This window comes from Rhineura floridana, chromosome 6 (assembly GCF_030035675.1).
Source record: "Rhineura floridana isolate rRhiFlo1 chromosome 6, rRhiFlo1.hap2, whole genome shotgun sequence".
Classification (NCBI taxonomy): domain Eukaryota; kingdom Metazoa; phylum Chordata; class Lepidosauria; order Squamata; family Rhineuridae; genus Rhineura; species Rhineura floridana.
In genome coordinates, this window is record NC_084485.1 from 25116736 (window position 1) to 25405093 (window position 288358).

Genomic DNA, 288358 nt, shown 5'->3' on the forward strand with positions numbered 1-288358 from the left:
GTACTAAAAAAAGGAATCAGCTGAGGGAAGAACAGGTTGCATTTCTGTCTATTGCCTGCTCCCCACTGGTTGAGGTAGCGTGGTACAAGGATTGGTGTTTTACTCTCAATGTGAGTAACAATATCAAGGAGAAGCAGAACCACTACCATCACCACCACCACTGTGGAAGAGGTAGCAGTAATGGTAGCAGTAGCAAGGAGAAGGAAAACCACCACTAGAACCACCAGGGAGTATTCAGACCCAGTACTGGCATCAGAAAGCAAGGAGTGATGAGGTCCACGCCAGCCTTGCAAGGCTTTTTTTCTGGAAGGGACAGACCCTGCAGTGTCCTGCCAAGTACCAGCAGTGTCACTAGCGGGAGTGCAGGGCGGTGCGGACCTCCGGTGCGCGCCCTCCCAGGGGCATGGACAAGGTGGCTGGGCTTGCGTGCGTGCGTGCGTGCGTGCACGCACACTCGAGGCCAGCCACCCCATCCATGCCCCTGGGAGGGCGCGCGCCAGAGGGGCACCCAGCTGGAGAAGGCCTGGGAACACCGGCGCACCTCCCTTGCCCCGCCGACGCTGCTCCCAGTCTTGCCCGCCTCCAAGGAGGAGTTGGAGCAGCCTTGCCGGGCAACAGTGCGGGGTGGGGCGGCTCTGGGTGTCACCCCCCTCATGGTGACACCTGGGTGCGGGCAGCACCCTCTGCACCCCGGTAGTGACACCCCTGCCAAGTACAAGTATTGGAAAGAGCAGAGCAGGAAGCCTGGGAGAAGGTGCTTTCCTAGTCCATCTGAACCCAGATCAGGCAAGCTCTCATGGGTAATTTGTTTTCTGCTCCATGACCAGGAATTAGATGGAGAAGTCAGTACTGAAGATTTCCAGAGCAACAGTTACTTACGTTGGCCTTTGGTCTCTCCGCAGTTTCCCCCATTTAAATGGAAGAATTTGGAGATAGTTTTCCTCATTTTCTGTAAATTAATAGGCATTTGTCAAGCACTTTGAAGGTGTAAGGTTTGCTTGTGAGAGCTGAACTCAAAGATATCTGAACTAGATGACCTGAACTATTCAAATTCAACCAAGCTGAAAACATAATACTTTCTAATATATCTTCAATAAAGATTGATTGATTGACTGACTGACAGGTAGACAGATGTCAATTAAGGCAGGGATCACCAATGTGGCACCTACGGCACTAGGGATGTGCCAGAATTCTGCCCAATTTGGATTTGGTGCCGAATTTTCCATTAATTCACTTATTCACTATCATTGCTGAGATTTTTTATGTAGTGATTTCCTGTGGCTATTTTTGGAAATTGATTTTTAAAAATTTAATATTAAATTAAATTTAATAAATTTTAATTTAATATTAAATTAAATTTAATATTTGTTTCTAAAATATTGATATTAATACTGATATTTTATTGGTATTTCCTTTAATTTATTGATATTAATAGCAATTTTTTTCCAAATATGGGGAAAAAAAGATTGGTAAATGTAGCAGCTTGCAAACAAAGCACAAACTCAAATCAATACCAGCCTGTTAGGTCAGCCTTTCCCAACCAGTGTACCTCCAGATGTTGTTGGACCACAACTCCCATCAGCCTCAGCCAGCATTGCCAATGGTCAGGAAGATGGGAGTTGTGGTCCAACAACATCAGGAGGCACACTGGTTGGGAAAGGCTGTGTTATGTCAAGGGAATGCTTTTGAATTGGCATTGGCCAAAAGATGCCATCCCTGGTGGACACCAGCGTGCTCACCAATACTTCCTATGCCACCCGCAAAAGATCTCAGTAAGCAGCCCCACAAACATCTACAGTGCACAAGAGACTCTTTGCTATTCCTGGTCAGTTCCTGTTTGCACTGGTTCATCCTGTCCTGGATGGGGTTGCACTCCCCCTGAAGGAGCAGGTTCGTAGTTTGGGCGTTCTTTTAGAACCATCCTTGTCACTTGACGCTCAGGTAGCCTCGGTGGCACGGAACGCTTTCTACCAACTTCGGTTGGTGGCCCAGCTACGTCCCTATCTGGATAGAGACAATATCGCTTCAGTTGTTCATGCTCTGGCAACCTCTAAATTAGATTACTGTAATGCGCTCTATGTGGGGCTGCCTTTGAAGACGGTTCGGAAACTGCAGCTCATGCAAAATGCAGTGGCCAGATTGTTAACGGGCCAGGAGGTCCGAACATATAACACCGATTCTGGCCCACTTGCACTGGCTGCCTATATGTTTCCGGGCCCGATTCAAGGTGCTGGTTTTAACCTATAAAGCCTTACACGGCCTGGGACCACAATACCTGATGGAACGTCTCTCCCGATACGAACCTACCAGTACACTTCGTTCAACATCGAAGGCCCTCCTCCGGGTGCCTACTCAGAGGGAAGCCCGGAGAATGGTAACCAGAAAAAGGGCTTTCTCAGTGGTGGCCCCCGAATTATGGAACGATCTCCCTGTGGAGGTACGCCTGGCTCCAACATTATTATCTTTTCGACGCCAGGTTAAAACATTCCTTTTCTCCCAGGCATTTTAATAAATTTAATAATTTAATAATTTGAATTTTAACTTTTTAACATTTTAACATCTCAACTTATTTTAGCATCTTAGTATGCTAGTATATTTGTATTTTAGTATGTTTAAATTGTTCTATAAGTGGTTTTAATTGTATTTTGCTGTCTTGCTTGTTGTGAACCGCCCAGAGAGCTTCGGCTATGGGGCGGTATAGAAATTTAATAAATAAATAAATAAATATCCTCTCCTATATTATTCCCCTTAAACATGCTAATATTTCCTTGGATGTCAGGACACCCATCTTCCCATATATTCTGAGCAGAGAAGAGGTGCAAAGAACTTCTCTCTGATCAAGTGTGCCACTATCTTTTCCTATTAATGTTTTTCAGGGGACAGCTCTTCAAATTTCATTTCTGCTGCCCATCATGGTTGGGTGAATGTCTGATGCTTTGTCAGAGCTGAATTTTAGCTCCTGGAAAACTGGGGTTGTGGGACAAAAGCCCATTCTCCACAGAGAACCGTTGGGATAAGAGGGTCCCTTTGGGGACACATTTTTGGCCTCTGCCCCTAGTTTTCCCAAGGGCAGTTCTTCATACAAACCTGAGAATTCTTCTTCAGTTCAGATTTTAACCCAAGCTGGGGAAGAATTCCAGAGCTGCTAATTCTGGCCTCTCCTTTGGTGTGAGCATTACAAGTGCTTGAAACTCATTACCAGACCTGAGTGTAGGAAACTCAGGTGACATCCCTACAGCAGATAGATAGGTGAACACTCTCAGCAGTTGGATTTGGGTACAGAGTGATTTCATACACACACACATCTTTTGCCTCCAGAGATGAGCAATTTGACATATGCATAATAATATCAATCACTTGATACACAAAAATAGTATTTGACTGTCAGTGTTATTAAAGGAAATGTATAAAGTGCCAACAGACATGAACTGACCCAAATCCTAAAGAAATTCTAAACTTCTTTCAGCTGGGGGTTGTAGTCTTTGATGAAGGATCCAAGAATTCACTGTCTTGTTAATATGGTTTTTGAAAGGTTCAGAATAATGAGACGTTAGGATGAGGAAAAAAATGTAACATCATGTGCCTTCAAAGGAACATGATCAAACAATTTGCCTTCATATGCCAATAAGAATCAGCAAAGCACAGAGAATCTCTTTGTCTCTTCCACAGGCTCCTGAATGAGGAAAAAAATAACTTTAAAAAAAAATAATAATAAGATAATGAAATAAAATGAGTCTGTTGCAGTTACAAGGATCCTAACCTTTGCAATGTGTGTTCAGGAGAAAAAGAGACAGTGGCAGGGTTGATCCTTGAGTCCCCCCTTGAGTCTGGGAACAGCTTTTGCAAATACATTGACATGGCACTAAAATGAGACCAATCCCAGCATGTAAAAGTGTTCAGCTCATATCCTGAAGATATTCAAAAAGTCAAGTAGAAATTACTGATGTGCAACAGAGAACCCAGGGGTATTAATTACCTTGCTTCCATGCTGCCACGTGTGTGTAGTTTTTTCCTAACCCGAGGAACTAAACTAAAAATATACACTAACCTCAGTCTTTGAAGCAACATTCTGGATGGGCTATTGAAGACTGACTTTGAAAGCTGAGGGATGCAGCCATGTTCTTAACTGGATACTACTATGTATGATTCACTTACTTCTGGGCATTAGCAACACAACCCTGCAGAATAAAATGTCCAAATCTCTGTCATGAAAATATATTGCTTCGTACAAAACACGGTGCTTTTCAATATGAAAAAAGGACAAATTAAAGGTCTTGTTAGGCTTACTTCACACACAGTGGCCTGGTTCGCGCAACACAAAGCCAAACTGTGGTTTAGCAAGACTGTGTGAGTGTGAGAGATTCAGAGACTGAATTGTCCATCCCTCGTATTTTCCTTTGTGGTGATGGCAGAACCTTGAACGAGCAGCAGCATCTGTCACCACTGCCATCTCCATCTTCTTCATCATATTTGTTGTGGGCAAATTTTCTTCTGTTGTAAGCCACTTTGGAGTCCTTTTGTTAGGCGTCCAAGAGGAAGGATACAATATTTCATATAAATATATAGCACATCTTAAATCATTGGTGACGGAGGAGGGTTACTCATCAAACCCCCTCCTGTGAGGATTCTAACAGCCATCAGGTCAGCTGTCTGAGTGATGAACTGTATTGCAGGAGCTGCCCTGTCTTCCTGGCCTCCACATTTGTCATCTGCTCTGCTCCTGTATCCAGAGCTTAGAAAAGTTACTTTTTAAAACTACAACTCCCATCAGCCCCAGTCAGCATGGCCACTGGATTGGGCTGATGGGAGTTGGAGTTCAAAAAAGTAACTTTTCCAAGCTCTGCCTGTATCTGATCTGGGTGGGAAGAACACTTCAGGGTAGGGACTGTTCTTCATCAAGGACAAGACTCCCAGAACCACCACTGACATTTGTTGTAACTTTAAGAACTTATGCTTGAGCATGCTTTTCCCTGTTCCCTTTTTCTTGCATGTCATGTCTTTTTAGATTGTAAGTCTGATGGCAGAGACCATCTTAGAACTGATTTTTGGAAGCCGCTCTGAGGGCCTTTTTGACTAAAGGGTGAGGTATAAATGGTATAAATAAATTAATCAGGTGAGGGGAACTTCCCATCAGCCCCAGCAAGTATGGCCAATGGCCAGGGATGATGGGTGTTGTGATTGAGCAATATCTAGAGGGCCAAAGGTTCCCAACACATGAAATAAATAATGACAATAAGCAAAACCTCCCCACGTTTGAACACCCTGAAAACTGTCTGGGCATGGACTACAATTCCCTGAAAGAATGGACTTCCAAGAAAAAGTCCATGGTAGATTTGTCAGAGATCTGCTCCAGGCTTTCTGAAGCTCCCTCAGAAAAAAGTACCCACAGTACCGCATTTGCATCCGCTGCACTAAAGTTTAATGAAATGCAATTAGAAAATTTATCTTTTTTTTACAATTATGAGTACATTCTCCAAAGCATACCACAGGAACCCATGTGACTGTGGTTTATTTTAGATTTTCACTTCAGCTAATAGTTCGTAAATAACTTGAGAGGAGAATTAAGAATGCAGTGCTGTACCTAAGTGCTGCATTAGCATTACACTGTGAATGGTGTAAACTTTCTACTAAACACATCCACAGAAAGTATGCAAAGAAAGCAAAACTGTGAATGGTTGCTGCATGTGATTATGCATAAACTTTCGTATTTCAAGACAGTGTTGATACTTCAAGGTGCTTCTATTGAGAGATAGTGATGTATAGTTGTTAGAGCAGGAATGGCGAACCTGTGGGTCTCTAGATAATGCTGGACTACAGCTCCCCTTCAGATGCTATTGAAGGGCGCTGATTCATAGGGTCACCCTAAGTTGTAATCGACTTGAAAGCATATAACAACAGCTCCCATTAACTCCAGGCAACCTGGTCAGGGATGATTTGTATTGTAGTGCAGCAACATTTGGAGGGCCACAGGTTCCCCATCCCTTTACACTAAAACTAGGGAGAACTGGGTTCTAGTGGCCCTCAGGCCACTATGGTGTAATGGACAGTGTTGGAATAGGACCTGGGAGACAAGGGTTCAAATTCCCACTCAGCCATTAAGCTCACTGGGTTACCTTGGGTGAGTCACTATCTCTCTATCTCCCTTACCTACTTCATGGGTATGTTGCAAGAACAAAATGGGGAAAGCAATATATGGCACCTTGAACTCCTCGGAGGAGAGGAGTGATATAAATTTAAAAAAATACTAGCATGAGCAGTATTGTGGACATGACTTAATAACAGCAATCTGGTAGGCACCTGTACAAAATCAAGAAGTGATATGATTCCAGGGCAAAGATATAGGGGCAAAGAAGGAATTGAGGGTAGGAGAGGAGAAGGGTCAATAGCTCAGTGGTATGCAGAAGGTCATAGCTTCAGTCATCTCTGAATAAGGTTTATTCTTATCTCTGGCATCTCCATGTAGTAGGATCTCTTGAAGCAGGACTGGGAAATGACTGCTGTCAGTCATGGCCCTCCAGATGTTGTCGGACTCCAACTCCCAGCTAGTGTGGCCAATGATCAGGGATTGTGGTTGTGCTCCAGTAACTTTTGGAGGATGCCAGGTTAGCCATCCCTGGAGTAGACAATGCTGAGCTATGTGGACCGATGGTCTAATGCAGCCTTTCCCAACTAGTGGGCCACCAGATGTTGTTGGACCACAACTCCCATCAGCCTCAGCCAGCATTGCCAATGGTCAGGAAAGATGGGAATTGTGGTCCAACAACATCTGGTGGCCCACTAGTTGGGAAAGGCTGGTCTAATGTCAAGAGTATAGTAGTGATCCCGGTTTCATAGACAGAAGATTCTTCTAAATTGCATAATAGGCATGATTTATTTGAAAAGAAATGTTAGTGCTTCTCAAGCACCATTCTGGTCATTTTTTGTATTATTGAGGGAGCGGGGATAGATTACTCTCGCCACCTGATCAATGTTACGGTTGCAGGCTTGCTTGTTCCTGTGTTCCCTGATACAGGGCCGGGCTATTAAAATTGCTGATTGTCTAGAAAAAAGGGGGGAGACCAATGTGGAATACAAGTTCCACCTACCTTTCAGGATGTGGTTTCAAATAAACCTATGTGTACCAAGAAGGGGAAAGATGCAGTACTAATTGCAGAGAGGGCAGGAGGGAGAATTAAAGTTTAATATTGCTGGGGAAAGTGACTATGAGATTTCTCACTAGCACAAGCAACTGGAAATATTGGGTTTCTAGACTGATATTGCTTTGGGGGCTGGTACTACTTGTCCCTGCTTTCTTCCCATCTGTTCAACCTGTAGATTTTTCAGTAAGCAACTGGTTCAAAATGGCAACTTAAGTCTCCACTACTCATTCATTACTTGTAGGGATGGGGGAGAATATCCACTAAATCAGACTGAGTACCAGATTCCGACTGAATTCGACAATCCGCTATCTTTTTGTACCGGCACTTGTTTCTTGCAGTGGGTTGCTGCTGTAATTTCCCCCCAATTTTACATAATTATCTTCAAAATTTCCTCTGAGTTAATGCATTCATAACAGCGTTTGGTGTGATAAATAGGAAAAAATAAACCACGTGGAACACCATGATCATTTACATAGGCATTTATGTTAAAGCTCAGGGAAGCATGATACTATTCCAACAACATCAAACATTCCTTTGTACTTTTGCAATATCAATATGCAACAACATCTCTAGAAGATAACAGCACTCCCCATTCTCACAGAGACTGCAGAAATAAATGCACTGAAACCCATGATGGTCGAATATCAGATTATTGTCTGTTGCCCTGCTCAGAAGTTATACTCGGACATAAAACTTACATCAGTGAGTGGGAAGTGAGGCAGTGGTGAATAGCTATACCCCTAAGGAGAAGCCACACCTTTGAAGTCACATTTGCTAACTAGCTCCACTCCAGTTGACCATGCACAATGTCTGCAGTGAGGGAGCAGTGCCGGATTTAGGAACATGCCAAGTAAACTACATATTAGAGCCTCATATTTTTTATTATAATTTTCATTCATTCATTCATTCTTTGATTTATATTCTGCTCTTCCTCCCAGCAGGAGCCTAGGGTGGCAATTGGCCTAAATAACTTTTCATATAAAATCCATTACAAAAATTCAGAATCCTGAGCTCCCCATTTCAATCCACACCCAATCCCATCAACTTCCCTTCCAGGGCTGTTGGACTACTTGCATCATCCAGAGGTTGGACTGGGATATTTAGAGTGAGCTGTAACATCTAATGCCAAATAAAAAATGTGGAGTTGATTGATTGAGTTTGTATGCTACCTTACCAAGCAGCTTACAACAAACATTCAAAATACAAAGCGTTGGGGGAGGGAAGAGTAGCTGGTTTACAAAACGTAATTGATTCAAATAGGGCAAAAACAACATAGCAAACAGAAGAAATTCAATGTTGCAAAAGAAATCATCTAAAGTTAAATACACAAGTACAAAGCAAATACAAAAAGCTAACAGACGATAGAGCTCCAGGTGCATTTACTTTGACTGTGTTCATTTGTATAAGGGAGAAGAGGGCAACAACAGGACTTCAGGATAGCTAGTGCTGTGTATAACAGATCCAAGTCCACATCGTTATGGAACTATAGAGAAAGAAACTGTCTGGGCCTCTGTGCTCAGCTTGTCCTCACAGTTTAACTTGTGTATTCAAAAGCACTGCTGCTAATCTTCTTTGCTAATTTGAGTGCTGCATTGGCTCTAGGTGTGTTTGCACAGTCTAGACCTGCCTGCCTTGCCCCTCTCACTCTCCCAGCAAGCAGCCCCACCTACTAGGAAGTCATGCAAGTGTTGCCTCCCCCCCATCTGCTACTGCTAGCATATCAATCTCCTGCAAAACTTGTGGGAACGGAAGCACATTTTACCATTTTCGTCTCGTCTCCAGCATCTATTTGCACGTCTCTTTGAATGCCTTGGGAGAAGTGACATGCGGCTAGCCCACCTGACACCCTCAGTGATGGGTTGTTTCATAAGTTAGTTTCATATACAACTTTAGAAAGCAGGTCTGCTCAGCTCATTGATGTTTACATGAAAAATAATTGAATATCAATCAGGGTTCACTATCAACCCCTTGACAGCTTCAGTGCTGCTATAATTCATTGAATTAATCAATCCCTGACATTCTGAGAGGTTATTATAGTCGTAAGTAAAGGGCCAGGAAATTATAATTTTTTTAAATAACTTTGATCTCCGGTGGAAAGTTTCCAGTGAAGGCAAATAAAACATGCATAACTTAAGAATGTACCTGCCAGGTTTTGGACTTCCAAGAGAGAGTGTATTTATCTCCTCCCTTGTGAAACTGCCATCTGATCCATTATTTAAATCAAGCTTTCCTAACTTTTGATGCAAAACCTACTAGCTAGGGTAGCTTGTCAGATATTTAACATGCTCTCTATTCTGCAGTTGTAGAAAAAGTAGCAGGAGTATTGTTAGGGGGTATCCCATAGGGCCAGAATCCATATCCCCTACCCATTCTCCTCCCTTCTTAATTTTTTTTAATTCATTGTATTTATAGGGTGGCTTCCCATGCTGCAAAAGATAGGCTGGTGAGATCCCAACACAATCTTGATTTGCCCAAATATTAGGGCTGGGGGAGAAATTCAATTTGATTTGCATTTAAAGCTGAATTTATCAAATTCACACTTTCTGAAACATCATGAGAACCGAACCGCAGCCATCCTTTCAAATGCACACTTATCTGAATTTTGCAGTGCAGTTCTCCAACTAAGTAATGTTTGCAAAAATGCATTATATTAGGAGACATTGCTTGCAAAAACATGCACATTCGTCAAAACTGCACATAAAAATGTGTTTAGTAGGAGAAATTCTCACTAAAATGCTGGAGAATTTTCATGAGGATTTTTTAAAAAAGAAATCACTATTTGCTGCAGAAATATGGAGAACCTAATTTAAGACTGGAAAAATGAGAAACAGAGAGAAGTGGACAGATCCTTCCCTCCCTAATCTCAGTCATATTAGTAAATTAGTCTATTGGTTTGCCTGCTGAGGAAGGTGAGGGGATGGACCAGCTGTTAAGGAAGCCGTAGGAGCACATGGCTTGAAGGCTAGCTGCTTGATGAGGAATCTTGCCGCATTCCCAGGCTTAGGATTTCTTTTCACGCTTCCATATTGGTGTATCTCCTCCTTGTACAGCTATCGACAGGAACAGCACAGAGACAACCCATAGAACTCACTGAGCAGATCTTCTTCCTCCTCATCTCCATCTCCATCCAAGTTTGACGTTTCTTCACTGGTATCGAGATTTAGAAGTGCCAGCATCTTCCATGCTTCTTGCAAAAAACTACAGTCTGTCACATCACTTTCATCAGAGAACTTCCAGCATAACATAGTTATTAACTACATATTTGAAACTGTCTTGTCCTCTGTGTGAAGCCACGTTGGTTTTAATGAGGCCTATTTTTACTGCAGCGGCTTCTCATTCATTTTTTTTTCTAACATGGATTTTGATCACACATCTGATATGATTAAACTAACTTAAAAGTGGGGCCCAGTTCCCAAGTGCCTGCAGCCCATTATGGACCTTCTTAAACAGGAATGTGATTATATAAACTACCAAGAAAAAAGTTGTACCTGTGCAGTTCTCAAAATACAGTTCAATCCCCAATGTCCTTGCTTAACACAATTGTGCTTCATTATGGGATGTAGTTCTAGGAAGTGGCAGTCCTGGCAATGTAAGCAGAGATTTTGAACTGGAAGGAGGCAGACAGACAGCAGCATGGAATGAATGAACAGTGTTCATTTTCCCTGTTATCATCAACATCATCATCATCATCATTGGCAGCAAAAAACAACAACACGGTGCTGGCATTCCATACTAATGAGTGCCATCACATACACAAAAACCCAGACAACAACATTCTCTCTTTACATGTATATTTCCTATTATAGTTCTCCTGCTTCCAAATTCATAATTAGTTGGACATAGTTTTCATATTATGCGCAATAGGGAAGAAGGACTTGGTTCTACATCAGAAGGTCTGGCAAACAGTAGAATGGTTTTATAGCATTTTCCCTAAACTCAGAATGGATTCCACATTCCATACCACTTGTTCTGAAAGGGGCCTAGCACAATTATGCTGCTTTGTGCTCACCTACACACTTCTGATGTGGCAAGTGGGCATTGTAGATACTTTTATTTTGAGAACTGCACAGCTACAACCTTGCTCCCCTCACAGTTTCTAGAGTTCCCTGGAAAGAGGGATTGACTGTTAAACCACTCTGGGAACAGTATCTCTATGAGGGGAACAGGGGTCTCCTAGCAACTCTTAGCAGTGCACCCTTAACAAACTACCATTCCCAGGACTCTTTGCGGGAAGTAATGACTGTTTCAAATGGCATGATACTGCTTTAAATGTATGGTGCAGAAGGGGCCATACTCACGTTTATTGAGAGCCATAATAAAATGCATGCTCTTGGGTATAGCGTCCCACTTTTAACACAACACAATCATAACAGATAGGTGATCAGAGAGGCCTTGGAATGCAGATCAAGCCATTGCCTCACCTAAGCCTCTGTGATAGGGTGGCTATGTGTTCTACTTATAGTCCTCCATTTAAGGGCTGCCAAAAGACATCCTCACTTTAAAGGCATCATCTGTTTGAACAGCTGTCCAATCCATGTCCAGTTTAAATATAAAGAACCCTAAGAAGCGAGGGCAGGAATTGCCTTGACGTTTCCCATCCACAGTTAACATCTAGACAGTAAGCTGAACTGGCACACAAGTCCCCTGGTTGCAATCTTCCCTACTATGGTGAGAGGTATTGCATTTCTATTTAAATTATAGTAAGTTATAATTCTCGTAATTATTTCCAAATTTACATCTGTATAAATTAGCATATGCAAATTTTATACAAAACAGTGTCCTAATTTGTCCTCCCTTTTGGTGGTCTGAGGTCGGTGCTGTGCAAATGCACTGGCTGGAGTACCCTAATGGCACTTTCTTGTCCCTGCCACTGTGCCTTCCAGGCAAGTGGTGCCACCCCAAACTGTCTTCCACTACTACTTGTCATTTACTTCCACATACCCATAAAGAGATGGAACAAACAAAAGACACTCCCAGTGAGTTATATCTTGTAACTGTCTGAGTAAAATATATATATTGGACTTTTCCATTACAGCAATAGAGATGCCAGCAGATCCAGCAGCACTGACCAAAAGGAAGAACTTTTGGATTTACTCTCTGGACACATTGGCACCACATGGCCTGAACCTGGAGGACAATACCACCACTGCTTAGCTTCTGCAAATGAAGCCCCTCTGAGCATTCCATCCTCAAAGCTCTCTAACTGCCACCTTGGTAACAGCATTTGTATGTTGGCAGCTGATGAAGGCGGAAGCTGAAATGTTTTGTTAATATAATAAAAACCTCTGTTTGGTTAATCACAATTACGTTTATATATATATATTAGGTGATTAACAGAATCCTTATAGGGATCCAGAGCAAGCTTGAGTGAAGTTCTGTTTGTTGCTTTCTAATCCGGTTCGGTGGGATTGGTTTCAGCCTCTTCCTTCTGAGGATGTGGACAAGGTACTTTCAACGGTGAAGCCTACCACCTGTCTGACTGATCCTTGCCCATCATGGTTCCTTATGAACTGCAAGGAGAAATTGGGCGAAGGGATTAGGGCGGTGGTAAATGCATCCTTGAAGGAGGGTGTAATGCCACCGGCCCTCAAGGAGGCAATTATAAAACCCATTCTAAAAAAGTCCTCCTTGGATCCCCAAGTTTTGAACAACTTTTGCCCCATTTCGAATTTTGGGCAAGGTCATTGAGCGAGTGGTGGCTAACCAGTTGTCAGCACACTTGGATGAAACGGATTATTTAGATCCATACCAATCGGGTTTCAGGACTGGACATGGTACTGAAACAGCCTTGGTCGCTCTGGTAGATGATATGAGGAGGGCACTAGATAGGGGAGAATTCACCTTTCTTGTCCTCCTGGATCTCTCAGCGGCTTTTGATACCGTCGACCACGGTATCCTGTTAGATCGCCTGGAGGGATTGGGAATAAGAGGCACTGTTTTACAGTGGTTCCGTTCCTTTCTCTCCGACAGGCATCAACAGGTAGCATTGGGAGATGAGGTTTCAGACCCTTGGCTCCACTTGTGGAGTGCCACAGGGTTCTATCCTCTCGCCCATGCTATTTAACATCTATGTAAAACCGCTGGGAGCTATCATCAGGAGTTTTGGGCTGCGGTGTCACCAATATGCTGATGACACGCAGCTCTATCTCTCCTTTAAATCTTCACCGGAGTTGGCTGCAGAGTCCTTGTCCAAGTGCCTGGAATCCGTGAGTGGATGGATGGGAAGAAACAGGCTGAAGCTCAATCCTGATAAGACCAAGGTGCTACTTGTGGGTGACAGGGGAAAATTGGGTGTTGCTGACCTGAGTCTTAATGGGGTAAGATTACCCCTGAAGGATCAGGTCCGCAGCCTCGGAGTTGTTCTTGATTCCAAGCTGTCCATGGAGGCTCAGATTTCGGCAGTGAGCTGGGCAGCTTGGTATCAACTACACCTCATACGGAGGTTGCAACCCTACCTCCCTATTCATCAGCTCCCACTGGTGGTACATGCCCTGGTCACCTCTCGATTAAACTACTGCAATGCGCTCTACGTGGGGTTACCCTTGAAAACGGTCCGGAAACTACAACTGGTGCAGAATGCGGCAGCACGCCTGCTTACAAACAGCCACCGCCGTGATCACATCACGCCGGTGTTAATTCATCTACACTGGCTTCCAGTTGTTTTCCGGGTGTTGGTCTTAACCTTTAAATCCCTATACGGTCTCGGCCCAGTTTACCTGAAGGAGCACCTCCAGTACCACCAACTAAGCCGCCCGACCAGATCAGCCACACAGGGCCTTCTCTCCGTCCCACCAACGAAAACAGCTAGGTTGGTGGGGACTAGAGAGAGGGCATTTTCAGTGGCGGCCCCCACTCTCTGGAACTCCCTCCCGTTCGATCTTCGCCATGCCCCTTCCCTAGATACATTTCGCCAAGCCTTGAAAACATGGCTCTTTGGACAGGCCTTTGGGATCCCCGGGGTGGGCTAATTTTTTTATATTGTTTTAAAACTGTCTATTGATGGCCCTAAACTGTTTTGTACTGCTGCTTTTAAAATGATTATTGTTGACTGCACTGTATTTTATTATGTATTTATATTGTATTGTTGAACTTTAATGTTGTACGTCGCCTAGAGTGGTTTCGGCCAGATAGGCGACACAAAAATTAAATTTATTATTATTATTATTATTATTATTAAACTGTCTTATCTGTATACCAAAGCAACTCGCATCCAACGAGGATCCAGTCTTCTTCATTCAAGTTCTCCATCATGCACAACAACCACCCAAGGTACACAATGTTTTTACACGAGAAGATTACAAAATGCCAACTTGCTATAGAGCATCTTAAAGTATATAAGTCCTTAAACATTATCCCACGAGGTCTTGAGATCTATAAACCAATTTCTATTCCAGAAAGTATCCCTTTATGTCTAAATTGGCACATAGAGAAACATCAGCTGAGCATATTCCTTATTTCTACGATTATTAAGCAGAATCTTCTGAAAATCAAGACCTTGAAACATGCACTACAGCAGGAAGTAATGTTTCAAAGAACGCCTCCTGTATCTGCTCCATAAAACAGAACAGACAACTTTTATCAATGTCCATGCCACCAAAAAGAAAAAACTCAAAAGGGATATTCTAAGATATCATCTTCCTCTTATTCCATCCAATTTAATAACACAGTGTTCTATATATAAATAAATATTTTCATGTACTACAAGAGCAAAAGCTAACCACAAGAAAAAGAAAAACAGGAGATTCAAAAGAGTTACTCCAAAAACTTTCACGTGTATAACAAGATCACCTGACATAACTTACAGAAATGACTCCACAACAATAATAGATCTCACTGCAGGCAAAATGTCACCTAATGAAATTAGGCTTCTATCCAAAGGCCTCAACTTCTGCCCAACACCTAAACAGCGCAATATAGCACAGATGAAATGTGACATCAAAGCATTTGAAAGGAGATGCAGATTGGCTGAATTTTTTTATGATGACTCTAAGAACAACATAGACCTCTACAATAGAGATCCTCTGCTACAGTTTCTGCCACCTAAAACTTGGACACCGAACATTAACAGGAATCCAATCCTAGAAACCTTTCTCTTATCAATTCTCTTATCAATAATCATCAGCAAACAAACACCATCTCCTACTCACGACAACCTTTCAAAAGAAGAAAGAATAGCCCTAAGGAACCTTCAGATGAGAAGGGATGTTGTCATCAAGCCTGCAGATAAGGGTGGTGCTGTTGTGGTTGCGACCCAGGGGTGAAATAAGACGCAGACACAATATGATGGGTTAAACAATGGGCCACTTTATTAAACCAAATTCATATTATGATAATGAACCTGCAAAGGGGAACATAAGTGCGGGATTCAACTGGTGAGTCAGGCAAAGCCTGCTTGCAGCTATTTGGGCGACCCAAACCCCTGTCGGGCAAAGGGGTGTAATCTGTCAACCCCTTGCCCTGACCACACTCCAATTGTGTGTAGGGAGGCCAACCTGCGTCACCGCCCCCCGGTGCCCTGAAACTCCGGGTGGATGAGACCTGTTGGCCCCAAAGGCGACCCGTATCCTGCCCTCGGGCCGTAAAACCCGGAGCTGCAGGCCTCCGGGACCGCCTATCACCTCCAAAGGTGCCTAAAGGTGTCACCTAGCTGCCCTTCACCTTCAACCTTTCCCGCACTTCCTCGCCACAGAAAGGGGACAAACCTCTGTTTAGTCACCCTTTACCCCACTCGCAAACAAGATGTCTTTTAAGCCCCTTTGCAGGTCTTCTAACAGGATCTCATTACCTACATCGGTCATATGGACACCATCTGACTGATATAGCTCAACCTTACTGCGCCTTATCTCTGGATGGTGAATGACAAAACCACCAGAGTCCAATAGAGCAAGACGGAGCTGCCTATTTACTTTCTTGCGGGTCCTATTTATCCCCCTAGGGTCACCCATACAGTTCCAGTGTCTACGGGGTAAAATATCGGACCAAATCAAGTGTACCCCTGGCCAACGCTGCATAATGGCCCGAAAGTCGGCGCACGCCTGCTCAATCAGGGCTCTGCCCTTCAACATACCAAGGTCATTCCCCCCCAGGTGAATGACCAAAAACTGTGGTGCATTCTGCACTATTGCCGTCTGGAAGAGCGCGGGAAGGAGCCCGTCCCAGCGCATACCTCGGCGGCCCAACCACTGCACAGTAGCCAACCGGCTCAGCCCAAGCTGCGTGCCAAAACGCGACTTGGCCGCCATGCGGCCTGCCCAAAAGACCATACTATGGCCGCAGAGGAGGATGCGCACTCTTTCGTCTCCCTTCCAGCGGCCTGTCAAAACAAACAATGGAAACTCATAACAGTGACAGAAACAAGTCACAAACTGGTTTTTGGAACCCCTCGAAAAGGCCGAATATAGGACCTATAGGCTGTGGAACGCCATCTGCCCAGGGACTGTAACTGGCCTTGGGAATAACCCAAGCAGGCAGCCGTAGACGCTGCGCCAATACGGAAAGAATGTGTCCCAAACGTGTTGGGATCAAGTCCCATATGCCCAAGAGCTAACCTAGTAACCGCCCAAAACTGAAATCTAGAAAGGAGGAGGCCATCCTTATGAACAAATAAGTATCCTGGCTGTTGTCCACGGACTGTTAAGAACTTAGCCAATGCTGTTACAGGGCAAATTTTGTGCCTCTGTGAGGGGGAAAGAACCACCATACGTCCCTTCTTGTGCTGATCCGTCTTTGACCAGCGCAGCTGGAGGGTAGCCTGTCCCTCCCTCCAACTAAAGTCAGACAGCAAGAGGGCACGTGAGGATAGGTCAGTCCTGGACCCCGCCAGGACCTCACTGACCCGAAAAGCTCCGAAAAACAGTGTAAGTGCGGCCGCATGAAAAAGCCGGGCCTCAAAAGATGATGAACATAAACGTTCAAATTGGGCCAAGAGCCCTAGCAAAAGTTCTGGGTGAATAGGGGAGCGGGGATCAGAAGTGGTGGGGTGCTCCCTTGCCCAGCCTTCCAACATCCTACGAAGTCGGAAGTCATCGGAAAAATCCCGCAAACCTCGGGACTTGGCCAAAAAGGATAGGCCAGAGAGCTTACCTCGAATAGTCTTAACGGCAAGGCCCTTTCTCCTGCCTTCCACGCAAAACTCTATGAGGTGTTCCACTGGGATGGGCCACTGCTGCGCGTAACCCCTATCTGCCCTGAAGGCTAATAGCTCCCTACCTGCTCTCTGGTAGCTGGCCATAGTACTGGGTGCAATGGACAGGCCTATCGCTCTCTCCGACTCAAGCTGCCAATCTCCCACAGATCCGGCGGGACCACGTCCGGCTGAGCCCTGGCCCACGGCGCCAGGTGGCGAAACTTCTCCATCTGGTTCCGTGACAGAGCATCAGCAATACTGTTATCAATACCCGGTACGTGGCGCGCCAGAAACAGAATGTTAAAGTGGAGACATTGTAGCACAAAAGCGCGCACTAGGTGCATAACTCTGGGGTTCTTTGATGACAAGGAGTTAATAACGTGCATCGTGGACAGGTTGTCACACCAGAAGTGGACTGTGGAATCACATAGCCTGTCTGGCCAAAGATGCGCTGCCGCCACGATGGGAAAAAATTCTAGGAGAGTTAAGTCTCTAGTCCAGCCCTTTTGGACCCATGTCTGCGGCCAGCTGCCATGGCTCCAAGATTCATTAAGGATGACACCGAAACCAAATGCCCCCGAGGCGTCGGAGTGCACCTGGAGTTCAGCCTCAAGGAGGCGGTCCCGCCTCCAAAAAGAAATCCCATTGAAATCCTGTAAGAACTTAGCCCAGACCGCCAGATCGTCTTTGAGCTCACCTGAGAGCCTAATGTGATGATGAGGACGGGACAAACCTGACATGGCATCATATACTCGCCTAAGGAAAGCCCGTCCCGGCGCCACCACCCTGCAGGCAAAGTTCAGTGAACCCGCCAGCTCCTGAAGGGTGCGCAGAGTGACGCTCCTGGAAGACCGAACATGATCTAGCTTTTCACGTAGCAGTTGTAATTTAGCCAGTGGGAGCCTACATGTCTGGGCCAAGGTATCTATTTCAATCCCCAGGAACGTGATAATTGGTAACGGGCCTTCCGTTTTTTCTTCCGCCAATGGGACTCCCAGCTCCCTTGATAGGTCCATAAATTGTTCCATCAGGGCCTTGCATTCCCCCGTGTGTGCCCGCCCAGCAAATAAAAAATCATCCAAATAGCGGACAACAGAACATGATCCGGACTGCCTCCTAGCCGCCCACTCCAGGAAAGAGCTAAAAAGCTGGAATACTGCACATGAAATTGAGCAGCCCATGGGCAAAGCGCGATCCACGTAATAGCTATCCGCGAAAGCGAACCCCAATAGATCAAAGTCTCCTGGATGAACGGGAAGGAGGCGGAATGCAGATTTTATGTCGCACTTCCCCATGAGAGCACCCACACCACATCTCACCATGCTCACTGCACAGTCAAAAGAGGTGTAGCGTACTGAACATAAGTGAGGTGGAATAAAATCATTAACTGACTTCCCACTTGGATAGGATAGGTGATGAATGAGGCGGAACTCCCCAGGCGTCTTTTTAGGCACAATGCCCAATGGAGAAACTCTAAGAGACGGAAAAGGAGGGGAAGCGAAGGGCCCCAAAACTCGGCCCGCTTCCCTTTCTTTGTTAATCTTGTCCAGAACAACCTGTTCCATGCCCAGGACCGACCTCAGGTTCCTGGACCGGAAGGCAGTCCGGGGGCCTGAATAAGGAATCCTAAAACCGTTTGAAAAACCCTCTAAGAGGCAACGAGCTTCTTGAGCTAAAGGGTAAATATCCAATAAGTGTTGTAAAACTGGTTACTTAATTGGGCTGGGGCCCTTTTCCTGGAGGTGCGCCTGAGGGTCCTTGTTTACGTTGACCCTGGAAGTCCCTATTGCCACCTCGATAGGGTCGGTTCTTAGGGCAGGCAGTGGGTGCGTGTTGACCACCGCAGAGTGTACACTTGTGCTTATACCGGCAAGAGTTCCTATTGCAGAAGCCACGGGAGCTAAACTCCCAGCAGAGCAGGCGTGGTTGAACCCCCTGCCCCACTTGCCCGTGGGAAGGAACTTGTGTCAATTGCCTAGCCATGAGGTGGCCACTATCGGTCCTGTCCCCGGCCACCGACTTTGAATGGGACATGAACTGTAGCCACAGTTCTGCCTCCTTCTTATCCCATGGCAAGGAGGCATCGTATGCCGCTCTCATACAAAAAGCCTCATCGTAAGAGAGCCACTCAAGCCCCATGAACTCTGTATATGCCCTATAGATAATGTCCAGATATTTAATCAGGACTAAACCCCGCTGTGGCTGTTTTTGTATGATCACCCCTATGTATGTAAGGTAGGCGGGGAGCCAATTAGCCCAAGTGGCTCAATCCGGCGCCTCTTGAGCCGCTCTACCTCCCTCTCTTCACCTTTATCCCTGTCTCTCTTAATTGGCTCTCTGTATAACAGGGAAAACAAGTCAATGTAGTCCCCATTCCAGATTTTTTCTTTAGTTGCTGGAAGCAAATGGAAACCTAAGGGAGCAGAAGTCTCTCCAAACGGAAGGGCACCCTCTTTAATATGTCCCAGGGGGTCACTAACCTCCAGAGAAGCAGTGGGCTGGGCAGAAATGACTGCCTCAGCCCCAGTCCCTGTTCGGGAAGCCGCCCAAACTTGATCACAGGCCTCAAGTGATGAGGGTTGTAGTTGCTGTGTGTCACATGTCAGGGCAGCTGTGAGTGTTGCCTGATTGTCTGTCTCAGTGTTGTGTGGGGGAGAGAAAGGCCAAACCTGCCCCGGTCCCCAATATGGGTACCCCCATGGGGGCCAGCCCCATGCAGGGCCTGGCCCTTGTAAGCCAGTCACTGCGTACTCACCGGATTTCCCCTCTGACCCAGCTTCCATGGATGACCGTTCAGTAGTAGCCCATAGGTTCTGGGTGGGAGTCTCTCCACTTGAGGTGCTGGGGCCAGCTTCGAGGGCATCCAGACGGGCTAAAATTGAATCCAACAGTGACTGATTAGCAACTGACCCTGACCGACCTGTAGCTGTGCTGGATTGGCTGCCGCCAGGTGATGCTTGCATCACACTGGACATTCCTCGCACTTGCCCTCTGGTGCGCTTCGCCGGGGAGGCGCATGCCACAGCAGTGTTTAACTGTGTTGGCGGGGATGGATGGGATGAAGATTCCTCAAGGGCCGCGAGACGCGCCAGGACAGCCGCCCATGGTGGTTCGTCATCCTTTGCCCCAGATACCCCAGGAGGGAAAGATCCCCGGCCTGGTCTTGGTGCCCTTCCTTTTCCTTTGGGCCCGCCCTGGCCCTTTTTTGGCACCATGAAAGGATCTAGAAAAACCCTCTCTTTTATTTATTTATTTTATTTGTATATTTATGGGCCGGCGACCCTTAGCGAGGCTTAGATGGGTTAAAGGGAAATTCTCTTGCCTCCTCCCTCCACAGGCCCTGGCCCGGCCTACCAGAGGGAAATACCCTAGAAAGTGTGTGAACTTAAGAAATCCCTCCCAGAAGCAGGCCTAACCACAGCCTTCTACCAGGCTGAGATGCCTATTGTAAATTTAGAAAAGAGAAGCCTTAAAGAGTGTGTGTGTGGAAATGAAATGCTTAAACTGGCACAGCCGCGCCTGAGTCAGGGCGCCGCCGCGCCACTGTCTCTCGCTGCCCTCTTTAGCCGCTATGGGGGCTCGATCCATCGCGCCGCCGCCGTTGCCGCCGTTGCCGCCACCGCCGAGCCCACGGCCGAACAAGGCCCTCTAAGCTGAGGGGGGAAGGCCTGTCGAAAAGAAGGCCCTCCGCGCCGTCGCAGGCTGCCGCCGCCGTTACCACGGCGCTGACAGAACCCTGTCAAGCTGCCGGGCAGAAGCTTCGAGGCCGACTAAAGGCCGCGCCTGAGCCTACTGCTCGCAAAATGGCGCCGCCGCTAAACTCACGCTCTCCAAAATGGCGTAGCGGGCAACGCCGAGAGCACAGGAACGCTGTACAGCCTCTGCTGCCAAAATTAAGGAGAGGGAGAGGGGGCAGCCGACATGAGCTTAAATGAGCTCGGTTGCCCCGCCCCCTCAAGTGGCGCGCCGCAATGACGTCTCAATCCGGCACGCTTACCTCTCCTGGACAAAATGGAGGCTCGGATTCACTCCAGGCCGCAAACAACGCCCCGCAGAACCGGTAAGTCCCGGGTGCGGAGCGGGGTACTTAACACTACAGACTATATAGCAGAAGGTCAAAGACAACTAAAGGATGAAACAACATATAGATTTCTTGACAAAGACATCACCACAGATCTCAATACTCGTATCATCACATCTATACAAAATCTTACAAGTAGGAAACCTCTTAAAGAGGAAACTGCTGATCTCCTTGTTAATCCAAATCCCACCCCTGGAAGGTTTTACATGCTGCCTAAAATCCACAAAGCCAACAATCCTGGTCGCCCAATTGTCTCAGGTAACAACACAGCTACTGAAAGGATTTCTCTGTACATTGACTTAAATTTACAAAACATGGTGCAAAACCTCCCATCATATATCAAAGACACCAAGGACTTCTTGCTTAAAACTGAGTCTTTAAACAAGCAGTATCAATTCCACAACAATACTATACTAGCTACTTTATATGTCACATCTCTTTACACCAATATACCACATAATGATGGGATTCAGGCTTTAAATGAGTTCCTTAACACCAGAGATATGAACAATCCTCCAACAGAGGTTCTCACAACTTTAGCTACACTAGTCTTGACTTGTAACAACTTTACATTCAATGGAGAACACTACCTGCAACTACAAGGCGCAGCTATGGGGACTCGCATGGCTCCATCATATGCAAATCTCTTTATGGGTAAACTGGAACAGGAGATCCTCAGAAAAGCCATCAACAAACCACTTATATGGTGGCGATACATTGACGACATCTTTATGGTCTGGACGAATGGTAAAGAGAGTTTGGAACAATTTAAAAATTACATCAACTCTATCCATCCCTCTATTAGGTTTACATTTAATAGTACAAATGACAATCCGCACATTCCTTTTCTGGATGTCCTTATAATAATAATAATAATAATAATAATAATAATAATAATAATAATAATAATAATAATAATAATAATAAAATTTTATTTATGAGTCGCCTATCTGGCCGAATTAACAGTCACTCTAGGCGACGTACATTGACACAATAAAATACAATATAAAACCAGAAAACCACATTCAATAATTAAACTAAACAACATTAAAAGCTAACCCATCTCAGAAATCCCATAGGCCAGCCTGAACAGCCAGGTCTTCAAGGCCCGGCGGAAACCTATCAGGGAGGGGGGATGACGAAGATCGAAAGGAAGGGAATTCCAGAGGGTGGGGGCCACAATCGAAAATGCCCTCTCTCTGGTCCGCACCAGCCTAGCTGTTTTAACTGGTGGGACCGAGAGAAGGTCTTGTGTGGCTGATCTTGTCGGGCGGCATAATTGGTGATGCTGGAGGCGCTCCTTTAGATAAACTGGGCCAAAACCATATAGGGCTTTAAAGGTCAACACCAACACCTTGAATTGGGCCCGGTAGACAACTGGTAGCCATTGAAAACAACAAAATAGCCACTGATCTCTACAGCAAACCCACTGATGCCCACACCTATTTAAACTGGAAATCCTGCCATCCTAGGCATATAAAGAAGAACATTGTGTATAGCTTAGCTCTGAGAATCAAACTTATTTGCAACACTGAAGATAAATACCAGAGAAGGATCAGTGAACTTAAAGAACACCTTCTTCGAAGAGGATATTCTCCACATATTATGAATTGCAACATCCACCGAGCCTCCATTCTGTCCAGAGAAAACCTCCTCCATCATACGGAGGTGTCAAAGAGCAGTGAGCAACGGATTCCATTTGTGGTAGATTTCCATCCAGCATCTCCTAACTATCACCGAGGAATCAAGGAGAGCTACTCATTGCTGGCAAACTCTGAACATCTTACCAGAGCCATCAGCAGGCCTCCTGTTATAGCATTTCGCCAACCTCCTAATTTGCGCAGACTGTTGGTGAGAGCTGTGCTTAAGCCACCTATCACCAATCCAGGGTCTCATCCTTGTCACTCCAAATGCTGTATCACCTGTGTGTACCTCAGGGAGACAGCCACTTTTACAAGCACTAGGACAGGCAGGACATATTACATCAAATAGAACATCACCTGCAGGTCCTGCAATATAGTTTACATCATCGAGTGCAAAAGACCAGGATGTCATATCCAATACGTAGGAAAGACCACAACTGACCTACACACGCGCTTCAGGAACCACAAGTCGGCAATTTTGACAAAAAAAGTGGAGCAACCAGTTGCAAAGCATTTTAACATCGAGGGTCACAGCCTGTTGGACTTTTCCATTACAGTGATAGAGATGCCAGCAGATCCAGCAGCATTGACCAAAAGGGAGAACTTTTGGATTTACTCTCTGGACACATTGGCACCACATGGCCTGAACCTGGAGGACAGTACCACCACTACTTAGCTTCTGCAAATGAAGCCCCTCTGAGCATTCCATCCTCAAAGCTCTATAACTTCCACCTTGGTAACAGCATTTGTATGTTAGCAGCTGATAAAGGCGGAAGCTGAAATGTTTTGTTAATACAATAAAAACCTCTGTTTGGTTAATCACAATTACGTTTATATATATATTTTAGGTGATTAACGGAATCCTTATAGGGATCCAGAGCAAGCTTGAGTGAAGTTCTGTTTGTTGCTTTCTAAACTGTCTTATATATATATATATTCATTTCATTTCATTTTATTAAATTTATATACCGCCCATAGCCGAAGCTCCCTGGGCGGTTCACAACAATTAGCATAAAATACAATGAAACACATATTTAAAACAGTTTTTTTAAAAGCTTAAAATTTAAATTTAAAAAACATAAACATTTTTACACATACTAAAATGCCTGGGAAAAGAGGAAAGTTTTAACCTGGCGCTGAAAAGATAGTAATGTTGGCGCCAGGCATACCTCGTCAGGAAGACTATTCCATAATTCGGGGGCCGCCACTGAGAAGGCCCTCTTTCTTGTCGCCACCCTCCGAGCCTCCCTCTGAGTAGGCACCCGGAGGAGGGCCTTCGATGCTGAGCGTAGCGTACGGGTAGGTTCATATATATATAAAGATATAATAAGTTGCCTTGAGCATGGTTTAATTAGAATAGAATAGTGTTTATTGTTAGTCCGTAGACCATAGCAGAATAAAACAAAGTACCCAAACTTTCAGTAGTCACAATTAAAATTAATACATAATATATATATTATAAATATGCTTAAAATTACACATCCCAAATTCTGTTTTAGATTGGACCATGGACTTTAAAGGTAGCTTTCAAGACTTTAACAAGGATTTGTCCTGTGTTAATCTTGCATCAGATTTGGCTCTTGCTGAGACTGTGATGGAAAGATGGGATGATGATGATGATAGGCATTATCCAACTGACACACTCCATCAGATTCAGTGTAATGTGTTTTCTTTCTTGCTTGCTTGCTTTGAAAAATGACTTGGCAAAAGAGCCATGCCACATCTGCAGTCCAGAGGGCAACATGAAACACTTTATGGGTAGGACATAACTCAGTGCAGGTGCTAAGTTTTAGGGATGGGGGAAAAATTTGATTTGGTTCACACTGAAAGGCAAACCTCCCTAATTCACACCTTATGAAACAATACAAGAACCAAAACACAGCCATCCTTCGAAATTCATATTTTTCTGAATTTTGCACTGTCATTCTCCAGCCAAGTAATGTGTACAAAATGCATGCAGCAGGCTAAAGTGTGGGTCAACACATATATTAGGCAAAATTGCATACAAAATGCATTATATTAGGGGAAATTGCTTTGCAAAAATGTGCATATCAGGAGAAATTCATACTAAAATGCTGATGAATGTGCGTGAGGACTTTAAAAAATGTGGAAACTTGGAGAACTGAATATTGAAATAATGAGAAACCAAGAGAAACCAAATTTGTCAGATTCACCCATGCATGCTGATTTCTAAGAAAGTATCTCAGTGACTTTTGCTAAGCAAAGTGAACGTACACAAAGGCACATAAAGGTATGAATCTACCTTATATTGAATTTGACCTATAGCTTTGCTATAGTGCATGTGGTGGGGCAAAGCCACCCTCCTGACATCACTGTTGCTGTTGCTTACCTGGATGGAGATGGGGCAGGGCAGGGCAGCAGTGGTGGTGTGTCTGTGTGCCCCCCTACTTCGCTGCCCCCCCAGCCCAGTCCAGGTAAGCAGTAACAATGCCCGTTTCTGGAGGGTAGGTCCTTGGCTTTATCTGACCACATGCACTGCTACTGAGTTTGACCATTGGTCTACCTAGCCTAACATTGCCTATTGTGATAAGCAATAGCTCTGCAGGCTCTCTGGAGTCCTCTCCAGACTATCAGTATTTTACAGGAGAAACTAAATTGCATACCAGCAAATTTAAATGTGCACAATTAAAATTGATTGAAGTGCACCTGCACACCTGTACATATACAAGAGCCCCACCTTTTAAAAAAACAGACTTTTTGAAGTTAGAAAAGTGTCAAGAAAGTGTAAAATAACTATTGATTGACAGGAAGTTGGATAAATCAGGATGAATGCTGAATAAAGAAAGGACATTATATAACCTCTGCACAAGCTTTGCGCAAACAGATCAGGATGAATGCCCAATAAACAGGTCATCTGGAAGCCCCCAGGGATTGCTCTTAGTACATGCTCCAGATGTGTTTGACTTGAGTTTTCAGGTACTGAACCTATTGTATGCAATGCATATGCCCTGCCACTGACTGAACAATGCCTGTCTTGCCTTACCTACTCCATTAAACATTTTGACATGTTGCCTTCACTTGCTTTCAAACAAACAGGCCACAGACCATTAACAGGAGACCCGCAGCTAGGGATGGGGGAGAAATTTAGTTCACTTTACATTTAAAGGCAAGGCTATCATATTCACAATTTCCAAAACAATATGAGAACTAAAACACAGCCATCCTTCAAAATTCACAGTTATCTGAATTTTGCAATGCAGTTAAATGCTTTAGGGTCCGCCCCAAATAATGATCCAACAAGCCAAGTACAGGTGTAGCATTAAGTACAAGCCCAGCCCCCCAACTCCACATGCCCTTATCGGGCAGTACAATCACAACTTCTCAATTGGTCCATCCAAAAAACCAAAATACCACCTTTTCCCAGGCTTTGAGAAGTGACAGGTCCAGGCTTTGCTGCTTGCCCCTGTTTAAGATACACTGTGGACATCCTAAATGGTCAGATTCTCTGCAATCCTTGTCTGTGACAGTTGGGGAAGCAATGAAGACTTCCACTCAGGGCTCCCTGTAAATGGGAGAAGGACCTGTAGTGGACTCAAGTGCCAGTAGTCTCTACTTCCTTCTCCAGGAAGCCACTTTCCACACACTCCAAAGGAATGCTTCCATTATAAGCTCCTGTGCCTCCAGGGCCCTTTGTTGGGCCCTGTTGGTAGTTGCTGCTCCCTGCCCTGCTTCTGTATTGGCTGAGTAGCAGCAGTCCTGGGTTCTGGAGAGGTGGACTGGGGCTGCTTTAAAGGGATAGCCACAGCAAAAGCTGTTCTACTCAAGGAGATCCCGGGTAGATCTTCACAATAACTATTACAAATTCTTAATAGCAAAAAAAAAAAAAATGCAGTAATAAAATGAGCTCTCATAGGCAAGAGGATAATAAAATCAGTTTCTTTTGCATAAAATAAATGCATTTCTAGAAAGGCTGAACTTTTCCAGAAAGAAAATCCATTCAAATAATCAAATACAATTTCCTTGTGATATCATATTGAATGCTGCAATATAGTTCTTCGATATTGCTCCCATTTGCCTTACCTAACAGAATCTCCTTGGTGGGATACTTCCTATTTTATTATTCTTAGCCTGCAATATGAATATATTCTTGGTCGGTAATTAATTATTGTTACATATTTCCACAGCTCTCCTGCTTCCTCAGAGAAAGTCTTGACCACACATTTAAAAAATGGATTAATATGTATTTATGTAGATAGCCCCTGTGGAATAATTTAAAGTTTGCAATGATGGTTTCTTAGTCAAATACATTTACATGGCTTAAAGAAAAAGAAAGCAAGTCTAACAAAATAAATAGCTATAACCGATTGCTAATAACATTGACGTAGGATAATGCAATAAACATTGGTTCCTTTAGTTCTGGGATCAGCTGAGACTGAATTCAGCTCCTTTATCCATGTTGCTTGGGATATAGCAGTTATGGTCGAATGACTGGCGGTTCAGTTACAGAAATATAAACAAAGAGAGCCAAAGTAAAAAAGAAAAGCGACAAATCAAACTTTATTTTAATAGAAAACTAATTGATATAAGGAATAAGCTTTCATAGGCCAGAAAGACTTCTTAATCATATGGAGAAGGTCCATAGCTTAGTGGTAGAGCATGTGATTTACGTGCAAAAAGTTTAGTCTCTGGCATCTCTAGAAAGAACCTGTCTGAAACCTTGGAGAGCTGTTGCTAATCAATGTAGGCCTGTGTACGCAATTTAATGCAGACCTCTGGCTAATTTCTTGCAGGCGGCAAGGATGAGGGAAAGGGGGGAGAGAAAAAGAGAAAAGGGGGCCAGGAAAAGAGAGAAGGGTGTGCCCCCATCCTCTTTTGGCTCCAGCCCTGCCAATGTGTCAGACTATCCCTGGAGGAATGCAACCAATACACACACAAAAAAGTTGCCCATCCCTGACATAGACAGTGCTGACCTAGATGAGTCCATGGCTTAGTATAAGCCAGCTTCCCATGTTCCTAACTGAGAAAATATTTGTGTTATATGCAACGTGTGCTGAATGCACGCTAAACCAAATGCCCCTTCAGCTTCAACCACCTATGGCTGATAAATGGAGGGGATTGGCATTTTGGCAATTAAGGAGGTAGGCAAAGGGGTGTGTGAAAAAAGGCTGGCTTCTCAGTAGTGGTGTGTTAATATCATGTTAATTTTGTGAGTTATCCTTCTTCGGTCATTTACTGGAGAGAGAGAAAGATAATATGGAGAGAGCCTTCTCTTAATACAATGGCAGGTTCATGCAAGATATATGGAGGCCACACTAAATTATTCCCCAGGGTAGCTCCTTCTACAAAGTAAGCAGATTTGTGCAGCAATTCAACATAAACATGGGGAGATTTTTGTTTTACATGCCACTGCAAACTTCCAAAAAGCAAAAGCTAGATAGTTGTGGGAACACAGTCCTCAATTTTGTACGATGAACCACTGAACAAAAGATCTCCACTTAAAAGCCTTATTGAAAAAGGTGGTGCCTGTGTAATGTGTAACGGGAGGGTGTTCCAAGGGCAGGTGCCATCACACTAAAAGCCCACTTCCTATATCATGCAGAATGGATCTCCTAATAAGATGTTAACTGAAGGAGGATTTCCCCCCCAGAGTGCAGTGATCAAGTGGGTATATAGGGGGTGAGACAATATTTTAGGCAACACAAGCTGTATCCTGATTTGTACATCAGAAGCAAAACCTTGATCTTAGCTTAGTAGCTAATTTGCAGCCAATACAGTTATTTCCCTCCTCTAGGATGCACACCTTAATGTGGTAAGGGCATTTGAGAGTGTCGAAGAAGCTGAGAGCCATGCCATTAGGAGTCTAGACCAAGAGGCTAGACTTCTAGCAGGGTCACCCAAGGCGGAATGGTTAAAGCTGAGACGCCAGACTAAGATGCATCCACACTCAGAAGAAGGCAATGGTAAACCAAATCTGAATACCTGTTACCATGAAAACCCTATGAACAGAGTATCCAAAATGCAACACAAGATAGTGCTGGAAGATGAGACCCCAGGTCAGATGACATTCAGCAAGCTACTGGGGAAGAACAACTAACAAGTGCAAGTGAAATTCAAAATTCAAAGGGTCCTTGTGATGGATTAATTGAAATGTTTATTTTGACTATGGTTATGACAATAAGATTATCATAATTAGTAATGAGATGGATTAATCGATATGCTTATCTGGAAAAAAAAATTGATAGATATATTTCTTAAAGAATTGAAACCTCTCTTTGACTTTTTGTGGAAAGAATAAAGTAATGTTTATGAGATTTGATGATTAAGTAAGATAACTACTGGAGGAAAGTGATTTTATAATATGACTTAAGAGACAGGATTGCTATATATTATAGACTTATAACTGATTTGATCTTTGACAAATGGGAAGTCAATATTTTACTCTTTATTTTTTATTTTTGTTTTTTTTTTCTTTTTTTTCTTTTTGTTTAACTATTTTTGATTTTGTTTTTTGTCTTTGAATGTTTTATGATTTTGTCTTGTATGTTTTATGAAAATCTGAATAAAAATTATTGAAAAAAAAAAAAAATTCAAAGGGTCCTTGATAGGCTAGAGCATTGGGCTGAAAACAACAGAATGAAATTCAACAGGGATAAATGCAAAGTTCTACACTTAGGAAAAAGAAACCAAATGCACAGTTATAAGATGGGGGATACTTGGCTCAGCAATACGACATGTGAGAAGGATCTTGGAATTGTCATTGATCACAAGCTAAATATGAGCCAACAGTGTGATGTGGCTGCAAAAAAGGCAAATGCTATATTAGGCTGCATTAACAGAAGTATAGTTTCCAAATCGTGTGAAGTATTAGTTCCCCTCTATTCAGCACTGGTTAGGCCTCATCTTGAATACTGCGTCCAGTTCTGGTCTCTGCACTTCAAGAAGGATGCAGACAAACTGGAACAGGTTCAGAGGAGGGCAACAAGGATGATCAGGGGACTGGAAACCAAGCCCTATGAGGAGAGACTGAAAGAACTGGACATGTTTAGCCTAGACAAGAGAAGACTGAGAGGAGATATGATAGCACTCTCCAAGTACATGAAGGGTTGTCATACAGAGGAGAGCCAAGATCTCAATCTACTATTCTATGATTCTAAGTAGCGCTGTGACTAATGATGCCATTGGGTCAAAACTGAATGGAAGCCCAGAGGCTGATGCACACAGATGCTAAAAGAGAGTCCGGAGTTGTACACCGTACACAATAGGAGCATGAATGTGAGAAGCATGAATCAGGGAAAATTAGAAATTGTCAAGAAAGAAATAGAATGTATCAACATTACAGCACTTGGAGTGAGTGAATTAAAATGGACAGGAACGGGACATTTTCAATCAGGCAACTACAAAATATTTTATGCAGGGAATGAGAAATTAAGAAGAAATGGGGTTGCTTTAATAGTGAGAAGTGATGTAGCAAAAGCAATTAGGAGCTATAACACAAGGTCTGAGCGAATCATATCAATGAGATTTAACGGGAAATCTATTAACATAACCATCATCCAAGTCTATGCTCTAACAGCAAACACAGAAGAAGAGGAATTGGAGAGATTTTACTCAGACTTACAGGAAGAAATTGATCACACACCAAAACATGATGTTCTGATAATCCTGGGGGACTGGAATGCAAAAGTAGAGAACAGAGAAGAACCAGAAATTGTGGGGAAATGGGGCTTAGGAGACAGAAATGAAGCAGGAGAAAGACTTATTGAATTCTGTGAAGCCAATAATTTGTTTCTTGCAAACACATTTTTTAGCAACCAAAAAGACGACTGTACACGTGGACATAACCAAATGGTCAATACAGGAATCAAATCAATTATATGTTGGAAGCAGAAGATGAAGAAGTTCCATACTATCTGCGAAAACAAGTCCAGACTATGCTACAGATCATGAACTGGTCATATTGAAAATCAGAGTAAAGCTAAAGAACAACAACAAAGCAATCATAATGCCAAAATTCAATTTAAATAACATCCCAGAAGAATATAAAGATCAAATAAGGAACAGATTTGAGGGTTTAAACTTAGTAGATAGAGAACCAGAGGAACTATGGATTGAAGTCAGAGACATTATCAGGGAAGAATGCAAAAAGACAATACCTCTAGTTAAAAAGAGAGAAAGACCTCAATGGATTTTATTTTATTTGATTTATTATTTGATTTATATTCCGCCCTTCCTCCCTGGAGGATGACTGACGAAACTCTTAAAATGGTTAAAGAAGGAAGGAAAGAAAAAGCAACAGGAGATAGAAACATGGCCAGAACAATAAATGCAATAATAAAGTGACTAGTACGTAGGGACAAAGAGAACTATTGCAATAGTTATTGTATAGAAATAGAAGAGGACAACAAAAAGGGAAGAAGAACAAGAGCCCTATTCCAAAAAATTAGAGAAATCAAAGGGAAAGTCAAACCAAGAGTAGGGAAGTTGAATAATCAACAGGGGAACACACACTGACTGACCGAGATAAAATAAAAGGTAGATGGAAGCAATACACTGAAAAACTCTATAAGAGAGATGCAAGGATGACAGATTCATTCAAGAAGGAACCGTATGATAAAGAACCAGGAATTTTAGAATGTGAGGTGAAAGCTGCTTTTAAAATACTTGGAAGAAACAAATCACCAGGAATAGATGGCATACCAATAGAGTTGCTACAAGTTACTGAAACGGGAGTCCAAATTTTGCAAACCTTTGTCAACAAATATGGCAAAGAAAACAATGGCCCACAGACTGGAAGCATTCAATATATATCCCAATTCTAAAGAAAGAGGATCCCAGGGAATGCAGCAATTATCAAACTATTGCGTTAATATCCCATGCAAGTAAAGTAATGCTCAAGATTCTACAACAAAGGCTCTCACCATATATGGAGCAAGAAATGCCAGATGTCCAAGCTGGATTTAGAAAGGGAACAGAAACCAGAGATCATATCACAAACATACATTGGATAATGGAACGGACCACGGAATTTCAGAAGAAAATCACCCTGCTTTATAGATTACGGCAATTGATTTATAGATTACATTGATTGTGTAGATCATGAAAAACTATGGCATGCTTTAAAAGAAATGGGGAGCCACAGCATCTGATTGTTCTGATGTGCAACATATACTCTGGACAAGAAGCTACTGTAAGGACAGAATATGGAGAAAATGATTCGTTCCCAATCTGAAAGAGTGTGAGATGGGTATATTGTATCACCCTATTTGTTTAATCTGTACGCAGAACATATCATACGGAAAGCGGGATTAGACCAAGATTAAGGAGGTGTGAAAATTGGAGGGAGAAATAACAATAATTTAAGATATGCAGACGATACCATACTACTAGCAGAAACCAGTAATGATTTGAAACTAATGCTAATGGAAGTTAAAGAGGAAATCAGAAAAGCAGGACTACAGCTGAACGTCAAGAAGACTAAAGTAATGACAATAGAAGATATACATAACTTTAAAGTTAACAATGAGGACATTGAACTTGTCAAAGATTATCAATACCTTGGCACAGTCATTAACCAAAATAGAGACAATAGTCAACAAATTAGAAGAAGGCTAGGACTGGGGAGGGCAGCTATGAGAGAACTGGAACAGGTCCTCAAATGTAAAGATGTATCACTGAACACTAAAGTCCGGATCATTCAGACCATGGTATTCCCGATCTCTGCATGGATGTGAAAGTTGGACAGTGAAAAAAGTGGGTAAGAGAAAAATGAATTCATTGGAAATGTGGTGCTGGAGGAGAGCTTTGCAGATACCATGGACAGTGAAAAAGACAAGTGTTAGAACCAGTTAAACCAAAACTATCACTAGAAGCGAAAATGATGAAACTGAAATTATCATACTTTAGACACATCATGAGAAGCCATGATTCACTAGAGAAGACAATAATGCTGGGAAAAGCAGAAGGGAGTAGAAAACGAGGAAGGCCAAACAAGAGATGGATTGATTCCATAAAGGAAGCCACAGACCTGAACTTTCAAGATCTGAACAGAGTGGTTCTTGACAGATGCTATTGGAGGTCGCTGATTCATAAGGTCGCCATAAGTCAAAATTGACTTGAAGGCACATAACAACAACCATTATTTCAACAGCAGCATTACATGGTGGTGATAGTCTGCCCCCAGCGAACAGATAAGCTGCTACATTTTGCATTACTTGTAGCTTCTAGGCCAACATGAAGAACAGCCTCACATAGAATGCATCTCAGTAATCGAACCTTGCATACTACTTGCATATGACATCCATTCTGTACCTGCACCTAACAGTACTGGAAAAGAAGGACAGGAAGAGAGCCTTCTAAATATCAGTCATGGACATCTGAACCAGTTTGGTCCAAGTGGGCTGCAGGAGATACTTAGATCACAGATACATTGTTATGATTGTGCAAGAAACAGCTAAATGCCGAAGTTATTTTTTTCACAAATCTGAAATCCAGTTATATTTCAGAAGCCAATGCTATGAAGTCAAACATAGTATTGTTGCTCAGTGCTAAGTTTATAATGGTTCATTCTTCTCTTCACCACTCATAAGCATGGCTTTGCATGTGAAATTTCCTGCCATTGATCTCTCCACTGACCATGTGAAGCATGTACAAAGGTCTGCACACATGTGGAGGATGGACTGGATCATCCTCTTAATTATGGACCTCAAAATTCAATATTATACCCCCTTGCCTTTCTAATATCCTAAAACTAACAGCATCCAAAATTGTGCTTGGCCAAATTGCCTAAAAATAACCCTACCAATTTCCCCAAATTCCCCTGCCATCATTTGAACCCTGCTTTGTGCCCTCCTGCACAACACATGGGAGGGAGCTTGCTGTGTCCCATGGCATGGCCACAGTGTTAGGCAGACCTGAGAGTCAATTAACATATACAGTAGGATCTTGGGGGTAGACTGCCTCTCTCTGATGCATGACTTCCTCAATCACCTTCTCTTGGAAGATGACTGTTCTTGCTATGGACTGTTTTAAGCCACTGGTTGATGGGACTAAGAAGTTTGCCTCACAGACCCTGTTGGTCTTACCTCTGTGAGGTGTTTGCCTGACCCACAGCAATGATTTGTGTGTATATATATATATTGTTGTGTGCCTGGCTGAAATGTGCCATCTGATAATGCCTCTTGCTTGTCTGGATGGAGGATAGAGAGGTATGTGAGAGAGTATATGTAGAAATGTACCTTCATTTCTCTGCCCAGTTTTGCCTCTGACCCTACTCAGCAGTGGCATCCGGCCCTTGGGCTGAAAAAAAGTGTCCCACCCTTGCTTTAGTTGTGGTATGGCAAACTAGGCATTATATCATTCTTATGGGTGGTAGTCAATGTGACTCCTACTCAGAGTAGACCCACTGAAGTTATTAGACATGACTAACTTTGGTTCATTCATGTAAATGGGTCTACTCTGAGTAGTCCTTAATTGAATGCACCCTATGTTATTTGTTTATTTATTATTAGATTTGTATACCTCCCTTCATTAGAAATTCCAGGGCAGTTTGCAACAATCTCCATGAAAACCAGTACAATGAAACCAGAAAATCCAGTAACAGTATGGGAGGTGGTGTAGCCAATGAACTGATATTGGGGTGGGAAAATGTGAACACAATGACATCATGCCACACTTTTTATACTAGACATTACCAAGGAGATCTATAGCACAGATGTGGGTCAAAGGCAGCCATGCTTCCCCCAAACTAGCTAGTCAGGCCTTTAAGAGAGCATGCACGTTTCAAGGGCAGGAAGGAACCAATTGTTTTAATCAGTTTAAAAATGGATGACTACAAGAAACTTTGCCACATCAAGGATCACATTCATAATCGTATCATTTTCATCCAGTACTACTTGTCTACTGCCAGTCCAGTGTTTGCTTGGGTCATACATTTCAGAAATAGTCTTTAAAATTTTATGCCAGTAAAAATGGAAGTGATTATTTGTAATTTAATATATTGCCAATCAAGCATTCACTTGGTAACCTGGTTTGACCTGTCCCTGTCCATTGCTATGCAAACATGTCTTTCTACTAGAACAAGGGATGCTCTGTATAAGACATATTTTTCAACATGGAAATAACTTCTCAGTAGAAAATAGTATGAACACAGCATATGTCTGTCACATAAGAATAAATGCATGGTAGAAAAGGTTGCTGCTCTATATATGCTCTGAAAAACGAATGTGTTTTCCCCAAGTTAACAAACTACATGTAGAATTTATGCAGTTTCCTACATGGAAATTGCACAGTTGGAGGCTTCTGAATATCAGTTACTGAAAACCACAGGAGGGGAGAGTGCTCTTGTGCTCAGGTCCTGCTTGTGAGCTTCCCAGAGGCATCTCGTTGGCCACTGTGAGAACAGGATGCTGGAGTAGATGGACTATTTGTCTGATCCAGCAGGCTTGTCTTATATTCTTATGTTCTTAAGGTGAGAATATGCCTTCTTTACTTTACTTTCATAAGAAGTGGGTGCTGTGGCGGCTTTCCATGGCTTGAAGGCTTAGACCATGGATGGAGAACTGTGGCCTTCCTGATGCTGCTGGACTAAAACTCTCATCATCCATTATCATTGGCCATGCTGGCTGGGACTGATGGGATTTGGAATCTGGGGGCAGGTCAGGTTCCCCATTCCTGCCTAAGACTGCAATAGAACATCTTCCTCAGGTATAACAAATCCCACTTTGAAACAGACTCCAGTCAGCTCAATCCAAGGACATAATAGCTAGCTAGATAGCTGGATAACCAGCTAGCAAGCAAGCATAGTAATTAGCTTAAATACTTATACCGTAGGCATTTTGTGCTGGAGAGACCAAGATAAGTTGTATTAGTAACAAGACGAACAGAATCTACAAATTGGTTTTTAAGTAGGTGAATCATTCCATCTCCTTCACAACCTGTTTCTTGAAAAGTGGGAAGAAGGCTTTGGAAACTAAACAAAACAAAAATGGATCTTTAAATGAAGCTGTTTCAGATATCACATTTTCACAGAAGTGTTGATCAGAGAAGGTCTGCACAACTTGTGATCCACCAAGACAAACACACCAACTACATTCTGTGACCTGTACTCGACCTGTACTCCTCCCCTGCTTTCTCCTTTCCAGGCTGTCAGCATCAACAGATGTTTTGTCAAGCCCCTTGTGGGGCCACACGTGGCTGGTGGGCTACATTCAGCTTTGTAGTTCACAGTTTGCACAGGCCCAGATTAGAAATGAAATGAATTTGAAATGTCAAATATCTACAACATACACAGATAAGGAGTGGCTGATGAAAACACATCTGTTTTCAGTCCCATTTTGAAGTCTGGCAAAGGATTGGATTAGATTGCCTTTCACCCCATCCATTTCTATGATAACAGGTGAGCAAAGTCATTAGGAAATAAGGAGCCCATGCATTCTTTAAGAGTTGCCATGTGGTTTTACTCCCACAAAATAATGTGGACGTTGAATAGGAAGCTGGTTTATACTGAGACAGCTCATTGGTTCAGCTAGCTCAGTATTGTCTACACCAGAGAGGGGGAACCTGTGGTTCTCCAGATGTTGTTGGACTCCAGCTCCCATCAACCCTATCCAACATGGCCTATGTTCAGGGCCCACTTGATGGATCGTCACCTTGTAGTGGTGAGTGGGCTTGCGTGTTTCAGTGAACCCTATGAGCGATGTTGTCAGGAGTCATGTACTCCCAGCAGGGTCACCCATGGTGGTAAAGTCAAGGAAGAGGAACCAAACAAAGAATGATCCAAGAATGTCCTCAGCATCAGAACAGGCGGAGGATAACAATGTGTATGTTACAACGGCTGTGAAGGCAGATGAAGGCTGCAGCAGATAAAAGACTTCCAGTCATCGTGGCATCCATGCCATTGGATCAAAACCTTTCTCTGTCAAGATTGTGTGTTGATCATTGTGCTCCAGTCTCCCCACATAAAACAAATTCATGCACAGGCGTCTTCCAACCAAATTATATTGGAAGACAATCTTACTCGGCCATGAGTGATTGCCAATGAATGAATGTTCAGGGATGATGGGCGGTATTCTACTAACTTTTTGCTCTAGTGCTAGGCTAGCACAGCAGGGTTTCCCCACTCTCCCACGTGCTTGCCCCACGCTGTCCCCAAAACCGCTTTGGAGGGTTGGGAGAAAACCCAGGACAAATTTAGGAGGTGTGTGCAAGGAGAAGAGGGGTAGATCACTTCATTGTGTAAGGAGAAACCCTTTTGCTGACAGAACTATTGTCATAGCACTATGTTGAATACACCGATGGGTGTAGTGCTGATGGGCACACTAGCAAGGGAGAATGGAAGCTGTTTCTCACTCCAGGATGAGCACCTATTGTTGGCACACACACATACACACACACATACACACCAGGTGTGAGACAGGAGGGAAGTAAGTATTGTATGCCAGCTCTGTTGGATTTGTAGGATTTTCCCTTTTTTTCCCTCCAGGCTCTTGTATTATAATGTTGGGTTAATGAGTATTTTGCCTTTTGGCAAGTTAGCTGGAAAAGAATCATAGAATAGTAGAGTTGGAAGGGGCATATAAGGCCATCAAGCCCAATCCCCTGCTCAATGCAGGAATCCAACTTAAAGCATAATAGAAAGCAGAAATAGCAGAAAAGTGGTTTCTGATCTAGGGTGAAAGCTGTTGCCACCCTGGGATCCTGCAGGAGGAAGGGCAGGATATAAATTGAATGAATGTATAACTAAACAGATAAATAACCTGTTTCCCTGGGTGAGAGACAGGAGAAGAATGTTTATACCTTAGGTGAGAGATAGGGGTGGCTTGACTGATGGTTTTTCTGTGCCTTGCCACAGGGTTCACTCGCATTCTTAACACATATCCAGTGAAACTGATGGGTATTTTGTGATTTTGCTGTTTTATATTGTTCTGATTTATTGCTTGATTGTATTTATTGCGGGCCTTTGAGCAAAAAAACATAAATAAACCATATCATAACATCTGCAGGATCCCTGGTTTACACTGACTGGTAGTAGCTCTCCAGCCCTCCTTGGCAATGCCAGGTATCAAACTTGAGACTTCCTATATCCAAAGCATGTGCTCTGCGACTGGGTTACACTCCCTCCCCAGCTCTGGAACTGAATTGAGCAGCCAAGAGTCTAAAGCGGAACTGTGCCAGTCTAACTTGTGTTTTCAATTATTCTGTTCATTTAGGCCTGTTCCAGATGAGTTAATGCCTGTCCCTTAGATTGCATTCATGGTTAAAGTGACACCAGCAGAGTGTAAATAAATAAATATAGAAGAAATATCTCTGGCCTCTGACAATTGTGAAAGCTGCATTTACCAACCTTTGGGGGCCAGTGGGCACATATGGAATACTGAGAAAGTGCCATGGGCACTACTCACAAAATGACTGCCATGGGGACATGGCATAACACAAAATGACTGTCCAATTTCAGTAAGTAGAAAAAGAGAAAGGGCCACAAAATGATACAAGCATGCCTGCTCCATCAATGGGGAAAAAAAGGCATCTACATCGGCCCCTGTTGCCCTCACTCACAGAGAGAAGCACCTTCCTTCTGTTCAGAATGGAAGGGAGGGTGAGTGTCCAGTCCTGACATCCAATGAAATGTGGGCGTGTTTAAGGAGAAGTTTTCAATGTAGGAGAGGCTGAGCTAATGCAAATGGTAACTGAACAGGAACAGCAAACGAATTCTTATGCATCGTAGAATTTCGAGGAGATACTGTGATCTTTCTCTGGTGCCATAGGAGGCACTATAGTGTCCACATTGGCACTTACAGGAGCTGCACTGGCACCCCCTGCTTTAAAAGATGTTAGCTAAAACAGCAAAATGGAGCCTCCATGTTCAGGAACAGCATACCTCTGGTTGACAGCATACCTCTGATTGCTGGTAAAAACAGAGGGGATGCTCTGCTTATGAATTTTCAGTGAGGCATCTGGCTAACGATGGTGAGTGAATGCTGAATTAGATAAACCTTTGATCATTTTCTTTTTCTAATACTGTTGTGTGCCACCCCAATCTCTGAGCTGTAAGAGATCTTCAGGGGTCCCTGCACTCACCCAAGGTTTGATTTCCTTGGAAGGAAGGTCAGCGGAGTCTGTGGTGACTTTATGAAATATGTTTTTTATTTACACTTATTCCAACCTGACCTTAAGATGGAGAGGTTCAAAGCATCAGCAGTCGAATAGATTTTGCTTTTCTATCAGGCTTGCAGGAGGCATCATAAAGCCATGGTGCAGAGGGCCAGCCTCTCTGTGTGTCTCCAGCTCCAGCATTTCCTCAGACTCTACTAAAAAAATAAGCCTCTCTTAGTCCCAGGAGGGTGGGCTCTACTAAAACGTTTCAATAACAATAAATAATAATAATAATAATAAAATTTTATTTATAAGTCGCCTGTCTGGCCGAGTTAACGGCCACTCTAGGCGACATACAGTACATAGTAAAATACAATATCAAAATACCATAATAACAAATTAAGCTAAAACCACCCGTCCAGTTAGTCCACCCCAGAGATCCTATAGGCCTGCCTGAATAGCCAGGTCTTCAAGGCTTGATGGAACCCCATCAGGGAGGGGGCATGGCGAAGATCGGAAGGGAGGGAATTCCAGAGGGCAGGTGCCACAATCGAAAATGCCCTCTCTCTGGTCCGCACCAGTCTAGCAATTTTGACTGGTGGGACCGAGAGGAGGCCTTGTGTGGCTGATCTTGTCAGGCGGCACAATTGATGATGCTGGAGGCGCTCCTTCAGATAAACTGGGCCGAAACCGTATAGGGCTTTAAAGGTCAACACCAACACCTTGAATTGGGCCCGGTAGGCAACTGGTAACCAGTGTAGATCTACTAACACCGGAGTGATATGATCACAGTGACGGCTGTTCTTAATCAAGCGTGCCGCCGCATTCTGTATCAGCTGCAATTTCCGGACTGTTTTCAAGGGTAACCCCACGTAGAGCGCATTGCAGTAGTCTAAGCAAGAGGAGACCAGGGCATGTATCACCCGTGGGAGTAGATGGATAGGAAGGTAGGGTCGCAGTTTCCGAATCAGATGTAATTGATACCAAGCTGCCCGGCTCACTGCCGAGATCTGAGCCTCCATGGACAGCTGGGAGTCAAGAATGACCCCAAGGCTGCGGACCTGTTCCTTCAGGGGTAATCTCACCCCATTGAGCACCAGGTCTATATCTCCCAGCCTCCTCTTATCTCCCACGAGCAACACCTCGGTCTTATCGGGATTTAGTTCCAGCCTATTCTCCTTCATCCATCCACTTACGGATTCCAAGCAATAGGATCCCTCTGGCCCATTCTCCAGTTAATGGGCATTTCATAGACCCATTAGCCCACCTGGCCACTCTATTAGACTAACAAAGGAGCAAGTTTCTCACCTCCAAGTGCAGAGTCCCAAATCAGGCTGGAAGGGGACTCATAGAAATCATCTATCTCAACCCCCAAACCCATAACAATACTCTTTATTTTGTTTTAAAAGTAAAGGTAGCTCTGTTCACCCAGAAGAAAAATCCAAAAATTGCATCATGGCAATGCCTTTATTGTGGATATTTAAATATTTTGTTCAGTCTACATTTTTAAGCAAACCATTCTGTTTCACACTAACGGGAATAATCTGCAGATTGGAATATAGTTATCCTCTGGGTTTTGCACTTTGCTGAATTTTACAAATAGTTCTTGGATCAAAAAATACGGCAAATGTCTATACAGATGCATATTTTAGGTCAATATGCATTATTATAATGTGCATTATTAAGTTAGTGTGCTGCCAAAGCTACCTGTGGCTGGTGTGTATGTGTCTACACATACACATATACACACACATAAAAAAATTATAGGTGTTTTGTATGAATTTGTTAATGTTTTGTACAAATTAGTTGATGGTAAAGTTCATTTAGGTTTATAATTTAAGTGTGTGTAAGTCACTTGGAAACCTTTGGTATTTATTATTATTATTATTATTATTATTATTATTATTATTATTATTTAGTTGCTTCTATTCAATGTAGTGCTAAGCCAGGGTCCCATCAGCACACAGACTTCCACTTGCATAGCATGACTTCCCCCTCTCATTTCCCTGTGTGCCCTGTAAATCTCTTCTAAGGGTTTCCCCAACTCTCCGGAGCAGATTTGAGAAGGGCGTTGTGCTTGCATGGGGCAGGGAGGAGAGGAGGAACGTCCAGTTATGCTAGTGCTAATCTTTGCACTGACAGAATGTGATAGAATTAACTTATGCTAACTGACAAGGACAAGAAACAGAAGTTGGACATGTGTGGCATGCATCCATTCATTTAAGGCTGAAGGGCTATAGCTTAGTGGCAGAGCATGAAGAAGGTCCAAGGTTCACTTCCCTGCATCTCCAGATAGGGCTGGAAGAGATCCCTACTTCGAAGCTGGAGAGCTACTGCTCATCACTGTAGACAATCCTAGATGGATTGCTAGATGGACCAATGCTCTGACTCAGTATAAGGCAGCTTCCTTTGTTCCTACTATCTGGAGGACCCTCCCCACCTATAGCATCTCACACTTTATGGAGTGGAAAACAGCTAGGCCATAGGCACCAGCAGAAGGTGCTGAAGATACAATAGTTTAGAGATCGCCTACATGGTCTCCTCCACTCACTGAAATTGAGAGAAGATTCCCTTTAATATAATAGGTTGTGGTGTGTGCTTGGTTGCAGTATGTGGAAGATGTCTATGACAGTCTTTCCAGTTTGCAAATGTGCCCGTGGGCTCCAAATGGTTGGTGGACCATGCATTAGAGGGTCTGGCAGTCCTTTCCCAAGGAAGGCAAAAGGAGATCACATATCCCTCCCAGGAGATCACATTATAATATGGAAGTCAGATTTTTTTTTTTTAACAGCCAGTAAAATTCACTGGAATGGATGTAACTGGAACAAATTTAAAATAAAAAGTGCATTTCAATTTTATAAATTCAAATGTTGAGAGGCCAAACAATTCTTTTGTTCAAAGATCCCCCTCTCCCTCAAAAAAAAAACCCTGCCTATGAATATTCCACTCGGTATAAAATTCAAGTTTCTTCAAATGCTGACAGGTGATGAAACCCGGGTTTTGCAGGCTTTGCTTCTGGAATTCATATAGTACTCTATGAAATTCACCTTATTGTTGTTTCAAGCACTAGTGTTCACATCCAACGTTTTCAAGCTGAGGAAAACCATTGCCTGTTGAATGTTTTTGTTGTTCTTCCTGCACAAAAAGCAATTCTCTTGTGTTAAATGAAAGTAAAATTCTCTTCCTTCACACACAAACACACACACAAACACATCTCTGAACACTTGGTAGCAAATTTAAGAAGGTAGAGGATCTATTAAGTTGATCCGCTCCCGGAGCCGGATGGATCCTGTAGGTTTTCAGAGGGCTCTGGGAGATTTTCCAGCTGATAGGACTGGTGCTCCTGTCGAGGCCCTGGTCGCACTGTGGAATACAGAAATGACCCGGGCTATTGACACGATCGCTCCCGCGCGTCCCCTTCGCTGTAGAGCTCATACAGCTCCGTGATATACCCCGGAGCTGAGAGCGATGAAACATGAGAGGAGGAGGCTGGAGTGCAGATGGAGGAAAACTCCCAGTGGATACAATCATTCCTTGGTAAGTGCCACCAATAAGTTGTATACAAAAGCGGTAAGGACAGCAAAGAAGCTCTATTTTGCTGCCTCTATTAGATCATCTTTAAGCCGCCCAGCTGAGCTTTTTAAAGTCGTGCGAGGGCTCTTACACTCTGGCCCCCACGATACTATGGAAACATCTGAGACCCGCTGTAATGAAATTGCTGGACACTTTCAAGATAAGATTGCATGTATCCGCAGGGACCTTGACTCTGATGTTGTGACAGATGAATCCATTGAAGTGTCCGGAGCACGGCCTTGTCTTTCTTTATTGGATGAGTTTCAGTTGGTGCAGCTCGAGGAAGTGGACAAGGTGCTTGGAATGGTTCGGGCGACCACGTCTGTTCTGGACCCTTGCCCATCTTGGCTAGTGAAAGCTGGCAGGGCTGGAACCACCGGTTGGGCCAAGGAGGTGGTTAATGCCTCCTTGAGGGAGGGAGTGGTCCCTGGTAGCCTCAAGGAGGCAGTAGTGAGACCTCTTTTAAAGAAACCCTCCTTGGACCCAGATAATTTAAACAACTATAGACCGGTGGCGAATGTCCCTTTTCTGGGCAAGGTTTTGGAGCGGGTGGTTGCCAGCCAACTCCAGGCGCTCTTGGATGAAACCGATTATCTAGATCCGTTTCAATCCGGTTTCAGGCCCGGTTTTGGCACCGAAACAGCCTTGGTCGCCCTGTATGATGACCTGTGTCGGGAGAGGGACAGGGGGAGTGTGACTCTGTTGATTCTCCTTGATCTCTCAGTGGCGTTTGATACCATCGACCATGGTATCCTTCTGAGGAGACTCGCGGAGTTGGGTGTCGGGGGCACTGCTTGGCAGTGGTTCCGCTCCTACTTCGCGGATCGTCACCAGAAGGTAGTGCTTGGGGAACATCACTCGACACCATGGACTCTCCATTGCGGAGTCCCTCAGGGGTCGGTTTTGTCCCCCATGCTTTTCAACATCTACATGCAGCCGCTGGGTGCAGTCATCAGGAGTTTTGGAGTGCGTTGCCATCAGTATGCTGATGACACGCAGCTCTATTTCTCCTTTTCATCTTCTTCAGGTGAGTCTGTTGATGTGCTGAACCGTTGCCTGACCGCGATAATGGACTGGATGAGAGCTAATAAACTGAGACTCAATCCAGACAAGACCGAGACATTGTTGGTGAATGCCTTCCCTGCTCAGATGGTGGATGTTAACCCTGTTCTGGATGGGGTTACACTCCCCCTGAAGGAACAGGTACGTAGTTTGGGGGTTCTTCTCGACTCTTCCCTGTCTCTCGAGGCCCAAGTGGCCTCGGTGGCACGGAATGCGTTTTACCATCTTCGTCTGGTAGCCCAACTACGCCCCTATCTGGACAGGGACGACCTCGCCTCCGTTGTTCATGCTCTGGTAACTTCAAGATTGGATTACTGTAATGCGCTCTACGTAGGGCTGCCCCTGAAGACAATTCGGAAGCTTCAGCTGGTGCAGAACGCAGCTGCCAGACTACTGACGAGGACCAGTCGGTCTTCGCATATAACACCTGTCTTGGCGTGTCTGCACTGGCTTCCTATTTGCTTCCGGGCGAGATTCAAGATGCTGGTTCTTACCTATAAAGCCTTACACGGCGTGGGACCTCAATACCTTGTGGAACGCCTCTCTCGATACGAACCTACCGGTTCACTTCGTTCAGAATCTAAGGCCCTCCTCCGGGTACCAACCCATCGGGAAGCCCGGAGGGTGGTTACTAGATCTAGGGCCTTTTCTGTGGTGGCCCCTGAGTTGTGGAACAGCCTCCCCGAAGAGGTACGCCTGGCGCCTACACTTTTATCTTTTCGGTGCCAGGTAAAGACCTTTTTATGCTCCCAGGCATTTTAATTTTCTTAACCATTTTAATCTTTTAATCCGTATTTTTAATTTTTGTCGTATTGTGTTTTTGTAGTGTTTTTTGTTGTTTGTTTGTATATGTTTTTATGATTTTTATTATGATATATTGTATTTTATCTTGTTTGTTCACCGCCCTGAGAGCTACTCTGCTAAGGGCTGTATATAAATTGAAATAATAAATAAATAAATAAATAAGGTCCTAATGAATGTAGCTTTCTCATTCAAGTCCCACTGGCTTTGCTTTTTACCCACTCACCTGGTAGTTTTATGAAACTTGTAAGGCAGCGCATGTAATGGATGACTGGGGAGTTGCAATGGAAAGCACACTTACTTCAAGTAAATAGGCACATAAATTCCCTCCTAATATGTTCCTCACAAAGCAGGTCTGTCCTGGGAACACTGTAGTCACAAAAGAATGGCTTTTCACATTTCTTTACTACTAAAGACCTTTCAGCTGATCTCAAGCACTGTGGTTTATCAACAGTTATTTTGTTTTGAACATTTGGGTCCTACCACCTTGGTCTCATCAGCTGCTGCTCTGGGATGGGACTGGGACAAAGGTCTGTACTGTGTTGCATACAGGAGCAGCCATTGTGATGGAGCAGTGCTGCCCTTGGCCCTCCCGATGGCACAGGCACTCACTGGGATGGTGGAGGTCGGGGCTGGGGGACAGTGAGGTTGAGGCTCCTTGGCACACTGGCAGGAGCACCAGCCTGGCTCTGCTGGCGTGCGTGCACAGCCCAGTCCTTGCCTCCACCCTGTCGCAGTAAGAAGCAGAAACACCACAACATACTTTGTTACACAAGCATTATCAGCCACCTAGGATGTGGCATCTCTCCAGCAACATGAGCCACACCTCTTTTGGCTACCACTAATGGCAGCTGGTGGCTCAACGTCAGGGGGCAGTGGAATCTGGCTGGTGACTCAATGTCAGGGGTTTTAGTCTGGACTTTCAAGGAGCTGTCCAAGGTGCCTCAGCTATTACCCACAGTGTCTGATACTTTGCAATAATGCTTTGCAGTCAAGATATTGGGCAGTAGCCTACTAACACATCCTGTGAGCACAAGGATTACCACTAGCACAATAGGACTTCCTTGCTGGCACACCCCACACCCTCCCCAAATCTGCTGCAAAAGGTTGGGGAAACCCGTAGAACAGATTTGGAGGGAAGTGAGGGAGAAGTCCTAATGCACTAGTGGTAATTCTTGCAATGATGGGGCTCTGACTTAGTGCTACATTGGATACAGCCCACTGTAGTGCATGGTCGTAATAGGAATGCCAGAGGATGGCAGTACCAGGCAATGTACTTGCCTCATTTGCCTTACTTAGGTGTATGTTTATGTTAGCACAAAGCAGCCTCTCCATTTTCACAGGTAGGTATTTCTCTATGACAAATGGATAGGAGGAATAATATTTTGCATTCACTCAAAAGAAAAAGCATACTTTTTAAATTTTCCCTTAAAATTTTGTTTTCTGAATCAGGATTCAGACATGAATCAAATCAGGTAGCCTCCAAGGCACTCAAGAGTGACTCAGGCTGTTTTTTGAAGCACCAGATTGGGTTCAGAACCAAATCTTATGTTCAGTGCACACCCCTAATTAGGCCAGGATTAGTCTGTTGCTGTAATGAAGGAACCTGTTGGTGGTTCCCTTGCGGTTTTATCTGTTGTAATTTCTAAGGATGTGTGAATTGCTTTAGCTGCTCTTTTAATTTTATTGGAATTATGTTGGTTCCATTTTGGTGTAATTTTTGCTCTACCCTGGGATCATGTCTAAAAGTAAATAAATATATAAATTGTCCTACCTTGCTCCAGCCAAGCTCTTTCTGTATTTTTAATAAGTGTGTGCGTGCATGCACAGTTCTTGCTGTGCTAGATTTCTCCTTGCTAAGAGAGCCCCTCCTCCAAAGGGTGCATTCAAATATGATCCCCCACCTGATGTCTCAAATGGTACAGACCAAGTTGCCATCTCGGATTCTAACAGTGCACTCCTGCCTCTGTCTACTGTATGTATAGACCAGGCCTAAGTTTCCATCTCTTTCTAAACTTAACATAAGAACATAAGAAGAGCCTGGTGGATCAGGCCAGTGGCCCATCTAGTCCAGCATCCTATTCTCACAGTGGCCAACCAGGTGCCTGGGGGAAGCCCGCAAGCAGGACCCAAGTGCAAGAACACTCTCCCCTCCTGAGGCTTCCGGCAACTGGTTTTCAGAAGCATGCTGCCTCTGACTAGGGTGGCAGAGCACAGCCATCACGGCTAGTAGCCATTGATAGCCCTGTCCTCCATGAATTTGTCTAATCTTCTTTTAAAGCCATCCAAGCTGGTGGCCATTACTGCATCTTGTGGGAGCAAATTCCATAGTTTAACTATGCGCTGAGTAAAGAAGTACTTCCTTTTGTCTGTCCTGAATCTTCCAACATTCAGCTTCTTTGAATGTCCACGAGTTCTAGTATTATGAGAGAGGGAGAAGAACTTTTCTCTATCCACTTTCTCAATGCCATGCATACTTTTATACACTTCTATCATGTCTCCTCTGACCCGCCTTTTCTCTAAACTAAAAAGCCCCAAATGCTGCAACCTTTCCTCGTAAGGGAGTCGCTCCATCCCCTTGATCATTCTGGTTGCCCTCTTCTGAACCTTTTCCAACTCTATAATATCTATGGCTGTTGCATCTCAAATCCAATTAACTCTCATTAAAATCAATAGATATCCTCCTGCTATTAGCAGACTGGGTGATTAAGGTGCAAAGCCACTGAATGAGAATGGGAGCACATTGCACAAGTCTTATGGGAAAGTAATATTAAAAAGATACAGAGAGATGTAGATCTAGAAATTCTGAAGAATAGAACGATCTGTGTTTGCTTATAAAGTAAATCCAAAAGCTTGCAGGAGGTATATCAAATCATTTACAAGTGACCCTAATCCCCTAGCAAGCATGATTTCTCTGCAGTGATGAATAAAATAAACTAAAACCTTCTCACTACCAGTTGCTCATGGGCAATGTATTTTGTTTAACCAGGATCAAGGCTGACCCCTGGAGCCAGTTAGGGCTATAGACATTGAAGCAGTTTTTGCAATGCAACCAGCCCATATTGTAGATTGGGTACTAGGACCAAGTGGAACATTTCTTGCTAAACATTTTTTTTTTAACAGGAAAAGTGGTCTCAGGTGTGGAGAGGTGTGGGGGATGGCATAAACTTCACCAACCCACCTCCCAATGCCTTCCTCTTTTCTGCTGGTTCAGTGAATCTACACAATCCCAATCAACTGCTGCTTCAACACCATATTTACTTTCAAACTAAGCCTTCTTTCTCATCAGGACAAGTGATCTCATGTAGCCATCTAGCCCAGGAGTGGGGAAATGGATCTGGTTGGCAGGCTAAATCCTGACCTTCCCTCAATTCCTGCAGGCCATGATGTCAGCAAATGTGTTTTCCTTTGCCCACATGGTTTGAAATCAAACTCCGCTTTCAGCAGGGAGCTGTGTCTTTACCTCTTCCACACCTGACATCATATATGATGAGAGATGGGGAAGAAATTCAATTCCGTTCACACCTCAGATGGGAAGTGGTGGGTGCACCTTCTCTGGACATATTTAAGCAGAGGCTTGATGACCATCTGTCTGGGATGCTAGTGTTCCGCGCCAATCTCCGAGCGGTGAGATCTCAGGGGTCCCTGCGTTCATCCAGGGTTTGGTTTCCTTTGGGAAGAAGGTCAATGGAGACTACAGTGTCTTTATGAAATATGGTTTGTTTATTTACACACATTCCAACCTGACCTTAGTATGGAGGGGGTTCAAAGCATCAGCAGTCCAATATCCAGCTTTTCCAACAATGTTACAGGAGACACCCGAAATGCCATGGTGCAGAGAGCCAGTCTCTCTGCCTGCCTCCAGTTACTAGCCTTTCTTCAGCAGGCTCTTCTTATGTTCTTATGATTCTACCATTCCCTTGAACTCCTTGGAGGAATCATGGTGTATGACTGGTACAGATGTAATAATAAACAAATAGACAAAAGGTCCTGTCATTCAAGCTTTTGGAGCCCTTAATTAGTGTTGGAACATAATATCTCTCTCTTCCATGTATGTCATTCCTTTGGCAGTGGTAAATCTTTGCAAGGATGATTGGGAATCCAGTACAAGAAATATGGGATAACTTTAAAAATACAATAAGGCTTTCTAGACTTTTTTCCCCCTTTGAAAACAGCTGTAAACACAGTACCATTTGGTGGTTGCTAAAGAGCTCCCATTAATCATTCACCTCTGAAGCGTTTCATTGAACGGTTTCCCTTCTGAAAAGGTGCAACATAGGTTTCACGTTTTTGAAGAAGGATCATTGCAGTCTAAGGTATTGATTACAACTTTACAGGTATAAAATCAATGGTTTCTTCAAAAAAAGGATGGTCAGGAGCATTTTATTTTATTCTGGAAATTGAGTTTATATGTATTTGTCAAATGGTATTTTGGGGGAAATAATGGCAATTCCACTTATTGGGCACCAGATTCTGGGATCACTCTGTAGCCTTCCCAGCCTCCAGCTCCTATTGCTCTTTTTAACAGCTATTGCTTAGTGCTCAGCCCACACTCCTCAGAATATCTTTTCACAGCAGCGGTAGAAATGGTATTTTTGTGATTTTATAGCACATCACAGCAAAAACATTCACTGATTAATTTGCATTTCTCTCACTTGCCACTGCCCTCAGTTGCTGTTAGTGACTTCATCACATAGCTAAACCTCAATAGCCCTGTGTAAATCCTATACATGAGCAAGGAAGACGGGAATGAGTACGCTGAGATCTATCCCAATCACCGTTACCTGCCAACTCATGGAGGGTGACGGTCTGAAGCAGGGACCCTCCTCTACTCGTGGAGGTTCCTTGGGTGGCCAGGTATGCATCACCAAGAGAGAGAGCAGAAGGGGACACCAAGTTGCATTGCATTTTCATATGGTAATTTATACATATAGATGCAAATGTAGAAATAATTATAATGATTTCAATAGAAAGACAGTGCATCTCACCATAGTGGGGAAGACACCAGGTGCCTTGTGTGCCTGCTCAGTCTGCTAACCAGGTGCCACTACCTGTTGATGGGCAGCTTCCAAGATCCTCCTGCTGTCTCTGCTTAGAGTGGGTCTTTATTTTTAATTTGGGTTCTTTATTTTCAACCAGACTTGGACTGGACATCCCTGCAAATGGAGGGCACCTCCAAATAGAAGACTATCCTCTGACAGCCCATCAAAATAGACAACAGTCCTCTGTAAAGTAGGTCCCCTGCCACCTGATTGCCTTCGAGAGTAGAGAAGGCTCCCCACTTGAGTCCTCTACCCTCTGTAAGTAGGTGGGTTACAGGGGGGTGCAGCGATTGTGGCTCTTTTTCCTGCTTTCTATGCTTTCATGTGAGTTTTACACATGAACAGGACTCACAGATAGGGTGGCCTTTGTTTGCTGATTTGTGTTATTAGGCACCTTTTTTCAAAAAAGTGAAACTCAAAGCAACTTACAAAAAACAAACATTAAAAACAGGGATAAAACAACCTAAAATATATCAGTAATATATATATATATATATATATATATATATATAAGAGCAGATCCAACTCAACCTCACCCACTAAAATACAAGCAGAAAATGAAGTTCCAAAAGCCTGGGTGGATAGAACATTTTTGCTTTGCACCTTAAAAGAGATAGTGATGATGCCAGGCAAACCTCCCCGGAGAGAGCATTTCATAAATGGCGAGCCACCACTGAGAAGGCCCATTCTCATGCCACCATCCTTCACATCTCCCTCAGAGGAGGCACATGACGAAGAGCCTCAGATGATGAAAGCAGGGTCTGAATGGTTCATGTGGGGAGAGGGCTATTGTAGTGTTGTATTGTCATTTTTTTCAGTGTAAGATACTTTATGTGGTAGGATCACCTATGTGACTAAACAAGGAAGGATGAAGAAATAGTCACTGCGGGCCGGGGGATTGTGATAGAATAGCAGCAACCAAGGGAACAACTATGCCAAATAGCATGAGAAACTGATGAACATTTACAAAATCTAAATTAGTGTTCCAATATGTCCTGATATGATTGCTGGCCATTTGGATGCAAAAGTCAAGCTGAGTTCTCAAAGTGGCCAAGCAGATGCCTCAAGGAAGCTCAGATAGAGATCCTCTCACTCTCATTCCCTAACAATGGGTTTTAAGAAGTAGTCATCATGACAGATAGATAGTCCTTGATAATCCATTCCTCCATGAATGTGCTTAATCCCTTTTTCAAGTGAACTAAGCTAGTGGCCTTCACCACATAAACAAGAACAGCAAGAACAGAAAGGAAGTTGGCATCATGACCTATACATATCTACCCAGAAGTAAATCTCATTGAGTTCAATGAGGCTTACTCCCAGATAGGGATGCTGGAGAATTTTGACTGAGTTTGCATTTAAAGCTAAATCTGTCAAATGTGCACTTTCCAAAACAATATGAGAATTGAAATACTGCCATCCTTCAAAATTTGCACTTATTCGAATTTTGCGATGCAAAATCAAGCAATGTTTTCAAAAGTGCATATATCAATGTAAAGTGTGCATAAAAATGAACGTGTTACTGAAAATAACATACCATTAGGAAGAATGTCCTGTAAAAAATGTATGTGTGTTACGTGCCTTCCAGTCAATTACAACTTATGGCGACCCTATGAATCAGCAACCTCCAACAGCATTTGTCATGAACCACCCTGTTCAGATCTTGTAAGTTTAGGTCTGTGGCTTCCTTTATGGAATCAATCCATCTCTTGTTTGGCTTTCCTCTTTTACTACTCCCTTCTGTTTTTCCCAGCATTATTGTATTTTCTAGTGAATCAGGTCTTCTCATGATGTGTCCAAAGTATGGTAACCTCAGTTTCATCATTTTCGCTACATTAGTCAAAACTGCATACAAAAATATGTTTATAAGAAAAAGTTTGCACTAAAATGCTAATGAAATTTCAAGAGGATTTTTTTTAAAAAATTCTGCAGAAATGTGGAGAACTGAATTTAAGATTGGAAAAATGAGAACCTGAAGGAACTGAAATTCACAGATCCATCCACCCCTTCTCCCAGGTAAGTGGATTCAGGATTGCAGCCTAAATCTCTGGTGTCTTCAACAAATATATCCAGTGCGAGGGGAGGGGAGACAAAAGGAGATATTTTAGTCACATCAGTTAGTGGCCAATTTTCACAGCTTTTAGCATCCAGCTATAAAATACATTGCCCAGCGGGGAGTAACAAATTATTCTAATGACGTTTTTAAATGCTGTACCAGTTTTCTTTTAACACAAAAGGTCGAAGATGCAACGATCATGGGATAAATTATCATTCAGCAATCAAAAGCTATTCTTGTTCAGGATCATTTGTTTCTGTGTGAGTTCATTTAAGGGGTCTAAAACTTTACGGTTTATACCTGCATAGTTAATAGTGAGTCATTGGTAGCATTTAGGATATGGTATATGCCCAGTGAGATGCTAGTGAAGAGTCCTGGCATTGCATTTAAATCAGGACCATACATCTTTGTGGATATGTGTCTTTCATTTGGGTTGTGCTGTGAAAACCAATGCATGTCTATTCAGTTTGGACTCTCAGGTAAGTGTGTAAAGGATTGCAGCTCTCCCCCCTCCCACCCCAGTCCCCAACAGGGCTTTATGGAGTGGGGCAGGGCTACCACCACAGCCCTATCACTCACAGTACCCTGAAGGCAGCTGAAAAGATCACTGTGCCAGCCTGGATCTGGTACAACAATAAGGCCCAGAGCAGGTCCCATGTCATTGCATGACAACAGTGAGACTGGCCTGGAATGAAACAGATCCTGGATCAGCTTCCCATCCTGTTCTTGGCTCCAGAATACCATTCTGAGGATTTATACCTGCTACTGCCAGTGGGGATCCCACCCACTTGCATAATTGTTGTAAACCACCCAGAGAGCTTCCGCTATGGGGCGGTATACAAATGTAATTAATAATAATAATAATAATAACAATAATAATAATAATAATAATAATAATAATAATAATAATAATAATAATAATAATAATAATAATAATAATACTGTGTTGAGTGGTGGACTGAGAGAGTCTGGCTCAGCTCAGACAGCTGGGCAGAAGGACTGCCTGGTGTAAGGTTTGAATTGCTCTGTTAGTTGTTCATGCAGCTGAGGCAAAATGTGTAGATCCATAAGATGCACCAAACTTTACATTTGCAGTGCTCATATGAATACATTTTTCTAATTTATGTTTGATATTATCCAGACAGTGTTGTTTACATTGCCAGATGAAACTGCAGTCAATACTATTTGACAGATGGGAAGGGCCATTGCTCTGTTGTAGAGCATCTGCTTTGCATGCTGAATGTCCCAGGTTCAATCCCTGACATCTCCAGGAAGTGTGGGAAAGACTTTCTGTCTGAAACCCTGGAGAGCGGCTGCCAGTCAGTGTAGACAGTACTGAGCTAGATGGACCAATGGTCTGACTCGGTATAAGGCAGCATCTAGGGATGGAAGGATCTGTCAATTTCAGTTCTCTCAGTTTCTCATTTTTCCAATCTGAAATTCAGTTCTCCATATTTTTGCAGTAATTTGCATTTTTTTGTAAGAAAAGAAAACCCTCATGAAAATTCTCCAGCACTTTACTGCAAATTTCTCAAAATATGACACATTTTGTATGCAGCTTTGACTATTTTTCAAGCAATTTCTCTGAATATAATGCAGTTTTGTACATTATTTTTATTAATATATTCATTTCATATATTCATTTCTATGCACACTTTCCCCTAATATATGCATTTTTGTAAACAACGATTGGAGAACTGCATTGCAAAATTCAGATAGGTGTGAATGTCGAAGGATGGGTGTGTTCTGGTTCTCATGTGGATCTGGAAAGTGAGAATTTGACAGATTTGGCCTTAAATGTGAACTGAATTGAATATCTTCCCCATCCCTAGCAGCTTCCTATGTTCCCAGATTTTTGAAATGAGACTGTATCCTTGGAGATGTCATAATTGGTAAAACACAGTTTCATGTCAAAACAGGACAGTATATACTACAGAAGCAGCCCCACGTGCTGTGATGTAGTGCAAAACACAGACATGCACGTACCATTTATTTATTATCTTTATTTTTACCCCGCCCTTTTCCCAAAATTGGAACTCAAGGCGGCTTACAGATAAAACTGGATACATATAATAAAAAGATAAAAGAATCTGCATTAAGCTAAAATCAAACTGTTTGCAACATTAAAACATTAACATACACTCAAGATACTTAAAAACAATTTAAAAATAGTGCAATTAAAACCGTGAGCAATACAGCATACCTCTTATGGCCCTGTCCTAAGCATATTCTGTATCAGGCTATTAGTCCAACTAGGATCTCAGAGAAAGGTGTATCCTAGACCTGATCCTTTAAATTCAGATCCTGGGAATTGGACCTGCAACCTTCTGCATGCAACAGGAAAGAGTGAAGAGGCAGGAAGGGGAGATAAAAGGTAAAGAGAGGAAAAAAGAAAAATGGAGGTCCCTTGCAAGGTTGGAAGATGCAAAGGAAGGCTGTAATATACTTATTCTATGAGAATAAGGTGATGGAGTTTGAAAAAAAGTATTTGACTTTGCTTTGCATTTCTTTTCACTTTATTTCTTCCTCTCTGGTATTTCTTCTGATTAAACTCTATGTTTCCACGTACACAAAAATTTACTTCCCACTGCACAACCCCCCCCTTAACAAAATGTGTCCACCAGCTGCATGTTAAAATAAGCTCTGGGAAAGAACATGTAAATCGCTACCCTAAGGACATCATCCTATGGTCCCTGGAAGGGCATCCCAGGGGCCAGAGGGGAAGGAGGAGGAAGATTGCATTTATTACTCACCCTTCAGCAATAGGTCCCAGAGCAGGTCACAACAATATAAAATACATTATTAAAAACAGTTTCAAACAAATGCAGACAAAATGATAAAATGGATCTCTCCACCTGCAGGTGGAGAAGAGGACCCACCCTCACATGCCTCCCCACGGTAGGTGCAGGAGCCTCTGCCAGCCTTGCTGTTCTGCCATCAATGCTCCAATTTCAGTAGCAGCAAAAAGGATGTGCTGGAAGTGTTGTGGGCCATATCGGGTGGGAGCTTGGGATTCACCAGATCCAAAGTCCTCCCCTTCCCCTGACATGTCCCCAGAATGGGTGGGGGGAGCGGTCTACCAACTCTGGAGCTGGCATGCTTATTTTCCTTCTAGCTAGCCATACCTACTATCCCTGCTGGCTCTGGATTTGGTGGTCTCTATTAGGGAGGGAAGGATCTGTCCGTTTCACTTCTCTCCGTTTCACATTTTTCTAATCTTAAATTTGGTTCTCCACATTTATGCAACCACTTGCTGGGTTTTTTTTAAAAAAATCCTCATGAAAATTCTTCAGCATTTTAGTGTGAATTTCTCATAATAAACACATCTGTGCATACAGTTTTGACTAATGTACACATTTCTGCAAGCAGTTTATCCTTTATACAAAGTATGAAGCATTTTGTATCCCATTTTCACCAATATATTAATTTTGTGTACACTTTCCCCTAATATATGCATGTTTGTAAACATTGCTTGGTTGGAGAACTGCATCAGAAAATTTGGATAAATACGAAATTTGAAAGATGGCTGTGTTTGGGTTCTCATATTGTTTTGGGAAGTGTGAATTTGATAAATTTGGCTTTAAATACAAACTAATTCCAAGTCCCTTTGCCTTGGATTCTCTTCCCCTGTCTCCTAAAGATTTCTCTGCCCACTTACGAAAGACAGCTCCTTGAACGATCAGACTAAAACCCAGAATAGATCACTGCTCCATTAACACTGGAGCCATCATGGCTTGTAGGTCATTTCCTTTTTAGAAGTAGGAAAGGAAACTAAGAAAAGGCAAGTATAAAAATAAAGTTTGCTGAACAGCATCAGAAAGTAACCAAAAACAAATAGACAAACAGACAGATAATCAAATTTCAGATTATTCCAGTCCCACAACAAGCTACAAAGTTTATTGTTCTGTTTCCAGACTGAAGTCTACAGATAATAAATATCTGGGGCTCGGGGCATCTGTAGGTGATGAACATCCAGAGCTTGGAATGCACCCTTAGGTGTTTTGGGAACAGTCTTGCTGAAAGAATCGAAAGCAGATAAAACAGCAAAGAGGAAATATGATCAGAAGTGACAAGGAAGGGGAAAGATTTGGTTCAGAGGCTTAAATTGACTGGTAAATAATGGGAACTTTCCATCATAAAAAAATAACTGCATTCAAAGTTTACCAGGAAATAGATTTCAGCTGATACAGTCCTTCATAGCATTTCTGCCCTGTTATGTAAGGTATGGCAAAAGAACTTGCAGACCCAATTAGGAGTCTGTGAAGTGAGAACCGTCTGTTTCTTTTCTTGACACTGTCATCTCTTTCACATTGACCTGAAGGCAAGAAAATAATAATCACCTTGTTATGTGAAACCAGGTACCATCATTGTCTGAAACCACCTGGGCTGTGAAATGAGAGACCAAGCAAATGTGAACTATTAGACCTTGAAAATGAGCAGGTCACATGCAAAGTTTTTTTTAAAAAAAAACAGACGAGAAGGGAAAGTGTCTGGTATGCCATCTTTTGTCAGTCCTATGTGTACAAAAAAACCTTTGAAATTGCATTCTCTCTTCGACCTTATACGTCAGTGCTATCCTTTGGATGCATTTTTGGGGCAAGTCTTGGGTTGGATCCAGACTTAGGATACTTCCATATTCAGACAGGAGCATAATATTGTAAGCAGGTTGTTCAGCATCACAAAGAGGTCATTTATATATATATGTTGGATTTTTCCCAGAAAAAAATATCTGCATTAAATGAGGGGAAATACAGGCTGGCATTGTGATGCTAACGTCATGTGGACATCGTAATTATTTTTTTAAAAAAAATGCATGCATGAGGAGGATTCATCTCTCAAACACCCACCTGAAAGCAACCTTAGTCATACTTAGAGCAGACCTATTTAAATGTACAGGGCTTAGGTTAGCCATGATTAACTCGTCCCATTGATTTGATTACTCTAACGATAATCTAAGTATGACTTAAGTTTTGATCCAGCTTGTTCCCCACCCCCAAACAACAACAACATTATTGCAGGCTTTTTTTCCTACCACAAAATGTGCCTGGCACTAGGAGCTCTGTACCTAACATGACCCTCTCCAGTTGCATAGTAGAATCTAAGCTTTTATTGGCTAACATCCTTTTCTGTTGGATTTCTCTAATGGCCCCTTGAAGTTCCATGGCTCATTGTTGAAGGCAGTGCTTTGCATGCCTTAGGTTGCCAGGTTCAATCCCTGCTATTCAAGGATTTTAGAGAACAAAACTAGGGGGGGAAACCCTGCAGATAGCTATTGCCAATTAGAACAGACAATGAAATGGACCAAATGGTCTGACAGGGTAAAGCAGATTCTTAAATGTTCATTTAAGGCATTTTTCAAAAAAATATTCTGGTTTAATGGGCTAGTGTGATGGTTGTTAATTAAGATTTATTTTTTTGCTAAACTAGGACCATCCCTGCTCACATTGCTCACTAACTCACCTACAACTCCGTTCCCCAGTGACCCCCCTCCACCCTCCCAACACTAAGCTATTAGACCAGGAGTGGGGAACCTTTTTGGCTCCCACCCTGTGGACCAACTTTGACAGGTAGGTGGGGTAAACACTGGCATACTGTCCCCTGTCAATCACTGGCATAATTGTGATATCATATGATTGACAGGTGGATTGCCCTGCCCACTGGTCAAAATCCCAACATCAGAGGTTGAAAAGAGGAGTGCAGGAAGAGTTGCAAAGCCTGCCCCATGCTGATCTTTTCAACCTTTTGCAATCCTCCCTTGCTTTTCCATTATCTCCCCAATGTTGGAAAGGCAAAGGAGCATCAACCTAACCTACCGTTATGGAAATATGCAGATACTCAGTGGTCAGAGCTGCATGTGGGCCCATGTGTGTATTTACCTAAGTAGCCAGCTTTTACCCTGTATTTATTTATTAATTTATTTATTATTTAATTTATATCCCACCCTTCCTCCCAGCAGGAGGAAGATCATTGAACACTTAGTAAAAAAAGAAAAGCTACAGTTGAAGAAGAAGACAAAGGAAGGAGGAGCAGGTCAGCTTCCCTGAGCATATCAGTTTACAATGAAAGGAAGTTAGGCAGAGAAGAGCACAGGTAAAGGTAGATAAGCCTAGCGAGCTGGAGGACTCTAACTCTATCTTCCTTCTGGAATGCAAACAAAAGAACCCAGACAGGAGTTGCTCTTGCCTCACTTCCATCACCCCTTCTCAACAAGTGTTTGGTTCAGCCCATGAGGTTCATCTTGTCTTGCAGCTTGCAGTATCTGACTTTGCCCAATGCCTTTGTCAGAGCGTCTGCAGTCATGACTTCCATTGGACAATACTCCATCTTGAGTAGTCCTCTGCGGTAGGTATCTCTAATGAAATGGTGCTTCACATCTATGTGCTTGGTTTGTGAACTCACCCCTTCTGGCTCCATGAGTCTGATGCATCTTTGGTTGTCTTCATGCATTACAACAGGCCCAGAAATAGAGATACCAAAAAAGGGGTCAAAGACCAAGATGCTGAAAAATAGGAACTTTTATTATAGATAAAACCCAACGCGTTTCAGCCTATTATCTGCAGGCTTTCATCAGGGGATAATGGCTTATAAGATTATAAGACCAGCAAATCGCTTTCTGTACTCAATGAGACATTTGACTTTGACACAGTACAGAAAGCGATTTGCTGGTCTTATAATCTTATAAGCCATTATCCCCTGATGAAAGCCTGCAGATAATAGGCTGAAACGCGTTGGGTTTTATCTATAATAAAAGTTCCTTTTTTCGAGCATCTTGGTCTTTGACCCCTTTTTTGGTTTCTCTTTTGGATGCTAGCCACCCCCTGCTCTTCCAGGAATAGAGATGCCTAAATCTTTGAACAGTTCAAGTAACCATGTCAACTGTCTGCTTGCTTCAGAAGGTGACACTTACTCTGCTTCTGTGGAAGAGAGTGCTACAGTCTCTTGTTTCTTCCTTGCCCAGCTGATCACTGAATCTCCATAGTAGAAGACGTTTCCACTGGTGGATTTTTGATCTATAGTGTATTCAGCCCAATCAGCACCTGCATATTCCACTAGTTTGAGATCTTGGGTAGCTGCTAACTTCAGTTTCATGGTTGCAGTGTGCTTCAGATATCACGCCCCTCTCTTGATTGCTTTCCAGTCCTTCTTGGTTGGTGAACTGGTTTTTCTGCACATGTATCCCAACGCTACCACCACATCTGGCCTGGTAATATTGCTGATATACAGAAGTTTTCCAATGGCTTCTCTATAGCTCTCAACCTTTCCTTCAGCATCTGACTTTTTCTTGAATATCCTCTTGCAGCCTACAGCTTTTCTTCCTTGAGGAAGCTTCATCAGTGACCAAGTTTTATTCTTGTGTAGAACTTCCAGCTCTTCCTTGGCTGCGTGTCTCCACCTCTCAGCTTCAGCTTTGGGTAAGACTTTAATCTCTTTCCAGGTCTCCAGCTCTGGAAGTTCATCTCTCATGAGGTAAGCAAGTCTGTCTGATGGTACACCTTTGTTGGTGCATTCACAGCGTCTGGGTACAGGCACTTCAGCTGCTGCTTCTGGCTCTGATGCCTCTTCTAGCTCAGACTCCTCATCTTCTTCTGCAGGTGTATTATTGTGATCCTTCTGTGGCGGAAGAATAGCTCAGTTTCTTCTTCCATTTTGCTGTCATCTGTTGGGTGTGGTGCCCCTTCTGGTTGGTGTGCACACTTTCCTTCATCAAAGGGGACAACTCTTTATATGCCAACTTCGCCTTCGCTTTTTTCTACACATACTTACATATCCCATTCCATCCAGGCAAGTGAGAAACATTATTGGAGTTCAAGGACACATTCCAGCCAAGCGAAAACACTTGAGGTGCAAAGCAGGTGCAGTGAGATGTGTGGTCTAATGAGAGGACAGGGTGTGGCCTGGAAAGAGTCCCAAGGGTCAGATAGAAAGGCCTGGAGAGCTGCATTTGGCTCCCTGGTCTGAGACTCCCTATCAGGGCCAGCACCAGAGGATAGCCAGATTGGGCACTCGTTGAGGGCCCCTGTGGCCCAGAGGGGCCCCTGAATGTCCCCTCCTTAGGGAGGGAGGGTAGTGCTCCTATTCTGCATTCTGCAGCAGTGGCAGCTCCCAAGTCTGCTGCAAATCAAGGAAAGGGAGCTCCCAGGCACCACTCCCAAACAGACAGTGCCTGTACACACACCTCACCTACCTCTTCATTGCTTTGAACGTTGTGTGTGCTGCGCATGCCTGCCTGCCATCAACTAAGATGGGGCAGGGGCTTCCCTAAGGGGCTGATGTCCCCCCTGCCATCTTAGTTGAGGGTAGGCATGCACACACAGCACACACAACATTTACAGCGACAGGTGAGGTGAGATGTGGGGGTGGGCACCGCAGGCCCAGGGCAGGCTGGTACCCAAAGGCCCAGTCATGCCTAGCACCGGACTTGCTCCCTATCCCTGACTTATACTGTCTAAAGTGTCATGCATAGTAACGATGCTATATAAATTACTATTAGTACCACTGCTGCTGCTTCTCCAAGGACAGCCTTATCTTTTGACCATAAACACTGAATACAATAAAGCAGCAATACACAACAAATCAATATAATGCAGTTTTTCAACATACTGAAACATTTTCTTTCTTCCAGTCATGTATACTCTCATAGAGGATTTATGTTGCAGGTAAATTATAGAAATCCCTTAATAATTATTAAGGACTTTCCAGGGCCTTTTGGGGTCCCCTAAAGCAGTCAGCATTTCATACTAATGGTCTTCTTCTGATAAGGGAAAGAATGAGAACTTTGTTTCCTGTCTTTATTTACTTCTCCAGTAGCTATGGGTGAGGTCCGTCTGGCTCACCTCATAATTAGCTCAAGGAACTCTCAAGAAAAATGTTGGATCTTTTTCTTGCACTGAAAGTTATCTGAGAAAGGTCAAGATGTTGGCACGCCAGGTGGAACTCCCCAGTAGTCCTGCCCACCAGCCCTTCCTCCTCCAAAGTTACTCCTGAGAATGAGATGAGTGGTTGGGACCAGTGAGGAAGTCTGGCCACTGAGAATGAAGCAATCTCCTTGATTGGTGTTCTCTAGAGGTTTTGAACTACAACTCCCATCATCCCTGACCATTGGCCATCTCTGCTGGGGCTGATGAGAACTGGATTCTACAGTCTCATTTATGGAAAGCCCTCCCTGGTGAGGTGTACCTCCCTCCTTATAAACTTTCAGGAGGAACTGAAAAACTTTCCTGTTTAGCCAGGCATCTGATGGCTGAAAGACATTGTTCCTGGCAACGTTGTATGTTATTATAAGCTGTAAGGGCACGTGGGTGGGGTTTCCTTTGATGTTTTAATTGTTTTTACATGTTCCAAATATATATTTTATTTAATGTTTAAATGTTTTGTTTACCACTCTGGTGTTTGCCTTCCTTTGGAAGGACTGTCAGGATACAAATAGTTGAAGCTGCAGTGTATATATACGGAGTTCTTTCTGGCTACCCTCCACTAGCTCTGGTGAATCAAGGAAAGCAGGGTACCCAAATACCAGTCAAAAAAGGAGGTAGCAAATGTGCCCATGTCGGGGATGGGGATTGAGACCACTCTCGCTTCCCTACACCACTATGGTTGCCTCTGTTTAGAACTGAAGCATAGGCTCAGGCCACTGTGTTGCCCATCACTTGCCATGGGACTGAAAAGGAACTGTCTGCTCTGCCTTCTGGCCCATTGAGATTAGCTGCTGATGCCCCTCCTGCCCCCAGCTAAGTACCAGGATTTTGGAAATCAAGAGTTGGTTATATGATAGGAAGAGCTTCCTAAATAGAGTGTTTTCCTGGTGGTACAAAGGTGTCAAAAAGATGTATTTAGAGGAAATGCTTCGCACTGGTTACAATTTCAGTATACTATTTACCATGAAGTGTCAGGACATGAGGGTGGTTAGTATTTGCGTCAGCGTGACGAGAATTTTAAAAAGATCACAGAACACTGGCTGAAATGCCGATGGTGAATGGGTGTGCAATTCTGTTCTTGCTGCAGGCTTTCAGGTCATCTGCAACTCCTCATGAATAGTGGTCGAGTCAGCACCTTCCTTTTGCTCTGAGGTGACAAGGTAAATTGAACCATCTGCTGCCTTTATTAGAGCTGTGTGAAAAGTGCATAAAATGATGTCAGAATATCTGACCTCTAAGTTCTCCCTTTGTGTTCGTTAAATACAGATGTGTTTGGAGTAGATTGAGTTGTTGACATTTTGACATGGTTACATTGAACATGATAATATCCTGGGACTTATAAATGGAATTGCAAAGAGAAATAGAAGACAGTTTTTTTAAAGGAAGAAGGAAGTTTCGCCTGGCAGTGAGAACATGGCAGGCAGATACTCAGAGAGGTGTTAAATAAGTTGCATATTATTAGGGACACGTGAAGTATTTGATGTCTGCCAATTCTGAAATGACCTGATCTGATCTGCACCTTTTGGACTAATGTGTTGATTGGAACTTAGGGCCCCTCCAGACTGGTGTTCTTTTGTGGGTATGTTCTGTACCATGTCATTGCTGATGGACAGTCTACACATCATTCTTTTTTATTAGTTGTTCTGTGATGCTTCCCCTATGTTATTGAATTATTGCCATCTGGAGGAGCACCCTTGCACTTACAAGGCCCTGCTTTAGATAACCATGTGTGTTAGTTCACCTGTGAAGAGAAAACAGTGAGGTTCTGCTCAAAGATCTGTATTGCCTGACAATTTGTTACTGGGCCAATGCAAGGCATTACTATTAGTATATAAAGCCCTTAACAGCTTGGGCCCAGTTTACTTGAAGGATTGCCTTACCCCATATATGCCCATGCAGATCTCTTAGTAGCGGTGTAATATGCTGACACGGTCTCACTCCTATAAGAACATAAGAAGAGCCTGCTGGATAAGGCCAGTGGCCCATCTAGTCCAGCATCCTGTTCTCACAGTAGCCAACCAGATGGCTATGGGAAGCTCGCAAGCAGGACCTGAGTGTAACAGCACTTTGCCCCCCTGTTTCCAGCAACTGCTGTTCAGTAGTGTACTGCCTCTGACAGAAGCATACTTCCTCCGAAAAAATCAGTTGCAGTTTCCAGACAAAGCACAAGGGAAGCCCAACATACAATGCAATGATTGCAGTAATCCAGTCTTGAAGCAGCCAGTGCTTGGACTACCATAGTCAAGCTACCTTGGTCCAGGTACAGCCACAGCTGGGAAAAGATGCTCCTTGCCACTGAGGCTACCTGGGCCTTCAGTGACAAAACTGGATCTGGACGCAATCTCTCCCCCAGACTGTGCACCTGCTTTTCAGGGGAAGTGCAACTTTGAGTGTGCTTTCAGCCAGCAAAACATCAACTGCAAAAATGTTTTGCTGACTGAGTATAATATCTTAGTATGTCTTCTCTTTGAAGCTCAGCACTCAAAACTGAGGAGTTATTAAAACATTGCCATTCTGTGGATTTTCACTGGGCAAAGCTTGGTGAGAGTGAGTTATTGTTTCACCACACTACTTGCTTTATAGTACATACTACTTGCCACATTTCGTGGCACACCATAATATCGGTGTACATACCACAGTGGGGAAGACAAGTTAATGAACACATTGGTGGCTTTGTAGTCAAGAGACCTGAGATCTCCCTCAAACTATACTGAAACATGCCTAATGAATTACTTCCACTCCCCCCTTCGAAGTCCATGATTTCCATCTTATCATTTAGATAATCTGGAAACAGGCTTAAAGCAGTGCAATATATGCACAGAGAGAGAAAAGAAAAATGAGAAATGCTCATACATAGAACTTTTGATGTTAATTAATGGAAGGGCAACTCAGAGATGTAGGAAAAATGATCTGTGCTTGTTCCCAATAAAAGAACAGACAGTTCCTGTTGCAAAGGTTCTTTTAGTACGTAGGTCTGTGAGGAGGGAGGGATTAGGGTCATGGCAGGAGGCACCACCCCTTCCATATGCCTAACTTCCATCCATTGGCCAGAATATCTGCAGAGGAGCCTCCATGAATAAGCCCCAATAGTGCAAATTGCATGGTTCATATACGAGGGAAATGTGGTGATTAGACCAAATAAGTGGAATCCCCTTGCTGCAAAGCAGGGGCAGACAACCATTTTTAAGTCCAAGGGCCACTTTCCTTTCTGGGCAACCTTCCAAGGGCCACATGCCAGGGGTAGGCAGGGCCAGAGGCAAAAGTGGGTGGGGCAGCAAATGTAAATTCTACCTTTGCACCATGGGTGAGTTCTACACATACTCACACACACCTCTACATTCTCCATCCAGACAAGCAAGAGGCATTATCAGGGAGGCATGCCTGGTGCCATCATGATCTATCTTTAGGTGCCAGACAAAAGTATTTCTCTTCTGCCAGGCTTTTGGCTCTTAATATTGGAGGGCTTTTGATGTTGTAGCTTCTTTTAGGGGGTGAGCTGCCCCATCCAGTGCCTGCAAGGGAAGAGGACCATCACCGCCCAGGGAGGGAGAGCCATCTGCCTGCTTTGCTGCTGCTGCTTGGTCAACATCTCTGCTCTCTCCTTCTTGGGCTCCTGCTCTGCACGTGGGCACCTTGCAGGACCAGGCCCCAGGTGGCGTTTTACGTGGAAAGAAGAATGGTCTTAGAGCTGGCGTTTGGGCGCACAGAATACGGGACTGTGTCTTCTGTGTGGGTTTGAAGTGGATGAATGGGTGTTATATGAGTATGTTGTGAGTGAATGTGTATTTTTATGTATATGAGTTTTTTGTATTTATAGTTTATCATGTGCCTCGGGAAGAGATTTTATCATCAAGAGGGGAGACCTGAGGGGGCCCCAATTGCCGTAGTGACGGGTAGAGGGAGGTATGGTGATACGAGAGGGACGTGCCAGGTAAGGAGAATGCGGCCCAGACATGTAGTGGCTGTGCCGCGTTCTGGTCCTTCTCATACCCGCAGGGTTGTTGGTTGTCCTATCAGCCAACTCTCAGATCTCCAGTTGCTGCTCTTTAATGCCAGATCGGTACATAATAAAACCTCCCTCGTCCATGATTTGATTGTGGACGAGGTGGCCGATCTGGCATGTATAACCGAGACCTGGGTGGGCGAACAGGGAGGAGTTAGTCTCTCCCAGCTCTGCCCACCGGGGTATCTGGTTCAGCATCATGGTAGAACTGAGGGTCGGGGAGGTGGGGTTGCTGTGGTCTATAAGAGTTCCATCTCACTCACCAAGCACCATGTCCATGCAATCACTGGTCTGGAGTGTTTGCACCTTGTGCTGGGCCAGAGGGACAGACTGGGAATCCTTTTGGTGTACCGCCCACCTTGCTGCCCAATGGCTTCCCTAACTGAGCTGACGGAAGTGGTCTCGGAGGTACTGTTGAGATCCCCCAGACTATTAGTACTGGGAGATCTCAACATTCATGCTGAGGCTACTTTGTCTGGGGCAGCTCAGGACTTCATGGCTGCCATGACAACCATGGGGCTGTCTCAATATGTTAGTGGCCCAACACATACATCGGGGCATGCTCTTGACCTGGTCTTTGCTACCGGACATGGGGATAGTGATCTGGATGTGGGGAGTTTTACATCTCTCCCGTTGTCATGGACAGATCATTGCTTGCTGAAGTTTAGACTTTCAGTAGCCTTTTCCCTCTGCAAGGGTGGGGGACCTATTAAATTGGTCCGCCCCCAGAGACTAATGAATTCTGAAGGTTTTCAAAAGGCTCTGGGGGGTTTTCCGGCTGATAAGACTGGCGCTCCTGTCGAAGCCCTGGCCGATCTGTGGAATACAGAGATGACCCGGGCTGTTGACACGATCGCTCCTGAGCGCCCTCTCCTATGTAGAGCTCATACAGCTCCTTGGTATACTCCGGAGCTGAGAGCGATGAAACAAGACAGGAGGCGGCTTGAGCGGAGATGGAGACGAACTCCCGACGAATGCAATTATGAGCTGGTTCGTGCTTCTACTAAGCTCTATGTAGGAGCGGTGAGGGCAGCAAAAAAACAACATTTCGCCGCCACTATTCAGTCATCTCTCTCACGCCCACGGGAGCTTTTTAAAGTGGTTCGTGGCCTACTCCATCCAGGCCTACAAGATACGGCAGATACATCGGTAGCTCGATGTAATAAATTTGCTGAACACTTCCAGCATAAGATCTCATGCATTTGCCGGGACTTAGACTCCTATTTAATAGCAGTTAATCCTACTGAGGTGTCCGGAGCACAGTCTTGTCATGTTTTGTTGGATGAGTTTCAGTTGGTTCAGTTCGAGGACGTGGACAAGGTGCTTGGACAGGTTCGTGCGACCACTTCGGTACTGGATCCTTGCCCCTCTTGGCTAATTAAAACTAGCAAGGAAGGAACAGTTGGCTGGGCCAAGGAAGTGATTAATGCCTCTTTATGAGAGGGAGTGGTCCCTGACTGTCTGAAAGAGGCAGCAGTGAGACCACTCCTGAAAAAACCTTCCTTGGACCCAGAGGATGTCAGCAGCTACAGACCAGTAGCCAATGTTCCGTTCCTGGGCAAGATCCTGGAACGTGTGGCTGCTGACCAGCTCCAGGCGCTATTGGATGAAACCGATTATCTAGATCCATTTCAATCGGGGTTCAGGCCTGGTTTTGGCACTGAGACTGCCTTGGTCGCCCTGTTTGATGACCTATGTTGGGAGAGAGACAGAGGGAGTGTAACTCTGTTGATTCTCCTTGACCTCTAAGCGGCTTTTGATACCATCGACCATGGTATCCTTCTGGAGAGGCTTGCGGAGTTGGGAGTTGGAGGCACTGCTTGGCAGTGGTTCCGCTCCTACTTAGCGGGTCGCCTCCAGAAGATAGTGCTTGGGGAACATTGCTCGACACCGTGGGTTCTCCAATGTGGGGTCCCGCAGGGTTCGGTTCTGTCTCCCATGCTTTTTAACATTTATATGAAGCCGCTGGGGGTGGTCATCAGGAGTTTTGGAGTGCGTTGTCATCAGTATGCTGATGACACGCAGCTCTACTTCTCCTTTACATCTTCTTCAGGTGAGGCAGTCGACGTGCTGAACCGTTGCCTGGCTGCGACAATGGACTGGATGAGAACTAACAAACTGAGACTCAATCCTGACAAGACTGAGATGCTGTTGGTGGATGGTTTCTCTGATCGGATGGTGGGTATATACTCTGTCCTGGATGGGGTTACACTCCCCCTAAAGGAACAGGTGCGTAGTCTGGGAGTCATCTTAGACTCTTCCCTCACACTTGAGGCTCATGTAGCCTCAGTGGCCTGGAATGCGTTCTACCAACTTCGGTTGGTAGCCCAGCTACGTCCCTATCTGAGTAAGGAGGACCTCACATCAGAGGTACATGCTATGGTAACCTCGTGTCTGGACTACTGCAATGCGCTTTACGTAGGGCTACCTTTGAAGACGATTCGGAAGCTACAGCTAGTGCAAAATGCGGCGGCCAGACTGCTAACAAGAACTAAGCGGTCTGAGCATATAACACCTGTGCTAGCCCGTTTGCACTGGCTTCCAATATGCTTCCGGCCCAGATTCAAAGTGTTGGTACTTACCTATAAAGCCTTATACGGCGCGGGACCACGATATCTGTCGGAACGCCTCTCCCGATATGAACCGGCCTGTACACTATGGTCTACTACGAAGGCCCTCGTCCGGGTTCCGACTCATAGGGAAGCCCGGAGAGTGGTGACAAGATCTAGGGCCTTCTCAGTGGTGGCCCCCGAACTATACAGTTTCCCCCACCATATTGAGGACTATATTCCTTTTTTAAACTATAGTAATTCTGTCCAAATTTGCATCAAAATATAAATTAGCATATGTAAGCATTATGTAAATGTGTCCTCCCTCTTTTTTTTTCTTTTTGGCAATGGTGATCCTATTTTGGGAGTAATGCATAAGTGGCCACCTTAGCCACCACCCAACCCTCCATGTGTGTTACCTTAGGGAAGGAGGGTACCAGAGCTGAAAAGAGCCCACTACTACACCAGGGCCCCCACTAGGATGCTGAGGGGGTTTGAGAGTATCAAAGAAGCAGAGTGCAATGCCATCAGGAGTCTAGACCAAGAGGCTGGACTCCTAGCAGGGTCACCCAAGGCAGAATGGTCAAAGCTGAGACACCAGACTAAGATGCTCTGACTCAGAGGAAGACAATGGTAAACCACCTCTGAATACCTTTTACCGTGAAAATCCTATGAATAGAGTATCCAAAATACAACACAAGATAGTGCTGGAAGATGAGACCCCCAGGTCAGAAGGCACTCACCAAGCTACTGGGGAAGAACAAAGGACAAGTACGAGTAGCGCTGTGACTAATGATGCAACTTCGTCAAAGCTGAAACGAAGCCTAGAGGGTGATGCGCACAGATGCGAATGTAGAGTCCAGAGTTGTACAACGTACACAATAGGAACATGGAATGTGAGAAGCATGAACCAGGGAAAGTTAGAAATTGTCAAGAAAGAAATTGAACATATCAATATTACAATACTTGGCATGAGTGAATTAAAATGGACAGGAATGGGACATTTTCAATCAGGCAACTACAAAATATTTTATCCAGGAAATGAGAAATCAAGAAGAAATGGGGTTGCTCTAAAGTGAGAAGTGATGTAGCAAAAGCAATTGGGAGCTATAAAGCAAGGTCTGAGTGAATGATATCAGTGAGACTTAACGGGAAACCTATCAACATAACCATAATCCAAGTCTATGCTCCAATGGCAAACACAGAAGAAGAGGAGATGGAGAGATTTTATGCAGAAGTACAAGAAGAAATTGATCACACACCAAAACAGGATGCTCTGATAATCATGGGGGACTGGAATGCAAAAGCAGGGAACAAAGAAGAACTAGAAATGTGAGGAAATGGGGCTTAGGAGATAGATAGTCATCCAATAGCCACCTCACCAAGTCAACCCAGAAGTATACCATGGTCAATGGTATCAAAAGGTGCTGAGAGATCAAGTAAGAGTAACAGGGTTGCACTTCCCCTGTCCTTCTCCCGATAAAGATCATCAGGGTGACCAAGGCCATTCAGTCCCATAACCAGGCCTGAACCCAGAGTGAAATGGGTCAAGATAATCTGTTTCATCCAAGAGTACTTGCAATTGCTGAACCACAACCCTCTCAATCACCTTCCCTAAGAAGGGGGTATTTGCGACCAATTGGTAATTGTCGCAGACCAATGGGTCCAGGGTGGACTTTTTCAGGAGCAGTCAAATCACCACCCCTTTCAGGCTGACTGGAACAACTCCCTCCCGCAATGAAGTGTTGACCACACCCTGAATCCACTCGGTCAAACTCCCTCAGCAAGCTTTAATAAGCCAAGAAGGGCAAGGATCAAAAGGACACGTTGCTGGCCACATCATTGCAAGCACCTTGTCTATGTCATCAGGCATCATCAACTGAAACTGTTCCCAAGAAGTTGCAGCAGACATTGCACTGGACATCTCATTGGGGGCTACAGTAGATGTGGATGGAAGCTGAAATGATAAAAATGAGGTTATCATACTTTGGACACATAATGAGAAGACATGATTTCCTAGAAAAGACAATAATGCTGGGAACAACAGAATGGAATAGAAAAAGAGAAAGACCAAACAAGAGATGGATTGATTCCATAAAGGAAGTCACAGACCTGAACTTACAAGACCTGAACAGGGTGGTTTACAACAGGTGCTACTGGGGGTTGCTGATTCATAGGGTAGCCATAAGTCGTAATCGACTTGAAGGCACATAACACACACACACACACTACACCACACAAAGAGAGACCGCACAAACCCTTACCTTAGCTAGAAATGCACATGGAATGTCATTTCCTGCTGTGCATCATAGTGGTTTAGTTTGAAATCATAGTGGGTCCTCCTTGATGCTGATTACCCCTCCCTCTTCCCCAAATTAAACTTTTTTTAAAAAAAAATCTGCTACAGGAAGGGGGGACTGGCAGGGGAGGGGAGATACTTCATCCATCGGGGCCTTTTGAGCATTCCTGTGTCATGTCTGAAAAGCCCAGATGGTTTTAGGGGCAAGCCAAGTTGAGTGGGTGCACATCAGTAGGTCATTTTTCTGCTTTTCTACTTGCTTGGCAGATTGCATGAAGCTAGTGCAGAATGGTGCCTGCTTCATAGTTTTTGAGGGCTCACAAGAGCTTTAGGAGGCTGCCCTTGTTCCATCCTGAAGCCTATATGCTCAAATGGCAAAGTGCCAGAGTTTAGGATCTGATCCTATCTGTCAGGGGTGGGACATTTTTGAGCTTGAGAGCCACATTTCATTGTGGGCAACCTTCTGGGGACTGCATGCCAGTAGTGGGCAGGGCCAAAGGAAAACATGAGTAGAGCAATGGGTGTGAGTCTTACCTTTGTACAGTAAGCTACATTCCAACCATTCAAAAATCAGAGGCTTCTACAGAGAGAGAGGGAGAGCGAGCAGGGGAGCTAGAGAGCAGTTCAAGGACAAATTCTAATCAAGCAAATGCACTTGAAGAGGGCACATCAAAAGGCTGGTAAGGGGTGTGGCCTCGGGAGAGTCCCAAGAACCAGACAGAGAGTCTGGGAGGACCACATTCTCCCCACATCCCTGCAGAAAATGTAAGCCACTTGGGAAAGTGCCTTCTTGTGTTGCTTATGCTTAGTTTGTAAGGCTCCAAAGTACATGAAATGCTGCTGTATGAAATAATAATTGTTGCTTTGTTATCATTAAGTACCTAGAAACACTCACAGTACCACTTTTAGATTGTAAATGGATAATCACCACCATCACCATCTGAAGAAACTTCTGCTTTGCAATATAGTGCCTTAAATATGTATTCATGATAGGAAGGACCTACCCTGGCTGAGCTGGAGTCATTGAGCAAATAAACTGAACTGATGCTAAGCACAAAACGATTGCCTAGCATTTAAAGTGGCTATCCGCATAATGCATGCATGCATAAAGAAGGAGAATAAGGATGTCAGACTTTGAGAAGATGATGTCCCGAGTCATATTGCCATTAAAGGAATCCAAAGATGAATGTATTGCTGCAGGCTTGTGAGAGGAACCTGAAAGAAAAAGAGAGAAAACAACAGTGGAAATCTTGGAGCGTTGTGTATAAATTGTCGCAAAATGACTTCGAGTAGTGCTCGCTCACACTTCTTTCTCTTGCAGGTGGCAGCCCAATCCAACGGATCAGCTTTAGCAGCTGTGGCTCAAATTCTAGTTTGCTGTAAAGAAGTTAAATCTGCAGGCCAAAGCAAGAAAGAGAGAATTACATTGCCTTGTTCTGATGACTGTAGCATGCCGTGATTCTGCACAAGAGCAGTAAAATAAACACAGGGCATGGCAAGTTCAGCATCAGCACCTGATACCCTTAGTAGGAATGAGGGAGAAATTTGGTTTAGTTCACATCTTAATGCAAACCTACTGAATCTTCAGTTTGTGAAACAACATATGAACCACAACACAGCTATCTTTTGAAATCTGAATTCTCTGAATTTTGCAATGCAGTTCTCCAACCAAAAACTGTAAAGGAAAAATACACATGAGATGCATATGTCAACAAAAATAACATAAAAATGCATTGTATTAGGGGAAATGGCTTGCAAAAATGTGCATATCAGAAGAAAGGTAGATTAAAATGCTGAGAAATTTTAGTGAGGACTTGGTAAAAAAAGAATTCAAAAGGAATTTGCAAGGTGAACATGTGGTGAACTGCTTATGACTGAATTTATGAAAAACTAAGAGAAATTGAAAATTTGTCCATCCCTAAGGCAGCTGCCATTGTGCTTGATTTACCTGAACCTCAATTCCAATCCTCGAATGAGAGCTGGGTGGATTGGAGCCATCATTTAATTTTCTTGCCCTAATGGTATATCCACAATGTAGAGTCACTCTGGGGCACTGGAAGTAACTCAGCTGCTTGCTGCAAGCTGTGCAACACTGAAGGGAGAGCCCACTGCCTGCCTGGACTCATCATGGAGGACAGCCCACCAGATTGCCAGGGGCTCCGTTAAACCTGAAGGTGGCCCAGGGATATAATATTAGACACAGAATTCACCTTCCTGATTAATTCAGCTTTCTTTGTTTAAAATGAATTTCTAGTCCTTAGTGGGCTTGAACCTGTGTAGGGCAATGCCCAATGCAACCCTCATACTCATTTGCTTGAGTGCAGGATTATCCACACCAGAGGAAACTCTCAGGTTAGTAAATTGCTAGCCCTCCGCCACGGCAGAGCTGGGACTCTGCTGGCCCAGCAGGTGTCTACCAGGTAAGCCCAGCCCAATGGAAGAGGTGCCAGCAGAAGCCGGGGGCATGTCGGAGGAGGGGATGGGGGACTTATGCAGCATCCAACTCCCATTCAGAGCGCTCCTGCGGATCCCAATCTGGGCAAAAGTTACACCAAGAAAAAGGTCGGTTTAAGAAGATAATTCTAATGCAAGTCGATGGGAAGTGCTTACTCACCGGTAGGGGTATTCATGAGAGCCGGCTTTTTCTTTTCCATTCATACATACAGCTCCCGGCTGAGCTGACATTCAACTGACGTGGTGGATCCCGAATGGGAAATGGATGCCATGGAGCTTCCCACCAGCACTCCTTCCGCCAGCTTGCCATGAGTTGGATTGCTTTGACAGTCTATCTCGCTCCTCTGTAGGCCTTAATTTAGCAGGTGTAGACAACTGGCAGAAGGTTGATGGATCTGTCCTTCATTTGGGTTCTGCTGTGTTGAAAAGAATAAAATGATATGCATATTGCTGATTTCTCTGCTCCATCTCTTGCAGTATTCTTCTGTCTGCTGTGTAGAAGGTCCCAGAGTTGCTTACTTACAGAGTCTTTGACAGAACCTGCTGATGCCGTACAAATCCAATTTTCTTCAAAATTGCTGCTCCTTGCATTTCAAAAAGTTTTCATTCTGTTCCAATGACTAGGACTTTTACCCTTGCAGTGTCTGTTGCCCTTTAGGTTGCTTGCTTGCTTGTTTTTAAATATGAAGATATTTTCCCCCAGATATTTTAATGCTATACAGTTTTCCAATGAGAGTATATATCACAAAATTACAAAGTTAATGTAAATTCTTTAAAATGGGGGGAAATTACCCAGATAGAGTAAACATATCCTTAATCACCATAGTTCATTTGCCTCAATTCAATCAAAATATAAATAAATACACATTCAATCTTGAGACATGATTTATAACACTAAAAAGGCTACTCTTTCTCCTGCTATTACAAAGTCTTATATCTTGTTTCCAAATCCCATTTGATTAGCATATCAGTGTTTACTTCATAACATTGCCATTAATTTCATTGTGTTTAGTTGTTCTCAGTAGGGTAGTGGCAGATTCAGAAGTGCAGGGTCCCTTCATGTAAGTCACAGCCATGCCCCCCTTTTTTTCTGCTGCTAGGTTGAGAATGAGATCCTAGTTAATGCTTTTTCCCACAACAACAGATGTCTCTAGGAGCCAATAAGCATGAAAGGTGGGAGTGTTAGCTACTGATAAGTGTCTTCTCAGTGGCTGACTCACCTCCTTTCACTCTGATTGGCTCAAATCAGTAGGAACGGACAAGGAAGCATATTAGAAGACTGTTGTCGGTGGCTAACACACTTTCATGCTGTTTGACTTGTAGTGTGCTGGAGACATATGGACCCTGCTGGGACTCTGCTCCCAAAAAAGTAAGGGTTCTAAGACCCCTCAAGACCCTGGATAACTAGACTCCCAGTTGTTTCCATAACGTCCTAGTTATGTCTAGTTTTTGTGTGTGGGGGGGGTATTCTTCCATGCCTTATCATATGTAATTCTTGTTCTTTACATTTACATTTACATTTGTTATGTGTACTAACTGCACCCTGTACAAACATGTTAATCTCTTGTTGATGTAATGTAGTAAAGGTCCCAATGGTAATTTTGTCTAAAAGACTCCTCTTCTTATTTCTGCTACTTGACTCCAGAATGGTTCTGCTTGTATGCATGTCCGGCATAAACAATAAAAATCCTCCTTTTCAGTTTCACAGATCCACAATTTACCATTTCCATTTTTTTTCTGTTGTTTGTTTGTTAATTCATTCTCTCTCTCCCTCTCATTCATCAAGAATTACTCTGGAAATTCTGTTTGCGGTGGGGCTGGGGTAAACGGGCGGCAAAGAACCCTTCGATGGGAAGCAAGGCTGAGGGAAGGACTGTAGCTCAGTGCCAGAGCATCTCCTTTGCATGCAGAAGGTGTGAGGTTCAATCCCCAGCATCTCCAGGTAGAGCCCTGTCTGAAATCCTGGAGAGCCACTGCCAGTCAGTGTAGACAATACCAAGTTAGCTGCCCCAGTGGTCCAACTCAGTATAAGGCAGCTTCCTACGTTCCTGGTCTGCTATAACTGGAAAGCTAGGAAAATGAAAGGGGTCGTGGCAAATATTTGGCCATTTACACATCACCAAAAAAGAGGACAAAGGGGGCAACAGTCCTAATTTATACATTCAGATGCACATTTAGAAATAATTTCTACAGTAGAAAGATAATATATCTCCCCATAGTGGGGAAGACTGTGACCAGGAGACCTGTGTGCCTGCTCAGCCTCACATGGATGAGCAATATGAGAAACACACCAGACATTTATTCCACTTTAAACAATCATTGCTTCCCCCAAAGAATCCTGGGAAGTGTAGTTTGTGAAGGGTGCTGAGAGTTGCTAGGAGACGCCCTATTCCCCTCACAGAGCTACAATCCCCAGAAGGAGAGGCTGACTGTTAAACCACTCTGGCCACTGGAGCTCTGTCAGGGGAATTGGAGTTGCCTAACAACACTCCGCACCCTTCACAAACTACACTTTCCAGGGTTCTTTGGGGGAAGCCATGACTGTTTAAAGTGGAATAAAATGTCTGTTATGGATGTGGCCTAAAGAGACACCAACATAACCTCCCATCCCTAACTCAAAGCTGGTCAAATTATTTTGGCACCTGAGGCAGAAATCCCACAAGCACCTGTCCTCCTCCCTGGCAGTAACCATGCCATAACAATATACGGGAAGAGCAATCTCAGCCTCAGCTGAGTGGCAGTAGACTGTGGCCACATTCACCCCCTACATTTATTCCACTATAATTCCACTTTAAACAGTCATGTCTTCCTCCAAAGAATCCTAGGAAGTGTAGTTTGTGAAGGCAGCTGAGAGTTGTTAGGAGACTCCCTATTCCCCTCACGGAGCTACCATTCCCAGAATAGTTTAACAGTTATTTATTTATTTATTTATTTATTGAATTTCTTAGTCGCCCATCTGGCTGGCTATCCAGCCACTCTGGACGACGTACAAAATAAACATACAAGTACAATAAGCATTAAAAATCTGGAAACAAGAATAATAAAATCTAGCCCACCCCAAAAGCCTGCCTGAAGAGCCAGGTCTTCATGGCCCGGCGGAAACTCATTATAGACTCATTATATAAACTCATTCTCTTCCCAGAGAATTCTGCAAACTGTAGTTCAGTGAGGGGAACAGGAGTCTCCTAACAACTCTCAGAACCCTTCACAAACTACACTTCCCAGGATTCTTTGGGGCAAGCCATGTCTGCTTAAAATGGAATGATAGTAGAACAAATGTATGGTGTGAATGCAGTCTGTGTGAAGGTGCAGTGTTACTCTCGCCCCCCTGCTGTTTATTCCATCTGGGGCCATAGGCAAAGCCCTGCTCCTTGCTGTGCCAGTCTGAAGCTGGCGTAGCAATGAGGCCCAGTTCTGCCAAGGGATGGCAGAAGGACTGGCTCAACCACTCTCCATCCCTGGAACCACCCATTTGGGGGCTTTCTGTGGGCTACTGCCTGCACTTTTTTTGGGTGGGATGGGGAACTCCAATTCAGCTGAGCTGATGGAGACCTCCACACCAGTCCAATCTCCCCCTCCCTCCAAGTGTGGTGGATTGGACGGGGTGGTGGTGTCGAATTGCAGCCTAAATAACAATTAGCCATCATTTCATGACCCCTAAAACAAGCTCACTGTCTCTAATGGTAGGGTAGCCAGCCCTGGGCTATCCACACTATTTTTTAAATGCACCAAATAAAAACTTTCTTAGGAACGTAGGAAGCTGCCTTATACTGAGTCAGACCCATTGGTCCATCTAGCTCAGTTCTGTCTACATTGACGGGTAGCTGCTCTCCAGGGTTTCAGGTAGGTAGTCTCTCTCAGCCCTGCCTGAAGATGCCTGGGATTGAATCTGGGACTTTTTGAATGCAAGGCAGAAGGCCCTTCCTATTCTCCCAAGTGTTTAAACTACTCTTTGCATCCTTTTTAAACACTGGAAGTTGCCTTTTCAAGTGTGTTAGTGCATTTTGTATTGGCATTTGTTATTGATTGTCTTTCATTTGTATTGCGAACGGGCCTGGGACACGTCTGATGAAGGGCTATATATCAATGTCTTCCATAAATGAGTAAGTATTGGCAAGGCAAGTGTGTGTTTGTGTCTTCATGTGCCCATCCTAGCCAGCTTTCATTTGCTACGATAATCAGAAGATAAAAGTAGATTACCCTCGTAGCTTACCTGACAACAACATGCAGGTACCCAACTCACCAGAGGTTAATTTAAGCTGAATTGTAGCTAGGTGTAGCCTCCAAGGTTCAGCCTATGGACCAACCGAAGCAATCTCAAAGAGAGGGATTCTGAGCATGCATGCAGTTCATTTTCTTTCACCCTGTGTAACTCCAAGAATGTTTTTCTATTCATGTCCCCCTAAAACACACATTTTTGTATGCATTTTCACCATAAAATGTTCATATTTGTAAACGTGCTTGAAGCAAAACTAAATTGCAAAGTTTGGAGCAGCACACAACTCAGTGATGTTCTGATCTGCATGTAAACCCAGGAGCTGCTAATTAGGTTGGTTCCCACTGAAATGTGGGTGAAACAAAATTCTCTCCATCCCCAGCCAGTGGTGGACGGTGTGGTGGGACTGAGCCACACACCACCTCCCTCCTGCTTATTGCAGCTGCGTGCAAGGGTGGAGAGGGGGAGGGGCAAGGCAGTGGCGAGGTCAGCATGGTGCAAACATGCCAGCAACAACACCGAATTCATGCAGCACTTGCCCTAAATTCAAAATCCCTCTGCAAAGGATCATTTCAGGCCTCTGCAAGAATTATCTGTACTGGCAGTCCAGTCTATGGGGAGAAAGAGGGTGAAAGGAGAAGAGAGGAGCGAAGGGGGTGTCAGAGAGAGAGAGAGAGAGAGAGAGAGAGAGAGAGAGAGAAATCCCCAGGTCCACATTGGCTTTAGCCCCACCCACCGCTGGCATACAGCCCCCAATGGACTACCCCTGAAGGGAACACACCCTTTGTCAGAAGGATGCTCTTACTGATTCAATCAGCACATCAAAACTCTTGAAGAAAAAAGCAGGCATAGGCTTTACTTTAAACTAAAGAAGCAATGAGGTGCTGCTTTTAGCTCAGAATTTGGGCAGGACAGGGTTATGGGACGTGGAGCTGAAGCTAACAATCAGCCTTAATAGGCCTGATTCTCACTGGGGGTGAGAATAATGAATTAATCAGTACATTTCTAGTGTGACATGGTGAGAAAATGCTATGGTTTGCATCCCTCCCCTGATGATAAGTGTACTGTTACCAGAACCTTTTTGTAGATTCCCAAATCGCTTTTATTTCATTTTTCCAACAGTGCACATTTGATTTCTGTGAGCAAAGCATGGAAATAAATCTGAAGATCAGGCCAGGGTTTTCTCTCTTTTTCTGACTGCATTCCCAAAGAAACAACTGTGTGGTGTCCAACCTGTGCTGTACTACAAAGGGAGGTTATGTTGAACCTTGAGATAGGTCATGCTCATTGGAACAATTCAACAGAACGATAAACGGACCCAGATTTTGGCACTCAATGACTGTAGAGCCCCTGGACTGATTTCACATTCCTGGGACACAAATGCCACTCCTGATGTTCACACATGCCAGCTCCACTTCAAACCTCCCCATATTCAGGATGAAAGTCTGAAGTAGAACCAGAGCATTTGGATAACATGGGGAGCAGGAGAGACAAGAGAGAGGAGAGAAAGGGTAGGATGTAAACGAGATGGGAAGCCTTATCCCAGAGGGGGAGAAGACATCAGCAGCAAGAAGGACAATAGGGGAAGATCTGGGGCAGGTAATCCCAGTGGTGAAGACAGGGGAAGGGAGGGAAATGGTGCAAGCAGGAATGACCCTACACTACATAAAACTTCAGGGTGTGCCAGTAGGGAGCCCACACTATAGAAAATCAGTGAAAAGGGGACTGGATCTTATTAATTTATTAGATTTATATCCCCCCATTCCTCCCAATAGGAGTCCAGGATGGCAAACAAAAGCACTAAAAACACTTTAGAATATCATAAAAGCAGACCTTAAAATATATTTAAACAGAACATCTTTAAAAACATTTTTTAGAAAAGCTTTAAAAACATTTTTTTAAAAAGCTTTAAAAACATATTAGAAAGCAATTCCAGCACAGACACAGACTGGGATAAGGTCTCTACATGAAAGGCTTGTTGAAAGAGGAAGGTCTTCAGTAGGCACCAAAAAGATAATAGAGATGGCACCTGTCTAATATTTAAGTGGAGGGAATTCCAAAGGGTAGGTGCCACTACACTAAAGGTCCATTTCCTATGTTGTGTTGAACTGACCTCCTGATAAGATGGTATCTGCAGGAGGCCCTCACCTGCAGAGCACAGTGATTGACTGGGTATATAAGGGATAAGACGGTCTTACAGGTATCCTGTTCTCAAGTTGCATAGGGTTTTGTACACTAAAACTAGAACCTTGAACTTAGCCCAGTACCTAATAGATAGCCAGTGCAATTCTTTCAGCAGCAAGGTAACATGTTGGCGATACCCTGCCACATGCAGTCTCACCACCAGATTTTGCACCAGCTGCAGCTTATGGACCAACCTCAAGGGTAGGTCCACATAGAGCGCTTTACAATAATCCAGTCTAGAGGTTACCAGTGTATGGACAACAGTGGTCAGGGTGTCCTGGTCCAGAAACAGCCACAGCTGTCTTACCAGCCGAAGCTGGTAAAAGTCACTCCTAGCCACTGAAGTCACCTGGGCTTCTAGTGACAAAGATAGATCCAGGAGCACCCCCAGACTACAGACCTGCTCTTTCAGAGGGAGTATGACCCTATCCAAAGCAGGCAACTGACCATTTATCCAAACTTGGGAACCACCAACCCACAGCATCTCTGTCTTGCTAGGATTCAGTCAGTTTATTGGCCCTCATCCAATCCACTACCAAGTCCAGGCAGCGATCCAGGGCTTCTCCCAATTCAGATGTTACAGAGAAATAGAGCTGGGTATCCTCAGAGTACTGCTGACACCTCACCCCAAATCTCCTGATGACCACTGCCAAGGGCTTCATATAGATGTTAAACAGCATGGGGGACAAGATGGTACCCTGCAGCACCCCACAGCACAATTCCCAGGCGGCTGCAATACAATCATCCAAAGCTATTATCTGAAAACAACCTGGAGATAGGATCAGAACCACTGTAAAACAGTGCCTCCAATACCCATCTCACCAAGTCTTCCCAGAAGGATACCATGGTCAATGGTATCAAAAGCCACTGAGAGATCAGGTAAGAATAACAGAGTCGCACTCCCCCTGTCCTTCTCCTGATAAAGGTCATCGATCAGGATGACTAAGGCCAATTCAGTCCCATAACCAGGCCTGAATCCAGAGTTGAATGGGTCAAGATAATCTGTTTCATCCAAGAGTACTTGCAGTTGCTGCACCACAACCCTCTCTATCACCTTCCCTTAGAAGGGGGTATTTGCAACCTGGCGGTAGTTGTCTCAAACCAATAGGTCCAGGGTGAGCTTTTTCAGGAGTGGTCGGATCACTGCCTCTTTCAGATCTTATGATAACATAAGAACACCTGGTGGTCTCTGAAAATAAATGACACTCTGGGGTTCTGAAGATCCTTGGGACCTGGTAGGGGGGAGTATCCCTGACAGTGATAAACAGGTCAGAGTCCATAACCCATTATCCTTACCTGGCAAAATTGGGCATAAATCAGCTTTATGCCATATGCTTGTTAGCACACGGAGCTTGTAAAAGTGAGCGTACATTGCCTGGATCCATCCCGTATAATTTTCTGATTCAGCCTGGCTATTCTGTATGACTTCTGTTTCCGTATTTACTTTCAACTTGCCATGATGCTGCCAACAGCCTTATCCTTTCCTCCCCCTTTCGCTGGCTGCCTCATCCGTCATAGTTACACACACAACAGCCTTCATAACGCAGATTCAACTAAGAAACCACATACTCCCAACAAGTGACCATTATTTTGCTGAGAGTATATTTTTGAACAGACAGAATTGTATAAATAAAATAAAGGCAAGCAAAAGGGACCCAAAACAGAGAGAGACAGAGAGAGAGAGAGAGAGAGATTAATACTCAGTATAAAGATGAAGCTCTAATTAAATGCTCTGTTCTTCCTCAGAGCAAAGGATCACACTGTTTTGAGCAATTTGCTGTGAGGACTCTGCCATCGTGTGCTGAAAAGGGAAAACAACTGTGGATTGATTTGGTTTCATGCTGTAAACAAGTAAACTGAATAATCGTTTGGCAAAATAAATGTTATTTAAACAAAAAAACATGCACACAGACCCTGAAAAGAGACTTCAGCAAAATGTATTTTCTATATTGCTGCTGAAGGTAAACTCCATTTTCTATTGATCCTTATCATCATCCCACAAAGGTTAACAAAGATCCACCAAAAGACTTCTTTGTCCCCATAAATATTTGTTGCTTCTCTTATCTGGAATGAGCTGCATGACTGTATGAAGCACTGGGATTTTTTTTCCTCCTTTATATCTCTCCTGCCCCCTTTTAATGTTTTGAGAGAGAAAAAATATGGCCTCTAGTTAAACTAAACTTTGAATTCTTTTGTGCAGATGCAAAAAGTCATTTTCAGATTAAACTAGAGAGGAAGGGAGGCTATAAAGTTAATAACTGTTCTACAAGTCACATAAAATAGATTCCAAAATAAAAATAAAAAATCAAACTGAATCACAGAACTGTTCTTTTCCCTAGGGATGCTGTGTGAGGCCAACTGTTGTGTTACTAAGCTGCAATAGTACCCAGCCCCCCCAAAACCCCAAAACCTTCCCATAGTTTGATACTCATTAATGCCTAAAGTTATGACTCAGTGAATGTCATGGTAATTGTGTTCTTTCTTCTCATGCTCGTGTATCCACCCCAGCCAATCTGCCCACTGAAACTTGCAAAGGAAGAATCAATACAACCACATGATTCAGACATAACTGAAAGAACATGGGGCCAAACTTTCGAGGAGCAGTCCTTCCCCACACCCCGAGCAGCTAAAACACTGCCTCAAAACATTAAGGATCAGGCTTTCAGAGGCTGCTTTCACACATGGGGCTGATTGTGTTGGTTTAATGAATTTAAAAGGTAGTGCTTCTGTCCTGATTTCTAAAATCCCTTTCACACTGCAGTACCTGTTGCATTAAGGAACAGCAGTTTTGTCAGCCAATATACTGGCATTTCATGTAACTGTCTTTCTTACAGCTTCTTTTCATCTCTCACCCATTATACACATGTGCACTGTTCCCCACTATGTAGGAGGTCTAAGATCTTGTCCCGTCACCATGCAATCTCTTTAGGATCTGACTTTTTAAATTGTGTGTAGGAAATGCTGCTGCTATCCACGCTGATGTCAGAATACCAGTACAATTTTCGTAAGGCAAAAAAACCCGTGTAACTAAAGGGCAGGAACACATTGCATGCTGGGATGCCTGTCACATGAGTGGCTACAGGTAGCAAAAAACTCATATGATCTCCCAGGTTTCCAGCCTTGCTAACGGATCATTTCTGGTGTCATTTATCATGGAAATTTGGGCTAAACTTGCAGTACATTCCACTAGAATTCCGGAGCTAGGTTGTACGTCATGTGAAACAGCAAATATAATGCACAAATTACTGGGTAAGAAATCACCAGAATAACGGAATAAAGTGCAGTGTGAAAGCAGGCAGAATCTGGCTGGCTTCTGATGTATACAGAATGCTGAGCTAAGTAGATCCTTGTTCTAACTGAACAAGGCAAATGGTATTACTCAAGACTTGTATAGGCATGTGGTGGTAGCCAGGAATGGAATTTTCTGAAAATCTCAGTGTTGAGCTTATCTGAAAGGATTTTTTCTAAATCTGATCTTGCGCCTTGATTTTGACAAGAAGCTAGGATTTTTTTTTTAACCAGTCCCACTAAAAATATGAACAATTCTTGATTATTATATGCATTATTATACACATTTTCATAGTATAATATTCTACACATATTCTATACATGTATACTTCAGATTTACTAAAGTAACTGGCACATAAACAGATATATAGAACAATGCATAGAACTATACAAAAATAGTTAGGTATTAATTACATTACATAATACTTATGTATTAATTACAGCATGGGCTTTGACTCATACATATTATATACATAGTTTTGCATATAATTTTGCATATAATTAGTCCAAAATGACATAAGAAGACTTGGACATAAGCAGGCACTAGATGCAAGAGGTCGTCTTCTGCCAGGAAAGCTCAAATTCTGTGCATAAATGGATTCCTTCTCCATCCCTAGTGGTAGCACACAACCCAAAATATGGGAAGTGTCACAGAAGGTTTATAGGACACACCAGTCAAGAAGCTGAACAAAAGCTTTATTATCTCTCCCCAACAAAGACAGAACAGAAACTGGAAACTACTGACTCCCACTTGCATGCAACTAAGTCCAGTGCCACCTATTGACTAAACCATATAATGATATTATCCAGACAAGCAGGTGCTATGGAGCATGGAGGGTTGGCCATGTAACCCTTATTGGCCCCATGCTAGTCCCAGTCAGCTGTACAGACAAATAGACAATAGCATGGACTGTTATCATCTAGCAGTTTTGAACTGTGAGGATTGGTATGGGCACAACTGCATTCATGGTCCTCATAACAAGAGACACATGGGCAAACTCAGCCTAGAGGAATTGGTGATATAAAATAGAAACATACGGCTGTAAATATAGCATCTGATTTTCAGGGTGTAAAACACTACAGGATATTATTATGCATTTGGATTTTTTTATATATACAAAGCATGCTAAATGTAGGTGTCTTTCTCTCCCTTGACTAAATTATGCTCAAAATAGAGATCATGCATCATTTAACACCATGCAGATTTCATCTGGGTCGTTATGTGTTGGTGAAGACATAAGTGTTTATGCAAATATTAACTCCTGTTTCAGAGGAAATATATTTTGCAAAGAATGCCTTGCCTTTATCACAAAAATGAAACACTAGCAGCCATTCATTGAACAGGTGGAGAGGGAGACAGATAGGGTCACTCTCTGTGAGCTCTGTTGAAGGTCTGAAGGGAAATTACTTGTATGCAAGAACTTCTCTGACTAGTTCTGTGCATGCTTTTTGCTCCAAAAGTGGATCTTGCTGGGTTGGGTGGATCCACTATGCTAGTTTCCTGGCAGATCTGTCACTATTGCTGCTGCGGACAGGGAAGAGAGAGGTGGTGGGAAGGTCAGTGTAGTGCAAATGCTCCTGATAAGCCACAGCAACCCACCTGCCAGGAAGCTGGAATAGTGGCTCCACACCACTTGGCAAGCCACTTCTTTGGCAATACATGATGTCTGATATATTTTGCTTTTGGGTTTGTTATATATCATCCTGTATTGCCCCGGCCTGGGCACTCAGGTTTCGGGGATACCAGAGAGACGAATAAGGCAGACCCAGCAGGTTTGCTTAAAGGAGAGTTTTATTGGGTAACTTACGGCGCTCAGGCGCATCCAATAAGGTGGAACAGACTGCATGGACTTGCACAAACCGTCTGTCAGTCTGAACCCCGAACTGGGCAACAGAGAACCCTTTTATAGGATACATGTTTACGGCACAGTAATGAGAAACTAATTACTACAAAGGATTAAGTCACGGCTTTCCCAGCATAGCCCTCCAGTGATGGAGGCTCTTTTCCAGGGTCATACAGCATAACAATAGCTGATAAGCAAAGCCTCTAGTTTCCTGGTGGGGAGGTAATTGCTCCAAGGTCTACCCTATCTGGTTAACAAAGCACCTTCCCAGCATCACACAGCATTCTTGGCAGAGCATCAGACTGGAATGCTCGTTAGCAACCTCAGATTAGGCCCCATGTGGCTCTGAACTCACACTGGCCGGCCCTTGGCCCATCTTATGCTGAATGCTAAACTCTGGAACTAAAGCTGGGGGGGAATACAAGTCCCCCTTGCCTACAGGCAGCTATTTTGCTGGTGAAGAAGCTGAGCATTTGCCCACCGGCCGATACACAGCCCGAGCTTGTTTGGCAGGAAGGGTGATACATAAATATCCTAAATAAAATAAAATAAGAGCAATCATACAGATCATAGCATCAAGGGGGGATGCTTTATTTGGGGGTCCTGCTTTATGAATGTGAGCATGCCTATTATACTGTGAGTTGCAGAGGGTGGTGGTCAAAATGAACAGGAGGAATGAAAAGCTGCATCAAAATGCTCCTGTTCCAATTCTGGAATTTTAGAAATTACCCTTCTTGTACCAGGATTCGGGAGGAGTGGAGTGCAGAGCAGCACAAACCCAGAGAGCAACAGGGGGTTCACACAACCCCATCCACATGTTGGAAGAAAACATGGAGGGAACTATGGGGTCCCCATAGCAGCCCCCCATTATCACACTCCCCAGACACCCACACTTTCTGTGGATGCATGAAGAGTCCAATGAACATATAGATGTATGAGGATTCTCCATGCAAGGAAGGGTCCTGATTAGGGATGATCTATCCTCACATAAAGGAGTTGTACCTGTGTTCATCTGTCTGAGCATACACCTTTGACGTCCATTGAATTTATATGGGTGGGGGAGAAATTTAGTTCAAGTCACACTTTAATGTAAACCTGCCCCACTTGCACTCATAAAGTGAAATGCAGCTATGCTTTCAAATTCACAGTTCTCTGGATTTTGCAATGTAGTTTTCCAAGAATTGCATATATTAGGGGAAATAACACAAAATGCATTATCTTGGGGACAAATGCTTGGGAAAATGTGTTGCATATCAGGCAAATTTGCATATAAAAATGGGGGTCTAAGGACAGAAATGTGCACTAAAATGCTCATGAATATTTGAGAGGGCTTAACAAAAATTGAACACTGGTGCAGAAATGTGATGAACTGAACGGAAGATTGGAAACACAAGAAATTGAGAGATATCAGAATGCAGATGTTGAGGAAACATGATTGTGACAGTGGCCACATCTGTACCTTACATTTAAAGAACTATGATACTATTTTCAACAGTCATGGCTTCCCCCAAAGAATCCTGGGAACTGTAGCTTGTTAAGGGTGCTGAGAGTTGTTAGGAAGACCCTATTCCTTGCATAGAGCTACAGTTCCCAGTATGCCCTGGGAAGAAGGACTGATTGTTAAAGCACTCTGAGAACTGTAGTACTGTGATGGTGTAACTGGCAAGACTAACCCCCTTGCCAGTGAATGCACAGGGTCGCCAGTTCTTATTTATTTATTTATATCCCGTCCTTCCTCCCAGTAGGAGCCCAGGGCAGAGCCCAGGGTTCTTGCCTTCTCCCTTTCTCCATGTCTATATAGAGTCCTTATATGTCGAACATTAGGTCACCTAAGCTCACAGGTTATCAACAGCAGTCGTCCAGTGCAGGCAGAGAACAGAGGAGACCCACTCAAGAATTCTTGAGTCTTGGGAGGTACCAGAAATTTTCTACTTGGGAGTCAGACTTCAGACAGCAGAACGGTCTTTATAATATAAGCTATTTATTCATATCCTGAACATTGCAACTAATAAAATGCATTCTAGGTGGCCTTAGCCATCATCATTGCAGAAACAGAAAATATCAATTTAACATCAAAGTATAAGACACTAAAGGCACCTCTTAGTTAAAACAAGTTACAACAGTTGAAGGACTGAGTTAAACTTTAAGTCATATCACAAAGCCAAAGTACAAAGTGCATAGAAATACATATCATGATACATCACCCATCAGATGTCATGGATGGAACAGATGGATGGTTCTCCTACTTTCTTCGATCCCTCACTTTAGCAGAGCTGAGGGGCCCTGAGTGATATAACAGCTTTTTTTATTTAAGGGAAGGCATGTTCTCATGGTTTTATCTGCTTTTTGCTACTTCTCATCAGGCTCTCATCAGATGCTCCTGCTGAATCTTTCTACTCAACTAGTCTGCTTAACCTATCCATATAAGGATTTACTCTTACTTCATATTGACAATTTACATGACACACCGGCTGTCTGCCCAGACCTGTTATCTTGTACCATACTCAACTTCATGAGAAAGTATTGCTTTATCTATTCCAGTTATTTCTCAGGAACATTACAGCTTTAGTCAGGAGATGGAAAAAAGGGGGGCAGTTTCAAATTACTCCTGTTTTACTATTTAGCTCTTATGCATACAGTAGACTTTATGAACTATTACAATAATTCTTAAGCATCTTCTAAGCAAGTCTAAGCATATGTAAATGATTCCAGCACATTATATGCATATTTTAAGCCATTATCTGATCTTTCCCATTACAATGGGAATAGGGATCTCCTAAGAAATATCAGAGCACCCTTAACAAACTGCAGTTCTCAGGTTTCTTTGGAGGAAGCCATGACTGTTTAAAGTGGTATGATACCGCTTTAAATGTGTAGTGCATATAGAGCCCCAGACTGCATGGCCCTGCAGTTTCCTCTGTGTGCCCTTTCAATGCATGGAGGAGTTAGTGTGAACCCAGGAACAGTTCACCTGGTGGGGTGGAACCACAGTAATAGCCTCCCAGCAGCAGCATCGTTGCTGTTTACCGGGAGGAATAGCAGGAGGGACAAGGCGGCAGTGAGACTAGGATTGCACAAGTGCACTGGCAGGAACGCCATATTGATGCTGCCAGTGTACCCATGCAGGCCTGCCCTTGCTGCTGCCTTGCCTCCCTGTAAGTGGTAGTGATGCTGCAGCTAGGAGCAGAGCTTGTGAAAGTTACTTTTTTGAACTACAACTCCCATCAGCCCAATCCAGCCCAATCCAGCCCAATCCAGCCCAACAAGGGAGAGGGTTTTCTCAGTGGTGGCCCCCAAATTATGGAATGATCTCTCTGACGAGGTGCGCCTGGCACCAACACTGTTATCTTTCCAGCACCAGGTTAAGACTTTTCTCCCAGGCATTTTAGCATGTGTTTTTAAATTGTTTTTTTAAGTGTTTTTAAATTTGTATATTTGTTTATTTGTTTTTCATGTTTTTAAGTGTTGTAAACCACCCAGAGAGCTTCAGCTATGGGGCGGTATACAAATGTAAATAATAACAATAATAATAACAATAATAATAACAACAATAACAACAACAACAACAACAACAACAACAACAACAATAATAATAATAATAATAATAGGGCGGGAATGCATTGTATGTTGGGATGCCTGTCACATGAGCAGCTACAGCTAGTGCAAAGCTTCTGCAATCTTCCAGGTTCCCAGACTTGCAAATGGATGATTTCTGGTATTTATTATGAAAATTAGCACTAAACTTCCACAATATTCCATTAAATGTCTGGAATTAGCTTTTACATCATATTTGAAAGGTCAAATATAATGTGCAAATTACCAGGTAAGAAATCATCAGAATAATGGAATAAAATGCAGTGTGAAAGCAGCCTAAATCTGAAGTGGACTGCCTAACGTGTGCATAGGGTTTCAGAAATGGGAAAGGGAACCCTGTGTCAATAAGCTGTCTACTTAATAACCATCACTTACATCTGAGCCATGCCAGTCTTGAGAATCCATTAAAAAAGACTAGTAGATTGAACACCATGAAATATTTATTAAAAGGTAGACATGCAATTCTGCCAAATATAGCTTCCCCTTTGAAAGGGCAAATTTTGACAGGAAAAAATCAGTTCAACAAACTGCACTTAGAGGGAATTTTCTCATTTTAAATAACAGGGTAGGTATGGTTTTCCAAGTGATCCAATGAATATACCTCTGCCTCAAAATGGCTCCTAATCACTTGATCCCTATTACGCTGACAGGCTATTTGTAGCTATTATTTGAAGCTGAAAGCTCGGCTCAGAATACCCAGCCAGGTCATATTTGCTCCACTGATAAAGTATAAGGATGCAGGGATGCATTTCAGAATGCAAACTACCTTGGCTAAGGCAAGGGTAGCCTCCAGATGTTGTTGTCATCCCTAACCATTGGCCATGCTGGCTGGTTCTGATGGACATTGTAAGCCATCTGGAGGTCACTGTGTTGGTTATGCCTGGGTTAAGGACTTTCAGAATAGAAGGTGTGATCTACAGATGACCTTGAGCCTTGGAAGCTGCCATTTTAGAAATGACACAATTTAAGGGTGAAGAAAGCTGCCACTACACCTAGGGTGGCGCAGACTGCAGTGATAATAATGATCATCCCCCATCAGCAGTGTAAATCACTGTGTAAACTTTTAAAGATACAGAAGAACTCTTGGTTGCCAGGCCTGGCCTCTAAGAGGTCTTCTGTATCTTTAAAAGTTGTGCAGGGGAAAGGGAGAATTCCACCTTGTGGTTTTTCCCATTACAGGGTTGCAAGAACACCTGCACTTGGCTGACTTTCTCTTCTCCTAAAGATACAGGATCAGTCTCAGGCCCTGAACCTGGCAACCCTAGTTGTTGTTAAAGTATAAACGTCACTCGTGAATGTATAAAGTGTGAGTTTATGGTGTGCCTGGATTTTTGTTATTTTTTATTGATTTACTGCATTGTAGTTTAGAATTTGTATTTACCGTAATTCTATTCTGTTTTCTTCTGTATTATTTTGTTCACCGCTTTGGGGGCCTTGGCCAAAAAGCTGTAGAGAAATAAACCAATGATGATGATTTGTGAGTCAGGACCCACCAGCAGAAGACCAACGGCTTAAAGGAGGAAAGCAACTTCATGTCAGCAGTAGGACTGCATCAGGTACCTCCTGAAAATTAACTGGGGCTGCTTTCACACATGGGGCTAATATCGCTAGTTTACCGGACTAAAAAGGTAGCGCTTGTTTCATATTTCAAAAATCCCTTTCACACTGCAGTACCTGCTATACCGGCATTTTGCGCAACAGTCTTTCACACACAGAGCACAGTTTTTCTCCCCCCCCTTCATTCGGCCTCACGCGACACCGAATGAGCTGGTTTGAGGCCTGTTCTTTCGGTGTGGGGGGGGTTGAAAGAGGCGCGATCGCGATCATGACCTGCTGAGAGGCACGGCAGCGCAGCAGCAGTGGCTCAGGAGCAGCTGGGATCGGCTGGGAGGCGCGGCGGTGGCAGCGCAGCAGCGTGCGAAGGCTGCATGCTGGGAGGGCTGTTGGTAAGGGCGGGAATGCACTGCATGCTGGGAGGGCTGTTGGTAAGGGCGGGAATGCACTGCATGCTGGGAGGGCTGTTGGTAAGGGCAGGAACGCACTGCATGCTGGGAGGGCTGTTGGTAAGGGCGGGAATGCACTGCATGCTGGGAGGGCTGTTACGTGAGCAGCAGCAGCTAGCGCAAAACTCCCACAATCTTCCAGTTTCCCAGCCTGCTATCGGAATTTTTCAGGTAGCATTTATTATGGAAATTAGAGCTAAACTTCCAATACATTCCACCAGAATTCCAGAGCTACTCGTTATGTCGTGTGAAAGCTCAAATTTTATGCGCAAATTAACAGGAAATAAAATGTCAGAATAACGGAATAAAGTGCAGTGTGAAAGGGGCCTGGGGCTCTCTGGGTGATAGAGGTACAGGGCTCCTCATTCCCATACCATGCCCTGGATGGAGCTCAGTGTGCTAAAGCAAGGAATGTTTAAAAAGGGAGTTTTTCAGATTTCAAATCACTTAAAATATATCCAAAGCAGAGGAGGGATTTGTTATAGATAAGAAACAATGGTTTAAAACCATTAACAGTGTCTTCCTATACATATTTACGCAGAAGTACACCCCACTGAATTCAGTAGGGATTACTCTCGGGTAAGCGTGTTTAGGATCTCAGCCTTATCCTAGATCATCAGGGGTTAGGACTCAAACTTCCATCAGCCACAGGCAACATGGCCAATGGTCAGAGAAGATGGAAGTTCTAATCCAGCAACAACTGGAAGACCAGAGGTTCCCCACCTCTGTTCTAGATCAGCCTCTCCCAACCTTTGGGTCCCCAGATGTTGTTGGACTACAGCTCCCATCAGCCCCATCCAGCATGGTCAATGGTGAGGAATGGTGGGAATTGTAGTTCAACAACATCTGGCAACCCCAAGGTTGGGAAAGACTGCTCTAGATGGTGCTTAAACAGAGACCTAACAATAAGACTATTTCAGGGACTAAGAGAAACACATTCTCCTTGGCTGCTTTCCCACTGCATTTTATCACATTATTCCAATGATTTCTTACCGGGTACTGTGTGCATTTTATTTGATCTTTTACACAGGCTACTTTCACACCGCTCTTTATGCCATTATTCACTAATGGGCAACAAAACTTGTGGTTTAAGAACTTACCTATAGCCAACAGATATTTCTATCAAACTTTAAAAAGCAGAGAAATTGGGCAGCTATAGTGAATGCACCAGGGGAGCGGGAGTCCTAACCTCCTCTCTGAGATATTGTACTGCCCTACAAATCTGTAAAAATGCAAACACAATTTGGATTGGTCTTTCACAGTCCAATCCACTTCCTGTGTAGCTTGGAAGAATTTGGTTTAGCACTCATTTCCATGATAAATGATTCCAGAAATAATCCATGTGCAAGCTTGGGAACCCAAAAAATCGTGGGAGTTTTGCAATAGCTTCAGCCACTCATGTGACAGGCATCCCGGCATGCAATGCATGCCCACTCTTTAGACACATGTCAGGGTGTTTTTTGGTTTTTGGTGGGGTGTTTTGCCTTATGAAAATTGTACCAATATTCTGGTGTCGGCATGGGTGGCAGCTTCCCCTTCCTCCTTTTCCCATATGCACCTCTATGTCCAGACACTAACCCACACAGTGAATTATGGGGGAACTTCGGTGCACATGTATATAACAGGTGAGGGACGAAAATAAGACAATGTTAGTTGAGCAGCGTGAAAGGCATTTACGCAAAATGCTGGCATATCAGCCGAAAAAGCCACAGTTCCTTAACATAACAGGTACTGCATTGTAAAAGGAATTTTAGAAATCAGGACAGAAACACTACCATTTTAGTCCTAAAAACTGATGCAATAAGTCCCATATGTGAAAGCAGCCTTAGGCTTCTGTAGATCCTGTTTATACCTCCTACTTCTGATCATGAGATTGTCAGATAAATATTTCAGAACCCTTCAGGATTCCAGTGAATGCAGCATGCTATGTCAAAATTCAATCGCATGCACATACAAACACACACATCATCTCATCATCATTATATGCAAGCCCTAAAGGACAGAGGAACCTATTAGAATTCATCTCCAAGCAACCTTTTGGAAACCTTTCTCCCAAAGCCAGGGGCTGTCTGGTCTACCATTCTCTCTCCTTCTGTTTAGCTAATGACCTCTCTAGCTAATTCATCTCACAATAGTGGAGCGATAAACCATCTGACGAATTGATTCTGATCATCAGTAACCTCAAGTACATATTCATCTACCAGGTTGGACAGCTCTTTGACATGAAATGATATTCAATTAATGATATTCAAGTCATAAGATGAATGCAAAACATTTGAAAGTAGTATTACTTCTTCAGGCTCCCCCTCCCCTGCCACAGCTCCAGTGGAAGCGAGGCAGATATCAGATGCTGTTGATTTAAGGTGCTGCCATTTCAAGGCCAAGGTTATGGAGTTTCCCATCTTTCTTATGATTGGATTGCTCAGGGCCAGCACCAGAGGGCAGTCAGATCAGACCCTGCCCGAGGGGGGCCCTGAAGGGCCCCTCCTTAGTGTGGGTGGGTAGCACTCCCTTCTGCGATCCACAACAGCATCAGCTTCCGACCCTGCCACAGATTGCAGAGAGGGAGCTCCCAGGCACCCCACCTACTACCGCGCAGGCCCAGCCTGCACACCCTACCTAACGTTTCTTTGAAGTAAAATGCTGGTTGCACTGCATGTGCATGCCTGCCATCAACCAAGATGGCGGCCGAGGCTTCCCTAAGGGGCTGATGCCCCTGCTGCCATCTTGGTTGACGGCAGGCATGCGCGCACACCATGGCCAGCATTACTTCAAAGGAAAGGTAGGTGGGGTGTGTGGGCTGGTGCCGGGGCCCCAGCATGCCTGACACCAGCCCTGGGACTCACATGTATGTATGTATGGTATCAGTCACTGGTGAATGTATTCTGGATGAAGTCATCTAATGAACTGCCACCTCCATGATAAACAAAAACACAAACAGATGTTGTCACTAGCCAAAGCGAAAGTGCTGGCAGGATAAGAATTCCAAGATCGCAATCTATTTAGTCCCAGATTGCTGTTTAAACCCCTTATTTATGTGAGAAGCCCAGTCCAGAGATAAATAACATTTTAATCTTTGTGCCTTACAGTATAAATTAAGCTGCACAGAATTAAGTAGAGCTGTGCAGAATGTTGTAAACAATGGTGATGTATTGATTTCCCTCACTGAGGAACATGATGCCATTTAACTGCCCTTTATTTTACATTGTTCTTCTTTGCCAGAACAAAGCCGACAAGGTGCACCTTTCAAAGTTCCAATACTTCGTTTACATAGATAATAGGATACCTCATTTTTCTATAGCCTCTTCCATCCGGAAGGATTCCAAGGATTACAAAGTTGATAAAAACTGCAAAGTCAAAGAATATCCTTATCCATTGCCCACCCATCAGGCTTGCATAATTATTGTGCATCAGATGGCCTACAGGAGGTCTGTGACAGGTTGTTCAAATACTTTGTAACCATTTTTCATAAGAACATAGGAAAAGCCTGCTGGATCAGGCCAGTGGCCCATCTAGTCCAGCATCCTATTCTCACAGTGGCCAACCAGGTGCCTGGGGGAAGCCCGCAAGCAGGACCCGAGTGCAAGAACACTCTCTCCTCCTGAGGCTTCCGGCAACTGGTTTTCAGAAGCATGCTGCCTCTGACTAGGGTGGCACAGCACAGCCATCACGGCTAGTAGCCATTGATAGCCCTGTCCTCCATGAATTTGTCTAATCTTCTTTTAAAGCCATCCAAGCTGGTGGCCATTACTGCATCTTGTGGGAGCAAATTCCATAGTTTAACTATGCGCTGAGTAAAGAAGTACTTCCTTTTGTCTGTCCTGAATCTTCCAACATTCAGCTTCTTTGAATGTCCACGAGTTCTAGTATTATGATTTATTTATTTATTTTATTTAATTAAGCTTATATACCGCCCGACTAGCAACAGCTCTCTGGGCGGTGAACATTAAAAATACAATAAAAATAACACAAAACTGTACACAAAACTGTACAGTCTAAAATCAAAATATAATAATTTACAATTAACAGGAATTAAAATGCCTCAGAGAAGAGAAAGGTTTTAACCTGGCGCCGAAAAGATGATAGTGTCGGCGCCAGGCGCACCTCCTCGGAGAGACCATTCCATAGTTCGGGGGCCACCACTGAGAAGGCCCTAGATCTTGTCACCACTCTCCGGGCTTCCCTATGAGTCGGAACCCGGAGGAGGGCCTTCGTAGTAGACCGTAGTGTACGGGCCGGTTCATATCGGGAGAGGCGTTCCGACAGATATCATGGTCCCGCGCCGTATAAGGCTTTATAGGTAAGTACCAACACTTTGAATCTGGCCCGGAAGCATATTGGAAGCCAGTGCAAACGGGCTAGCATAGGTGTTATATGCTCAGACCGCTTAGTTCTTGTTAGCAGTCTGGCTGCCGCATTTTGCACTAGCTGTAGCTTCCGAATCGTCTTCAAAGGTAGCCCTACGTAAAGTGCATTGCAGTAGTCCAGACGCGAGGTTACCATAGCATGTACCACTGATGAGAGGTCCTCCTTACTCAGATAGGGACGTAGCTGGGCTACCAACCGAAGTTGGTAGAACGCATTCCGGGCCACCGAGGCTACATGAGCCTCAAGTGTGAGGGAAGAGTCTAAGATGACTCCCAGACTACGCACCTGTTCCTTTAGGGGGAGTGTAACCCCATCCAGGACAGGGTATATATCTACCATCCGATCAGAGAAACCATCCACCAACAGCATCTCAGTCTTGTCAGGATTGAGTCTCAGTTTGTTAGTTCTCATCCAGTCCATTGTCGCAACCAGGCAACGGTTCAGCACGTCGACTGCCTCACCTCAAGAAGATGTAAAGGAGAAGTAGAGCTGCGTGTCATCAGCATACTGATGACAACGCACTCCAAAACTCCTGATGACCGCCCCCAGCGGCTTCATATAAATGTTAAAAAGCATGGGAGACAGAACCGAACCCTGCGGGACCCCACATTGGAGAACCCACGGTGTCGAGCAATGTTCCCCAAGCACTATCTTCTGGAGACGACCCGCTAAGTAGGAGCGGAACCACTGCCAAGCAGTGCCTCCAACTCCCAATTCCGCAAGCCTCTCCAGAAGGATACCATGGTCAATGGTATCAAAAGCCGGTGAGAGGTCAAGGAGAATCAACAGAGTTACACTCCCTCTGTCTCTCTCCCGACATAGGTCATCAAACAGGGCGACCAAGGCAGTCTCAGTGCCAAAACCAGGCCTGAACCCCGATTGAAATGGATCTAGATAATCGGTTTCATCCAATAGCGCCTGGAGCTGGTCAGCAACCACACGTTCCAGGATCTTGCCCAGGAACGGAACATTGGCTACTGGTCTGTAGCTGCTGACATCCTCTGGGTCCAAGGAAGGTTTTTTCAGGAGTGGTCTCACTGCCGCCTCTTTCAGACAGCCAGGGACCACTCCCTCTCGTAAAGAGGCATTAATCACTTCCTTGGCCCAGCCAACTGTTCCTTCCTTGCTAGTTTTAATTAGCCAAGAGGGGCAAGGATCCAGTACCGAAGTGGTCGCACGAACCTGTCCAAGCACCTTGTCCACGTCCTCGAGCTGAACGAACTGAAACTCATCCAACAAAACATGACAAGACTGTGCTCTGGACACCTCAGTAGGATTAACTGCTATTAAACAGGAGTCTAAGTCCCGGCGAATGCATGAGATCTTATGCTGGAAGTGTTCAGCAAATTTATTACATCGAGCTACCGATGTATCTGCCGTGTCTTGTAGGCCTGGATGAAGTAGGCCACGAACCACTTTAAAAAGCTCCCGTGGGCGTGAGAGAGATGACTGAATAGTGGCGGCGAAATGTTGTTTTTTTGCCGCCCTCACCGCTCCTACATAGAGCTTAGTAGAAGCACGAACCAGCTCATAATTGCATTCGTCGGGAGTTCGTCTCCATCTCCGCTCAAGCCGCCTCCTGTCTTGTTTCATCGCTCTCAGCTCCGGAGTATACCAAGGAGCTGTATGAGCTCTACATAGGAGAGGGCGCGCAGGAGCGATCGTGTCAACAGCCCGGGTCATCTCTGTATTCCACAGATCGACCATGGCTTCGACAGGAGCGCCAGTCTTATCAGCTGGCAAAACCCCCAGAGCCTTTTGAAAACCTTCAGAATTCATTAGTCTCCGGGGGCGGACCAATTTAATAGGTCCCCCACCCTTGCAGAGGGAAAAGGCTACTGAGAGAGGGAGAAGAACTTTTCCCTATCCACTTTCTCAATGCCATGCATAATTTTATACACTTCTATCATGTCTCCTCTGACCCGCCTTTTCTCTAAACTAAAAAGCCCCAAATGCTGCAACCTTTCCTCGTAAGGGAGTCGCTCCATCCCCTTGATCATTCTGGTTGCCCTCTTCTGAACCTTTTCCAACTCTATAATATCCTTTTTGAGATGAGGCGACCAGAACTGTACACAGTATTCCAAATGCGGCTGCACCATAGATTTATACAACGGCATTATGATATCGGCTGTTTTATTTTCAATACCTTTCCTAATTATCCCTAGCATGGAATTTGCCTTTTTCACAGCTGCCGCACACTGGGTCGACATTTTCATCGTGCTGTCCACTACAACCCCGAGGTCTCTCTCCTGGTCGGTCACCGCCAGTTCAGACCCCATGAGCGTATATGTGAAATTAAGATTTTTTGCTCCAATATGCATAATTTTACACTTGTTTATATTGAATTGCATTTGCCATTTTTTCGCCCATTCACTCAGTTTGGAGAGGTCTTTTTGGAGCTCTTCACAATCCCTTTTTGTTTTAACAACCCTGAACAATTTAGTGTCATCAGCAAACTTGGCCACTTCACTGCTCACTCCTAATTCTAGGTCATTAATGAACAAGTTGAAAAGTACAGGTCCCAATACCGATCCTTGAGGGACTCCACTTTCTACAGCCCTCCATTGGGAGAACTGTCCGTTGATTCCTACTCTCTGCTTTCTGCTTCTTAACCAATTCCTTATCCACAAGAGGACCTCTCCTCTTATTCCATGACTGCTAAGCTTCCTCAGAAGCCTTTGGTGAGGTACCTTGTCAAACGCTTTTTGAAAGTCTAAGTACACTGTGTCCACTGGATCACCTCTATCTATATGCTTGTTGACACTCTCAAAGAATTCTAATAGGTTACTGAGACAGGACTTTCCCTTGCAGAAGCCATGCTGGCTCTGCTTCAGCAAGGCTTGTTCTTCTATGTGCTTAGTTAATCTAGCTTTAATAATACTTTCTACCAGTTTTCCAGGGACAGAAGTTAAGCTAACTGGCCTGTAATTTCCGGGATCCGGGATTCATCAGCTGAATCATTTTTCATCAGCTTTGTAACCATTTTTTATCAGGTTTTGGGCTATCATATGTTTGTATTCATAAGAACATAAGAAGAGCTTGCTGAATCAGGCCAATGACCCACCAGGTCCAGAATCCTGTTCTCACAGTGGCCAACCAGTTGCTGAGATTGCAACTGCTTATACAATGATTACATGGGTTATAACCAATAGTTACATTTAGTCCACACAGCCAGAAATTTTAGAATATGGTTGTTATATTACACACTGTGCTTGCATTGCAATGTTGAAAGTGCATATAATTTGGGGTCATTATTGTACATTCTATTGACTACAAGCCATAGACCTATTTTTGTAAAAAAAATTAAATTCTTACATACCTATGTGATGTAAATATATTATGTTCCTATTATATTATCTTCATTTGGACCTTGACTTTGTTCATTCATTTGTATCCATTGATTGGTCAGGGACTAGGTCTGGTTATGGGAGGTCTGTGCCAACATTTTCTTGCAGTCTCACTATAGAAAATGTGTTCACACTCAATTCTTCCTAACACCCTCAGTCTCCCGTTTCATGTATGGATGTGATGCTCCAGACTGTTCGACACTGTGCACCTCACAATTGTTGCCAACCTCTTCTACTGTTACTTTTGGCTTTTTCTGTAAATGCTGTCATGTGACATTTATTCCTATTGCTCTCAGTGTGTGTTGCATGTGTGTATTACATAGAGCAAGAATCAAAGATGCCTGTGAAAAGTGCTTCCACATGACTATGAAGGAAGCTCTAGCCAGAACCAGCTCACCAGGTGAGTTGGAGTCACTGTGCTAGCTTCCTGATTGGTGGGTCACTGTTGCTTACAAGGAGGGGCAGGAGGTCATCATGGTGGCAATGCACTGGCACGAGCACAGGACTGGCACCACCAGGGCATTTGCATTACGCTGACCTCCCTACCACTTTACCCCACCTGGTAAGCAACAGCGACCCACCTGGCCAGAAAACTAGCATAGTGGCTCTTTCCCACCCAGCAAGTCACTTCTGTCCTACTTCCTTCTGGGGACAGCCCCTAGAGTCTAACAATATGCTATTTTAAAGGGTTCCTTGCCATTTGCAGGAATGCCAGGGGTTGCAGTAAGATGTTATCAAGGGGATTGGCGCAACTCCCTTATGAGGAAAGGTTGCAACATTTGGGGCTTTTTAGTTTACAGAAAAGGCAAGTCAGAGGAGACATGATAGAGGTATATAAACATATGCATGATGTGGACAAAGTGGATGGGAAGAAGTTTTTCTCCCTTTCTCATGGGAGAACTCATGGGCATCTGGTCAAGCTGCATGTTGGAAGATTCAGGACAGACAAAAAAAAAAGTACTTCTTCACACCGTGCATAGTTAAAACTATGGAATTCATTCCCAGAAGAGGCAGTGATGGTTATACAAGAGTAGACAGATTCATGGAGGATGATGTCTAGTAGCCATAATGCTTTGATTTGGATTCCTGCATTGAGCAGGGGGTTCGACTTGATGGCCTTATAGGCCCCTTCCAACTCTACTATTCTATGATTCTATGGCTATACTCTGCCTCCATAGTCAGAGGCGGTGTGTTTCCAAATACCAGTTGCTAGAAACCGCAGGAGGGGAGAGTGTTCTTGCACTCAGGTCCTGCTTGCATGCTTCCCATGAGCATCTGGTTAGCCACTGTTAGAATAGGATGCTGGATTAGATGGGTCATTGGCCTGATCCAGCAGGCTCTTCTTATGTCCTACTATGCTACACAAGTTAGAGGTTTCTCTTCTTTTGAGCCATGATGGTTTGGGGGAAGGACCACAGTTCACTGGTAGAGCAGCTGCTTTTCATGCAGAGGGTTCCAGGTTAAATCCCTCACATCTCCAGGTAAGACTGGGAATGCCCTCTGTATGAAACTCTGGAGAACTGCTGCCACTCACTTTAAACAATACTGAGCTAGATGGACCAATGGTCTGATTCAGTATAAGCTAGTTTCCTATGTTTGTAATATGAGCTTCTGCTGCATTCAACAGTTGTCTCAGTCAGGGCCAACAAGTTGTTCTGCATCCATATTTCTCTTGCTTGTTTTTTTCTTAATGTCTTCTCTTTTTCTTTTACCACCTTCACATTAAGTTTTGGGCACCTATTTCATTGCACAGTTTGATTTTCACTGTATTGGTTAGCTGCATGTGTACAAGCTTCCATTATATGACTTCAACTTTATTAAAGATGCCTATTGCAATATTGTTTATTTTTCTCAGCTTCACAAGTTTATAAGAAATGTCATCCTTGATTTTGAGTTTGAAAAAGAACTTATGTACATTATCACCTCTCAATGTGTCACTGGGATGTATTGGACTGCTCTCTGTGGGCTATTTGTTCTTCCCTCCATCAATGTGTCCTACCAACGTCACATTGGCAATGCATTTTTAGGAATACTGTAAGATATTGGAGCAATTTTTGGCTGGGACAAGGATAATAACAGGATGAGCCCATCAGAAAACTAACTTGGTAATTGACCTAAACCTCAGAATATGGCTGAAAGAGAGTAGGGAAGAAGGTGAAATTCAATTCAGCTTGCACTTAAGACCAAATCTATCAATTCACACTTTCCAAAACAGTATAAGAACTTGCCCAAATTTTGCAGTGCAGTTCTCCAATCAATGCTTACAAGAATGCATAGCGTTGCACACCACCCCAGTCTCCGAGCGGTGAGAATTTTCCAGGGGTCCCTGTACTTACCCAGGGTTTGGTTTCCTTGGGAAGAATGTCAGCAGTCTGTGGTGTCTTTGTGAAATATGGTTTATTTATTTACACACATTCCAACCTGAGCTTAAGATGGATGGATTCAAAGCATCAGCAGTCCAATATCTTGCTTTTTCATCAGGCTTACAGGATGCATCCTAAAGCCATGGTGTAGGGAGCCAGCCTCTCTGCATGTCTCTAGCTCCCAGCCTTTCCTCAGACTCAACTCAAAACACAAGCCCCTCCTTTGGCTGCCGGAGGGGGGGGGAGCTATCCTGAAGAGTTTCAATAACAATAGGATCTCCCTGGCCCATTCACCAGTTAATGGGCACTTGGCAGACCCATTAGCCCACCTGGCCACTCTATTAGGCTAACAAAGGAGACTCATCTGACCAACAGAGCCCAGATCCAGGTGCAGAGTTCCTAATCAGAGGTTGGAAGGGGTCTCATAGAAATCAGCCCCCAAACCCATAACAATATACTAGGGAAAAGTGCACATTAAAATGAATACATTAGTGAAAATAACAAACGAATATACATTACATTAGGAAAAACTGCCTGCAAAAATATATACATTAGTCAAAACTGTGGACAAAATGTGTTTATTTGGAGAAATTCACACTCAAATGCTGAAAAACTATCATGAGCATTTAAAAAACATGCAAAGTGCTGCAGAAACCTGGAGAACTGAATTTAAGATTTGAAAAATGAGAAATAGAAAGAACCAAAACTGACAGATCCTTCCATCCCTAAAGGATAGTATTTGTTTTTAAAAAAACTAAAATAAATATAATTATTAATACCTTGAAATATGGCATTGCCATTTGTTGCTTTAATCCTGCAAAGGTAACCTGTGTGTAGAAGCAAACTTCTGCATATACAATCAATGCAAGAGTATATATGCATCTGGCTGTACATTTATATTGCATCATGATGCTCATTTGGCCCCCATTGACTTAGTTGGCTGCATCTTTAAATGAGGAAGGGGATATGAATCTCCCTCAGGCTCCACTTATTATTAGATATGACTAATTACATGTAACTAGAATTGCACTGAGGCCTCTGACTTTTTTTTTAGCATACCCACTGTAACCACCAGTACATTTGTGAAAGCCTCAAAGATGGCTGCACTCAAGGAGTTCAAGCTCCTTGCATGTTGGCTGTGATCTGATGTGCAAATGCTTGGGAGTAAGTCCCACTGAACCCATTTTTATAGGATTTACAACTTGAATCAGTTCCATCACCTTCACCTTTGTTCCAGTTTTTACAAACTAATGTTTTGAATATGAACCTGAGCAGCAGGAAAGCTTGTTGAAAATCCAGACATTTCCCCTTTCTATATCATCACTGATAGGGTTGCCAGGCTCAGGGCCTGAGACTGATCCTGTATCTTTGGGAGATGAGAAAGTCAGCCAAGTGCAGGTGTTCTTGCAATACTGTAATGAGAAAAACCACAAGGTGGAATTCTCCCTCTCCCCTCCACAACTTTTAAAGATACAGCAGACCTCTTGGTTGCCAGGCCCTTGTGGTTTTTCCCATTATAGTGTTGCAAGAACACCTGTACTTGGCTGACTTTCTCTTCTCCTAAAGATACAGGATCAATCTCAGGCCCTGAACCTGGCAACCCTAATTAATCACAGATAGCCCAAACTGAAGATGCAATTATTTTGATCCTGCTCCTAGCTGATGTCCCAGTAGAAATCCATACTTTTATTTATTTATTTATTTATATCCAAAGGAACCCAGGGTGGCAGAGCTTCATCTCCATTTCTCCAGCACCTGTCAATCAGAGGTATGATTGGTCAATATGAGTCAGCAAATATTTGGAGGTTTTGGTCTGTGATCTAAAAAAATATTGAAGAAATCATACAATCTGAAAGCCTTTCAAAGTATTCCAAATATGATCTTGCAAATGCTGTGTTGCACACTTATTACTTGGATATGATGCTTCTGTTAATGTTCTCAATCTGTGGCTCTCACAAAATTTGCATGCAATATTTCAAGTGATGTGGCAAATGGCACTTTATTTCTAAACTTCTAAAAGACATATTTAAACATAGGAGTATGAAATAAAACATAACAAGACAAGAGAATTGTCTGTTGATAACTTAGATGAGTCTTAATCAGACTTTAATAGACAGGGACAACAGATTCCAGTTCCAAAAAACTGGTCACCATTCTGAAAAGTGCTATGCTCAGTGATGAATCAGGACACTGAAGTTAAAGAAAAATATACAAATATTACATGTAGTTTATACATGTAAATGACATTATCTAAGATACCATCAAAATGAATCTTGAACAACTGATAGCATAAGACAAATCATCAACAGTTATCAATTATATTAAAAAAAAATCACACACTGAAGAAGAGCTTCTTTCTTCTGGATGTAACTATGAAATACAGCAACTTCCCAATTTTATCTCTAAGCTGTATAACTTTTGCCTGAAGATTAAAAAATAACATTGCAGTCATAATCCATTCTTCCTTACTTCTGTCTGCTTCATTATTGTTGCACAATTGTTAATGAAAGCGGATCAGTCCACCCTAAAACCACTCGTTTTAAAAGTCTTTGTCTTTTCTTTATCAGTGCTCTGACCGATAGGTGGGGAAAGTTTCTGTTCGATGAATCTTCAACGGACTATCTTCTCCAAGTCAGATCCAAAGGGGGGAGGGGAGGAATAGCAAGATATCAGTCCAACTATCATACATTTTGGGTCTACATACATGGGTGGGGATTACGTGGCATTGCAGTTGTTGTCAGACTCCAGCTCCCATCAGCCCCAGCAAGCATAGCCAATAGTCAGCGATGATGGGAGATGGAGTTCAACAACATCTGGAGGGCCACAGGTTACCCATTACATTATTATAAAAGTATTTACATACCATCATCTCATCTCTGCTGGGAGGAAGGGCGGGATATAAATCAAATAATAAATAAATAAAATAAATAATAAAATATAACGACAGTGTAGAGCAATAAGTATGTAGTAAAACATAACACACCTTAAAAAACAGTACAAAATAATCATTCAAATGACTGATTTGACTAATGAAGACAGTTTTCAAATAGCTGCATAGGCCTGCGTCTATAGCTGTGGCAGATGGATGTAATGAAGACAACAGTACTTCCATTTTATCTTTACTACTCTTTACAGCATTTGATTTTCACTGTTGAAAAGAGAAATGTTTACAAAATGAGAACAAGATTTCTTGGATGGCTTAATGATCCGTAATAAGCTCATGAGGAAGACTACGGAGTCAAACACAGGTCAGCAGTCCAGTAAGCCATTAGTTACACTTGAACAATTTCTGTCACAGGAGTCAAGGGTTTTGCCTCTATACAACTGCCTGTCACAACTATCACTAGGGAAGAATTCATTACAGATTTACCTTTATCATAAAGATGAAGATGTTTTCTTCAAGTACACCTATTTAACTAATCCTGACTTAACTGCTGTTGTTTTAATGGAATTGTTTTATTGTATATTTTAATTATGGATGCTTATATTTTAATGGGATTATTCTGCTATGTGTTTTAATTATGGATGTTTATATTTTAGTGTCTGTGCAACTGGTTTTTACACTTTGTAAACCACATAGGAGACTATTTTGTCATTTGGCATTAAAATAGAATCATCATCATAGAACTGCTATTCCTTTGAACTTTCTTTAAAATATTAGACTAATGGATTATATGGGATTTTTTACTACCATACCCCCTTTGTTTCTTAGTTGGATTAACACTCCACATTTCTATTTAATAGAATTTTTCCTGATTTTTTGGAGATTCTCTTTACAAAGTGGCAAACGTAATGATAATCATTAATCTTTATTTTTTAAAACCATTTATAAACCACTTAATATTTTTAAAACCTCTAAGCGGTATATGATAGTGAAACTCATACAATACCATTAAAACAAAAATGCAGCATAAACAGTGATATAAAAACATGTAAAAGCATATAAAAGCAAATAAAACAAAACTTAAGGAGTTTCACAACACAAAAAAACAGTTTAAAAGTTTACAAGTTTAAAAGACTGAAATACCTTAAAATTAGCTAGCACATCAAAACAATAGACCCCAGTGTGTGTGTGTGTCTGAAGGATTGCCTCCTTCCCTACAAACCCTCTTAGGTGTTAAGATCAACAGAAGGTATCTTCTTGGTGCCTCCAACACCCTAAGAAGCAGAGCTTGGAAAAGTTACTTTTTTGAACTACAACTCCCATCAGCCCAATCCAGTGGCCATGCTGGCTGGGGCTGATGGGAGTTGTAGTTTAAAAAAGTAACTTTTCCAAGCTCTGCAGTAAGAAGCATCGTGGATGATGGCTTTTGCTGTTTGCTGAAGACACACCTCTTTAGCCTGGCCTTTGACAGTTAATAATTGTGTGATATTTGTGGGACCACCTCTATCGTTTGATGTACATTTATTGATTTGTTTTAAATTGCTTTACTGGATTTTAATGTCATATGATTGTAACTTACCCTGGGGACCTTACAGTGAAGAACAGTTAAGAAATCTCTTACAAAAATAAATATGTGTGTATTAGTACTGGGAGCAATAGCCAGACATAATCTTTGCAAGTGTGCTATAGCAGTTAATATTGCATCCAGGCATCCCATATTACTATCATCATTCAGTTGCTTTCCTCACAAAAGCAACCCAAAGTGATTTACAACAACAAAATTGGTTGGACCCAAGGAGACGCCTGTGCTTTGGGGACAATGGATTCTTTGGTGCCTTTCAGCGTCAATGAATCATAGTGTGCCCTTATTGCTTTTGACCAGACCAACTTTTCTGTCCTGTGCATACTGCCATCTCGCATGATTCCTTGTTGTTGCTTTAATTTTTGCCCACAGGTTGGGAGACTACAATTCCAAAGTGGATTTTCATATGCTTTTCTACTAAGGGCCAAGCTCAGTGGTAGAGCGTCCGATTTACATGCTGAATATCCCATGTTCAATCCCCAGTATCTCCAAGTAGGGCTGGAGGAGGGCCCTGACTGAAATCCTGGAGAGCCACTGCCAGTCAGTGTAGACAATAAATGGACCAATGGACTGATTCTGTATAAGGAGTCCTATGTTCATATATATGTTGCTCTAAACATTACATTAGTTGCCAACACCAGCCCTCACATATCCTACACACATCAAAACCTTACATATTACTTCATCCACAGTTTGCACATTTCAGATAAAAAATGGCTATCTTCTCCAAAAATGAACAGGAGAAAAAAAACCCTATTGTTTATTTTTCATATCTCTAGGATATTTTTATTCATTTTATGTGCCTTAAACATTGGAATCATGCTGTAAGTAGAAACTGTTGAGCAGAGATGGGGATTTTCAAGAGTCCCTCCCTCTGTAGATCAGATTTAGAAACATGAAGCAGCTGCAGGAACTTCAGCTGAAGCTAGGAGCACCCATCTTTCCCGTCCCTGACAAATGAAAGGCTATATTGGATGTGAGTGAACATGCTTATCTTGGCCACTAGATGTCCTTCCGAGATCATAAGAAACATGCTGCATGGTGATTACCTGCAAAAAACTTTTTTTTACAAAAAGTCCTACCATCATATGTGAGGAGATATAAGGTAACACATACGCAGTCCTTTTGCAAACGTCTAGGATAGCTATAGAAATGGAAGGAAGTAGCTGTTCTGCTGAGAATGAGTACAAGAATGTTCATAGCAAGCCTGCTAATCTTTTGGTTTATTAACAGCTTGGGCTTGGCTTACAGCATTAGCTTTATTAACTCCCAGGTGTTAACAACTGATATATTATAGAGAATGAGTAGGGGGACCAATAGAGCCACTTGTAAGTCCTACTGTAGCTCACTATCCTGTTGGGACCAAAACATGATGGTTTCTGACAAGATTTATGATCTGGCAGAACAATCCTAAATCATCACAATTGTCCCTTTTCACTTTTCCTTTTGGCTGGATTCAAATGATACAGTGACTAGCGCTGTTACCCTCCCCCCAAGATCAGAAAAGGAGAGGACTTTGGGGTGTGTATGCCTGTGTGGTTCTTTCATAAGTTACTCTTTTGATTAGATGCCCCCCTTTCTTTAGCACTCTAGAAAGCTAACCGCAGCTCAGAAAAACACTGTGAAGCAAGGCTGGCTGATGCACAATTTGGAAATGGTACCTCTGGGAAGATGTAATGATTTTGCACCTTTCCAAGGGCATTCCTGAGTCAAGAAGATGGCATTTGACTTTTGCATCCCACCTTCAAGTAGAAACTTTTGGGCAGAGAAGGGAAATCCTGTTCCAAATGTACTGAACTGCTGCAGGTCATCCAAAACCTGACACAATTGGTGTGGAGAAGATGTAACGATGGCTCTCTCACAGCGGATCAGGCAATGGATCTTCATAACCTCCACTAAACTTGTACTGATCACTGAGAAAGACACAAGCAGTAGAATCCTAACACCATTGGGTTGTATCCAGTGCAAGTCCTACTCAAAGTAGAACCAATGAAAATTATGAACATGACTAACTTAGGTCCATTAATTTCAGTGGATCTGCTCTGAGTAAAACTTAGTTGGATACAACCTTTTCTCTCTTGCAGACTCAATTTCTGCAATTAGCTGAATCACAGGAAGAATTCCATTATTGTTGTTTATATTGTGTCATTAACATTCATGGTGCTTTATGGATAAATCACTAAGGTGGTGATCCTTCCTAGAGTTTACCATCTACATTTGAACCATGGAGGAAAGAATGCACATGTGGTTCCCAGGCTGTCACCTATCCAAGTGCTACCAGACTCAGATCTGGTGATACCCAGAGGGGTGACACCCAGAGCTGCCGTGGGGGCTCCCATCTGGCTGGCGCAGAACCCAGGAATGCGCAAAACCCACGCAAAGGCGCCCGGAGTCCAGACCAGAGAGGAAGCAAGGGACGTGTGAAGAGGAAGCGGTCCCAGGAGGAGGAGGAGATCTGTCGGGAGGAGGCTCCGCCCCCGGCAGACGGCTGCCTGCCGGCTCCCTCGGCTCCCCGACGTGGCGGGCCAAAGGCAGACTGCGGCCAAGTGGGCAGGTGAGCCCTTCCATGTGGTGGGCTGGGTCTGGGCGGGGCTCGGGGGAACATCCTTGCCGGCCTGCCACCAGCTCGGAGCCGCCAATCGTGGCATCCCAGCAGCCAGTCAGTGCGGCCGTCAGGCCCCGCACTGGGTGACACCAACCCTAGTGACGCCACTGCCAGCAAGCATGGTCAAAGGTCAGAAATGATGGTAGTTGTAGTCCAGCAACATCTGGAGAGCCAAAGGTTCCCCACCTCTGAGTTAAGGGATTAAGCCACAAGCTTCAAGAAATAACTATGATTTGAACCACAGTTTGAAGAAAGGCTGCTTCCAGTTTTGAAATGTGTTAGATCTCTTGGATGCTCAGATCCAGTCAGCCATTTTTTACAAATGTATTTTGTTTTTTAACAAGGAAAATATTGATGTGAAAGCTAGACAATATGAGGCAAACATCACTGATGTTTATCACTGATGATATGCATCTATCCTTTCAGTGAGAAAATGTCTTCCAGTAAGTTGATCAGTGTTGGCTCACATGTGGCCATGGCATGACATCAGCAAACCTCAGGCTGATCTGCTCCCTCTTCTCCCTCCTTCCTTCCTTTACACTCTCTGTTTGTCTCCTGAACCTCCTGCCATAACATCCAAATTGGCAAACTGTAGTTTGTGCTTGTTGTTCAACCCCAAATTGGAAACTATGGTTTGAAGGTGGCTTCTAATTTTGGTTTGGAGAGCAAGCACAAACCACAGTTTACTGACATATGGGTTACCTGAAATGGGAAGTTAGGAAGAGAATAGGTACATAATGTGAGGGGAGGAGGGAGCATGCAAGCTCATTCATGGCACACTAAACTAATATTTTATTTATTTATTTATTGCATGTGTATACCGCCCCATAGAAACAATTAAAAACATTAAAAACAAATATACAAATTTAAAAACACATTTTTAAAAAGCAATTTAAAAAGTATGGCAATACATGTGAAAGAGTGCACTTAACCAATACTTTGGGTTATTTTGGAATGATTACATCAGCTTCCTACCTTGTAAGCCAAAGAGTTGTCCAGTGCTGTGTTGCCGTGTGATGTGTTGCCAATATGCACTGCGGGGCAATGGGACCATGGTGCCAAGGGAAACAGCCCTGTCACTCATTTTCATCTGTAGCTGAAAGAACATGCAAGAGACCCTGTGATAAATACATGGTGATAGTATTCAATCATCAAAAGCTAGCTTGGGCTTGTAAAAGCTTTATCTTTTTAAAAAGAAACACTTTGCAAAATATTTGATTAATCACTGATATTAGATTAATGACTTGCCACTATTTTGTGACATTGTGGTTAGTCCTGACTAAGTAAAGGTGTTGGCCAACTGTGGCTTTCAGATTTCTTCTGCCTCTCTTATGGACCAACATGGATACCTTTGCTTTTTCTGTGACTGATAAATATAACTTGAGAAAATAGCAAATGTGCTTGACTATTCTGATTTTGATGATTAAGGCTGCAATCCTATACACTGAACCACAATGAACTCTACAAGGGAGACCCAGTGATGTGCAACAGTGAATTCTCGACACCAGCACCGAGCTGCAACTGCAAAGTGTAGCACAGCTAATATTGCCACTTTGGGCTCCCACTTGGAAGAAAGGCAAGATATAAATAAATAAATAAACTGAAGTCACTCAGGCACTCAGATGACACACTGTGAGTATAGCAGGGGAAAGACAGTTCATTCCTTGCTTGTGGAATGCTCACCTGGCACCATCATTAACATCCTTTCAGCACCAGATAAAAACCTAGCTCCCAGGAATTTGATGGACTATGATAAATGTTCTGCTGTTTCCTGCTTCTTTGGGGTGTGTTTATGGGTCAATGTAATGGCTGTATTGTAATTAGGGATGGGATCTGTTGGCCCGTGCCAGTTCAAATTGGGCCAATATGTAAGTCCCTTTTTCTGCCTCGCAGAAGGGGAAAAAAGGCCTCGAACAAATATGATCACAAGGAAACTACAGGCTAGATTTCTTGCATTCAGATGGAAGAAAAGACAGCGACAGAAGGTAGTATTGCATAGAGGAAGATAAACGCAAGGCAGGATAGAGAAAAACAACAGAAGGAGCTGAGGATCAACATAGAGTGAAGGAGGAGTCTGGCACCCAGGAAAACATGAAGAAGCCAATCTGTAACCCCCAAAGAAAGAAAAGCACTGAATTTATTAGTGATGTGCCTCTGACAGAAGCATAAAGCACAACTTGCTGTCCAAATTCAACATCTCAAGAACTAATTCATCCAAGAGATGTATGCATTTATATGTAACTGGAGATGCTGGTATCTCCTTCTCTTGCCTTCTTGACCCATCTTAAGGCATGTCTACATTAATATTTTATAGTAGGTTAAGAACAGTTAACTATCAGGACTTCCACCAAAGAACCTAGGGAACTACAATTACTTCAAAAAGAATAGTTAATTAACAAGTTTCACAACACTAACACTTCTAGAGATTTTTGGCAGAATATGTATACACCAAAGTGTATTTACTAATGTGTATTCCATTTCTTTTCCAAGATGGAACACAAGGGTTCCAAGATGGTCTCACCTTCAGCCACTGACCAGACCCAGACCTGCTTAGCATCAATAAAATTACTTCATCACATGCCTTCTGATCATGCACTGGTACAACAGATGGATGGACAGACAGGCATATTATGAATCGTTTATTTATTTGTATAGAATTTCTATACTGTTTAACACAAAAATCTCTAAGCAGTTTGCATAAGAGATAATCAGAAGAAAAAAATCAGTATCAGTTCGTGTAAAAATACAATAATAAGATTTGTATGAGACTCTCTAACAACTAAGTAAAAGCAGAATAAAACTATATCAGGAGTTGCCATTGTGGCATCCTCAGGCACACATGTGCCCACAGAGGCCTACCCTGGTACCCACAGGTTCCCTTCCCCTTCTCCTTCCCTCCCTCTGCTGAAATTAGCTTGAATGAAGCATGCTATTGTAGCCAACAGAATATGCTGTGGTGTGTGTTTAGCTGCAGTATGCGTGTGGGGCCCACAGCAGTTTTTCCAGTTTGCAGAGGTGTCCACTGGCCCAAAAATGTTGGCGACTCTTGCTGTATATCATTAAAAAAAAAAGAGTAGTGCAAAAAAAATGAGACAAGACATCTTACAAAGAGTAAAAAGGTATCATCCTCACCCACAAGTTTGCAATCTGGACATAAACATATCATGCAAGCAGTAAAGAATACATTAAAGTTACTTAGGGTCTCCTGTTTACACCATAACTAACGTGTGGCATATCAAAAGGGTGGTGACCTTCAGCTACGAAAATGCAAAGAGAAACAAAGGGAGACAGCCAACAGCTTTTATAAAATACCTGGCCCTCATACTTCTTGCTATCACTTTACTTCTGAGCTCCTGATGTATTCCTTGAAATGTTGCTTAGAAGAGTTTCCAAGAATGGCATCTTCTATATCTTTACATATTGAGGGTGGTATTCAATCCTAGCCCTACCCAGAATAGACCCATTTAACTTAATAGACATGACTAACTTAGGTTCATTCATTTCTGTGGGTCTACTCTGAGTGTGGATTAGTTGAATATATAGTCTCTGTTTCTAGATGTAATCCATGAGAATCGTTTGGTACTTTAGTACCAGTGAAGAAAAAGAAAACTGTAATACAGAACAGCTTTAAATCTTCACATTTTCCTCTTCCTCCATTTTATGGTTTCTCTCTAGCTAATGTATGACCTTGGCTGTATTGATTGAAGTCTCATTTTGAACGTCTAATTTCTTCAAAGCTCAGCCATTCTACTCAAAAGACAAAAATAAATAAATGAAATGAAATCAAATAGTTATCTTTAAACACCCACATCTTATGAACACTGAATCACTCTACACGACAGGGGTTTCCACCCACACCGTGCTAAATAAATATGGTCCCTCAAGCAATGCTTCAACAGAACTTGTAATGTTATCCTACATCCCAGTGTCATGGAAACAACTGGGAATCTATTTTAGGAATTGCAGAACTCTTGTCAACCATTGCATTTAAAAAAAAAAACATTTCTCAAAGCACACCCCTCATGATTGTGATTTCACTGTTAACTCCTTTTCAGTGAGAAAGGAACAACAGTAAACATTTCTAACAAGAGTAAATACTTCTGATTTGCAGACAACATAAGATTCAGTAGAAAAGCTGGAGAAAAATATTTAATAAAAAGCCAACAGAACACTTGAAAAAAATCCTTTCTCTGAATTTCCAAGTGGTTAGAGTGTTGGACTACGACCTGGGAGACCAGGGTTCGAATCCCCACACAGCCACGAAGCTCACTGGGTGACCTTGGGCCAGTCACTGCCTCTCAGCCTCAGAGGAAGGCAATGGTAAACCCCCTCTGAATACCGCTTACCATGAAAACCCTCTTCATAGGGTCGCTATAAGTCGGTATTGACTTCAAGGTACTCCATTTCCATTTGTATGCCACTTAATTGTAAATAATAATAAAAAACAACTCTAAGCAGTTTGCATATTTATTAAAAGTAGAATTTTAAAAGAATCAAAATATAAATATAATCAGCAGTTAAAAATATACAAATGATGTATTAAAATGCATGTCAGGTTTACATATCTGGGTTGGCTTGCCTAAACAAAAACATTTTTAGAAGGTGCCTGTTTAATGTCAATGGGCAGGTAGTACCTACATATATACATATATGATAGGTATATCAACCAGCAACATGTCCTCTCGACCCTTGCCCTTCTTTGCTTATTAAAGCTTGCAGAGGGGGTATGACTGAGTGGATCCAGGATGTGGTCAACACGTCTTTGTGAGAGGGAGTGGTCCCAGATACCCTGAAAGAGGCAGTGATCCGACTGCTCCTGAAAAAGCCCACCCTGGACCCATTGGTTTGTGACAATTACCGCCTGGTTTTAGGGAAGGCGATTGAGAGGGTTGTGGTGCAGCAATTGCAAGTACTCTTGGATGAAACAGATTATCCTGACCCATTTTAATCTGGGTTCAGGCCTGGTTATGGGACGGAATCAGCCTTGGTCACCCTGATCAATGACCTATATTGGGAGAAGGACGGGGGAGTGCGACCTTTATTCTTTCAGCAGTTTTTGATACCATTGACCATGGTATCCTTCTGAGCTGACTTGGTGAGATGGGTATTGGAGGCACTGTTTTACCGTGGTTCTGATCCCATCTCCAGGGTAATTTTCAGATAATAGAATTGGGTTATTGTCTTTTGGCCATTGTGCTGTGGGTTGCAGCAGGGTACCATCTTGTCTCTCATGCTGTCTAACATCTACATGAATCCCTGGGGAGCAGTCATCAGGAGATTTGGGGTGAGGTGTCAGCAGTACACTGATGATACCCAGCTCTATTTCTCTGTAATATCTGAATCAGGAGAGGCCATGCAAGCCCTGCACCAGTGCCTGGACTCAGTGGTGGGCTGAATCAATGAAGGCCAATAAACTGAGTCCAAATCTTAGCAAGACAGAGGCGCTGTCGGTTGCTTTCCTGAGTTTGGATAATTGGTCAGTTGCTTGCTTTGGATGGAGCCGTACTCCCTCTGAAAGAGCAGGTTCATAGTCTGGGGGTGCTTCTGGATCCATCTTTGTCACTAGAGGCCTAGGTGACCTTAGTGGTTAGGAGTGCCTTTTACCAGCTTCAGCTGGTAAGGCAGCTGCAGCCGTTTCTGGACTGGGATAGCCTGACCAGTGTTGTCAATGAACTGATAACCTCCAGACTGGATTACTGCAAGGCAATCTATGTGGGACTGCCCTTGAGATTGGTCCAGAAGCTGCAGCTGTTGCAAACTGTGGCAAAATGATGGCTCAATGAGGCAGGGTATCACCAACATGCTGCTGAAAGAATTGCACTGGCTACCCATTAGCTACCAGGTTGAATTCAAGGTTTCAGTTTTGGTGTACAAAGCCTTACGCAGCTTGGGACTAGAATATCTGTAAGACCATCTTCCCCTTTATATACCCAGTCAATCATGCTCTGCAGGTAAGGGCCTCCTGCAGATACCATCTTATCAGAAGTCCCATTCCGCATCACATAGGAAGCGGACCTTTAGTGTAGTGGCACCTACCCTTTGGAATTCCAGCACCTTAAATATTAGACAAGCACCATCTCTGTTATCTTTTTGGCACCTGTTGAAGACCTTCCTCTTTCAACAAGCCATTTAAGTAGAGACCTTATCCCAGCCTGCGTCTGTGCTGGAATTGCTTTTTAAGAAGTTTTTAACATATCTTTTTAAGATTTTTTAAAATATGTTTTAAAGACTTTTGTTTTGTAAAATTTTGTAAGATATTTTAAAGTACTTTTAATGTTTTTGTTTGCTGACCTCAGCTCCTTCTGGGAGGAAGGATGGGATATAAATTTAAGAAATAAATAGCTATATGCACAGATGATAGATAGATATTTGTGGCACAATGACCGCAGCTTTACTAGCTTTACTTTACTGACAGATGAATCACATATGGAGCTCATCTCCATATAGGTTACAGAGTATATGAGCTAGACCTCAGCACATGATCTGAAGGCATATGATACAACAATCTTTCCGAAGCTAAGCTGGTCTGGGTCTATTCAGTTCTTGGATGGGAACTATATGCATACCACTGAGTTATGTGGAAGAAAGGTGTGATATAACTACAGTAAATGACCCCATGACCCCAAAGAGCTCATCTGGAGACCAAGGAGAAGATCTAACTCAATCCCAGTCCAGACCTGCTGCACAAGTAGGCTTTCTCCATTGACTCCACCAGTAGGAACAACTCCCCACATGTCTCAATTTGGGTATCTCCAATAACATGAATGAGGACATCTTCATAGACAGATGAGCTCCATATGTGAGCAATCGAATTATGTAAGATACTTAAAACTGTAACATTTAATCAATTTAAGATATTTTAATTAACTAAAACGATGCTCCCATTTAACTGGGTAGCAGCTTTTTATATCAAGATAAAAGAAATATCAATAATTTAAGATATGCAGACGATACCATACTACTAGCAGAAACCAATAATGATTTGAAACCAATGCTGATGAAAGTTAAAGAGAAAAGCACAAAAGCAGGACTACACCTGAACATCAAGAAGACTAAAGTAATGACAACAGAAGGTTTATGTAACTTTAAAGTTGACAATGAGGACATTGAACTTGTCAAGGATTATCAATACCTCTGCACAGTCATTAACCAAAATGGAGACAATAGTCAAGAAATCAGAAGAAGGCTAGGACTGGGGAGGGCAGCTATGAGAGAACTAGAAAAGGTCCTCAAATGCAAAGATGTATCACTGAACACTAAAGTCAGGATCATTCAGACCATGGTATTCCCAATCTCTATGTATGGATGTGAAAGTTGGACAGTGAAAAAAGCAGATAAGAGAAAAATCAACTCATTTGAAATGTGGTGTTGGAGGAGAGCTTTGCGCATACCATGGACTGCGAAAAAGACAAATAATTGGGTGTTAGAACAAATTAAACCAGAACTGTCACTAGAAGCTGATGATGAAATTGAGGCTATCATACTTTGGACACATAATGAGAAGACATGATTCACTAGAAAAGACAGTAATGCTGGGAAAAACAGAAGGGAGTAGAAAAAGAGGAATGCCAAACAAGAGATGGATTGATTCCATACAGGAAGCCACAGACCTGAACTTACAAGATCTGAACAGGGTGGTTCATGACAGATGCTCTTGGAGGTCACTGATTCATAGGGTCACCATAAGTCGTAATCGACTTGAAGGCACATAACAACAACAAAAGATAATAAATAGATTTAACATTAAATTTGCGGGTGACAAGTGCCATCTTAGAAGAGGCTCTTCTTTTTCTCTGTCATGCATGACAGAATGTTTGATCCTTTATGGTGTTTGCCTTGGCGCATGCATGCATCAAATTTCTTCAGAAGTTTTATTCCTATGCAAATTATACCAATTTAAGCAACGAATTCACATACTACTCAATTAAAACTCATATGATGTATCAGGTAAGATTTTAAATAGATCATAGTCCTAGAAATAATAGGTAATAGGCATAAGAAGAGTCCAACTGGATCAGACCTAAAGTCTATCTGAGAGTAGGTGATTGCTTTTTGGAGTTTTTAACTGTTTTGGGAAGATTATATTTACAAATTATGGAATGATCTCCCTGACAAGGTGCGCCTGGTGCCATCACTGTTATCTTTTCGGCGCCAGGTCAAGACTTTCCTCTTCTCCTAGGCATTTTAGCATGTGTTTTTTAAATTGTTTAAATTTTTTAAATTGTGCTTTAAATTGTTTTTAAAAGATGTGTTTTAAATTTGTATGTTTGTTTTTGATGTTTTTAGTTGCTGTAAACCGCCCAGAGAGCGTTGGCTATGGGGCGGTATACAAATACAATAAATAAATAAATAAATAAATAAATGTTAACTCTATTGTTTTAGTATTGATATGCTTGCTGCCCTGGGCTCCTTTGGAGGAAGGTGTGGAATGTAAATATTATTATTATTATTATTATTATTATTATTAAACACCCTAGCACTGAAACTGGTACTATGCCATTTTGGCATATAAGCGGTATATAAATCAGTACATAAGAATAAACAATAAAATATCAAAAAGATTCATATGGATCCCATTTTTGATAGGAATATGGTCTATATGTGTAAAGATACGGAAAATGCCATTTTCAGATACCTTTTTTACAAATATTTCAAGGAATACATCAGCAGCTTAGAAGTAAAGTACTTACTTATAGCAAGAAGTAGTCTCTCCAAGAGTTAAATTATTTGCAGCAGCTTAGACATTATGCTTGCTTTTTAAAAGAAGTCCAGAAATCAATCTGTAAATTGGGTGCAAAGTCATCTCTTACCATGCTAGCTAATTAAAAAGCAGCCATAGTTGCAGACTTGTCCAATAACCTCATATGTTAAAAATAAAAAAAATGTAATGAGTTAACAAAGACAAAAGGAAGACAACCACACGCTCAAAGCTGTTTGCAATATGCAAAACCAAAATCTGAACTCATGCTTAGGAAGGCGGCCTATGGATTTTATGCCATTACTGCTGACTGCTGAGGGATGACAAGCAGAACTAGTAAGCATACCATTGAGTTTTTCACACTCTGTAATAAGTGGTCGTGTTGTTCTGCTATGGTCAGTGCTGCCGAGTGAACCTTCTGATAGATTGCCTCTCCGTCTCTCGTCTGAAAGATGAATAGTCCTTCCCCTGTGTCACACATCCTGTCAGAAAGAGAACAAAGCAGAGCAGAGAATGTGATTGGATTGATTTGTAAATGTACATTTGTAGTAACACCTGCACAGAAAAATAACAGCAAAGAGTAGGGAAACAACAACTGGTTAAGATGTATTTATTGTATTTATACATTGCTTGTTTTTTATCTTTTTGTACACCGCCCAGAGAGCCTTCGGGCTTAGGGCGGTATATAAATTAAATAAATAAATAAATTAATTAATAAATAAGATGCCCAGCCTTTCTATTAGGCAGATGTGGGGAGTGGCAGCAAGCTGGCAGAGGACAAAGCTCCATGTGCCATGTAACCTGCCTTGCATCCATGTGGGTCAGAGCTGCTACATTATCTTTCCAGAAGGTGGGTTATTTTGCTTAGTGGGATGGAGAAGGTGAGAGGCAAGGCTGTGGCGAGGTCATCATGGTGCAAACACACTGGGAGGAGTGCCAGATTGACTCTGCCAGTGTGTTTCCACCATGCTGACCTCCCCACTACCTCCCCTGCTCTCTCCTGGTAAGCAGCAGTGAACCATTTGTCAGGAAGCTAGCTCTACTCCACCAAACAAGCCTGCACCCGAAACTAGCCTGCTGCCGTCAGGTGTGCTGGGAGATGTTGTCATATCACCAGTGTTGAAGTAAGATTCAACTATCTGTCCAATTGGTTTCTGTACATGCAGTCAGAGTGGGCATCATCTTGTCCTTTGCCTCAGGCAACAAAATGTCTTGGGCTGGTCCCATTATTATGTGTCAGGAACCAAACGTGTGTATCCTAAGAGTGTGTGCATATTCATAAGCATGCACTCCGATATGGAGGTTTAGATACTCAACTTCAACTTGGCAGTCTGAATAAAATCCTCATGAATACATTCAGTGGAAAGAATAGCACAGAAGGAAAATAACTCCCTTGTCTTTCAGTTTTCATTTTTATTTTGGACATGAATTTTCTCTATACTTGGGGCAGCGGTTTATAAATGTAATTTGTTCCACATTGATTCAAGTATCAGTCTTCTTGTTCTTGATAACAGGAGAATAGTAGAACCTATTCAATCAAGTTAAAATATATACATAGGATCCTCAGACATGGTAGCTGCATACAGTGGCTTGTTACATCTGCAGTTTTTCTCCGCAATAATTTTCCACTGTTACCCCAATTTCCCAATGAGTCCCATGTTACGTATACTGCTGAAATTGAGCTTTAATCAAAATCTGAGCATATACATTTAAAAGTCCACCCTTTGAAACAAAATGGGGAACTTCAGCAAAATTCGGTAGGAGATTGATATCGAGATGGATCGGATGACTGGGACCAATAAGGGAATCAGTGTTGAACTGCAATTCCCATAATTCCTGACCCTTGGATATGCTGGGTGGGACCCATGGGAGTTGGAGTCCAACAACATCTGGAGGGCCATGGGTTCCCTATCCCTGCTTTAAAACTATCCTCAACTCTGAACATTGCAGTGGGGGGGGGGACATAGAGCATATTCATTCCTTCATTCCTTCATTCCTCCATCCTCCATCCATTCACTCATCTTATTCAATTTATATCCCACCCTTCCTCCCAAAAGTCCTTGGTTCAATCTATGGCCCCTCCAAGTAAGGCTGTTTTTTTTAAAAAAAAACAAAGCCCTGTCTGAAACCCTGGAGAGGTACTGCCACTCTGTGTAGACAACAGTGAAGTACATGGGTCAATGGTCTGACTGTATCAGGCAGCTGCGTAGGGTTACAGCGGCCTGATTCTCATTTGTTGAGAGATTTAAAATATTGGCTACCTTCCCAGGATGAGATCTTGAACAGCCATACTTCCTGCACCATTACATCTTTCAGATGCGATAGAGAAGAGTAAGTGTCTCCATATGTGTCTGTCTGTTTCGTGCATGTCTTGATAAGGATAGGTCTCAGATAGTATTGGGTATGAAGGCCCCAGTGTAAAGAGACTGAGGGCTTCTCCAAGATTATCTATTTATTGAGCATTCATCCTGATTTGCTTGCACCAAGCTTACATGGAAATTAGATTATATTCAGTCTTCACTGAGCATTCATTCTGATTTGTATGAGGGATGGTTATGCAACAATGAGCATTCATTCAGCATTTAACCTGACCTGAGTGTGAGGTGATTATATGTCTTCCCATTAATCATTTGTTCATCCCACACTTTTCAATGCATTTTCCCATTACTTTTCAAACCACAAAAAGCTTGATTCTTTTTTTTTAGTGGATTTGTTGTGCTAGGGTGCCAAAGTGCTTTAATTCACTTTAATTGCACATATCTAAATGTATGGTATGCAACTGGATCCTTCTTGCAACATAGCAACAGTCTAGAAGCACCCAGAACCTCCTGGTCTGAAGAGCGTGTGGAACTCTGCTGTAAAGTATCTACTCACCTTCCAGCTTCAAATGTAAACCAAGTTGAGTCCCGCCCATATCTCCGTAGGGCGCTTAAAGGCCAAGAGACGAGCTTTACTCTGGGATTCTGGATGTCCCAAAGACAGATATTTTCAAATGTTATCTGCAAGGTACATTCCCCATGCACATCTAAATTAGGGGATGGCATCAAATACACATTGAATCTCTCTGGGAGAAAAAGAAAAAATATAGACTAAAATCTGTGCAGAATTAAAAACACAGACAGTTGTACAATCATATCATAACATGCATCGCTTCCGTAACATTTCCCAATGTCCAAAGTGCTCTGCAATTCTTAGCATGCCTCCTCTCATAACAGCCCTATTACACAAGAGAGCTAAGCCCTACTCAGGCATGAAAGAAATTGGGAAATTCCAAACAGGTGAGAAGACATGGGGATGAAGGCACTAGCTCCACCTCCGATGACTGTCTGAAACAGCGAGTCTCCTGCACTCATTTGAGCTCCTTGCACAATGTAGAATACTGGAAAATTAAGAGCAAGCTCCTTGTTTCGCATGCCCTCCAACTCACAGAGGGTGATGGGGGGCAGAGTTAGTATGCTGGTCTCCAATGGGCCTCTCCCCATGTATGAAATGCCTGCATAAGACTACATTCCGCATGCAGTGAAGAATAGCAGACAGAGGTGCTAATATTCTGGGTTGTATCACTTCAGTTAACAGAGGAAACTCTTGTTTTGAATGTCAGTCAGCAGGCTTGGGTGAATCTAAAGATTCACAAAAGGTGGAATCACAGCCCTTGCCCTGCCCACTTTTCTCCACAGGCATCGCCCCCAACTGGCATGCCACACCCACTCCTCAAGAAGTTTACCTATGAGGGAACACAGCCCTCAGGCTGAAAATTGTTCCCCCCTCCTGGGGAACAGGCTCTTGGGGAAGGGCCGTAGCTCACAGCAGAGCATCTGCTTTGTACACAGAAGGTCCTAGGTTCAATTTCCTGGCATGTCCAGGTAGGGCTGGGGAAAATCCCCTGCCTGAAACTTTAAGAGAATCACTGCCAGTCGGTGGAGGCAGTACTAAGCTAAATAGCCCAATGATCTGACTCCTGGACAGATTCCTACATTCCTTTGATCCTAGAAGGATTCTGCCAAACACTAAGAATAATATATGAACAAAAGTGAATGACCAAACACAGACAGGCTTAACATTGGTTAGTAAAATATTTCCGTTTCCCTTCTTTAGCAACACGGATGAGATTCCATTTTTTTATTTTTTATTTTTTACTTCCAGCTGTGTTACTGAGGTAAGCGGAAGCTGACATGTTTTAACTAAACAGTGTTAAGCCTATCTCTGTTGGGTCATGCAATATCTCTGTATCTATATTTAGAGTAAGATGGGCTATAACATAGTGCACAGCAGCAGCAACCATGGATCACAAACATGATCCCATGGAAGAATGTCACACACTGTTGCACTGGTCCACATTATTTCTGGATTTTATGAGCACATCACAGAGGCAGCCTAAACGTTTCTATTTGTAGTTGTGTTTAAAAAAAAACATATTTACATACCATTTTGTTCCCTCTCTACACCGGAAGCCAATAGGTCAGGTTCTCCAAGGCTAATATCATTAATCTGAGTCCCCAGGCACTCCACCTGCAAGACTTTGCACCATTCATCTGCTTCAAGCTCTGAATATAAACGACCAAATATCTCTGTGTTGGTGTGGTACATTTGTAACATTTACAGCTACCTCTGTAGCTGCAGCTACTATAGCTAATGACAACAGTCTGTGCCATTATACCCACCTGATTCACAAGCAAACGTCCTGGATGTGTCATCATTAAAATATATCCCTACAGCATGCTTCCTTGTGCCTTTTGGCAACCGCAATATATTCTTCACATGATTAAGTTCCGTAACCTGGAGTTTTTAAAAAAATAATATAAAAAGAAAAGAAAACAGCAACTTGCAGCTCTCATTAAAATCAACGTATAAAGGAGATGATATAGAGGAGGCTTATGTAACTTGCGACGCATCAAGCCGAACACAATTCACCAGGCATGCATGACAACCTACCAGGGACTAATAACTTTCTGTTATTCATTTCCTGCTTGAGACTGCAGAAACAAGAGGGTTTGCTAGGCAGCTAGCAGGTCAGCATACACAGCTGGGTTGACTACAGTTGGCTTGCTAGATCACAAGTGGTTTGGGCTTGGTACAGGTAAGGAGAAATGGAAATGCAATGCATTAATTTATGCATTCACAATGAATAAAAAGAGTCAGAGAAGATGGATTTAGGACAAGCACAACGGACAGAGGGACGCATTATCAAGATACTGAATTCTGAATGTTCAAAAGCAGTGTGGATACTCCAGCAGTTTCGCTGGTGCTCTGTGTGTGCACAAAGAGAATATCAATTCTATCTGGCATAGGCGTAGGCGAGAAATTCTATTCAGTTTGCATTTCAAGCTGACTTTATCAAAGTCGCACTTTCCTAAACAAAAGAAGTACCAAAACACAGCCATCCTTCGAAATTCACACTTATTTGAATTTTGCAATGCAGTTCGCCAACCAAGCAATGTTTACAAAAATGCATATGTTAGGGGAAAGTGTGCATAAAAACAAATATATGAGCAAAAATAACATACAAAAATGCATTGTAGGATGAGAAAGTACTTGCAAAAATGTATAAATTAGCCAAAATTGCCTACAAAGATACTATATGTTTATTAGGAGAAATTCACACTAAAATGCTGGAAAATTTTCATGAGGATTTAAAAGAAAAAAAGTATCAAATTTCTGCAGAAATGTGGAGAACTGAATTTAAGACTGAAAAATGAGGAACTAAGGAAACTGAAATTGACTGAACTTTCCATTCCTAATCCGGCAACAGCCAACCACAGACAAGGGTCCCGCCAGATTTTCTCCACTTGGCCAGGGATCTGGTGAAATAGTTGAGAAGCTCAAACTTCCACCAGTTTCCACGTGATTTTCCACCAGGCAGACATGATTACCTGACACTCCTTCTTTCCTCTATCCTTTCAGTTAATTCACACACGGACAACAGTGTGGTGTAATGGTAAGGGTGTTGGACTATGACCTGGGAAACAGGGTTCACATTCCCACTTAACCAAGAAGCTCACTGGGTGGCCTTGGGCCAGTCACTGTCTCTCATCTTAACCTATCTCACAGGGTTGTTGTGAGGATAAAATGGGGATGGGAGAACCATGTACAACACCTTGAGCTCCTTGGAGGAAAAGTGGGATATAAATGTAAGGAATAAATAGTAAGCAATAGTATATTCAAATCCCAGCTGAGTCGTGAGGCTCACTGGGACAATCATGACATCTTATCTTAACCTATCTCTCAATACCAGATGCTGTGGACAAATAAGAGGGGATGTTGCTGCGGATGTTGCTGTGGACATGACGAAGGGCTGTAGCTCAGTAATAGATCATCTGCTTTGGATGCAGGGTCCCAGGTTCAATCCCTAGCATCTTCAGGTAGGACTGAGAGAGCCCTGCTTGAAACCCTGGAGAGCCACTGTACGTTGTAGACAGTACTGAGCTAGATGGGCCAATATGCATGAGTAGAAGGCTGCTTCCTATGTTCCCATGTTCTACTTCTAAGATTCCAAGAAGCATGTGGATAACCTGCCTTTGAAACAGAATGCTTGACAAGACAGGCCTGTGTGGTCCAATCCAGCAGAGTTATTCTTATGTTCTTAAGAATGGGATACAAAATTTAGGGCTGCTCTGAATGCCTACCTTCCAGAATTTCTCATGGTGGAGCAAAAACCCACCCAAAAATTGGGAAGGTGTGCGGAAGTTTGGGTGGAAGTGCAGACATTTGGGTTGGGGAACCATAGTACCTGCATGCTGCAGTGTAAGGTTATTCATTCATTCATTCATTCAATTCAAGTCAATTTATGAATCATTTCCCATGAAATATCTCAAGCAATTTCACAGTAAAAACATCAACAAGAAAAACAAAAACAATTCCATATGTAAAAACAAAAACAATTCCTTATTTAAAAATAATTCCATATGTAAAAACAATTAAAAACTATTGTACATATAAAAACAATTTCACATCCAATATAGACTAGGATAAAAATCTCCACTTAAAAGCCTTGTTGAAAAAGGAAGGTCTTCAATAGGCCCCAAAAAGACAATAGAGATGGTACCTATATGATGTGTAATGGGAGAGAGTTCCAAAGGGTAGGTCCAATTCTGATATTGTATAGAACAGGCCTCCTGATAATATTATATCTGCTGGAGACCCACTACTGCAGAGTCCAATGATCAATTGGCTTTGTAAAGGGTGTGGTGCTCTGTTAGGTATCCTGATCTCAAGCTGTATGGGATGTTGTAACAGTCACTTACAACACTTTGAACTTAGCTCAGAATTGATTGATTGATTGATTGCATTTGTATACCACCCCATAGCTGAAGCGCTCTGGGCGGTTTACAACAATTAAAAACATTAAAAACAAATACACAAATTTAAAAACACGTTTTTTAAAAAGCAATTTAAAAACACATGCTAAAATGCCTGGGAGAAGAGGAAAGTCTTGACCTGGTGCCAAAAAGATAACAGTCGTCAAGAAGATCATTCCATAATTTGGGGGCCACCACTGAGATGGCCCCCTCCCTTGTTGCCAGACTCCCAGCTTCCCTCGCAGTAGGCACCTGGAAGAGGGCCTTTGATGTTGAGCATAGTGTACAGGTGGCTTTGTGTCGGGAGAGGCATTCCATCAGGTATTGTGGCTAATCAGTAGTTCAAGAATATCAGTGGGTGCTCAGCTGAGTGGCAAAAAAGTGGGGGGTGGGTGGGTACAAGACCATCTTGTACTACAATATATAAATAGTACTACCTTCCCACTTGAAAGTCCTGGACATTTTTCTCTCGGAATCACACACACACACATGAAAGGCCTATGCCACCACCCACCACCCATCCCCCAACACACACACTTCATTTGGAAGAAAGGTCAAGCAAAGTTGGAGGGAAAACCTTGACCAGTCCTAACAAAGATTATTCTATTTTTATCTTGCTTAAAACTATATTTCTTCCATACATCTGTCTCAATTAAACTAAAATATATCATTTATTCCCTTTGGTAACAACAGATTAATTTTTTCAAATAGCTTTAATCTGAATTCTGGGTGATATCCAGCATTAATCATACTCAGAGTACTTATTCATACTTAAGTAATTAAGTCCATTGATGTTAATGGGTCTCATCTGGGGCCCCATCTGCACTATACATTTAAAGCAGTATTATACCACCTTAAACAGTCATAGCTTCTTCCAAAGAATTCTGGAAATTATAATTTGTTAAACATGCCAAGAGTTGTTAGGAGACCCATATTCCCCTCACAGAGCTACAATTTCAAGTGGTTTAACAATCAATCCCTCTTTCCAGGGAATGCTGGGGATTGTTGCTCTTTAAGAGGAACAGGGGTCCTAACAGCACCCTTCGCAAACTACAGTTTCCAGGATTCTTTGGGGGAAGCCATGACTGTTTAAAGTGCTATGTTTTAAATATATAGTGCAGATGAGATCCCCATACGGCAAACACTAGATTCCATTTTGGAACACTTCAAGCTTTTTATGAAGATAACTGTATATGAAAGAGGCATAGGCTATTGGCTGCTTATGATGGTGTTTAGGAGAGAAAGAAGTAATAAAAGAGAGATATTACTTGATTTATTCACATTATCAATTCATCCTTAAAGGTCACACTGGAAGAACAACTGCTCTGCACCAATCCAAAAGGCAGAGCAATATATTTCAGCATGCATTTTGCAAGCCTCAGTTCACACTTGAAGCTTCAAAGTTCATCCACCTGAAGAGTAAAATTTGTTTTCATTTTGGTACTTTTTCTTCCCACCATTTGCACTTCATGATATCATCAGTTCATAAAGAAGACAATTAAGATTATTCATCTCGCATTATTGTTATCTTCGTAGTGTCAAAGGTCCTGATTTGATATTGCAAAGAGAAAGAAACATTTGTCCATGTGAACACAGTACATTCTGTTCTTCTCATAATAGCCAGACAATGCATATGTTAAGATGATATTGAACGGAAAGAGTGTCTGGGAATGAGAAGGTGCCTAATAATCTGCTTTGAAGAGTTTGGGCACAATGGATGCTTTCTACACTGCCAACACTCCAGAGTACATTGTGACATTTGGAATGGATTCTACAAGATGCTCTAGGCATTTCCAGAGAAGCCTAACACTTTCTATCAACATCTCAATTGCAAGTTTAATTTTCCATATTTTCAAATCAGTTTACATTTTAAAAAACTGCCCATCCTCTCCCCTCCCCCTCCTGCCTGCTCCCATCCCCCTCCTCCCCTCTGCCCTTCTTCCCATCCCTACTCCTCCCCTACCCCATATCACCCCAGTGTTGATGGAGTTACACTGGTTGCCAGTTGTATACCAGCCCAATTCAAGGTGTTGGTATTAACCTTTAAAACCCTATACGGTTTTGGCCCAGCTTATCTGAAGGAACGCCTCCAGTATCACCAAATATGCCGCCAAACAAGATCAGCCTCACAAGACCTTCTCTCGGTCCCACCAGTAAAAACAGCTAGGCTGGTGCGGACCAGAGAGAGGGCTTTTTCGATCGTGGCCCCCACCCTCTGGAACTTGCTTCCTTTTGACCTTCGACATGCCTCCTCCCTGATGGCTTTTCACCGAGCCTTAAAGACCTGGCTATTCAGGCAGGCCTATGGGATCTCTGGGGTGGGTTGCTATTATGCTGTATTATTGAAGGATGGTTTAGATGAACTGATGTTAATATTATGATTGTTGTATGCATAAGTTTTATATTGTATTTTATATTTTGTAAGTCGCCCAGAGTGTCCGTTAAGTCGGACAGATGGGCGACTAACAAATAAAATTTTATTATTATTATTATTATTATTATTATTATTACCCCTGCCCTTCCTCCTCCCCTACCCATTCCCCTGTGGTCAGATTCACTTACCCTAAGCATGATTGCACGGGAGTAAATCTCACTGAACTCAATAAGCATGCAAATGATCAATCCATTTTCAGCAAACTTGCACAGGATCCCATTTCTTACCCCCTGGATTTAAAAGCAGAGAAGTTCACTAATACGCAAAAAAAAAAAAAAAACCCTTGCGGTAAAGAACGTACCTATAGCCAACAGATATTTCTATCAAACTTTTAAAAGCAGGGAAATTGGGCAGCTATAGTGAATGCACCATGGGAGCAGGAATCCTGACCTCCTCTCTGAGATATTCTACTGTCCTACAAATTTGTCAAAATGCAAACACAATTTGGGTTGGTCTTTCACAGTCCAATCCACTTGCTGTGTAGCTTGGAAGAATTTGGTAACTTGTGTCTCTGAGCGTATGGTGAATGGTGGCAACACCTGCAATCAGCCCAAATAATGCAAAGAAGACATGTGCTGTGCTGATCTTGTTTCAGCAGGGAGGAAGCAACAATATTGATATAGTTCAGATAGTCACTTTAAATATGTCTGATTTACTTGGCAATTTTAGTGATGTTTCCTATAGTAAATCATTTCCTTTTGCTTCTGTTTCTGTGAATGTGTGAAGTACACTTTGTAACACTAAAATAAAGCTCCAAAAACAATTGTGGAATAATGGCACTGACTGTTCTGCAGAATAGTTTCCAATGGACATGAGGAGCGTCTCAGTTTGCACAAGTTAAAACAGTGGGAAGTGAGATATATTCTAACAAAATTCTAGATGGGCTCTCTGTTTTTAATTGACCCTGCCCACCTTGCCTTAAGTGGAGTGGTTTAAGCATAGTAGGCTGAAAACATGCATCTTGGGCAGGCCAAGTTTTTTTTCCCAACAGCTAAAGTCATTGCTTAGGTAGCAACATATTGTAATCGGTCTGATTTTACATCATACTGCAGGTTCAGATGCAACTGTTAATGCACCCAAAATAGAAAAGAGCATAACCTCCAGTTAGAAACAAAAAAGGCTATCTTCACCATCATATGACATGATGAATAAAAAGGCATTGAAATTAATAAAAATAAATTTGACACAGATTTCTAGGATGAATGAGAGAAATATAATTTTCAAGGTTAGATTCTCTGTAGAAACAGTAGTAACACAGAAAAGAAGCAAAGTAAGAAGAACACCAATAAACATACAAAAATGTAATTCTCCATCTTTGGAGATGGCAGGTTGCCACCACTCACCATATGCTCAGAGGCACATGTTACCATTTTCCAAGCTACACAGGAAGTGGATTGGACTGTGAAAGACCAACCCAAATTGTGTTTGCATTTTTACAATTTGTAGGGCAGTACAATATCTCAGAGAGGAGGTCAGGTCTTCTGCTCCCCTGGTGCATTCATTATAGCTGCCCAATTTCCCTGCTTTTAAAAGATTGATAGAAATATCTGTTGGCTATAGGTACGTTCTTAAACCGCAAGGGTTTTTTTTTGCCTATTAGTGAATATACACATATTTGTATGCAATTTTGCCTGATATTAGGGATGGGCAAAAATTCCACTGAATTTGGCTTTGGCACCAGATTTTTCAATGGTCTGCATATTCTTCATTTTTGCAGAGTGATCCTGTTCGCTCCAAACTTCAGCAGCTTTACTGATTTTACTCATAGCCCAGCACAGCAGTACAGCTCTCTCTCTCTCTCTCATTCTCCCACCCCCTTCACTTGAATAATCTAAGCTCCACGCAGGGAGGAAGCAAGCCAAGCCTGTAATAGCCTATAATAGCAGAGAAGGAGGACGCAAAGCCTCTTTTCTTTCAAACTATTGAAAATTCCTTTAAAAATACTAATAGTATTTTCTTTCAAAATATCAATATTAATATCAATATTTTTGAGAGGGAAAAAGACTGGCAAAAGCAATGGAAAGTGGACAAAGAACGAACTCGAACAGGGACTGCTTTTTAGGTTGACTGAATGCTTTTAAAGCGGCACCAGTCAACGGATCCCATCCCTACCTAATATACACATTTTTGCAAAACCATTTCCCCTAAAACAATGGATTTTGGTATGTTATCTTCGGTACTGGATGCATTTTCATGGACACTTTACCCAAGTACTGTATACGTAGTTTTGTACATGTTACTTGGCTAGAGAACTGCATTGCAAAATTCGGAGAAGTGCAAATGTCAAAGGATTGTTATGTTTCTGCTTGTGTATTGTTTCAGGAAGTGTGAATTAGGTAAATTCTCCTTTAAACATGAACTGAATCCAATTTCTTCTCCATCCTTTACTGTGCTAGGCCCCCCTGCATACTCTCCAAGGCATCCACACCTAGTGTAGCCTCCACTTGCATGCACAGAAATCTCCAGTAAACATGTTCTTGAATCAATGATATCTTATTGTACCACAGGCTTTAGGGCATACAATTGCCATTGCAGGAGCCCTCTGCAGAACTGCATCTCCTATAAACCACTGGGCCCAAGCACAGATGTGCTGCTGTGCAACACTGAGCTGACATGCCTGAAAAATCATGGGGAGGAGGGGTGAAACTTTCCTCATTCCTTGTCAACATTTCTACCACCATCTGGTCAGGTAAACCCTTGAAGTGAAGAGGAAGAGGAAGTTTAGGGGAATGGTATTTTGCAGGACACAGAAGGTTGGAGAAAATCCAGGATTTTAATCCAAGCTGGAGAAAAAAATCAGGGCTTTAAAAAAGATTTCATCTCACTGACAGCCTTCAAAATTAATTGCTGATTCTGCATTGAAATAACTGCAATAGAATCCTTTATGTGTATTATGAAATTTGGCAGGGGAGAAAGGCCTCAAGGCAGTTCTCTGAATTTGGTTTGTGGTGTAGCCAAATGCTTGTATTTGCTTTTGAATGCACTACAAGTCCCTAGTGGTAGCAGTTATGGAAAACGTAGCCCATGCTAGCAGATTTAAACAACTTAAACTTGATTCCCATGCAAGTAAAAATGGATATACTGTATATAAAAACATACAATTTCCTTGACCATGACTTGGATCCAGAGTTTACCTCTATGAAGCAAAGACCTGGCAATCCAACAGAGGATCTCACTGGTGGATGTGGGGGAGCAACTTTCATTGATTTCCCCCTCCCTTGCAGCCCCGTCCTGTTTCAGACGGTTCCCCAGTCCTCTGTAGCAAATTTGCAGGAGGGTTCAAGGGACTGCAGAGGGAACACCAACAACAGGCACTGGGAGTGTCCCATGAGTAGAACTCTGTTCCCAGAATGCTGCCACTTGCAGAAAAAACTCTGGATCCATTAAAACCAGATCATCAGAGTTCTATGTCAGCATAATACATCACCAAAGCAAGGGAGCATAAGTCAGATGAATTAGTGCAATAAATCACTAAAGTAACAAGGAATAACCAGCCAGAGAATATCAGTTCCAGACTCTGTGGCATTAAACTGAGCCTAAATCATTACCAGTGATGCTTATTAGCATACTTATTATTGATTCCAATAATGCCAATACAGCCTGCACAAAAAAGTTAGAAGGCTATTCAAGGTGACACAATGAGAAGGCTTTTTCGGTGGTGGCACCCCATTTGTGGAACTCCTTTCCCTATGAGGTTAGGGCATATCCTTCATTTATTCATGTTCTGCTGACAATTGAAAACTTTCCTTTTTACACAAGGTTATAATTCTTCTACAGTTTATTGATCAATGGCGCTGTTGTGTGTGTCTTTTTTGCTGGTGTCTTTAGTTTGATAATCTAGGGTTTTAATAGCGAATTATTTTTTTATTCTTATGTTTACTTTTTATTTCTAAGCCACCTTGAGTAACTCCTTTGTGACTGGAAAAAGCAGGATTCTTTTTAATAAATAAATAGGATTCTTTTCGATAAATAAATAAAATTTCCAAAAGCCAACTTTATTTGTAACAAACGTAAAAGTGATAGAAAGTCCATTGATACCAGTCACCATTTCATGTACATTCGTGTGGCTCAAAATGAATCCAGAACCATTGGGGACCTTTTGAGTGACTTGACAGAGCCTTAGTAACTGGGTGAAAGGTAACGGGGAGGAAAGTGTGTGTGCGTCTGTGTTCGGCTGCTATTGGGTTATTTTTATTTAGTGGACCTGTTTTTCTGTACATGGCTATTGGTTAGTTATTAGTTATTGGTTGGCTGAGTGTTTGAATGTTTTACTGAAATGAGAACGAAGCAGATGGAGTGATGTGCTGAGAGTAATAGGATTTTGTTGAGTGGTTGTGTTGGAAGGGTTGTTGGTTTAGATGAGCTTTGTGTAGTTTGTGATTGTGTTATTTTTTAAAAAATATATGAGATTGTTATGATGATATACAGATGATGCATTTTTATGTCTCCCAATGTATTTTCATGTTTTGCATATGATTCACTTTTGTGGTTCTCAGCTGCCAATCTACTTAGGTACATTGTTTAGAGATATTTATTTAATTATGTTACTTAAAATGTGGAATTATTATTCTGATTATTATTATAATTGGTAGCAGTAGTAGTATTTTTTGAATGTGTGGTTTTGAACATGAATTTTGTATGTTATTTCCCCTATTGATTTCTTTTTGTTTGGATCTGTAAACCTCTTACAAATTCTCTTCGAGATTTCTGTTGAAATATGAAGCAGTATATAAATTAAACTGAATGAAATAGATTTCTTGGAAAGCCATTCTGAGAAGCCAGCAAAAGATGGTGGGCCAATGGCATGATTCCCAACCTCTTGAGACCTGCTAGGATATCCTCATCACCGACATCACTTTCTCTGTGCCTCTCCTCTCAGAAGGCCAGATTTGACCAGGGGCCTTTTTCAAATACACTTTGGTGAAAAAATGGGGGGGGGTGAACACACTTAGAAATGGGTGGGATCAAGCAATTCCAGTTCCAGAAGAAGTCACCATTTCTGGTCCTCTAGCCCTGCAATATATGCGTAGATACTACTATTTAAGAAACCATGAACACAGATAAGCAAGCCTAGCTACACCACATCACAGAAGTGGGTCCTCTGTGGTCCTGTAGATGTTGTTGGACTCCAGCTCTCATCAGACCTTGCTAATGGTCAGGATTTATGAGAGTTGGAGTCCAACAACATATGGAAGGCCACCCGTTCCCCATCCCTGCTATTCACTTCTGCCATATTTAATTAGCTTCAGCTACAAAGAGCACAAGTGACTGGAGATGGATGAGGGATGCACTATTAGATGGGTGAGGGGTCTGCAAGTTGAAGCAGAGCAGTTGGTGGAGGATGCATCAGAAAGTTGGAGACCCTGGATTGTAATATTGGGCAAGAACTCCTTTAATTTAACACTCAGCCAAGGAAGTGCGTATGTCACCTGGAAAGACAGGCATGCTAATGTACATGATGGGTAGGAGTGAAACATTTCCTGTCATCTTCTGCCTATTTATATTTTTATGAATGGGGATTTTATTACCACTAACCACTCGTACTGTCCCAGCTCTTTGGGGTCCCTTTGTTCTCCTCAGGCTTCGCTCTAGATCTTCCTTGGGCCTCCGTTATGGCCCTGCTCTGCTCCATGCCTATCTTAGCTTGAAGCTGTGAGGCAGCTTCTTCCTCAGGTGGCTCTCTCAGCCAACAAACTGCATATCCTTGCATATGCTCTTCACTACATTCTTTTTGGTGCCTGCTGTTTCTATTTAGGCAAGCCTGTCCAGAGACATAGATGTTGGTGTGTTTAAATCTCTTTTTAATTTACTTTTGTTTTAATTGTACTTGAATGTTTTTAATTATTTGTTTTTAACTGTTTTTATTGATAAGTTTCCCCCTCTAGGATGCACATCTTAATGTGGTGAGGGGGTTTGAGAGTGCTGAAGAAGCTGAAAGCTAGACTCCTAGCAGGGGCACCCAAGGCGAAATGGTCAAAGCTGAGACACCAGACTAAGATGCATCCAAACTCAGAGGAAGGCAACGGTAAACCACCTCTAAATACCTCTTACCACAAAAACCCTATGAACAGAGTATCCAAAATGCAACATGAGATAGTACTGGAAGATGAGATCCCCAGGTCAGAAGGCACTCACCAAGCTACTGGGGAAGAACAAAGGACAAGTACGAGTAGAGCTGTGACTAATGACACAGCTGGGTCAAAGCTGAAAGGAAGCCCAGAGAGTGCACACAGATACGAAAGGAGAGTCCGGAGTTGTACACCGCACACAATAGGATCATGGAATGTGAGAAGCATGAACCAGGGAAAATTAGAAATTGTCAAGCAAGAAATGGAACATATCAACATTACAATACTTGGCGTGAGTGAATTAAAATGGATGGGAATGGGACATATTCAATCAGGCAACTACAAAATATTTTATGCAGGAAATGAGAAATTAAGAAGAAACGAGGTTGCTTTAATAGTGAGAAGTAATGTAGCAAAAACAATTAAGAGCTATAATGCAAGTTCTGAGTGAGTTATATCACTTAGATTTAACGGGAAACCTATTAATCTAACCATCATCCAAGTCTACGCTCCAACGGCAAATGCATTGGAATTGGAGAGATTTTACACAGAAGTACAGGAAGAAATTGATCACACACCAAAGTAAGATGTTTTGATAATCATGGGGGACTGGAATGCAAAAGCAGGGAACAGAGAAGAACTAGGAATTGTGGGGAAATGGGGCTTAGGAGACAGAAATGAAGCAGGAGAAAGACTTATTGAATTCTGTGAAGCCAATAATTTGTTTCTTGCAAACACATTTTTTGAGCAACCAAAAAAACAACTGTACATGTGGACATCACCAAATGGTCAATACAGGAATCAAATTGATTACATATATGGTAGCAGAAGATAGAGAAGTTCCATACTTTCTGAGAAAACAAGACCAGGAGCAGACTGCGGTACAGATCATGAACTGGTCCTATCGAAAGTCAGAGTAAAGCTAAAGAAGATCAACAAAGCACTCATAATGCCAAAATACAATTTAAATAACATCCCAGAAGAATATAAAGATCGAATAAGGAATAGATTTTAGGCTTTAAACTTAGTTGACAGAGAACCAGAAGAACTATGGATTGAAGTCAGAGACATTATCAGGGAAGAATGCAAAAAGACAATATCTCTAATTAAACAGAGAGAAAAACCTCAATGGATGACTGAAGAAACTCTTAAAATGGTTAAAGAGAGAAGAAAAGCAAAAGCAAAAGGAGATCGAAACACAGTCAGAATCCTAAATGCAACAATACAGCAACTAGTATGTAGGGACAAATAGGACTATTACAATGGTTACTGAACAGAAATAGAAGAGGACAACAAAAAGCATAGAAAAAGAGCCTTATTCCAAAAGATTAGAGAAATGAAAGGGAAATTTAAACCAAGGGTAGGGATACGGAATAATCAACAGGGCAACACACTGACCGACTGAGATGAAATAAAAGGAAGATGGAAGCAATACACTGAAGAACTATAGAAAAGAGATGCAAGGTTGACAGATTGATTCCCAGAGGAAACGTATGATGAAGAACCAGAAATTTTAGAATGTAAAGTGAAAGCTGCTCTTAAAATACTTGGAAGAAACAAATCACCAGGAACAGATGGCATACCAATAAAGTTGCTATAAGCAACTGAGACTGAATCTGTCCAAATTTTGACAAAAATTTGTCAACAAATATGGAAAACAATGGCCCACAGACTGGAAGGGTTCAATATATATCCCAATTCCAAAGAGTGGGGATCCCAGGGAATGAGGTAATTATTGAACTATTACCTTAATATCTCATGAAAGTACAGTAATGCTCAAGATTCTACAACAAAGGCTCTTATCATATATGGAGCGAGAAATTCCAGACGTCCAAGCTGGCTTTAGAAAGGGAAGAGGCACCAGAGATCATATTGCAAACATACGTTGGATAATGGAACGGACCAAGGAATTTCAGAAGAAAATCACCCTGTGCTTTATAGATTACAGCAATTGGATTGTGTAGATCATGAAAAACTATGGAATGCTTTAAAAGAAATGGGGGTGCCACAGCATCTGATTGTTCTGATGTACAAGAAGCTACTGCAAGGACAGAATATGGAGAAACTGATTGGTTCCCCATTGGACAGGGTATGAGACAGGGGTGTATTTTATCACCCTATTTATTTAATCTATACGAAGAACATATCATATGGAAAGCGGGATTGGAGCAAGATGAAGGAGGTGTGAAAATTGGAGGGAGAAATATCAATAATTTAAGATATGCAGACAATACCATACTCTTAGCAGAAACCAGTAATGTTTTGAAATGAATGCTGATAAAAGTTAGAGGAAAGCACAAAACCAGGACTACAGCTGAACATCAAGAAGACTAAAGTAATGACAACAGAAGATTTATGTAACTTTAAAGTTGACAACCTGGACATTCAGCTTGTCATGGATTATCAATACCTTGGCACAGTCCTTATCCAAAATGGAGACAATAGTCAAGAAATCAGAAGAAGACCAGGACTGGAAAGGGCAGCTATTAGAGGACTAGAAAAGGTCCTCAAATGCAAAGATGTATCACTGAACACTAAAGTCAGGATCATTCAGACCATAGTATTCCTGATCTCTATATATGGATGTGAAAGTTGGATAGTGAACAAAGTGGATAAAAGAAAAATCAACTCATTTGAAATGTGGTGCTGGAGGAGAGCTTTGCGCATACCATGGACTGCGAAAAAGACCAATAATTGGGTGTTAGAACAAATTAAACCAGAACTGTCACTAGAAGCTAAAATGATGAAACTGAGGTTATCATACTTTGGACACATCATGAGAAGACCTGATTCACTAGAAAAGACCATAATGCTGGGGAAAACAGAAGGGCGTAGAAAAAGAGGAAGGCCAAACAAGAGATGGATTGATTCCATAAAGGAAGCCACAGACCTGAACTTACAAGTTCTGAATAGGGTGGTTCGTAACAGATGCTACTGGAGGTCGCCGATTCATAGGGTCGCCATAACTCATAACTGACTTGAAGGCACATAACAACAACACCAATTGATAAGTTTAATGTTTCTTGTAAACCATATAGAGGTTGTTGTTTTTTACAGTTATGTGGTATATAAATTTTGTTAAATAAATAAAAATAAGAAAGAGCATTTCTCCTCCTCTATGCATAAGAGACATTTTTGAAGAGCCGTGTGGCCTCATTTCACCTGCTCAGTCAACTAAGCCGCATTTCGTCTGGCCCAATCTCCAGTACCTTTTGTGGGGCTGAGGCCACATCAGTGCCAAACATGTAACATACTAGTATACCACTTTAAACAGTCATGGCTTCCCGCAATGAATCCTGGGAAATGCAATTTGTTAAGCGTGCTGACAGTTGCTAGGTGACCCCTACACCCTTCAAAGAACTACAGTTCTCAGAGTGGTTTAACAATGAATCCCTCTTCCCAGGGAACTCTGAATACCAGTTGCTGAGGAGCACAAGTGGGGAGAGCTCATGTCCTGCATGTGGACTTCCCACAGACACCTGGCTGGCTACTATGAAACTACGTCGCTGGACAAGATAGGCTTTTGGTCTGATCCTTCAGGGCTCTTCTTATGTTCTTACATTCTTTTGTGCATTATTTGAGACATGAAAAAGCTGCTCTGGGCATTGATTTAATTGTATCACTATTTTAGTTACATTGTAAAGTTGTGTTTTGATCATGGTGTTAGCAGAGTTATTTGAATAAAGCAGATGGAGTCCTGAGAGAGAGAAAAAATACTTTACTGAAGGAAACTGAACAAGATCAGGGAATAATCTGTGGAGAAATAAACAAAGAAGTGTATGTCTTATTTACAGGCCTGGTGGTACATAGCAGGAATCCATATAACTAAATATACAGGAGAAAACTCTCTCAGAACTACAGAGCCAATCAGAGCACTAATTACCTCAGCAAGGATCACAGGATCCTGACTGGTTGCTAGGCAACATCACCACCCTCTCAGTTTACTGGCTAACTAAATAGAATTAACCCTTAGGTTACTAACTGAACTATCCCCACTGTTGTACTTCTAGCACATGGAAGAGATGTAAATGGATACCTACAGACCTAGAATCACAGAGATCTGCTTATTCCGAGCAACACAGAATCTAGTCTTTGGATTATACAAGGGCAGAATAAAATAAGGCTCTTAAAGAGCAGAATGTTTAAGAGACTATGATCTTATTCACTAATAGGCAAAAAACCTTGCGGTTTAAGAATAACGTTCCTGCCCATTTGGCTGGAGCGGATTTGCCTACACCCTATTATTGGGAAGGCTCGGGAAGGTTCCAGAAAATTGTGTAATAGGTCAGGTGGTGCACCTTGACCAATTGGGAAGGGTTTTGAGCAGCTATATATAGCCTGCTCCTCCTTAAGTGCGCGCCTTTTTTGCCTTGCGGCACGCTTGCACTTAGCTCTTTTGTTGGATGGCTTCAGCTTCCCTCGCTGGATTTCTTCGTTCCTGTGTTTCCTTCCTCCCGTTGCAGCGACGCAGCTGGGCTGTTACAGAGTCGGTGCTGGTTTGTGGCGGTTTTCCCGCCTTCCTAGCTGCGTGTTCCCCTTCACTTGCTCCCTCACAGATGCCACCCCAGTGTGTTAGGGAGTGTGTGTGTCTGGTTTCTTTCTCCTCATTCCCGCTTCAGCTGTGCTGCGGGTGAATAAATTCCCTGTGTAATAGCAGGCAGGCATTGCTTGCTTGGCTTTTGTTGTTGTCATTGTTGTCTGTTTTTCTTTGCTTGTTTTGCTCCCTGCCTGCTCCGGCGTTATTTAGAGCCTGGGGGGTCGTTTCCTTCCCCTTTTATCCCTGCCCGTCAGCTGGTAGATAGTGGGCAGTTTCAAAAAAAACTGCGGGCAAGCGTTTCTTTTTTGTTTTGTTTTTAAAATCTTGCTGCTTGCTCTGCGACAGTTTGTGAGTTATAGTGATTCCCCCACCCCAATTTTTTTTTTTTAGGGGCCTTTTGAGCGGCATGTTTTGTGCTGGTCTGTTGGAGAGGGCCTTTTGATAGTGCGTTCCAGCACCATTCCTCCCCTCCCATTTGTTTTAAGGGCCTTTCCTTGCGCCCTACTGGGGCCTTGCTGGACTGGGATTTGTCGAGGCGTTTTGCACGAGCACCCCCCACTTGTTGGTATCCTCTGTCAAGCCCCCCCCTTCCATTCAGCCTGCTCTGTAATTCTCCCACCCCTTATTGGGTGTTGTGGGAAGTTGGGTCGTTTACCACCTCCCCTTGCACCCCCTCTTGTTCCTTTTCCTGCTTTCATGGGGGAGGTGTGAGTTGCTTCAAAGGGTGGTGGGGTGTCTGTTTTGTCTTATTAATTTATTATATATCATACAATTTTATGATTATTAAATCAATGGATAATTGCATAATTTAATTTTAGGATAATTATAGATATATATTTTTATTATTAAATAAATAAATAGATAAATACATGAATTCATTTTAATATATTTATAGATATATATGTAAATTTAACACACACACACGTTTCTTTTGTTTATTGCTTTTCCCCATATCAATTTATTTTATATTTAGTTCTGTTTGTACTCCTACATTCATGTTTTGGTTTTTAAAATGCTGTTCTTGATCATTTAGCTTCATAATTTTGTTGCATTTATTGTGCATGGAGAAAAAAGTATAGATGCTTATGTAATATCGTCTAAAGGGTAATAGATAATTTATTTTAAGGTGAGTTCATTGGAATCCCACATCTCTGACTTCTTATGTGGCTTCAAAATATGTATAAGTGTGATTCAGAGAAAGGTAATTTATGCTATGCAAGCATAAAGGAAATGCTCTACAGCCAGGTGAACTCATTGTTGTGACTTTCTGAGAGCCAATACGTTAAGGTTAATGGAAAAATAAATAAATAAATAAATAAATAAGTAAATAATTATATATATATATATATATAAGTTTGCTAAATCAGTATTTGTTTGCTTTTTGAGTGATTAAGTTTTAACTGTAATTTTCTTTATGGATCTCTAGTGGTTAATAAGCTTATAACAATAGTTTTTCTATAGCAGGAGTGTAGCGGGAATGTTTTAATACGTTGGTTGCTTAAGGCATTCTATTTGCCTGTAGTTTTAAATGCTTTGTTTTATCCCTGAAATAGCTAAATGAAATATAAAATATGCCTATTTTAGGAATGATCGCTTATTGGTTCTTGCTTAAACTGCTCCTCTAGCATTTGGTATATCTATATCATTAAGCTTTTCCAAGTCATTTTTAATTCAATTTAACTTTATTCCTAAAATATGAATAGTATACTGCTTGTTTCACAAGATACAGGTACCCTCTTCAATCACATCTATTTCATGGCAGTCTCGTGCATACTAGGCGCTGCTATCTGTTCGATTCACAGTCATTCATACGTCGGGATGGCAGCTCTTGTTTACATCATATGAAGAAGAACCTTCTGTGGGAAACCTGCATAGGTTGTGTGGGCTTTTGCGTTATGGCCAGGCTGTCGTCTAGATCCTGATCACTTCTGCTGGGTGCGGTCATCAGGAGTTTTGGAGTGCGTTGCCATCAATATGCTGATGACACACAGCTCTATTTCTCCTTTTCATCTTCTTCAGGTGAGTCTGTTGATGTGCTGAACCGTTGCCTGACCGCGATAATGGACTGGATGAGAGCTGAGACTCAATCCAGACAAGACCGAGACACTGTTGGTGAGCGCCTTCCCTGCTCAGATGGTGGATGTTCACCCTGTTCTGGATGGGGTTACACTCCCCCTGAAAGAACAGGTAGGTAGTTTGGGGGTTCTTTTCGACTCTTCTTTGTCTCTCGAGGCCCAAGTGGCCTCGGTGGCACGGAATGCATTTTACCATCTTCGTCTGGTAGCCCAACTACGCCCCTATCTGGACAGGGACGACCTCGCCTCCGTTGTTCATGCTCTGGTAACTTCAAGATTAGATTACTGTAATGCTCTCTACGTAGGGCTGCCCTTGAAGACAGTTCGGAAGCTTCAGCTGGTGCAGAATGCGGCTGCCAGACTATTGACGAGGACCAGTCGGTCTTCGCATATAACACCTATTCTGGCGCGTCTGCACTGGCTTCCTATTTGCTTCCGGGCAAGATTCAAGGTGCTGGTTTTGACCTATAAAGCCTTACACGGCGTGGGACCTCAATACCTTGTGGAACACCTCTCTCGCTACGAACCTACCCGTTCACTTCGTTCAGAATCTAAGGCCCTCCTCCGGGTACCAACCCATCGGGAAGCCCGGAGGGTGGTCACCAGATCTAGGGCCTTTTCTGTGGTGGCCCCTGAGTTGTGGAACAGCCTCCCCGAAGAGGTACGCCTGGCACCTACACTTCTATCTTTTCGGCGCCAGGTGAAGACCTTTTTATGCTCCCAGGCATTTTAATCTTTTAATCTTCTTAACCTTTCTAATCTTTTAATCTGTATTTTCTTTAATTTGTGCTGTATTTCATTTTTGTCGTGTTTTTTGTTGTTTGTTTATATATGTTTTTGTGGTTTTTTATTATGATATATTGTATTTTACTTTATTTGTTCACCGCCCTGAGAGCTATTTTTGCTAAGGGCGGTATATAAATCGAAATAATAAATAAATAAATAAATAAGAACAAAGGACTTGCTCCTGTAGCTTGAACTGTAGGTAAGCTTTGATGCAGTCGGTGGTTGGTATTTTGGTGTCAATTCAGGATCTTGGGTGTGCCGAATGATGGCTGGCTGCTTTTTTTTTTTTTTTTCAATAATTTTTATTCAAATTTTCATAAAACATACAAGACGAAATCATAAAACATTCAAAGACAAAAAACAAAATCAAAAATAGTTAAACAAAAAAAATAAATAAAATAAAAATAAAAATAAAAATAAAAATAAAAAATAAAGAGTAAAATATTGACTTCCCATTTGTCAAAGATCAGATCAGTTATAAGTCTATAATATATAACAATCCTGTCTCTTAAGTCATATTATAAAATCACTTTCCTCCAATAGTTATCTTACTTAATCATCAAATCTCATAAACATTACTTTATTCTTTCCACAAAAAGTCAAAGAGAGGTTTCAATTCTTTAAGAAATATATCTATCAATTTTTTTTTTCCAGATAAGCATATCGATTAATCCATCTCATTACTAATTATGATAATCTTATTGTCATAACCATAGTCAAAATAAACCTTTCAATTAATCCATCACATCAGAATCTGTTAGGTTCAGTAATTTCAGTAGCCATTGTTCTATTATCCCTATTAGTTCCATTTTCCATCTTCCATCTTCAGTAGTCTTGTTAAGTCCAGTAATTTCAGTATCCAATCTTCCATTATCAGTATTCCATAATAATCTTGCTGTCAAAGCCATAGTCATATAGTAAGAGTCTGATGGGAATTACCTCTATCCCAAATATTTTCTTGCCATCCATTCTGAATAGGTTGCTGAAATACTGCTGTAAAATCATATCTCTGTTCTTTTTTTCAAAATACACTGGGTCATCTCTTGAAAGTTTTTCCATTGTCACATGGCTGCAGTTAATTCCATAGATTTTCTCTATATTGGGCTCCATCACGTCATTCCAGTCCAGAAGATTATCCATGCCATTGATAACTTTATCTCTAGAATCTTCATTAATTTCTTCAGAGATAACATTGAGTTCCAAACAATAAATTTTATTTCTAAAGTCCATAGACTCCAAATCTTTTTCCTGTTCCACGTTTGTTCCAATCTCCGGGGTCTCCTCTCTCACAGGGACCCCTGTTCCAGTCTCCAGGGTCTCCTCTCTCACAGGGACCCCTGTTCCAGTCTCCAGGGTCTCCTCTCTCACAAGGACCCCTATGTCTTTAATCTCCTGTGTCTCCAAACAATAGATTTTATTTCTAAAGTCCATAGACTCCAAATCTTTTTCCTGTTCCACGTTTGTTCCAATCTCCGGGGTCTCCTCTCTCACAGGGACCCCTTCCAGGGTCGCCTCTCTCACAGGGACCCCTATATCTTTAATCTCCTGCGTCATTTTACTCAATTCAATTTTCAACTCCTTACAACCCTGTCGCAGGTTTTGTTTCGTTATCTCAATCTCATCCATTATTTTCTGAAACATAGTTATTTCCAGATTCTCAGCCACTTTCTTAATAGCCATTTTAAAAGAAAAATATAGGAAAACCACTTCTTATTTCAGCAACAATTGGGTTAATACTCCAAACTTGGTGACATCACAGTATAAACAGAGCAGACAGCCTTATCTCTCCATAGTTAAGTAAACAAAATGCAGTTCCCAGGATCGAAACAATTAATGGCAGTCGTCAGAAAACAGATTCGTCAAAATAAAATAGACCAAAAAGAGAGTAGTCTCAGACAATATAATATTCTTCAAAATAAAAATCTGGAATAGAAATCCCTCTTCTGTGTATATCTTTAGAATGCAAATCCAGGACAGCTTTTTGCAACAAAAACAGAGATAAGCTATTAATTAGTGCGTAGCAGAGAGAAGTTATGGCTCCCCAGTGAGATGTCAAAAACCGATCAATCTGGCAAATCTCTTTTAAACAGCAACAATTTAAGTCAAGTAAAAGAAAAATATAGAAAGAAGGGTGCTTGCCTGTTAGTGCGTTCTCTCTTAGAAGATAAGGTGAACGTTCGCTTTATCAGATAGAGCTTGCTGTTGAAAATCCGTCCCACCTTCGTCGGCTGGACCTCGTCCCATAAATTAATGAGATCTGGTCGTCCCAACAAAAATAGGCTTTGAGGTTAATCTCTTCGTTTCTCCCTACCCGGGAGAAGTTTAATCAGTCAAAAAAAAAGAAAGAACTGACTGATATATCTGAATAAGCTTCTTTTGAGGCAGGAGCCCGTCTCAAAAGCAGGCACAGGCTAAGTCACCCTTCCCGGAAGTCCGATGGCTGGCTGCTTTTAAGGTGCCTGGGGTTCACAATAGAATTTATTTTCTGGACTATTTTCCGACAGTGCTTGCGGTATATATGTGGCCTTCTGCCCTTCTGATCTGCATGATACGTTCAGTGCAGCACTTGGCTATGGTTATGTGGTAAATCCCCAGAACCTCAATGTGATTTGAGCTATGCGCCTTGTGCATGCGTTTATTCCGCAAAGTACAGTTGCATTCCACCCGAATGCCGCCTGATCCTATGAGGCCATCCCCCCCCATGTATGAATGATGTACACCTTGTTGCAGCCCATGCTCTGCTAAGGAGGGCAGGACATTACCGTTGGGAATATATCCTGCCTCCTTTTTGCCTCTTTCTTTAATTTTCAGGCCAAATGCATTCAAGAACCCATTTTATGAAAACCAAAGGAGGCTAGTCGCATTCCACCCTGAGACCGCCTGGTCCTATGTGGCCCCTGTTATACTGTTGATGTTCCTGCCTTCGATGATTCTTAGTGCCCCCCCTCTTCCAGGCCGGTTATCCTGGGCAGTGGCCTTACCAATAATTTTAGGGAGCCTTTTGCCCTGGTAAAATTAGCTTTCCGGGCAAGTCATTGTAATATTTGAGCCCTGCACTTATATTGCTGTGCTGTTGTCAGCACATATGCTTAAGTCGGACCAGTGGGCTTGTGATTGAGTGGTGAAGCTGAGGGGCTGCCCATCGCCCTCTCTGTCCCTGGTTCGCTGAGGGACCTTTCTCTCTTTCAGGCCAGTGGGCCAGTACTATCTTTTCATGTATCAATGGCTACGCATTGATTCAGTTTTGATTATTGCTATGTTGTTCGCAAGGCCATTATGTTTAAGGATTACATTTCTTTCATACAGGAGCAGCTGCAACAGTTGCCATCGTGGGCACGTGTTCTGGAAGTATTCTGCTATTTATGCTGTATTCAAAGGGCAAAAACTTATTTCTGTCATAACTATCGCTTGACACTTCTCGGCGCTGGCCTTTAATCCAAGGCAAGAGGAATGCAGGATCATTATGTGGATTTAGGGTCAGTAAGGTCCTTGTGGGTTGGTCGCGTTCCGCTCCTAGGGCCTCTGACCGGAGGAGGCTAATCACGCCCAATGTCCTCCTTCAGATCCTGCCTTTATTTAGGTCAATGTGCTCATCTTGTATGAGTCGCACCTGTTCGCCGCAGTAACTCTGACGATGTTCTATGGTGCTTTTCGCTCTAGTGAATTATTGGTTTCCTCAAAGCGCGATGTGTCCTATCGTGCCTTATGCTCTGGCGATTGCACGTTAGGTGCAGATTTAGTGAGGTTCTCCTTAAAAGTCTATAAGACTGATCAAAAGGGCCATGGCAGTTTTGCTTCTTTATAGTTGCCAGGTACCTGACTTATGCCCATTTTCCACTATGCAGCAATGTTTGTGTTTCAGGCCAGCTGGCCAGCGTTATCTCTTTATACATGCAGATGGTTCTGCCCTGACTCAGTTTCAATTTTGGGCCGTTGTTCGGCGGGCCTTGCTGGCCAGTGGTTGCGATGTTGGAGTCTATGGGCTGCATTCCTTTCAGTTTGGAGTGGCTACGGCCACTGCCCTTGTGGGCTTGAGCATTGAGGATGTCCAGGTGATTGGCAGGTGGCGTTCTTCAGCTATAACTTCTGCCCTTGCTCCCAGCACTCAGAGGGTGTACCAGCTTGCCTTGGGGACGTTCCAGGCATTCCGTGCCATTAGTGCTTTGCCTCCTGTATGGCCTATTCTTGTTCACATTGGCTGCAGTTTATGTTATATCTGAATGGGCAACCTCATATTTCTACCATCGCCAGACACCTCTCTGCGCTGGCCTTTACTTCCAAGGCAAGAGGAATGCAGGATCATGCTGTAGATTTTAGGGTCAGGAAGGTCCTTCAGGGTTGGTCGCGTTCCGCTCACAGGCCCACTGACCGAAGGAGGCCAATCACGCCCGATGTTCTCCTTCAGATCCTGCCTTTATTTAGGTCTCTGTGCTCATCTCAGTATGAGTCGTACCTGTTCGCCGCAGTAACACTGACGATGTTCTATGGTGCTTTTCACCCTAGCGAAGTACTGGCTTCCTCGAAGCGTGATGTGTCCTATTGAGCCTTTTGCTTTGGCGATTGCACGCTAGGTGCAGATATAGTTAGGCTTTCCCTTCGAGTCTCTAAGACTGATCAAAAGGGCCGTGGCAGTATTATTTCATTGAATGTTTGCCAGGTCCCTGAATTGTGCCCAGTGGCTGCAGTGCGTTTATTTCTGTCAATGAGGCCAGTGGGCCAGCATTACCTCTTTATACATGCGGATGGTTCTGCCCTGACTCAATTTCAATTTTGGGCCGTTGTTCGGCAGGCCTTGTTGGCCAGTGGTCACGATGCTGGAGTCTATGGGCTGCATTCCTTTCGGATTGGGGCGGCTACGGCCGCCGCCCTCGTGGGCATGAGCGTTCTGGATATTCAGGCGATTGGAAGGTGGCGTTCTTCCGCTTTCAAGTCTTATATCAGGTATTGATTCTGATGTATTGTTCTTTCTTTCTTAGGTGTGCTGAGCCTTCCGGTGCCTGCGAGGGTCGTCCTGTGTGGCCACTCGATTTTATTTTGGGCCCATCGGAGAGCCTTTTCTACACTTGCCGGGACACAGCTGCAGCTTTCCGCTAGAGCAATGGTTGGCTGGGTGGCTCAGAGGGGCTTGCTTTGGGATGCGCTCATGCCTTTGGTGTGTCGCCTTATGGCATCGCTTAACCGGCCACATGTGTTGGTGCTTCATTTAGGGGAAAACGACTTGGTGCAGCAGCCGGGTATGGATCTGCTGCTTAGGATCACCCGGGATTTTAATGCTCTTATCCAGTCATACCCGGACCTTGTTATAGTGTGGTCTGACATGCTGGTGCGACGTGTTTGGAGGGGTGCACTGCACCCCAACAGGATCGACAGTTCCAGAAAGTGTGTGAGTAAGAAAGTTAGGAATTTAGTTTTGTCATTGGGTGGGGCATATATTCCACATGATAGGATCCGTTTTCATACTCCATATCTGTTTCGAGATGATGGTGTCCATCTTTCGGATATTGGGTGTGATTTGCTATTGGAGGATTATAGGTTGGGTTTGGGGGCTTTGTTTTCTTTGGGTAGAGGGGACCAAGCTTAAGCTGATCCCCTCTTGTGGCGTTGGATTCGGGCAGGTGAGGTAATTGGGGTTAAAAATGGAGGTGGATGAGGCATTTGGGTAAAGGGCACTCCCTGGTGAAACATCAAGGCATAATGCCTGGTGTGGATCCGGGGGGTGTCCACGTGGGACCGGCTTGCGCATCATGGTGAACGCCTGTACGGTGGGGCCAGGATGCGGAGGTTGGAACCACAAACCTGACTCCGATTGCAAGGAGGGAGAAGTTTTCCCACATCCTTGTCTGGGGAGTTGCAGTACGATGTGACTGACTTGCCTCCTGGTTGGGAGGGTCTAGACCCTCATAGATAGGATGAGCCTCACCTGCCCGAAGGATTTGAGATTCTTTAATTGGTGGATTGGAATTTGATTGACTATGTGTTATATTTTAATAAATATAACATTTAAACTATACATGTGTCACGAGTCTTCCTTGGTGTGTGGGCAATAACGTTCCTGCCCATTTGGCTGGGGCGGATTTGCCTACACCCTATTATTGGGAAGGCTCGGGAAGGTTCCAGAAAATTGTGTAATAGGTCAGGTGGTGCACCTTGACCAATTGGGAAGGGTTTTGAGCAGCTATATATAGCCTGCTCCTCCTTAAGTGCGCGCCTTTTTTGCCTTGCGGCACCCACCCACCCCTCCCTTGTCAGTATGGGCTCTGCTAGTCTCCTGAGGGGGCTGAGTAGGAATTTTTTTTTGGAGATTCTGATTTCAGAATGTCTTTGGTTTTGCCTACTCCATACTGCTTGGCTTTGATTCATTTGGCTTGTTCTGGGTGGGTTGTGGTGATTCCGGTTTGGCTGGCGTTGGATTCGGGCAGGTGAGGTAATTGGGGTTAAAATTGAGGTGGATGAGGCATTTGGGAAAAGGGCACCCCCTGGTGAAACATCAAGGCATAATGTCTGGTGTGGATCCGGGGGGTGTCCACGTGGGACCGGCTTGCGCATCATGGTGAACGCCTGTACGGTGGGGCCAGGATGCGGAGGTTGGAACCACAAACCTGACTCCAATTGCAAGGAGGGAGAAGTTTTCCCACATCCTTGACTGGGGAGTTGCAGTACGATGTGACTGACTTGCCTCCTGATTGGGAGGGTCTAGACCCTCATAGATAGGTTGAGCCTCACCTGCCCGAAGGATTTGAGATTCTTTAATTGACGGATTGGAATTTGATTGACTATGTGTTATATTTTAATAAATATAACATTTCAACCATACATGTGTCACGAGTCTTCCTTGGTGTGTGGGCAATGTACCTATAGCCCACAGATATTTCTACCAAACTTTAAAAAGCAGGGAAATTGGGCAGCTATAGTGAATGCACCAGGGGAACAGGAGACCTGAACTCCTCTCTGAGATATTGGACTGCCCTACAAAGTTGTCAAAATGCAAACACAATTTGGGCTGGTCTTTCACAGTCCAATCCAATTCCTGTGTAGCTTGGAAGAATTTGGTAACATGTGCCTCTGAGCATATGGTGAGTGGTGGCAACACCTGCAATCAGCCCAAATAATAGAAAAAAGACATGTCCTGTGCTGATCTTGTTTTAGCCGGGATGAAGTAACATTATTAAGACAGTTGATATAGTTCAGATGGTCACTTTAAATATGTCTGATTTACTTTGCAATTTTAGTGAAGTTTTCTATAGGAAATCATTTTCCTTTGCTTTTGTTTCTATGAATATGTGAAGTACAGCAACACTTTGCAAAATTTATACTAAAAAAACTCCAAGCATAATTGTGGAATAATGGCACTGACTTCTGCAAAATAGTCTCCAGTGGACCTCAGAAGTGTCTCAATTTGCACAAGATAAAACAGTGGAAAGTGAAATATATTCTAGCAAAATTCTAGGTGTGCTCTATGTTTTTAATTGATCGTGAACACCTTGCCTTAAATAAAGTGGTTTAAACATAGCAGGCTGAAAACATGCATCCTCTTTTTTCCAACAGCTAGAGTCATTGCTGATGTAGCAACATATTGTAATCAGTCTGATTTTACATCAAACTGCAGTTTCAGATTCAACTGTTAATGCACCCAAAATCGAAATAGTACATAACCTCCAATATAAAACACAAAAGGCTGTCTTCACCATCACATGACAATGACCAATAAAAAGGCTTTGAAATTAATAAAAATACATTTGACACATTTTTCTAGGATGAATAAGGAGGGGAGGAAATTTTCTGGTTTAGATTCTCTGTAGAAACATTAGCAACACAGGAAAGAAGCAAAGTAAGAATAACACCAACAAACATACAAAAATATAATTCTCCATCTTTCCCTGCTTTTTAATCCGGGAGGTAGGAAATGGGATCCTGTGCAAGTTTGCTGAGAATGGACTGATCATTTGCATGCTTATTGAGTTAAGTGGGATTTACACACACACACAAGGCAATCATGCTTAGGATAGGTGAAACTGACCACAGGGGATGGGGAAGGGAGGAGGGGGAGGAGTGAGGGGTGGAAAGGCAGAGGGGAGGACTGGGATGGGAGCAGGCAGGAGGGGGAGGGGAGAAGAAGGACAGATGTGGTCGTTTGCATGTTTATTGAGTTCAGTGGGATTTACTCCCGTGCAATCATGCTTAGGATACGTAAAACTGACTGGGGGGGGAGGGACAGAGGGCTGGAGTGGGCAAGGAAGGCGGAAGAAGGAAGGGGAGGAGGCAGGGAGAGGAGAGGGGAAGGAGGGAAAAGGTAGGTCTGATCATTTCTATGATTATTGAGTTGAATCGGATATACTCCTATGCAATCATGATTAGGATAAGTAAAACTGACCAGGCTGGGCCTGCCAACCAAGATGTCTTCTTTATCTTTCAAAGTTGGGCAGGGGGAAGGGAGAATTCTACCTTGTGGTTTTTCCCATTACAATGTTGCAAGAACACCTGCACTTGGCTGACTTTCTCTTCTCCTAAAGATACAGGATCAGTCTCAGGCCCTGAACCTGGCAACCCTACCTCCCACCCAAATTTAAAACAAAGCTGTCCCTGGCCACATCCACACCAGGCCTCTACTTTGGACAATCATTATCTATTTATTTCGTGTATTTATATACCGCCCCATAGCCGAAGCTCTCTGGGCGGTTTACAATAACTAAAAACATTAAAAACAAATATACAAATTTAAAAAAACATCTTTTAAAAACAATTTAAAACAATTTATCATGGCTTCTCTCAAAGCCATGGCTCAAAGCCAATCATGGCTTCTCTCAAAGAATCCTGGGAAGTGTAGTTAGTGAAGGGTGCTGAGAGTTGCTAGGAGACGCCCTGTTCCTCTCACAGACCTTCAGTCAGAGTGGCTGACTGTTAACCATTCTCTCAGGGGAACAGAAGCTCCTCTCAGCACCCTTCACAAACTACACTTCCCAGGATCCTTTGAGGGAAGCCATGACTGTCTCAAGGGAAATCAAGTCTGGTGTGGGTGTGGCCCTCTGATTAGCCAAGCCCAGCAGCTGTGAGGCTTTTAGAACACTGACAGTTGGTCCTTACTGAGCATGCCCTGCGTTATAATAGGCTTCCAGCCAAAAGTTCTTAAATTAATTAAAAATCAACCAGGCATTTTTTTAACTTTTAAACTGCAGAAGATGAAGGTCAGAGTATGGGGCAAGGTTAGTATTAGGATTACAGGTACTCTGTGAACATGGCTGATTTTTAATGAATTTCAACAGATTATGAGAACTCGCAGAAAAAAATCCAAAAGGGCTCTGAGGTTTTTCTCTCTCTCTTTAGACTTTGAACTCTCGATTCTCTCTGACTGTTTTGTGTATCGCCATGAAAATTGACAGGGTTGTTAAGCAAGCGTTTCTGAGTTCAGAACTATAAGTTTTGTAAGGTTTTGTTTTGAAATGAGCTTATGGGAAGCCTCAGAATGGCATGGAGGATATTTTCCATTTAACATTGCGGAATGTGAAAAATCCCCACTGACTATAGTATACAGCCACTCTTGTGGCTGTATAATAATAATAATACCTACAGACCTAGAATCACAGAGATCTGCTTATTCTGAGCAACACAGAATCTAGTCTTTGGATTATACAAGGGCAGAATAAAATAAGGCCTCTTTTAAAGAGCAGAATGTTTAAGAGACTATGATCTTATATTCCAGCCACAATTCCCAAAGCATTCATACAGTATGTGGATGCACCACTTATACTTTGCATTATCGTGTGGAGATGGGCAGAGAGGGAAAGAGACATAAGATTTGCATCAATAATTTGTCAGCTCAGTATCACTGCAGATGATACACCTTCTGTGCCAAGCTGAAATTAAACTGCTCTAAATATATATTCCGCACAATCCCTATAGGAGTTTAGATGAAGCAAAGGAAGGGAGTTTGAGTCTCTTCTCGTGTCTTTTGAAAATGGCCTGAAATAAATTTTCCCTGAACTTCCATTTCTAGACATGTATAGCCAAAAGTCTCCAGAGCTTTATGACCAATCCTGTATAAACTATGCATCAGAGAAATGTATATCAGAGCAAATAGTTTAAGGAGATTCAAATGCAGTGTTCTCACGAGGTATATTTCTGAAACACCTCTCAAGCCAAATAAGAATTGAACAACCACCAAAAGCTTGTCTTTTCACTCCCAGGCTCCTAGATTGTTTGCACACCCAAATCCCAATTATCTAATATATTAAGCTGTTGCCGTCAAATATTAAAAATTAAAGGGTCTACTGTTGATATGGTGCTGAAGGAAATTGCACAGGTGTCTTCTCAGGCAGAGTAAAATCAGTATGTGGTTTCCCAAGACACACCCACACACATCAGAAGGTTCTCAGCCCAGTAATAATATTTATGTAAATAGTGAAGAAATTATATTGTTTTCATTGATACAACCCCTGACAGACCTAGGCATTCTCTGAATGGGGCATATTAATTTTTAAATTAACTATTTATATCTTCTCTAAAACTGATTATAAACTGATAAGGACATAAAGACTTAAGAGGAGCTCTGCTAGATCAGGTCAAAAACCCATCAAGTCCAGAATCCTGTTCTCACTTGTGGCCAGTCAGATGCAGATTGTGGGTATGCAGATTGGGCCCACAGGGAGAGGGCAAGTAAGTGGGCAGTGGTTCATTGGATAGATGGGGGGAGCATCGCACCCAAGGGCACCCCAAAACCAACATCTACCACTGTCCCAGGCAATTATTGATGAAGGGAGGCTCTTCCTAGTCTCATATAGAGGTACTCAGAAGCCTAAGCAACCATGCAATGGAGTTGTTAGATACTGCATTTACAAGAGGGAGTAGACTGTGCCAATCACAAATTTAAGAATACAAGAAGGAAGATCAAGCAAAAGCATCCTAGTGACCTAGGCAAAATATTAAATTAATACTTCTACCTGCTACCCTCATGCCTAACCATATACACCCCAGATCTAGGATCTTGCATCATGGATCTCAGACTTATTGAATACTAGGGAGGGCCAGTGCTGGTTTGAAAGCATTCTATTGACCTAACAGGCCAGTATCAATTCAAATATGTTCTTTGTCCACTAACTTCTGCTTTTACTGATCCAGTTTTTTCACTTGTAAATATTATTGATATTAATATTGATAATTTTAAAAGAAATACTGCTAAAATTATCATTCAATATTTTAGAGGAGGATTTTTTTAAAAAAAAAAGGTTTTGAAAATAGCTGCAGAAAATCAGATTTGCAATGATAGAGAATAAGTGAATTAAAGGGAAATTTGGTATCAAATCTGACTTGGGCAGAATTCTAGCACATCCCTACTGAATACTCTTCAGGAAATTGTCTTCATCTGCTCTCTTAAGATCCCCATGAAACTGACTTCACTTCCTAATTCCACAATTCTCCTCTCCTGGAGGCTCTGGCTTGCTTCCTCAGTGACCCCTTTCCTCAAGGATCCTTAGGAACTGCTGCTGAATTATCCATGTACACGTGTCATTCTGACTCTTGACTTCTTCCATGTTCATCTGCCCAGTGGTGCTTCTGCTCTGGTCCACTGTCTATTCCCTGTTCCCTGTGCATCAAGGAAGTGATGGCGGCAAAATACTGTTCTGCCCCATAGCTGTTATATTGGAAATGCTATCCCCTATGATACTATGGCTACCAATAAGTCTAAATGAGGTATGCAAAGTTACAGTGAACTTAGCGGAATTAAACTACAGCTCTTTCACGAGGCAGCAACTTTACCTGCAAATGAAAATGTGATCATAAATTTATTATTATGCATTTCCCCAGAATGCATTGTGCTTTCCTCTCTTGGAAGCTAGTCTTTTCTTTATGACTTATGAACAAGGTGTTCTTTCCTAATTAATATTCATTCCTGAGCATGATACATTATGCATATGATTTTTTTCCCCATGATCCTGTAAATCTCTGACTTTGCCTCAATACAGCAAGGAACATTTCTCCCTGCAAACAGGCTTCCTCTCAGATTTGTATCTACATATGCAACAGGATGCCATGTGCACGGGTCCATCAAGCCTTCTTGATTGCATGTGTAGTTTCCAAATACTGCACCAGGAATTATGCATAACTAATCTGTGGATGAAAGGTGGATGAAAATAATCTGACATGTGATCCACATCAACATTTCATGGAATGAACAGGGATACACGATCCTCTCTCTCTTGAGATGACATTGCAAATGCAGATCCCGATCTTCAACCTTGAGCCACTGGTAGTTACTATTAGCATTGCCTTACAAACTGAATGCAACAACTTATTACACATTTCTGGAATGGGGATCCCATTCACATCCTGGTCTTTTTTCTCTGTTCATTCCCCTACCTCAGATTCCAAGCAAAGCCTCTGACAGAGTCCTGCTGTCTCATGGTGGCCAGGATAAGATATATGGGAAGGTAGACTTATTGTTTTTTCCTTGCATGGATTTTAAAAAATTCCCCCCATTGATTTTAATGGGAGGAATTAGTTAAACTAATTCTAGGGTGCCATATGGCAGGGCACGATCCTGAGGCCTCTTCAATAAATAAAGGGAACTTGGATCCAGTGGATACAAAACTACCTTTGCTTAGCCCTGGAATGCCCCATTTTGGTGTCTACTGATGGTGGGAACACCATTGGCAGTACAGTTTATGCCCCCAAAGCTTTCTGTGGGCATGAATGGGGCTCTCGGATGGACACAGACCTCATCCGCAAACAGACCTCCTCTCTGCTGGTAGCCAGGTGCCTCTATCCCTTTCTAAGCACCATCAAACAATCATTTGAGAGGGTTAGAATTGCTCTGTAATTTTTTTTTTTAAGTAGTTCCTTAAAAACGCATTACGTACTGATTTTTGTGGAAAGGCTGCAGGCGATTAAATATACAGGCCACAATATAGCTAATGCTAGTGATGACTAAGTCTTATTGAAACAATGTCCATTCCATTCAATGGTATTTGTGGTGCAATCCAATACCAGGCACCTGGTTAGCCACTGTGAGAACAGGATGCTGGACTAGATGGGCCACTGGCCTGATCCAGCAGGCTCTTCTTATGTTCTTATGTTCTTATGAGTGATATTCTGCTAATGTGTCCTAGCAGCACAAGGATTACTGCTAGTGCAATGGGACTTCCACTTCCTCTGCGTGTGCCCTCCCCAAATGTGCTCTGGGGAGATGGGGAATCCCTAGAACATAATTAGGGGGTGCATGATAGGATATAAAAAGTACCATTGTAGTAATCTAGTAGCCATCCTTGCACTGATGGAACCCTGACTTAGCATTATGTTGGATACAAGCCTATGTCTACTCAGAAGTAAGTCCCACTAAGTTGAATGGGACTTAAATCCAGGTAAGTTTGTACCTGGATTCCAGTCTAAGTCACAATTATCATTAGCCGGATTGCCACTAAAGGCTAGATTTTAACCCTAGGAGTTATTTACATTGGATCACATTCTCAGTGGAGGAAACGTAGGGGAAACTTGCATGTCACCAAACACCTCTTACCTTATGGTAGCATCTGAAGTAAGCAGCACGCTCATCTGAAAATTTCTCTATTCTTTTGGGCCCTTTGCTCGATGCTTTCTTGAAGACTAGCCAGCATCTCTGATAAATCTAGAAACATTAAAACATGTTTGTTTTCAAAAATCTTCATGACATATGCTTCTGATACTGTAGCAGCTGATGGCTCCTATGTCAGTGGAGCAGTAAATCCACTTCTTGAAAGTTCAGACTAAAACCTGGAGCAGATTCACTGCCTCACTGACACTGGAGCCACCTGCTTCCACTGCTCTGATGTTTATTTTAAATTAATTCCATTTGTGGGCCTGTGAAAATGCAGGGTGATATTCAGCCCAGCAAAAATGCCTTGAGTTGGTCCTGATCTTTCCCCTCAGACTCTTTCTCCTTCTGGTTCTCCAAATGATGTCCTTTTTTTCTGTTCCATTTCCCCAACTTACATTCTCAGTTACAAATATGTCTCCGGTCATAAATAGGCAAGAGCTGCTGCTTCTGGTTGCCAGAAGCCTACCTTACTTACTTTCTTTCTAACTTATAATGCTTATATCCCCCTTTAGAGCCCCAAGAGACTCTCTAAGTGACTTATATAGATTTGCACAATACAATCACCTTCAAAAAGATCTGCATTTACAGGGTGACATCCAACAGCGTGCAAGTTGACATCCCCCTCCTCATAACCTCTCCCCTCTTGGGTCCGCTGCTGAAATATGTTCACCAACCTTCACAGCTGTTTTGCTGTTGCCCCTGCAGTTCACCTGACTCAGCCCCTAACATCCTCCATACTCTTCCCCTAGAAGGAACAGCATTCCCATGTACCATTGGTCTTGGTTTGGTAGGGGGTATCCCTCACCTGGTTATGTGTCTTACTTTACAGATGACAGACCTCTATTTAAAGGGTTCTCAGGGGACAGTCCTCTGTTTAAATGTGTCTTTTATGTGAAGGGCTGTCCAGCCCAAGTCCAATGTAAAGATAAAGGAAAGCCTTGAAGTTACCCATCAACAGTTAGCACCTGGGTAGCAAGACTGAGTAGGCACACACATCACCTGGTCTTAGACTTCCCCACTATGGTGAGATGCATTGTGTTTCTATTTAAATTAGGAACACAAGAAGGTATCTTATAGTGAGTCGTGGTTTATCTAGCTCACAATTAGGAATAGGCAAGAAATTTGATTCAGTTTGCATTTCAAGCCAAATCTATCAAATTCGCACTTTCTGAAACAACATGAGAACCAAAACACACAGCCATCCTTCGAAATTCACCTTTATTCATATTTCGCCAGGCAGTTCACCGGCTAAACAATGTTTACAAAAATGCGTATGTTACCTGAAAGTGTGCATAAAAAATGAATATATGAGTGAAAATAGCATGCAAAAATGCATTATATGATGAGAAATGGCTTGCAAAATTGTATACATTATTCAAAACGATCCACAAAAGTGTGTTTGCTAGGAGAAATTTGCTTTCTTTCTAACTTATGATGCTTATAATGCTTATAAAACGCTGGAGAATTTTCAAGAGGATTTTTTTTAAAAAAAATCTCAAATTGCTGCAGAAATGTGGAGAACTGAATTTCAGATTGGAAAAATGAGAAACTGAGGGAACTGAAATTGACAGATCTTTCCATCCCTATTCACATAGTGACTGACAGCAACTCTCCAGAGTTTCAGACAGAGGACATTCCCATTCCTGCTTGGACATGCTGCAGAAGACAGGAGAGAGAGGTAGGTGGAGCCAGCGAACGGGCGGATGGCCTGGAGGCTCCTGACCGGCAATCTGCCACGGATTGCACCAGGGGAGTGCTACTCTCCCACCCGTACGAGGGGGCCTTGAGGGGCCCCTCTGTGATGCAGAGGCCCTCGGCCAGGGCCCTTTGGTGCCGGCCCTGTTTGTAAAGTGTGGAAGTTAGAATGGGATTAGTGGATATTATACAATTTGTGTAGATGTAAGACAGAATTTGGGGGCGATGTATATGTGTTAGTGCGGTGAGTGGTGCAATCCAGATGTGCCTTGGCAAGAGGGAAGGTGAAGAAGAAAGGGATCTCTGATGTTTTCAAGATGTGCTGCTATGTTTGGGGAATTTTATTGGTTTAGATTGCATTATTGTTTTTTCTTACATTTCATTGTAGGTTTTCATTGTAGGCTTGTTTGTTAGATATAATATATATTAATAAATAACAAATGTATTACTTGGAAAACCATTTAGAGACTGTTTTAGTAATAAGTGATACGGCGGAGGCTGGCCCATTAGGGCAAATGAGGCACTGCCCCATCATCCTCAGTCTGTTGGCCTAAGCCAGCCCCCATCTGCCTGCCTTCTTACATACATCCAGTCTAGACTGGGGCACCAGCTGTCAACTTCCTCCTCCTTAGCCTCAGTTAGTAAAACTCAGCAGGAGGGTAGGGACAAAATCAGGATTAGTTGGCTCTTCCTGTCATTGGCCCTGGCTCCACCTACTGTGGGCTTCATTGACTTCCACACTACCAGTTCCAGTGGGCATGAGCCAATGGTGAAGTGATATAGAAATGTATTAAATAAATAAATAAAATTAAAAGAGACATCTCCCAATCAGGGTCTCCCCTTCACGTGGGTAAAGCGGGATCCCGTACACTGACAATGGAGAATTAGGTCAGGGGTGTGGCCATGGTGCTCATTGGCAATGGGGGGGATACCCTCCACAGCCTCCCCCATATGTTTTTTCATCAAGCAGGTGGAGGGTTATGTAAACCTCCCTAGTAGGTGATTATCATGGAAGGCTGACAGGACACACCAGTCAAGAAACTAGGCAAGAACATTATTGCCTCTTAAGCTAGAACAGACCAGATATGGGAAGCCCTGACACTGTCCAGATACAACTAAGTCAGGTGCCACCTAGTGACTAAACTAGAGTCACCTAGTGACTAAACTAACTACCTTAAGAAGTGACTCTCCCAGTATCAACCATCCGGGGCCCTACAATTGGTAGGGGAGGTCCTGTTGGTGGTGCTCTTTCTGGCTGCTGCTCAGTTGGCATTCACCCACGGCAGGGCCTTCTCCATGGTGGTTTCCCATTTCCAGAATGCCCTCCCTGCTGAAGTATGTCTGTGTCAGGAGAAATTGAAAGACATGCCTATTTACCCTGGCATTTGATTAGCAGTGGCGACTCTGAATCTGGTAACTATCAGGGTATGTTATTGCGTGTGTGTGTGTTTAATGTTTTAAGATGATGTCTTTTAATTGTTTTAGATCGTTTTAAAATTGTTTTTATGTGTTTAAGATGGTTTTAATTGTTTTACGAATGCTTTATTTTATCTTAAACTGTACTGTTTTAACAGTTTGCTCCTTTAGGAGGAAGGGCAAGATACAAATTTAGTAAACAGAATAAAATAAATAAATAAACAATGGCAATATCCACACAGTGATTATAACCTCAAAATGCAGACTTTTTAGTGATAATGGGTGCCCTTCACAGATGAAAAAAGGAAAAACTCTTTATACTTGTAACACACTCTGCTACACATCGCTGAAGGCCCTTTCGTTGCTGTATTCAGTTACTCTGCAACAGCTTGTCCTGCAAAAGCTTCAGAAGCCAATGTGTTGGTAAACCAATCACAACAATTCCCTTTGTTAAAAACCCGAGAATGCTTAGTACGATGTTTAGTCACACAGTTGGTATGGTGTACTTATTATAGAATAGCTGCAACTTAAACAGCATCGTTCACCGTTTGGGCAGATGGTTATGCGGGCGATAGTAGGGAAAGCAAGGCACTGTGTTTTGGCAACCAAGAAGGAATGAACTTAGCTGGGTAACCTAAAAGCAACACAGGAGGCTATACTAGAAAAAAAGAAAAGAAAAGAAACAGCAACAACATTGCCCAGCAGTAAATGTTATACCTAACACTTCAGAATGAACCTCAACAGCTGCAGCATGTTGTAGTGTTCATGGAGATGCTGCTTTAGTGTTCATGTTCTGCATGTCCAAGTCAGTCAAGAAGACGTGAGTGTCAAGAGGGGGGAGTAAGTGAGCATTACATCTGAACTAGGCGAGCATGGATGCAAACAGTAAAATCTCTCCAAAAGGGAAAAAGTAGAAACAGTGATGTACCAAGGACAAGTATCAGAAGATAGGAACATATATATCTTACTGTATAAAAAGGGACTCTGCCATGCCGTCATGTCACAATGATGTCACACAGCATGACACTGGCGGTGCAGCACGGCAACAAAGATAGCTATACAAGGGGTCAGGCTGCATGGCGGCGGCCTTGACAGGTGAATATGTGAGAGGCCAGTGGTGGTAGTGGTGGTGGCACCTTGGCCTCGGCAGGTTGGTGGGAGGGCGGCGGCAGTGGCCTCGGCCTCAGTCTGGGTGGGAGGCAATAGCCAAGGCAAGTGAGTTGGGACAGGGAGTGTGGGTGCCTGGGGGGGAGGTGGGGGAGGGGGAAGGTGGGATGGTGAGGGAGACTTTGTGTGTGTATGTGTGCATGAGAGACAAAGAGAAAGTCCCTCTATGTGTTTGTGTGTGTGTGTCCATGTGTGTTTGGGGGTGCCTGGTGTGTGTGTCTGTTTTTTGGGGGGATGCCTGGGGTGTATGTGTGTTTGAGGGTGGTGAGTTGGCGAGCAAAGTGAGCAGGGGCAGGGCCCCCCTACTATGGAACATAGGAAGCTGCCTTATCAGACCATTAGTCAGGCCATTGGTCCATCTAGCTCAGTATTGTCCACACTGACTGGCAGTGTGTTGCCAGGATTTCAGCCAGGGGACATTCCCAGCGCTACCTGGAGATGCCAGCGCTTGAACTTGTGCCTTATGCATGCAAAGCAGAAGCTTTACACTGAACTACTGCCCTTCTCTATGGTGCTATCCCTCAAAAATAGGGATAATTGAAACATATGTTATATTGCGTAAAGATATTTTGCTGAAAGTCACAAACTAGATGAACTAGCGGATCATGCGAACAGACACAGAATTCTCTATATTTTCCAAAGGGGGCAATATACTAAGTAAACATAATAGCCTAAGATGAAAATGATTCCAGAACAACTGTGTGAGCATTAGCCTTCTTAAGAGTCAATTGGGAAAATACAAGTGGTAGATATGCTAATGTAAAGTAATATAGAGTCCCAGGAGACCAGCATTGCCTGAGGAGTTGGCTTTGTTGGTATTGAGATGCTGAACAAACCTAATGTTTGTATAATTAAAGCTGGCAGTACATCTTTCTTTCTCAATATGCACTCTTGAGTAAGGGAATTGGGAGCTTTGTTTGCAGGACAGTTTACAAAATATTTTGTACTTGGGCAAAATACCAGGCAAAAAAGAGAGAGATACAGTGAGGTGATATACTGGAATTAAGCAGATTTGATATCAGATTCAGACAGCCCGGGATGGTTTTGGAGCTTTTGCTGTAGTTTTAGAATGTTCAACCAATTACAGTTACTGATAGTTCCGTTTGATAGGACTGGGGATAGAACAAGAGCTGGGAAAAATAAAGGGATGAAAACCCTATTCATAGGGTTGCCATAAGTTGGAATCGACTTGAAGGCAGTACATTTACATTTAAAAGGGTAGAATATGCCTATACAGCACTATCCACCAAGACACAGGGAGCTGCTCTATACTGAGTCAGATCATTGTTCCCATGGGTCTATTTAGCTCAGTATTGTCTACACTGGTTGATAGCAGCTCTCCAGGATTTCAGGGGTCTTTTTCAGCCCTACCTGGAGATGATGGAAATTGAACCTAGGACCTTCAGCATGCAACAGATTTGCTCTTCAACTGAGCTAAGGCAAACAATGGACAACACTATTCACGGTGGTTTCTTTCTGTTTCTTATTTTTCCAATCTTAATTAATGTTTGACCCCTTTCCATGTTAGTTTGTGATTTGCCTTAAAAAAAGCAGAAAATTATGTGAATTTATCCTAATATATACATTTTATATGCACTGTTTGCCTAATATACACATTTTTGCAAGCAATGTTCCCTAATATAATGTATTTTTGCTTGGTCACAAACTATGGAAGGGATTCAAGTGCATGCTGGAGATTCAGGTTTTCACAATTAAGGTGGATTATAGTGCTCTGTCATTCTACTACAACAACTCCACTTTAAAAAAAAACATTTTGCAGTTAGGAAAGTGATGGGGAAATGCACTGAAAAGTGTGGGATGAACCAATGATTTACAGAAAGGTGTGTCAACACCCCACAGCAAATCAGGACGAATGCTTGTTGTATAACCACCCCAAACATAAACTGAAATGAAGGCTCAGTAAAGACCAGATATCATCTAACCTCCACATAAACTTTGTGCAAGCACATCAGGATGAATGCTCGATAAACAGGTCACCTGGAGGAGCTCTATTTTATTTTCACTATAATTCAATTTTGGAATTCCCTCCCCTTTAATATTAGCCAGGCACTGCCTGTGTTGCATTTTTGGCACCTACTAAAGAACTTCCTCTTAAGAACATAAGAACATAAGAAGAGCCTGCTGAGATGTTTCCCACTCTGTATCTATATTTGAATTGTTTTTTAAGATGTCTTAAAGATGGTTTATTGTTCTGACTCTTGTTGCTTGCTACAGTGTTTTCTCTGTGTTTCTCAGGCCCCATCTGCACTACACATTGAGAGCAGTATCATGCCACTTTAAACAGTCATTGCTCTCCACAAAGAATTCTGTGAACTGTAGTTTGTTAAGGGTGCAGAGAATTGTTAGGAGACCCTCCCAGAGCTACAGTTTCCAGAGTTTATTTATTTATTTATAGAATTTATTAGTCGCCCATCTGGCTGGCTGTCCAGCCACTCTGGGCGACGTACAACATAGGCATATAATACCTAGACATTGAAAATCTAAAAACAATGAAGATAAAATCTAGCCCACCCCAAAAGCCTGCCTGAAGAGCCAGGTCTTCAAGGCCCAGCGGAAACTCATCATAGGAGGGGCATGTTCCCTTGGAACAGGGATTAACTGTTACACCACTCAGGGAACTGTAGCTCTATGGAGAGAATAGGGGGTCTCCTAACAATTCTCAGCATACAGGATTCTTGGGGGAAGCCATGACTGTTTAAAAGGAGTATAATACTGCTTTAAATGTATAGCGCAGATCAAGCCTGAAAGTAATGCTCCAAAGTGAGTGAGTATTCTTCATTGGGAGACACCAGTAATGTTACTGTGTATATATAATGTAGGGCTTTTCCAAACAATGTAGGGCTTTTCCAAACAATGTAGGGCTTTTCCTGTTTATTAAGCACTCATCCTGATTTGCTTGCACAAATAATCAGACTCGTCTGACTAAGGCCACAGTTGCACTATATATTTAAATCAGTATCATACTACTTTAAACTGTCATGGCTTCTCCCACAGAATCTTGGGAACTATAGTTCGTTCAGAGTGCTGAGAGTTGTTAGGAGACCCCTATTCCCCTCATAGAGCTACAATTCCCAGAGTTCCTATGGGAAGAGGGAACTCTGGGAATTGTAACTTTGTGAGGGAAACAGGGATCTCCTAACAACTCTCAGTAGTACTCTTATCAAGCTACAGTTCCTAGGATTCTTTTGTGGAAGTCATGGCTGTTTAGAGTGGTATGATACTGCTTTAAATGTAGAGTGCAGATGGGATGTCACAGCACAGAATATACCATATGAACCAGGATCCCAAGAGCTACTTGATTAGATTGCTGAAATTTTTTTCTCTCCCTTTGAATATCAGTTCTCATGTCATGTCACATATTGATTCTAAATTCTCTCCACATTTCAAATACGATTTTGTCAAGTGGCATGGGATCTGCTCTTAGAGAAATACAACCCCAAATCCTTTGGGGGCATGCAGGACTAACTATATGGGTCTTTGGCAGAGCTTGGAAAAGTTACTTTTTTGAACTACAACTACCATTAGCCCCAGCCAGCATGGCCACTGGATTGGGCTGATGGGAGTTGTAGTTCAAAAAAGTAACTTTTCCAAGCTCTGATCCTAGCCCATTTTTGAAAGTTTTTAAAAGAATTACCTTAAAGGCAAAAAAGCATTCATGCCATCTTCTCTGAACAAAACCATCCAATCAGATGTGATATTGTATCCCCACTGGCTTGAGTTTCATGTTCAGAGCAATAGGTTTAGGTACCACCAAGGATATACATCGTCACAAGCGAAGAATTGTAATACTGGATGGTAAAATAAGTGCACAGGATTAAGAAACCAAATTCCCTTTTCCAGCGAGTGCAGAGGTGCATCAGCAACCTCTACAGTCTACAGGCGGCATTGTGTTTGGCAGCTAGGCAAATAAAAGCACAGCTAAAGACTTACAGAATCCAGCTGGTGGATGAACAGTTTGTGTCTTATTAAAATAACCCTAGGATTATTTGCAAAGGTTATGCAGGATTGTTTGAATCTGTAATGCTAGCAGCCAGAAGGTAAACATACTTATTTGTTGAGTGTAATAACGATACTGCTGAGAAGGGATTTGCCTTCAGTCAAAGTGATTTTTTTCTCCTTTCCGTAAACCGACAAATCATGACTCCAGGGCTGTTACTCTGCATCTCAAACCTTTGGTGGTATACTATTGCTTTTACTAACAATGGTGTAAATTTATTTGGCATTTATGGAAAGGTTAGAAGACCCAGCGTGATTATTCTTTGACAGTTTTTGATTCAGTTTCCCTAGAGCAGGGGTTCTCAAACTTTCTATCCCCACAGCCCACTTGAGATGGCTGAAAATTACTGAGCCCCACCAGTCACAACATGGTGGTGCAGGGTCAGAGCCAGGCAAAAAATGGTGGCAGATGGACAGTTTGGCATAATTAAGTGGCAGTTACTGACATCATTTTCTACCAATATCTGATCCATCTTTGGAAAGTGCTACATTCTTTGCCACAGCCTTTTTCTTGTGGCAAGGAGCTCTGTAGTTCAACTGTCCTCAAGCTGAGTATTGATGTTTGTGCTGGAGTTACTGTGACTCAGCCTCCCCATTTTAGGCAGAGTTTGCTGGTCTAAGTGGATCTAAGTTTTTATCTTATATTTTTCCCTTCACACCCCCAGCTGCCCCTCAAAGCATTTTAGCCATTTCTTGTATTTTCTCATTCAATTTATACCTTATCCCCCCACCCCACCTCCACAAAAGCCAGCCAGGTTTTTTTTAATCCCTCATCCTTGATCCCATTACATTCACTTCCTCCTCCTAAAGAAGCTTTCCTAACTTATCCCCTTTCATTCTGCTCCCAGTTTGTTTGTTGTTCTTGTTTATGATGATGATGATGATCTCACTTTCTAATTTCCTTCAACACCTCCTCTGGCCCTTTCCCCTCAGAGGAGGGCCCCTTCCTTCCCTCCCTCCCCACATCCCCGAACTTTTCTGTCTCCCGGCCTCCTTTACTCAGCGTGCAAAGAGTTTCTGGTGCTGGCACTGGTCCAACTAAAACTCTATGGTAGGAATGGGGAACCTTTGGCTCTCCAGATGTTGCTGAACTACAACTCCCATCAGCCCTAGCCAGCCTGGGTAAGACAGGCAAGAGAGGAAGCTGGTGGGTTCTGATCCACTGGTTGAGGAACACTGCAGTTTGGTCAACACAGCCCCTGTTGAAATAAATGGGAGTTTAACCAGAGCCAATGAGCAGAATGACTTCCATTTGTTCCAGTGGATTTGTGTAGAGGAAAGCCCTTCAGTCTGTACTCTTCACTTTGGCTTGCCATGTATACTATATTGCCTGTTCTACCTTTCACATTCCTGCAATTCACAATGGATTCCTGCATTAAGCAGGGGGTTGGATTCGATGGCCTTATAGGTCCCTTCCAACTCTATGATTCTATGATTCTGTGTCCCAAAGTAAGGGGAAAGAGATGGAACAATGGCATTAGTAAATGGCTTGGTTCAGATATAAGTAACAATAAACCATTATTTAGTGTTACATAGACAAGACTGGACAAATCTTGGGCTTTCATGCTCCCTCTCCCCATCTGCTTCTTTGGTGTAGCCATAAGAAGGATATCAGAAGCATCTACTGCCGGGTTTAAACCAATAATAGTTTATCATTATGTCCGGCAAAGATCAGCTTTGCTTAGTTTAAACCGGGAAGGGGAGGACTTTTGTATTCAACTAAGTCCTACTCAGAGGTGAACGACTGAAATCAATAAACCTAAGTTATAATAATAATAATAATAATAATAATAATAAAATTTTATTTGTTAGTCGCCTATCTGTCCGACTTAACGGACACTCTAGGCGACTTACAGGAATACATTAAAATACACTGTACAATCAAAAACAAAATCATCAATTATTCTAAAACATCAATTTATACATCATAAAACTAATCCCTCCCGAGAATCCCATAGGCCTGCCTGAATAGCCAGGTCTTTAAGGCTCAGCGAAAACCAGTCAGGGAGGAGGCATGTCGGAGATCAAAGTTAGTTTTGCCCATTAGCTACTCTGAGCAGGACTAGCTTTGAATACCACCCTCAGACCTGAGGACCAAATGCAGTCCTATAGGCCTCTCTATCCAGCCTTTGGGACTCTCTCAGGTCACACCCCTCACCAGTTTGCTCCATGCCCTCCCCTAATGCTTTTGCCTGGCTAGAATGTAACCTTGAACTCACTGTCCTGCTTGCCTAGATGGAGGGGTGTGTGTGTGTGTGTGTGTGTGTGTGTGTGTGTGTGTGTGTGTGTGTGTACATACACATGGGGGAATGTAACCCTCAAGCTGAAAAAGGTTCCCCACCCCTAGTTCAGTAAACCCTATGGTTTACTGAAAAAAGCAGAGACTAAACTATGATTTCTGATCCTGGCATGTTTAAATAAAGTATAGTATAAACTAACTATGGTTTCCAGTTCTTGTGTTTCTGAGTGGGTGGTACTTCTTAATTCCTTCCACAGGCCTGCACAAACTGTGACTCACCAAACGAAACAGAGAGAACTATGCATTTTGTTCTGCAGGGTGTTTACATTAATCTCCCTGTTTTGGCTGTTCCAGGCCAACAGCAATAACAAGATATTTGTGGAGCACCTGATACAGTACCATACGTGTTCAGTCTGGTAGGTCATAAGTGGTGGAGATCCAGTTCTACCGGGAGACATAACTATAGAGGACATCTTTTCTGTGATGATCCCATTTTGCTCAGCAAAATGCCGGGGTATATGATCTATATTCATTACATTGGGCTGTAGTCAACGTAGTGCTTAGCTGCTGATTTTGCGAACATTATTCCCCTCACCTTCCCCCACACGCCCCTTAAACCTGTTCTGGGGTTTCCCCCAGTCCTCCAGAGATTTGGACAGTGTGGGGCTCACACAGGTGGAGAAGGGGGGAAGTCCAATTGCACTAGTGCTAATCTTTGCACTATTGCAATTATTTAGTTGAATACCACCCAATGTGTCTTTCCTTATGAACATCAAAGCCATTACAATTGTGCCTCATTTTTAAATTTTATGTCAGTTGAAATGGTTGACTATTCCACAAATCTTGGACTCAGATTTACTCAGCAAAGGAAAAGCAACTCAATTCATTGAGCAAGAGAAATAGGTTCACAAATGTCTTGGCAACATCCTTTGGGAGCATTTAGCTCTCTGAATAAGAGGACTGAATCGTACATGTGCATTAATTCATTGTTTCCATGACAGTTGTCAAATCCATCCACAACCGTTATTCATATCAGCATCCAATATATAGAACAGGCTGTGCATTTCTGTTCAATAGAGCATGGGAAAATGGAGTAGTTTGAAAAAGACCGCTGCATAAAGTTGACAAACACTCCATGTGGTAAAACTGTCCCTGCACCAATGTTATTGGTGTTGTCGTCTGAAATCCCCATCCCAAAGCCTCAGTGTTTCCAGTTTTCTTACCGTACATAAGAATGATAAAATAAGAAGAGCCCTGCTGGATCAGATCAAAGGCCCATCTAGTCCAGTATTCTGTTCTCACATTGGCCAACCAGGTGCCTATGGGAAGCCCATAAGTAGGACCAGAGCACAACAGCACCCTCCCCGCTTGTGTTCCCCAGCAACTGTGGTTCAGAGGCACAGCACCTTGAATGCTGGAGGTAGTAGCCATCATGACTACAAGCCATTGATAGTCCCATGCTCCATTAATTTATCTAAACCCCTTTTTAAAGCTATCCAATGGGGGTAGCCATCACAGCCTCTTGTGGGAGGGGATTATTATTATTATTAATTACATTTATACCCCACCTTTCTTTTCATGAGAGAAACCCAAGGCAGCTTACATATGGTTCCCAGGCGGTCTCCCATCCAGGCACTGACCAGACCTGACCCTGCTTAGCTTCAGCAGGGTGCTGGCTCATGTGCCTTCAGACTATAGCCTGGGACTAATTATGTTATCTGTGCAGAAGTCCTCCTTTTTGTCTGTCCCAAATCCTCCAACATTCCGCTTCAATGGATGACCTGGGTTGTAGGATTGGGAGGTAGAGAGAAAATATGTCTCTCTATCCACTTTCTCCATACCATGCATGATTTTATACACCACTGTCATGCCACCCTTACTTGCCTTTTTCTAAACTGAAAAGCCCCAAATGTTGTAACATTTCCTCATTTCTTGTAAACTGCTTAGAGGTTTTATTACAACTACGCAGTATATAAATGTTACATAAATAAATAGGGGAGGGGCTCCACCCCCATGATAATTTTGGTTGCCCTTTTTGAGAATCTTTTCCTGTTCGACAAGGCTTTTTGAGGTGCAAAAATCAGACCTGAACATAGTATTCCAAGTGCGGTTGCACCATACATTTGTATAACAGAATTATTCAAACCTTGCGTTTGAAGAAATAGAAACTTCAAATGTAGCCTCCTTCTGCACCTTCCTTTGGGGGAAGCACTACAGCTCAGGGTCAGAGCACATGCTTTGCATGGAAAAGGTCTCACGTTCAATCCCCAGCATCTCCAGGTAGGGTAGGGGAAGGAGTTCTGTCTGAAATACCAAGGCAGGGAATACACTACTGAGCTAGATGGACCAATGGTCTGTTTGAAGCATTCTCTAATGTTCCCAGAATCCTCCTTGTATCTGAAGAGCCACATCATCTCAGGAAAATGCATCACAGCAGCATGGCAGTGACATTCCTCAGCAATTTTTCCATCTCACCTCAGAGACATTAGCAACCCCAGGGATTGCAGCTGCCCTTCGCAACTAACCTCATTTAAAAAGACGTAGTGTCCTCCCTTCCTAGCTTCTTGTTTCCATTTGCCCCTCCTTTCTATTTCTCCCCTGCAGCACTGCACAGTCCACTTAAACAAGGTGAGATAAAGAAAGGAAGAAGGATGCTCTGTCCCTCAGGACTGGCTCCAAGGTTGAGGAGATTCTCTGCAAAGTGTCATCTGGTCTCCTCTCTTACAATGGCATCCTTAAAAGATTTGAGGAGGGTCTCTGGAGGGCTTACCTTGACGGTTCTGGCAGCCCTAGTTGGTAGCCATTTCTGTCCGCCATGATGTCCTAGAAGAGGGCCAACAATTGCAACTTATGCAAATCGTGCTACACTGGCTTTCCTTAACCTGATGCCCTCCAATTACTGCTGGACTATATCTCCCATCATTCCTCACCATTCACCATGCTGGCTGGGGCTGATGGAAGTTGTAGTTCACAACGTATGGAGTCCAACTTTGTCTGGCCTGTCACTGGAACATATATTCTGGATAGAATCAATAAAGTTGACAGCCACCTGAAACCAGTAAGAGTGGACCTTTAAAAAAAAAAAAAGGCCCAGGGCAGGATCAGCATTGTATCCCACCCCCATCTCACCAGGAACTATCTGAGGATGCTTCCTGCTGACCCCAAGTCTGTCCTCTATAATTCAGCTACTACTAATCAGGAAGGGCATAAGCAACTAGGAATTCCCCTTTGTACAGCAAGCTATCTTTGCCTGGAGCAACAGCAGCTGTCATTCTTTATTAGTACATTTATAACCTACCTTTCCTCCAAGGAGTTCAAGGTGACCTTCATGGTTCTCCCCTGTGAGGCAGGTTAGGCTGAAAGATTGTGACTGAGTGGGAATTTGAACCATGGTCTCCCAGATCCTAGTCCATTGCTCTAACCACTGCACCACACTGACTCTCTTATTGAGAAAACCCACCTTTTTCTCCATCTATCCATCCATCCATCACAATCTCCCACCCACAGTCTTGCATGACAGTCACTGCTTGAAACTGCTATATGACGCCCAAGGTAACACTGCCCTGAGTTAGCCCAAATTATCATGTTCTTGCATAAGATGGTGCAAAAGCAACAGAACTTCTTTAGTTTGTTGCAGCTAACTCATTTCATTATTTTCAGTGGAACTGAAGTTGCAGCCCTAAGGTCACTTATCTGGAGGTATATCGCTCACAAGCTGTACATCAAGGCAAGCTTCTTGCCTGCTGGGAGCAAGACAAACAAGGCCCTACGCACCTTGATAGTGTTGATGCTACCAGAACTGCTTCCTCCCTTGCATGAAAATGATGCAAATCATCCTAGTCCCATCCCTAGCAAAAGATGTTCTGCTGGGGCTCAGAGAATGCCTGTCATCTCTGCCACCACTCCATCACAGCAGTTGCTCATCATCTCAGGACTGGCAGATACTCTGTGAATGCCTTCCAAGCGTTTGTGAGTATTCACAAAGCACTGCACCTTAGGGGGCTGAACCATGGCACTGGTTAGGTAAAACTGAACCCAGGCCCTCCAAATGCAGCCCTCCAGATCTCTCTGCCTAGCCCTTGGGACTCCTCCCAGGCCATGCTCCTTACCAGTCTTGCTTTACACCTTCCTTGAGTTTTTTGCCTTTCCGGAATGTGTCATTGAACTCTGATAATGACTCGTACTTGCCTGGATGGCAGATAGAGGGAGGTATGTGGGTATATGAAGAAACTCCCCTACTGGACAAAGGTAAAATTTACATTCATTGTTCCACCCACTTTTGCCTCTGGCCTTACCCATCACTGGCATGTGGCCGCTAGAAAGTTATCCACAAGGGAAGGTGACTCCTAGCCTGGAAAGGTGTCCTCACTCCTCATGTAGAAAGTCCGATTGAGATATAGAGGCTTACTTCTGAATAGGCTGCTGCATGTCATATGTAACATTCACTGGATTGGGGCCACACTCATTGTAGTGCACAACAAACATTATTTTGGGAAGGAAATTCAGAGCAATATTCACTATTGACAGAGATCAATAAAACACATTGTCAGGATTTCATTTTCTTTTGCATAAGGATTACAGGGAAACGAGCACAGACAAAGACAAAGAGGTTCAATGTATCCCGAAGTGCTGATTCTTCAGAATGATTCAATTGCCTCCTTCTCTCTTGTTAAAATCGAGCAAAAGCAACTGCTTCACACTTTTGTATTGATCCCGACACATGGCAGCTATTACAGCAGGATGCTTTTCACAGCCAAAGAGTCAAACAGAAGCAATTTGTTCCAAGTGAGGAGGATCAAATATCTGAAGGAACACCAGGAGGAGATGAGGCTGAGTTGCCTCCCCCATCACCACTACCACCATTCAGGCACTTAGAATTTCTTCAGCTCAACATCTGGTTGGACAAACTGCCAACAATCAGGAAAGCTAACACAATGACAGAAATCAGCAGTCTGGAACAGGGACAGAATAAAATAAAATAAAAGGAATGTGTTAACATCTGTTAGCAAACATCTTACAGCCGGTATTGCACTGGTTTGTGGGCATGGTCTGTACTGGGTCCCAACTTCTATTCTTAGCCTTTAAAATGTTTTGCTTCGTTGTCTTTGGCATTGGCAGGTACCTTCTTGCAAGCAACCAACCAAATGTGATTGGCAACTTTCATTTACTCTCCATTGTCAAGAATAGCTACCTTTGTTATCTTTGGTCAAGCTAAAATGGTTCAACCAGAGAGAATTCTGGGAGCCTTGTGGATCCCTGGGATACCCTGTTGAGAAAGATCCGTGCCTCAGTGCCAGAGAGGCAATTTGCATAAGTCAAGAAGATGCAGCTGAACATTATTTGTTATCTCTTGTTTGCTTCCAGAGATCAAAAATTCAGGAAAAGGGGGTATTGCACATCAGGACCCCTGGGGGGACTGTCTAGCCCCCCTTATCCTCAAAGGAGGGGATCACCAAAGGGACACCTAGGATGTCTAGCCCCCCTTATCTTCAAAGGAGGTGATCACGGAAGGGGCACCCAGGATGGCTAATTGGACCCCTTCCCTGTTGACCACTAAACTCCATAAAAATGAAGTGGTTCCCTGTTACCTTGACTCGTCTAAGGATTTCCAAGAAAAAGCCATTGGGAACCAGGCTACTGTACTGTGAGTAGAAAATCTTAGACTAGGAAGCTTTTGTTATGTTCTTTTGTCTGTATTGAACCTCTCACCTTTGTTATGCCAATGTATCTCTCGTAGCCCAGCTAAGGGCAACTAACTTTGAGGAAACAATTGTTGCTCTCTTTTTGTATATACCTTTCTTTTCTTCTAAATAAACTACCCTTTTATAAGTGGTGTGTCTTGCTTGAAACTAATTATTCTAAATCCAGTCTTTGATCGCTGAACGCTACTGATTAAGGTCGATTAGTGAGGTTGAATGCTCCAGAGCAGGGGCTACAACAAGTAGTCTGCTCATGGAATTCTGTTGGCGCTCTGAGGTCCCCTACCTCAGAATAGAGAGCTGGAAAAGGGGTGGTGGCAGTTACTACCAGGAACTTAATCCTGAAAGGAGGGAGAGTTTGCCTGGGAAGCAGGGACCCAAAGGTGTTGGGACTGTTCTCGGAAGCAAAGAACTCCCCTTGGGGTGCTGAGGTCAAAGGACCCCAGGGGGGCAATCTTTGACATCCATGACAACTACTTTCATAGGGTTGCAGCACAGTTAATCTCTAGGTTGCAAGTTGGCCACCCAACAGAATGTGCCTCCATTGCCCAGGGAACTTTGCCTACAAGATAGTTGTCATACTGCACTGGCAGCAGGGATGTTGGAGAATTCTGATGGAAATGGGAGTGGAAATTGCCAGTGTTCACTTATTCGTCTCATGACCAGAACAGAAATCAATCCAGCGAATACAATCAGTATTTACTGTTGCTGTTACTTTCAATCCGCAAACAATACGTAACTGATTACAAATGGGGTAGAATAACACAATGACAACATAATTTATGTAATTTATGTAAATAATTACATGAAATGAGGTAAGCTACATAATTTCTCTACCAGCAGACAGCAAAACAAATAATGTCATTTTTGGCAGAAGACGAACTGCAGCAGAACAGAAACAGTGCTGCATGCGATGAGCACAGATCAGAATGGAAAGTGATGCCTTCTTATGTCCCTTACTGCAGGTTCCATTGCCCAATTTATTTGGCGCTGATTAAATAGCAAGTATTTATCTCCAATCATGTGTTGTTACACACAACACTGCGATACATTGTGGTTGGGGATGAGCTTTCAGATGCATATATAAATGGATTGTCCATTTAAAGTAATGCAGTGTGTATGGATGACATCAGGATCCATCCCCATCCCATCCCAACTGATTGACTAAGTGTGACTGAATATGGTATGAGGAAGTGTTGAATTGGCAATGGGTATTTCCCCCTTTCTCCCTACACATGCCCCCTTCAATACAGGTGTTGCTAAAGCAGGAATGGGGCATCTTTTTCAGCCTGAGGGCCACACTGTCTCATGGGCAACCTTCTGGAGGCCACATGCCAGTAGGGGTGAGCTCCAGGGCTAAGGAACAGTTGTCCACATTGCATCTACTGCACCACGGTGGCCTTGATCAGCTAACATTGCTACTGTCGCTACTGTCCTTCAAGGTATATAGATGGCCTTCTGGAAAACAGGCCTCTCATTTTATTTATTCTGCTGCTTCTACAACAACAACAAAAATAATGTGCCTTCTTTGGCTATGGAGGGGGAAAAACACCTATGCGATCTAACAGATAGCAGGTATTGTGAAGGGTTTTTCTTTTCTTTAAGTGAATGCACTATCTTGCAGTGGCAAGATCATATTCTACGCACCTGGCTCTGTGCCAAAAACTTGGCTTTTATATACTTGAGATAAACCTGCAAAAATAGACGACCTCGAGATAGGATGGCAGCTCATTAAGAGGGAGACATTTCTCACCATGTGTTCTGCTTCACTAAGATTTTTCTTGCCTTAAAAGAAAAAAAAAGACACAATTTCTCCATGTAGGCAATTTTATATGGCAAACGTTCTGAAAGATCTTTCCAGCTGGGATTTTTTTTTTTTTTGCTAAGCTTGACCAGTATGCCTAGAAAATGTCAGTATGGATATCAAGTTTTTGGTGGAATAAGCTAACACCTATGAAAAACCATGGAGCAGTCTTCACTAGCCTGGTGCCCTCCAAATGCTTTGGACTACAGCTGCCATCAGCTGCAGCCAGTACTCATCCAAAACATTTGGAGGACACCATGTAAGTAAAGGCTGTCATGGAGACTTTTGAGGTTCAGGAACTGCTGTAAAGTGGCATCATCAAGAAGCAGGCTGATGCCACTCCAGTTCAAGATGGTGGACATTACCTATGATAGCTTTGGGGGGGGGTTACTGACACAGTGGCAGGCAACTTCCAAATTTTTAAAGGGAACATTCCCTTTGTGGTTGTCCAAAGTTCTTTGAGTGGGCTTCCAGCAGTTTCAAGCTGTTGCATATCCCAGCTATTAATTTATTAGTATTAATAACTTGGACTACTTGAATCTGCAGTCTGTCAGGTCCTGGTGCATTCCAGCAATAATTCCATTCCAGTTCATATCTGGGTTTTCAGTCTATATGCCACCTGTGGTGGAATTTGGCAGCATCCCTAACTGGTGGCAAGATGTCAGTGAGCATTATGAACCTACAGAAGAGTAATCATAGTTAGAGCCCAAAGGTGAAAAGATATTGTATTATGGAAATTCTGTGTTCAATAATTTTAAAGCCATTGGACATGGACATTTCAAGAAGATATGCATTACGTTCAGTAAATTCTGCACACTCCAATTATTTAGACTCAATAGATAACAGACAGGCTGTAGGGCAGCCTGAACCTATATATTGACTCAGCTTCAAACCATGGTTTCTGAAACTGGCAAACTGTGCAAACTGTGGTTAACTAAAGTGTAAGCAAAGGCATCCAAACTTGTCTTCATAGCCATGTGGGAGGAAGTTAAGGGAAGATAGAGCATGTGAGCCCAAAGCCTATTGCAGCTCATGCCTTTTGCTCTAAAGCTCGGCGTAGCACAGCCTTCCCTAATTTGCCCTCCAAATGATGTTGGACCACAACTCATATCAGCCCAGCCAATACGGCCAATGGTTAGGGATGATGGAAGTTGGCACATCATGATTTGCAAAAGTGGCCATTCTTTTTCTGCTCTGCTTACCATGTAAAATATTATTTTTTACTGTTTGGGGGCTCAGTCTAAAGCTAATAAAATTGTTATTGATTGATTGATTGATTGATTAAATTCATATCCTGCCCTTCCTCCCGAAGGAGACCAGGATGGCAAACACATCAACAAAACAATTCAAGAACAATAACAAGCATGCTAAAAACAGTTAATAACATTCTAAAGGCAGCTTACAGTTAAAAACATGCTGTTCTCCAGTGATCTCTGGGTTGCCAGGAACAGTCTCCTTTAACCATCAAATGCTTGGGGAAACAGGAATGTTTGGAATTTTGGTCAACTTGTTCCTGCTCATGCATATCACACTAAACCATGTGATTGTTCCTGGCTGTAAGGCTAACCCAGAGTCAGTATGGTGCAGGAAAAGTACTGTTCTGCAGGCCTGGTGCCAGCAGGTGGCCAGACTGGGCCCTGGCCAAGGACATCTAAGGGGGCCCTCATTAGGATGGGAGGGTGGCGCTCCTGCTCTGCAATCCACAATAGTGTTGGATTGCACAACCCCAACACTGCTGTGGATTTAAGAGCGGGAGCTCCCAGGCACACACCCCAATACAGGCAGTGCAGGCTTCAATAAGATCACCCATCCCACCTACCTGTCACATTAGCATGTCAGCACACATGCCGCACACACTGCACGTACATGCCTGTCATCACCCAAGAAGGCAGCATGGGCATCCCACCATCTTGGTTGATGGCAGGTATGTGCATGCTGTGCAAAAGGCATGCACATTGATGCAAAAGGTACGTAGGGCACATGGGCCTATTAAGCCATATGCTGCCTGTATCGGCAGGGTATGTTGAGCTATACGGTGCTACAGGCCCGGAGGAGGCTGGTGCTGAAGGGTCCAGTCACAGCTGGCGCTGGCCCTGCTGCTCAGCAGAGCCAGTGACTGCTACTACAACAGCAACTAGGCTAGGATTTGGTCCCAGAGTTGGGACAAAGGGAAGAGGTTTCTTTAGGAACCATAGGGACCACAGCTCAGTGGTCAAGCATGTGCTTTGCAAAAATAAGGCCCCAGGTTCAATCCCTGGCAGGTACAATGATTTTAGGGAGCAAGCAATGGGAAAGACCCTTTGCCACAGATCCTGAAGCTGCTGCCCATCAAAGCAGACAATACTGGGCTAGACAGATAAATAGTCTGAAATGATATAAAGCATTCTCCATTGTGGAAAATCACACCATGTCCAAAACTATTGATCCTTGTGAGCAGCCACAATAGCCGCATGTCTCACCCTCCAGCATCTGAAAGCATCAACCCCACCACACAACAAAACCCAGAAAGAAGTGCTTTTGGGCCTGGCAGTCAAAGAATCGTATTTTAATGGATGCGATGCTCACATCCAATGGGATCTGGTCTGAAATCTTGGAGTTTTGAATTCTGAATTGTATTTCTAAATACCCTTGCTGGTTCACCTCACCTTCACTCCCCCCACTTTCCTCCTATGTATTTCTTTCCCTTTCTTGCTTACTGCCCTTCTATTTTTATTTCTCTCTGTTTACTGGATTTAGGTCTTTGGAACTAGTGTGAGCTATCCAAGATTGGTGAATTCCGCTGTTTGTTTAATTTGCATTCTGTTGTTATTTCTTTATTCATCTCCTTTCCAAAACGATGTACAAAATGTAATAAAAACAGCATCAAAAATAACAGAACATGAATTTAAGAACAACACAAAGTGGACACCCATGGCAGAGACTTATTCATACAGCTGGGGAAAATGTCTTCAGTTTTTCTGGAAAGTGCAGATAGTGGGCACCTGTCACATCTCACCTTTCTGATGGGCTGTAGTCCATTTCTAAATCCAATTCAAAATGCTGGTTTGAATAGGTTCAGGACCAGGATACCTAAAAAAAAAAATGCTTATCCCATATATAGCAAACCAAACTTTTAAGTTCCCACTCCAGGTGCATCCTCCGAGTGAAGGGAGACAGCTAGCTACCAGGAAGAGGGCCTCCTCAGTGGTGGCACCCCAGCTGCAGAGTATCCTCCCCAGAGAGGATTGCCTGCCAAATTCCTTGTGGCCTTTTCAGTGCCATGTGAAAACTTCTTTATTTTTTCAGGTCTTTCAAAACCCTTTGATTTTTAACATGTATGAAATTGTTGTGGTTCCAACCACCATTTTAAAGTTATGTGCTCTTGATTTATCTGATTTTTCTCTCTCTGCCAAGGAAAAACTCTTCTGTGCTGAAAACTGTGATTTTATGATACTGTATTTTAAAATTGTATTTTATTGTTTCATGTGTGCTACCCAGAGAACAATGTTACTGAGTGGCCATATAGAAATTCGGGGTGGGGGGAACCAAAGGACAAGTTCTCAAAAGCACCAAAAAGTTTTACTATGTCCAACGTGTTTTGGAAATCATAAATCCTTCACTAGCAACACTTCTTATCTGCAACCTTCAAAGATAATTTTCTGTAGCTTCAAGGAGAAAGAAGTTTATCTTTGCATGTTGCCGTTAAGAATTTTGCCGTTGATGAAGGAATTTCTTAATCCTCAAATGGGTTGGGCATAATAAAACATGTTGGCACTTTGAGAACTTGTTTTCTCTGAACTGTTCCTGCATCTAGTATCTTCCCTCTCCCCCCCCCCCTCCTTTTGGTCTTATAGAAATATAGAGTGATAGCTGATGTTAATCATACTCAGAGTAGACCTATTGAAATCAATGGACAAGTTCAGTGGATCTACTCTGACTTAGTTGGCTATCAGCCAGGGCCATAGTACACAAATAAAACAGTATTTTTAAAAACAAAAAAATGTCAATAAATTTAACTTCTATTGTCTATGCTCTGGTAACCTCTAGGTTAGATTACTGCAATATATGATACATGGGGCTGCCTTTCAAGAAGGTTTGGAAACTGCAGCTGGTATAGAATTCAGCAGGAAGGCTGTTGATCAGGCAAGATGGTCTAAACACAAAACACCAAACCTGGTACAACTTCTTCAGCTACCAATTAGTTACCAGGCTCAGTTCAAAGTGCTGGTTTTGACCTATAAAGCCTTATGAGGTTCAGGACCCCAATATATCAAGGACCACCTCTCCTCACATGAACCAACCTGGACCTGCCTGCATTTATCATCTGTGGCCCTTCTCCATGTGCCCTCTCTGAAGGAAGTGTGGACGGTGACAACACAAGAACAAGATTTCTCAGGGGCAGCTCCCCATTTATGGAATGCTCTCACCAGAGAGGCACACCAGGTGCCATCAGTATCTGTTTTCAGGCGCCAGGTAAAAGCATTCTTATTCACCCAGGACCTTGGGCCTTAATTCTCTGCTTCTCTTTTAGCGGTGTAGGGTTGAACTGGATCAGTTCTTTTATATATATTGCTGGTGTATGTCAGATTGTTTTATCCTTGTTTTTACACTGGTTTTCAATGTTTATTTTTGTAACTCTTGTAAAACTTTGAGTTTTGCTTTTCTGAAAAAAAAGAATAAATACAATAAATTGTTATTAATAATAAATGTATTAATTTTATTTTAAAGCATGACAGTATCATATACTTTGGACTGTACTTGTGGCACACTTGGCCAGATGAAAGGCCCCCACGGCCACAAGATATAGTGCAGAATCTGTCCCCTCTGCGGCAGCATTCATATGCAAACTGTTTTTGTAATTAAGACCATTAAACCAATAAATAGCATGAAGGAGTAAAGCTGCTACATTTGCATCCTAAAATGTGTCTCAAATTTATTAAGCATGACACTGTTATTGCCCATGACACTGTTATCACCCTCCTGCTGCTACAAATGCGCTATTCTTATTTTTAAAAGGGACATTCACCAGTTGCAGATCTAACTGCACATTTCATTTTACTGTGGAGATAATGAAATAGACAGAGAGAGGGAGAGAGAAGGGAAGGGAGAATCTTCAGTGGGAGAATCTGGATGTGCCATAATGTGTGAAGTGCAAAACGTTGCAAGAGGTTTTCCTACCTTCTGCAAGCGCAAGGCTTTGACACATGTGGCAAATATAGTGTCAAGGAGCCCTTAATATTATCATTCCATCCCTACAGGAGAGTCTAGTGTTCCCACAAAGCAGAGGTGACAAATTGCTGCCCCCAAGCCACTTCTGGCCCATTAAGTCTCCCCATCCAGCCCGACAAGGCCCCAGCCAAGTCCTGCTCCCTCTCCGAATTCGGTTTCACCTACACGAGATATGACGACGTGTTTCACAGTTCCTTGATGAACTTGTTGGACCTTTCTAATCGGGGAGCTGCTTAGTGCCTGCTTCCAGCAGACTGAGGCTGTCTCTCCCCACCCAGCTTGGAAAAGGCCAGGAGGGCCTTGAAGAAGAAGTCCCTGAAGACTTTCCCTCACATCTTTCTGAAAGGAGAAGTGAATGCAAATCTGGTGGGAACTCATTGTTTAATGACTGGAAAGGTGAGGGACGAGGGAAGTCAACTTCAAGGGTTGCACGTGGTGAGTATATACATGTTCACCCATCTGTGTGTATGCTTCCTCTTTCCAGCTGCTCAACTGTTTCCCATTTAGTTGAGCAGCTGAAGGGGGAGGATGCAGGGAGGGGAGGTTGTAGAACTCTCTGTGTGTGACCTGTATGTATGTGTGATCTGGCACGTGCTCCTCTTGAGAGTTAGCCAACCAAAAAAGGTTAGCCACCCCTGCCATAAAAGTTCATTTCTATTCAGTGAGCCTTTCCACTAAGCACGGTGACATTGTAGTGAATGGTGACATCTGCTTACAGAATCAGTGCTGGAATGGACCTCAGAGATCATCTATTGCATCACCTGATGCAGGCAATCCACTACTACAGCATCCCTGAGAGCTGGCAGGATCCCCATCCAACCCAGACATTTAGAAGACCTCTTTAGAGGAAGAGAAGAACCCCACTCCAACAGAAGACCTGGTGGAACCCACAGTAGTCCAAAGACAGACTGAACAGCCCCACCTTAGGGATGCCTCACCTGCGTCCTCCAACAGCCCATCCAACTATGCCCCAAGCCCTGCCTTGACCCCTGACTCTCCCCCATCGCCCCTCAAGTGCAAAGGCAGTAACAGACATAATGGGAATCCCAATGTCACCATAGAAACATATATTCAGTAGCAAGGGTCTGTTTGAGAGAAGATCTAGTGGCAAGCAATGATCTATCTGCAAGCAATGATCTGATGAAGGACAAGAAAGAGCAGGAGCTGGCAGTGAGTATATAAGTCTCTCAGTCTCTTAAGAACATAAGAAGAGCCTGGTGGATCAGGCCAGTGGCCCATCTAGTCCAGCATCCTGTTCTCACAGTGGCCAACCAGATGCCCATGGGAAGTCCACAAGGAGGGCTTGAGCAGAAGAGCACTCTCCCCTCCTGTGGTTTCCCCTGTGGTGACCCCCAAAGTGGAAACCCCCAGAAGGATTTTCATTGCCGAGAACAAAGGAACAATTGGACTATCTAGCTCAGTACTGTCTACACTAACTGGCAGCAGCTCTCTAGGGGTTCAGAGAGGAGATATTTCTAGCCGTAGCTGAAGATGCCAAGGCTTGAACCAGGGACCTTCTGCGAGCAAAGCAGATACTTTGTCACTGAGCTACAAAAACGCCCACCACCTCAACTAAACAGCTCATCCTCCAGACTAGTCAGAATTCATTCAATGAAGAAGCATTCTACAGTCTCTTTTATATCAGAAACCGTGATCTAGTACTCCTACCCTTGTCCCTAGGGCTGAAACTCCATCTTGAGTACTCCCACTAAAATCCATTCTCCTTCAATGTGAAGCTGATTCTAGACATAAATTGGATGAGTAATGTTCACAGTACAGTGACTAAGTCTATAACGACAAAGGCACAGAAAATACTATCGATTCAGCACGATTCCTGCTACCTAACTGGAGCTTCCACCAGTGCAGGTCAGATATTCTTTCTTTCAAAAATGAGTCAGTTCATGAATAACTTGGGCTGCCTGCCAGTACAATGAATTCAATGACGAACCAATGACTAGACCGACTTTGGAACTTGGGGGATTGAAGGAACTTACTCATTATGAAGAAGGCTGTAGTATTTTATGGCTTTCTGTCTCCTACTAATTATATTTAATTAGGAAGAAGCAGGGGGGGACAGAGAGAGAATGCTGTCTTCTGCGGCTCCATTTATGTAGTTTGCACAGTACACTCATTAATGCATCGCTCCCCTAGATTTTCTGTAGCATGTCGCCTTATTTCCTCCATTTAATAATGATGATGATAAAAAATAATGGTAATGATAAAAATAATGATGATAAAAATAATGATGATGATTATGATAAAAATAATAAAATATCAAATTCAACAGAAGGAAAATGTTTTATTTGGAATTATATCTCCATGGTACTTGTTGCTTAAGGACTCGTTTAGACATACATGTGCATCTTTGGATTTCTGATCTCTTGATCATTGAACAACACCTGAAGACTTGCAGGTGTAGGCAGGAATTCTGGAAGGATTTTGTTGGTTCATGAGGGGGAACAGAGTAAAGGAGGTCAGGAGGATGTGATGAATTTTGCGTATTTCTCAGGCTGATTTTTTTAAAAAATCTGCTTTTCTAATGGCCCAATCATGGCTATTCAGTGATCAACAACTCTGCTGGTTTAAGATCGGCGTAAAGTCTCTCTCGTGTTCACTCAAGCTCCACAAGCCAGGAAATTAGAAGCTAAGACTGATACCTTAACAGATGCACCCCGTGATCAACACTCCCTTGTTCCTATAAGGTATGCCATTCAGTATAATGAGTTTATAATAAACATACATACACTTCAATAAAATAAATAAATTAGTAAACAGGTAACTCACCATAGTAGACCTTATAAAACATCAACAGCAGTCTTTTTTGTCTGATCTTCCCTGGGGTGGCTTTCAGCCCTATCCCATCCCGTGCCCCCAGCCAATCTTAGGAAGGGATCTAGCCTCCTTATACTCCACTCCCACTTCTAGGGTCCATGGCTGCAGCTTTGAATTCAAATCACTGAAAAGCATTGCATGTAGGTGATACAAGCTGTCAGTGCTGCTGAATTGGGGATGGTGCAGTCTCACACTGAAGTTGTCATTTGACGTTGCAATCATCATCAGTGAATGTACCTGCTTATGTGAACTACGTTCACTGTTGTAAAAAAGGGGTCCAGATTTCTTCTCTTAACAATATGCCTGATTTGCACATGCATTACATTATTTGATTCCCTATCGCTTGGTGGCTTAATGCTACCTATTGCTAAATTTGTGAACTAATTTTACTGAAAAGTATTGCTTTCCAGTTGACAAAAGGTAATATTAATATTCTGTTTGTGGTGCCCATTCACCCATACAAGTGATCACTTGATGTTACAGTAATCCTCCCCAGGCATTATAATCCCCCCATGCATGTAGCATCATGTGAGGGGCATCATATTCCCATCGTCATTCCCATCACCTTCCACAGCTGATGAACTTTCACCTGTACTTGTGGAGGCTCCATGCTTCAGAAGATTGCCCTCCAACTTGTGGGGGGTGACAGAGTAAAAAAGCATCACACATACATCCCTTCACTCCCCACACAGTGCTACTCATCAAGGGGTGGGATTCTAACGCCATGTATGAATTAGCCTGCAGAGTCACTTGGTCAGCCCGCATGACTGACTTACACACATGTGAGTTGAGTATCCTTACACATTAGTTAAGAAATCACCCTGGTTTGCCATAACATGATGGGTGACATTGACTAGAAGCAAAAATGAATCAATGTTTCTTAGTGTTGAGCCTAAAACCCCACCTCCCAATTACCATCACATTTGCAGACACTGAAACTGGGATATTATATTTGGGGTGGGGGTGAAATTGGGGCTGGGATGAAACTCATCTTCTGGCAGTTGCCAGATGGAAGCCACTATTTTACCCAAAAATCTCCTTTGGGCACATTCGCCTTCATTCAGTGGACTAGGGCCTATGCCTGGCACACATGTTCACCTGATCTGGACTACATCAGCAGCACTGCCCCCGTTTCTGAAAGTGTGTGAAGGAGAGCAACAGACAGGAACGGGGAGGGGGGGTATGAATGAAACAGACATTAAACAATTTAAAAAGTGGGCCTACATTGTATGCTGGGGCTAATAGTGGCACGCCACGGGTCTGAAAAGATTGAGGATTACCAGGCAGGCTTTTCTATTTGACCCTTATGGCTCTTCCCATGCTATGGCCCTCACCAGGCCACACCCCTCACTGGCCCTGCTCCATGCCCTCTTCAAGTGCTTTTACCTGACTGAAATGCAACCCCTGAATTATGATAATAACCCTTGCTGGCTTTGATGGAGGGGAGAGAGGGGAGTGTGTGTGTGTCTGTAAACCTGGCTTTTGTGCAGTAGTGTAGTGGCAAATTCAGAAGTGCAGGGTCCCATCATGATAGTCACAGCCATGCCCCTCCCTCTTTTTTGCTGACCAGCTCCAGGCACTATTGGATGAAACCGATTATCTAGATCCATTTCAGTCGGGTTTCAGACCTGGTTTTGGCACTGAGACGGCCTTGGTCGCCCTGTGTGATGACCTATATCGGGAGAGAGACAGAGGGAGTGTAACTCTGTTGATTCTCCTTGATCTCTCAGCGGCTTTTGATACCATCGACCATGGTATCCTTCTGGAGAGACTTGCGGAGTTGGGTGGTGGAGGCACTGCTTGGCAGTGGTTCCGCTCCTACTTGGCGGGCCGTCTCCAGAAGATAATACTTGGGGAACATTGCTCGACCCCGTGAGTTCTCCAATATGGGGTCCCGCAGGGTTCGGTTCTGTCTCCCATGCTTTTTAATATCTATATGAAGCCGTTGGGTGCAGTCATCCGGAGTTTTGGAGTGTGTTGTCATCAGTATGCTGATGACACGCAGCTCTACTTCTCCTTTTCATCTTCTTCAGGTGAGGCGGTCGATGTGCTGAACCGTTGTCTGGACGCGACAATGGACTGGATGAGAACTAACAAACTGAGACTCAATCCTGATAAGACTGAGATGCTGCTGGTGGATGGTTTCTCTGGTCAGATGGTGGATACATACCCTGTCCTGGACGGGGTTACACTCCCCCTAAAGGATCAGGTTCGTAGTTTGGGAGTCGTTTTAGACTCTTCCCTATCACTCGAGGCCCATGTAGCCTCGGTGGCACGGAATGCGTTCTACCAACTTTGGTTGGTAGCCCAGCTATGTCCCTATCTGAGTAAGGAGGACCAGCATAAAAGGTTCATTTTTCCACCAGCATCGGTGGTTCATGCTCTGGTAACCTCACGTTTGGACTACTGCAACGCGCTCTACGTAGGGCTACCTCTGAAGACGGTTCGGAAGCTACAGCTAGTGCAAAATACGGCGGCCAGACTGCTAATAAGAACTAAGCGGTCTGAGCATATAACACCTGTTCTGGCTCGCCTGCACTGGCTTCCAATATGCTACCGGGCCAGATTCAAAATGTTGGTATTAACCTATAAAGCCTTATATGGCGCGGGACCACGATACCTGCAGGAACGCCTCTCCCGTTATGAACTGGCTCGTACACTACGGTCTACTACGAAGGCCCTCCTCTGGGTCCCGACCCATAGGGAGGCCCGGAGGGTAGTAACAAGATCTAGGGCCTTCTCAGTGGTGGCCCCCGAATTGTGGAATAGTCTCCCCGAGGAGGTACGCCTGGCGCCGACACTATTATCTTTTCGGTGCCAGGTTAAAACCTTTCTCTTCTCTGAGGCATTTTAATCTAAGTTATTTATGTAAATGTTGTAATTGGTATTTTAGATGATGTACTTTTATATTTGTTATATTGATCTTGTAATTTTATTATTGTATATGTTTCTATGTTTGCCGCCCAGAGAGCTGTTTGCTAGTCGGGCGGGATATAAGCTGAATAAAATAAATAAATAAATAAATAAAATAATTTTTTTTGCTGCTGGGTTGAGAATGAAATCCTTGTTAATGCCATGTCCCACAACAACAGACGTCCCTAGGAGCCAATCAGCACAAAAGAGGAGAGTGTTAGCTACTGAAAAGAGTCTTTTCTCACCTCGTTTCACTCTTATTTGCTCCAATCAACAGGAAACGAAAAGGAAGCATGTTAGAAGACTCTTCTCAGTGGCTAACACACTCACCTTTTATGCTGATTGGCTCCTAGGATCCTGGAGACATAGGAACCTTGCTGGGACCCTGCTCCCAAAAAATGTTAAGGGGTCTAAGACCCCCCTGAGCCCCTGGACGACTACACCACTGCTTTTGTGTAGCTGGAATGTAGCCTATTGTACAAGAGTCACTTCTATTGCTCCACCCACTTGCATCTCTGGCCCCATACTCCCCATGCAGCCCCAGAAAGGAATGCACGCCTAAGGCTGAAATATGTACACACACACCCGCTCTAAACTAAATCAGCAAGTTCACCAGAACCAACATTCTCATCATGGCCACAGTAGCACTTTTGTTCAAACAGTCAAATAAGGAGTCCAATTATTTAATCCTGTGCAATTTAGTCACCAGGAAGAAAGTGCTGTACACATCCTAACTGATCAATAATTTCAATTAAAACCAGTGGCATTAATATCAGTGAAACAAAGGTCTGAGTCATTCTAGTAGCATGTGCCTCTGATCATATTTGCTGGCAGCACAAGGAAATATCCATCAGCTCCAAAAATGAATCCAATCCACAGTAAGACACTCCAATTATTGCTGGTTACCTTATAGATATAAGGCCTCAAAAGTCATGCACTATGGCCTGTTTCTAAAAAAAAAGACAAATGCCAGTATTCAAAATTGTGTGGAAACACACATTTTGACTTAGATGTCAGGAGGCAGAGGATGGTAATGGCTTAGTCATGAGCCACATGTGACCTACACATGCTCAAAAACACCCTTCATGAATGTCTTTACTTTTTCATCTAGCCTGTTCCCTAAACAAGATGAGTGGTCTGGTGGTAAACAAAGCTCTGAGTCCCAACATTAATTTAATCCCCAGTTAGTCACTCCAATAATTGCTGGTTATCCTACAGATATGAGAAGGAGTAGCGAAAGTCATACACGATGGGCTGGTTCTAAAAAGACAAATGCCAGTGTTCAAACTTTTGTGGAAAGCACACATTCTGACCTAGATGTCAGGAGCAGAGGATGGTAGCAGCCATTTAGTCATGAGCGATATATAACCTGCACATGCTCAGAAGTGCTCTTCATAAATTCCTTGACATTTCATGGAATCATAGAGTTGGAAGGGATCTATAAGGCCACTCAGTCCAACTCCTGCTCAATGCAGGAATCCAAGTGAAAGCATGCCCGGCAGGGGGCTGTCCAGCTGCCTCTTTATACATAGGTTTTACCATAAAGAGATCGGTGATACAGTAGTAAATTTCGAAGTTCAGGTGTTCATCATGAAGCCCAGTAGCCATGCCCTCAAGAAATGTCTATAGTTATGTTCCCAAGGAAAGTCCAGAAGTGCAGGGAGCTGGACTGATAAGGAGGGACAGCCAAGAGCAGCGATGAATGGCATAATACCCAATTTATCAGGACCCGCGTGACTGCGATCCTATGGAGAGTTTCCATTGAATTCAGTGGTGTTTACTTCTGACTGCATCAGTTCAACTTGTAGAACACAATGAGCCTTAACAAAAAGTAGTAGTTGCCAATTATTTACTGGGCTAAGTTCTAGGTGCTGGCTTTGACATATAAAGTCCTGTACAGCTTGGGACCAGGATACCAGAAAGATCACCCCAGCTGATCACTGTGCTCTGCAGGTGAGGGATGTGATGCGTCCTTCCCTGGCTCTCCCTGTCAGGTTCCTACCTGCTCGTGGTTACTGCCTGTCTCTAGGCACCACCAGGGACTCCACCAGTCCGGACCGCTCTCTCTTATGATTTCTCTCCCCGCTCTAGCACAGATCTCAACAGATCCCCCTGCTAGGCAACCACCAGTAACGTCCCAATACTAGTATTCCCAGAGACTCTGAATACTGGTATTGTTATTCTCTTCACCGCTGCCACCATTTGTTACAGTTCCCCTTCAGCCTTGGTCATTACCTTACCCTCCCTTCTGGTCTGTGAAACCCCAGCCAAGGATCAGGCCTTTGGTAAACCAAATTAAGTATTTATTACAGATAACAAAGCTAACAAGATTAACAAGATTTCTTCTTAAGGCACATAAGCATATGATTTTACTCAATACTAATCCGAACTCCACCTCCCTCCTGGTAAACAACTCTCTAAACCCCACCAAGCAATCCACTCTTTCTCTTCTCCCCCCAGATTCCACAATTCACCACCTCACATTCACCCAGATTTACCTGTCATCCTTTCATTTATACTGTCAGCCATTTTAAACATTCAGCCAATCATCAAGCATTCTATTGCCCATTCACTCCCCCTCCTCTTTCACTACTTACCATGTATACTCTAAACAACCAGCACTTACCATATATACACTAATATATGGGAACATCACATTTCCCCCCCCCCCTTAAACAACTGCAGAGTATTATTCCTGTTCCAGGATTTATACGTCGCGTTAACAAATAAAAGTCTCTATGGGGAAAATGTCTTTCTTTGTTCCTCTGTCTGGTCACGTCACTGCAGTCCCAGCCACTTGCCTGGAAAGTCCATTGGCCAGTACATTGTCCTTGCCTTTGATGAACTGGAAGTCCACTTGATAGTCCTGTAGGGCCCAGGACCACCTCTGCAGCATAGTGTTATGGTTTTTCATAGTCTGCAACCATAACAAGGCCCGATGATCCGTAGTCACTGTGAATCTTCGTCCCCACACGTATGGGCGCAACTTGTTCAGTCCCCACACGACCGCTAGGCACTCCTTCTGGACCGACGAATAGTTTTTCTCCCTCGGCGTCAGCTTGCGACTCAGGTACGCCACTGGATGTCTGGTGCCTTCTCTCTCCTGTAGCAAGACGACTCCCAGCGCCAGGTCCGACGCATCTGTAGCCACGATGAATGGTTTCTCATAGTTTGGTGCTATTAATATGGGTCCTTGGCATAAGGCTTGCTTCAGTAGATCAAAAGCCTTCTGACATTCATCCGTCCATACCACACGCTCAGAACACTTCTTCTTCGTTAATTCATACAAGGGGGTTGCTATTTCCCCAAAATTTCTCACAAACTTCCTATAAAATCCAGCCACACCCAGAAATGCCCTTACTTGTTTTTTGGTTAAGGGGATCGGCCACGCTTGTATTGCCTCCACCTTGCTCCATAAGGGGGTGATTTTCCCACTCCCCACCTTATGTCCTAAATAGATTACTTCCTTTAGTCCAAACTGGCATTTCTTAGCTTTTATTGTGAGGCCTGCTTTTCTTAAGGCCTCCAATACTGTTGTCAGGTGTTGGACATACTCAGGCACCGACTTGCTAAAAATGGCCACGTCATCGATATAGGCCACTGCAAAATCTGACATGCCTCGCAACACAGTATTGATTAGCCTCTGAAATGAACATGGTGAGTTCCTTAGTCCCATGGGTAAGGTCACAAACTCATATAACCCATCTGGTGTACTGAAGGCAGTTTTGGCTCTGGATTGCTCGTCTAGTTCCATTTGCCAAAATCCTTTACAGAGATCTAGTGTAGAGATAATGGTTGCTGCCCCCAATAACTCTAACATAGCGTCAACCCTAGGCATAGGATCCGCATCTGGGACAGTAATTTTATTGATTAGCCGATAATCAATGCAAAACCTGGTCGTTCCATCTTTTTTCGGAACCAGGACAATACTTGAGGCCCAGGGACTGATGGATTCCCTGATCACTCCTAATTCCAGCATATCTTCCACCTCCTTTTTGATCTCATTCAAAACTTTCCCATTCACACGGTATGGAACAGATCTGATTGGGGCATGATCTCCAGTATCAATGGAATGTATAACTATACTGGTTCGGCCAGGTTTGTTGCTAAAGAGATTCCTATAGGTTTTCAAAACTCTCAGAATCTCTTCTTTTACTTCCTCCTTCACCTCCTCTGACCATTCCACTTGATCTACCCCTCCTTTGTCTTTGCTTTCCTGTACCAAATCTGGAAGTTCAGGCCCACTTCCCTCAGGGAATAAGGTAACTTGCAACACCTGTGCATCCCTGGTATGGTAAGGCTTCAACATATTTACATGAACCACTTTGCTTTTGTTTAATTGGTCTGTGGTGATTACATATGTCACTGTGTCAAGCCTTTCTCTGATGGTATATGGTCCTTCCCAGTTAGCCTGTAATTTGTCATGTTTCCTGGGTATGAACGCCATAACCATATCTCCCACATCATACACACGTTCTCTGGCTGTTCTGTCATACCAGTAACTTTGCTTCTCCTGTGCATGACTCAAATTCTCTTTCACTACTTCCATCATTGATGTTAATTTATTGCGGAATTCCAATACAAAATCTACTACAGAAGTTTTGTACTCTCCCAGAGTTCCTTCCCATGAATTTTTTAGCAGTTCCAAAGGTCCCCTCACTTTTCTAGTAAACATTAGTTCAAAGGGTGAGAAGCCTGTTGACTCCTGAGGGACTTCTCTGTATGCAAATAAGAAGCATCCCAAACGTTCATCCCAGTCTTGTGGGTGATCTTGAACATAGTTTCTTATCATGCCCTTCAAAACTCCATTGAATCTCTCAGTTAGCCCATTAGTGGCAGGATGGTAAGTAGTGGTCTTTAGATGTTTTAGACCACAACATTTCCACATACATTGCATCACTTCTCCCATGAATACACTGCCTTGATCTGTCAGCACTTCATGAGGGAAACCCAGCCTCATAAAGATTTTTAATAAAGCCTCTGCCACTACAGGGGCTTCTACAGATCTCAGTGCTTCTGCGTCTGGGTACCTGGTGGCAAAATCCACCACCACCACTAGATATTTCTTGCCATGCCTTGTGGGTTTGGAAAAAGGGCCCACCAAATCTATTCCCACTCTATAAAAGGGTTGTCCAATTATAGGAAGGGGCTTTAAGGGTGCCTTGGTCTTTACTCCACTCTTTCCCACCTTTTGGCATATTCCACAAGATAGACAATGTTGTTTTACATCCTTGGAGATATTTGGCCAATAATAATGTGCAGCCAATCTCCTCTTGGTCTTTTTTATTCCCAGATGTCCTGCACATGGGACATCGTGGGCTACCTCTAGCAATCTGGTTCTGTATTTGCTAGGTACTATCAATTGCTTCACTGGTTCACATTCATCCTTTCTTTCAGCAGGCATCCACAGTCTATATAAAATCCCATTCTCACACACAACTTGATTCCTCAGTTTGTCAGTGAAAGGAATCTGTTGGGTGGGTCAGGGCTTGTTCCTTTACCTGCTTCAAACTGATATCTTTATGCAGCTCTTCCCTGAATTGCTCTGCTTCTTCCCCAGAGACCACTTGATACAGTTTGTCTTCTTCAGCAGGCCTGCTAGTGGTTGCTATGGTGACCTGAGGCTGGTTAACAGATTCCACCCTGTTTGTTTCAGCCCCCCTTAATATGGCTTCTTTTTCTCTGCCAATTTGCTGTCTGGTCACTACATAGATCTTTCCTTGGGCGCCCATTACATCCCTTCCCAGTATTACTGGTTCTTGTTGCTGGGCATTAATGCCTACTTTATATCGGCCCTCTCGGCCTCTCCAAGTCATTTCCACCAGGGCCACAGGCAAACTTTCTGGTTGACCCCTCACTCCTTGGATAGTCACAGTTTCCTGAGGTAATATTACCTCAGATTTTATTAAATCTGGCCTCAGTAATGTCTGAGCGGCACCAGTATCTTTTTTTTTTTTACAATAATTTTTATTCAAATTTTCATAAAACATACAAAACAAAATCATAAAACATTCAAAGACAAAAAACAAAACAAAACAAAAATAATTAAACAAAAAAAAATAAAATATTGACTTCCCATTTGTCACAGATCAAATCAGTTATAGGTCTACAATATATAACAATCCTGTCTCTTAAATCATATTATAAAATCACTTTCCTCCAGTAGTTATCTTAATTAATCATCAAATCTCATAAACATTACTTTATTCTTTCCACAAAAAGTCAAAGAGAGGTTTCAATTCTTTAAGAAATATATCTATCAATTTTTCTCCAAATAAACATGTCAATTAATCCATCTCGTTAATAATTATAATAATCTTATTGTCATAACCATAGTCCAAATAAACATTTCGATTAATCCATCTCATCAAAATCTGTTAGGTTCAATAATTTCAATAGCCATTATTCCATTATCCCTATTAGTTCCATCTTCCATCTTCAATAGTCCTGTTAAGTCCAGTAATTTCAGTGTCCAATCTTCCATTATCAGTATTCCATAATAATCTTGCTGTCGTAGCCATAGTCATATAATAAGAGTCTGATGGGAATTTCCTCTATCCCAAATATTTTCTTGCCATCCATTCTGAATAAGTTGCTGAAATACTGTTGTAAAGTCATATCTCTGTTCTTCTTTTTTACAAAATGCACTGGCTCATCTCTTGAGAGTTTTTCCATTGTCACATGGCTGCAGTTAATTCCATAGATTTTCTCTATATCAAACTCCATCACGTCATTCCAGTCCAAAAGATTATCCAAGCCATTGATAACTTTATCTCTAATATCTTCATTAATTTCTTCAGAGATAACGTTAAATTCCAAACAGTAGATTTTATTTCTAAAATCCATAAACTCCAGATCTTTTTCCAATTCCACATTTGTTTCAATCTCCAGGGCTTGTATCTTCCCTTTATTTTTTCTTTTCTCATCTCTGATCTCATTCTCCTCTCTCACAGGATCCCCTATTTCTTTAAGCTCCTGCGTCATTTTGCTCAGTTCAATTTTCAGCTCCTTACTACCCTGTCGCAGGGTTTGTTTCGTTATCTCAATCTCATCCATTATTTTCTGAAACATAGTTACTTCCAGATTCTCAGCCGCTTTCTTGATTGCCATTTTTAAAACCACGAAAACAAAGCAAAACAAAAGAAGAACCACTTCTTATTTCAGCAACAATTGGGTTAATATTCCAGGCTTGATGACATCACAGTTTAAACAGAGCAGCCTGCCTTATCTCTCTATGTTCAAGAATGCAAAACAAATTTAGTTCCCAGCATCAAAACAGTTAGTGGCGTCGTGAAGAAGCAGATTCGTCAAAATAAAATAGACCAAAAAGAGAATAGTCCCAGACAATATAATATTCCTCGGAATAGAAATCAGGAATAGAAATCCCTCTTCTGTTTATATCTTTAGAATGCACTTCCAGGACAGCTTTTTGCGACAGAAACAGAGATAAGCTGTTAATTTCGTGAATAACAGAGAAGAGTTATAGCTCACCCAGAAGTTGTCCAGAGCCGATCAATCTGACAAATCTCCTTTTGCTGCAACAATTTAAACCAAGTAAAAAAAATAATAGAAAGAAGGGTGCTTGCCTGTTAGTCCGTTCTCTCTTTAAAGAAAAGATAAACGTATCGCTTAAACAGATAGAGCTTGTTCGGAAGTCCGTCCGGCATTGTTGGCTGGACCTTATCTCATAAATTAATGAAATCCAGTCCTCCCAACAAAAACAGGCTTTTGAGGTTGATCTCTACGTTTCTCCCTGCCCGGGAGAAATTTCATCAGTCAAAAAAAAATGTTCTGACTGATTTATATCTGAATAAGCTTCTTTTGAGGCGGGAGCCCGTCCCAAAAGCAGGCACAAGCGAAGTCACCCTTCCCGGAAGTCCTGAGCGGCACCAGTATCAAGCAATGCCCAATAATTTGCCCCTTGTACTCTCACTTCCTCTCTCAGACTTGAATCAAGGTATGTTACTTCTGTCCAGTTTATCTGGCAAAACTGAACCTTTTTCGCTGTTTCTAAAGCCTTGGGCTCTGTTTTCACTGCCCTTGTCTGAGCAGGATTACTAATGGGGTTGGCAACCTCACATTGAAAATGTAGGTGCCCTGGTCTACCACATTTGTAGCATAATTTCTCCTCACTTTTAGGGTACACAGATCCACTCTGGGGTGTCCTGTGCCCTTCAGATTTTAATGGAGGACTCACTCGCTGTGGTACCACATCCCTTCTGCCAGCACTATATGGTCTGGGTTTAAACTCTCTTGATGTTTTCCCCACCCAGCCAGTTCTATTAGAGGCGAAGTGATCCGCCATCTCTGCGGCCTCCTGCACAGATGTAGGGGAACGGTCTTTGACCAGGAGCCTTATTTCTGGTGGTAACTGATGGTATAATTGATCCAGTATCATGAGGCTTTTCACCTCTTCCACTGACTGAGCTTTGGCACTACTCATCCACTTTCCAAATATACCCATCAACTTTGCTCCCAGTTCCACAAAACACCTCCCTGTCTGTATCTGGCAATTTCTGAAAAGCTTTCTAAAATAATCAGGCCCCAGTCTGAATCTTTTAAACACTGCTTCTTTGAATTCAGCATAGGTGACGGGCTTGTCTGAGGGGAAATATTGGCATACCTCAGCCAATTCCCCTTTAATCAGGTTTGATAAATACTGCATGTATTTATCTTCAGGTAGCCCCCACAACTGAGCTGCTTTTTCAAAGGTGCTGAGGTAAATTTGAGGATCTTGACCAGGCTCATAGACAGCAAAGTCCTTTGGAGTAATTTTTATTTTTGCTCCATCTCTCTCTTGCCTTGTCTCCTCAGAGTGAAATTTCTCTCTATCAAATTTTAACTTTTCTACTTGTAATTTAGCATCCAATGCTCGTTGCTTCTCCCTCTCCTCAAACCCCAATCTCATTCTCTCAATTTCCAACTCCCTCTGTTTTTCCTTCTCTGCACCTTCCATCCTCAATCTCTCAGCTTCCAACTCCCGCTGTTTATCTTTTTCCTCAGCCTCCATCCTCAATCTCTCAGCTTCCAACTCTCTCTGCTTGTCTTTTTCCTCAGCCTCCATCCTCAATCTCTCAGCTTCCAACTCTCTCTGTTTTTCCTTCTCTGCACCTTCCATCCTCAACTTCTCTCTCAAGTACTCTATATAAGCGGGATTGCTTAAATATCCTTCTGGGGTCTCTTCTCTGACAGGTTGTTTTTGCTGGGCAGTTGCAAATCCTATAAGTGCTACCCTCAATTCACCTACCCCTTTACCCTCATGAGGTAAATTGAATGTTATGCACTTCTCCACCAGCTCCTCTCTTTTCATTTTTATGTATTCAGCCATGGTGTTTGAGTTCACTCACTCTTCACCACACACTCTTTGCCAGTCACTCTCACAAGAAATCTTGTTTTGTTATTTCTGTTTGCCACACCACTGTATCTGGATTCTCTGTTGTTCGTATCCCACCGCTACCACCACATGTGATGCGTCCTTCCCTGGCTCTCCCTGTCAGGTTCCTACCTGCTCGTGGTTACTGCCTGTCTCTAGGCACCACCAGGGACTCCACCAGTCCGGACCGCTCTCTCTTATGATTTCTCTCCCCGCTCTAGCACAGATCTCAACAGATCCCCCTGCTAGGCAACCACCAGTAACGTCCCAATACTAGTATTCCCAGAGACTCTGAATACTGGTATTGTTATTCTCTTCACCGCTGCCACCATTTGTTACAGTTCCCCTTCAGCCTTGGTCATTATCTTACCCTCCCTTCTGGTCTGTGAAACCCCAGCCAAGGATCAGGCCTTTGGTAAACCAAATTAAGTATTTATTACAGATAACAAAGCTAACAAGTTTAACAAGATTTCTTCTTAAGGCACATAAGCATATGGTTTTACTCAATACTAATCCGAACTCCACCTCCCTCCTGGTAAACAACTCTCTAAACCCCACCAAGCAATCCACTCTTTCTCTTCTCCCCCCAGATTCCACAATTCACCACCTCACATTCACCCAGATTTACCTGTCATCCTTTCATTTATACTGTCAGCCATTTTAAACATTCAGCCAATCATCAAGCATTCTATTGCCCATTCACTCCCCCTCCTCTTTCACTACTTACCATGTATACTCTAAACAACCAGCACTTACCATATATACACTAATATATAGGAACATCACAAGGGACTCTTGCAGGTACCATCTTATCAGAAGGTCCCTTCCACACAGTACTGGAAATCGGGCCTTCAGCATAGTGGCACCTACCCCTTTGGAATTCCCTCCCCTTCAATATTAGACAGGCACTGTCCCTGTTGTCTTTTTGGCACCTGCAGGAGAGCTTCTTCTTTCAACAAGCCTTTTAAGCAGATATTCCCAGTCTGCATCTGTACTGGAATTGTTTTTAAGATGTTTTATTGACTGTTGTTTGTCACCCTGGGCTCCTTCGGGAAGAAGAGTGGGATATAAATTTAATTAATTGATAGTATCATCTTCAGCCAGCTGAAATGCAACCTTTACGGTATTTAATTAGAAATGCAAACAATCTTGCAAGGAAGTTTTAACAGTTAACTGCTAGCATGAAGTAGGAATGCTGCTGAAGAAAAGGAAAGAAGTAACCAGCTTCAGCGTGATTATTTTCCTCATTCTATGACTTCCTCTATGCTAATCTGTCGCAAATAAACTTATCACCTTATCGCCAAAGCAAGGAGGTTCCATCAATTACTCTGGCAGATGAAATCATCACTCCTGTTATGGAAAGTCCCAGAGGTGCATGTAATGTTCCTCCCCTGGCACCACTTGTAAGCTGCCACCCATGGCTACCACCAGGGAGAAACGTAGTTTTATTTTTCTCTAGCTCACCCTAGCACAGATCTCACAAGATCTCACTGCTAGGCAGCACCACCAGTCACTCCCTGTAAACAATACTGAGACTTCGCCTTAGTCTCCCTTCTGGCTTATTGTTACTTTGTGTCTGGGTGCACTTGCAGGCCACACCCGCCCTGTATCTTTGTGCCAATAAAGCATACAGCCCTGGGTTCCCCTGGATACTTGATGATACACTATCTCTTCACCGCTGCCACCATTTGATACTGTTTCTCCACCTTGGTAAATACCCTGCCCACCCTTCTGGTCTGTGAAAGCCCCAGCCAAGGATCAGGCTTTTGGTAAACTAATAAAATATTTATTTATAAACACCAGGAAATAACAAGATTATGTAAGGTATGTTTAACAAGTGTATGGTTTCATATAGTGTCACTCTTTATGTTTCTGGTCATGTATATATTGCCTAAATATCAGCCAAATACAATCCAAGCCTCCCTCAGAACTCTGCCAACCAACTCCTCCAAAATCCCTCTCATCAACCAACCGCCCTCTCCAACAACTCTCCCCACTCAACTGTCATCCTCTCATTTATACCTTTAGCCATTCAAACACTCAACCAATCATCATACAGCATTCTCCAGCATTCTAGCCCATGTACTCCCCCCTCTCACTCAGTCACTTACCATATATCGCTTAATAAACCCGCACTTACCATATTTACAAATATTAAAATACAGGGACATCACAGTGCACTCCTCTGGGTTCCCTTTCTGCTATATTACTGACTGAGACCAAGTTCAAATTAAGTCCTTGCCATCTGATACTGAGCCACCTCCTAAGGTAGTATATTGTGAACTTGAAGCATTCCTGACAGATGCCTGCTTTTTTCTTGGAAAGGAAATTCCACAAGCCTTGAAGTTGTTGGTTCCGGTGAGAGGCTCAGCTTAAATTGCCATTCTACAGCACAACAAGCATTACTGTTGCTGGTGCTGCTCCTTCAGTTCTCAGTGGATCAAGAGAAACAATTCCTCTTTTATGACACTATTTTTTCCTGTTTGAATATTATAATCATCTTAAAGCCTGATTGAAACATGATGACTTCCAATGAGTTCTCAGCGTCAGTGCTTTAGAACTGCAGGCTTAACTTCCTTTTCTAAAATAAGTCCCTACCTTGCTATTGCCATTTGCCCACATACGATTTATCTTCCTGACCTGTTCCACCCTCATAACTTTCTAAAAAAAAAACTCACCAGTTTGTTGACTGCCAGTGTTAATAGTGCAGAAGGTTCATATTTTAATGTTTTATTTGTAGATGGTGGCTTGGCTTCATTGATATTTGAGGCATTCTGTAGTAAGCTTCTGATGCAGTCTACCCAAGGAGGGTTTTTCCCTGAAAGTTGTCACCTAAACTTTCCAAATAAATTAAATAACTGGATTGCTTTCTGCTGATTTAAATAAATCTGACTCCATTTCATTAAACTCCACCAATGAAGAATATGAAGGAAATGGCCAACAGGATGCATTACGTGAAGCAACTTCACTTAATTGTCACAACTACAAAAACATTTTCCACCAAATTTACCAGGGAATAACCACTCTAAATGCTAAGCACTGAGTCACTGAGAAGCAGTAAATTCGAGTTATTGCCTCACAACCTAGACTTTAAAAATTAAAGCAAGTATGGTTCCTGTCATCAGGAGTGACAGGGGATAGAACCAGGAGTTCTCTTCACAGCTGGCACTATGTTGTGAGCCACCACAGCAGGATAACATCTTCCTAGGGAATAAAAGATTGACAGGCACAGACATGTCTCTGCCTTCCAAGATTGGACATTAGCTCTCTTCCATAGGAAAGATTGCAAAGACTTTTCGGGCAGATCCACGCCATAAATTGAAAGCACATCCTACACACATTTAAAGCATATGACTTCGCCCAAAGAATAATGGGAACTATATTTTGTTGCTGGGACTTTGTAGCACAGTGGGGGGCGGGACCACAGTTCCCTGGAATCTTGGGGGAACGTCATGTGATTTAAATATGCACTTGATGTGCTTTAAATGTATGATGTGGAACTTTGCCTTGATGGTGCAAATCTTTCGTGGATCTTGGCTTTGTTTCCGATCCTGACTCATTAGCTTCGATGCCTACTGAACTGGTCCATTTGGCTTTGCTCTGACCCTTCTGGCCTGTTCCCACTACTGCCACCAACCTGCCCAGCAGTCATGCATGTCCCACACCTTCCAGACATTCAGCTAGCAAGTAAAGGGGCTCTACATGCATGCTGATGTGTGTGAATGTATGTTCATGTATAGAGTTCCTCCATTATTTTGGCTGAACAAATTGACTTCCAATGAATTCACAGTGTGCATGCTTAGAACTTCAACCATAACTATCTTTTCTAAAATACATCCTTACTTGGCTAGTGTGTCAGGGGCAGGGCTAGCCCACCCTCCTGCATGACCCCTCCCATGCATTCTTTCAATGTGAGGGATTGCCTGAGCCTTTTATAATCCTGTTACAAAGGTACTCAGCCTCACTGGTCTTCTGTTATCCAGGTGCTCAACCTCATCGGTCTTTTGAGTATCATTCTGTGTACCTTCACCCTAGATAACTAAGTATGATGACAGCCGAGGCAAAAAAATTCCAGTTTATATTTGCTGACCTCGATTTATATGCATTCGATTTTCATACCATAAAGGCCTTCTTCGTCATCTAACTTGTAAGCTCATCAAAACTGTCCGAGAGCACATCTTGAATTTGCTCATACCAAATGAATGGTTTGGAAGCACATGATGCCACCACCTTGCCTGAAGTTAAGCAGGTCTGGGTCTGGTCAGTGCCTAGATGGATGACCACCTGGGAACCACGTGTATGCCACCTTGGGTTCAATGATGGAAAAAAAGAGGGGTATAAATGTAAGCAGCCAATATGCTGTAAAGCACAAACTGCCAGTGCATGGAGGCAGGGGGGCAAGACACAAAGATGGCTGACCAGGTGTAGGGTGTCCAGGTGGCAGTGCAACAGCCAAGGTAAGTGGGTTGGGTGGGGAGTATAGATGCGTGGGAGGGGTGGCAAGGGGACGGGGCAGTGGCAAAGGGACAGCAAGCAAACAAGCAAATGAGTGCTGTAAACTGCAGCATTATTGAGCTCAGGGAGGGAGAAGACTAAGAGGACATCCACAAAAACGTGAAGCTGGTGGCACTTAGCTGTGGCTAGCGATGGCCTGATTGACCCACTTCATGGGAGGCCGTGTGGTAGGGATGAGGCCTACCAGAAGCTGGCTCCACAGCTTACCCAGGCCACTGCCACCACTGCCCCCAGCTCGCTCACTCAATCTCCAGACCATTTGGTCTAAAGATCTACAGGGGAAAGGGGGGGGGGCTTATGAGGACTAACAGAGTGAGAGCCTGGCAGGGCTTTGGATGGGCAGTTAAACTGACTTTCAGTCCCCGTACTCTTCACTTTAGGATTGCACAGTTAAGATGCTGTATCCAGACATTCAATGAGCAGCCATACCCCATGCCCTACTCATGCTTGTAGCTGCAGTTTACCTTGTTATTTTATGGTCACAATGCAAGCAGCTGTTAGCAGAGGACCAAAGTTGGCTGGACAGCCCACATAACCACAATAGCTGTACAAACAACTATACAAATCCCTGCATAACGAGGGACCCTCTTTTAACCTCCTGTGGTTCTGGTTTTACAAGAATGCCCTAGAGATGTGTTAGAATTCTGCCCAATTCGGATTTGGTACCAAATTTTCCATTAATACACTTATTCACTATCACTGTGGATTGTGGATTGGATTTTTATGTAGTGATTTTCCATAGCTCTTTTTGGAAATGAATTTTTATATATAAAAAATAATAACTATGTCTAAAATATTGATATTAATATCAATATTTTATTGATATTTTATTCAATGTATGGGTATTTCCTTCAATTTATCAACATTTCCTTTAAAAATATAAATATGAATATCATTTTTTTTCCTGAGGGGGGTGAAGTTCAGTAAAAGCAGCAGCTAGCAGACAACGAACAAACTCGAATCAATAACAGCCTGCTAGGACGATGGATTGCTTTCGAACTGACACTGGCCAACAGATCCCATCCCTAGCTTGTCTGATCCAAAAGTGGTGGATGCTGCTCTCTGAACAGGCTCTCATTTAGAGTGTCAGCCTAAGAGTGGTGAAATGCAGGTTTAAACCTTCCATGATGTCCACTGAGCACTTACTAGTCACTGTTGCGCCATCTAACCTACTTTATAGGATTGTTGTGAGGCCAAACCTGTGGGCAGCGGGGAATCTTTTACGTTGTCCTCCTGAGCACATTGGGGAAAGGGTGGGAAACAAATAGTATTAACTTCAGTAACCCATATCCCTTTCTCTTCCACTTCAGTCCTTACGAGAGCCTGGCTGGGAGTCCAGAGTCTGCGAGTTCAAATCCCCGCTCGTGTCTCCTGGTTGTCAAGGGCCAGCTAAAGATCACCCCCACAGTGAGTGGCTCAGGGGTTACGTGCCCTGCCACCTGTGCAGCCGTGGGCAAGCTGCATAGCCCCAAGAAGCCCAGTTGCCCCCCAGCTGGCAGTTGAGGACAAGGAAGGGGCTGGCTTGTGCAGCTGTGGCAAGCTGAGCAGGCCCTAGCTAGCTGTGGAGGACTAGCCTCAGAGGGAGGCAATGGTAAACCCCCTCTGTATACCGCTTGACATGAACACCCTATTCATAGGGTCGCCATAAGTCGGGATCAACTTGAAGGCAGTCCAATTCAAGCATCCACCACAGCTGATTGCATCACATCTGTTTTCTCTGGCTGACCAAACTCCTGCTCCACAAAACATCCAATGGCCCCTGGGATGTTTTTTTTAAAGGCGCTGTCCTTTTAAACCCAGAGCGTGGATCTGGCAAGTGCCATTCACGCTCTGGTCTGCGCTTGGGCAAGTCCTGCCCCTACGTGAGCACTACGATTTAGGGAAGGACTGTAGTTCAGTGGCAGGGAATCTGCTTTGCATGCAGAAAGTCCGAGTTTTAATCCCGGCATCTCCAAGTAGGGCTGGGAAAGAGCTCCACTCTAAAAACCTGGAGAGCCGCTGCCAGTCACGGTAGACAATACTGAGCTAACTAGAGCATTGGTCTGACCCAATATAAGCCAGGTTCCTATGTTCCTATGATGTGCAGGGCCAGCACCAGGCAGGACTGGGCCCTTGGGCACCAGAATCCCGTGGGCGTCGGTCATTGTGATGCTCCCTAATGCACCACCCCGAAGCAGCAGTCATGGGCTTAAATAGGCCTGGCGCCTCCACCTCCTGCATCAACGTGCACCCACCTCCCATCACCTATTTGACAGCCCAGCCACCATCATAGATGATGGTAGGCACGTGCGTGATAGCGCACTGATGCAGCAACGTGAGAGGTGGAGCTGCCAGCACTATCTAAGCCTGCAATGGCTGCTTCAGGGAAGTACTGCCTGGGAGGTGGCGCTCCTGCTCCGCAATCCATGGCAGAGTCAGCCTAGTCACAAATAGTGCCCCATGACTCAATGTTGGCACAGATCACAGAACAACAGCTCTACCCTCCCAGCCCCAGCCTAAGGAGGGGCCCTTGAGCATATGCCCAACCTGGCTGCCTGCTGGTGCTGGGCCTGATAATGAGACCCCAGCAAGAGTGGGATGTTCCCAAGCCTGTTATAGCCTAAGAGGGGAATACAGAGTAGGAAGACTGTGTTGCTGAACAAGGGCTGCTACTCCGGGGAAGCAACCCTTCACTTTTAGCCACACCACTAGGCGCCAGCTCCAAGATAGGAGCAGTACTGGTTTTATGCAAAACATATTGTTATTTTAAAAGTGTACTATTACAGTAACTATCTATTTATTGAAAGTGCCCAAGGCGGCACATGTAAAAGTCATAATAGCACATTAAAAGCTAAAACAAACAGCATAAAAACATCAAAGTAAAACCAGACTGGTAATGACAACTTGCAAAATGTTCTGCCATGAAAACATATCTGACTAGCAAAAATGAATAAAGAAAAAAAAGAGGGGGAACTATGTGCAAACATTTCCTTCCTTCCAAGGGAATAAATAAAACAAATATTCATTTCTCTTACAGACATCATGGAAATATTTCCAAAGGCAAGTCATTCAACAGAATGCCCAAACTCCAAAGCCCTTCTTATAAAGAAATATGCCTATTATCTCTGTTCTACAATTGTAAAACAGGCTTAGCATACATGGTCAAATTTAAATAATAACTTTAATAAGTTTTAACTTCTTTCAACAGCAAAATTCATCATTATTCTAGCTCATCTAACACATAAGCCATCATATCTAGCACGTGAAAGCATTTCGCAACATTTCCCAAGATGTTGCTCCAAGACTAACGTTTTTAAAAATATATTATTTTGGAAATCTTCAATGACAACTAGTAGTTTGTCTTGGCAAATTTTGCTTTATGATCTGGCTAAAACATAAATCCATAGAATCATGGGGGAAAACATGGCGTGGAATTGCAAATTACACATCAGTCCAGTAAGAGCCAACAGAAGCAGGTTGTACAAGAAAGCATCTGATGGAAGCTCAGTGAATTTAAACGACATAGTGCTCTCTCTCTGTTTCCCGTTGGTTTTCTAATAATTGCAAAACACAGAAATCAAACAAATGATCTGTCAAAAATGTTGGTAATGGAAGAAAGTCTTAATTTACATTCTAAAGATGGTACGTGTTGAAACAACAAGAGATAAATAAAACCTCGGTACATTTGAGAATTATAAGCTAAGCAAGCCTGAATGACTTGTGACCCAGCAAGCCAAGCACAGCCTTCTATCTGTGCACTGTAGGTGCTAGGCAACCCCTTTGTATTTACAGTTCCCTGATAACAGCAAAGCAGGTCATTTTATTGAGATAGGTAAGCTGCATTTGGCTTGAAAGATCGCAAGTTATGCAGCTAAAAATGATACTGGGGAAGAGGATGAAACCAGATGACTGAGAGGAAAGGTAAAGTTCTAAGAGTATTTAAAGGCAGTTGTGCCTTCCTCCCCCACCTCTCCAAAGCTTAGCCAGCTACATAAGAAAAACCCTCTGGATCAGTCTAGTCCAGCATCCTGTTCCCACAGTGGCCAACCAGATGCCTATGGGAAACCTGCAAGCACAACCTGAGTGCAATATCGCTCTCCTCACTGGTGATTTCCAGCAAGTGGTATTCAGAGAAATACCGCCTTTGACAGTGCACTGAATGGTCTATAGCAGTAGACCATCATTGATCCATGCTAGATTTGTGATGCAATTGTACATTTGCTGCCTCATTATACCAATATAATTTAGGAAAGGAGGGACTTAGAGCTCCTGATTTGTTAAGCCCCCTGATGTGTGGCTTCAGAAGGGTTTCAGAGATATCATGTTCTAGCCCTCTTCTCATGCCAGTGTGGGATGATTAGTCCAGCCCATAGATCTTCATACACAGCGGCAGCATGTAGGCATGATTGTGCACAAGGACCAGTACACATTCAGCCGTGGAACAGATTATTAGTGCACTGGCGGGGGGAGGTAACAGAAGACACTATGGCTTGTATTCAACTTAGCGTTAAGGTGACTGTTCCGTTGGTGCAAGGCACACATGGCAGATGCCAAAGGAGGCTCAGGGAGGTGCTACCGGGAAGAAGAGGGGATTACTATCCTGATTCCCATCTCCTCACACTGCCACTGTTGATGAGGCCCTTACTCAGAATGAGAGGAAAGGACTTTTGCGAAGCAAAAAGAAGCAAGGCTGCAAGGAAAGGCTGCATTCCCCCTCCCTTCCTGACAGCCAGCCTACCTGCCTTTCTTGACTCCTGCTTTGCTGCCACATCCATTTAAAAATTATTCTTATTTGCAAGGCCGCCCAGATCTCGCTTTCGGCCTAGACGGAGCCAAGGAGCATTGAGGAAGCTCAGGACTTGCTCACCCCCCATCTCTGAGGCTAAGTGTATCTGCCAGTGTCCTCCCTTTCTTCCATCTACATTCCGCCGCCCCCCAATCTCTCTCCCAAGATGCTGCAGCAGTTGAGGATTTTCCCCCTCCCACGTGCTCAAATGCATGCACGCCTGCAGATGCTTGCAAGAGGGGCAGGTGTGTTGTGTGTGTGCATGCGCTGATCTGTCTTCTGCTCCACTCTCATTCCCCAAGTGCACGTTAACCAAGCCATCAGTTCTGATGATCATCCCAAACCCTAAAAGCATTAACCCCCCTCCTCAACCTATCCACCCTCTTGTCTTCACAATCTAGCACCCCATCACTACCACATTGCTGACTCCTGATGATGATGATGATGATTTTTAAAAAGCGCAGCAGGTTGGCTGAGGTTGGGGTCCACATACTGCAGGTGAAATGTGTTTGTTTATTTTATTATTACATTTATATCCCACCTTTCCTCCAAGCTGCTCAAGGTGGTGCACATGGTTTCCCCCTCTTCGATTTTATCCTTACACCAACGCTGTGAGAAGGGTGAGGCTGAGAGACTGTGTCTGGCCCAAGGTCACCCAGTGAGCCTCATGGCTGGGTGAGGATTTGAACCTGGATCTTAGCCCATCATTGTAACCCACTGGTGTTGGGAGGCAGGACTGTACATCTTCAGACTGTCACGGGGGAGGAGGATCCCAATTTGACTGGACCTTTGCATTAAGAAAAGAAAGCAACACCTCCCTGTCTGCAGGGAGCTTTTTATGGAAAGAGATATTTGAAGATGTGATTTTGCCACGCATCATTTTTTCAATTAACAGAGGCTAAAATTACAATTGGGGGGGGGGGGTCACGAAATTTTTTGAGCTTACAAAGGGGGTCCTGTACTCATAAAGGTTGGGAACCACTGTCCAAGAACATGCCCTGCCATGTCTTGTCCCCAGATTGCCTCCTTAAATAGGATATTGAAGATGCAGGAAGGAAGTCACTTTGGAATGCTCAGCAGCTCACACTCTATATATAACAGAAACCTCTCTGCTGGGGATTCTTCTTCGTGGCAAAAGATGATGTTATTTCTGAGCGCAAGGACACCCTGAGTATGTGACAGTGGATTTTGACAAGCTGTACAATGTTCTCACAGGATATCTGCAAGGATGATACAAGGTCTAGGAGGAAAATTATATGGGAGGAAGCCAGTGGAATTGCCCATTATGAGACTAAAGCTTTGGAAGAGATATGTGATCATTTTACAAATAGCAGAATGAAAATCACAGGAAGTCATACAGTAGCTCACCCTGTCCACTGACAATAGAACGGGAAGCTGTGAGTTTAACCTACAGGAAAGCAGATCGAGGAAGAGAACAGAAAGTGTCATTTTGATTCAGCTTTCATGGTCTAGTTAATAACCTGTATAATATATTGCATAGGCAATATAATATTGTGATTATAACCCTTTCCGTCTCACTGTGCAACAAGGATATGTAGTAAATACACTGTCCAAGCCAACCAGAATTTAGGACAGAGTTCCCAGCTGTTTTTAACTGTAAAGCAACAACGCAGGGCAAGGATTGGAAAGGGAAGTGTTAAACTCTCCCCCCAGCCCACCCTAGTGTTATTATTTCCCACCTGGAATATATTCACCTCCCCATATAGTGGTCTTTTTTTCTCTCCAGCGGGGAGCAATTTCAGTTGGGGAACTGTTCAACATTTCCCTCCCCCAGCACTATACCACAGATTGACCCTTCTCACCACAGCTGATTTTAAGTGTTTTTTAGATTACATGCCCAACCAGAATTGCCAGAAGTAGCAGCGCAAAGCCATCCCAAAGCACATTTGATTTACGAAGAGAAAACATTGTGTACATGCTTCACCTAGGAAGACTCTCCATATGCCTATAGGGTTGTCCGACTTATATGAAAAGAATGCTGCACAAAATTAGAGAAACTGAGTCGGCGTTTGGGAACCCTAAACAGAAAGTGCACATATAGATTAAATGATCTAATCAGTACATTGCATTTGTTTTTATCTCATTTTTATTGTTTAAATGTGTTTTTAATCTGGAAGTCACCTTGTGAGCTCCTTTGGGAGCCAAAAGGCAGGTTGGCATTTTCTAAGATTTTTTTTTAATGTTTTTGTGTTGGGCACGCAGGCCTGGATTTTCTAGAAGAATGTGGTATTTGAGATGCAGTACAATAATTTAATTCTATAAGATATTTTATTTGAAACGAGGATGACGTGATACTGATGCTGCTATGGCAACTATTTTTTTAATTAAATGAATATACTAATTGCCAGTTTTTAAACAGAATGTAAAATTGCACTTTTACCAAGCGTAAATAAGCCAGATCAGATTTTTAAATTAGCCGTCAGCTATCATTTCCGTAATTTCCTTTCCTGTTGCATGTCTGTTTACTGATTGCAGCCTTTCAGCAATGACTTGCTTATACGTTTTCCTCAGAAAATTAGTGATATTATCTGACTTTGTGCCCTGCCTTATCATGGAAAATGAGGTGGGGCTCATCCCGTTGGCTCATCTGGAAATGCAATTTGTCTCCTCCCCACCCAAAACTGAGTCCACCAGTGGACAGCCTGCCACTTCATTCTGTAGTATTATACAAGTACAGGAACCTTAATTTGGATATTTTCTTCTTCCCTCCTCATCCCTTTGGCATTGTGTCTACTAGATAATATGCCTTTTTAAAAAAAAAAAATTGTAAACTACTTTGAGTGCATTGGAAGAAAGCCAATATATAAACATAGTGAATAACTATGGTCCTGGCTTATTTTTCTTGTTAAGTAAGATTAAGCTGGAATTCTCTGTTTCAGATGCAAAAGCCCTGAATGATTTGGGCCCCGAATATCGGAAGGAATACCTCTTCCCACATCAATCTGCCTACATGTTAAGATCAGCAGGCAAAGCCCTGATGGTACAGCCACCACCCTCTGTGAACTTCTCCCAGTCTGCGTCTGGGCTGGAATTACTTTTTAAGATGTTTTTAAAGTTGTTTTTTAAAGATGTTTTGTCTTAATACGTTTTTGAAGACGTTTTGTTTTAATACATTTAACAGTCTTTTGTTTTTAAGATGTTTCAAACTGCTCTTAGTGTTTTTGTTTGACACCCTGGGTTCCTTCTGGGAGGAAGGGCAGGATATAAATTTAATAAATAAATAAATAAATAATTCAGAGAGGTGATGGCTTACGAAAGGGCGTTTTCTGTGGTGGCCCTCAGGTTGTGGAATGACCTTCCTTCTGATGTGCTGTTTGACAATTTGTCAACATGCACCTCTTTGCCTTTAAGTGGATATCTTCCATCTCCCACAAGGCTGTGCGCTGGAGCTCTGTCCTGTTATTTTGTTATTCTGACATAGCAGTTTTTGTGTGAGTGTGGTTTTTAATTGTTCATTGTTACTTATTTCATCTTTTTAACTCACCCTGAGACCATTTGTTGAACGGCAAGCTATAAATTCAAACTCTTCTCCCAGGCATTTTAGCATGTATTTTTAAATTGCTCTTTAAAAAAAATTAAATTGTGTTTTTAAATTGCTTTTTGTGTTTTAAAATTTGTATATTTGTTTTTAATGTTTTTAATTGCTGTAAACCACCCAGAGAGTTCTGGCTATGGGGCAGTATATAAGTGTATTAAATAAATAAACAAGAAAATAAACAGAAATATGTCTTAACACAAGCCAGGATCTTCATACTGAAGCCAGGAGGGGGAATAGGAAGGGGGAGGGGAAGAATCGTGGTTTATGCAGGAATTAGTATTGAACCAAACACCAAGCTCAAGATCATGTTCACTTTCCCCATCCCTATCTCCACTTCCATGGGCTCAAGATCCTATTTTCAAGATTCGACTCCAGGCAGTGGCATTTAGACCAGAAGCCTGAAACCCCCTCCATGTGGTCATCTGTATTCTTGATTATGGTCTACCTAGGGACTGAATTTCCACTGAAAAGAGTTAATTACACTTAGCTGAGTACACACTTACACACACACACACACACACACACACACACGAGTAAGTTTCTATAAAGACCTCAAGAATTCGAGGAAACTCTTTCTGTAATAAGGGAAAACCTTTTTTTTTTTTTTTGTAACTGTGGTAAGCTCTTCTTCCATTATTGCATACTGTTAGGTTTTCAGGACAGAGGGACAGTATGTGCAGTTACCAAGGATAGGGCTTTGTGTATTCCATGACTTCACAGGAGTGCAGATAATATGCAGAATTGGCCATAGGAATCAATTTTCCGACAATCTCCATTTTCTTTCTTTTATTTTAATTTTTTTTTAAATCAAGTTTCTGGCCTTTGTGTCTGGGAAGGTTCTCTGGGAAGTGCATGACCAATGCATGCTGAAATCTCAGAAGCCACAGATGACCAAATAAGATGTCCACAGTGTTTGGAAGTGGAGTTTAGGTGGCCTGTGTAGCGTTAGCTCTTCCACGTGACTAGCAGAGCCAGGATAAGTTCTGGTATGCAAGACAGTAACAAATGTGGGGAAATGTTTGCAAAATAGGGGGGGGGATCTAAATTTGCATAATTTATATGAGTTACAGAACTGAACATTTCTCAGCACAGAATTTGGCATGGCTTAGTACAGGTACAGAAATGTAATTCTACCAGTACAAAATATACACAGCTATGACCATAACATGTCAGGCTAGTAGAGCCGGCACCAGGCATCACTGGGCCCTTGGGCACCAGCCTGCCTCTGGCCCACGGCACCTTAGCCCAAGACACACCCCTGATATAGGTGGTGCAGGACTAATGAGCCTCTCGTGTCAGTGAGCATGATGCACGCACGCCTACTATCAAGCAAGATGGGTGGGGTATCACCCCCTTAGGGAAGCCCCCACTGCCATCTTGGATAATGGTAGAAAACACACACAGCCTGCTTGGCATACACACTGGCAGGAAAAGTAGGTGGTGCATGAGTGTGGGATAACTGAAGCCCACGGTGCCTACATGGAGGAGGTGCCTGGGAGCTCCTGTTCTGCGATCCGCAGCAGCATTAGGTTGCAGGACCTGATGCTGCTGTGGATCATGGAATGGGGCGCTACCCTCCCACGCTAAGGAGGGGCCACTCTGGGTCACAGGGGCCCTAGGACAGAGCCCAACTTGGCCACTCTCTGGCACCAGACCTGCAAGCTAGAAGCCAAGAGCTTATGCCAGTACCTACTTCAGATATCCCGCTCGGAGGCTTCTAAACTGAAATATCACCAAATTTCTATACATTTACCAAAGCGACTAATAACTGATGCGGCAAAAGAACTGCTCCTTTTTCTATTCTACCAAAAATCGCACCAATATTTTTAACCAAAGACAGCAGGCACTTCCAGATGACCTGTTTATTGAGCATTCATCCTGATTTGTTTGCAGTGAGATTAGATGACGGCTATTTAAGGAACATTCATCATGATTTGTTTCCAAAGAGGTTACATGGTGTTATGTCAAAACAAGTGTTATCCAGTATAGTTCCCCATCACTTTTGTTATCACAGAAGTCTGTTTCTTTTAGGGAAGTAGGTTAGTTGCACAAGACTTCCTAATCAACTACAGGCATACCCCACTTTAATATACGCAATGGGACCAGAGAGTGTACTTTAAGTGAAAATGTACTTAAAGTGAAGCAATTATCTTCACTTGTACTGCACGCAATCACCACTAGATGGCACTGGCGTCATGCCAATAAAGTGTCCTTTATTGCGAACGTACTTTAAACAGGGTATGGGGACGTATGGAGCATGTACTTTATAGCGAGGCTACTTTAAGTGAAGCTACTTTAAGCGGGGTATGCCTGTATAGTTGCACAACAGGGGTTGGACTCGATGGTTTTAGGCCCCTTCCAACTCTATGATTCTATGAACCTGAATTTGCCGCAATGTGATTGAATCCCACCCCAAAATAGCAACAGTCTGGAAGCATTTCTTGTAATTATCCAAAAGAACCAGTGCTTTCAGTATCCCAACATTGCTTTTCCTTGCATTCTTATGCAGATGGCACTTTGAGATAAGGAGGTTATAGAACCAAATCACTTCCTCATTTCAGCTGAGCATATAGTTATATGAGTTCTTTTTCTATGTTTACATGCCTGGAAACATGTGGAGCTTTCTTCAGCGAGCTGAATGTGGCACAATAGATCCGCAATTGATCATGGTGGGGACAATTACCCCACTATCTTCTCTGCTTATTTTTTTGGGAGGGTGGGACATGTTTGGCGAGAGGTGCCCGTGAGACAAGGAGCGTGAACATCATGGGAAACAATGGCTCAATCATGCCACCTTCAACTTGTTAAAAACAACAACACTATTCCCCATGTCGAGTGTGTCTATACAGCCAATGGAGTGTCATAGTTAGTGTTGGACTAGGACCAGGAAGCCCCAAGTTCAAATCCCACCTTAGTCATGAAGTGCTATGGATGACTTTGGACTAGTCACTATCTCTGGACCAGGGCTCCCTCACAGGGTGGTTGTGAAGATAAAATGTATGTAGTCTTGAGCTCCTTTGAGAAAAAGCGTATAGTATATAATTAGCCTCCAGCCTGTGTTAATTATTCCCATTGCAAATGCTCTTTGAGATTTTATTCTGTGATAGTGATGGGTAACCTGTATTCCTCCAGATGTTGTAGGACTATAATTCCCATCATCCCTGACCACTGACCATGTTTGCTGAGACTGATAGGATTTGGAGTCAACAACATCTGGAGGGCCACAGGTTCCCCATCCCTATCACATGTTTAGCTTATCATGTTATCCAAACAGGGCTCGTGGTTTTTCGCTTGCAAACCAATTAACTTTAAACCAAGAACAAATCTTGGTTACAGCTCATGATTTGTGCTGAGTGAGACAAACATGAGCCTGGGTTTAGACAACATGCTAAGCATAGGCATAGCTCTTATATCAGCTATAAACTACACAACCTATTACAATAGTGGGTGGACTGTGTCTCTCCAGCTGTTTGTTGGGTTCAGTTGCAATCAGCCTTAGCCAACATGTCAGAGATTAGAGGAGCTGTAGTCCAGCAATATCTGGAGGGCCACAAGTTCCCCACACCTGTCATGGAAACAGAAACAGACTGCCTTCAAGTCGATTCTGACTTATGGCGACCCTAGGAATAGGATTTTCATGGTAAGCATTATTCAGAGGGGGTTTACCATTGCTTTCCTCTGTGGCTGAGAGGCCATGACTGGCCCAAGGTCACCCAGTGAGCTTCATGGCTGTGTGGGGATTCAAACCCTGGTGTCCTAGGTCGTAGTCCAACACTAACCACTATGCCACACTGTCTGTCTAGGTTGATTTTTAAAAAGTGGTTATATTTTGTTTACTCTCCCCTCCATCAACTTCCCAGATTCTTCTTTTCTTGCTATTTTTGTGTTCAAAACGTTTACGTTTTAAGTATGGATTTAAAAACAAGAACAAGGGGTAAAACCTTTGCTTTACTAGTTTAACTGAAGCATGCCTACTAATTAAACTTGCATAATGACATCCTCTTTCCCCAAAACAATGCCTGCCGGACATCCAGATTCTAACTGAAGTGTTCTCTTTACCTTTAATTGTAACACAAAATAGTATTGATTTTTTTTTGGGGGGGGGGGGAGGTCTGCATCTCCATAGGTAGATATCCATGTCTTTCTATAAAGACATGGATAAAAAATAAAAGCTTATACATAGATGGATGAATAAATTAAACAGCCATGAGTGTTAGGAAAAATATATTCTGCTAAGTATCAACAAAATTGTACATATGACAGAATAACTAAAATGCTCCATGCCATGAATTAGACAAAAAGTGTTCTGGACACAATATAAGCATCACTTTCCACCTGCATAAGCCCTGAGCTCTCATCTAAACAAGCACCTGATTATGTTTTTTCCTCACTAGACCTGGTGCAAAACATCATTAAATAGCAATATAATTATATCTTCTGAACTGGCAATCTGAAGTGGCAATCTTGCTGCGATAGCCACAGCACTGGCCACATAGTTGTGTTTGTTTCAAACACATTTGTTTTTGAATGACAGTATAAATCTGAACTAGCACCCTAAGAATGTTGCAAAGCTAACAAGGGTAACACTGATGAACATAGACATCAAAGAAACCTTACCACACCTGAGGTGACAATTTAATACGAAGAGTAGTTGGGGTCATTTTAGCATATTTCATTATGATCATCACAAGGCATTGTCTCTGTGAAACTGTTAATGGATAAAATACTCTTAGCAAGCTTTATTTCTTCCCTTTTCCCCCAATATATCATATTCATCTATCAGTTACGTGAAGCGTATCATTTGCCTCGTGAAGTAGCTTAGCTCCAGGATACATTATGTTTGAATCATCTCCAAGAGAGGACATCATTCCCATTTTACAGATGAAACAACAAGGCAGGGCAATAGTGAATGGCCTAAGCCTATCAAGTAGGTTCATCACTGAAAGGGAATAGAAATATAAGAAGATGCCTTATACAGAGTCAGACCATTGGTCCATCTAGTGCTGCAGTGTCTAGGGTTTCACATACGGGTCTCTCACAACCCTACCTGGCTGAACCTGGGACCTGCATGTAAAGCAGGTGCTCTACCACTGAGCTACAGCCCTTCCCACACACACAAATTTGAACCCAAGACTCCCAGAACCCAGTCCCAACATGGATTATTTTAGTTCGACCTCCTGTGTACAGAGGGAAAGATGAGAGACAAATAGAAACTCTTATACTATATAAACAGTTGTGACCCTAGAGTATAAAATGGAGGTGAAATAAATGAAATAAGTTCTTAAATATAAAACGGTAAGACAAACAAGGGAAATCAAGGAATCACGCTGACAAATAACAAAAGTCATCTACACACACACTCAACTTCCATATCATGCAAACTTTGTGAATGTATATAGCTGACACCTCCGTACGACATCATCCCCACTAGGTTAGTATAATGTTTTGTTTCCCCCAACTCTCCAACAAAGAAAAGATTTGGTAAAGACACTAAAGACAGTAGCTTTTTGCTTTTTTTTAGCTGCATGAGTGAGGGAATCATTTTTGGTAGCACTGTGCCAGTGAAAAGTTAGACCACGTGCTTTTTGGTGGTTTTGGATAAGCATCTCTCCGTGCCTGGTGTGGTACATGACACCCTCATATTTGCGCTTCTATCCATGATGAGTGATGCACATTTAAATAGAGCATCTAATATTTAGTAGGATGATAGATACATGTCCCCTTTCAACAGGTTCTTTGTTATCTTCACCTTCATATAATACTCATTTTGATTGGCTACATGAAGCCTGTTACACTCGAGACAATGTGGATTTTACGTTCCCATTGTAAAATGAAGTCTGTCAAGGCTGATCTGGCTTCCAATCCTATACTCACTTACATACTGACTTCCTACACTTGAAGTCAATGAGACTTACTTCTGAGTAGGCATGCTGAGGATTGTGCTGTTGCCTCATACATGAAAACAACCATGGCAGCCCGCTCCTGTGCATGCTCACTCTGAAGTAAACCCTTTGCCTATAATCCCATGTATATTATGTTATTTAAAATATATATATCCCACCTTTCTTTATCAATGTCCACGGTGGCATAGGAATTTGTGTTATTCTGAGTCAGATCATTGGTCCATCTAGCTCAGTATTGTCTACACTGACTGGCAGCAGCTCTCCAGGGTTTCAGGCAGGGATCTCTCCCACACTTGGGAATGAACCTGGGACCTTCCACATGCAAAGTAGATGCTCTATCACTGAGCTTACAGCTCTGGCATATTTATTTGGGTGCAAAACATCTCTCGATCCAGTGGAGCTTATTACTGAGTAAGCATGTCCAGGGTCAGGCTGCACATCTCTAAGGTGCCACAATAACTCTCTTATGCACCATCTGCCAGGAAGTTCTCCTGGGCAAGCACAAGCCCCATAGAAATGAATGAGAGACTGAACTGAGTCCTAAACTCTGCTTGCTATTACAGATCAATGGGCTCGTCTTCCAAAAGTGAAAAGTTATGAGTGGTCACTGGATGACCAGGAGAGCCCATATAGACAACTCAGATCTGATTAATTTCTTTCCCAATCTAAGCCCGTTTAGGAGAAATTTAGAAATAAGCTTCACCTCCTCTTCCATCGCCACCACCCCAAGTCCTGCAACAAGCCCAGTTCCCGCTTGGTGAAGAGTACTGTGACATCCAACCGCTTGCTACTTTATCCACACACAGCTCAACCCAAAAAAAGGTCTGCCGAGAGCCAAGGTGGATTTCCCAAGTTTCCTTCCCAACCCCTTGCATCCATTAACGGGAAATGTCCCTTGCGCTTCACGGCACTGCAAGCTGTTTCTATATTTATAATACACACATGACAGCGGAGAGCTGGAAAGGACTGCCGCTTTCTGCACGATGGAAAACAAGAATAAGCAGGCCACCTCGTTTCCTTTTCAAATCCTGGGACCATCAAAAGAGATCATCATCATCATCATCATCACACACAGAGCACGTGGCCAGCGCTACGATTATTGGGCAAAGCGCAACCGCCCCCAACCCATTGTCAAAAGAAACGCGGTACAATAAAATCAGGGACGGGTTGGGAAATACATATATTATATATAGATATACTTACTCCTAAACGCCGGCTCCTAATCTTGACATACCCTTGCTTCACTATGTCATTAAAATTGGAAGCCATTCTGGACGGCGAGAGAAGGAACCTTGTTGGAGGAAAGTTGCCGGGCAATCCAGTTTGGGGCTGGTGCGTTCGTTGGTGTTTTGCTTTCAGTCGCCCAACCGGCCAGCCCTTTGGAATAAATCCTCCTCCTCCTCCTCCTGACCCGAGAGTTTTTGGTTGTCGTTGTGTTAGGAAAACAAAAAACAACAAAATCCACTTGAGAAGTCAGAAGGGAAGTGTGAAGGAGAGACAGAAGGCTCCCCTCCTGGATCAGCTGACATGAGAGGCAGACAGCTCGCAGCTGACTGGCTTGGGGGATGAGATCAGAGAATCAGCCCAGACCCCCCCCCGTTCCTCCCCGCTTTCCTCCCTTCTCGTGGGCGATGAGATCCGCCTTCGCTCGCCGGCTCTCCCGAGCAGAGAGAGGAAGGAAATGCCACGCTGGTGTATAACGGCGCCTGTTCCCCTCCCCGTGTCAACTTTCAAAGCAGGTGGAGTTCCTGGGGTAGAAGCGATCCTCTTACGGTACCGGGAGGGCGGAACCTGTGGCCCTCCGGATGTCGCCGGACTACAACTCCCATCATCCCTGACCCTTGGCCATGCTGGCTGGGGTAGAAGGGAATTGGGAGGCCAAGAACGTCTGGAGGGCCAAAGGCTACCCTCACCCCGACCTTGCCCAAAGAAAAGGAGGAAGAAAGCAGTGTTTTCTTTGGGGCTCATCAAGACTCTGCACTGGCACCAGTAGTGCCCCCTAGTAGCCGCCCTGGGCTCCTGCTGGGAGGAAGGGCAGGATATAAATAAATAAATAGTGTAGTGGCGAATTCAGAAATGCAGGGGCCCTTCGTGTCAGTCACAGGCACGCCCCCTCTTTCCCCCCCTGCAGGGATTGAGAATGAGATCCTTGTTAGTGCCTTGTCCCACAACAACAGACATGCTTAGGAGTCAATCAGCATGAATTGTGTTAGCTGCTGGAGAGAGTCTTCTCAGTCACCTCCTTTCACTTTGATTGGCTCCAATCAGCAAGAAAGGACAAGGAAGCATGTTAGAATACCCTTCTCAGTGGCTAACACACTCCCCTTTCATGCTGATTGGCTCATAGGAAGTTGGAGACATAGGAACCTTGCTGCGACCCTGCTCCTAAAAACGTAAGGAGTCTAAGACCCCCTGAGCCCCTGGATGACTACACCCCTGATTGGCCAAGGGTGAACCCCCAAATTATTTGAATTGTGTGCCTCTGAGCAGATGCAGAGAGCATTTCCTCCATCACTAAAGAGGGTCCCCAGGCATCAATGTTGCCATCTATTTGTATGTTTATTTATAACAGTGTACAATTTGTTACATGCTTTAAAATTATTTTATATTGAGTTTTGTTGTTCTTTTGCCTTGTGAACAGCCTGGAAAATTTGTTATGGGGTGGGCTATATAAATGCAGTAAATAAAATAAAATATGGAATAAGTACCTAAAATACACCAGGCTCTGAGTTAGAACAAGAATAAAGTGAACAGGTTGATCCCTGCTCACAGAGTCAGAACCAGACATCAGGGATTTGGGGGCTACCAAGAGGTACACAGACCCCAGAATCACAGGGAGAGGAAGAGTGGTTTAAAACCACCCTGATATTGGCCAAGAGGGGTGGCACTGAGTCCCCACCCACCCCTGGCGATGATGATCAAGCACAAACAAATTATTGGCAATAGGTGCATGTGTGTACTTTACTGAATTACTAGGCTTTAGATTTCATTCTCTCTTTTTTAATTCAAGTGCCCCTATGATTGTAATAAACTCATTTCAACAATATTGAATCGGATAGCTTTTTTTTTTTTGGTAAACCGTTTGGGGGGTTGGCAAAACTATTTTTGTAAACTGCTTAGAGGTGGGGGGGTTACAATCAAGCAACATATAAATTTTGTTAAAATAAATACATAGCTTATAACTTTATTTGCCCATTAAATAAGCAGGTGGGATGAAAAAAGGAATCTGAAGATGGGCAACATGCATCTCAAATTGACCACTTGTGCATTATCCTTCCTCCACCACTTAGGAAAAAAAATCCAGGTCCTTGCAGTTGTGGTTCCAAATTTTAAGAAAGAGATTAGGTGCTGGCTGTGGATGGGCAACATCAAGGACTCTCCTGATCTTCTTTCTGGTGCTTTCATCTTTCAGATGGACTTGGACCAGGCAGCACTTCAACTACAGACACCTTCAAACTGTCCTTGGTTCTCTGATATCCCCATAGGCATGCCTGGGCCTGCAGCAACATTTGTCCCAATACCCCCTCCCGATACAGGCTGTGTGGGGCTCATATAAGGCCCGCCTGCCCCACCTACCTCTGGTGTCAATGTAGATGCCCCATGCACTGTGCACACACACCTGCCATCACCCAAGATGGTGGTTGGGGCATCACCCCCTTAGGGATGCCTCTCTCACCATCTTAGGTGATGGCAGGCATGCCTGCACATCATGCAGCGTGCATGCACTGATGCGCTAACATGACAGATAAGTGAGGCAGGTGGGCTTATTTAAGCCCATGCCTCCTGTGTCGGGGGGGGGCTGAGAGCTCCCACTCTGTGATCTGCAGCAGCATTGGATCGCATGACCTGATGTCGCTGCTAATCGCAGAGCGGGCTCCAAACTCCCACCTTAAGGAGGGCCCCCTCTGGGCCACAGGGGTCCTCATCCAGGGCCCAACCTGGCCGCGTGCTGGCGCTAGACCTGCCTGTAATCCAAGGAAAACCAGTGGGCCTTAGTCCACTTTCAGGAAGGCCTCAGCACAGCAGCCTTCCCAGGCCTTCTTGCTTGCCTGCCCCAGCACCGACAGCAGCAGCTCTCACACATGGAAGGAGAAGGTGCTTAGGTTATAGAGCATGGAAAGTTGTGGGGGAGGAAAGGAAAGGAAAACAGAGAAATAGAGGAAACAGACAACAGACGGACAGAGTGCCTGGCCGTGTGTGAAGGAAAAGAGAGAAAGAACAGGGATGGGAAAGAGATGGTCGGACTCGGGGAGAGGAAAAGAAGCAGCACCCAGGGGCAATAACAGTTGCTGGGGCATCACAAGTGGGTAGGGCACTATTGCATATAGGTCCTGCTTTTGGGCCTCCCATAGTGACCAGTGGTTGGCCACTGTGAGAACAGGACGCTAGACTAGATGGGCCATTGGCCTGATCCAGCAAGGTTGTTGTTATGTTGTTATGTATCGCTGCTCCCCAATTGTCCATCAAAGCCAGGAAGCCTCTCCTGACTCCAAGATGACACTCCCACCTCCACCACAGAAAAACAAATTGGCATTGGGCAATGGCAGCAGTCAGGGTTGTGTGTGCAAGTGCACCCATGTGAGGGGAAGAGGAAGAGAAGGGGAAACTGAGGCCCCATCTGCCCTACACATTTAAAGCACTATGATACCACTTTAAATAGTCATAGCTTCCCCACAAAGAATCCAGGGAACTGTAGTTTTTGAAGGGTGGTGAGAGTTGTTAGGAGACCCTTATTCCCCTCACAGAGTTACAACTGCAAGCGTGGTTTAATAATCAGTCCCTCATCCGAGGGAACTCAAGGACCCCAGATGATATCACCATCCCAGAGCAGGTGGTGTGGTACTCTACATCACAGGTACAGCTGGTGAAAGCTCAGCCGGTGAAACCAGCCACAAGTGGTAAAGATGGTAGTTCGCCTTGCTCCCAGTAGTTTCTAGAAACAGCCAAAGATCTCCGAAACAAACTGTAATTGCCCTGATCTAGAGTCCCTACATGAACCCAAATACTTCATAAGAAGTTCCTCCACACAGAGAGCTTTTGCCAGCAAAGTATCAGTGCCGGGCTTCCTATTAAATTAATTCTTTGTGAGTTGCAATCTTAAATGAAAATAAATGTGTGTGTGTGTGTGTGTGTTTCAGCATTTTCCACAATAGCATTATTATGTTGTTGTAAAATAGTGCTAGCATTTCTAATTGTGAGAGAACAAAAGGTCATGGTAACATGCTAGCCCTGTTATTAATAATTTAAACAGATAACAATTATAAAATCACATAGTGGTAAGCATGGAAAAACATTTCATTATATGGTACGCCTTTGTGTGCAGAGATTTCTTTCTGAGAGGTTCTGAGAGAGGAATGTTAAACATTTAGAATGAAATCATCCATTTGTCTCAGAGGCCTCTGAAGGGTCTCCATGCCCAGCTGCACCTCGCAGGCTCCCCTCAAGGTGAACTGACAAGTCAGTCTAACCAAACTAGCTTTCTGCTGTAAGAAAAGCAACTAATATTTCCCTTAGAATGTTGAAAACATTAAATCTGGGGTTGGAGAACCTGCAGTCCTCCATATTGTCTGAGAGACTGCCTCCTTCCCTACCAGCCCTCAGCAGAAGGGGGCCTTCTTGGTAGTTCCAATCTCGATCTTATGCATGTTTATGAAGGAAAAATAATAATGTCCTATTGAGTCCAGAGGGACTTACTCCCCTAGAGGGGACAGGACTCCAGCCTACCTACATGGCTCCCAGTTCCCATTATCTCACTCAAATGATAAAGGGGAAATATGCTTTTGTTCAAAACGGTGAATCAAACAGCTCACTCCATGTAGGAAACTTCTTGGGGGGGGGGACTCAGTGCAATGCAATGTAAAGCCCCATAGTGCAATTTTCATGATGTGAATGTTTGATTCTATTATAGCCTCCTTTACACACAACCCAGGTACACGTCATCTCTACAAATGTACAAGTGTTTGTATGAAGGAGTCTACCTTTGTTGATTTGTACAGGTCAACTGTTGTTTACACAAGTACATGGATAGTACACTTGTTGAATGAAACGTGAATGCCACTCTCTCTGCATAAACATTTCCACTTGTTCCCTCATAAGGTAGCATATTGACAAATGACTCATCTCCCATATCAACAAGATTTTATATATATTCACTAACAGGCAAAAAACCTTGTGGTTTAAGAACATACCTATAGCCCACAGATATATCTATCAAGCTTTTAAAGTGAGGAAATTGGGCAGCTATAGTGAATGCACCAGGGGAGCAGGAGACCTGACCTCCTCTCTGAGATATTGTACTGCCCGACACATTTGTCAAAATGCGAACACAATTTGGCTTGGTCTTTCACAGTCCAATCCACTTGCTGTGTAGCTTGGAAGAATTTGGTAACATGTACCTCTGAGCATATGGTGAGTGGTGGCAATACCTGCCATCTCCAAAGATGGAGAATTATTGGTCTTCTTACTTTGCTTCTTTCCTGTGTTACTAATGTTTCTACAGAGAATCTAAACTAGAAAATTACATTTCTCTCATTATTCATCCTAGAAATCTGTGTCAAATTTATTTTTATTAATTTCAAAGTCTTTTTATTAGTCAATGTCATATGATGGTGAAGACAGCATTTATGTTTCAAACTGGAGGTTATGTTCTATTTCTATTTTGGGTGCATTAATAGTTGAATCCGAACTTTTTCATGCATGTGTATTAAAATCATATCAACCAATGGTTTCCAATTTATTAACAGTAGCAAATAAAACACCCTGATCGTAGTGAAGAACTGAAGAAATGCAAAGGCAGGATAAATAAGATCTGGGATGATCTTATGTTATGAGAACTCTGAGAGAAAAAAGGTCCAAAGGGGGTCTGGGTTTTTTTCCTCTCTTTTTAGACTTTGAACTCTCGATTCTCTCTGACTGTTTTGTGTATCACCATGAAAATTTAGAGGGTTGTTAAGCAAGCGTTTCTGAGTTCAGGACTATAAGTTTTGTAAGGTTTTGTTTTGAAATGAGCTTATGGGAAGCATCAGAATGGCATGGGGGTTATTTTCAATTTAACAGTGCGGAATGTGAAAAATCCATGCTGGCTATAGTATACAGCCACTCTTGTGGCTGTATAATATATTTTGCACCTATTTTACATAGAAACACACTGTCTGTTCTGAATTATTCTGATTCAGTATTCACTAACACAAATGACTTTACCAAAAACATCTCAGGGCAAGTTTAATCCCTCTGTAGTTTGACCTGTACTAGCCTCAAAAGGAGCAGATTAAAGGGACAGATGGTGACAGTCATTAAAAATCCATGCAGAAGATGGAGCAAGCTTGTTCTCTGTAGCTCCAAAGCGCAAGAGATGGGCAAAAGGGTAGAGAATGGAAGTCCAAAGAAGCAAGTTTCGAGTTAGACGTTCGGCTCCAATCCTCCTTTGCGTGAGTGGTGGACAGATTAAGATGGTCCACCCCCCTGAGACTAATGGAATCCACTGGATTCCTGAATGCCCTGGGGAAGTTTCCAGTAGATAGAGCAGATGAACCTGTTGAAGCCCTTGTCACGCTGTGGAACAAGACATGTCAGGCTCTTAACATGGTTGCTCCAAGCACCCTCTCCAGCATTGTGGAGCTCAGTTTGTACCTTGGTACACCAGTGAACTAAGGGCAATGAAACAGGCTGGACAATGGCTAGAGTACAAGTGGTGAAAGACATGCTGTGAGGTTGATTGGGCACAAGTAAAACATCAGAACCGTGCCTACTGTGTGGCAGTGAGTGTGGCGAAGAAGGCCCACTTCTCTGCATCCATCGCATCCTCAAGTAGTCATCCAGTGGAGCTTTTTCGTATTGTCAGGGGTCAGTTGACATCAGGAAACAGAATTTTAGACCATTTGGAGGCCCACTGTGAATTGTTTGCAAGGCACTTTGAGGGTAAAGTTGCTTTCCTCCATAGCAATCTTGATGCCCCATCCACATCTATAGCAGTCTCCAGTGAGGTGTCCAGTGCAATGTCTGCTGCAACGTTTTGGGATCAGCTTCAGTTGATGCAACCTGATGACACGGACAAGGTAATTGCAACAACGTAATTCACCCTTGCCCTTGCCCTTCTTGGCTTATTAAAGCTTGCCAAGGAGGTATGACCAAGTGAATCCAGGTCAATGCATCTTTGCAGGAAGGAGTGATCCCAGCCTCCCTGAAAGAGGCAGTGATCCAACCGCTCCTGAAAAAGCCCACTCTGGACCAATTGGTTTGTGATAACTAGCACCTGGTCGCAAACACCCCCTTTTTAGGGAAGGTGATCAAGAAGGTTGTGGCACAGCAATTGCAAGTACCCTTGATTCAATATCCTGATTCATTCCAATCTGGGTTCAGGCCTGATTTCGGGACTGAATCGGCCTTGGTCGCCGTGATGGATGACCTTTATCGGGAGAAGGACAGGGGGAGTGCGACCTTTATTCTTACTTGATCTCTCAGTGGCTTTTGATACTATTGACCGTGATATCTTTCTGAGCCGACTTGGTGAGATGGGTATTGGAAGTACTGTTTTACAGTGATTCCAATCCTACCTCCAAGGTCATTTTCAGAGAACAGCATTGTCTTTCAGACCCCTGGGAGTTGTACTGTGGGGTGCCACAGGATACCATCTTGTCCCCAATGCTGTTTAACATCTATATGAAGCCCTTGGAAGCAGTCATCAGGAGATTTGGGGCAAGGTATGCTGATAATACCCAACTCTGTTTCTCTGTCATATCTGAATCAGGAGAGACAATGCAAGTCCTGGACCAGTGCCTGGACTTGGTGGTGGGCTGGATGAAAGCCAATAAACTGAGTCTGAATCCTAGCAAGACAGAGGCGCTGTGGGTTGGTGATTCACAAGTTCAGATAATTGGTCAATTACCTGCTTTGTATGGGGTTGTACTCCCTCTGAAAGAGCAGGTTCATAGTCTGGATCCATCTTTGTCACTAGAGGCCCAGGTGACCTCAGTGGCTAGGAGTGCCTTTTACCAGCTTTGGCTAGTAAGACAGCTATGGCCATTCTGGACCAGGATAGCCTGACCACTGTTGTCCAGGATGGATTACTGAAATGCGCTATAAGTAGGGCTGCCCTTGAGGATGGTCCAGAAGCTGCAGCTGGTACAAATTGCAGTGGCAGGGCTGCTCACTGGGGCAGGTTATCGCCAACATATTACCCCGCTGCTGAAAGAATTGCACTGGTTGCCCATTAGCTACCAGGCCAAGTTCAAGGTTCTAGTTTTGGTGTACAAAGCACTATGCAGCTTGGGACCAGGATACGTGAAATACCATCTTGCCCCTTATTTACCCAGCTGATCACTGCATTCTGCAGGTGAGGGCCTCCTGCAGATACCATCTTTTCAGGAGGTCTATTTTACACAACATAGGTAGCAGACCTTTAGTGTTGTGGCACCTCCCCTTTCAAATTCCCTCCCCTTAAATATTAGACAGGCACTATCTTTGTTATCATTTTCATACCTACTGAAGACCTTTCTCTTTCAACAAGCCTTTTAAGTAGAGACCTTATCCCAGTCTACGTCTGCTGGAATTACTTTTTTAAATGTTTTAAAGCTTTGTTTTAATATGTTTATAAAGATGTTCTGTTTTAACATGTTTAAAGTCTTTTGTTTTTATAGTGGTTTTTAGTGGTTTTGTTTGCCGCCCTGAGCTTCTTCTAGGAGGAAGGTGGGAGATAAATTTTATAAATAAATAAAGATCCAGAGAAACATCCTAATAGTAAGAGCTCTTCAAGAGTAGAACAGACTGTCTGACTGCTGGCAAACTCCACCAGGGAGAATCATCAAGGAGGAGCCTTTATGTTACACAGACTTTTTTTCCCCTGCAAACCTCCATTGCAAGAAGTTTGCTGGAAGCCTAGAATGATCCTTGAGCCTTAGCTTGTATCCCCTCTGCTCAATTGTGTGTGGCAGGATAGCTACTGGCAAAAAAGTATATGAATTGTCTGCAACAGAGCAATTGCCTAATGATCTGTTGGAGGTATTTAAGCAGAAGCTGGATGGCCATCTGTCAGGAATGTTGTAGTTGCATCCTGCATTGTAAATATTGCATTGAACAGGGAGCTGGATTAGATTACCTTAAATGTATCTTCAAATTATTATTATTATTATTATTAGTAGTAGTAGTAGTAGCAGTAGTAGTAGTAGCAATTCAGTTCACATTTAAAGCCAATCCATCAAATTCACACTTTTCCAAACAATATGAGAACTAAAACACAGCCAGACTCCAAAATTCACATGTATCTGAATTTTTGATGCAGTTCTCCAACTATATTTTACAAAAATGCATATATTAGGGGAAGTGTGCATAAATATTAATATATTTAGTGAAAATAACATACAAAAATGCTGGCAAAAATCTGTACATTCATCAAAACAAGAATGTATTTATTAGGAGAAAATCACACTAAAATTCTGAAGAATTCACAAGAGGATTTTCTTTTTAAAAAATCTCAAATTGCTACACAAATGTGGAGAACTGAATTTAAGACTGGAAAAATGAGAAACGGAGAGAACCAAAACTGACAGATCCTCCCATCCCTATCTAGTTCTAATATTAGAAGTACTACTTGTTTTAATGCCACAACCTCCCAATCTACCACCCCAAACCCACAAGCTCTCGGCACAGGAAAGAAATCTGAACAGCTCCTCCAAGCACGTCTGAGCAGCTACATGGTCAGCCACTCGGATTGCAGCTCTGTGAGGGGAACAGAGCCTCTCCTAGCAACTCTCAGCACCTTTCACTAACTACACATGACTATCTAAAGTGAAATAAAGGCCTGGTGTGGATGTGGCCAGGGACAGCTTTGATTTAAATTTGGGTGGGAGGCTACATGTGCCTGCTGTAGAATAAAAAGGTGGGGGAAACCCTGAAAAGCAATGATACTGTTCACAATGTTTTCCTTTGGAAAGAAAAGGGGCTTCCCCTCTGCCCAGTGCCCACCCACCCAATCTCCTCCCCTCCCTCCTCCTCCTCCCCTCCCTGCCCCTCCCCCAGGTCAGTTTTGGACTATGACCTGGGAGACCAGGGTTTGAATCCCCACACAGCCATGAAGCTCACTAGGTGACCTTGGGCCAGTCACCACTTCTCAGCCTCAGAGGAAGGCAATGGTAAAACCACCTCTGATTACTCTGTTCATAGGGTTGCCATAAGTCAGAATCGACTTGTAGGCAGTCCATTTCCATTTTCAAACGTGATCGCATGGGAGGAAATCCCATTGAACTCAAAAAGTATGCAACTGATCAAACCCACCCTCCATTCTCCTCCATCTTATCCCCTCTCTCTTGCCCCTTCCCTCCCCGACCAATCCACTCCTTCCCCCTCCCTGTCCCTCTCCCCTCCCACTCCCCATGGTCAGTTTTACCTATCTTAAGCATAATTGCATGGGAGTAAATACCATTGAACTCAATAAGCATGCAAATGATCAAACCTGCCCTCCCCTGCCCCTTCCTTTGCCCCTTCCCTTCAATCCCCTGCTTCCCCCTCCCCTCCTTCTGCTCCCCTCTCCCCTTCCTTTCTCCTTCCCTCTCCTCTCCCCTCCCCCTGCTCCTCCCCCATGGTCAGTTTTACCTGTCCTAACCATGATTACATAGGAGTAAATCCCATTGAAATTAATAAGCATACAAATGAGCAAACCTGACTTTCCCCTCCTTCCCTTCTCCTCTCCCTTTCTCCTCCCCTCCTCTCTTCCTTCTTCCTCCTTCCCTGCCACTCACCATATGCTCAGACGCACATGTTACCAAATTCTTCCAAGCTACACAGGAAGTGGATTGGACTGTGAAAGACCAACCCAAATAGTGTTTGCATTTTGACAAATTTGTAGGGCAGTACAATATCTCAGAGAGGAGGTCAGGTCTCCTGCTCCACTGGTGCATTCACTATAGCTGCCCAATTTCCCTGCTTTTTAAAGTTTTATAGAAATATCTGTTGGCTATAGGTACGTTCTTAATGCGCAAGGTTTTTTGCCTATTAGTGCATGAAAGTATTTATATACCACCCTCTCATAAAATATTAGGACAGTGTACAGCAATATAAAATCATAAGCATTGTTCTGATCCAGCTACAGCAGGCGTGAGGAACCCTCTGGATGTTGCTGAACTACAACTGCCATCAGCCCCAGCAAGCATGGCCAGTGGCCAGCAATGATGGGAGCTATAATTCAGCAACATCTGGAGAGCCAAAGGTTCCCCACATCTGACCTACAGGATCAGAACAATACAGCAAATGTAACAAAACCAACATTAGCAAAATCCATGTACAAAAAAACCAACATTAATGTCCCAGGCTATGGTCTGAAGGCACGTAAGGCCAGGTCCCTGCTGAAGTGAAGCAGGGTCAGGTCTGGTCAGTGCCTGGATGGGAGACCACCTGGGAACCATGTGTAAGCTGCCTTGGGTTTCATGAAAAGAAAGGCGGGGTATATGTGTAATAAATAAATAAATAAAATAGAACAAAAACATCTACAGTGGATCAAAGCACAAATCAATAACCTAATCTTCAAATGGAGACCGGGGAATAATTCCAGTGTAGTGTCCTTCCAGAACTGTAACTGAGAATATGGCAGCCTAGGCATGACAGGTTCCATAGTGACAGGAGAGATGCATATCTAGCATTTAGTGCTCAGTAAGGTGGCAGTGCTGGTACTGCCATCAAGCTGACACTCAGGAACATAGGAAGCTACCTGACGCTGAGTCAGACCATTGATCCATCTAGCTCAATACTGTCTACACTGACTGGCAGTGGCTCTCCAGGGTTTCAGGCAGGTGTCTCTTCCAGCCCTACCTGGAGTTGCTGGGGATTGAACCTGGGATCTTCTGCATCCAAAGTAGATGCTCTGCCACTGAGCTACAGCCCTTCCCCAAGAACAGAGCTGTGGTAGAAACAAAGTACTAGTGGCACAAGAGGTCAAGTGCCAGAGTTTGGGGTCCCAGTTTGAGGAACTTACAGACACATACTGCCTTACAGATCCCTCCTCCATTACTCAGCTACCTTTTCTCTTTTCACCTGTCATCACATGCCTTTTCCTTCCAAATCAGTTCCCTCCCCAGCCTTGTCTCACTCACCCTAAAGGGCCCTGTCTAGGCGGAAGAGGACCATGTGTTTGCACATCATTCAAAGCTGCTCTCAAGCCTTCTGTGCTTTATTGAAAACTTAATGCCTCACAGCCCCTCCTTCTCTCCCTTTCTCATTCCTGACATTTTTATTCAACATTTTTGGTGCTGGAAATATGCAATGACATTGTGAGGATGAATGATCTGCAGTGGGAGATTTAACACTGAAAGCTAAATTTACCATAGAGGTATAAAAACTGTGCTATTAGGAAAGCCTGTCATAAAATGATTAATACTGGAAAGTTATGATCATTCCTTTCAGCCTTCAAACTAGTGAAGCACATTAATCTGAAGTCTGTACAGTCATGCCAAATGTTGCTTGTTCCAGTGTTTATCCAGAAAAAACAAGACGTCTTCTTCATATGGAAATCAATATTGAATGTGATGTGAGCTTGTTTCATACTAGTAAAAAAGAATGGCAGGGTGCAAATGTATTTCCATATATTTGTGGATCTAGTGAATTCTTGAAGTGGAGTAATGGGCATCAATGGACCAGTGCTGAATTGCTCCCAGAGCTATCCTCTAAAATACTTGTAAAATGAATAGAACCTCCCTATGCTGAGCTGAGGGTAGGAGCAGGAGCTATGCCCCAAAGGTAACAAAAGAACGCTCTGCCTTCCTTCAAATTCATCCTCAAAACCCACCTTGTTTGTGTGATCTTTGGTTTATCCTTTTAATCCTCATTCTCAGCTGTAACTAAGCTTTAAGAACATGTAACAGTGTGTACCCACATTCTTCTTTTCCTGCAAGATGTCATGCACACTGATCACATGATATGCATGTATAAATAAGTGAATGAACAAAAAAATGGATAAAGTGGTAACCATTGTCAGTCTTTATAATGTGCCATGAGCAACCAAGTATTGTAATGTAGTTTTTAATTGCAACAGGGGTCACCATCCATTCTGGGTCTATAGTCACATCTGCATACTGAAAAAACTATTGTAGGTACCACAGAACCAAACACACCCCACAGTCTATTCTAGTGGTTAAAACAGAATGCTTCATAAAAGCCTAATTTCAGCACCAATGGGTGCTAGGGAAGATCTCTGTGGGCACAGCAGTACCTATGGACACTCCTTTGCCAACCCCTGATTTACAACATTTATATACCACCCATTAACAAAACGTTCTCTGGATAGTTTACAGCAAAAATTAAAACCATAGGGAAAACAAAAAGTATCAGTGTTGACATTATTGTACTAGTGGTTTGTGATTGTGCTAGTGATTTGTGGTTGTCCATATCTAGGAGTGCAACTAGTTCTATAAGTACAACTGTCTCCTTGCATAATAAAACAGTCTTGTCCCTGCAGTCTAGCACTAATGCTTGGGCAACATCTTGCAATCATTGGATTTAACAAATATGCAAGGCTGAGAACAGGGTTTCTGCTAGCGCTAAGGATTTTGTACAAGCAGAATGATACTGCTGGATACAACCCATAAAGTAAGCAAATGAAACATAAAAAGAGGAGTCGGATCAAAGTATTTTATGCTAAAGATTAGTGTACAACAAGGAGGTTTAGAGTCTGAGTGAATTGGTCTTAAATTCCTAAAGCTAGCAAACTGTTCCCAAAGCACCATGGGGAAAGCCAAACTTTAGAACAAGAGTGAGGAACGTGGTGTCCTCCAGATGTTGATGGATGAAGCCAGTGGTGCACATTACAGATGCAGGGGCAAGTGCTGGAGTCCTGCTACCAACACTCATGCCCATTCATGTGGAGGTTCACTTTTTAAGCAGGCTTGCGTATATCTGCTAGAGGGAATAGGCCACTTTATTTCCTTGGTTTAGGCTGCAGGGACATAGGAACACAGGAAGCTGCCTAATACTGAGTCAGACCATTAGTCCATCTAGCTCAGTATTGTCTAACTGACTGGCAGCAGCTCTCCGGGGTTTCAGGCAGGAATGTCTCCTAGCCCTCCTTGAAGATTGAACTAGAGACCTTCTGCATGCAAGGCAGATTCTCTACCACTGAGCTATGGCCCTTCTCTAGCCCTTATGGACCATTTGGAATGTTTGATGTGTACTCCCCAGTTTCTAGTTTCCATCTCATCTTCAACTCCAGCTACAGCTTTGAAAGACCTGATTGCTTCCTCTAGACCAGGGATGGCCAGCTTGTGGTCCTCCTTCTGTTGCTGAACCATAGCTCCCTTCAGCACCAGCCAGCATGACCAGTGGGCAGGAATGATGGGAGCTGTAGCTCAACAACATCTGGAAGACCACAATTCCCCATCCCTGCTTTAGAAAGTCTCATGTGTTTGAAGGCAGATGATGATGATGATTTATTGAATTTATATCCCACCCTTCCTCCAAAGGAGCCCAGGGCAGCAAATATCTCAACTAAGTAATTTGACCAAAACAAAGCAAAAAGCATTCTAAAAACAGTTTAAAATATTCTAAAACACAAATACAGTTAAAAACGTTCTAAAAGAATTACAGTTAAAAACTATTTTTTTAGAGTGATCTATTGATTACCAGAACGTTCCCTTCAGACATCAAATGCCTGGGTAAACTGGAATGTTTTCAAATTCCTCCTGGAAGTCAATAGTGATGGAGACAGATGCACCTCACTGGGGAGAGCATTCCGCAAATGGAGAGCCACCAGCCACCACTGAAAATGCTGTCATTGGTCAACATGAACTTGGCAGCCCCCAGTGGCACCACCACCAATAAGGCCTCAACTGCCAATTGCAGGGTCTCAGATGATTGCTACCAGGGAAGTCGCTCTTTTAGATATTTGGGTCCCAGTGCAGTGCTTTCAGGACTGGTGACACATAGCGTCGTCAGGTTGCCCCACTTTTCAGCCTAGCAGCTGGTGGGCCTGATGTGGCAACCTACTGAAACAAAGCAGCTCTGAGTTGGTTGAGATGGAAAGCCATCTGGGAACTATCTATATGCCACTTTGTGGTCCATGATGGAAGAAAATCAGGATATAAACCTAATAAATAAAAGTCAACAGCAGATGTGCTTTTTCTGAAGGATGTGTTTATTACACTTCTGTACCAATTTATAGCCATGGTTCTCTGAGCAGTTCACATTTTTTAAAAAAGGAAAAGAAAACAGAACTCTCACAATAACATCACAGTCAATAAAAATAAAACTCACAATAGCAATCCAAAAATGAATATGACAGAGATTAAAACAGTGATTTTCCAGTTTGAAACCAACATCAGTTAAATGTTTTCTGAAATATAGTAGGTGTTTTTTTTAACATGTCTCCCAAAGGCCAAAATGGAGGGTGCAAAATCCATCTCCACCTCTGTGGCGGCCCCTAACTTATGGAATTTTCTTCCCACAGATGTGTGCCTGTCACCTTCATTGTGTAGTCTGCACCGATTGCTGAACACACATCTCTTTACCCCGGCCTTTGACACCCTAGCCTTTTGACTGTATTTGTTTTAAACTGTTTTAATATTGTGTTTCAGATTGCTGTAACCCAGGATCTTGTGGTGAAGAGTGAGTAATGGACACATGCTGTAATTTGGGGGGCAGAGGGAAGCATCCTCAGACCATCCTAATGAGGAAAAGAAGTGTCCTGCCCTAGTTTGTCTTGAGGCTCCAAGGGAAGGTTGACTTAGAGCACTGACACTTACTGGAAGGACAGGTTCACATCCTGAAGAGCAAAATCACATTTGATGGAGCAGAGATAAGTCTGATAAAGCAGAGTCAAGAGAGTCTGTGTAGAATTACAATAGGCCAGACCTGTCAGGTCAGGACCTTGGACAGATCATGGAGGAAGGTGCTAATTGGAACTCACCCAAGAAGAGGTGTTGTCCCAGACATATGAGGCCTGAAGAACACTGGCTGGTCTGGACTTGCTGTTAACTCTGCCTCCTCTGAGAAGCTGTCTGTGTCTCTTAAAGGACAATTGCCTGATGCTGCAGCCACTGGCTCCTATGATTATGTATTCTACAGCACAAAAGGTAGAATTGCAACCAATACCTTGTCCACTTTTGCCTCTGCCTGTCCAGTCCCCAGTGTGAGGCCTTTGGAAGATTACCCAGCTTCAGGCTGAAAAAGGTCCCTCACCCCTGATTTAGCAAGATGTTGAGCTGCATACAAAATTGTATCCAGATCATCATTTCAGACAGCTGAAGCATTACTAACTTGCAGACATTTTCTCTGGTCAAGAACAATGAGTGAATACTACAATCTTGATGAGCACTCCGGGAAAAAAAAAGCTTCCACAATCCACCCCTTCCCCCTTTCTCTGCAGATCATTATCATGCTGAGATAGATCAATAATCCCAAACCCTTTAATTGCAAAAGCAACAAAGCTGCCTTTCCTCTCTATTTTCAGCACTCCTTCCAGATAGCTTTTTGCTTTGCTTTTCAGCCCCCACACATATGCTCCTTTTCTCTTTCTTAATTTATGAGGATTGACTTACTTTTTAACTTTGCAAAAAAAGAGACAGGAAGAAACAAACTTTTATTTCAAAGCAAGCTGTACATATCCATTAGGGGAGAAACCATCGCTCAGTGGTAGAGCATATGCTTTGTAGGCACAAGACTCTAGATTAAATCGCTGTCATTTCAAGTTAAAAGCGTCATGTAGTGAAATGAAGGGAAAACTCTCCGCCTGAGATCTGGAGAGTCACTGCCACTCAGAGCAGAAAATTCTGGGCTAGCTGGACTGTAATAGACAGACACACAGTAGGGGTGTGTAGGGGATTCAGATGAATCCAAAAGTGAAACTGAAGCTTTGGACAGGCTTACCTAAACCAAAGCAGTGTCTCTCCAAAGTGCTGAAACATAAACAGGAACTTTCAAAGCACTTTGGGGTGCTTCAGAAATTCAAAGATGGAGAAAACATTGCAGACAGAATATCTGCCAAAATGGAAACATTTTTCCCCAAGCTTGAAATATAAAGCCAGGGGGAGAGAGAGAGAGAGAGAGAGAGAGAGAGAGAGAGAGCTCTTTTGTGGCTGATATGTCACATCATGACTAATGATCATGATCATGACTAATTAGAGCAAATTATTATACAGCCACAAGAGTGGCTGTGCCTTTCCCAACCAGTGTGCCTCCAGATGTTGTTGGACCACAACTCCCATCTACCTGGCCATTGGCAATGCTGGCTGAGGCTGATGGGAGTTGTGGTCCAACAACATCTGGAGGCACACTGGTTGCGAAAGGCTGCGTAAACTATAGCCAGCATGGATTTTTCACATTCTGCAATGTTAAATTGAAAATACGCCCATGCCATTCTGATCCTTCCCATAAGCTCATTTCAAAACAAAACCTTACAAAACTTATAGTCCTGGACTCAGAAATACTTGCTTAACAACCCTCTCAATTTTCATGGTGATAAACCAAACAGTCAGAATGAATCGAGAGTTCAAAGTCTAAAAAGAGAGAGAAAAAACCCAGACCCCTTTTGGATTTTTTTCTGTCAGAGTTCTCATAATCTGTTGAAATTCATTAAAAATCAGCCATGTTCACACAGTACCTGTAATCCTATTACTGACCTTGTCCCATACTCTGACTTTCATCTTCTGCAGATTAAAAGTTCAAAAAAATGCCTAGCTGATTTTTAATTAATTTAAGAAATATTGGCTTGAACCCAATAATAATGTCAGGCATGCTCAGTAAGAACCAACTGTCAGTGTTCTAAAAGCCAGACTCACAGCTGCTTGGCTTGTCTAATCAGGGGACCACACCCACACCAGACTTTGATTTCACTTGAGACAGTCATGGCTTCCCTCAGAGAATCCTGGGAAGTGTAGTTTGTGAAGGGTGCTGAGAGGAGACTCCTATTCCACTGACAGAGCTCCAGTGGCCAGAGTGGTTTAACAGTCAGCTACTCTGATTGAAGGTCTGTGAGGGGAACAGGGTGTCTCCTAGCAACTCTCAGCGTTCTCCACTAACTACACTTCCCAGGATTCTTAGAGAGAAGCCATCTGTCCAAAGTGAAATAAAGGCCTGGTGTGGATGTGGCCAGGGACAGCTTTGGTTTAAATTTGGGTGGGAGGCTACATGTGCCTGCTGTAGAATAAAAAGGTGGGGGAAATGCTGAAAATCAACGATACTGTTCACAATGTTTTCCTTTTGGAAAGCTAAGGGGCTTCCCCTCTCTCCAGTGCCCACCCACCCAATCTCATCCCCTCCCACTCCTCCTACCCTACCTGCCCCTCCCCCAGGTCAGTGTTGGACTATGACCTGGGAGACCAGACTTCGAATCCTCACACAGTCATGAAGGTCACTGGGTGACCTTAGGTCAGTCACTGCCTCTCAGCCTCAGAGGGAGGCAATGGTAAAACCACCTCTGAATACCATTTACCATGAAAACGTTATTCATAGGGTCACCATAAATCGGGATTGCCTTGAAGGCAGTCCATTTCCATTTTCAAACAGGATTGCACAGAAATAAATCCCACTGAACTCAAAAAGTATGCAACTGATCAAACCCACCCTCCCTTCTCCTCCCTACTATCCCCTCCCCTCCCCCTTCCTTTGCCCCCTCCAATCCACCCCTCCCCCTCTTCCTCCCCCATGGTCAGTTTTACCAATCCTAACCATGATTGCATAGGAGTAAGTCCCATTGAACTCAATAATCATGAAAATGATCAGACCTGCCTTTCCCCTCCTTCCTCTCTCCTCTCCCTTCCTCTGCCCCTCCCCTCCCCTCTTCTTTCTTCCTCCTCCCCTGCTCACTCCAGCCCTCCCTTCCCCCGGTCAGTTTTACTTATCCTAAGCATGATTACATGGAAGTAAATCCCACTGAACTCAATAAACATGCAAATGATCAAACCTGTCCTTCTCCTCTCCTCCCCCTCCTGCCTGCTCCCATACCCCTCATCCCCTCTGCCCTTCCTCCCCTCCCTCCTTCTCCCCTCCCCATCCCCTGTGGTCAGTTTCACCTATCCTAAGCATCATTGCAGGGGAGTAAATCCCACTGGACTCAATAAGCATGCAAATGATCAATCCATTCTCAGCAAACTTGCACAGGATCCCATTTCTTACCTCCCGGTTTAAAAAGCAGGGAAATTCACTAATAGGCAAAAAACCTTGCGGTTTAAGAATGTACCTATAGCCCACAGATATTTCTATCAAACTTTATAAAGCAGGGAAATTGGGCAGCTATAGTGAATGCACCAGGGGAGCAGGAGACCTGACCTCCTCTCTGAGATATTGTACTGCCCTACAAATTTGTAAAAATGCAAACACCATTTGGGTTGGTCTTTCACAGTCCAATCCACTTCCTGTGTATCTTGGAAGAATTTGGTAACATGTGCCTTGATTCTAAAATCTTTCCTCACAAAACCACCAGGAGATAAGAAAATAGCTTTTAGTTCTGTCCGCCCTGCCCCCCCCATCAACCTTAAAGGCATGTAGCAGAACATGCATACACACTGCATCTATGCAAGGTTTTATTCTGAGGGTCACCTTTGTGATGTATACTATTTTCATACAAGTTGCCCACAAAACTATAAGAGAGATTTAGTGAATTATTTCTAAATTTAACCAGTTCAGCAGGATTTATCCTCTCAGAAAAGGCTAGCATGCCTGCAAATTTTATCTAGTTCTGCCAAAAAAAATTAAAGGTTATAAACAATTCCTGTTTTAAATGAATTGGTACATTGTAAAGGTACCCAGAACAAAAACCACTGGACCTGTTTGCTCTTAATTTGGTAGGTTTATCGTCTCAGAAGAGGACACCACTATGGCTGCACATTTAATTCAGTTCTGGAAAAGGAGTGTGGCAGAGAAAGAGTTATAGCCTTTTTTTATTTCCCTATAATACTGTCTGGGGGTGGGGAGCATGAAGCACTGTTTTGTTTTCAAATTGAGATTTGGATATGGACCCAAATCTCTGCCCACTGAAATGGGCAGCCTCTGAAGTGCTTTGGATGCAATCAGGTTCCAGACTGAATTTTGAGGTTGGTGCACACCCCTACCACTCTCACATTTCTTTCTTGGCAGAGCAGGCTGAGAAGCACCCTATTTGCACATGAGTATCACCAGCCACCACCACCTACATTTTACCATACTGAATCAGAACATGTGGAAAATTCAGCACTTAAAGAAGAGGCAATCCCAAGTCAATTATCCTGTGACTAATTAACATAAGGTAGAGCAGTCAGCTATGAGTGTGATGGTCCCAGTAAAGCTAATTAACCAATTCTTGGATTCTAATTCAAAAATTTTCTTAAATGGTTAAAGGTTTTTAAAAAGGATCAGAGATAATAGATGGCATAAAAAAGAAAATAACACTGTTATTCTTACTAATCCTAGACTAATATAATCTTTCAGATAGTTTCATCAATTCACAAGTACAACATCTTCAGTAGATTTTTCAAACAGCACATGATTCCTCCAGGCAACACTCAAGGCCCTGACCCAACTAGAAAATGATTAATATTGGTCTAATATATTCTGCATTTTGTGAGAGCCTACTCCCATTTGTCTCCATAATATAAACAATGCCTTGTGATATCTAATTTCCTACATAATGTCTCCACTTGGTATATAATGAGAGCCAGTGTGGTGTAGTGGTTAAGGTGTTGGACTATGACCTGGAAGACCAGGGTTCGAATCTCCACACAGCCATGAAGCTCACTGGGTGAACTTGCGCCAGTCACTACCTCTCAGCCTCAGAGGAAGGCAATGGTAAACCCCCTCCGAATACCGTTTACCATGAAAACCCTCTTCATAGGGTCACCATAAGTCGGAATTGACTTGAAGGCAGTCCATTTCCATTTTTGGTATATAATTATCTGCCACCCAGTTATTTTAGGAAAACACACAACAGCACAACTTTTAAGATGGATATTTTATACCACCCAAAGCTACATACTCACAATTGCAAATACAGGTTAGAAATTCTGCCATGAATTGGGCACTGAATGAGTACTGCTACAAAGGAAAATATTTCTTTACACAATGAGTAATTAACTCTTAGAATCCACTGCCATATGATGTGGCGATGACCTCAAGCTTAGATAGTTAAAACTGTGGAATTTGCTACAAGAAGTAGTGAATGGCCACCATTTGTTGTTATGTGCCTACAAGTTGATTAGGACTCATGGCAACCCTATGAATCAGACCTCCACTTAGCATCTGTTGTAAACCACCCTGTTCAGATCTTGTAAGTTCAGGTCTGTGGCTTCCTTTATGGAATCAATCCATCTCTTGTTTGGTCTTCCTCTTTTTCTACGCCCTTCTGTTTTTCCCAGCATTATGGTCTTTTCTAGTGAATCATGTCTTCCCATTATGTGTCCAAAGTATGATAACCTCAGTTTCATCATATTAGCTTCTAATGATAGTTCTGGTTTAATTTTTCTAACACCCAATTATTTGTCAACTTTAAAGTTACATAAACCTTCTGTTGTCATTACTTTAGTCTTCTTGATGTTCAGCTGTAGTCCTACTTTTATGCTTTCCTCTTTAACTTTCACAGCATTCATTTCAAATCATTACTGGTTTCTGCAAGTAATGTGGTATCGTCTGCATATCTTAAATTACTGATATTTCTCCAATTTTCACACCTCATTCATCTTGGTCCAATCCCGCTTTCTGTATGATATGTTCTGCATATAATTAAACAAATACAGTGATAAAATACACCTCTGTCTCACACCCTTTCCTATGGTTTCTCCATATTCTGTCCTTATAGTAGTCTCTTGTCCAGAGTATAGGTTGCACATCAGAACAATCAGATGCTGTGGCACCCCCATTTCTTTCAAAGCATTCCATAGTTTTTCATGATCTACACAATCAAAGGCATAGTTGTAATCTATAAAGTACAGGGTAATTTTCTTCTGAAATTCCTTGGTCTGTTCCATTATCTAATGTATGTTTGCGATCATCTCTGGTATCTCTTCCTTTTCTAAATCCAGCTTGGGCGTCTGGAATTTCTTGCTCCATATATGGTAAGAGCCTTTGTTGTAGAATCTTGAGCATTACTTTACTTGCACGGGATATTAAGGCAATAGTCCAATAATTACTGCATTCTCTTGGATCCCCTTTCTTTGGAATTGGGATATATATTTAACACTTCCAGTCTGTGGGCCATTGTTTAGTTTTCCATATTTGTTGACAAACATTTGTCAAAATTTGGACAGATTCAGTATCAGTAACTTGTAGCAACCCTATTGGTATGCCATCTGTTCCTGATGATTTGTTTCTTCCAAGTATTTTAAGAGCAGCTTTCACCTCACATTCTAAAATTTCTGGTTCTTCATCAGGTGTTGGGGGAAAGCTGCTGAAGTTTGGAGCAAATAGGATCACTCCACAAAGATGGAGAATATGCAGACATTGAAAAATCTGGCGCTAAATCCAAATTCAGTGAATTCTCAGCCATCCCTAACATTGCTACAAGTTTAATATATTAAATAAAAATGTAGACAAAAAGTAGTGTTTTGAGTTTGGCTGTCTTTATTATAGTTTTGCTTGACAAACAGTGCAGTCCTATACATGTCTATTCAGAAGTAAGTATTGTTGAGTTCAGTGAGGATTTCCCCCAGGTAAGTGATCATTGGATTGTAGCCTTAATGGGGATGGGGAACCTGTGGCTCTCCAGATGTTGGTGGATTAAAACTCCCATCAGCACCAGCCAACATGGCCAATGGCCAGGGATAATGGAAGCTGAAGTCCAGCAAAATCTGGAGGGCCACAATTTTACCACCTCTGTCTTAATGTCTGATAACTGTCCAGAGGTTGAACAAGAGAGTTCAGTTTTCCCTACTGGTCAAAAATATCTTGCCCGTGCATTTGGCAGATGGTGTATTTGAGCCAGGCAGAGATATAGTTTGTATCTAGTTTGAATTCTTTGCCCAGAGGGTGTGTGTATATAAAGCTTGGGGAAGGATCATCGCTTAGTGATAGAGCATCTGTTGTACATGCAGGAAGTTCTAGGTTCAATCCTCAGCATCTCCAGGTAAGGCTGGGAAGGACCCCTGCTTGAATCCCTGGAGACCCATTGCCAATTAGCGTGGAGAATGCTGAGCTAAGGACTTACGGCCTGACTCAGTATAAAGCAGCTTCCAATGTCAATGCTTTCCCATCCAAAAGGAAACTAGAATTTGGGGAAGTAAGGAAGTACAAACATGAGATAAGGCCAATAAATAAAAGTCACAAGAAGCTTGATTCATCAGTGTTTCAGATATCTGATTTTTCAGAGATGATAAGGACATTTTCGGGTATGTTGCCTATACAAATTCTTCTTCAGAACTATACATCATTTTCAAAAGTGTACAATTGCTAAAGAAAAACCTGTGTGCAAGCAGAAACAAGTAGGATCCATTGACAAGGATATCCACTGGCTGGTGTAATTTTATTCTGTGCATTATGCCAATGAATAATTTACAGGCTAATGCAAATTAGATGAATTAGTCATTTTGTTCATGTAAAATTATAACTTTTAAATGAGATTGTCCTTTAGGGAAGGAAGCACACCTCATATCCTATGTTAGCGATTATAAATGCTATAAATATATATTAATATTTCTGGGTTAGATTATTTTGCTGTTGTTTGAAAAATCCTGCATACATACCTTAATCATTCATGCAACTTCCAGCTGAATATTTTGATCTACTGCTTAAAGGGGAAAATGGATACAATCAAAGAGCACCACCGCTGTCTAGAACATCACAGGGCTGGTTCACACATGTAATGATAACTAGAATACCAAAGGGTATGGTCTGAAGTCACATCAGGCCACCACCTTGCTGATGCTAAGCAGGTCTGGGTTTGGTCAATGCCCGGATGAGAGACCATTTGGGAACCACATGCATACCGCCTTGGGTTCCTTGGTGAAAGAAAAGCAGGATATAAATGTAAGAAAATAAATAAATAAAAATAAAATGTAGACTTGCCCAAGCAAATGAACAATCACAAATCAAACTCCATATGTAGCAATATCCATATCATCTCAACACAGCGGGACATACCAAGTTAGCCACACTTTAGTTCCTTTGAAATCAAGGGGATTTAAGTTAGGCATGACTGTTTTGTCCTGTTGATGTCAAGAATATTGAAGCGTGAGCAGCTCAGTCTGGATCCTACTCTATGTTTTCCCCTTTATTCAGTTCACACATTCAGCTACATGTGATAGTCTTCACCTTTTCAAATTAAATGGACATGATTTAGTTCATTAATTTCAGCGGGTCTATTCTGAGTAGGACTTAATGTTGGCGAGACTTGGCTTGCTTCCTTCTGCTTAGAGCTTGGATTATTCAAGTGGAGGGGGTGGGAGAGAGAGCTGTACTGCTGTGCTGTGTTGTGTGAGCAAAATCAATAAAAGAACATTATATTTGAGGGAATATTTGAGGGGGGGAAATCAGGTGTCTGGGGAAAGCTACTGAAGTTCCGAGTAAACAGGATCGCTCTGCAGAGATGGAGAATATGCAGACCCAGTTGTAGCTAGTGCAGAATGCAGCAGTCAGACTGCTCACTTTCAGATATACATGATCCAGTGGCCTGCACTGGGATGTGAAAATATGAAATTCGGAAAGGGTGAGGCTGGTGCTGTGCTATTCCATATTTTATCAGAATTAGGGATGGGAGAGAAATTAGATTCAGTTTGTATTTCATGCTGAATCTATCAAATTCTCACTTTCTGAAATAGGAGAACCAAAACATAGCCATCCTTCAAAATCTGCACTTATTCAAATTTTGCAAAGCAGTTTGCCACACTAACAATGTTTACAAAATGCATGTGTTAAGGGAAAGTGTGCATAAAAATGCAGATATTAATGAAAATAACATACAAAAATGCATTATGAGAAAATGCTTGCAAAAATATGTACATAAGTCAAAATGTCCTACAAAAATGTGTTTACCAGGAGAAATTCACTGTAAAATGTGGAGAATTTGTATGAGGGATTTTTTTTTAAAGCAAATTGCTGCAGAAATGTGGAGAACTAAATTTAAGATTGGAAAAATGAGAAACTGAGAGAACCAAAATTGACAGGTCTTTCCATCCCTAATCAGAGTGAAAGGAAAGGGAAAAGAAAAGAAATCGACAAAAGGCTTCCATGTAAAGCACCTGAGCATTAAACCACAGAAAGGAAGAGGATAACTTTAAATCATTAAAATATCAGAATACTGGATTCCATCAACATATCCTCTCTCTCTCTCTCCTTCTCTGCCTTCCAGCAACCCTGTATGTCAACTTTTGAACAAACTTAGCACATTTTCAGTACTGCCCTAATTTAAAAGCAAAGCTTGCTCATTACAGATCCTTACATTCATTATACTACAGAATCTTAGGGATATCTGAACATAGCAAGCATAGCACACATTCACAAATCCCACACCAACTCAGGTAACAGGAAATTTTTGCTAGGGCAGAAGACTTGAAGTTATTTTGTGAGGTTGCTTTGGGTTTGGTTTGGTTTTTCCGCAGGAGAACCAGCTTCTGAACAAATGCACTTTTAAAAATTCAGTTTCCTTCTAGCTGCTGTAGGAAATTCACAAGTATTGTCTGTGTGGATGGCAAAGCCCAAACATAGGGGAGATCCATATGTCAGTATGATGCTCTCTAGTTACCAAGGTCTGTAATGGGCAACATTTAGACAGGAGGAAGGCAAGCAGAAAAAAAAGTTTCTGTCAATCTCTCTCTCTCTCTCTCTCTCTCTCTTTCTCACACACATACACACACACACCCCTATGTACATCAACAATCCAAAGCATTCTAAAATCCACTTGTTAAGTGTTAAGCAACTTGTTAAAAATCACTCAATGGACTCAGTGGATTTTACTATTGCTGGATTATGCCCTACATTTGAAATACTGAGAAACTGAGGTTTCAACACCAAACTGTCCTCAAATTAGCCCAAAATAAAACACAGCCGTTTGTATTGATGCAGGATTTGGCTGACAAGGGTGTGAAATAATATAACTCACTTCCTGACTTCAGAAATATATGGATTGCAATCAACTAAAAGTCTAGCTATTAACCAATTAAGACTGGCTATTTAACCAATTAAATATTAAACAAATATGTCTCCCTCTAGCAGTGCACATATTCAGCAGTAAGTAGTTGCATTTACATTTCCCTAAGATTAGTCTAACCTACCCAGAGGGTTATTTTGAGAATAAAACAAGGAGGGGGAGAAGTTGAACTATGTATGCTACCATGAGCTCCTTGCAGGAAAGGTGGGATATACATGTAATAAATAAACACTATTAGCACTAGGACCCGTTGGCATGACTAGTTCCTTATTCAGTAGGATATACATGAGGAGTTATTCATGTATTATATCATTGTTCAATCACAAAGTGAAATAATGCAGCTGCAACAAAATGTTTCAGTGTGGAGTGCTCCCATTCAGGGTTTCAGTCTCCCAGCCAGTCTTCCATGCCCTCTTCCCAAATACTCTATTACTCTACTACTCACAACCCAAATTTCCATATTTTTTCTAGCAGACAAACAATATTCTGTCACCACTGAGCATACTCAGCTATCATGGGCAGTTTAGAGACTGTATTTTTGTTTTTGTCCCCTTAGTGATATTTTCTAAAGATTTCTTGACCTTCTGAAGACCTTGGAACTCCTGGAGCATAGTAATACCTTTCTGTTGTGCACAAGTGGTGCTCTTTTGCCTACATAATGATCGGTACTCATCCCTGCAAATGCTATTAGACGGCGTTGTTGTTACCATTGCTGTTATTACTATTGCTGCTGCTGCTGCTGCTGCTACAATTACATTGTTCAGAAATCTTCAGTTTCAGGGTAAATATATTTAATTTATGTGACAATTCAGTCTATACTGAATACTTTTTTGTACGAGACAGTTTGGATTAAAATTTGAAGATCACATTGCAGTTTAAAACTGTCATCCATTAAAAATTTTTATCAGTGCTTTAGCCCCAATTAAAATAAGAGAATTAATTTATTTGCAAGCAACCAAAATATTAGTTTATTTGGAAGCAACTACTTCATCCTTTGACAAGATACAGGATTATCAAGGCACTAGCCAATCTCCCCTCCCCCCCCGCACACACACACATGCACACACAAATTAGCCCACTGCACAATCCAGACTAGGGATGCTCTCGAATTCCACCCAGTTTGGATTTTGAACCAGCACCTGCCTACAGATTCCATCTCTGCTTCAGACCATCAAGTGCCTGAATACACAAAGACTAGGCTCCAAATGTGTGTCCAAGGGGTCATTACAGCTCAGACCTAGTTACTTTGAATTAAGTTCCATGCACTAATAGTGGGGTGTCGCCACTCACCTGACCACTGTTGTGTTGTGTTGCTGCTGCTCACTGGGAGACAGACACATCAGGGAGGCTGTCATGGTGCAAACTCACTGGCAGGAATGCCGGATTGGCTCTTTTGGTGCATTTGCATTGCACCAACCTCACTGCTGCCACATCACCCCTCCCCCTCTATCTCCTGGTAGGCAGCAGCAACAATACCACCCCACCCCATCCGCTACTGGTGCCACTGATTTCAGTGGCACTGGTGCTTACTCCCAGGTAGGGATGGGAAAGGATTTCAATTCAGTCTGCATTTAAAGTTGGATCTATCAAATATGCACTTTCCAAACAATATTAGAACTAAAACACATGCTTCAAAATTCACACTTAACTGAATTTTGCAGTGCAGTTCTCCAATTAATGTTTACACAAATGCCTATATTAGGGGAAAGTGTGCATGAAAATGAATATGTGAGGAAAAAGTAACATGCAAAATGCATTATATAGGAGAAACTGCTTGCAAAGATGTGTGCATTAGTCAAAACTGCCTACAAGCGTGTTTATTAGGAGAAATTTACACTAAAATGCTGCAGAGTTTTTATGAAGATTTTATATATATATATATATATATATATATATATATATATATGTATATATATATCGCAAAATATGGACAACTGAATTGAAGATTGGAAAAATGAGAAACTGAGAGAACCAAAATTTACAGATCTTTCCATCCCGATTCCCAGGTTCATAGGATTGCAACCTTATTTTTCTGTCTCTCTCAAGCATCCATCACAAGCCATTCCATATGCTGGGAAATTCATGTGGATGCTTTGAAATAAAACAAAAACAAGGAAGTGTGTGTGTGTGTGTGTGTGTGTGTGTGTGTGTGTGTGTGAGAGAGAGAGAGAGAGAGAGAGAGAGAGAGAGAGAGAGAGAGAGAGAGCACCTACAATTTAAAGAATATGCCCAAGGAAAATATTAATTTCCCACTGGGGGGAAATCACAAGCAGCAGCTGAAAGCTGATGGCAGATATGGGGGGAAAATAGATTCTCACCCGAGTATTATTTTTGCCAGATGACAAGACAGAAAGTTTTCCATTAAAAAGACTCTGACAGGCTGGGGCCTCCTTTTGAGAGATACAAACAAACAGCAGATCTCAACACAGCATCTTTAATACATTCCACCCATGACAGCAAATCATTTTAGACTTTTCTGGAGAATAAATATGAAGAGTAAAATTAGGTCCTTTAAAAAAAAAAAAGCCAGTTACCACAACTCAAAAGGAACTTTTACCGTAATTCAAGTGGTTCCCCCCCCCCCCAATGGTGGCATTACTTCTGGACATCCCTGAATACTAATTGAAACTTCAACACATTTCTTTCTCAACTCTGGGGGAAAAGATGCTCATGTCAGGAAATGCTTATGTGTTGAGTGCTGTCAACTGGGAGATTTTAAAAAAATTAAAAAATGTCACATTGACAAGTTCAAGCCCATCATGGCATCATCACTTGCAATTAAATATAATTAAGGAAAGCTCAGTAAGGAATTTATCCTTATGGCTTAGGGACAAACATAGGAAGCTGCCTTACACCAAGTCAGACCATTGGTCTATCTAGCTCAGTATTGTCTACACTGTCAGCCCTGCTTGGTCTGGGTGCCCAACCAAGTTCCCTGGAGGGAACTCTCTTGCACCCCCAAACTCAGCCCTCAGGGCTGACCTCCCTGCACATTACCCGATGCGAGGTGAGGCCAATCCAGACTGATTCGGGTGCACAAGCGAGCTGCCTTCAGGGAACTCTCACATGCAGCTGAACCTGCTCAGTTTGGCTGCCCACCTGGCAAATTTGGCTCACGAGGCACATTCTGATAAGGATCTGGCCCGTGGAGCCAAAAAGGTTCCTCACCCCTGGCATAAGCTCAGGGAGCTTGTCTTCTTACACTGAGGCTGTTATCTCCTGGAGAACATAAAAAGAGCCCTGCTAGATTAGACCAAAGTCCAGTCAGGTCCACAATCCTGTTGCACACAGTAGCCAGCCAGATGCCTCTGGGAAACCTGCAAGCAGGGCGTAAGGGCAACAGCTCTCCCCTTAGGGTGGCCATCCATTTTACAGAGGACAGCCCTCTATTTGAAAGTCCATATCTGCTTGGAATATAAAGAAGCATCAGAAGGGGCCACAGAGTTGCCCATCACAAGTTGGCATCTGGAGAGCAGACTGAGCAGGTGCAGAGGTCACCTGGTCAAATTGTTTTTTTACTTGGCATCTAGACATTTAAATTAGAATATACAGTTTTATGCAGAGTTGTGTCATCTCCTGCCTTATTTTTAATGCTGCATTGCCTCTTATCTTGAGTCACTTTTTAATCAGGAATACAAAATACTCCTTCTGTGTCACAAGGAGGCTCACCTGTCCCCCACTTTGCAATTTTTTAAAAAAATCTCCAAGACATTTTTGAGAATTTTAATGACTTTTAAAATGGATTTTGATAATTTTTTAACTTTGAGAGTTTTCAGTTCTGTTTGTGCTACTTCCAAATCTTATTGTACTGTTTGATTGTATTCTCTGCTGCCTAATGTTTTCAGACTGCTTTTGTATTTTTTTATGGTTTTGGATTGTGTTTTAATGTTTTTTGGTGTAGGGTGTCCAGGGAACTTTTCTTAATGGGCAGCATATAATGGTTGTTAATAAATAATGATAAAAATAATAATGCATGGAAGCCCAGGAAAGGATATATGATGTACAATTAGGAGCTGTAGTAACCAAGCAAAAGGTGCTGTCATAACCATTACCTTGCCATTACACTGACACAGGCAGCACTATGGCCAGAGAGAATGAGTAGGTGCTTATGTCTCCTCCTGCAAAATTACTTATGCCTTTCCCTTCCACCATTGTCAGAGCACCCACATTAGCATGCGGTGCTCTGCAGTGCATGGTTGGAACTGCTACTTCCAAACAAGTTGACAAGATTTCTGTATCTCTCCCCACTAGGGTTGCCAGGTTCATGGCCCAAGACTGATCCTGTATCTTTAGGAGAAGAGAAAGTCGGCCAAGTGCAGGTGTTCTTGCAACTCTGTAACGGGAAGAAGCACAAGGTGGAATTCTCCCTTCCCCCTGCACAACTTTTAAAGATACAGAAGACCTCTTGGAGGCTGGGCCTGGCAACCAAGAGGTCTTCTGTATCTTTAAAAGTTGTGCAGGGGGAAGGGAGAATTCCACTCTGTGGTTTTTCTCATTACAGCATTGCAAGAACACCTGCACTTGGCTGACTTTCTCTTCTCCTAAAGATACAGGATCAGTCTCGGGCCATGAACCTGGCAACCCTACTCCCCACCATCACCTAAGAGAGAGGTTACCCCATAAAATTGTTTTGTGCTCACTGTGCTTTGCCTCCCCACAACCAGAAATATAGTGGCAAATGCAGAAGTGCAGAGTCCCTTCATGATAGCCACAGCCACACCCCTCCCATCCTTTTTTGTTGTTTTGCTGGATTGAGAATGAGATCCTTGTCAATGGCTTCTCCCTCAACAACATATGTCCCTAGGAGCCAATCAGCAGGAAAGGGGAGTGTGTTACCTATTGAGAACTCACCTCCTTCCACTCTGATTGGCTGACTCACCTTCTTTCATTCTGATTGACTCCAATCTGCAGAACAAGGAAGCAAGTTAGAAGACTCTTCTCAGGGGCTAACATACTCCCCTTTCATGTTGATTAGCTTGTAGGATGCTGGAGACATTGAGAATCTGCTGATACCCTACTCCCCCAAAAGTAAGGGGTCTAAAACCCCCTGAGACCCTGGACAACTACACCCCTGCCCACAACCCAGTCTTCCCAGATATTTTTCATAGTCCTATCATTGAACAGTGTACCCCTGACAAAGCATTTTTCTACAGAGCCCCTCCTCCCAATATTGTCTGATTCCCAACACCTTCAAGAAATGCATCAGCAGGCATCAGTATGCCCAATGTGCTGTGTTTTTATTTCTTAGCCTTTAAAAAAAAAAAAAAGCTGATTTGAGATGATTTTGAAAAATGGGAGAACAGGCAAGAAATGCTGCCACAGGCCAATACAGTAACAGCTGTTAATTTTATTTAAAAAGCCATTTGTTTGAAATGTTTCAGCTTGGATTCAGTTTCTGGGGGCAGACAGGCAGAAGGACACATTCTCTGAGAGAGCATCTGCCAGCACAACTGGCACCATCTCATGCATTCTGAGCAGGCAGGAGACGGATGAGCTCACATGGAATTGAAATTAACTTATTAGCCATCCTTCTCTTTCCCAGTGTGATTCCCCTACTTGTTATAACAGAGGCAGGAAGTCCTTCCCAGGGCCAGCCCTTCTAAGAGGCAGAACAAAGCATAATTAATAGGTGGCAAATGGTCAGTTATTTAATTAATTGGTGTCCTTTTTTATTGAGCGTGTGCATGTTGGCAAGATCTGCATTTTGAACATCAAACACCAAAAAACATAATCGACCAAGAATGGTCTTCAAATGGCCATGGTGCCAGGAGGATTCAACAGCGTTATAAACCATTGTTCAGATCAGTGTCAGTCTGCAGACATTCCACCTGGCTGCATCAGAGGGACAGGCAAGACAGCAAGGTCTCCTCCAATCAGCTATGAGAGCTATTTGGCTCCTCCCCCTCCCTTTCAGGCCTCCTTTGAACTTTCATTGATTTAGTCATCCTTTACCTACGCTGCCTTGGCAAAAATGGCGTCCTTGTCGATGGCACCTTCCAGCACAGGGGCAGCCTGGGCCTCCAGTTGCCCCCACATCCTTCTGTCCACCATTTTTTGGATCCCCTGGGAACCTTGTGAGACTTTGGGGGCAATCGATTTGTGTGTGTTGGACCCTGGGTGAGAGCCAAGGTGGAGGGGTGGAGTCCTGGGTCAGAGTCAGGAGGTTGAGAGATGTTGAGTGGAGAAGTGCAAGGCAATTGTTTTAATATTTATTTGTTAATTGTATTATGTATGCATTTGTATTGTGGCTTTATTGTATTTTTTAAAATATTTGCCGTTGTTTTATGTTCTGTACACCGCTTAGAAATTTTTATAGATTTTAAGCAGTATAGAAGTGGCTTAAATAAATAAATAAATCACTGCTGCTAACCAATCAGAAAAAAGGAATGTGAGGCATTTCCTGTATCTTCTCTGCTGAAGAGAGTCACTCTCTTCCAACAGGAGCAGCTTGCAGCAAGAAGTACAGGAACGAAGCGAATGATGCCTTGTGGTTTTAACAGTTGTGTGGCTGGCACAAGTTAAACAGGGCAAGTCTTCCACTATGGGAGTACAATGATGGGGAAAGCTTCATCTGTTGACATTCTCTGTGTCACACATCTTGTTACTTGTGTGTGGCCCATGATTTACTTTTGGACACTATACTGGCACAGCAGCTTGTAACATTGTGAATGCTGGGAAAAATTGTCAAGCATGAATTTTTACGAACTAAAGAGCTCATCTGAATTAAGTTGAACTGAATTACTTCATTTTGTAAAAGGCTCATCTGGATGAACTTGAACTGAACTAGTTCATTTTGAAAGAGGGCAAACCTGAACTGGAACTACTTTAGTTTTGGACATGATGGACTTGAACTAGCTTCTTTTGCAAATGAACTATCCAAGTACTACACTCCTCTGCTTTCTCTTCCACATGAACAACAGGTGTTTTAACATAACAAGAGATATTTAAAGGTGGTTTTATTTATTTATTTATTTATTTATTTTTAGAATCTCACCTGTGGTAGTGGCTGGTGCAGAAAACAGCACACTTTCTGGGTGATTTTCAAGCAAATTCAGTTAAAGCAATGTGGATTGTACACATCATAGCACTCTGTAGGTTTGAGACACTGTTGTGTTTTGATGGAATTGCCAGTTTTCTCTCCAAATCCTGCTTTTCATGAAGTTTGATGACAACTCTTCCTGTAATGTACAGCAACCACCATCGGGAAAAGACAATAACACTAGTCATATTAAAAGGTATTGCTGAACAGCCCTAGTAGCCAACATCCCTGATTTAATGGACATTGTACTTGACAGCAGTTTGCAAGATGACTGTGTTTGTGGGCTGGGTTCTGAGTTTGGCTTGTTTGTGTGTGTGTGTTTGTTTGTCTAAGGAGTCTATTAGCAATTCAACTATCTTGTCATCAATTCTGTTGGCTTAACTCCCTGAAAGCTCTGCAAAGATATGGCAGCTAGTTGGAACAGGCGATGACAGACCACTCCAGTCTTGTGCATACTTTCTTTACTCGGAAATAAATCCCATTGAACTCGCTAAACATGCACAGAATTGCAGAGCATGATCACATTCTTATCATAAAGTTATGTGTGCTTAATCCCATTGAAATCTATTGATTTAACACTTTTTTGTGTTGTGGTGTAATATGGCAATCCTATGCACACTTATTTTGAAATAACTCCCATTGAACTGAATGGGACTTAATATGCAAGAAAACATAGATACATTTCTGTAAAGCTGTTTTAAAAAAAAGAATTATATGCTTCCACAAATGAGGATAAAACTGCCTAAGGAAAAATAGTAAATTTGAGGGGAAAGTATGAGAAGATAAGCATGATTATAATAATGCAGCAATTCAACGCATGCTGCATGTGAGGCAAGGTCAAACGTCTGGCTGTTCACATGCTGAACATAAGCGTGAACAGTAGGACATCAGTGCTTCTCCAGTCTGCATAATGCTGCTCTGTTTAGAATGAGATTGTTTGAAATAAGTGCATAGCTCATTTCTGAACTGCTGATAGGTTTTTTTAGAGCAAGTTCTCTTAAATGTAAGAGAATAGTTAACTTTCCCTTCCTTAATTATCTAAGCAATTCTGTTTCCCGTTATTTAGAGAGGGCCATCAATGTACATTGTACAATATACATTTGTCCCACAAGAGGCAGCGATGGCCCGCAACTTGGGTGGCTTTAAAAGAGGATTAGACAAATTCATGGAGGACAAACCTATCAGTAGCTACTAACCCTGGTGGATATGTTCTTCCTCCACTGTCAAAGGCAGTATGCCTCTGAATACCAGCTGCTGGAAACTGCAGGAGGGCAGAGTGCTCTTGTGCTCAGGTCCCCCTTGCAGGTTTCCCATAGCCATCTGGTTGGCCACTGTGAGAACAGGATGCTGGATTAGATGGGCCACTGCCTGAACCAGCCAGGGTTGGAGGACCCTCTGGAGCAGATTTTGAGGATGAGTGGGGGGAGGAGAGGAAGGGGAAGTTCCACTGCATGAGCAGAACTCCACAAGTGAAGCATTAGATACAGCCTTAAGGCTGCAGTCCCCTGCAAGAGCACCAAATTAGGACTTCCTTCTGAGTAAATATTTATTTCCATTTCGAACATATATGCAACAATTTCTTATATAAAAACAATTTAAACACTTTTGTGTATAAAACAATTTCAAATCCAGTACAAGTACACCTTCCACTTAAAGGCTTGTTAAAAAAGGAGGGTCTTCAATGGGTGCCAAAAGGACAATAGAGATGGCACCTGTCTGATATGTAATGGGAGGGAGTTCACATAGGTATCCCATAAAATTGCACTGTAAGGGTATTAAAAGAACAGGTTTCCTGGAAAACGTAGGTTCTGAAGAAAGATTTGAAGGGTCAGAGAAAGGTAGTATTGTGTAAATGTTCTGAGAGGGAGCTCCAGAGCTGAGGAATAACAAGGGAGAAAGGATGGAATCACTTAAGGGAAAAGGAGATTTTTGGATAGCAACAGAGTTAGAGGAATGAAGGTTAGTGGGAGGCAGCGGGGAGAAAGGGATGATGGGGTTGGTTTAATACACAGCTGGAGCGCTAATATTGCACACATCTGGCTCAGAGCACATGATTCAAACTTTTAAACATCATAGACGCCACAGGGAATACTCACATTGGTAACTTGTTTATCTATATCTGGTTACATTATTCCCTTCTGTGTGCCCACATTCACTCTTGATGCTTTGGTTTCAGGCTGCTAGGCATGATGGTCTCTCTTTCATCTTCTTGGTAATCTGAGATATGTTGGTTGCTAAATAGGTAAATGGGTCTATGATGAGGGCAGGGATTGGCCCAACAATGTTGCTGCTGCTGCAATGGCAAAGGCATTGATAGCTCCCTAATCCATGAGAATGCAGTGATATTTTCATACACATTTCCGGGGATGGAGGAGTGGGAGAAAGCATTGGCAGTGGACAGGGGGAACTCCCATCCAGACAAACTGTTGCAAGTTCCCCTCACACAATCTGATTGCTTTCCTCTTACCTTTCCAATGGTACCTTTCCTGCCTCCACCAATAAAGCAGTTCCTTCCCAGGGAGCAAAGAGAAGATATGGATCATTATTATAGAAGCTTATTAGCATCACTTTACAGCTGCAAACCCTGGACATGACAAGCCTGGGGAGCAGGAGGGAATATTTTAAATTTCCAGGCACCTACATAGACTTAGGATTTTGCAAAATCCTGACTGCAACTTGCTTGTTTTCTTAAATGTTTGTTTGCTGACACAACTGATTCTGTGATTGGGCTGTAAAAGCAAAATAGGAAAAGAATTAGGGAGTGAAATTCAGTTGACAACGCAGGCGATGACTCAGGAGGCAAAGCACCATCCGGCTTGCTCTTCCCAGCTTGATGTTTGCATCTCAGCTAGTTGTCAGCTCTGGCAATTAAAGGGAAAACATTGCCTGACTTCTAAATTGATGCTGTTTGACCTACACACTGCAGAGAAGGAATAAACGTGTAACTCAGCCAACACATCCACTTGCTCATCTTTTGAGCAAACCTCCATTTTGCAAACCATTTCAACGCGTGACATGGGGAAGCAAGAGATGTCATCATGACATTGCTTCAGCTCTTCTTTACTGCAGGCGATTTGAAAATGCATTCCCATCCAGTAGGGTTACCTGAAGTGCAAGAATTAATGCATTTAGCAAGTTTGCACAAGAACAGCTTGAGTGTTTACACATTGTTTAAAGCTGGCAGAAGTGGTGGCACTGGGGGGGAAACGGTGGGGCGGGGGAACAGAAGGAGCAAAATAAATTTGGGAAGGGGGTGAAAATGTGAAAAATACATTTCCTTCCAGTAATCATAAGCATGCCTAGTTATATTACCAGCTGGCACAAAGTGGCGGGGGGGGATGAGCTACTTACAGTGTGGTGATGCTTGCCCCCTTGCTTGCTTTGCTGCCACCCATTCTTCTTTCTCCTTAGAATTAGGAATGAAAAGATATGTCAGCTTTGGTCCTCTCCATTTCTCATTTTTCCAGTCTTAAATTCAGTTCTCCGCATTTCTGCAGCCATTTGCAATTTTTTTAAAAAATCCTCATGAAACCTCTCCAGCATTTTAGTGTGAATTTCTCCTAATAAACATATTTTTGTAGGCAATTTTGACTAATGTACACATTTATGCAATCCATTTCTCATCATATGATTTTCATGTCATCTTATTTTCACTCATATATTCATTTTTATGCACACTTTCCCCTATTCTATGCATTTTTGTAACCATTGTTTGCTTGGCGAACTACATTGCAAAATTCAAGTCAGTGCAAATTCCAAAGGATGGCTGTGTTTTGGTTCTTACATTGTTTCGGAAAGTTTAATTTTGATAGATTCAGCTTGAAATGCGAACTGAATTGAATTTCTCGCCCATCCCTGCTTAGAGCTGGGTCTAGTGTAGACATTGCCAAGATATGATAAAAGGATGTTGTTGTTGTTATGTGCCTCCAAGTCAATTATGACCTATGGAGACCCTATGAATCAGTGACCTCCAAGAGCATCTGTCATGAACCACCCTGTTCAGATCTTGTAAGTTCAGGTCTGTGGCTTCCTTTATGGAATCAATCCATTGCTTATTTGGCCTTCCTCTTTTTCTACTACCTTCTGTTTTTCCCAGCATTATTGTCTTTTCCAGTGAATCATGTCTTCTCATGATGTGTCCAAAGTATGATAACCTCAGTTTCATCATTTTAGCTTCTAGTGATAGTTCTGGTTTAATTTGTTCTAACACCCAATTATTTGTCTTTTTTGCAGTCCATGGTATCCGCAAAGCTCTTCTCCAACACCACATTTCAAATGAGTTTTCTCTTATCCACTTTTTTCACTGTCCAACTTTCACATCCATACATAGAGATTGGGAATAGCATTGTCTGAATGATCCTGACTTTAGTGTTCAGTGATACATCTTTACATTTGAGGACCTTTTCTAGTTCTCTCAGAGCTGCCCTCCCCAGTCCTAGCCTTCTTCTGATTTCTTGACTATTGTCTCCATTTTGGTTAATGACTGTGCCAAGGTATTGATAATCCTTGACAAGTTCAATGTCCTCATTGTCAACTTTAAAGTTACATACCTCTTCTGTTGTCATTACTTTAGTCTTCTTGATGTTCAGCTGTAGTCTTTAACTTTCATCAGCATTCATTTCAAATAATTACTGGTTTCTGCTAGTAGTATAGTATCGTCTGCATATCTTAAATTATTGATATTTCTCCCTCCAATTTTCACACCTCCTTCATCTTGGTCCAATCCTGCTTTCCATATGATATGTTCTGCATACAGACTAAATAAATAGGGTGATAAAATACACCCCTGTCTCACACCCTTTCCGATGGGGAACCAATCGGTTTCTCCATATTCTGTCCTTACAGTAGCCTCTTGTGCAGAGTATAGGCTGCGCATCAGGACAATCAGATGCTGTGGCACCCCCATTTCTTTTAAAGCATTCCATAGTTTTTCACGATCCTGGATCCCAAACTGAATCAGGACAATTAGGGTCAATCTGGAATCCAGCCAGAGCAAATTGAAGCAGTCTTGCATTGCCTCTGTCAGATCAGGTACACCTGGAGCGATCCCGGACTGTCAAAAAGGGAAAGTAATCAGGCAGCGAGGAGGCAGGGAAAGAAGGAGACACAGACAGACACCTTGAGTGAACCCCCTTCTCTTCCCCCTCTCTCCCATCCACATGTTTAATCAAGGTTTTAAGCCCTAACTAAAACTTGTGAAGGCTCCCTGATTCAGCTCAGAGCTTGGATCTCGGTAGGGGTCAGATTGGGGCCCTCCAAAGTGCTGGATCAGGCCCCAAATCAGATTTGCCTAGTATTTAGCGGGCATGTATAATCAGTGGATATTCAGATTTACTGGGTTTAGACAGGAGGGAACCATGTGGTAATTCCAACAGTGTGGGGAGAGAGCCCATACAAGCAGCATCCAAGAACAGGCTATATCAGTCTATCCAGCTCAATATTGTCAACACTTGTTGTTGCTGATGTTATCACCCATGGGCACCAATGCAGATGCCAGGACCTCCCATGGCACCTGCGAAAAGTCTAAGTGAACATACCCTCCAAATCTCAGTGCAGGAGAGGTCGTTTGCTCTCCTTCCTCAGTTCCTGCTTGTACTGACTCAGCCCCTCTTTCACTGAACAAGCTCCCTTAAACATTTATTTGGATGCCAGGATTGGACGCCCTCCCTCCCTTCCGTTCGAAACAGAGGGGAGGTGCAAAGAGCTTCTCTGTTTAAGAGAATGCAGCAGTGGTGGTTGTGACTCTTTTTCATTTATTGGAAATGATGGGGGACGTGCATATGCCATTTTTGAGTTCTCTTTCTTTTTCTGCTCTTTAGATGAGGCACCCATTTTGTGTTGTGCCACACTGCCATGGCAGCCATTTTGCTTTTTGCTATACACACTGTGGAAGAAACAAGCTTCACATGGTGGTTGAACCAGATCAAGCCAGAGATAAAATGAAAAAGCAAGCAGCTGCTTGGAGAGAACAGGCTCCTTGCCTGCCAAAACAAAAGTTCTCTCCCCTGCGCAACTTTCAGCATATCCTTATAGCAAAATTTCTAAGGCATACAGAAGCAGGTCTCTTATCAACACACAAACATCTTTCCAGTACTTGGAAAAGGAATGCCCAAGCTACGCACATAAGCTTATCTACTTGTGGCCTTCTAGAAGTTGGAACATCAGCAGTTTTCTTGGAACACTCTGACACGTCCTGTGCATGTGCTCTGCAGTATTTCAGTGCCATCCTACCCATCACCCCTTTCGTGTCTGCAAGGCTTTGACCAAAGAATTGAGGCCTATAGAGTTATATTCCACAACACAAACGGAGAGAACAGCCATTTTGTGACCACGACACTTTCACAAATGTGTCCACTGGCCTCAAAAGGATGACAAGCCCTTGTCTACACCGACTGGTAACAGTTCTTCAGGGTTTCAGACAAGAGTCTTTTCCAGTGCTGTCCCAGCAATGTAGATGTTGGACTGATATCCAGTTTATAAATGCTTTTGGGATCTATTGAGTCTGCTGCTACTACTGCTCTGTTCAGATGTTATTTGATACTTATGTTTTTAGATATGTTGGTAGCTACTTTGTGGACTAGTTTGGGTCAAAAACAGGACAGAAATCTCTTAAACAAAAATAAATTGTGCAATCAAAAAGAGGAGCACCATCCCTGTGTAGATCATCTAGGCTTTGTGAGTATAAGCCACACAGGGAGGCTCCAGCTCATAAATATGGGCCCTCCTTGCAATTTCCACTATGACATCAACCCCCTGGTGGCTTCATGCATTCACATGCGCTCGCAAAGTAATTCTGAACTGGGTCTTGTGTGCTCTGATTATTGGTAAATGAGCAACTAGCATTGCCTTTTGCCTCAAAAGTAAAGTTGCAAGACTGAATTGGTAAAGCTTTAGCTGGTTAATCAGTGGGATCCAATTTTAATCAGTGAGGCTGAGCATTTTGGGCACATTTTCTTTTTTCTTGCTTGCAGCTATTTTAATCCTGGTGTGTTGTGTAACATGGAATGAAACAGGAAACATTAAAGCTGGACTTTGCTTCAAGCTACAGTTGGTATAGTTTCTGCATTCCTTTCTTCCTTTAATTTGATATCTCAAAAAGGTGTCTATATTGAGATTTGGGTGATATACACATTAATTTAAATTTAATGAGTTAACCCATTAAAAAGCTAAAATGTAATTAATCCATTAACAAAAAACTTCAGTTGGTGGACAGTCTTAATTACTACCTGTTCCAAAGGCTGCACACTGCAGACAGATCCCACCCCACCCCGGTGCTTCAGTACCTACATTATACAAGCATTGGATAAAACATGCACAGTATTATATGCAACGTCTGTGTGATATACAACCACACTTTTTTTCTGTATATTTATATTGTACTCCAGTTCAACCCAGGGTGGGACTCTACCTTTTTCACACACTCAGAAACACACACACCACACATAAAGAATATTTTGCATCAACCAACACCAACATATAAAGAGGTTGGACCCAGGACTACGTAAGCTGATTGATTCTTGCACAAGGAGGCTTTGCAGCACTGCCCTCCTCACTGCAGATCTTGGGCCCCTCCAAAGTCATTGCTGGGGGTTGTTTGTTTGTATGTTTGTAACAACAAAATGTGTGAGTGCTGAAATTGCACAGCATTCTGCAGTGACACTGAAGAGTGGTAAAAGACACTGGTCACTGAGATAAATAATCAAACCTTACATTGAATACCAAGGGGGCGGGCAGAGGGAAGAAACTGCATCAGGTGGGAAAAGCAAAAGGAGGAAAACTGCAGCTGGGAATGTGGAAGAAGGGTTAAGTACACACCCTGCCACTATCTCTTATTATGCCTGCGCTAGGGATGGAAGAGAAAGTTGATTTAGCTTGCATGTAAAGGTGAACCTACCTAATGCATACTTTACAAAATAATACGGAAACCAAAACACAGTCCTTCTTTGAAATTCACACTTCTCCAGATTTTGCAATGCAGTTCTCCGGCCAAGCAATATGTGCAAAAATGTGTACATAACAATGCATATATTAATGAAACAGCATACAAAAATGCTCTACATTAGGGAACATTGCATTGCAGTTCCTACCCTCCACATCCTGCAACCCCATCCCTGCCCTACATGTCCTCCCTCTCTCCTGCACTTAGGGTTGCGACCCAGGGGTGAAATAAGACACAGACACAATATGATGGGTTAAATAACGGGCCACATTATTAAACCAAATTCATATTATGATAATGAACCTGCAGAGGGGAACATAAGTGCGGGATTCAACTGATGAGTCATGCAAAGCCTGCTTGCAGCTATTGGGGCGACCCAAACCCCTGTCGGGCAAGGGGGTGCCAATCTGTCAACCCCTTGCCCCGACCACACTCCAATTGTGCATAGGGAGGCCAACCTGCATCACCACCCCCTGGTGTCCTGAAACTCCGAGTGGATGAGACTGTTGGCCCCAAAGGCGACCCGTATCCTGCCCTCGGGCCATATAACCCGGAGCTGCAGGCCTCTGGAACCACCTATCACCTCCAAAGGTGCCTAAAGGTGTCACCTAGTTGCCCTTCACCTTTAACCTTTCCCGCACTTCCTCGCCACAGAAAGGGGACAAACCTCTGTTTAGTCACCCTTTACCCCACATCCAAACAAGATGTCCTTCACACCCCTCTGCAGGTCATCTAAAAGGATATTGTTACCTACATCGGACATATGAACTTCATCTGACCAATATAGTTCAACCCTACTGTGCCTTATCTCAGGGTGGTGAATGACAAAACCACCAGAGTCCAATAGAGCAAGACGGAGCTGCCTATTCACTTTTTTTCCGGACCTATTTATCCCCCTAGGGTCACCCATACAATTCCAGTGTCTACGGGGTAAAATATCGGACCAAATCAAGTGCACCCCCGGCCACCGCTGCATGATGGCCCGGAAGTCAGCACACGCCTGCTCAATAAGGGCTCTGCCCTTCAGGATGCCAAGGTCATTTCCCCCCAGGTGAATGACCAAAAAATGTGGCGCATCCCGAACCACTGCCGTCTGGAAAAGTGTAGGAAGGAGCCCGTCCCAAAGCATCCCACGGCGGCCCAGCCATTGTACAGTAGCCCACTGGCTAAGCCCAAGCTGCGTGCCAAATGCGACTTCGCCGCCCTGCGGCCTGCCCAAAAGACCATACTATGGCCGCAGAGGAGGATGCGCACTCTTTCGTCTCCCTTCCAGCGGTCTGTCAAAACAAACAATGGAAACTCATAACGGTGACAAATAACAAGTCACAAACTGGTTTTTTGAACCCCTCGGAAAGGTCGAATATAAGACCTATAGGCCGTAGAACGCTATCTGCCCAGGGACTGTAACCTCTCTTGGGAAAAGCCCAAACAGGTGGCCGTAGACGCTGCTCCAATGCGGAAAGAGTGTGTCCCAAAAATTTTGGGGTCCAGTCCCATATTACCAAGGGCTGTCCTGGTAACCGCCCAAAACTGAAATCTAGAAAGGGGTTGGCCATCCTTATGTATAAACAAGTATCCAGGCTGTTGTCCCCGGACTGCCAAAAAATTTTCCAATGTGGCTACAGAGCAAATCTCGTGCAGCTGTGAGGGGGAAAGCAGAACCATACGTCCCCTCCTGCGCTGATCAGTCTTTGACCATCACAACTGTAGGGTGGCCTGTCCACCCCTCCAACTAAAGTCAGACAGCAAAAAGGCACGGGAAGAGATGTCAGTCTTGGACCCTGCCAGCACCTCACTGATGCTAAAAGCTCCAAAGAACAGTGTAAGTGCGGCCGCATGAAAAAGCAGTACCTCAAAAGATGAGGAACATAAACACTCCAATTGCATCCGGAGCCCTAATAAAATGTCTGGGTGCATAGGGGAGCAAGAATCTGAATTGGCGGGGATGTTCCCGTGCCCAGCCTTCCAACATCTTACGAAGTCGGAAGTCATCTGAAAAGTCCTGCAAACCGCGCAACTTGGCCAAAAGGATAGGCCAGACAGCTTACCTCTAATAGTCTTGACGGCAAGGCCCTTCCTCCTGCCTTCCACACAAAACTCTATGAGGTGTTCCACTGGAATGGGCCACTGCTGTATGTATCCCCTTTCTGCCCTGAAAGCCAATAGCTCCCTACCTGCTCTCTGGTAGCTGGCCATAGTACTGGGCACAATGGACATGCTTATAGCCCTCTCCGACTCAAGCTGCCAATCTCCCATAGATCTGGTGGGACCACGTCCGGCTGAGCCTTGGCCCACGGCGCCAGGTGGCGAAATCTCTCCATCTGGTTCCGTGACAGAGCATCAGCAATACTGTTATCACCGCCACCAATTATGCCGCCCGACCAGATCAGCCACGCAAGGCCTTCTCTCAATCCCACCAACCAAAACTGCTAGGTTGGTGGGTACTAGGGAGAGGGCTTTTTCTGTGGTGGCCCCCACTCTCTGGAACTCCCTCCCGTTTGATCTCCGACATGCCCCTTCCCTGGATGTATTCCGCAAGGCCCTGAAGACGTGGCTATTTCAACAGGCCTTTGAGATCTTTGGGATGGGTTAATCTTCATGATTTTGTCATCTATTATATGCTGTATATGTAAATGTTTTTATAAATGTACTGATGACTGTCCAGTATTTTATTTATTGAGATTAATGTGACTGCATTTGATACTATTGTATTTTATCCCATTTTAATGTATGTCGCCTAGAGTGGCTATCTGCCAGATAGGCGACACACAAATTTATTATTATTATTATTATTATTATTATTATTATAATACCCGGGACGTGGCGCGCCAGAAACAGAATGTTAAACTGGAGACATTGTAAAACAAAGGCCTGTACTAGGTGCATGACTCGGGGGTTCTTTGATGACAAGGAGTTAATAACGTGCACCATGGACAGGTTGTCACACCAGAAGTGGACTGTGGAATCACGCAGCCTGTCCAGCCAAAGATGCACTGCCACCACTATTGGAAAAAATTCCAGGAGAGTCAAATCTCTAATCCAGCCTTCCTGAACCCAGGTCTGCGGCCAGCTGCCATGGCTCCAAGAGTCATTAAGAATGACACCGAAACCAAATACCCCGAGGCGTCGGAGTGCACCTGGAGTTCGGCCTCCAGGAGGCGGTCCCGCCTCCAAAAAGAAATCCCATTGAATTCCTGTGAGAACTTAGCCCAGACCGACAGATCATCTTTGAGCGCACCCGAAAGCCTGATGTGATAATGAGGATGGGACAAACCTGACATAGCGTTATAGACTCGTCTCAAGAAAGCACGCCCCGGTGCAACCACCCTGCAGGCGAAGTTCAGTGAACCCGCCAGCTCCTGAAGGGTGCGCAGGGTACCCTCCTGGAAACCTGAACATGAGATATCTTCTCTCGCAGCAACTGCAATTTGGCAAGTGGGAGCCTACAGGACTGGGCCAACGTATCTATTTCGATCCCCAGGAATGTGATAATAGGGGACGGGCCTTCCGTTTTTCCCCCCGCCAGCGGGACTCCAAGTTCCCTTGACAGCTCCGAAAAGTGATACATGAGATCCTTGCACTCCCTCGTGTGTGCCCGTCCAGCAAATAAAAAATCATCCAAATAGTGGACCACAGAATGTGATCCAGACCGCCTCCTTACTGCCCACTCCAGGAAAGAGCTAAAAAGCTCGAATACTGCGCATGAAATAGAGCAGCCCATGGGCAGTGCACCATCCACATAATAGTGATCCGCAAAAGCGAACCCCAATAGATCAAAATCTCCAGGATGAATGGGGAGGAGGCAGAATGCAGATTTTATGTCACACTTCCCCATGAGGGCACCCACACCGCAACTCCTAACCATGCTCACTGCACAGTCAAAAGAGGTGTAGTGTACCGAACATAAGTGAGGTGGAATAAAATCGTCAACTGACTGCCCATGCGGATAGGAGAGGTGATGAATGAGGCGGAACTCTCCTGGTGTCTTCTTAGGCACAATGCCCAGTGGCGAAACCCTAAGAGACATGACGGGAGGGGAAGCAAAGGGGCCCAAAACTCGGCCCGCTTCCCTTTCTTTGTTAATATTGTCTAGAACAACCTGTTCCATGCCCAAGACAGACCTCAGGTTCCTAGACCGGAAGGCAGTCTGGGGCCCTGAATAAGGGATCCGAAAATCAGTTGAAAAGCCCTCTAAAAGGCACCGAGCTTCATGAACTAATGGATAAAAACTCAATAAACGTTGCAATTCTAGTAACTTAATTGGGCTGGGGCCCTTTTCCTTGAGTTGCGCCTGGGGGTCCTTGCTTCCGTTGTCTGTGGAAGTCCCTATTGCCACCTCAATAAGGCCGGTTCCTAGGGCAGGCAGCGGGCACGTGTTGACCACCGCAGAGTGTACATTCATGCCTATACCGGCAAGGGTTCTTGCCACAGAAGCCACGGGAGCTAAACTCCCAGCAGAGCAGGCGGGGTTGAACCCCCTGCCCCGCTGGCCCACGGGAGGGAGCTGGTGCCAATTGCCTAGCCATGAGGTGGCCACTATCAGTCCTGTCCACAGCCACCGGCCTTGAATGAGACATGAACTGTAACCACAGTTCAGCCTCCTTCCTGTCCCATGGCAAGGAGGCATCATAGGCCGCCCTCATACGAAAAGCCTCATCGTAAAAGAGCCACGCTGACCCCATGAACTCTGTATAGCCCCTGTAGATAATATCCAGATACTTAATCAGGACCAAATCGCGCTGTGGCTGTTTTTGCATGATCACCCCTGTGTACATAAAGTAGGCAGGGAGCCAGTTAGCCCAAGTGCGCTCAATCCGGCGCCTCTTGGGCCTCTCTACATCCTTCTCATCCCCTTTTTCCCTGTCCCTCTTAAGCGGCTCCCCGTACAATAGGGAAAACAAGTCAATGTATTCCCCATTCCAGATTTTTTCCTTAGTTGCTGGAAGCAAATGGAAACCTAAAGGAGCAGAAGTCTCTCCAAAAGGGATGGCACCCTCTTTAATATGCCCTAGAGGGTCACTAACGCCCTGTTGAACCACCGAAACCACCGAAGAAGCAGTGGGCTGGGAGGAAATGGCTGCCTCAATTGCGGTTCCTGTTTGGGAAGATGCCCAAACATGGTCGCAGGCCTCAAGCGATGAGGGTTGTAGTAGCTGTATGTCACCTGCCTCGGCAGCTGGAAGTGTTGCCTGGTTGTCAGTCTCAGTGCCATGTGGAGGAGAGAAAGGCCAAACCTGCCCAGGCCCCCAATATGGGTACCCCCATGGGGGCCAGCCCCACACAGGGCCTGGCTCTGGCGAGCCAGTCACTGTGTACTCACCTGATTTCCCCTCTGACACAGTATCCAGAGACGACTGTTCAGTAGTAGTGGCATACCGGTCCTGGGTGAGAGTCTCTCCGACCGACCTGCTGGGACCCGCCTCAAGGGCATCCAGACGAGCTAAAATTAAGTCCAACGTTGACTGGTTAGAAACAGATGAAGGCAGACCTGTGGCCGCATTGGACTGACTGACCCTGGATGAGGCTTGCACTATACTGGATGCCCTTTGAGCCTGCCCTCTGGTGCGCTTCGCCTGGGGCATGCCTGCCACAGCAGCAGCTGGCTGGCTGGGTTGGGATTGTTGGGAGGAAGATCCCTCTAGGGCCGCGAGATGAGCCAGGACAGCCGCCCATGGTGGTTCGCCATCCCCCGCCCCGAGACCCCAGGGGGGAAAGACCCCCAGCCCAATCTGGGTGCCCTACCTTTTCCTTTAGGCCCACCCTGACCCTTTTTTGGTGCCATGACCAAGATCAAGGCTGAACAGCCAAAGGCCAAACCAGAAGATCCAAAACCTCCTTGTATGCAAGCCTATATAGACCAGGGTTTGTCCACACGCCCCTAGTAAGGCCTGGGTGAGTTGGGAGAAATGTGCTCCTGCCTCCTCCCTCCGTGGGCCCGATCACCAGCCTACCGGAAGGCCAAATGCCTTGGAATGGGTGGGGGGGGAACGTACCCGCCCCCTCCCTCCCAGAATCGGGCCCAACCACCAGCCTTCCACAAGGCCGAAAGGCCTGTTCTGAAGTCTAGGAGGGAAAGTGTGTGCCTGCCTCCTCCTTCCCAGTGTCAGGCCCGAAAAGCCTTGAAGGGGGAGGACGAGTGCCTGAACTGGTGCTGCCGTGCCTGAAACGGGGCGCCGCCACGCCTCCGCCTCCTCGATTCGACTGATGACTTCCCCGGCTGCCGCAGGGGCACGAGCCGCCATGCCGCTGTTGCCGCTGCCGCCACGGAGCCGAAGAGTCCTGCAGTTAAGGCCCGCTGTGCCTCGGAGCCGATTCGTGGCACGAGCGTGGCCAAACAAGGCCCGGCGGGAGCTGCATGGCTGAACAAGGCCAACGCCGGAGCCTCGTGCGCCTTAAAATGGCGCCATTACCGCTGCCTCGCGCTCTCCAAAATGCTGTGCCTCGGAGCCGATTCGTGGCACGAGCGTGGCCAAACAAGGCCCTTCCGGCGGGAGCTGCATGGCTGAACAAGGCCAACGCCGGAGCCTCGTGCGCCTTAAAATGGCGCCGTTACCGCTGCCTCGCGCTCTCCAAAATGGCGTCCTGTACAACGCCAGGAGCGCAGGCAGTCCGCTGCCGCAAATTTTGAAGAGAGAGAGGGGGCATCTGGCGCGAGCTTAAATAAGCTCAGTTGCCCCGCCCACTCTAGCAGCGCGCCGCGACAACGTCACGCCAGTCCGGCGCGCTTGCCCTCTTCCAACATGGAGGCTCGGGAATCACCCTGGGCCACAAACCACACACCACGACCCGGTAAGTCCCGGGTGCAGAGCGGGGTTGCCAGGTTCAGGGCCTGATCCTGATCTTGTAACTTTAGGAGAAGAGAAAGTCAGCCAAGTGCAGGTGTTCTTGCAACTCTGTAATGGGAAAAACCACAAGGTGGAATTCTCCCTTCCCCCTGCACAACTTTTAAAGATACAGAAGACATCATGGTTACCAGGCTCAGCCTCCAGGTCAACCTGGCAACCCTAGCACTTACTGGGGTGTGGGGAGAGGAGATAGGCTTGCCCCTTCCCTCCCTGTTTGTCTTTTGGGCATAACAGAACCTGGAGGTTCATAGGAGATGTAGTTCTATAGAGGGCTACTGTGAAGAGAGAGGGAGGGTGATAACTAGGAGTGGGGAAGAAATTTGATTTAGTTCGCATTTAAAGGAGAATCAATCAAATTTGCATTTTCTGAAACCAAAACACAGCCGCCTTTCAAAATTTGCACGTCTGAAAGTTGTGATGCAATTCTCCAACCAGCCAATGTTTTAACAAAAATCAATATACTATATAGAAGTGTGTATAAAAATAAATATATTAGTGAAAATAACATTCAGGTATGTGTAATATTATTCGCAAATTGCTGCAGAAATGTGGAGAATTGAATCTGAGACTGGGAAAATGAAAAGAGAACCAAAACTGATGGATCTTTCCATCCCTACTGTTAACTGATGTTAGTAATTTTAACAAGCAATTTTAACATGTAATTTTGTTATGTATATTGTTTTTAAAATTGCTAATTTCATTTGTATTTTTTTATGTTAACTTGATTGTAACATTTGTTTTAAACAGTTTTTTAATGAATATTTTAGACAGTTCTTTGTAAACCACTTAGGGCACAGTCCAACTTGTATTTGCACGAGGCTGGAAGGAGTTGGATGTGGTGAACCCCTGGCTAAGCCGGCAGGCTCCTGGCACCACCAGGCTCCACCGGCAAAAGCCTGCTCATAATTTGAACAGTGTAGCTGCTGGGTGACTCTACTGACTCTACCACAGATGAGAATGCAGACATGGTGTGGTTCTTTAACCATCCAGCATCTTAGGAGAGGTAAGTATAAAAGGTCCAGGTACAAGCAGAAACATAACCTGCAGGCACCCAACTACAGAAGGAGGGAAGGGTCAAGTTTCTCTTCTCTCCCTGCATACTACCGCTGCATCACACCAACACCACTTGCCAGGGAAGGGGAAGGGCATTTGAGGAGGATGGTGAGGAGGGAGTAAAGTGAGTATGCTTCATTGACTAAGATTTTGATTTGAGCTGAAGATGAATTTGGGAGCTTTAAGAGCTCACCTCTAATTTGAGGTGGGCATTTAGAAACCCCAAAGTTCTCATCTGGGCCAGGCTCAGAAGGACACCACCAGCCATGGGAGACGACAACTCAAATTGCTTACAGCTGCTGATAAATTGGTCCACCAGTCTCAGCAGTCCTGAGTCAAACAAGGCCTACAAGGAATTGCATTGAACTGCACATTGTAATTCTGTTATATTTGTGATAATTTCAGAAGTGGACCCTTTTCATGCCCAGATTCTACTTGCAAAAGATTTTTTTGTAAGCAAATTCTGGGTTTCTGGAATGAACAGTTTGTATCCCAGTGGCCTCAGCATTTTGTGGAATTCATATACATGCCAGAGTTTTGATTGTTTGTTCTTGATGATCCAACTCTTAATCACAATGTCTTCTCTTTCCCGCACTCCTTTTGATGTACAGAGATAAAGCCAGAAGAAGGAACAATCATCTATGACCCCATTTGGCTCTTTGGTAGACACAATTAAAGCTTTTGGCTGCAGACACAGAGCAGAACTTTGTATTATTGGTACTTCAGTAGTGATGGCAAAGATCCCAGCGAGCAATGACTTAACCCTCTGCATTTCAATGTTCAGTCACAGTGGTTGTCAAGGTTTCTTGGAGGTTAGTAGCTGAGCTGGGTTCAGCGCCATATGGTCAATTCATGTGAGCATAGCTGATTGCATGTATAACTGAGTTGATTAAACTGGGGAATAAACTGTTGCTACTGCATAAAAAATGGCTGTGTAATACCATTGATGCACTGTATTACCTGCAACCTACAGCAAAAGATCTGGCCAATTATGCTGAATTGATATGCGAGATTCTGCTCCCTACCAACTCCATGCCACTTCCTGCTTCCTTGGCTTTCTGGCTCCTGCCTGCTTTGCCTCCCCAAACCCTTCCCCCCTCTGCACTTTGTCCCAGTAATAATGCCCATCCAGCCCATCCATCCTAGACTCTTGCATGGAGGTGCAAAAATCCTCTGAGAAGATTGCAAGGGTCTCATCAAAGCTCATTTGGCTTCCCTCCTTGAATATTTCTCAAGCATTTTGCTTTAGCATTTTGCTAAAGGAGGAGCCTCTAATTAGCTTTGAATTTCATTTCAGGAAAAATCCAGTGACTAGAGATGGCCAAATCTCTCAGTTGCAATTTCTCTCTGTTTATCATTATTCCAATCTTATGTTCACATTTGTTTGGAAATTCTTTTTCTTTTTTAGACATCTCTGCAAGCAATTTTCCCATATGTAAGGCATTTTATATGCTGTTCTATTCATTCATTCAATTTATATTCCGCCCTTTCTCTCAGTAGGAGCCCAGGGCAGTTTTCGTTGATATATGCATTTTTAAGCATACTTTAGTATGCACATTTTAGTACATATTTTTTTGCATGGAAAACTGCAGCACAAAATATCAGAGTGTGAATTTCAAGGGGTATCTGTGTTTCATTTCATACATTGTTTCAGGAACTGCAAATTAGTGAGGTTTGCTTTAAAATGTGAACCAAACCAAATTTCTTCCCCCACTCTTACCAGCGATAGCAAGCACTGTGTAGGAACATCACTTCACTGCATGACAGCTTCATGAAAAATGTCGGGAGCAGAATCAATTTTTATATATGTCATTTATTGATCTGACTAAGGCCTTTGATACTGTGAATCTCTGGACCATTCTTCTGAAAACTGGATGCCCTGATAAATTTGTGAATATTTTGAGACTCCTTCATGACAACATGACAGCAACAATTTTGGATAACAATGGCTTTCAGAGCGATCCATTCTGAGTCGGATCAAGCGTAAAACAGGAATGTGCCTTTGCTCCTACCTTATTTGCTATCTTCATTGTTATGATTATACACCTTATTGAGGGGAAACTACCTACTGGTATGGAAACCATATATCAAATAGATGGAAAGCTTTTTAATCTCAGTAGGCTGATAGCAAAAAGTAAGGTAATGTCAACCTCTCTCGTAGAACTTCAATATGCCAATGATAATGTAGTCTCCGCACATTCAGAGGAAGATCTTCTAACTTTCATAAACATATTTGCAGAAGCATATGGAAAGCTTGGGCTCTCACTTAATATTAAAAAAAACCAAAGTGCTTCATCAACAGGTGCGAACTAGTCCCTCTGTGGCACCATCAATCCAGTTTAATGGTGTGATGCTGGAGAACATTGATCACTTCCCCTATCTTGGCAGCCATCTGTCTGTAAAAGCTGACATGGATACTGAAATTCAACATCGTCTGAGCTCTGGAAGTGCCACATTCTCCCAAATGAAGCTTAGAGTGTTCAAGGATCAGGATACTCGCAGGGAGACCAAAATGCTTATTTACAAAGCCATTGTACTACCGACCTTACTGTATGCCTGTGAAACATGGACCATCTATAAACGCCACTCCCAACTTCTTGAAAGATTCCAGCAACGCTGCCTCTTGAAAATTCTGCAAATTACTTGGGAAGACAGACGGACTAATGTTAGCATTTTGGAAGAAGCAAAGACTACCAGTGCTGAAACAATGATCCTTCAACATCAACTTTGCTGGACCGGCCATGTTGTTCGAATACCTGATCACTGTCTTCCAAAGCAGCTACTTTACTCCCAACTTAAGGATGGAAAATGGAATATCGGTGGACAGCAAAAGAGGTTTAAAGATGTTCTTAAAGCGAATCTAAAAAAAGTCACATGAGCACTGAGAACTGGGAAGTCTTGGCCCATGAACGTCCCAAATGGAGGTCGGCTATTATCAAAGGTGCTATGGACTTTGAAGAAGCACGAATACAGGGTGAATGGGACAAACGAGCTAAGCGGAAGACACGTCAAACAAATCCTCATTGCGACCATTTTCCATCTGGAAACCTATGTCTTCACTGTGGGAGGCTGTGTGGATCCAGAATTGGCCTCCACAGTCACTTACAGACCCACTGTTAAAGACCTTATCTTGGAAGACAATCTTACTTGACCACGAGTGATCGCCAATGAATGAATGAAAGGTGGTGACTCCAACTCATTGCCCTGTCAGATGGCTGTGTTCATGAGTCCTTGTACAAATGAAGAGACATAGTGGCCTTTTTGTCTTGCTTTACATGGACATGTATGGATGTAGTTATATATAGCTGTCATCTTCAGCAAGGGATGCTAACCTACGGCACTCCTGATGTTGCTGAACTACAGCTCCTGCCACCTTTGATCACTCACCATGCTGACTGGGGCTGATAGGAGTTGCAGTTCAGCAACATATGGAGGGCCACAAGTTGGCCGCTCCCAGTCTACAGGAAGCAATTGGGTTCTTTCTTTAGCTAAAGCTAGAGATGAGATGGAAACTAAAGACTGGGGACTACATTTGGACCATCCCAAATGGACCCCATAGCCCAAATCAAGGAAGGAAAGTGCCCCTTTCCCTCAAGTGGATATTCATAAGCCTTCTTCAAAAGCAAAACTCCACACGTATGGAAATGTGCATTGTGAGTAGCAGGAATGCACCAAATGGCCTACCCCTTACATCATGCCAGTAGTGGCCAATGAGGTGCTGCAGTTGGGGCTCCATTTCTCTCCCAGTTTCCACACATCGCAGGCCACTGCCACTGACCAAGAGGCAAGGAGGGAGAGGTGGGGAGCTCATCATGGCATGGCACATGGTGGTGGAATGCTTGTGTCACATCATGCCGCACTTCAATCAGCTCCCCACACCTCTCACCTCTTCCTCTCCCTCTTGGACAGTGGCAGTGACCTGCTGAGTTTGGAAGACAGGAGAGCAAGAGTCCCACGCATGCTGTCTCACCATTCAACACATCATACATATCACTGGCTTCATCCCAAGATGCCATTATGTTGACTCCTGTTCATTTGTAGGCTTCATGAATGCAGACATCTGCAACAGCAGGCACATGTTTTATTTATTTACTTATTATTTGATGAATATCCCGCCGTTCCTACCAGCAGGAGCCCAGGGTGGCAAACAAAAGCACTAAATCTTCATAAAAACAGACTTTAAAATACATTAGAACAAAACATCTTTAAAAATATTTTTTAAAAAGCTTTCAAAACATCTTCTAAAAAAAAAGAATGTTTAAGAACATATTAAAAAACATTTCCAACACAGACACAGACTGGGATAGGTCTCAACTTAAAAGGCTTCTTGAAAGAGGAAGATCTTCAATAGGCGCCAAAAAGATAACAGAGATGGCGCCTGCCTAATATTCAAAGGGAGGGAATTCCACAGGTTAGGTGTTAAGAACATAAGAACATAAGAAGAGCCTGCTGGATCAGGCCAGTGGCCCATCTAGTCCAGCATCCGTTCTCACAGTGGCCAACCAGGTGCCTGGGGGAAGCCCGCAAGCAGGACCCGAGTGCAAGAACACTCTCCCCTCCTGAGGCTTCCGGCAACTGGTTTTCAGAAGCATGCTGCCTCTGACTAGGGTGGCAGAGCACAGCCATCACGGCTAGTAGCCATTGATAGCCCTGTCCTCCATGAATTTGTCTAATCTTCTTTTAAAGCCGTCCAAGCTGGTGGCCATTACTGCATCTTGTGGGAGCAAATTCCATAGTTTAACTATGCGCTGAGTAAAGAAGTACTTCCTTTTGTCTGTCCTGGATCTTCCAACATTTAGCTTCTTTGAATGTCCACGAGTTCTAGTATTATGAGAGAGGGAGAAGAACTTTTCCCTATCCACTTTCTCAATGCCATGCATAATTTTATACACTTCTATCATGTCTCCTCTGACCCGCCTTTTCTCTAAACTAAAAAGCCCCAAATGCTGCAACCTTTCCTCGTAAGGGAGTCGCTCCATCCCCTTGATCATTCTGGTTGCCCTCTTCTGAACCTTTTCCAACTCTATAATATCCTTTTTGAGATGAGGCGACCAGAACTGTACACAGTATTCCAAATGCGGCCGCACCATAGATTTATACAACGGCATTATGATGTCGGCTGTTTTATTTTCAATACCTTTCCTAATTATCGCTAGCATGGAATTTGCCTTTTTCACAGCTGCTGCACACTGGGTCGACATTTTCATAGTGCTGTCCAATACAACCCCGAGGTCTCTCTCCTGGTCGGTCACCGCCAGTTCAGACCCCATCAGCGTATATGTGAAATTAAGATTTTTTGCTCCAATATGCATAATTTTACACTTGTTTATATTGAATTGCATTTGCCATTTTTCCGCTCATTCACTCAGTTTGGAGAGATCTTTTTGGAGCTCTTCACAATCCCTTTTTGTTTTAACAACCCTGAACAATTTAGTGTCGTCAGCAAACTTGGCCACTTCACTGCTCACTCCTAATTCTAGGTCATTAATGAACAAGTTGAAAAGTACAGGTCCCAATACCGATCCTTGAGGGACTCCACTTGCTAAAGCCCTCCATTGCCACACTAAAGGTCCGTTTCCTGTGTTGTTCAGTACTGACCTCCTGATTAGATGGTATCTGCAGGAGGCCCTCATCTGAAGAACTCAGTGATCGACTGGGTATATTATTATTATTATTATTATTATTATTATTATTATCATCATCATCATCATCATCATCATCATCTTTATTTATACCCGCCCTTTTTCCAAACTGGAACTCAAGACGGCTTCCAGATAAAAACAAGTACACATCATTAAGAACCTATAAAAATATAAAACATATAAACGTATAAAATCAGCATTAAAACAGGATTAAACTATTAAGATGTTAAAACCAATTACTCTTAAAATACTGCAACCCAGTTTAGGAGCATACAGGCAAAACAATAACATACAGCATCCTCTTCAGTCACTACCCTTAAAACCTTCAGTTCCAAATGCCTGCCAGAAGAAAAAAGTCTTTAGCTGTCGGCAGAAAGACTGCACAGAGGAGGCCATTCAGTGCTGTCAGACACTGGTTTAGAACCGAGACAGTTTCCTTGGAATTAGGTGGAAAGGAGAAGTAGAGTTGGGTGTCATCTGCATACTGGTGGCACCGAACCCCAAATCTCCGGACAACCTCTCCCAGCGGTTTCATGTAGATATTAAATAGCATGGGGGACAGAACTGAACCCTGAGGAACCCCACAGGCCAACGGCCAAGGAGTCGAACAGGAATCCCCCAGCAACACCTTCTGGGTTCGACCCTCCAGGAAGGAACGGAGCCATTGTAAAACAGTGCCCCCAAGTCCCATCCCGGTAAGATGACCCAGAAGGATACCATGGTTGATGGTATCGAAAGCCGCTGAGAGGTCCAACAGAACCAACAGGGACACACTCCCCCTGTCCAGTTCTCTGCGTAGGTCATCTACCAAGGCGACCAAAGCCGTCTCCATCCCATAACCAGGTCTGAAACCAGACTGAAATGGATCTAGATAATCCATTGCATCCAGGAATCCCTGTAGTTGGGAGGCCACCACACACTCTATTACCTTGCCCAGGAATGGGATATTAGACACTGGTTGATAATTATCCAGAATACAGGGGTCCAGGGAGGGCTTTTTCAACAAAGGCCTTACAACTGCCTCCTTTAGGCACATTGGAACTCTGCCTTGTTGTAGGGAGGCATTGGCCACTTCCTTCACCCACTCGGCTAGGCCCCCTCTGGCACTTTTAATAAGCCAGGAAGGGCAAGGGTCTAACAGACATGTGGTGGGCCTCATCTCTCCAAGGATCCTGTCCACATCCTCAGGTTGTATATAAGATGGTCTTTCAGGTATCCTGGTCCCAAGCTGTATAGGGCTTTGTATATCAAAACTAGAACCTTGAACTTGGCCTGGTAGCAAATGGCCAGCCACTGCAATTCGTTCAGCAGCGGGTTGACATGTTGCTGATACCCTGCCCCAGTGAGCAGTCTCGCCACCGCATTTTGCACCAGCTGCAACTTCTGGACCAACCTCAAGGGCAGTCCCACTTAGAGCACATTACAGTAATCCAGCCTGGAGGTTACCAGTGCATGGACAACAGTGGTCAGGCTATCCCGGTCCAGAAACAGCCACAGCTGTCTTACCAGCCAAAGATGCTCAAAGGCAGTCCTAGCCACTGAGGTCACCTGGGCCTCTAGTGACAAAGATGGATCCAGGAGCACCTCCAGACTATGAACCTGCTCTTTCAGAGGGAGTACGGCCCCATCCAAAGCAGGCAACTGACCAATTATCTGAACTCAGGATCCACCAACCCACAGCCCCTCTGTCTTGCTAGGATTTAGACTCAGTTTATTGGCCCTCATCCTGCCCACCACCGAGTCCAGGCAGTAGTCCAGGGCCTGCAAAGCCTCTCCTGATTCAGATTTTACAGAGAAATAGAGCTGGGTATCGTCAGTGTACTGCTGACACCTCACCCCAAATCTCCTGATGATTGCTCCCAAGGGCTTCATATAGATGTTAAACAGCAGGGGGGACAAGATGGTACCCTGCGGCACCTCAAAGCACAACTGCCAGGGGACTGAAAAACAGCCACCCAATGTTATTTTCTGAGAATGATCCTGGAGATAGGATCGGAACCACTGTAAAACCGTGCCTCCAATACCCATCTCACCAAGTCGGCCCAGAAGGATACCATGGTCAATGGTATCAAAAGCCACTGAGAGATCAAGTAAGAATAATAGGGTTGCACTCCCCCTGTCCTTCTCCTGATAAAGGTCATTTATCATGGCGACCAAGGCAGACTCAGTCCCATAACCAGGCCTGAACCCAGACTGGAATGGGTCAACATAATCTGTTTCATCCAAAAGTACTTGCAATTGCTGCGTCACAACCCTCTCAATCACCTTCCATAAGAAGGGGGTATTTATGACTGGTCGGTAGTTGTCACAAGCCAATGTGTCCAGGGTGGGCTTTTTCAGGAGTCGTCGGATCACTGCCTCTTTCAGGGTGTCTGGAACCACTCCCTCCGCAATGATGCTTTGACCACACCCTGGATCCACTCAGGGCTCATCCAGACGACTGCAAAATGTGTGACGTGCCCGCTATGTGTGTTCATTATTTTTTGGTTGTCCAAATGACGTCTCGCGCTGTTACACATTTTTGCGGGTTAAATCCGCTCCTTGCAATACCGGCAAAAATGCGATTTGCTGTTTAAAATCGGGAATCATCCGCTGTGCCTTCAGGAGTTAGGATGCAATACCGCGGACTTTACAGCTGATGGGCAGTTCTTGGGCATTTCCCCTTGCCCCTTCTCCTCATTCCAGCCAATCATGTATCTGCACTTTTGCACATGTGCGAGAATAAGCCCTGGAAAATTGAACCAATCATCGCAATGGTGGGGTGTTGGGGGGGTCTGCAACTACTGCGCAGATGCATTTTATTTTTTGCCAGCCTGCAAACTGGGTGGCTGCTCTGGGTGAGATCTGTAATGCAAAGCAAGCGAGAAAGTGGGGATGGTCGGTTTCAGCCTGCCTCCAGAAAGCTTTGTCAATTTCATTGTACTTGCTGGGGTTTTTGCTTCAAATCAGAAAAGCATACATTTGTTTAAGTGTAATATCACAAATGCAAACTTAGAAAAGGGCTTCTGGTCGGTTTCAAGCCTGCTCGGAAAGCTTTGTCAATTTCATTCTCTGTGGGAAGGAAAGGGAGAAGGAGGGGGGGTGACACGTTTCTTGCTTTTTTGGAGAAATAAGTGCAATTGCCAGCATGTGTATCTCCTTAAATATCAATAAAGGCAGAAAAGCATACATTCATTTAAGCATAATATCACAAATACAAACAAGGCAGGTGTGAAACCGACCAGCAGCCTTTCCTTCCGAGGCGAGAACTCCTTTACAGCCATATTGTGCTTCGCTGCAAAGGGGGCGAGGAGCATACGTAATTTTTTTGCTGATCAATTGGTTGATAGGGGGAGGTTTTAGAGGCAGAGCTTGGAAAAAGCGAAAAGAATGTAGGGGTCTTACCGCTGTGTGTGCGGGTGCAAACAAGCATTTTTTTTAATTGGGAAAGAGCAAACTAAAAGGCAAAGTGAGGACTATCAGATGACAAACCGAATATGGAAACCGTGGATTATCCCGCTCCGTTTGGATAAGCCCTCAGTCAAACACCCTTGGCAAGCATTAATAAGCCAAGAGGGCAAAAGGAGATATGTTGCTGGCCGCATCATTACAAGCACCTTGTCTATGTCATCAGGCCGCATCAACTGAAACCATTCCCAAGAAGTTGCAGCAGACGTTGCACTGGACACCTCACTGGGGACTACAGTAGATGTGGATGGGGCATCAAGACTGCTATGGAGGCGAGCAACTTTACCCTCAAAGTGCCTTGCAAACAATTCACAGTGGGCCTTCAAAGGGTCTAAAACTCCATTTCCTGGAGTTGATATCAACAGACACCTGACAATACTGAAAAGCTCCAGTGGATGGCTACTTGAGGATGCAATGGAGGCAGAGAAATGGGCCTTCTTCACTGCCCTCACCGCCACACAGTAGGCACAGTTATGTTTTACTTGTGCCCGATCAGCCTCACAGCACATCTTTCACCACTTGAGCTCTAGCCATCGTCCAGCCTCTTTCATTGCCCTTAACTCACTGGTGTACCAAGGTGCAAACCGGGTTCCACAATGCCAGAGAGAGTGCTCGGGGGCAACCGTGTCAAGAGCCCAACCCGCCTTGCTGTTCCACAGCATGAAAAAGAGCTTCAACAGGGTCACCTGCTCTATCTACTGGGAATTCCTCCAGGTCATTCAGGGATCCAGTGGATTCCATTAATCTCTGGGGGCAGACCATCTTAATCTGTCTATCCCCCTGCAAGGAAGGCTCAAAGCCATAAGACTAAACTTCACCAGGAAGTTGTCTGATCATGACAATGGGGTGACATCCACTTCCCCATCTCCAGACCACCCCTTCCTCCATCTGGAGCAAAAACCAAGGCGAGGATGTGCCCTGCCCTATGCATCGGGCTGGTGACAATTTGAGACAGCCCCATGGTCATCATGGAGGCCATGAAGTCCCGAGCCAGAACACTAGAGGCAGCCTCAGCATGGTCATTGAAATCACCCAGCACTATTGTTCTGGGCTCCTCCAATACCACAGCCGAGACAGCCTCCACCAGCTCAGTCAGAGAAGCTGCCTGGCAGCAGGGTGGACGATACACCAGCAGTGATCCTAGTTTACTGTCTCCTTGGCCCAATAGCAGGTGCAGCCCTCACAGCCAGGTGCAGCCCTCACAGCTCCAAGACAGAGTGGTTTTCTGGTAACAGAGATGGAAGTTCTGTAGACCACAGAAACTCCTCCCCTACCCCATCCCTGCAGCCTGTGCTGGTGTTTCACCGAGTATCCAGGTGGGCAAAGCTGGGTCAGATCAACTCCTCCCAGCTCACCCACCCAGGTCTTGGTAATGCAACGAAATCAGCACTTTCATCCACGATCAAATCATGGATGAGTATGGTCTTATTGTGTACCGATCTAGCGTTAAACAACAACACACACAGGCCAGTAGGCACAGCAGATAAGCAACAAGGAACCCATTCATGAGGGGAGTGGCAGCAAGGAACAAGGCGCAGATAGCCTTGCCCTCGTCTTCTATGGTAATTCACCACCTCCCCATGGCTATACTTCCCTCTGCCCGTGATCACTGGAATTGGGGCGGAATCACCCAGTGGCGTCACTAGGGCTGGTGTCACCCGGTGCGGTAACTCATGGTGTCACCCCCATGGTCCTCCTCCCGTACCAGACCATACAGAATCCTTAGTAATGTTTTTTGTACTAATGTTACTCGTAAATCATAATTCCCGTATATCACTGAATGTAATGGCAAAAGTAGTGACATAAACAACTAGCAAAATTAAAATTACACCTTTAAATTACAATATCATATGCACAGCCTAAATATATTTACATTTATACATAGTTTCACGTGGTTAAAGTGAAAATTCGGTAAGAAAACAATAGAATTCGAAGTAAAAACATTTAAGAACTACATCAAAATTATGTTCATTTTAACATTAAACTTTACTGTTACATGAGATACATTACTGGATTAAGTTTGCATAATAATGGCCCAAATAATGTAGAAGTTGTAGACAAATGCATATGGAAATATACTCATAAATGAAATAATACCCCCCAAAAAACAGGAACAAATACACAAGCATTTCAGCACTTAGTGAACATCTCGACTAAATCAGAACTTTCCTTTCCTGGCCTTCAAAGCTCCATATCCTGACATGCATGTCATGCATTACTGTGCTCCCTTCTCTGACTGGCTGGTTTCAAGCTTACCTGTGTTTACAGTTGGTGTTTTATTTTGTCTTTTACTGTGATGGGATGTAGGCGACGAGAGCGGTGGTGGTGATTGGCGGTGGCATCTAGTGCAGGAGAAGGACACATTGTAGTTGAGAAATCCTTCATGTACACTTGCTTAGGAATCAGTTCCACTGAACTCAACTAGACTTATTTCTGAGGAGGTATTGACTGGATTATACTTAGACATGCTAAGAGTAACTACAGATCAACTCATGATCAATCTTGGTTTGAATTATGATGATATTGGTTTGATTATTGGTTTGAATTATGATAATCATCATCATCATCATCATCTTTATTGCAGGGCCACTGGCCAACACAAGATATACAATCCACAACAAAATCCAAGATAAAACTTTAACAAGTAACAAATAATTAAAACGATATAAAATCAATGTGTTAGTCTTATGGCCATGTATCTAGTTCCTAAATAAACTTTAATTGCTAAAATGGCAAATTAAAATATGGTCGGCATCAGTACAGCCTCTTAATAATTCCATTTCGGGTTGAGTTCTGAAGATAAACCTGCTCTTATTTTCCTAGCTGCAGATACGAATATAGCTACGTGGTGTGTCACCTCATAATTCTGGTCAGACATTAGGAATGATACTTTGTCGGCAATCGTGGCCAACTCATAAAGGTATGGCCACCTCAATGTGAGGTTCATTCTGACATTATAGTAAATTGGGCAATCCAGTAAAATATGTGATACCCACATATACAGTATCTTTGTTCCTTAGGAACATTAGCAATTCTTCCTTCCCGTTCCGCATTAGGCAACGTGAAAAATCGAATTGAGGTAAATGCATGTCTGAGGTTACTGGGCATAAGTGTGGTAAGATATGGGGAGCAGCTGTGATCGGTTTTAAATCTCCAATACAATGGGGCGGATCTGCTATTAAGTAGATATAAGCGATCTAAATATTGACTATGATGGATAACAGCATCTTGAAGTTTCATATCTGAACCAATGGTATTGAATTGGTGAGTAGTTAGATGGTACCTATGCAGTAAGTTTTCTAGTCTAGCTCCCCAAGTTTTCTGGATAGAAGAGTGGGTTAAACATAAGTTTAACAGATTCTTATTTTGTAAATGTGCAGTGGATCTCATAAACCTCAGGAGAGCTAGATGGATACGGGCGGTCAACGGGGGGAGGCCTGTTTCCGCTCGGAGCATTGCAGATGAGGTTCCTGGGGGTAAGTTCAATAAGCGCCTGAGAAAGTCCGTTTGAATTGTCTCCAAGGATGTAATTGCTTCAATATCCCACCCCCATATCAAAGCACCATAAAGGACCTGAGGTATTACTTTAGCCTCAAAAATTTTTAGGGCGGGGGTGACCACGCTACCCCCGGTTAAGCGATGAAATTTTAAGATGGCTCCCACTGTTTTTGTTGCTGTTTGTTTAGTAAATTGCAAATGGGTTTTCCAGGAAAGGGTATCTGAGAAAATCACTCCCAGATACTTAAATATCCGGCACTGTTCTATTTGGTGATTATCCATTGACCAGCGATGATTCACGTGTCTTTTCCCAAATACTAGAACTTTAGTTTTTTTGTAATTTATTTTCAGCCCCTCAATTACACACAGATCGTGAAGACGTCTCATTATGATAATATTACAGTTCACTCAGAGAGAGACCCAGGTTCAGAACACATCCAGTCATTTTCAACCTATCAAATTTGACATTCGAATTAACCAATGTGAGTTTGGGTGGCATCACTAATAACGACCCAAGATAACATTATCATTGTTCTAAAATGACTGTTAATTTAATCTATGTCCATGAGGTAGCACCGAGATACCATCCATTCACTGTTAAGAACATAAGAACATAAGAACATAAGAAGAGCCTGCTGGATCAGGCCAGTGGCCCATCTAGTCCAGCATCCGTTCCAACAGTGGCCAACCAGGTGCCTGGGGGAAGCCTGCAAGCAGGATCCGAGTGCAAGAACACTCTCCCCTCCTGAGGCTTCCAGCAACTGGTTTTCAGAAGCATGCTGCCTCTGACTAGGGTGGCAGAGCACAGCCATCACAGCTAGTAGCCATTGATAGCCCTGTCCTCCATGAATTTGTCTAATCTTCTTTTAAAGCCATCCAAGCTGGTGGCCATTACTGCATCTTGTGGGAGCAAATTCCATAGTTGAACTATGCGCTGAGTAAAGAAGTACTTCCTTTTGTCTGTCCTGAATCTTCCAACATTCAGCTTCTTTGAATGTCCACGAGTTCTAGTATTATGAGAGAGGGAGAAGAACTTTTCTCTATCCACTTTCTCAATGCCATGCATAATTTTATACTCTTCTATCATGTCTCCTCTGACCCGCCTTTTCTCTAAACTAAAAAGCCCCAAATGCTGCAACCTTTCCTCGTAAGGGAGTCGCTCCATCCCCTTGATCATTCTGGTTGCCCTCTTCTGAACCTTTTCCAACTCTATAATATCCTTTTTGAGATGAGGCGACCAGAACTGTACACAGTATTCCAAATGCGGCCGCACCATAGATTTATACAACGGCATTATGATGTCGGCTGTTTTATTTTCAATACCTTTCCTAATTATCGCTAGCATGGAATTTGCCTTTTTCACAGCTGCTGCACACTGGGTCGACATTTTCATCGTGCTGTCCACTACAACCCCGAGGTCTCTCTCCTGGTCGGTCACCGCCAGTTCAGACCCCATCAGCGTATATGTGAAATTAAGATTTTTTGCTCCAATATGCATAATTTTACACTTGTTTATATTGAATTGCATTTGCCATTTTTCTGCCCATTCACTCAGTTTGGAGAGGTCTTTTTGGAGCTCTTCGCAATCCCTTTTTGTTTTAACAACCCTGAACAATTTAGTGTCATCAGCAAACTTGGCCACTTCACTGCTCACTCCTAATTCTAGGTCATTAATGAACAAGTTGAAAAGTACAGGTCCCAATACTGATCCTTGAGGGACTCCACTTTCTACAGCCCTCCATTGGGAGAACTGTCCGTTGATTCCTACTCTCTGCTTTCTGCTTCTTAACCAATTCCTTATCCACAAGAGGACCTCTCCTCTTATTCCATGACTGCTAAGCTTCCTCAGAAGCCTTTGGTGAGGTACCTTGTCAAACGCTTTTTGAAAGTCTAAGTACACTATGTCCACTGGATCACCTCTATCTATATGCTTGTTGACACGCTCAAAGAATTCTAATAGGTTACTGAGACAGGACTTTCCCTTGCAGAAGCCATGCTGGCTCTGCTTCAGCAAGGCTTGTTCTTCTATGTGCTTAGTTAATCTAGCTTTAATAATACTTTCTACCAGTTTTCCAGGGACAGAAGTTAAGCTAACTGGTCTGTAATTTCCGGGATCCCCTCTGGATCCCTTTTTGAAGATTGGCGTTACATTTGCCACTTTCCAGTCCTCAGGCACGGAGGAGGACCCGAGGGACAAGTTACATATTTTAGTTAGCAGATCAGCAATTTCACATTTGAGTTCTTTGAGAACTCTCGGGTGGATGCCATCCGGGCCCGGTGATTTGTCAGTTTTTATATTGTCCATTAAGCTTAGAACTTCCTCTCTCGTTACCACTATTTGTCTCAGTTCCTCAGAATCCCTTCCTGCAAATGTTAGTTCAGGTTCAGGGATCTGCCCTATATCTTCCACTGTGAAGACAGATGCAAAGAATTCATTTAGCTTCTCTGCAATCTCCTTATCGTTCTTTAGTACACCTTTGACTCCCTTATCATCCAAGGGTCCAATTGTCTCCCTAGATGGTCTCCTGCTTTGAATGTATTTATAGAATTTTTTGTTGTTGGTTTTTATGTTCTTAGCAATGTGCTCCTCAAATTCTTTTTTAGCATCCCTTATTGTCTTCTTGCATTTCTTTTGCCAGAGTTTGTGTTCTTTTTTATTTTCTTCATTCGGACAAGACTTCCATTTTTTGAAGGAAGACTTTTTGCCTCTAAGAGCTTCCTTGACTTTGCTCGTTAACCATGCTGGCATCTTCTTGGCCCTGGCGGTACCTTTTCTGATCTGCGTTATGCACTCCAGTTGAGCTTCTAATATAGTGTTTTTAAACAACTTCCAAGCATTTTCAAGTGATGTGACCCTCTGGACTTTGTTTTTCAGCTTTCTTTTTACCAATCCCCTCATTTTTGTGAAGTTTCCTCTTTTGAAGTCAAATGTGACCGTGTTGGATTTTCTTGGCAATTGGACAGTTACATGTATGTTTAATTTAATAGCACTGTGGTCACTGCTCCCAATCGGTTCAACAACACTTACATCTCGCACCAGGTCCCGGTCCCCACTGAGGATTAAGTCCAGGGTTGCCGTCCCTCTCGTCGGTTCCATGACCAACTGATCTAGGGAATAGTCATTTAGAATATCTAGAAACTTTGCTTCTTTGTCATGACTGGAACACATATGCAGCCAGTCTATGTCCGGGTAGTTGAAGTCACCCATTACTACCACATTTCCTAGTTTGGATGCTTCCTCAATTTCATATCTCATCTGTTGGACACTGTTGACTAAATAAAGGGAAGTTAACAGTACTATACTATCCTGGCAGTGACTATGGGAATAAACTGTTGAACAAGAATGACACATACAATATCAATGGTGAGGCAAAGCAGAGATAATTTACAAGGCACTTTACAAATACCAATTATCATAGTACTATCTTCTTGAAAACAGACACTTAAATGAGTGTACACAATACAGCCAAAGTTAAATGCATTTACATCCCATTGATTTTTCATAGGACAGTGAAGGATGTGCTTAACTCTCCAACTGACATGTGTGGGGTGTAATTTGGCTTTTCTGTATATAGATTGTGCTCTTTCTTTGTGTAACCTTTAGGTCAGTATCAAGGGATTGTTTTCTTCCTTTTAATAAATCAGAAGCAGATATTTGGGCAAGTATAACTTCCATTGCAGTAGTGGTGGTGGTCAGAGATACACCTGTTAGCATGGCCTGTTCTAGGACAACCAGTAGGGAAATGTGTGGAAGTGTTTAACTCTCCAAGGTATAAGAGAGCTGTCCTCCTTTGTACCTGGTCACTTTACAAGGGACCTTTCTCACTGGGCTGATGAATTAGAAAGGTCACATAGTGCAGTGGTAAAACATCTGCTTTGTGTGCAAAAACCTAGAGTCTAGGTTCAATCCCAGGCATCTCCAGGTAGAGGGGAAAAGATTTCTGCCTGAAACCCTGGAGAGTCATCCCAGTAAGTATGTAGAAAGTACTGAGCTAGAAGGAACAGTGGTCTGACTCTGCATAAGACAGCTTTCCTGTGTTTACTCCTGTAAGGCAGCAGAGCTTCCTGTGTTTATTAATTTGCAGATTAATGAATTAATTGCTTTTTTATTCTGCCCTTTATCCCCAAAGGATGTCCTTTCAGTTATATATTCATAAATATAATAAACATATACATAAATATAATTGAGGGGGAATGTGTGGGGTGGGGTGGGGGGGAAATCAGCTGAATTGGCATTCAGATGCTTATCTAGTTGATTAGGAAAGAGTCTGACATTCAGGATCATCACACTGTTAGAAAAAGCTGATTGCTAAAACTTTTTTTAAAAAAAGAAATGATTATTGTGAAATTATTCAATATATATAACTGAATATTTATCCACTGAGGCAAAGAAAAGACTGAACATATCAGAAATAACAAAGAGATGTATGGCCCCCTAAAGACTAAAACATTAATTGTACCAATGAACCATAATGGTAAGCAAGAGTTTACTTCATCACCAGCTCATGAAGTTTTCTTGAAAATCTATCAGATTCCACCACCACCCTTTAAAACGTGCCTTGGAATTCAAACGTTTATACGTTGTTGGGGTGTGTGTGTGCAGTTTCCATCTGAAGCCATTAAACACACATATATTAAAAATAAGAAAAATGTGAGTGTTCAATATAATAAAAAATATTTAATAATTCCAGCAAGGTAAAACTTTCCCAAATGTATCGTCTATATTGTACTCGAACCAACTGAGGACAATTTTTGCATCAATTCAAGATTCAGATAACCACCAATTGAACTTTCAACGTTGTCCAACCAACCTGATTTCTCATCCTTACATTTTGCTTTGTTTTTTTCAATTTCGGTTATAGTCCAAGATCAAGGTGTGTGTTTTGGCTTTCTTGCCCCACGCAACAAGTGCAGGCAACAAAAAACACCACCAAATAGGGTGGGGAGCAAAGGCGGAGCTGGAGGAGGGAAGGGGCCTGGTGCTGGCTTGTTACCCTCCTCAGGAGGAGGCGATCAAAGGGAAGGCGAGGGAAAGAGAGTGGCTGCTTAGTGAGCGAAGCTTCCTTACAGGCCAGGAGGCATGAAGAAGGGAGGGTCCTGCAGGAGAGAGCCTCCCCCGTGCAAACTCCCCTGCAGACAGGCAGGCTTCAGCTCCCGCTCCTGCTGCCGCCAGTAGCTGCCTCCCGCGCTGTCATGAGCATCCATAAAGGAGGATTCCGCTTGCGGCAGCAACAGCCTGGCGAATAGAGAGCACGCAGGGCGCACGGAGTGGCAAAGGTGAAGGAGACGAGGTAGAGGGCCGCGCGCTGTGCCGCCACCTTAGTTCCATGTGTTGTTATCATGGGGGCAGGGCAGCTCTACGCTTGCCGCTTCCCGGCGGCGGTGCCTAGGGCGGGGGGCAGCTCTGGGTGTCACCCCCATCTCATGGTGTCACCCGGTGCAGCCCGCACCCACCGCACTGCCCTAGTAACGCCCCTGGAATCACCCATGTCCCTCCTTACTAAGACTCCTAAACACCTGGTATGGACCCAAAAAGAGCCCACCAACAAAACCTACCTGAGCCAATTATCCCAGTAGGCCTCTGCTAGAATTGGGAACAGTCAGACCCACTCAATATCATTCACACAGGGCACATCTGTTCCCCCTCCCCGTCTTACACCCAGGGACAGCCAGCCTTCTGCCAGTTACATACACTCACTCTGAAGGCATCTGGTGACTTTCTCCTATCATCCAGTTCATGTTGAGGGGGGAGGGACAGGGTCTCCCCTGCAGACATTCCTGAATGTGTAGAGCTTCAGTTCGGAAGAGTGCTATAGACTCTAAAGTATATGGAGCTTCAACAACTTCATTGAGAAATTTAGCAAAAAGAAGGCTATTCATGGAGTGTCTACTCTAGTTTGGGGCCTATTTATAATCCCTCCCTTTCCCCCCAAAAAACCTATGAATGCTAAGCTTCCAAACAACACAGAAACTAAGGGCATGATCTGTTTTACCCCTCCCTCACCCAATTGATTCTATTATTCCACTGATATTCTTTTTTTGTAATTGGGGGGTTTTTTTGAGCCAGGAAATTCATTTTAAGTTTTATAAAATTAACAAAGCAAAGTAATTGGCAGTACACTACAGCACAACACAACAGAGGCGGCTTTGCCTCAACAATGATACTTTGGTTAATCTGAATACGCTTTCCTTGTTCCTCTTGTCAAAATCTGCTACACTAGGCAATAAAGCAGTTGAGCAAAACTGAAGAATCTATTGATTATCAGTCAATTCTACAGCAAGACACACAAATTTCTGCCTAAGCTTTAATTACATTCTGCCATTTACTCAAGAGGCAGGTTTACCCTGCCCCGCGCAAGCTCTTTATTTTTATTGCTGAACAGAATAGCTGTGGGATGTTTAAAGAGATCATAAAACCTAGATTATGTAGTTGTCAAACAGATCTATCACAGGAGTCAAGCTCATTAAAAAGCACAAATCAATATCGCTCTCGCTTTTAGGACAATTATTGATTCCATCTCCCCAGCTTCTTCTGAACACTTAACATGACAAGGCCATGAGTTGTTGGAGACATAGCAGAAATGCACCCTGGCTTTGAATAATAATCATGATCATACCAAGAGCATGCGGGAAGACTTAGATAGGAATGTTGACAAAATGGCTATTTTTCTTACTAGAGGTGCACGTATTTATCAGGACCCACCTTTCGACAAAGCTGCTGGCTTCATCGTGTCTGGAATGTGTCGCGAACTGAACTTAAAATTGGGAAAATGAGAAACGGAGAGAAACCAAAACTGGCAGATTCATAAGAACAGAAGAAGAGCCGCACTGGATCAGGCCAGGGACCCACCTAGTCCAGCATCCTGTTTTCACAGTGGCGAACCAGAGGCCTGTAAGCAGGACCTGAGCCCAACAGCACTCTCCCCTGGTGTAGTGTGTGAATGGCTGTTGTCAAGGACTTTTCAGGAATGGAGCGCTTACAGGGAGGGGAAGGGTCATATTTCCAAGCATTAGGATCGGGTCAGGAAAATTATCTGAGGGCTTATTTTGCTTTGCTTTTCCCAGAACTCAGATTATGCCCAAGCTTGGGAGAGCTTGCCCATTTCTGTTAGCAATGAGAGCACAATTGTACATCCATGTAAAAGGTGGGGGGTTAGCGGAACCTGGATGCAAACAAGTCAAGACCATAACTTTGGCCTCTTAGAGGCCTCTCTATATAATTATGGCAGAAGATAGATGTACGTTTTGAAAATGTCTTTTATATAGTGCTCAGCCAAATTGGGGTGGGGTGGGGTGGTGTATGAGCAGTTTTGTGCCCCTTGAAACATGCCCTCAGTTTCTAAGATTTTTTTCAGGGGGCATTCAAAAAGGACATCATTCTCAGTGGGGGTTCCACTTTAAAAAATAAAAATGAAGTCAGGCATTTTATGCTTATTAGCACACATCAGTAGGTTTTAATGTGAGTTAGTAAGTGTATTATTGCCCAGCAATCGGGCATTTAAAAAGAAATCTAAATTTAATTTTAAGTTTAAATCTCTTCTCAAGTTTTTTTAAAGCTGCTAAAGCAGCAGAAATCATTGATACCATGGTTCAAACATGTGGAAAAACTGCAAAAAGCTGCAAAATACACAGGCCTTCATATGGAAGTTTCCAAGGTTATGGTCTGAAGGCACATGAGGCCAGCACCCTGCAGAAGCTAAGCAAGGTCAGGTCTTGTCAGTGCCTGGATGGGAGACCGCCTGGGAACCATATGTAAGCCACCTTGGGTTTCTATCATGAAAAGAAAGGCAGGGTATAAATGTAATAAATAAATAAATCTTTTGTTATAGCAATTTTCAGACTGAAAAAGCAAACTTCATGAACATTTGCTGCAGCACTACCTTCACATGCTGATTTTTTTTTTTTTAATCTTAGCTAGAGATGGGAGAGGAATCTGTAGAACTCAGACACCAAAGCAGACTTGCCTGATCCGACCTGGATGGATCATGACCCAAATCAGATCATGAGTCCATTTTAGTTCGCTTTAGAATCCGCAGTCTTGTGGGATCCCATTACGGGGCGCTCTGAGGGCTCCAGCACTGCCTCTGTTTGTTTTTTAAATTATTTTTATTTTATTTTATAATGAAGAATACAGTATATAAAACATATAAAACAAGGAAACATAAGTGTAACAATAGAAATCAAAACAACAACAGCATTGACAATGTTCTCTACCCATGAAAAAAACAATGTATTAAACATAAAAAGGATGAGTGTATTGAAAAGCAGATGCTAGGAGGTGAGGAATATTGTAAAATGGAGAGAGATAAAAATGAAGATGAAACTTGAGAGCACTGGAAAAAACCCAGTCCCTCCCCCTAAAAAAAAGTCTTTACATACAACATCATATAAAATCACAGTTAGCTGGAATCAGGGCACAAAATGGACAGTCATTAACATAAGTTACGAAAGACCACCAGACTGCAGCAAAGTCTTCAGACTCAGTCTTCCCTTGTAACATTTTAAGATGCTGAGTAAGCTGTTCAGATAAGTGCCTCTGTCTCTTTTAAATGGGCTCCCCCCTTTTGAAATGCTCCAGAAAACATTCAGCCACTCATAGGCTGGAGAGGCTAGCATGCAGATGTTTATTTATTTATTTGATTTATTATTTGATTTATATCCCACCCTTCCTCCCAGCAGGAGCCCATGTTCTTCCTGCCATATGCTTAGAATAGAATAGAAGCAATAGGACTTGATGATGTTCTGTTGATCTCAGAGGGAATTGCACAGAGAAGATGGATGGATGGATGGATGGATGGATGGATGGATGGATGGATGGATGGATGGATGGATGGATGGATGGATGGATGGATGGATGGATGGATGGATAAAGTTGTGATCTTAGATTGTGCAAGGCCATAAACAGTCCACACCTGCTAAAGAGACAGCTGCTCAGCAGAATAGGAGAGATAGATCCATACACAGATGCCATCAGGGATGGGGGTAACAATCTTTAACAGGTTAACACTTTCTCTGCTCCACAACCAGGCTGGCTATGATGAACAATCTGCTTTGATTTGAAACTACGTGGCTGAACAGAGGAAGTACATAGAGCAGTGGTTCCCAAACTTTCTTCCCCATGGATCATTTGAAAATTGCTGAGGGTTTTGGCGGACCACTTAATGATTTTTCTGCCTGTTGTAGCAATTGTAATGCACTGTGCTAAATGCGGTATGACTTTTAATTGTAATTTTATTGCTTCTTTTATTTCTTCGAGATTGTGTTTTATTGTATTACCGTTTGAACTCCACAGAATTCAAATTGTAATACAATAAAAATATAATAAAAGAAATAAAAAAGCAATTAAAATATAATTAAAATCAATATGAATGTTTAATACAATGGATGTGCTGTCTCCCGTCTTCAACTACAAATCCATAGACGCGTCGCAGACCCACCTGAATGAAGATTGCGGACCATAGGTTGGGAAACTCATGGCATAGAATGACTTATCAGAATTGTCCATTTTCACAAGAGGACATGAGGTTCCTGTTATGCTCTTATGATACAAGAAGACCCATGGTGGCTCAGATCAAATGCCCATCGTAGTCTTAGCCCTCCTTCATAGCCCTTGTTGCTTGTCTCCAGAATCTAATTGTGGAGGTTCTGCATGGTTAGAAGATGCTAGAAGATGAAGTACAAGGCATTTAGCAGGTTTGTACAGAAACAGCTTCAGTGTTTACACATTGTTTAAAACTGGCACAAGTGGTGGCACTGGGGGGAAATGGTGGGGAGGGGGGAGGAAGAAGCAAAATGAATTTGGGAAAGGGGTGAAAAATGTGAAAAGTGCATTTCTTCCCAGTAATCATAAACCTGGCTAGTTAAATTACCCACTGGCACAAGGTGGTTGGGGTTGAGTGGGAATGAGCTACTTACAGTGTGGTGATGTTTGCTCCCTTGACTGCTTTGCTGCCACCCATTGCAGAACTCTTTGGTAATGTTAATGTTTATTTATACCCCGCGTTTCGGCCAAATGGCCCTCTTGCAACTCTTCTCCAAAGTGGCTTTCTTCTTAGTGTAACTGATGGAAAGTTATGTCAATTTCAGTTCACTCAGGGCCGGTCCATATGACTGTATAACCTGCAATGTTATAACTTTGTGTTCTCATTAATTCACTGTCGTCCATATGATGTTACAAGCTAGTACAGATTTTCAAGTTCACAAATCCACATTAGAAATACCACTGAAAACCCGACTTCCGGGAAGGGTGAGACTTCCGGGAAGGGTGACTTAGCCTGTGCCTGCTTTTGAGACGGGCTCCTGCCTCAAAAGAAGCTTATTCAGATATATCAGTCAGTTTTTTCTTTTTTTTTTGACTGATTAAACTTCTCCCGGGTAGGGAGAAACGAAGAGATTAACCTCAAAGCCTATTTTTGTTGGGACGACCAGATCTCATTAATTTATGGGACGAGGTCCAGCCGACGAAGGTGGGACGGATTTTTAACAGCAAGCTCTATCTGATAAAGCGAACGTTCACCTTATCTTCTAAGAGAGAACGCATTAACAGGCAAGCACCCTTCTTTCTATATTTTTCTTTTACTTGACTTAAATTGTTGCTGTTTAAAAGAGATTTGCCAGATTGATCAGTTTTTGACATCTCACTGGGGAGCCATAACTTCTCTCTGCTACGCACTAATTAATAGCTTATCTCTGTTTTTGTTGCAAAAAGCTGTCCTGGATTTGCATTCTAAAGATATACACAGAAGAGGGATTTCTATTCCAGATTTTTATTTTGAAAAATATTATACTGTTTTGAGACTACTCTCTTTTTGGTCTATTTTATTTTGACGAATCTGTTTCTTGACGATTGCCATTAATTGTTTCGATCCTGGGAACTGCATTTTGTTTACTTAACTATTGGAGAGATAAGGCTGTCTGCTCTGTGTATACTGTGATGTCACCAAGTTTGGAGTATTAACCCAATTGTTGCTGAAATAAGAAGTGGTTTTCCTATATTTTTCTTTTAAAATGGCAATTAAGAAAGTGGCTGAAAATCTGGAAATAACTATGTTTCAGAAAATAATGGATGAGATTGAGATAATGAAAATTGAATTGAGTAAAATGAAGCAGGAGATTAAAGATATAAGGGTCCCTGTGAGAGAGGTGACCCTGGAAGGGGTCCCTGTGAGAGAGGAGACCCCGGAGATTGGAACAGGGGTCCCTGTGAGAGAGGCGACCCTGGAGACTGGAATAGGGGTCCCTGTGAGAGAGGAGATCCCGGAGATTGGAACCAACGTGGAACAGGAACAAGATTTGGAGTCTATGGACTTTAGAAATAAAATCTATTGTTTGGAACTCAATGTTATCTCTGAAGAAATGAATGAAGATTCTAGAGATAAAGTTATCAATGGCATGGATAATCTTCTGGACTGGAATGATGTGATGGAGCCCAATATAGAGAAAATCTATGGAATTATCTGCAGCCATGTGACAATGGAAAAACTTTTAAGAGATGACCCAGTGTATTTTGAAAAAAAGAACAGAGATATGATTTTACAGCAGTATTTCAGCAACCTATTCAGAATGGATGGCAAGAAAATATTTGGGATAGAGGTAATCCCCATCAGACTCTTACTATATGACTATGGCTTTGACAGCAAGATTATTATGGAATACTGATAATGGAAGATTGGATATTGAAATTACTGGACTTAACAAGACTACTGAAGATGGAAGATGGAAAATGGAACTAATAGAGATAATAGAACAATGGCTACTGAAATTATTGAACCTAACAGATTCTGATGTGATGGATTAATTGAAATGTTTATTTTGACTATGGTTATGACAATAAGATTATCATAATTAGTAATGAGATGGATTAATCGATATGCTTATCTGGAAAAAAAAATTGATAGATATATTTCTTAAAGAATTGAAACCTCTCTTTGACTTTTTGTGGAAAGAATAAAGTAATGTTTATGAGATTTGATGATTAAGTAAGATAACTACTGGAGGAAAGTGATTTTATAATATGACTTAAGAGACAGGATTGTTATATATTATAGACTTATAACTGATTTGATCTTTGACAAATGGGAAGTCAATATTTTACTCTTTATTTTTTATTTTTGTTTTTTTTTTTCTTTTTTTCTTTTTGTTTAACTATTTTTGATTTTGTTTTTTGTCTTTGAATGTTTTATGATTTTGTCTTGTATGTTTTATGAAAATCTGAATAAAAATTATTGAAAAAAAAAAAAAAGAAATACCACTGAAAACCCAATGCTTTCCTAAGCTAATAATCAGTTGCATTAATGTGTGTGTGCTCGGAGGCAATGCCACCAACTTTCCTGCAATAGGCTGTCCATGGGCGTTCCTCTGTCAAATGCCAAGCCTCTTGTCTCCTTCCCACCCAATAGCACATCCACAAACCTGCACATGCATGGGAATAAAAAAAAGATACAAGTTTCTGCACTCCTCCAAAAAAACATGCAAAAAGCAAATGACTGTTATGGACCAATCACTGAAAAGGGGTGGACTTAGGGGAGTGGCCAATGCTAAAGTAATTTAGACCAAAAAAAAGCCCACATGTATGGAGGCTTGGTAATCGGGTGTTCACAATAATCCTACCACAAACAGGACATGCATGGATGTCGAGGCCACCAACCAAATATGGAAAATGTGGGTTTTGCAGTTAGGTATGGATGGGCCCTCAGTTTCTCATTTTTTCCCAATCTTAAATTCAGTTCTCCACATTTCTGCACCAATTTGCTAAAAAAAAATTAAATCCTCATGAAAATTCTCCAGCACTTGATTGTGAATCTCACTTAACAAACACACTTTATATGCAGTTTTGACTAATGTACACATTTTGCAAGCAATTTCTTGACATACAATGCATTTTTGTATGTTATTTTCACTCACATTTTCATTTTTATGCACACTTTCTCCCAATAATATACATTATTGTAAATGTATATGTATATTGGTTGGCAAACTGCATTGCAAAATTTGAATAAGTGCAAATTTTGAAGGATGGCTGTGTTTCGGTTCTCATGTTGTTTGGGAAATTGATAGATTCAGCTTGAAATGTGAACTGAATCTAATTTCTCGCTCATATCTAGTTAGAATTTCTTACTACTGTTACTACTACTACTACTATTATTCCAAATTTACTCTGGAGCAATGGTACTTGTCACATCCATTGCTCCAAAATAGACTGGAGGAGATTGTCATAGGATCCCAAATCAGTTCAAATATTTGGATGAGTAGCATCTTTAAAAATAAAAGTTAAAAAGCATTTGTTGTTGTTATGTGCCTTCAAGTCGAACATGACTTATGGGGACCCTATGAATCAGCGACCTCCAATGGCATCTGTCGTGAACCACCCTATTCAGATCTTGTAAGTTCAGGTCTATGGCTTTATTTATGGAATTTTAAAAAAATTAAAATTTAAAAAGCATTTAAAGAAAGCAAATTACAATTTTGTCAAAATGACTGAACAAGAGATAGAGAGGGCTGGCTATAGGGCCCCATTATGACAATTGTTATAAGAGCATGTCACCTGTTCTTCTTTATACACAGATGTAGGAGAAAGAATCTTTGTACGTCCCAGGAGGAAGGCCCACCCAATAAAGTTGGGTCCCATTGGTGCTGAGCCTGGCTCATAGGTAAATGTCCCTTTAACCCCAGGCCTTCCCACTGTGAACAACTGCCAACAGCATATGCAACAGAGTCTTGTCCTATTTAGGCACCTCAGTCTTTGATTGCCTTGGAGTTAATGACCGAAATGAGGGGAGAACTCAGCCAAAGCTTCTGCTATTGTTTGCCCTGGGGAAGATGGGGCTTATGAACCCTTTGTCTATGTCTTGGCTTCTGTGATGTGATGAATTGGTCTTTGAGACTGGAGGCAAAGAGCTCCAGATTTGATGCCCCCCACACACTCCAAGGTGATTTTTGATGGGCTCCTTTGTCTACGGGCCCTCTCTCACAGTTGGCCCCTTGACCACAGGGTCACTTTGGGGCTGCAGCTGCATCTTGAAAGCCTCTGTCAGCTGTTCTAGACTAGGGGTGGGGATTTGGGTCTGACCAGCAAATTGGATCTTTTCTTCCCCCACCCTCAGGGGCCAAATGTGACAGGTAGGTAAGGCTACCCACCTGCCCACATGATGCCATTGGGTAACAACTTGGAAGGTGCTCACCAGTCAGCTGATAGGCATTAAGAGCCATCACTTTAAACTCCATTTGTAAGCGGTTTGATTAGGAAGCCTAGAGCATTGTGGGGAATTTAACACAGCAGGTGGCTTCCCAGAACCAGCTGCTGGGAACCAGGGGAACAAGGAAGCAAACAGTTGTTAGCATCAGTGCTGGTGGGCCCCTGCAGTGGTTTATGGGCCCAAATAGCTGTCCAAGAGTGCCAGGTGTTGACACTGGCCTGAATTGAAGCTATTGCATCTATTTTACTGTGTCTGCTCATTTACAGTCGAAGTTTCCGTAACGTGTGGATGTGTCAAAATAGTCAGATGTACAATTTACATATCTGATTGTGTACATTCTCTCCCTCCTCCCATAGCCAAGAAGACAAAACATGTATTTGACTTTCATGTGTACAAAAGCATACTTACCTTGGAGTAAGGATGGGGGACAAATTTGATTCAGTTGGCATTTAAAGCTGAATTTATCAAATTCACACTTTCCAAAACTATGAGTACAACCATCCTTCAAAATTTGCACTTATCTACATTTTGTGATGCAGTTCAACCAACAATGTTTACAAAAATGCATATATTAAGTGAAATGTGTATAAAAGGACTATATTACCGAAAATAACCTACAAAAATGCATTATACAGTATTAGGAGAATCTGCTTGCAAAAATTTGTACATTAGCAGAAATTGTGTGCATTAGTAGAAATCTGTGGGTTAGGCGAAAGTCACACTAAACAACTGAAAAATGTTCATGAGGATTTTTTTAAAAACATCATTTCACAAATTGCTGCAACAATGTGAAGAACTGAATTTCAGATTTCTTCTGGTCTGTGACCGTAATAAATGATTCATTCATTCAATTTCAGATTGGAAAAATGAGAAACTTAGAGAACTGAAACTGACAGTCTTCCATCCCTACCTTGGAGTAAGCCCCATTGAACACAATGAAACTTACTTCTCAGTAAAGATGCATAGGATGACACTAGCAATGTTTTCTCTGCTTTTTTTCCATTTTGCAAGGACAGATAATAATATTGCTTTTGATACTCTGCCTCTGATTTTCCAAATGCTATTTATTAGCAGCTGGTTGGCAGAATTAAACCATCTGCTCTTGCAAAAACTGGATATCATTGTAAATAAATAGTTTGATCTTGGCAGTAAATTCATCCTGACTGCAGCTTGTCTCATTGTTACTGCTCCTACAAATACGATTACAATGAGAATATTACATCTGTCAGGAACCATAATAATTGTTTCAGACATGAGATCTGGATTGAAATGTTTATATCCTGAGCAGTTTTGAAGCCCAAGTTTTGAATTTTAAATGTAGAATTATTATTTGTTTTGTCTTTCTTTGTGGGCGTTCATAAGAGCATGAGTTGTTCTAAAACCTGGGAACAGAATTAATCCTGTTCTCACAGTTCGAATTGTAACGCTGATGAAATGGCAAAGCTCAGCTCAGTTTTACCTTAACAATTCTTCTGTTCACACATCTGTATATTCAATATTTTTGTGTTTCATTGGACCTGTTGAAACATTAAATGACTGTCACATGGAGAACACATTAAATTGTTCCATGTAGTGAGCAGTTTGCGTGCAGTGTGCCACCAAGAAGACTGGGCAAGTTTCATCATACCAAAGTAAACATTCCAAAACATTGTGGTGGTGTGGTGAAATATCACCAATCCGTATGGTGAAAATCACACAGGTGTAGTTTACCATGTAATAAATGTGTAGTTTACCATGTGCATGAAGCTATTTCATGCAACATCATCTGTTGTTGTTGTTCCTTCTAAAAGCAAACTCAGGTGGTGAGTGCCAACAAGATTGGAACCAAAATGGGGCCACTGAGAAACAAGAAGGAGGTATCGGCATACTCAAGAGAACGCCAAGGTTCACAAAAGTATAAAAAAAACTTTTAAAAACCTCATCAGGACAAAAGAAAAACCCACACAAAGACAGACATCCCAATGAGGACTGAACATTCTCAGTGGTTTCCAAGTGCCACAGAATACTGAGTGTCAGTTGAGGAGGAGAAATGGAAAATGGGAGGTGGGATTTGACTGCCCAGCAAGAGATCTATATAGCTGACAGCAGCAGGGAGGAGGGCGGGCTTGGCTGGCAAGCCAGCTGGCATGCTGAACAAGAGTGCTGCTGTTAGGAGGTGAGGGGATACAATTACGTCTAGTCCCACCTAGTGACTAAACTATATAATGACACTATCCACATGCATGTCTTTTCCAAGGACGCTTTCTGTAGTCTCAGTTGTGTGGTTTAAATGCACGCCATCAGCACAGGAACGTGGCATGTATGTATGTCTTAAGTAATCTAGTTAACAGCCCTCTTGCCTCACTACAGCCCAGGCCTCAGGAATACACACCCAACTACATAAATGGGTTGCTCAGCTCTGGCATGAGACTGGATAGAGTAAATTGCAGGAGAGAAAGAAGATGCAGAAGCCAGATACTTTGGCTGTATCAAGGTATTAGGGTGGTATATTGTGCTAGATAAGTAAGGGAAGAAATGGCTACAGCAGACCAGGCATCTGTTGAGTTCACAACAGGACAAATGTGAACACAGGAACATAGGAAACTACCTTATACCAAGTCAACCACTAGTCCATCTTGCTGACTGTAGTCCAGGGAGGGGGTACCTGCAGCCATCCATCTGTTGGTGGGCTCCAACTCCCATCAGCATCAGTCAACTTGGTCAAGAAAGTTGTATTCCAACCACATCTGGAGGACCACAGGTTCCCCACCCTTGGTCTACATTGATTGGCAAACATTCAGTCAGGAGCCTTTCCCAAACCTAACTGAAAATGCCTAGGAATGAACCTATGAGTTAAATCCCTTTCTCTGGTCCACAACTATCAAATAACAAGAACAGTACATAGTTAAATTATGGAATGGACTCCCACAGGAGGTACTGATGGCCACCAACTTGGATGGCTTTAAAAGAGGATAAGACAAATACATGGAAGATAAGGCTATCAGTGGCTACTAGCCATGATCACTATGTGCTGCCTCCACTGTCAGAAGCAGCATGCTTCTAAATACC

The 288358-nt window shown here is 43.1% G+C and overlaps 1 protein-coding gene across 5 annotated transcripts; it reads right to left on the reverse strand.

The window, feature by feature from the left end:
* Positions 1-72154: 72154 nt before the first annotated feature.
* On the reverse strand, positions 72155-210345 carry DOK5 (docking protein 5). 5 transcript variants are annotated; one of them, XM_061631218.1, is made up of 9 exons: positions 209834-210345; positions 151469-151576; positions 119428-119542; positions 119191-119310; positions 117641-117830; positions 115113-115248; positions 107044-107164; positions 88298-88362; positions 85428-85605 (listed from the first exon to the last, which is right to left on the reverse strand). In XM_061631218.1, exons 1-8 carry the CDS (start codon positions 209897-209899, stop codon positions 88334-88336), a joined length of 885 nt encoding a protein of 294 aa, XP_061487202.1. In that variant the 5' UTR covers positions 209900-210345; the 3' UTR covers positions 85428-85605; positions 88298-88333. The 5 variants fall into 5 exon arrangements, with proteins under 5 accessions (XP_061487203.1, XP_061487202.1, XP_061487201.1 ...); XM_061631219.1 differs by lacking the exons at positions 85428-85605; positions 88298-88362 and adding an exon at positions 72155-72206; XM_061631217.1 differs by lacking the exons at positions 85428-85605; positions 88298-88362 and adding an exon at positions 100560-101619.
* Positions 210346-288358: the final 78013 nt, after the last annotated feature.

Bases quoted from the DNA above. Each gene is read 5' to 3' on its own strand.
- DOK5 (XM_061631217.1), bottom strand. From the start codon at position 209,899: ATGGCTTCCAATTTTAATGACATAGTGAAGCAAGGGTATGTCAAGATT. The intron at 119,543-151,468 runs GTAAGAGGTGTT...TAAAAACTCCAG, and splicing joins ACTTCAGATGCTACCATAAG to GTTACGGAACTTAATCATGT. The intron at 107,165-115,112 runs GTATGCTTACTA...ATGTTCTTTCAG, and splicing joins AGAGTGTGAAAAACTCAATG to CTACAGATGAAAATGAGTGA.